Source organism: Nelumbo nucifera, chromosome 8, assembly GCF_055504915.1.
Source record: "Nelumbo nucifera cultivar China Antique chromosome 8, China Antique-T2T, whole genome shotgun sequence".
NCBI lineage: Eukaryota > Viridiplantae > Streptophyta > Magnoliopsida > Proteales > Nelumbonaceae > Nelumbo > Nelumbo nucifera.
Window position 1 is genome coordinate 17025047 of NC_142656.1, and position 288358 is coordinate 17313404.

A 288358-nucleotide genomic window follows, 5' to 3' on the forward strand; every position below is an offset into this window, starting at 1 on the left:
TAATAAATAATACGATATTAAATAATTAATGAAACGGTTAAAAATAAAAATGATAAAACTATATTAAGATGATAAATAGAGGAATTCCATACATTGAATTGAGTCTAAGGGTGTAGGTGTCTCAAGAGTATCATCAATGTCAAAAGGGTTACCTCAAATCAAATCTTGAGGATGCAACTAGTTTCTTCATTGAGATTTTATGGTTGTTATTATGAGTCCGGACCTGCTCCTCACACGGTGCACCTCACACCGACCTCGCATGCATCTTGGTCGTACATCGGAAATATATCTTGTACTTGTACTTATTATTCATGGGAGATGTTTCCAATACAGGGTGAGGGGTGGGATGTGACTGTGAGGTCGGTGTGAGGCATACTCTGTGAGAAGAATATCCCAATTCTATCATTATGGCCATGAGAGATGATTAAAGAAGTATGGCTAGTATAGATCAGTTCATTGTCTAGGTAGCCCAACAAGTTGCCTGCAAGCTTGGCTACGTGTTCGGACGAGCATAAAAAATATATAATTAGTATTTAGTATTTAGTAATATATAAAATATTTCGCTGGGGTCTCAAATTTAACTTTACTTCCTCTCAAATAGGGCTTTGAGCTTTATATATGGCTTGTACTCAGGCTCAAGAATAGGCCTAATGGTTGGGCCAGACTCAAACTCGGCTATCGATATTTTCTATTGATAAGTGGTAAAGCCCGGCCTAACCCTGGCTTTTGATCAGGTCTACAATTAATATATAATGAGGTATATTATTAAAAAAAATATTTGTATTTAATTAACATATAACTTGGGAAATTAAAATTACAAATACTTTAGTCTAAATAGATTACAAGTAAAATAGAAAAATAATTACATTAAAGTTAAGTAAACTTAAACTATAAAATTTACACTAGCTTGGGTTTAAATTTAGTTAGAGTAATTATTAATAATTATTATAAATTAAATTATTTAGTTGTTATTTATGTAAATATTAATAGGAAATTCAATAGGATTTTTACAATCATTTGGTTAGTTCTAACTTCTAGATGTAATTAATTTTAATTTTTGTCAAGAATCCATAAATCATCACTTGGGGCAGAGGGACTCTTCTCTTAAAATAAGTTAACATTTTCTTGAACATGTAAAGCTAAGGAATATTAAAGGGTTCCTTTTATTTCAGTTTACTTAACAAAACCCATGCAACACATAGGGCCGGCCCAACTAGTAAAAATACAAATTATAAAAAATGCAGCAAAAGATATAGGCAAGTGAAGAAAATTTTAAGCATGTCTATAGGATTATATATTTATCATACCAAATAAAATAAGTATAAATAATAATAAGAATAGTAATAAAACTGATTTTTATTAATGATAAAAGCATCTAAGTATAGATAGATATTAGATTTAAAAGTAAATGGGCATTAGTTTCTTAAGATTTGCATGAAAATTCCTCAAAAAATAAAGGGCATTTTGTGGTTTATGCTTATTGTAAACAATTAACTAGATAACCCACTGACAAGGTCATATGGTACTCATTAATGGATCAATGAAGGCTTAGCCACATTATATAAAACACTTGTAGCCTATTCAATTACCATATAAAGCACATAACTCATTTAGTTAGTGTTTTAAAACCAACCCAAAATCTCCCTCAAAGCGACAGGTCAATGTGGGTCAAATGGATCGATCCATAATAAGTAAAAAAATAAAAATAGATAAAATTCTTTGAAAAACATAGTAAAGTGAAGAAAAATTTAAGCTATGTATATAGTATTATACATATATCATATCAAATAAAAATGTATAAAAAATAATGGACTTAGATGGACATTACGTTTAAAATATTGGTCATTAGGGTATTAAGATGAAATTCCTGGAAAATAAATGATATTTTATGGTTGAAAAAAAGGAAAAATAAATAAATTTAACGTAAACAACCAAATAACCCACTGACTAGGTCAAATGGTACACATTAATGGAGAGCTCGCACGTAGAAATCCTACGTTAAAGGGTTCTCTTTAACCTTTCTTTCCACTATCAATACCGTGTGCCAGGCATGAAACAAGGAAACCTCAGCATTAATCACCATGATAACAAGCTATTCAACTACTCTGAAAAGAAAACCACTGGTTTCCAATTTGGGATCCTCCGATTACGAAGCATTAAATAAGAAAATACTGCTTACCAAGAATAAAATATAATTCCTTTTTGGTAATGCAAACAAAACTGCAGATCCAAATGGTGAAATTCTGAATGAATTTTCATACTAAAACTATAGACAAGAGGTTGGAAAACTTGATGATTGAGAATGTCTAACAAGTGATAAACATTAGTTCTTCAAAGCAGTGGTAGCTGTACATCAACAATTATTTACCTTTTTTTCTTTTTGGGTAAATTATAAATTACCACCCTGTATTTTGAGGATAATGACACTTGGTCCCCTTTACACTTTCATTTGCAACAAAAACCCTCCACAATTTTAAAATTCCAACACTTTGCACTTGTTCCACAATTTTCCTTCGCAACTTAATTTCTTTAGGCTAAATTGGAAAAGAATACAAATATAAATATATACAGTATAAATACATATAAAATAATATAAGGTTTTGTACTACAAAAATCAGACTTAATGTCAGGGTTCCAAAGTGGAAAGAAAAAAAAAAAAAAAACAGAGTGAAAATGGTAAATAAGAATTTAAGGTTGGAGAGAAAGAGAGAGAGGCAACACCTAGGGAACTACAAAATAGGACCAACTTGACCCTACTCAAACCGACTTTGGCGGGTTTTTTAAATTGTCAAACAGTTTCGGTTTGAACATGTGTAAATCAACCAAAACCGACCTGAACGAACTATAGACATATATATATTATATTATATTATATTATATTATATTATATTATATTATATTATATTATATTATATTATATTATATTATATTATATTATATTATATTATATTATGTTATGTTATATTATAATATATTATGTTATGTTATATTATAATATATATATACATTATAGTATATTTTAAATTTTTTAAATTTTTAAAAACATAAGAAGTTGTGGTTAAAAGGGAGTGGGAATGGCCCAAAAGGTCCCAATCATTAGGCCCAAAAATTTGGGCTTATGGAGAGTGGACATGGCCAATAGACCATACCTGATCAAACCAAGAAACCGATCCAAACCAACCCTTCATGGTTAGGTTGGATTTCCCTTATGGTCAGTCAATTTTTACTTGCCTATTCACCAACCCAAGAGGTTGGTTTCAGTTGGCTAAAATGCTATCAACCGAACTGACCATACTTGTGTACACCCCTAATTAAGCAGCCACTGCTAGCTCCATTGTTTGAGTCTTGTTAATTGAAATTAGGGGTGGATTCGAGTCAAGTTAATCTGAATATCTCACTATTCGAGCTCGACTCATAAAAAAATTAGGGCTTGAGCTCAATTTGAGATAGACTTGGGCTGAAATTTGTCTTGTCTCAATAGCACGTAAATTCTAGCTCATCTAGACTCGAGCTTGACTGTGAGCAAACATTCTTTAAAAATAAAAATATATACATATAAAAATATTATTCTTTTTACATATAAAAAACTAATTATTATTATGCATACTCGATTAGGCTCACAGGCCTCACGATCTGAGATTTATTGGGCTCAAACTCTACTCAATTATCAAACAAATTAATTAGTCTATATATCGGGCTCAAACTCAGTTTGAAGATCATTTAGATCAAGCTGAATCAAACTTTTCATGAGCCGAGTTCAAATAACTCTTGAAAAGCTCGATTCAAGTCCACTTTATGGCTACTTTTCTCTTCTTTACATTACCATATTAATCGTGATGGGTGTGGAAGGTCTCCAAACAAATGTGCTTTAGTTGATATTCAAGACTCAAGATAAGGTTGTTTGGGCTTTTGGAATACCACATCCTCTACACTTTCTGCTCTGAGGTTTAACTTTTTCAACTTTGGATAAAGAAAGAACAGTTCAGAGATTGGGTTTGTATAGTAGAATGGGGATAATGGTTCTAAGGAAATGGTAGTTTGGGATTTAGAAGTGTATAATAAGCACAATACAGTGGCATGAAAAACTTTTCCAAAGTTATTTGACGGAATTGTAAGGGAGGGGACAAAGTGTTAAAATTTGAAAGTTCAGAGGTCATTGTTAGGAACAAAAAGTTCACGGCTCTAAATCACTACTACCCCAAAGTACAAAAGGTGGTGATGGTAATTCTGTAATTTACCTTTTCTTTTTGGGAAAAGGTGAGCATTAATGAGTATCCCCTTGAAATCCTATATATACTGTGACTTGAGCCAAAATCTTGTTCATCTTGTTTCCTTTTACTCTTGATGTCTCTCTCATTCATCTTTCTGTTTCAGATTCAGAATAGAGAAGAGATGAAGGTTGCTGTTAATCTAGTGCCCGTACTGCTTCTGGTGTCAGTATCATCTGAAGTTGTTCTCTGTGGTTCACCTCGCCTTCCTGTCGTTGTGAATTCTAATGGAGACCAAAAATCTGGAATTCGTAATACATCAAACATCACTTAGTTTATGTTTAATTTCACTAGCTAGTTTTATCTTATTGTTTTCTTATTTATTTACGTTCACAGTGGATATATAGTTCTAATGTAAAAGTTTATGCATTAATCTATGCAGCTTTTGACGATTGCAAGCAATGTTGCATTTCGAAGCTTGGGGAGCCAATACACTGTTTTTGCTGTGATTATGGTCTAGATAATTAATAGCAATCAGCATCAATAAGAGGTTGTTGTTTCTGCAATTACAATGCATCGATCCAATTAATATTCAGAGTGGAAAACTTTTCTTAGTTATCTATAACTAGTTTTTTGCATTTTGGACTCGGTTTGGAAGGAATACAAATATGTAGAGTACAAAACCTTATATTATATAAAATTTTATAATAGAGTTTCATAATTGATGACCAATCAAGAAGGGGGGGACTGATTGTAAGATTCCAAATCCATTTGTGATCGATTTTGCAAATCAAGAACTGATGAAACCCCACAAGACCTTCATAGAAACTTGAGGATCAACAAATCGAACAATTAAACAATTAGCAAATGAAAGTGGAAATGATAGAAAATCATCTTTTTTTTCACAAATTAATAATGTCAGAGAAGAATTCAATAATTCTAACGATGCTGAAATAGTAATAAACAATTACCAAGGCCACTACGAGTCCTACTCTCCCTTACACCGATATCAAATGAATAAGCATGATGAACACAGAACCAGATTCCAAGGAAAAGAAACAGAAACAGTACAAGGAAACCAGGAAAGATTAACCCAAAGACGGAATCTGCACATCCCATCACTCTATCAGCTTAAGAAGAAAATCCACCACGTTTGTTGAACTCTTGTTAACCGACTCGTCATTGTTGATCGGAACTCCACCATCATACTGAAGAAACCAAATAGTCTGAAAAGCAGGATCAAAGAAATCCTCCACGCCATGAACAACGATGTGCCCATCATTGTATAGATTCCAATGTGTAATGTTGACGCCATTGATGGATGCTCGTCCACTCACTGAAGTGGTAACGAGAGGATGCCCACTAAATGCTGCTCGATTCAAGGTGTTTTGAACCAAGGTCACAATTAAATAATTTTGTCAATTGGACGAAGCCAAAGTGAAAGGATGAAGTTGTGCAACAAGATCTGAAATCAAGAACAGAGTCAGAGGCTCGAGGAGTTATTATCCAGGTAGGCACTCTGACGCTCAAGTCAAAGAGGAGAATGAGTAATCGGGCCAAGTAGTCGAGAGAGAACAATGCTGGTCCAACCAGAGTAACAGTGTGGATGCTAGAGAGTCAAAAGTCCCTTATTTTGAGTGAGGGTTACCTACTTATAACCGAAGATTCGCGTCCGATTCGGATGAGGCTTTTGGGGTTGTCGGGATGAGGTTGTCTGCCGAGGTCTTCGAGATAATACCTAATCCTCGACAGAGTTATACTCCTTATCCGTACGATGCTCTCCTATCTTGGTCACGCTTATCCGATGATGTGGTGCCAACGTGGCCAAAATGATAAGACAGTCGCAAAGGTGACACATGGCACCCAAGGCCAGCTCAACCATAACCCAAATAGCAGAACAGGTCGACTACTCTCCCAATTCCGAAGTCGAGAAGTGTAATGCTCGGCCGTGGTGTGGCGTGGAAGAGTTTTTTGGTTCTCGACTGAAGAACTTGAATTTGAAGTTCGGTTGAGGTGCTATATATCTTGTCGGAGGGACTCGGGGTTGAATCATTTTTTTGGGTGAACCAGCCGGCTTTGCCTCTCCGAGGTTACACGCATGCGAAGGGCAGTGGCATCGTTTCATCTTCCCAATCTGTCAGAGGGCGGCGTTTGATCTACGTCATTGATCTGGATCACTAGGAGCCCTATAAAAGGGGGTGAAGAGCATTTCCAATTTTTCATTTGTGAAGGAAGTGCGTGTAGAGCTCGGTGAGAGGTAGTCTTCGGCTCGGTGTTGCTTCAATTCCACGGTCTAGACTTCCGTAGAATTCGATAAGATGTCTTCCTCGTCCATGGACTCTTCCAATTCTTCTTCCTCTTCTTCCTCTTCTTCCTCTTCTTCCTCTTCCTTTTCTTCTCGTAGTGAGTCCGAGCTAAGGTCTCTTGTCGAGGCTACCACACTCAATACTCGTGAGGCCGACGGAAAGGGGGTTGGGGCCAAGGACTTTGAAGCCTTTGATCCTGAGTGGATCACTGGGTGGGAGGCCGAGGCCGAGCTGTCAACTAAGGAGAAGGTCGCCCTTCCTCCTTGGGCTGGTAGCTGATTCGGTACAACTCTGTAGCCGTTTAGGTGGTACCTGGTACTGCCTGTCCAGCCAATGTCGAACTCTTTTAGGTTCATAGTCGGCATGTTCTGATATTGCTCGATCCACAATCTTGATATCATCTTGCCAATGTTTGTGTATTTCCTCCAACTAAAGCATCACCAGCAAGGGTATTACTACTTCTCAGCTCGATAGCGTATCAAAGTGTTGGTAGGGGCCCCGTCCTCAGTGAAGGGGAAGTTTTTCTTTATGCATTGCCATGAAGGCTCACCTCTATCAATAGAGCTCCAGAAGCCAAGGACAAAAGTGAAGGCACCCACCCCAGCCCAACTAACCGAGGAGGAAAGGTCGTCGATTAGGATGATTGAGGAGGTTGACGTGATGGAGTACACGTCCTTTACGAAGTTGATCAATGTCGAGCTGATGAGTGAGACGGCCGGTCTGTGTGGCATGCTAGCTTTACTGTTTTCTTCTCTTTTCCAAGCTTTTAGACTTGGTATTGACTTTGTTGTAGGTCTTGCATAGGTGCTGAAATGGCTAGTCGCGAGAAGATGTCCCATCGCATGAGGGTCACGGCGAAGAGAGCGGTCTGGCCAGACAAAGAGGTGGTCATGGTCGACCCTAAGGAAGGTGTTCAGGCCACCCACTCTCCTCCCCCACGAGAGAACGTGTCGGAGGGCGGCCGCCCTACAATCTACATGTCGCGATGGAGTGTTTGGCCTAAAGATGGGCTTGAGACAGAAGGTGTGGCTGAGCAGCTTCTTCAGGGTTTGCTAACGCCGGTCATTAGGCGTGAACTCATCGGATCTTCAAGCGGTGCTCTAGAGAGCGCGCTCGTGCTCCAGGCCATTTCAGTGAGTTTTATTGCTTGTTTTGGTTACTTTTGTTTTGGTCGGTTACTTCTGTTGTGTTGACAATTGGTTTCTTCTTGCAGAATGCTTGCTCGGCGATCGCCATGATCAAGCGCCTTCAGACGATGCAGTGCCTTTATGAGGCAGGACAGGCCGAGTTGGAGCATTCGAGGGATTGGTTGGCCAAGCTCGAGGTCGAGAATGCCCAGCTGAAGCGCGGCATCAAGGAGCGGAGTGAGACCGTCAGCAAGCTAAAAGACCGTGTTTCCATCCTAAAGGGAGCGCGGGAGGCGCTGAAGAAGGAGGTCAATGAGAGGGTGACCCGGGTAGAGGAGGAGGTAGTCGCTAGGTTCAAGGCCTTGGGGAATTATCAAAACGCATTGGACGACTTTGCCTCGTATTCTTGGGAGTAGGGGCAGCTGCAAAGATGGGCAGAAACCTGAGTTCAGTACTCCAACAACAACTAGAAAACCTAGACAAGGATTCAAAGAATTGAAGATCAGCAATGAAAGCACTGAAGTCGTACATGAAAGACCTTGATTCAAAGGCCATCCCTCTCTTTCTGGCCTAGGTTTCTAAAACCAAAGAGAACAGTTCATCCGAGGAATACACCATCTCTCTCTATGAAGTCCTTGCTCGTGTCCACCATTATAAAGACCTTGACATCAAGCCCAAGATATCAATGATAACCACGTCGATGTCGATGAGAACTCGCTCACGTCGAAGACTACCGAGCTGACCAGTTATGGGGGTGAACCAGTGAAGACAAGTCAAAGGGTATTTTTAGGAACGGAGGTGGGAAGGGCATTTTTGGAATTTTTTATCAATATATTGGTCACATGATATCAATATGTAATGGAAAGTCAACGATAAGGGTAGACTTAGTCAATTGTCAGAAACAGTAAGGGTAGCCTTAGTCAATTTTCAAACAGTAAGGGTTACACTTAGTCAACTAGCTAAACCATAAGGGTAGTTTAAGAAATTTACCCTTGTTTTAAGACAATCTCTCATCAGTCATTTCATTGAGAGTCATGAGTCTCGAGGAAAATGCCAAAGTAATGAATGAAAGAATTAATCAGAGAAAAACAAAGAAATCTTGGTTCAGTTTAAATCGACCAAACCCAACATTCAATAAAAGCTATGAAAAGTTGGTTTCGGTTGGCATGATAGTTGTTGACCTGAGATGTTCGGTTGGATGAACTAAACCGAGGATTAACTAAACTGTTCAACCGATTAACTAATCGGTTTTGGTAACTAGTTTTCCAAAAACCGGTAATATCGGTTCAATTTCAAAAATAGGCCCACGGTTCGATTAACCAAACCGTGAGCACCCTTAAAACTCACCATGACATTTTGAAACCTCCAAAGAGCCCCTTGCCAGTTAATTTTATTGTCTAAAACTCACCTTCTATTAGATTGATTATTAACGGAAGTTGTCCACATAAGCATTTGAGTATTTTACAAGACCAAACTACCCCTGAATGGTTAGTAAAGCTTATTAAAATATACGTTCTTAAATAGATGCAATTTGGGCCTAGTTTTGGCTTAGGCCTATGTTAGGGGTAATTTTTTCATAAAAAATGTTTAATAAGGATGACTAACCATCCAGAGATAGTTTGGTCATGTAAAACACTTAAATGTTTATGATGCGGCACGATCTGGGCACTCCTACCTGGCTGTTGACTGGCTCCTTGCTGGTAACGAACGACACCTGAGAAGACGAAGGTGAAGGATTCCCGGGGGATTTGCCCGGCGGGAATACTCCGAAGCTTAAGTTAGAAAGCTGGGGAAGAAGAAAATAGTATAAAAGGTTAAGAGTGTAGGTCATGCTAGATCACTGTGTCTCAAGATTAACTCATGAGCAAGTAAGAATTCAAGTTCAGATCTAATTCTAGAGAATCATCTCCCCTTTGATTAAAGGGCTTTTATAGGGGCATTCTTGTTAAATCGGGTGTAACCGCCACTGAGCTCCTGTCGCAGCCGTTACCTGCCAGGGCTGCGCAAGTGATCGTTACAATGTACTACCCGCTTGGATGAGTGACACCGTCCTGAAGGGACAGGCACACCACCATCTGTCGAGAGACGTGGGTGCAGACTGTCAAATGGGTAGGGACAGCACCGTCAGTCGAGAGACGTGGTGCAGTCTGACGAGTATGGTCTTGTCAAATAGAAGCTTCCTGAGAGCGTCGCGTTGCTTAGTCGCGAGCTACTTTGTAGCGAGCTATCCTTGCCGTGAGCTACTTTGTAGCAAGCTCTTAGGGGTACTTTGAGGTGACCCTCAACAAGGTTGGTCTTTAGGACAGTTCTTCTGCCCAGGTGCTAGAGCGAGCTGGTTTCCCTAACTCGCAAGCTAAAATAGTCTTGGAGTATTCTCTTCTCAGTAGCTCGGGGGACCTAGAGCTCACGTTGTAGCGAGCTCCCCCTATAGCGAGATATGACGTAGCAAACTGCTCTACAGGCTCATTACTTAGTTGTGGTCAGGTCATGATGCTAAGTTGTTGCTCCTGCTGAGTCAGATCCACGTGTCATCATCTCAGTAGGTCGGGTCAAATCATCCTCCATTAGTTTATGTACACACCTTTTCTCAATGATCACTAACAGTGATTTAACAAAAATCTTAAGAAGGTGAATTTTATTAATTTAGATAATAAAACTCAATGATAAGGTGCTTTTTTTGGGGAACAAGAAATGTGCTATACAAAGCGAGAGGTAGAACGCCCCCATGAATTTTAAAAAAAAAAAAAACAAATATTAACAAAATTCCATTGCACCCCATCTCAAAAGACCACGAACCTAGGAGAAATGCATGAGTCAAGCAATTAGTCGCTTGATTAGCCTCGTGAAACACATACTGGTAGAATACACTATGATCTACAAACACACTAACGCACAGGCACTCGTTCATAACAGACATCAATCTCCATGCATGGAGAGTCAACCTTCTTCCTTAATCAGTCGATAACAAGCTTAGAGTCTCCTTTAATAACAATTGAATGGTCCTTGAAATTGAGTGCAAGATTATGGGCTTCCCAAGCAGCCTAGGCTTTTGGCATGATTAATCAGAGTGAAACCTAAAGCATAAGCTTTTAAATCAAGGACTTCACCACAATGGTTTCTAGCAATACAAGCAATGATAATAAAACCATTAGGGTCACATGATGCATCGAAATTGGATGGTCCTTGAATTTGATTGATTTTAACTTATCCCCATTGAGGGAACTTCCATTGGATGCTCATAATAGATATACCACATGAGGGAGCCCCCTCACAAATAAAACTAGTATTAAGCTCCACAAAATACTTAAGGATTCTCTCAACAAGAACAGGAGCAGGAGAAATTTTGTTGTTAAATTGTTTGTCATTTCTATTTCTCCATAGAAACCAAAGAATTTTTCAACAAAATACTAAAGGGATCTCTCAACAAGCTTATTATTAATCTTATCTTTCAACCCTTGAACATATTTTTTATTACTTTGTCATCAATAATTAGTGCACCAAGTTACATATCCTTTTTATTTCGAAAGGAAATTTTAAGAATCTTCAGCACGATTTTCTACAGTTTGACTGAAATCTTCTTAGAGAAGAATAATATAAACTTCGAAAGATTCGGGTACTAGCCCAAGGCCTTAATGTAACCATCTAAAACATTCCTAATTTTGAGGTAAGCGTTAACAAATATTCTTGCAAAAATAAGCATTCATCGACAAATTAAAGGATAGTAATGGTAGGATTGTTTCTAGCAATTTTACAATCAATTTGGTTCTCCCCATATAAGGCTTTCCTCTCAAGCTTCCTTACAAGCGCTTTAGCACATAAAACTAGGGTGCAACTTGGGCCCGAACCGGCCCAACCTATAATTTTACACAGGCTGGGCTTGGATTTTCGGTCCTTAGGTCCAAGAAGTCAGGTTTTTTTTTGCATGTCTCGTTTGTTTTTTTTTTTTTTGAAAAAAATGGAAAGGGGATGTATTAAAAAACAACAAGGTGTTGTCTGTTTTTTTTTTTTTGAAAAAAACGCCTGTAGGCTAATCCATTCAACATTAACTTTCAGTTAAATCTGAGTGATAAACATCTAACAGAAAATCTGGCACAAAAGACCAAGTTTTAGGGGATGAATAAGAAAATGCAAATTTAGCCAATTTATGGACTACCTTCTTACAAGATCTAGGAACATATGTAACTGAATAGTTAGGAGGGTGGTTTAACAGATTCCAGCAAGAAGACATGAGCACCATAATGCTCTAAGGAGATCTGGATTAACCTCCAACATGGAATCAACTAGTGCTTTAGCATCACCATCAAATGAGATAGTGTAAATCCAACTGCATGGCAAGAGTCCCGCAAGACCCAAAGACCCCCAAATACCCAATAGATTAAAAATAGATTAAACATAGGGCTACAAATGGACCGATTGGACTCAATAAAGGGTATATCTAATCATATTCGATAAGAAATTTGATAGATCCAATTCTAATAAGGCTCCATTTGATTTTCAAAAGTATGGTTTGAATTTGAATTCAAATATCTTATCGGATAACTTATTCAATTAAAATTGTAATACAAAATCTACAATATAGTATAAATAATTTATAATAATATATTATATTATTTATAGAATATAATAATATATTATAATATATAACACATAATACATAGTATGTAATTATATAAATATAATATATAATATTTCATAACTAACAGACTGGATTGGGTTGTGGCGGATCCGATTAGGGCATATCTGACTTCAATTCATTATCTAAACGGATTGACTTTTCCAATCCGATCCAATTTACTAGGAACAAGGGAAATATCTAATTCAACTCATATTGGATCTAGTTTGGATTTGGATCTGATTTATTTTCTACCCTAACTTGACAATATGCAAACTAGGACTCAACAATTTTTGCTTGACCAGCACTCACTCTAGTTTCCATTAAGAAACACTGATAAAATCTTCTTGATTTTTTTAAAGCGAGAGGAAGTTTTAATGTGAATGGTCAAGATAATTCAGACAAATTCTTTGAAACATTGCCCTAAACATCTTAGATGTATAATTATCAAGCTTCAAGACGGTTCCCATGTCTCTGAGGATGACCTATAAGTCCTCCTTATTCTATAGCTCAAGAGGAAGACCCAGCAATTTAACCCACAAATCAGCAATCTAGGGTTATAGTCAAGCTTGAGCCAAGTCAAGCTCAAATGTACAAGCTTTTAAGTTGAACCGAATTCAAACTCAAGTCTCTAACTCGAATCAAGTTTGAACTTGAGCCTAATACTGTTTAGGCGATTGAGCTCAAATAGTCAAATATTCAGCTTAGCTCCACTCGAATCCACCCCTAACATAACTAGATTTGATACTCAAAAAGGTGTTCTCACACTTTAGTCACAGCCTTTTACAGTTGTGCTTGAACATCTCCATATTTTTATATTCTTTTTCATGGGGAGACATTCCCAATGCACAGCTTCAATTGACTGTATTGAGGATAATAGTGCCACATCATCAATGGTTGCCACGTTACCAGATATTGTTATGTCAACAGACATGCGATAAACTTCATCACAAGTCTATAGCATATCCATACATGCAATGGTTTTCTACTATATCGTTTCTTATCTTGATAAACTCTATCAGATAGAGTTACAATGTAACCTAATCTTATCTCCTGGCTTGAGTATTGTACACAAGCTCTAACAACTGTATCTATAAATACACCAAAGTTTGATTAACCTATTCATTCAAACCATTCATACAATTCAAGCTTATGCTTCTTCTTTAACTTGGTATCAGAGCTAATTCACCATGGCTTTAATCAACAGCTCAACCGAAGGAGGGATCAATAGCCTAGGGTCGTTGACTTCAGCATTGACTCTGGGAACACCAAGATCGTTGCCCAACACCACTCATTACTTACCCATCAAGCTTAACAGCGACAACTACCTCCTTATGGCGTGCACAACTTCTTCCCATTCTCAAAACCCATAAACTCATGGGAATGGTTGAAGGTAAAACCCTTGCTCCTCCTGAAGAGATTGATGGTCTAGAGGATCTAACAAAGAAAATCTCCAACCCAGCTTTAGACCATTGGTACCAATTGGATAAATTGGTACTCAGCTGGATAGTTTCTTCCCTCACAGAAGGCATACTCGCTCAAGTTGTAGGTATGTCTTCGTCAGCCAAAGTATGGGGTGCATTAGAAGAGTCATTTGCTTCGCACTCCAAATCCAGAATTCTTCAGTTAAGGAGACAACTTCAAAGTCTCAAAAAGATACCCTTTCTATTTCCAAATATGTCTAGAAAGCCAAAGGTATTGCTAACAATCTTTCAATTGTTTCTGAACCTGTTTCAAAATAGTATCTTGTTATGTTTGTTTTGAGTGGACTTAGACAAAAATATGAATCGATTATTATTGCTATTACTATTTGATCTGATTTTGACAAATTGAGAACTTCTTATGTTTTTTGTCAATTTCTTAATCATGAATCTTGGCTCCGAGAAAATCAATATACTAAGATAGATGATGGTGCTTCTACCAATCTTGCTTCAACCAACAACAAGAATCACTCCCAGCAACCGTGCAATAACTCATAGAATGGACGATGTAGAGGCGGATGTGGTAATCACACCGATGGTTCAGGACACGATAAAGGGCGCGGTAACAACATTATTTGTCAATTATGCAATATTCCTAGCCAGGGGTTTGGAAGTGTCATCACCGCTTTGATATTTCTTTCCTTGGTGGTGACCGACAATCTGCTTCGAATCCTAGTCTTGACCCAGCTACCTTCCACATTGATACCTCATCACAGTTTGATCCAGCTTGGTATCCGGACTCAGGGGCAACACATCACATCACCTCAGAGCTAGACAATCTTCAGACTCGGTTAGACTATGGTGGTTCTGATCAAGTGAAAATCGGTAATGGCCTAGGTTTGGAGATAAAAAAATATTGGTTCTTCTATTATTTCTCATAATGATCATAAATTTTATCTGGAAGATAATTATCATGTTCCGTCAATTACAAAAAGGAAATCTTCTTTTCATCAACAAGTTTACCAAAGATAACAATGTTATCTTTGAATTTCATCCCTCTCATTTTCTCTTGGACCATATGGGGAGAGTTCTACTCCGAGGACCTGGTAAAGGTGGACTCTATCAATTTCCTACTTCAGCAACCATCAGTTCTTCTACATCATCAGGTAGTACTGCATTTGTTGGTGAGAATGCATCAGTTCGGATCTAGCACTATTGACTTGGACATGCCTCCTTCAAAATTGTTCAACGTGTTCTTTCTCAATTTGGTCTTCTATACAACGGTTCATTTAGCTTAGAAGTCTGCAATACATGCCAATTAGGAAAAAGTCATCATCTTCCCTTTTCTGCTTCGTCTACTTCTTATAGTCATCTATTAGAATTGCTTTATTTATATGTATGGGAGCAGCCTTAGTTGCATCCAATAATGGTTTTAGATACTATGTGTTATTTGTAGATGCTTTCTCCAAATTTTCTTGGATTTTTCTTAAATTTAAGAGGCATGTTGAGAATTTACTTGATGTAAAAATTAAATTTGTTCAATCTGATTGGGGAGGAGAATATCGGTGGCTCTCACAATATCTCGACTCACATGACATTGAACACTGGTTGGCCTAGCCACACACTCATTAGTAGAACGGTATTGTTGAACGGAAGCATCATCATGTGACAGAGTCCACCCTCACCTTATTGGCATCCTCCTCTCTCCCTCAGAATTTTTGGTCCAATGTTGTAAAACTATAGTTTTTCTGATCAACCACCTTCCCACTCTGACTCTCAAAGGCAATCTCCATATGCAGTTTTATTTAATCACACACCAGATTACTCTCTTCTTCACACTTTTGGTTGCGTGTATTACCCATTTCTACGACCATACAATCGTCACAATATGGGTTACAGCTCCTCTCACAAAGGTTACAACTACTATGATATCAACACTGGTCGTATATAAATATAAATATATATACATATATATATATATAGTTGCCATGTTATCTTTGACGAACAGTATTTTCCGGGTTTTCCACCGTCGGCATCCTCTCGTGGTCCAAATGTCGATGGTGTCTCACTACTTCCAGTATGTACAAATTTGCAAAAGGCTTATGCTTCTGCATTGGTTGACGATTCAGTCAATAGTTTACAATCTTCTCCTCTGATGCCATCACCCAGATCTGGTGCTATGGCCTCTGAACCTAGATTGGATGACTGTAACTCTTAATCTAGAGGTACCGGGTTTGCTACTATGACTTCAAATCACATATCGGACAATTGCAACTCCTCACCCCGAACTTGCCCACAGACACAGCTGGCTCAAGATCCCTTAGACACCATTCAACCAATTCCTGCTCCTATTGGGTGAACTCATTCTATGGTCACCCGACCCATGAGTTCCATAGCTTCTCTTACTACTCGGTACCCTCTTCCTCTCTGCTTTAATGCTTCCGTTGCTGCTACTGAGTCTGAACCCACTACTTACTCCCAAGCCTCCATACATCATCATTGGTGTGATGTGATGTCCAAATAATTTCAGGCTCTTGTTAACAATGGAACTTGGGACCTAGTACCATATCAGTCATCCATAAGTGTGGTTGGATCTAAGCGGGAATATAAGATTAAAAGAAAACCATATGGATCTATGGATCGCTATAAAGCTCGGTTAGTCGCTCAAGGCTTTACTCAAATACCAAGGTGTCGATTTTTCTGACACATTCTGTCATGTCGTTAAACCAACCACCATTTGCACAATTCTATCTCTTGCGGTCTTCCGTCAGTGGGTTATTTGCCAACTAGATTTTGACAATGCCTTCCTGAATGGGCTTGTCACGGAAGATATTTATATGAGGCAGCCTAAGGGTTTTGAAGATGTTGATCGCCCTTCTTATGTGTGCAAACTATCAAAGGCTCTCTATGGGCTTCAACAGGCTCCCTGAGCTTGGTTCTCACGGCTTAGCACTAAACTTGTTGAACTAGGTTTTCGCACCTCACATTGTGATCCTTCGCTCTTCATTTATTCTCACGGTGACCATCGTATTTATTTGTTGTTATATGTGGATGATGTGATACGTACTAGAACTTCTTCTACTCTCATACAATCCTTAGTTAACAGCCCGAGGCATATCTTCCAACTTAAGGATCCTAGAGCCCTACATTATTTCTTGGGTATTGAAGCCCACAACGATGAAATTGGACTTTATCTTTGCCAATGCCAATATATTATTGATCTTCTTCATTGTGTTGGACTTGATGGTGTGAAACCTCTCTCTACTCCAATGGTAGCGTCTACTTAACTCTCAAAACTCCATGGATCCCCTCTCTCTGACCCCTCTCAGTATAGGAGCATTATTGGAGGTCTGCAATATCTTACTCTCACCTGTCCTAGCATCAACTTCGTAGTTAACAAGGCTTGTCAGTTTCTGCATAGTCCCACGGACGAACACTGGGTAGCAGTCAAACGCATCCTTTGGTATCTTAAACACACCTTAGATCATGCGTTGTTTTTCTCTTCCCAATCCTTTGTCCATCTCACTACCTTCTTTGATGTTGATTGGGTCGGGTGCCCTGATGATCACCGATCTACTGGTGGCTATTGCATCTACCTCGGTTCTCACCTTTTTAGTTGGAGTGCCAAGAAGCAACAAACCGTTGCAAGATCTAGTACGGAGGCTGAGTTCCTCTCCCTTGCCAATACCACTACTAAATTACTTTGGTTGCAGCCCCTCTTGACTGATCTTGGAATTCATCTCCCCTCGACTCCATCTCTTTACTGTGATAATGTGGGTGCTTGCTACCTTACTGCTCATCCAATCTTTCATGCGCGTACTCACCATATTGAGGTCAATTTTCACTTTCTTTGAGATCTTCTTCTTAAGAGATCACTTCAGCTTCATCACATTCAGCCCCTTGGGCAGCTCGCTGACATCTTCACCAAGCCATTGTCTTCTCCTTGTTTCACATCAATTGTACACAAGCTGCATGTGCTCCCTATGCCCATTCGCTTGAGGGAGCATATTGAGGATAATAATGCCACATCATCATCAATGATTGCCACATCACCAGAAATTGTCACATGAATAGACTTGCGATAGACTCCATCACAAGTTTATCGCATATCTATACCTGCGATGGATTTCTACTAACTTGTTTCTTATCTTGATAAACTCTAGTGTAACCTAATCTTATCTCCTAGCTTGAGATAAATACACCAAGGTCATATTTTGATTTCCCATATTTTTTTAATTAAAGTTTATCTTTATAACTGGAAAATCCGGAGTGGATTCTCCATATTGTGCTGTGTAAATCCGGAGTGGATTCTTCATATTCTGATTTTCCATATTTTGTTTAATGCCCATTATCACAACCTGACTTGGAGTTGATGAAGCCAGCATGTCACTATACTGTGCATGCCTGCATGGCAGGTCACTAGGTCGATCGACTGGATTCTTCAGACTCATGTTACACTTCCAATGAGATTCAGTTACGTCCCATTCCACATGCATTCTCAATTCACATGTACATATGTGTTCTAACGGTAAGGTTAGGGGTGTTAGTCTCCAATTTCCTTTTTTTATATCTTAAAAATAAGAAAAAGGTGGAGAAAAAATAGGAAAGGTGACTGCCCAGTCGAAATAGGAAAGAGGTCAAACAAAAAAAAGGAAACTAAAGCTTTTTCAAATCCTAACGCCATTAACATCCAATTTTTAGAAAAGTGAAAAGTGTTTCTTCTTTGGGCGGCATTGAGAGAAGAGATTTGCTAAGAACGGTGGAGAGTGGTTAACATGCATGGTTTTTAAAACTTAACCCGCTTGAGTGAACTGTTATATGCATGGTTTTTAAAACCGACCCGGAGACCGAACCGGTCAGGGGTCTAGTTACCGGGTCGAACGGTCCGACCGTTTGACCTGAACGGTCGGTCCGTTTTGACAAAATAAAAATAAAAAACTTAAAAAAAAAAAAACGATCAAAATCGTTTGAACGGTTAACCGCCCGGGTCAGCGGTTTGTTGATCAAAATCAATGGTTTTTATGGAAAATCCAGTTTTGGGAAAACCGGAACCAATCACCTAACTAGTTCTTGGTTTTTTCCGGTCCAGTCTGGTTTTGAAAACCATGGTTAAGACCCATTTTACCATCCATTAAATGATCGTTACAAAACATGTTTTTTCAATGCATAGTTTAAGAGCATTGGATGTTTTAACAGCGACAGAGAGACATGCATGGAACAAACAAAGATTTCTTTGACAATTAAGAGCATGGATGCTTTGCAACATAGTTACTATTGATCAAAGTTTTCAAACCGCTATTATCCCCGACGGTCGGACTGTTTGGCCTAGGAACCGTCCAGGTAAACAGTTCTATTTTACCCCAAACTTGGTTTTTTGTCAAAATTTGTTAAAAAAATCAACAACCCATTGACCCAAGCGGTCGAACGGTCGACCCATCAATCCCTTCAATGGTTTTGATCGCTCTTTATTTTTAATTATTTTTTTATTTTATTTGTCAGAATGGGCCATTCATTCGAACTAGACGGTCGGACTGTCGACCCAAAAACCAGTGGTCGATTTCGTTTCCAGGTCATTTTTTAAAACGTTGCTATTGACAAATCTCTATTCCTGGGTTGAGTTTTTTTTTTTTTTTGTAAAAAAACTTCCAAATGATAGTAGCCATAAAGTTGTAACTATTTAATACAAAATTGATTCTAAACATGTCCCATCAAATGGTTAAGAATATGGGCTGAAATTTCAACTCTCTAAACTCTTTATCATAGTAACATAGATTTAGTGTGGTTAAAATAATTCAAATTTAATAGCAGTGGTTCGGTGGGATTAAAGTAGAGATGTATACAGAATCAATCTATAAAAAGGAGTGAGATGTCACAATTTTGGTGGGATTAATTGTTCATCTTATTATTTCTCTTGTTGTCTCTGATCGATCATATTCATCTTTCAGTTGTTACAATATACAGAAGATCTAGAAGAGATGAAGGTTGCTGTTAATCTAGTGTTCGTCCTGCTTCTGCTGGCAGTATCGTCTGAAGTTGTTCGCTCTGGGTCACCTCGCCTTCCCTTCGTTATGGATTTTCAGGGAGACCAAAAATATGCAATCCGTAATGCATCCTACATCACTCAACTCATGCACTTTATTTTTAATTCCACTAGCACTGGCTAATTTTATCATTTTATTTTCTTCCTATTAATTAATTTATGTGTGGTCCGGTGTAAGATCATATAGTTCTAGTTCTGACTGTAAAAGTTTTTGTGTTGATCTAAGCAGCTTGTGGCGAGTGCAAGATATGTTTATGCGTTACGGAGCCCGGGGGAGGGAAACGCTGTGAGCTTTGCTGTGATCATTAAGAAGAAGGGTTTAAGGGTTTAATTTACAGCATTAGTCAGCATCAATAAGAGCTTCTTGTTTCTGGATTTATTATCTATATAATGGCTAGCTAATTGCAATTCTCTCTCTCTCTCTATATATATATCGTTTTCATGCCTAGCTTTTTACACCTTGGAAATGGACTACAAGATGCAGAGAGAAGAAGAATCAGAGCTCCAATATCAATTAACTGCACCTTGGAAATGGACTACAAGATGCAGAAAGAAGAAGAATCAGAGCTCCATATCAATTAATTAAGGCCTAAGGAATAATAAAACTTCGTTATAAGTTCAAAACTGAGTCTTTTCCTTGTACCCAAAAGAGATTTATTTGTCGGGCACTAGTCATCTGACCAAGATACATGCAGTTATATATACAAGTTCAGATCCTCTATAGGTACAATAATCATGAAATTAAGAACTTCTGGGAGGGTTAATATGGACACCAAAGAGTCCTCTAATGAGAGTGTGCTGGTAAATCATAAGTTATAATAAATTCATTCTGTGTACATCATTACTTTGGAGTCCACACGGTTACCCATCACCATACATCATGCATCATCGTCGTACATCATCAATTCAGTTGAGAAAAAAAAAAATGATTTTTAGCCTGCACTTCACCTCAGAATTTAGATTTGATTTACAGACTTACAACAATTCAAATTTATGAACGATTCCACTTATAACACTTATACCCGGCCGTGAATTGATATCAATCCCGAGCTTACACCTATCCCCAACTGTAGGGTGTGAAACTAGGATTTTAGACGTGGACTGAACGGTTAAAACCCCAAAAAAAAATGATCTTCATGGACTAGCGGAGCCTGGAGGCTTTTGGCATAAATTAGTTTAAAAACTTGGGCTAATTCAGTGGTGATTTGATTGATTTGACATAGATCTGCTTATATGTTGGGTCCAAATCTGGAATTCTGGAAAGTCTCGATCTATTAACCGCTTTATGTGCTTTCTTTTGTTAAGCATCTATAACAGTTTTCTAATGCTAGAAACATGGAAGAGTCAGGTCGCTGATTGAATTTGAATACTGCTGTGCTACTAGATACAGATTTTATTTGAGTATGATTCATCATTTTGAAAATTCAAACAAAAGTAAATTAAATCTTAAAAACAATACTAGGCCTATATACATAAAAAAAATGTTTACAATAATCTGTTTACAGAATACGTTGGTAGTTGAATAGCACAATGTAGATTCATTGTTCTTATCAAAAATAAGAAAGCCAAGGTTAAAAAAATCACCAACTCTTTCCGAAGGGACTAACCCCACGATCATGAATCCTAATTCCTACACATTCCAATTCTGATTCTAAACCCCCATGTCCACAAACCAAATGGGGCTGAGTTTTCTTAATTTTTTAAAATTTAGAGATTTGATGAAGCTAAAGGTTGTGTTTGGTTGCAATGTAAATAAATTTGCACTGATGCAAAATCATGGCAGTGCAAAGTGTAAATTTTGACATTTTTGTTTCAAATTTTAACTTCTTTTGTTTGATTGCAGTAAAAATGAAGTAAATTAAAGTCATAAAACAAAATAAAATAAAACCCAAAACAAAATTACACCAGAATATGCATTTTTCACATTTGCACTCCCATACATTTGTACTAGTGCAATTGCACTGCAACCAAACACAGCCTAACACGTAATACCGTATGGGTAAGTGCCCGGTGTCCTGATTGTTATGTTTTACTTCTCATGCGGTTTGTGTTTACCGTGTTTTATGCTATATCTATAACCAATTAAGCCCTAAAATTAGTGTTATTGATATATTTTTGAGATTATGCCTCCCTGGCATACCAATTTATACCTTCTTTTCTAAGTTCTAACATATCAAACTATCAATGTGTTCCAAGTATATCTCCATTCATGCATCTCCCAATTCCCCAAATCACTTTCCCGATAATCACAATACCTACAACAGGCCAAATTATATAATTAACCTTTAAATTAAAAATTAAATGCTATCATCCAAACAATAATTGTTAAGGGAGCATACACAAGGAACCTGACAAGTTTCGAGTCTTTAAGCTTTTTAATTTTTGGCGAAAGTCTTCATAATTGATCCATACTAGTGAACCACCAATATTACCACTTCACCAGTGAAAAAAAAAAAAATACACTTCCATGTTGGATGAGTCCTAGCATCTATTTATGTCAGCTCCCCTGCCATTGCCGCAGTTAATAGGTTGATCCTCTTTCTTTCTCTTTTTCTATTCTTGGGTAGCAACTTTAGGTTGATCTTCGCTACTCTTTTACAACAAGAGGCCATACACCTTCATAAGGTAGAAACCTTAGAGTGAGGATGCCATGCATCTTCACAAATCAAGACTTTGAGTGCCGGGCCTTCTTTTTTGAAGGTGCTTTGTCTGAAGTAGCAATATATGTTTCGGGATTGATATTTTCAACAGCTTTCTGCTTACCAAACTTCTTTGCCTTTTCCTGCAAAGGAAAATCTTAAAATTAAGCATATGCATACCAACAACCTTAATCTGTTTTGGGGGTAAAATAGTAAAATCATTGAACTTCAGATGCTGACTGGTTGATCCAACACAAACAACCTTATCTATTCAGAACATCTAAAAATAGAAAAGCATCATAGCTCTTTTCAGATTTCAGACACTTTTAATATCTTTTTAACTTTTCAGATTTATCAAACGCCACCTAATTCCAAAACAAATGTTCCAGATACATACCTTCAAGGACATCGCCATTGCAGTGACATCATTCTTCTCATCACTGGATTTATCATGTTCTTCCCTTGTAGGTTCCTACAAGATCCAAGATAGAGAGGGCACAGATCAAATAACGCATATATAACAACTGAAAGTGTTGGAAACAGAGCTCAATTTCAACCTTGGGAGGAACAAAAGCAGCCTCTCTTTTTCTTTTGTTTTCAGCCGTTCTTTCTGCTTGCTTCTCTTGCTTCTCTTGCCACTTTTTTGCTGATTTCTTTTTGTCACTTAAAAAGTATTCACCACTTTCCAATTGGAGGTCAATCTGAAAAAGTTAAACAATTGCTCACCAAGTAAATAACTATACTTTTTGGATGATCAACGGACTTCAGAAAAATACTCAATCAACAAGTTGACATTCTAGCAGGATATATATACAACAGGAAACCAGAAAAGAAAACAGAAAAAGAAACCAAACACATAAATAAATCATATCATGTAACAAAAATAAGCAGTTCAAATTTGCTTGGGTAAAACCAAAACATTGGGGAAAAGCTCATGCCCAGTCTTCTACCATGAGACAAGTACAAAGCTATCTGTCACAGAGCTAGCCAACATGCAAAGAAATTGAAAGCAATACCCCCTCACTTGGATCTGACTAACATTCAAATCCATTAGAGCAATCAAGGTAAACCATGTACTGCTGTATATCTTTAAATTTAGGAAATGTAACAGAAAGAACATATTACAAGACAGATAAATTGAATGTAGTTATTACTTGCACATTTCATGCTTATTTATTTATTTAGATTTGGATGGACTTCTAAACAGAAAATATTTTTGGGCCAACAGGAAATAGTCACAAGCCATATAAAGACTAAGTAGGAATAGCCAGAGCATTGAGTCTCTTGTTGGATGTTAAAATAACCAAAATGCTCATGTTTATCTCACCTTGCTGGGCTGTTGAGGGGGAGGGAAGGGTGTATATGGTTTCTTCTCTTTAGCTTTTACTTTCTTCTTCTGAACATTTTTCCTGGAAAAAAAAAAAAAAAACTCTCATAATGATCAGATAACAACATAAAAACATAAGAGATGTCTTAGTAGTGAACTGACTGAAATTCCTTACTTCTTAAACTTGGGAAGGAACCTATCCCAGTTCTCATTTGCCAATGCTGGATTTTTTTCAAGCTCACGTTTCATCATGAGGATCTGTTTATTGGTAAAGATAAAGGAAACCACAATTTTAGATCAAAGAAACGTAAGTTGCTTGTCCAGTCACTGTCGTGAGGAGTCACCTTGATATGGTATAAAGGATGCATTTTGTTCTGGATGCAATCCTCTACAATCCTTCGGACTTGCTTTAGACCTTTGAATGGGCCCATAGCAGCAACTGTGTTTCCCTGGCCATTTACAAGTTACATTAACATCATTTCAGTCTTCGACTGTCCATTTGGATAATCACATAATCTAGCTACCAGGAAGAAGTAAGAGAAAAATGCATCACAAAACAAAATCATAATGCTGCAGAGAGAAACCTGAACTAGAACATAGCATTTTGTCAAAATCTCGATAGCCTGCATAACAGATGATGTCAAAATAAAACTAACAAACTGGAAAATGCTATGGAAGAAAATTTCTCTTCAAGAATATGATTGCAATTGTACCTTCAGTGTGGATGAATTGGGGCCCAGAAGATGCTGCCTTCGCTTAACAAATCGTTCCTGAGAAGATAGAAATTACCAGATCGATACACACCATCAGGCTTAACAAGAGCACGAAATTGCTAAACATGCAGTAAGAAACAAAAGTGTGGCTCTCACTGTTGTGAGACATAATGTTAAGAGTGGGATGCAATGCATGTTTCTTATTTCTGTAAGGGCCTGGGCCACATATCCCTAGTATCCTCTCTACTTTCTCAGCCCACCTGTTAAGGGCTCTTTTGTAATTTCCTTCGTTATTTCAAACTCCTATATAAATACAAATGTGATCTGGAGTTCGGGACAGAGTGAGAGCTACCGCCCCATTTTCAAACTCTCTACTGTTCTATTTATCTTTTTCCTTCTTTGCACATCATACTTCCAGTCACCATCCAAAGCATATAGTTATAGTTTTGTGAATACAAATACTCTGCCACAGAATTTTATGGCCATAATGTTTCACTAAATTTAAGTACCCGTTTAATTGTTGGATTGGAAAGAGCAGTCTACTACAAATATTTTTTATTAAACAAGTATATTGACATGTAACATCAATAGAATAAAGAGAAAGGAATAGGGAGCAGCTAAAAAACCTTAAAGAGTCTATCTACCATGTAATACCTTTATTCCAAATACTCCTGTCTAAAAAACCCATCCTCTTGCACATAGCTTACAATAGAAGCCCAATCAATTATAAAAGAACAAGATGGTATATTGGATCAATTACCTAGACATCTATAGGAGGTCCTGGAGCCTATATTTTTTGTTGATGACATAGCATTCATTTATAGGACTTACAATGGGCTAAATGTAAACCTAGAATGATAGTTATAGAGATGAGATGCTTTAGAATTAAAAGGTTTTTAAGATAAGTCAGACCAAGACAGAGTACATGTACTGCAATTTCAATATAAATTGATGATCAGGAGAAACTCCAAACCGGTCACTTCTGATAACTTGGATCAATCATCCATAATGAAGGAAAAACAGATGAGGATACTGTATATAAAACTAGAGTAGGTTACTGTCCATAATATGTTAAACTAGAGTAGGGGGTCCCTTTAGAGTGTAGACTTTCTAATCTTGACTTCTCTATAGGGCATTTATGTTGTGTTGGAGAGCCTGGATACATAAATTGGTTTATCTTTGTGGAGGTACACTCATCTTTTTGTAGATTCTCCTATACCCTTGTTTGGCTCTTGCATGTATCACCCTTTTCTATTTCCTAAATCTTAATAAAATGATAGTTACCTGGCAGGAAAAGAAGGCCAAAAAAAATTTAAAGCATCCAACAAACTTCCCCAAAAAATCTGCTAATGTATACAGCTAAAAAGGCAGTGATGCCTCCCTTAAATATCTTCATAGCCTCAGGAAAAAAAGAACATGAACAGTTCATCATAAATTCCAAAAAAAGAGAGGAAAAGTGATAGAAAAGAAAACAAAAAACATTAAGGACCACATCAACTAATAGTGAAAGACAAAATAGAACATACCTTGTTGCGGATGAGACCACCAATTTTAATAATGTCACATTGCATTTCATCATTGAGTATCTTGACTGCCTATCACATCAACAAACTTTACAAGTGAATCCCAATGTTTAATGGAGAAGACATATTATTTTTACATTATTTTATTAAACCTCTCAATATATTCCAGGTGAAGGAAAGGTTTAACAGATCAAGAAAATACGCTACTTAACCCTCAATTCTAGGCTAGCAGACAAGTCATATTTGTGAAAAGACAATCAAGATATTCTAAGCAGCCCATGTTTAAGGCTAGTTTATGCTACTTGAGTCTTAACCCTTCCTTTTACACATTAAATATATTCATTGGGAGGTGACCCCCCATAAGAACTGGATCCTGTTCATTCAGGGATTTTTTTTGGTTGGTAACTTTTTATCAATTTTTTAATGTGTGAGAAAGAATATATAGTACAGTTAGCCCAGCTGCCTAACCCATGTGTGTCCATTTTTTACATTACATATATCATTCTATTTCTCTATCTGTGCCCCCCCCCCCAAAAAAAAGGTCTCTGCTGGTACTATCTTGCTAGGGTATCTAACATACCATTCACTAAGCAAAGGTGGTATTCAGCTCCCTTGCTATGTTCCTTGCTTCGCTTAAAGTATGTCTTTGTCCCCATGGATGTCTTATCAACTCTACTATTATCCTTGAATCACCCTCCACAATAAAGATCCCATATCCGAGATTCTGAGTGACCTCCCTAGTTTTAGTCCATGAAGGCATGAAGTACTACTATTAATTCAGTCTCTATTGAGTTCTGGCCAATTAGTCCTAAATAGATAGCTAATACCTTATACCTCTCTTTCATGATTCCGAAAGATTCCCCCCTCCCCACTCCTGAAATTCCTGGGTTTCCCAAAGACCCAAACTGCACTTACCAAAGTTCAATTATATCAGGTTCCTAGTGAAGGGGACCAGTCCATTAAGGCAATAATTCTAACTGAAGATGATGAAGCAACTTGTTTCGAGCTACTTGTGATATCCTCAACAGAGAAAGAATCAAAAGGGGCATAGTTTTGACCAATGCACCACCTTTATTGTTATATTTTCGATTAAGGCTTCTTTAGCATGAGTTCCTTCACTAAAAATTCACAGTCCTTTCTTCCCAAAAGAACCAAAGGATAGCTGCTCTCATGCATCTCCATAACCCTCTCTTAATTGGAGAGAGAGAGTGTCCTTTTAGGAATTTTCCAAATCCTGTGAAAACATCTAGGTCTCCTTTCTTCGAGGATCTTACAAGTATTAATCTTCTAATGTATTCCCTCCCAACACCAAGCCAGTAAGTCTCTTCCAAATGTCTTTGCCTGGAAAAACCCTAAAAGGTGAAGAGTTTTGCAAAATTGTTCGAAAAAAAGCAATAGCCATCCAATTTCTTTTTATCAGTAATCAATAGGAATTCATTTGATTGTAAGAGGAAGAAATACAGTACAGATTAAGATCAAATTTTAAAAACATACGAGAAGCATAGTTTTTCACAAGTTACAAGATTATCCCAAATCTGCCCAGAAAAGTTGATACCTATATACCCCTTGTTTTGCCAAAGTATAAGCCATGTCATTTGCTGTTTTCTTAACCCACTTGAAATTTGCCTCAAGATCCTCTACTAACCTCTTTATTTCTCTGATTAGATGTCTGAACTTCCACAAACCTGGATTGCTGTCATCCATCCAGGAAATTACTAATTTTGAATTACCTTCTATCTCCAATTTCTTAAATCCCCACTTTTTTGCTAGTTTCAGACCCTCAAGTAAGGCCATTATTTCTGCTCTTGCCAAGTCCCCTACTCCTATCAGGCCTGAAAATAGGGTTACCACTTTCCCTGTGTCATCCCTGAGCACTCATTCAATTCCTGAAAGCCCGGGATTTCCTAAAGAGTTTCCATCAAAGTTTTAACTTTAATCTGTTAGGCTGAAGAGGTTCCAGTCCAAGACCACTTTCTACTATGAGCGATGGACAAATCAAAGGAAGTGCCTCCTAGTAGATCAATGAGTTCCATGACCAGGGTCATTTCATATTCCTTTAACCCTCTCCTAAAGCCTAGATCCTAAACTAACCCCAAATTATAATTTGTGACACATTGGGATACTGTACTAGGGAATTTCTCTTTTAATTGCATTTCCACCCTCCATAAGTCTTCCCAAAATTTAACATTTCTACCATTTGAAGCACTATAACAAACCCAAACAAGAAAATCATTAAGAATTTCTGCCATTAATTTCCAAGGAGAGACAAAAGAGGCTTTTGAATCCACAACTGTATCTCATCCATTAAATAATCACAGCATGCCATGACTTATCTGTATCTAATGGAAATCTCCACACCCACTTACCAAGCAACAAAATATTTCTACACCATGTTCCAGTTGATAAGAATGGGATTTTTATTGACTTTTTGGGCAACCCTCACTGGGATTTTTAAGACAGAAAGAAAGTAAACCAACAGGTAAGGCATCAACCAAAACCATTGGTTGACCTCTAAATCTAGGTAAAAGTTCTACACAATTCCCTTGCCAGCTGTCTCACCTCCCTCATCACATGCCAACATTGCCAAGAACCTTGCCAATTGTCTCTACAATTATCCTTGAACCAGGCAACAGCTACCCATGAATCCCCCTCCACCACTATGTTTCTGTATTAGAGAGATTTTTGGCTCAGCTCTTGTTGAATCCCCATGACCTATGGGAGAAGACTGTTAATATGAACCCATCTAAACACCTCACCCATACCAGAATTCCCCAAGCTGCATTCACCCTTGAACCAGGCAACAGCTATCACTCTGACTGATGATGAATGCATCACAATTTGCCAGCACAGAAGCCAGTGGATAAGATACAAGATTCGGTCAATGGCTTTTAAGGAGTGAAATTGTTTACCTTTTTACATTTACTAAATAAGTAATTAAGTAGGGGGCAAATATGCCCCACAAGTCACGACCAACTATGTGCTCCTCCGCCCTGATGTTCAGATGTGACAACAGAAATTTCAACCTCAAAAAGCTCTCAAACAGACAGTTTTTATAATTTATTTTTTTCCCTTTTTTTTTAACAGTTGCTCTTGAAAAAATAGTCAACAAAGTTGCCTTACATTAAGCTGCTAAACTCATAACAAAGGAAAAATAATGAGAGTGTTATGTTTCTGAACTTTACATGTTCCAAAACCCTATAGAATATCCACATGGTACAAAAGAAAAAAGTGCAATATAAACACTTAATTACATAGAAAAAGATATACCTGAGGTGCAGGAACACTTCTTGATAAAAGCTTTATGAGGTCCCTAGCTTTAATGATGATATACGGATCTCTGGTCTTCCGAGTTGTTGAAACAGTCATAGAACCCTCAACCTGAATAGTGGTAGTGGTTACACTCAGTCAAACAAAAACAACATAGCTAAGTACTTACCATGACTTCACTTACAAGGAAATGACATCAAAAGGCAGGGTTACCATCATCAAATCAATTATCATAATTACCATCTGTCTCATTACATCTAAGGCCTTGTTCATTTTCCGATATTTAGAGGGGGGCAAGTTGGTCAACTGGTAAGTTGAACAACTTATGGACTTCGTTTCCCCTCCCTCGACTTGGGTAAGTGACTTAAGTCAAGTCCGAAGTTATCTCTAATAAACTAAACTCAGCTTGCAACTTCACTGAATTTTGGGCTCAACTTAGAGCCTCGTTAGCCCAATTTGAATTGACAATGGATCCATAAAGCTCTATTCATCCTTACCCATATATGTATTACATGCAAGATCATAATCTCCCCTTTCTTCCAACAACCCAATTTAACCATTATGGCATTATGTTTTTTTTTCTTTGAGGTGTGGGGGTGCAAGGTGCTAACTTAGCACTTGCCTTATTCCATTAAGATCACAAGAAAGCCTGTTCAAACCAACAGAGAAATTTCTCGAATAATAAATTATCAAAACAATCTCATAGAATGATTTTAACTTCATTCAACAATTAAAGCTTCTTTTACAACACCTTCTAACACCCATTTATAAGAAAACAAATGTTTTGATTGAAAACTGGAGAGGGAATTGAAGCAAAAAAGATTCCTGCTTTATAATATACTGTCTTTAAAAAAAAAAAGTTTCCTGATTCTAATTTCCTGGCTTAACTAGGCAATTCAACCCCAAAACACCAGGACCAGATAGTTTTAACTTTTAACTAGAGTGGGTTATGGTTTAACCAGCCAGTCCAGTATTCAAAATATCGAATAAAGCCCTAATTAAGACCCAAGAAAGTCCAAGTAAAAATTATAATTTTCTAAATGTCAAACTCCATCAGAATATAATACCCTATCATTAAAATGATCATAACTCACTCAAATCATTTCAGATTCCCAAGATCATGGTCCCTTGTATGGGTAATCAAAAATTCTTTTCAATGCCACCCTAATCATGCAAAACAGGTGAGTTCTGATCAGAACTGAAAGTCCCAAAAAGAATAACTCTTATTCTAAAGTAAATAATATAAATTTGACCATCATTGTCCTAGGGACCATTGCTTGGTGATATGGCAAAACCTTGGGATGAAAAATTTGAGAACAATGATTCAAGACTGAGAACAACCACTTTATGCAACAAAATGCCAAAAGTTAGGTCCATATCTAGTCAACCCCTCATAAGGCCCTAGATTGCCAGGAGATAATGGGTCCATTGTCCTTGACAATTTTTGTATTGTCCTACTCTTACATCAGATGTGGACAATTTAAGATAAGTTGTCTCTTTTTTTTCTTTGATAAATGAAGAATTTATTAGAGAAAGAAATTAGAAGCAACTTTTACAGAAGACACTTGAAGACGCACGAGCTGCAACCTCTCCAACCCTTCCAACACTAAAAAAAAAAAAAAGATTTCAGCTGAGCCCAATACAGATGTTCCCTCGTTGCCCCTTGCTTGGATAAATAGCATTAGCAGATCTCCCTACCCATTGTATTCTAACATACAAATTTCTTGTCAAGCATTTGAATCTTTTAAGTTCATTTCTGAAGCACCAAACTACAGTCTCTGGATTCTGTAACCACCCCACGACCACCTTAGAATCACCTTCTATTAGTAGCTGCTCCACTCTTATCTGTACAGTAAACTGTACCCCTTGTAGTGCAGCTAATAGTTCTACCCTCGTGGAGTCCCCCTCACCTAAAGGGCCTGAAAAAAGAACCACAGAACCACTTCCATTCCTTATAACTCCTCCCATCCCAGAAGGGCCTGGATTGCCCAGGCTACTCCCATCAAAATTTAATTTCAGGAAGCCTTCAGGTGGGGGTACCCAGCTCATGTGCATCTTTGTCTTCAATGAGGAACTGCTTGCCACTTCTGCCCACTGCCTCCACAGGTCATTAAAAGATAAGCTGTCTCTTATGCAATCACTTTTGCAAGTCATCTATGCATAAATGCTAATTAGCCTATATGCATGAAATTGTAATTATATACACATTGAATTAAATATGAAAGAAACATAATTCATTTTAACAAGCCAAACCATAAAAGTTCCATCATTTAAGCAAAAGCATCTAATGGAACTTACCAAATTAAGTTCACATGCAACACCATACTCTTTCAGTGCACCCTTTACAATAGGCCAAGCTTCTTGCAAGTACTTCTCTGGAAGACATGAAGGTGAATGCTAATGAATAAGAAAACATACACAAGTATATTAAAGAACAAACCCGAGAAAATCACAATTTTTTCAAAGAAGAAAAACAGTATGTGTATTAACATCAAACTCGAAGTGATAATACATGATAGAATGTGCATGATATACAAGATGAAACAGCCTGTCTGCATGGACCCATTACTGTACATATAGACCCTCTCGTTGCCAAACCTAGCAAGCCCATCAGCCACAGAATCCATCTGAAATGAATTTGTAAAGCTGTTGTACTTACAGATTCATACAAAAACTGAACCAACCTCTGGGGATCGTTCCCTGGTTCTTTGTTCCATCCAATATAATCACACTTAGTAAGACAAAAAAAAAAAGATAGTTATCAACTATAGCAAGTAGAAAGATCTAATTCTCCATGATTGACTAGCTGTGGCAATTTTTTTTCATCGATAAGCTGGTGCAATTTTTCCACTCATGACCCATCATATTCCACCATTCGCTCTAAAACTTCACCAGGATCCTAGTATCCATTTTCTGGATACTCTACATATTCTAAAATTTCAGTGGAATCATTGGCAACATCTTCATAGTCAAACTTAAGCAAGAAAGTAGACCAGTACCCTAGATGCTAAGTCCAGCATGAGGCCAAGGTTCATGCAAGAGAGAGAGAGAGAGAGAGAGAGAGAACCTCTTATTGCTGTCAAGGACGCAATCATCTCATGGTGAATCCATGGATTCTGGAGCTTTGTCTAAGGAGGTTCAGGATCTTTAACAGTGAAATGTGGTATTGTGGTCAAGCCTGCATTTTAAGGGGAGGGACCATAGTACAGGATGCTTGAGATGGGTCTTGTAAAGAAGACCAAGGAGAGAGGTAGAAGTAAGGTTAAAATTAAGGCAGCCATAGTAATGGTTTAAGTTTGTTGGGGGTGAAATAATGATCTAGATTGCTCCAGAGGTTGGAGTAGAAAACCTCAGGTTTGATTCTCATAGTACAGAATGAGGCATGGAGGTTGGCAGGGTGTGGATTATGCCACTCTTTTCTCTATTTGGTTATCTTTTTTGTGTTTTTTATTTTTTACAGTTTTTACTTGGCCCACAAGCCCATATGCTCCTTGTATACTTGTTTCCTTCTTTTTTCTTTCCTATCAAAAAAAAAAAAAACTTTTGTAAGCTGACCCAAAATAGAGCTACAGATGTGCCCAAAACATATGTGTTCTTTGAACCCCTTGCTTTGCTAAGCTATCTGCCAAACTGTTGGCAGATCTCCTCACCCATCCCACCTGGATTGACATGTCCCTTGACATCCATTTAAATCTTCGGATTTCATTCCTCAGCTGCCATGTCACCACTTCCCCTTTCTGCAACCATTTTATCACAGTTTTTTAGTCTCCGTCGATGATCAGCCTATTAATACCCAACTCTTCAGTGTTCTCAAACCCATATGCTGCAGCTAGAAACTCTGCCCTTGCCACATCACCCTGCTCCACAGGACCGGAGTACAAAGCAATAATTTTCCATCTTCATCTCTAATGCCCCCCCCAATGCCTAAGAGGCCTGGATTACCCACACAACTCCCATCAAAGTTCAGCTTCTTCCATCCATCTATTGGAGGAGACCATGCCTCAAAAAACTGTTGTCTCGTAGATGAAGAGGCAACAATAAGTCCCCAAACCCTAAAAAGTCTTCAACCTTAAAAGCTGAAAACAACTTTAAGCTTTTTGCCCAATGAGTCGCCCTCAATGTTATTGTTTTCACCAGTGCTTCCTTACATTTTTCTTTTCCTTCAAATATTCTTGCATTTCTTTCCTCCCAAATAGTCCAAAGTAGTGCTGCTCTAGTACACCTCCATAGGATCCTACCCCTCCTTTTCATGCCACTAATACTAGTAGGGCTGAATAAACCTTCCAACCCATCAGGAGAAAACCACCTACACCCAAAAAGGGAAGTAAACCAATTTCAAATAAAGCTGACAAAAGGGCAAGATATTAGAAGGTGGGAAGCAGTCTCACCATTCAACTTACACAGGACACACCAGTTGGGGGGCAAGCACCAATTTGGTCTTTTTCTTTGAAGTACATCAAAAGTATTAATACAACCATGAAATACTTACCAACAAAAAGCATTGATTTTAGGGGGAATGGGAGGGCACCAAATTTTTTTGACTGGGAAAGGATGAGAAGAGGAGGTGGCAACCAATGAGTGTAGAAAGGATTTACAAGAAAACGACCCATCAGAATTAGGACCCCAAATCCTAGAATCTAACCCACCTTCTCCCAAGAACACTGAATTCAGCAAGCCTAACAGCTTGGACACTACAAGAAGTTCAGACTCTCTAAGGTTCCTGTTAAAGCCAAAGTTTCAATTCAACCCTAGGAGGTTAGAACGTTGACTTAGGAAATCTGAAATAGGCCTACCCTTGAACCTGGACAGATCACAAAGACAAGGAAATTTCTCACCCAAAAGAGTATCCCCAATCCACACATCCTCCCAAAATCTGATTTTACTACCAAAAGACAAGTCATACCATATATGATTTAGGAAAGTAGGGAAAACATCATGGATGGCCTTCCAGGGAGCAACCAAGGTAGCCCTATGAAGACATCCAGCATCTCATCCGTTGCTCGACATGCCATGAATGCTTGCAACAACTTTGTGCCATAATTTCTCATTTTCATTTGGAAACCTCCAAAGCTATTTGCTAAGCAAAGCCTAATTCTTCAACCTAACATTACCAATTCCCAAACCCCCTTCTACCTTCAATTTCACCACCTTTTCCCATCTAACCAAATGATCTTTCTTTTTTCCCTTGGCTCCCAAAGAAAATCCCTCATGACTTTTTTCAAATTTCCTCACTATCCCTTGTGGCATCCTGAACACTGACATGTAGTACACTGGAAGATTTGCTAAGGTAGACTTGATTACAGTTATTCTCCCCCCCCCCCCAATTATGCATTCCCAATTCTACAAGCCACCTTTGTACCAAGCCCCTCGAGGCAATCCCAAACAAGTCCATATTAGGGTCTTTTAAAAAATATATTTTCAAAAGACACACGTCTGGACTGAAGCACAAGGTGCAGCAAGCGCATGCCTAGGCACACCAAGCGTGCACCACTTGAAAGTGTTGTGCCTAAGAGCGCCTTTTAAATCACTTACTAAAACTGAATAGTGACAAGAAACAAGACAGCCACTTACCCACTTGCACCATCTTTCACCAAAACCACAACTACACAACACCCCTAATAGGAAGTTCCAATTCACAAATCACAAGCCTTTTTGATATCCAATTTGCAAACAAAACCTTGACGGCTAGACCTCCTCACTTCCCCCACACAATCATTGGCTATTCAAATCTGATCACTTATTTGTCTACCCTGCACAAAAGCACCTTGAGCTTGACTAATGAGAAGGGAAGGACAGCTCTAATTCTCAGGGATAGAACCTTATCCAAGATTTCATAAATGCTAGTCACCAAGCTAATAGATCTGAAATCCTTAGGTTGACTAGCTCCTATCTTTTAGGGGATTAAGGCCAAAAAAGTGGCATTGACTCCAAGGATAATTGTATGCTTATCTACAATCTCTTAGAAATCCTCAAAAAGATCTTCTTTTATCACCTCCCAATAGTCCTAATAAAAAGCCATAGTAATCCATATGGCCTAGAGCCTTTGATCTATCCATTGATAAGACTACCTGCTTAATTTCCCCTTCCTCAAAATTCCTTTCTATCCACCTTATGTCATCCTGGGACAAATGTGGCCAATTCACTCCTTCCACCCTCAACCTACCATTCAAAGGTCTTCTAAAAAGTGACTTGAAATGATCCACAAAAATCCTAGCTATCTAATCTTAAGGATAAGTTTCCTCCCCATTTACCTATAATTTTTTTTTTATGAACGAATGGTATTTTATTAAATAGAGATAGAAATAGTACAAGCATGAAGCACCCTAAGAGGAGGCACGAGGTGTTACCTCCCCTTAAAGGTGGTTCCAAACCCAACTCTTTTCAGATTGCAGTTACAAATTAGCCAAAAACAGAGAATCCCTTGAAGCCCCTTGTTTAGCTAAAGAATCTGCCAAAGCATTTGCCGACCTACTAACCCACTGAAAGCTAACTGACATGGTTCTCGTAAGCCATTTGACTTCCCATTTACCTATAATTCAGCCACAAAGTTTTTTATTCTTCTCTTATTAGCCAAGGCATGAAAGAATTTAGTATTCCCATCCCCTTCCTTAATCCATTTATGTCTTCACTTCTGTTTCCAAGATATTTCCTCTCTATAAAGGACCTCTTCCAACTCCTTCAAATTCCGTCTCACCTCTCTTTCTTGAACATTAAGCAACCTTTTGGATTCCTTCTCATCCAACACCTCAATTTGGGACTTCTCATCCCAACACCTCAATCTGGGACAGTAGAGAAGACTTCTATTCCTCTAATTGCCCAAAGTGGCCCTGTTCTATTCTTATATTTTGAACCGAAGTCTTTTCAGTATTTTATGAAATCTGACTCCTTTCCACTTAACCCCCCTTCACTCTTCAGTCCACCACTATTTAACCTTATTTACAAAATTTGGGTGAGTCAACAACATGTTTTTGGGCCTATAAAGTCTAGGACCACTTCCTAGGGATTCAGGGCCTAGCTTAATTTCTTATCAATAATTGAAATGAATTCATTAAATTTAAACCAAAGGAATACAAGAAATAAGAAGGGACTTTAACTTTTTTTTAAAAAGGTAAGGTAACTTATTAATGAAAGAACAACATACAAATTACAAAGGGCCTTTCCATTGAAGCCCAAAACCAAGAGTACAAAGAAAGTTAGATCTCCCCAGCCAGCAGCTGGGCTCCTAAAGTCCTTGGTTGAAGACCTTTCACAGCAGCAGTCCAAGAAATTATTTTTCCAAATGTATAGGAGATAAGTTGATCGACTTCATTATATTTGTTTTGGAAAATTCTGTTGTTCCTTTCAGCCCAAATAGTGCTTAAAACCGCAGCTGGGATGGAAGACAAAGACCAAACACTCTGTGATCTTGGACTGTCCCTTAAGCTCCCAACACCACAAAAGATCACACAGTCGCTGGCATGACCCAGTGGAGCTGCCAAAGAGACAAGAAATGGCTCAAGATCGCGTAAGACACAGAACAGTGCAGAAAAAGGTGGTTGTTCTCCTCTTCCACCTGATTGCAGAGCACACAATGCAGGTTCTGGAGCTGGATTCCTCTCTTCACCAGATTTTTTTTTGTGAGACATTTATCTAAAGCCACAGCCCAGAGTAGAGTGTTTATCTTTGAAGGGACAACCTGGTTCCAGACTTTCTCTGCAGGAAAATCAGCTTGAGGGCCAGTAGCTAGCTTACTAGCAAAAGAGCTCACAGAGAAAACTCCATCACTACTCCAACTCCAGCTCCATCTCCACGTGTCCTCTTCCAGTAGAGCATTTATCTTTGAAGGGACTTAACTTAATTTCTGAGTGCAAAAAGTAAATTTCTCTTTTACTGGCCTACTGGTCATACATTAGAAGATTGTATGTAATTCTAACCTCTGAATCAGATCTAAGTTGTCTTTCTTGCAGGTGAAGACCAGCCCATGATACCCAACTCCCACCTGTAAACTAGACTTTGATCATTGTATCAGATCTCCACTCAAACCCTGATTCTTTGCCACTACCATCTCAGTGCTCCATGATCAGCTCCTGATAAACCTCAAGACTTGCTTGTTTCCCTCATATAACTGACTTACTATGCCTCCATAATCATTCACAATATAAACCATATTAAGATGAACTACCACATCAATCAGGAAAGTTCTTCCATTTATAAAGGAACTATAACCATGTATCCTTCAGAAAACATTTGATTTCATCCCACTAATCACCCTTTCTCATAAGAAAGATGATTATAGCTCACAGTTTGTAAACATAAATCCAAAAGGACTTGGGTGGAAGTAATAAGAAATGATTTAAGCCTCCATAGTTCAACGACCGATATGCCACTCAACAGAACAGAATGGTAAAATAGGACTCATGTAGTCGACCCCAAATAGTTGGAACAAGGCTTATATGATGATAGTGATCCAATTTGAAGTTGAATATTTGAAGTCTAAATGGCATAACCATTTTTCACACTATTTCTACAAATCTCTACCATTTTCATTTTATTTCCTCTATCTACAATGTTGCTGTCACGAACACAAACCAATTTACTAATTAAACACATAACTTCTTGACATGAGAAGAGAGAGAGAGAGAGAGAGAGAAGGAAAAGAAAGAACAACTACAATTTATGGAAAGTACATCGAAGTAAGCACTATTTATGTACAAAGAGATGGGAAAATAAAAGATTGGAAAAAAAAAATCATCTCAATTGCATAACTAAATCCAGTTCCGAAATTTCATATGCCCAACCTATATGACCCTCAAACCTATCCTCGTATAACACCAAAAAAGGGATAAAAAAAAACACTGCTAATGCTAACAGAACTAGGGTAAAATAGGAAGTAGAAATGAAGACAGACCTCTATATTGAGGGAACAATGTGGAGAAGGAACTGACTTCTAGCATTCCACCTTCATTCCAAGACGGATCGAACTTCTCAATCTTCCAGTGATCGATGCTGGGGTCATCCCATGGCTTTGGTTTGTCATGTTTCCCCTTGTGCTTCGTCTTTGGCATCTCCTCCCCGTCACTATGGACCCCCATTCTGTCCGTTATCTCCATCACAAGACCTACATATTCACCAGTAACGAGTGACCACCATTGTTGAAACCGAAATACTATAGAGAGAGAGAGATACCTTCTTGCCTCGCCGGCGGTGGGGATTGAGGTCGGAAGGCGGTAGAAGGGATCGGGAAAAAAAAACCGGAGTCAGGGTAGGGTTTTTCAATTTTTAGAGAAGCTTCACCGCCACCAACTCCACGTGTAGGAGATTGTGCGTGGCCCATTCGCCTGCAGGCTCCGGATCCTCTAGGGCTATCATTTCTAGCCCGGACTGGACCGGCCCGAAAACTTTGGCGCCCTTATATTTTGTCTACAAGTCGGATCGGGATCAGACCCACGTCAGGGCCTAGGTCAGAGGCAAACATGTTAGGCCCGGCCCATAAGAGGTTTGACAGATCAACCCTCCTTGTAAATTTTGGTTTTCACTTTTATATGCTGGTTGATCGGTTTAAGGGTTGTGCACTCGAGTTCTTTTTTTTTTCTCTCGAATAGTCTGACCTTGTAAAAAATCATTAGGGGTGATCTTATATATAAAATATAACCAATAACCATTAATAAAAATGAGCATGTTTCTCTTAGTTTTGGTCAAGAGACCCTGACTTTTGTTTCCAATTCTACCCCTTATTCAATTTGTTATTTCAATCAATGGGATTGAGAATCTGACATTTGAGACACATGTTATAGACTTAGGTTGCATGGAATTGGACAAGTGTATTAGGCAACTGTCCACTTATTGCAACCCACCCCCAAGTGGGGGAGTTCATCGATATGTTAATAAAATGTTTATCTTTTTGGAATATATTAGGTTTATTTATCAAATGGCGAGTTAGGTGCTATGCTTCTTCTGACTTCTAATCTTCAACACTTTCTTCACAATCTTCTATGCTTCCAATAAGATAACTGAGGCTCGAGCATTCGGAAAATGGTTCAGCATCTTATGTACCGGAAACAACATAGTCATGCCACCAAAACCAACCATATGTTGTTAAAATCCCATATGTGAGGAGCTCATTTTGTAGAGCAACAAGAAGAGAGGTAGTCATCACTTACTTCGCCCCCACTTATGCCAAATTGCCAATCCCATTCCGCTTCCACAACTATTTTTTATTTCTTGATCATTTTATATATTAATTTTTTTCTAATTTTTTCCAATTTATTTTATACTTGCTGCTTGCAGCAGATCCCGTCGCATGAGGACCGATAATTATGAGTTGATGTCGCTTACCATTTGAATGCACAAATGCATTAAATGAACAAAAGAGAGAGGGACCATTATCCAGTTAAATTGGAGTTTACAATTGAACATTTTTTATGGATATGTCAAATGTGATACAGTTCAAAAAACCATACTTATGTTGATATGTTCATGCTTTGCTGAGAAGTTGCTTAATTGATTATAGTTGGGTTGATATTGGTAAAAACTAATGTCTTTAAATCAGAGGATTGGGTTCAAATAAATATTAGAGTCCGCGTGTGGTATGAAATTTTGCCATCTTATAGATGGATCTTGTTCTCGTGGCTGCAGAGATTGCTGGTAGGAGCTTGAAGGCGTAAAAGTAAAACCACATCTCATTAAACGTGATGATAAAGATCCTTTTTTTATTGTCTGGACCTAGGGTTTATGCTATCTATGACTTCCATAAATATTGGATTTTGTTGTTTAAGGCAAATACATGTAACTGATAATCAAATGATGCATGAATTAGGGTCTCAAAGTTTAATTCTGGTGATAACTAGCTTGTTAAGTGTATAAGACCATGCAGTTTTGGATGATACGTGGACGGATGACAAATTAGAGTTTTATCACTAGGATTCGAATTTATAATCATTATCAATTCAACCTCCTAATAGAGGGGAATGCCATTAATGTAATCAAAATTGCTAGCAATAGTGGATTATACCACTATAATTTTCATTCTCAAAAAGAGCCTCTTAATCTATATGGAAATGGAACAGAGTGCTACATTATTCATCAGGTGAAGAGTTCTTACCAATTGTTTCTCCCCAGTTCCTTTTTTCCTATTTTAGTTTTCTACCAACATGTTTGTTGTTCATTGATTTATTAGTTACCTTATTCAATATAGCTTTTAATTTACTTTATCCACACCTTTTTGGCATCATTTTTCAAATACTTTGTCAAACTTAGTTAGATTCTTTTACTCCATTCATTTTATTGGACATCTTAGGACACTGTAGAACCTGAAAAATTAGTCAACTAGTTCTACCTCATGTAAGTTTATGCAATGATCTTTTATACTGCATAATAAAAAAAAAAATTATTTACTATTGGTGGATTTTAACAACACCTTTCAACCTTTCATTTTGAACTTATAAAGATCATGAACTTTTAAATAATCATAATAAAAATGGATATCTATTACCTTAACTGTATTGTTCTATTATATTTGGAACTAACTCTAAATTTGAGCACCTATAGAACTATGTGGTATTGGCCCTAGCTATATATCTTATAATTGATGTCAGTTATTGATTTATTGGTATCTAAGATAGTCTTTCTATTCATGCTATCATGTCTTGAGAGAAAATGTAAGGGCTACGCCTTGATACCTTCTATATAGGACTCAAATATCACTGTGGTATATATATATATATATATATATATATATATATATAAGTCTTTGCATATCCATAATTGCAAAATGACAAGTAATAAAGATACCTCTGCACATACATATACTTGAATGACTTGATGTCTTTCATGCAGCTCAAAGTTAATGGTTTTATTTTTATTTTATTTTACTTTTGTGCTTATGGTTCAGTTCGGAAAGAATACAAATACGTATAGTGCAAGTACACACAAAAATACAAGGTTTTGTACTCTACATATTTGTATTTGTACTCTTTCCAACCTGAGCCTATAGTATAAATATATTACACTATAGGGAGATAGAACTAATTATTAATAAAAAACAAAGGTAACTCTATTATTAGCTTTTATAATTATAAACAGGGTATGTTTCTTTGTGTCTTCATCGGATCATGAATCTTATTAATGAACTCTCTAAAATTTTATTTATGTCTTAAAACATTTTTTTGAAAGGTAAACAAGCTATATTATAATTCCAGAAAATTAACAGATGTCTCAATATTTGTAGTGCCTTTATTCCCCTTCAAGATTGTATTATGGTGTGGTGAGCTACACCAACTTGGGTATTTAGGCAAAAAAAAAAAAAAAACAACTGGTTCACTTGATTCAATCCTCTTGTTTAAATTAATTTCTATATTCACTAACATAAATGTTCTATGTCAAAATTCTACAATATTGAATTTCGAAAGTTTTGATTCCATATGCTTTGAAATGCTGAATTTAGACATTATATCTTTACCTTGATTTTATTATTTTTTTATATTTGAAAGCCACCACTTTATATAATTCAAAATTGTTATTTTGGCAACAATATGGTGAACATACACGTGCACTCCCACTAGTATATAAGAAAAAATGGAAAACCGTCGTCTTAGACCTAAGCTGACAGTTTAGTGGTTACCTGCTTTGGCTCTATCGGCCTAGCTCATGGTTGCTGGCTTAGGAATGAAACATCACCAGCTTAGGGTCTCGGTCCAACCATCTATATGCCGATGGTTTTGAAAGAGACGGCTTCTCAAAACCGTCATCTTACATGCTCAAAGCCAGCAGTTAATACTGCTAGGATAGTGTGAAGAAAAGCAAAAGAATGGGTTGCTGACTTCTCACAACTGCCAACACAGGGGGTGGAGGAACCTTAAATTGACCCCCTGAACCGGTTTTGAAAAAAAATTAAAAAAAATAAAAATAAGAATCGATACTACCTGATATGCCGCTGATACTGACCGATATGCCCCTACTGGCATATTGGACGTATTGATATTTAAAACCTTTGTTTATTTAAAAAAATATACTCTTTTTAATGCCAAATGAAGAGTTACCCATTTAAAGGCCCTTAGCTTTCATAACCAAAGGTACCTTATAATTGTCTATTTAATATATCATAAAATTGATTTTGACATCAACAAATATATCCTCCAATATTGAACTCAATGATCCAAAGTTTCAAACTAGTGATTGTAAAATTGACAGTGGGTAGATAGGGAAACTAAATGGATAGCCACAATGGTAAACATCAATAGCTCTATAGTAGAATAATGGGGAAAGAAAAATTAAGGAAATAAACCATGGAAAGCTCATGCAAAATTGTTGGCTATCATGTCAAGAGAATCAGCTCTAAGATTAGAAGATGTTGATTTGCCAGTGATTGATGAGTCAATTGGTAATGCCAACTGTTTTTGTACTATTTCACACACTTTTTCCATAGTCTTTGTTTTTTCCTTCTCAAAAAACAAGCACCTTAATCACCAATTACATCATTAGAGCAAACATCACGAGGAAATGGCATACATAAATGGACAATTCATATAAAATGTACTAGGTTTAGTAAGATACAACTAAAATAGGATTGATGACTATAATTTTGTTGAAGAGCACATGCTATAAAGAGGAATATAAGATAGTAAAGAAGAACTTGATCACCTCATCAAATCTCATTGAACTTGACTAGTGCCCTCACTTCTCTTGTATAGGGAGCAGTAACAAGATGGGCATAACTGCTTTGGTGGCCATAGCATCTTGGGTCCTCTTCTTTATTTATCCTTTCATTTACTTTGTTGTGTGTATCCCATAGCCATAGGGAAAAGTAACATGTCTTGTTAAAAGGATAAGAAACACTACAGAGAAAATAAAATCCTAGTGAGAAGGTATTAAGAGAATCTACAGAATGTGAAGATAACCAATTACAAGCAATTTATGTGCCCTCACATTGAATACATCTCAGAAATGTATGTGGCACTCTGGCATATGAAAAAGTTAAAAGTTGTGAGTGAATTTAATAGAACCCATAACCCATAGCTGCAAAGCAACAAAATTTCAAACCTTAAGCTCAAGCCTTACCTTCTAGCAAATAGATTGGAAAAAGAAAACTATAACTAAAACTAGCTTCACAAAGAAAATAACCCACCAACTGATGGTGGCTCAGTTGACAGGATCTCTGACTCGTTGTAGCAGACTTGGGGTCAAATATTTTTGCCAATAGGGTTAGGTTTTAAGGGGATGGGGAATGGGTTATGGCCTACCCCAACCCTTGTTGTGTAGCCCCCATGAAGCAAAAGAATAAAAGAAAAAGGAAAGAAAAAGAAAGAAAGAAAACATAGGGACCCATTGGGAGGGTTTAACCTGATTAAGCTACATTGACTAGGGTTGTCAACATTTTGTGTCGGGTTTAGGACAACTTATGCCAGCCTTAAATCCATTATTAATCAAGACAAAACCATAGGCACAGAAAAAACATCGCAATTATTAATTGGGATAATCAGGTCTAACATGATTATACACATTTGTACTGGCATCATAAGAATAACAATAAAATAGTAAATTATTTATATATTATCTATCTAATTTATGCTCCAGATAGACTTGTTCATGGGTTGGGAATCCCGATGGTCCGACCCGACCCTTTAATTTTCAGGCTTAGACAAAATTCTAGGCCCACAAGCTCGGGCTCGAGCTTTCTCAAATAAGCTCGGCCCAATATTATTACATATAATAATAAGCATTTTTGTTATATATAATAAATGTATAATATATATTTGTTTCTTAAATTATTAATAAATATTAATTTATAATTAGGGAATACAAATTAGTTTATTAAATTAATATAATATTAGCTTATAAAAGTACACTTAAAATAAAACATTTTGTATATAGGTCAAGCTTCGGGCTCGGGCTCGGACTCAAAATCTAGGCCTGAAGGTTGGGCTGGGGACGGGCTCGGGCCAACAAATTTTTTGTTGATAAAGAGGCAAAGCCCGACCCAACCCATGAACAGGTCTAGTTACCATAATAGGCCCACTTATTAATGGGGACAAAATCATATAAGTAGAACCTACATAGTTTATTCAGTTTGGTTTAGTCAATTAGTTACCAACCCATTTACAACCATAGTATTGAGTCTACTGAATGAGCCATGTTGAAGCAACTACTGAAACAAGCTTCATAAGAAAGTCAACTTTATAGCTCAATTAAGTTCCCATTTGAGATGACTTTTGGGATGTGGCTTCTAATATTCTAAGTTGGACCCCATGGGAGAATGCTAAAAGTTGTATTCGGTAAAACTTCGAAAAAGTAATATGGATTTTTTGAACGCTCAAGCACTACTCAAATATGAAGATACGCTAAATAATTTATTCAGAACACTGATGCTAAACCATACCAGCTCAATTAATACAATGCACTCAAAGCGTAGAAGCCCTTTCAAACAAGGTTTAAAGTATTAGAAATGATAAGTGTATTGGAAATGCAATTTTAATAGACATATCAAGATACGCCTTGGATATGCATGTGTATCAGAGAAAAATTAAAATATGCATAGATAGACATGGAAACACTATAAATACTTCAATAAAACAAAAATACATCAATCATACTAAATATAAGACCTCAATGAGGCTATAGACATTAAATTAGTATATTTTAATGATTTTGTGAAGAAGTACATTGTAGTTAATTATAATTCATTAAAAACATATGCTTAATTAATTTATAAATTAAAATTATTAAGTTTTATGTGATGGGAAAAAACCAACTCTCCTATCTAACCACAAAGCATGCATTAGCACAACTTCTAATTGAAAATATAATTAATAATTATATTTATTTAAATAATTATATTTATTTTTATTTTCAAAAATTATAAAAAGTAAAAACAAATAAACATTATACAATATATTTAAAAAATAGTTATTAAAGAAAAAATTTCAATTGTTTTGTGGATAAGATAGATCATCCATAGAATTATAATATATTCAATCATTGTCATCAAATGTTAAAATTTAAATAATTATTATATATTTTTTGTTCTAAAAATAAAAAAAATAAAAAAATAATTGTTAAAGAAAAAATTTCAATTGCTCTATGGACATGATAGATCATCCATAGAATTATAGTATATTCAATCATTGTGATCAAGTGATAAAATATAATTAATTATTATTTATTTCGTAATTCTAAAAATAAAAAAATAAAAAATATATATTAAAGAAGAAATTTCAATTTCTCTATGGATATGATAGATAAATCCATAGATCTAAAACATATTAAGTCTTTATAGGCAGAGAAAAAATTACATTTTCAAAATTTTTGTTAATTTACATTTTTCCTAAATATCTTCATGAAATTTCCATAGATCTACTCATAACACACAAAAAAAAAGTGATTTTGAATGTAAGAAATGTAGATCAACATACATTTAAACATTCAAGAAATAAGAAAATCTTAAGATATTATAAAAAATTGAAAAAAAAATTACCTATTTTTGCCATATTTTTTCAAAATTTGAAAAATCTTGAAAAATAGAATGGTTTACGCTTGTTTCTTGCAAATTTGTGCATATCTAGCAATCTAGGAATGAGGGTTGGAGTTTTAAAGTCATTTGGGGGTGAAAGAAGACTTATTTTAGGGCAAAGAAGCTTCCTTTCCCCCTTTATTTTTTTTTTCCAGTTTTGGTCGTATTTATTTCGTAGCATATCAGTCAATACACCCTATTACACCTTGATATGGTGGAAAAAAGATGATACCATCGGTTTTCCATTGTATCTCATATTAAACTTTTAAAGATACGATATACGCCCAATACGGGGCATATCATATCGAAATTTGAAACCTTGCTTCCAAATAAGCTCTAAAGTGTATTCTAGCTTTATAAGGTTTTTTACTAAACATACCTTCTAAACTTTCCATGTTAGGCCCACCTTGCAAAGCCAAACGAGCACTTGATTTACTATCATAACGAAAGTATAATTTGGATTTTTGGATTTTTCACCAAATAAAGCATCTGGGATTTTTGTACGGGGCCCACTTTGCAACGCTAGAAGTTGCTAAGTGAAAGCCCTACAATTGAAAAACATTGGCTGATCTAAAAAAAGTGATTAATGCATTTCGACCAAAAGTGACCAAGGATTAAAGTATCAGTATTGAGTATTGTATTGAACAACTTGGATGTGGATACAAATACAAATATGCTTGGAAAATGCATGGATATGGACAAAAAATGTAAAGATGCTTGAATACACCAGCGAAATGCTACAAATTTCATAAATATATTAATAATACTAAATTTAATGTTAATTTTCCACAAATAATGTATAAGTACATAGAAAATATATATTTTAATAGTATGTTTTTTTTTGTATTCATTCTAATAATATATATGAAGTAATACATTAAAATTAAGGGAAAATTCTTTATCAGTACCTTGTACTTTGGCTCGAGTGACAATTTGGGCCTCGAACTTTAAAATGTGACAATCCAAAACCCGAACTTTCAAAATGTGACAATCTAGTACCTGAACTTTCAAAATGTGACAATCTAGTACTTGTCATTAACCAGTCTTTTAATCAGCCGTTAAGTGACATTTGAAAAGTAAAAAATTCCCTAAGAATGCCATCTAGTTCTCTTTATCAACCATCGAAACATTGACAATAATATGAACAATCCCAAATTCTAGATTCTTCTAAACAGTCACCAACTTTTTTGAATAGAAGAGGCTTGGATTTGGGACTTTTCAGTTTTTTGTCAATGTTTAGATGGCTGATAAAGAGAATTAGATGGCATTTGAAGGGCATTTTTTACTTTTCAAATGTCACTTAACGGTTGATTAACGGATTGGTTAACGGAAGGTACTAGATTGTCATATTTTGAAAGTTCAAGTACTAGATTGTCACGTTTTGTAAATTTGGGGCTAGATTGTCACATTTAAAGTTTGGGGACCAAATTGTCACTCGAGCCAAAATATATGGTATTGATCTGGAATTTTCCCTAAAATTAATATAGCAGGATGCATGGATATCATACAATTTTATTGATAATGCATCAATGAAGAGTCCAAAACACATTATTAAGATTTTTGAAAATTAAAACATGCATAAAACCATTAGTATTTTATTTCCTATTAAAAACCAAGGCAAAACACACATAATTATTATATTTGAATGGTTATATCAATCATTTTTTATTTTACTATTTTTAATATTAAATTAACAAAAAAGTCAACTAAAAGTTAAATTCTCAAATGTTTGGTAAATAGTATTTTTATTTTTATAAAAAATAAATATGTAATTATAAAATATAAATTAAATTATCAATTAATAATCTATACAAATATATATTCTTAACTTAAAATATATCAAATATATTAAGATACATATTGTATGCAAATTCATAATTTTTAATTACTAAAATAATTCACATTATTAACATTTTCATTTGTATAAATTTTCTAAAAGAAAAAAAAAATCAATTTCTGAAACAAATGTAGAATAGTGGATTTGATGGATTCATGTTTTTATTTTTGTAAATAATAAATATATTTTTATTTAATTAAAATAAAAAATATTAATTATTTATTTATAAAAATTTTAAGATACATATCATATGCAAATTTATGAAATTTAAGTTTTAATATTTATTCTATTATTAATATTTATATACATATATAAATTTCTTGACATTAAAAATCATATTTTGATATAAACGTGTATTTAATAAATTAGTTTATAAATTACTAATTTTGAATGTTATTATTTTATTTTGTAGTTGAAGTTGTTGGTTATAAATATGATTTTTTTTTGTTTAAATTATATATGAATCGTAGATGTTGAAATATGAATTAATTATTTCAGTTATAATCATAAAATGTGGCTCAGGTGGTTATTCTTATTAAAATCACACTTGTATTACTTAAATTTGTGTCCAATACGCCTCCATATTGGTGTATTCATATGGGACTAATAGTACAACTCACAGGATACACTTTCAAGCACAATCGTAATTGATACTAATACGACGTATGGTGATATTTTAATCCTTGTGACTGCCGATTGTATAATTGTTTATCCTTGTGTATGAAATACTTGTATTTTACATACCGAAAACTTTACAGAATTTGATACACATATAGAATGAATTTACAAGTGCTGAAAAATTAGTGCTTACTGGGTCAGCCAGCCTTCCAGGAGAAGCTCACAAGTCACAATGAAGAGCCGACTAAAAATAATTGAACCAGCATTGTGAGATATGATGGAGAAGGCGCCACTCTTAGTTATGGCCATAATCTTCAATACCCTGTATCCGTATTGCGCATTTCTAAGAACTGAGACGTTCAATATATGTGCTTTATACAAGTGACGAATCTGAGAATCTGCTTGAACACCAGCATGAAATTGGTGCTCAGTACATCCAAGCATCTTTCGAACTGGATGATCCAAGCATAATAGAACTGTACCCAGGCATCTTTCGAACCCCCTTCTCCACCATGGCCATCCTAATCTTTTCGGCCTTCTCCCATCGCTCTGAAGCAGCATATATATTTGATAACAGCACATAGCGTGCATCATCACCAGTATCCTTAACAAACTCAGAAATCTCAATATCTTTCTCCACGCACTCCACCATCTCTGCATCCAAATGAATCCTACAAGCTCCAAGCAGAGCCCCCCAGATCACATCATTTGGTTTCATGGGCATACTCTTGATCAAACCATATGCCTCATTCAGTCTTCCTGCCCGTCCCAAAAGGTCAACCAAGCAACCGTAATGCTCAATCCCTGGAACTAAACCATATTCCTCTTTCATTTTGGAGAAGATTTCTAAGCCTTTCTTCACGAATCCTCCATGTGCACAAGCAAAAAGAACGGAGAGAAATGTGACCTCATTGGGCTTCTGGCTTGACTCCTCCATTCGGCCAAAAAGATCAAGAGCCTCTTCACTCCGACCATGAATGGCAAGGCCTGAGATCATTGCATTCCAACAAACAACATTCCTCTGGGGCATCCTTTCAAAAATCATTCTTGCATTATGCAAGTCCCCGCATTTTGCGTACATGTCAACCAATGCATTAAAGACAAACTGGTTAGGTTTTATATTGCTACAATTTATAAGATTTTGGATTTCTTTTCCATAATCCAAAGAACCCATTTGTGCACAAGCTGATAATGCACTTGCTACTGTAACTTCATCAGGCTTAAATCCCTCGGCCTGCATCTTAGCGAGAGCCTCCAGAGCTTCTTCGCAATATCCATTCTGTGCATATCCAGCAATCAATGAATTCCAGTTCACCAAATTCTTGACTGGAATGCGATCAAAGATCTCTCTCGCCTCCTTGACGTTACCCTTCTTGCAGTAGCCAGCAATTATTGACGACCAAGAATAGCAGTTCCGCTGTGGCATCTCCTCAAATAGCTGCCTCGCCGTCTCCAACTGCCCAATCCTCACATATCCATCGATCATCACAGTCCATGTGACCACATTCCTCATCTCATGTGGAGAGCAGTCGAATAAACGCCTAGCAGCAACAATATCCCCATTCCTTGCAAATCCATCAATCATCTCTGCCCATGTAACTTCCGTCTTCTCTGGCATCCGTTCAAAAATAAATGATGCAGAACCCATGTCACCATTCCTTGAATACCCTCCTATCATTGCATTCCATGTTACCACATTCCTATCGGGCATTTCGTCAAATACCCTGCGGGAACAAACTATATCGCGGCATTTAGAATACATGCTAACCAATGAAGTTCCTATCCTCACATCTGAATCCACCCCAATTTTGATCGACTCAGCATGCAAAGCTTTCCCGTGGTGAAGCATGGACAGAGACCCACAAGCCTTGAGTAGTAGAGGAATAACACCATAATGGTGGATTCCTTTGCAGCGAATTTGGATGTAAAGAAGAAGAGCTTCTTCCGGGGCTCCTTGAGAGAGGTGCTTTTTTATGAGATGAGACCAAGATCCATGAGTTGGAGCCATCGCGAACTCTCGCTCTCGTACTCCAACCAGACTAGGATAGAGATTTTGTGAGCATGGGAGCGGCAAAGAGAGAAGGCCTAGTTGTTGTTGTTAGAGTATCTCAATAGTTATGATAGACTTGTAACTGGTCACCTCTCTGATAGCTATCCTAGATAATCGATCACCTTATCTCATTATCATGTAATTTCCTAGATAAACTCTAACTCTGTAATTGTTATCTTCTATACATAGTTATTCTTTTGTAACTTCTCTATTTAAATGATTCAAGAAGACCGGTCATGATTGACCGAGTCATTCCATTCTCATTGTTTTTAGTATTGCTCTTATATGGTATCAAAGCCATTTTGACAAACATCATGGTTTCAAAAATAAGCACCACTGCCCATGCCATCCAGAGACAAATGCAGCCTGGATCGACAGATGGCCGAACCATTATAGTGGTCTCGCTTTCCAGTTTTATGAATGTAGTCTCAGTAAAATTGGATCGTACTAACTTCCTGCTCTGGAATTCTCAAACTACACCAGCTCTCAGAGGGCATCGTTTATATGGCTATGTGGACGAACAAGGCCACATAGCCAAAGATCCAGCCGTAGCAACCCAGATCATGTAGCATGGATCGAACAAGGCCAATTGATTATAAGCTGGTTATTATCTTCATTAACAGAACCAGTTCTGGCTCAAGTAGTTGGCTGTGAGACATCCATAGAGGTATGGGATCGACTTCATGTTCTTTTTTCTTCTACCAGTAAAACTAGAATCCATGATTTGAAATTAGAATTAGCCTATCTGAAAAAGGGTACTCTCACTGTCACTGATTATGTTCAGAAAATTAAAAATTTATCTGATGCTTTAGCTTCTTCTGGACACTTTCTCACTGATGTTGATCAAATTCATTATTTGCTTGGTGGTTTACCTACTGAATATGATACCTTTGTGCTCTCTGTGACTACTAGACTAGATAGTCTTTCTTTTGCTAAAATTCAAAGTCTGTTACTTACCTTTGAAAAGCGCTTAGAGTGTCACTCTTCACAATCTGTATTGGATTCTTCTTATGCTAATTTGGCCAATAAGAAGAAAACCTTTAATCGCAATCAGTCTTCTTCTTATAAGCTTCGACAATTTAATAATGATGGTGGTTCTGACCACTCCATGAAAACTTTCGATAATAACAATAATCGCAGCAGATCCAATTCCAAGAACGCCACTGTGGTTTGTCAAACCTGTAGGTATCTTGGCCATACAGCAGCTATTTGCCACCGTTATCTGGAACTCACTGCAAATAAGCCTACCAAACAAGCTCATACAGCCTCATCTTCACGATCTGCTCGTGATGAAAATTGGTATCCTGATTCTGGAGCAACCAATGGCCAATTAAGGGAGGGCTCTATTAGCTAAAGACAAATTGCACATCTACAACTCCATCGGCGTTCATTGGTGAGAAAGCATTGTTTTCAGTATGGCATCAGCAGCTAGGACATCCCAGCAAGAGAGTAGCTGCCCACATCTTATCTTCATTTCAGCTTCCAGTTTCAAATAAGGACATCTCTTTTTGTCCGTCCTGCCCACTAGGCAAGAGTCATATCTTGCCATTTTCTAGTAGTACTTTTGTTGCAAAGTATCCATTAGAACTTTTATTTTCTGATGTTTGGGGACCAGCCCCTGTCTCTACAAGACATGGTTTTCACTATTATTTGATTTTTGTTGATGCTTACAACAAGTATATATAGATTTTTTCTGACCTCTAAAACTTAGGTTGTCTCTATTTTTGCTGTTTTTAAGATGAATGCGGAGAATTTATTGAACACCTCTATCAAAACTCTGCAAACAAATGGAGGTACAGAATACAAACCACTTCTCCCTATTCTCTCTAATTCAGGCATCATCATCGTCTCTCATGTCCTCATATCCATGAACAAAATGGTGTTGTAGAACGACACCATCACCATATTGTTGAAATGGGTCTCACCCTCTTGGCTACGGTTTCAATGCCCAAACATTACTGATATGATGCCTTTGAGACTGCAGTTTTTTTAATTAACTGGCTCTCTTCTCCAATACTGGACATGAATTCTCCCTTAGAGTGTCTCTTTGGCACTAAACCTGATTACACTATGTTGCGCACTTTCGGATGTGCTTGTTATCTGCATCTCAGACCCTATAACCATTTTAAGCTGGACTATCGATCCAAGCATTGTTTATTCTTGGGTTACAGTTTACATCACAAAGGGTACAAATGATTGGACTTAATATCTGGACGTCTATATATTTCACGTAATGTGGTTTTTGATGAACATACCTTCCCATGCACTTCTGGAAGCCCAACTCCACCTCCCAAATCAGCTACCGACACTGTGGTTGGCCCTCCTATCGTTACATACCCGTGCCCCTCTCATCAGACCATTCTCGTATCCACTGACACCACCTCCCCTAGCCCACCTATTATATCTACTGGTGTTAGTTCTACCGAATTACTACCATCATCATCAACCCTATCAGATACACCCTCTTGCTCCACTGTGACTCCACCTAATGCTCACCCCATGATGACATGGAGTAAGAGTGGCATTCGCAAGCCCAACCCTCGGTATGCTTTGGAAGCCTTTGTTGACCCTGATGTTGAACCCTCTTGCTACACTATTGCCAAGAAAGATCCCCGTTGGGTATTCGCCATGGAAGATGAGTACAAAGCGTTGTTGCGCAATGATACCTGGGATCTTGTACATCCACCTCCTCATAAGAACATTGTGGGAAATAGATGGGTTTATAAGATTAAGAGACATCCGAATGGGTCCATTGAAAGATACAAGGTGCATTTGGTGGCGCAAGGGTTTACTTAACAAGCCGGTATTGACTTTGCTGAGACTTTTCGTCCGGTGGTTAAACCAACTGTTATTCGGTTAATCATATCTCTCGCGGTTCACTATGGCTAGAATCTTAGACAACTTGATGTGAGCAATGCCTTCCTTCATGGCTATCTCAGTGAAGAGGTATTTATGAAACAACCCATGGGTTTTGTTTATCCAGCACGGTCACATTTTGTATGTCGTCTTAAACATTTCCTTTATGGTTTGAAACAAGCCCCGTGGGCCTGGTTTACTCGATTAAGGGATCATTTGGTTTACCTTGATTTTCTGGAATCCTGAGCAGATAGTTCTTTATTCATGTGGCGGACTGGCACTGATGTCACTTTTCTTCTTGTATATGTGGATGACTTATTGATCATTGGCTCTTCTACTTATGCACTTACTCACCTCATCTCTCAGCTCTCTACCATTTTTGCTCTTCGAGATCTTGGGGAAGCTCATTACTTTATGGGTTTGGAACTGCATCGCAGTTTAGATGGGGTGCACCTATCCCAACTAAATATATTCATGACCTTCATCAGGACCAAGATGCATGAGGCTAAACTCGTTCATACACCGATGGCAGCATCTACCAGACTTGATGTGAGCAATGGTTCTCCTCTTCCTGATGCCACCGAATATCGTAGTGTGGTGGGGGCACTACAATATGTTACCCTTACTCGGCTGACATCAGCTTCTCAGTTAACAAAGTTTGCCAGTTTATGAAATAACCCACTGATGTTCATTGGAGTGCAATCAAGCGGATCCTCCGTTATCTCAAGTCCACAATTAATCATGTCATTACTTTTCGTACTTCTCCAGAATTGGCTCTCGAAGCATTTTCTGATGCTGACTGGGCTAGTTGCCTTGTTGATCGTCGCTCCTAAGGGGGTTTCTGTGTTTACTTAAGTCGTAATCTGATTTCATGGAGCTCTCGTAAACAATCCATGGTTTCTCGCTCCAGCACAGAATCAGAATACCGTAGTCTTGCCTCTATTGCCGCTGAAATTCTTTGGCTCTAGATGTTACTCACGGAGCTTGGATTGAAGCTCCCTCGCCCACCTATCATCTGGTGCGACAATTTGAGTGCCAAATTTCTGTCCTCCAATCCTATCCACCATTCTCGCACCAAGCACATAGAATTGGATGTTCACTTTATACGGGAAAAAGTTGTGGCCGGTCCTTTACTGATCAATCACATTCTTAGCCATGATCAGATTGCCGACATTCTTACTAAATTGCTGCCTTCAACATGGTTTCATGACCTTACAGCCAAACTTACCATCTCCAAGAGACCGCTAAGCCTGTGGGGGGATGTTAGAGTATCTCAATAGTTATGATAGACTTGTAACTGGAATGGGTATCTCTAATAGCTATCCTAGATAACTGATCATGGTCATCTAAGATAACTATTCTAGATAACTGATCATGTTATCTCATTATCATGTAATTTCCTAAATAAATTCTAACTATGTAATTATTATCTTCTATACATAATTATCCTCTTGTAACTTCTCTATTTAAATGATTCAAGAACCAATCATGATTGATTGAGTCATTCCATTCTCATTATTTTTAGTATTGCTCTTATAGTTGTTCATTCCAAGTACGAAAGTTGGTTCATCAGCAGTGCTGAGATCTGTACCACAAGATGCTATAGCTGTAGAGAAGAACGGATACAACTTCACCAGATCCGGAAATCACAGCTGTTTCGCAAGATGGATAACCAGACGGCGTGTGCGGAATTGGTGGTGCTCCGACTTTCCCCACCGCCGGTTTCACAGATAGAGAGAGAGAGGAGGGAAAGAAATCAAAAAGACAAAAAGTGGACAACTTGTAGCTTATGTAGGCCCGTGATCCGAACAGCTCCTAAAGGACCAGTTCGGTCTAGCCGGGTCCGGCCAGTCATCCTCTTTCCATTCCAAAGCTAAGGAATCAAATTCGAATCAAATTCGCCGGCCATCATCCTCGTCTCATCACTCCTTACGACCACCACACAAAGCTAGAGCGGAAAGGCAAAAAAAAGGAAAAGAGATGCTGAGAAGAAAACCGAGCAAGATAGAAGTCAAGGTCGAAGACAAGGAAGAACTAGAAGAAGCCCGCAAGCGTGCCACCGCCGGCCCCGCTCCGCCCACCGGCGCGGCTTCTATCCTCCACCATTTAAACCGGAACAAAGACCCCTCCACCAAATCCCAACGCATCGGCCTCTCTTCCTGACAACATCTCAAACCAAATCTTCAAACAAATTAGAAAATTTACAAAGAAGACATGGAAGTAGAGGTCAAGCTCCGCCTCCCAGACTCCACTGCTCACCAGAAGCTCTCCGACGTCTTATCTCCGTTCCACCTCCAAACCCACTTCCAAGAAAACGTTTTCTTCGACGGCACAGCTGCCGAACTCTCGTCCAAGCGTGCCGTCCTTCGCCTCCGCTTCTACAACAGCGACAGCCGTTGCGTCGTTTCTCTTAAAGCTAAAGCCGTTATTGTCGACGGCATCAGCCGCGTCGAAGAGGATGAAGAAGAGATTGACCCCTCGCTCGGTCGCGCTTGTGTTGCCGAGCCTTGGCGGATTGCTTCTGTAAACTCGTCGAGGATCTTGAAGAGGGTTAAAGAAAAATTTAGAATCGGCGATAAGGGCTTTATTTGTATGGGTGGGTTCAGGAATGTTCGGGCGGTTTATGGTTGGAAAGGGTTGAAGCTGGAGTTAGACGAGACGCAGTATGATTTTGGGACGTGTTATGAGATTGAGTGTGAGAGCGCTGATCCGGAGGGAGTCAGGAAGCTGCTTGAAGCACTCTTGACGGAGAATGGGATTAATTATTCTTACTCTGAGGTTTCGAAATTTGCCATCTTTCTATCTGGAAAACTGCCATAGTGAGTGAAAGACGATCCCTTAAATGATCCTCTAGTGGTTTCTTTTTTGATTCTTGCTTGGTGTTAAATAAACGTGTAAGAACGTTGTTCGTGAATTTTATTTGTTAAGTGAAGTTTGTGATGTTCTTCGATGAATGTTCTTTTCTTGATTCCATATGTCTGTTAAAAGATTAGAGCCTTGTTGTTGTTAAACTAAATGGTACATTTCAGCTAGAGCCTTAGAGGTTCCAATATTTCCACTAACTGCTGGAGTCGCAGTAATATCACATATTTTCCAGTTAGGAGTGAAGTCCATCAAACTTACAAGAGGAAAACATCTTAGATACCAAATAACTATATGAACTTCATTCTCAAGAATCAAGGTAACTGACTCGGTACCCACTCAAGAAATATGTTAATGACATATTGAGATCTCAGTGGCAGCTAATATAATGTATACTAGCACCCATGTCTTACTAGAATTTGTTTGTTTGAGGTATCGGATTCATATCTTATGGTAATGGGTGATAGCTGACTGGCCCAACCCTACAGTCAGTACTATTTTAAGGACTCTTTTTACCCTGTAGCAGTTATTTAGAACAGGATGTAGACTTGCAATCCTATGTTTTCCAACTGTATTCACAAAGCACCTTCTTTTGATTTGGGTAGTTTCTGATAAAATATGTAAATCAAGCTACATATGGCCAATTTTTGGGTGTCCAGCACATCTAAAGAGATGAAAAGACATTAGATTGCATATGTAATATAATAACATATTAGGATTAAGAAAAAAGTTACAGGAAGCTTGGTATACTAAGTGTCTCCCTTCTTATGACACCCTGTCTAAGAGTAGAAGTTCTAAAGTCCTTTTCTTCCTCTTTTGGTCGACTCCGGCTTATAGAGGTCTCATACCTGGTGCCAATTGGATGCAAAGTTTATTTCTTTACTTGCAGATAATGCAAGGAGTTCCAATTATGCTAGGGTTTGGTGCTTGCAATTTTTTGTTAGTGGATTTTGCAAAAAAGGTTGCACGGGAAAATCTTTTCACTATCTCAATTTCTGCCAGTCATTCATAGAAGAACAGGGGTTGAGATTTTTTGCATTCTATACTTCCATGACTAAGTCTCTGTTCAAATGCTTTGAGATTAGATTTCTCTTTTATTTAACTGCATTTTTTACCCCTTCAAATGGCAGCTGACATGAATTTACCTCATATTTGAAGCTCAAGCATGGTTCTTTTGGGCACTTCTGAAATATGAATTCTTGAGAAACATGGTTCTTTTTTTGTTGTAGGACAAGTATCCACCTGCTGGATGGTTGCAGATACCCATTGATTTGGAACTGATAAGGTCAATCAGCGATGGAGATTACATGGTGAACTGTTTCTGTCAACAATTGATCTGCTTCTCATCTAGGACTAGGAGACAATAATTCAACATATACATGTTTGTTCTGATGCAATTGTGTTCTCTATACAATTCCTTAGTTACCTGTGAAGATCATCATTTTTCATACTCCACAGTACTTTGTTCACTTCACTTCAATTATCTTCAGGATCAAGGAAACCATTATTTGTTGTTGAGTTGGACAGCGCATTCTGATAAGCAAACTTATAAATTTTGATGAATAATATCTTTCTCCTGATAACTTGAGTATTGATAATCAGTCAGCATGCTCATGATTCACAAATGCTGCTCATTTTATTCAAAACATATTACATGAGGTGAATTGTCATAATTATAGTCTTTCTAGAACATTTAGGAAGAAGGTGAGAGTGGTTATTTCTAGCCCAGCCCAGCCAACAAATTTCCAGACTTGGTTCTAGGTTTTCTGTCTAGACTTGGCCTGAAATATGCATATATATATTATATATATATATATATGTATATATGTACGTGTTTATTTGTATATTACATATTACTAGTGTAAGGGCACGCGTTATGCACCAAAATCATGGCAAGTATACACTTTATATAGTATAGATATATAAATATTATGATGCATATAATATATATAGTTGTAGGCCCATCCCAGTCTAGCCCATGATCACCCCTTGTCCCTTGAAGGGGGATGCATTTGCATTTAAATGTCCTCACTATCTGGGGTGGACAGGAATCAGGATACAGACCTAACCATTGGCTTTAATTTATTTATTTTATTTTGCATAAAATGACTATTCTGAGATTCAAACTTGTGTTCTCATGCTTATCAGCCTGAAATTTTACCATTACACCAAGCAAGTGCCCCTTCTGGCCATAGCCCATATATCTGTTAATCAAACTATCGACTTCTGCCATTTAGTGATTATCCTTGTTGCTCAGCTGATCTGCCAATAGCAATGAAGGGAAGTGAGCGACAAGTCATTACATGGGATTCTGGTGTTGGACTTTACATTTGTCATGTTAGAGTAGTTCTTTTACAAACCCCTGAACCTTTTTAATGTTGTCTGTAAGGTGTCTCCTAAAATTCTTGAAGACAAACTCTACCTTGGAGGTCTTTAGTTGGGGTAGAATTAAGGCAATATATCCCAAATCATAAATATCTGAACAATCCATTTTTGACATAAACCAGTTAGGAATGGGCATTCTAAAGATGCAGTTGCATCCTCTTTCCTGGACCATACCACATTGGATTGTGAAAGTGAGCAAATATTTCCTGTAAGAAGCAATAGGGAAAATGAATCCCCTCAGAATAAGAGCATAGAATGTCAGTCTTTATATTATTGGTTCTTGCATCCATGGAAAGCAGCTATCTCTGGATGTTTGTTTACCCCTCAAAAGAAGAATTGAAATAAATGTCATGTGGATCGAAGATCCCTCATTCAAGTTTTCCAGTCTAAGTTTGTCTGAGCCAAGAATCAGGTTCATCTTATCCAGTTACCCTAATCGAAGAAAGTGCTCCCCCTTCAGCCATTCTGTACATGAACTCTTTAGGGCTTGTAGAAGTTATGCTATGACCTTAATCCATCATCCTGCGTGGCTGCAAGATTTTCATTTACAGGCTGCAGAGCAGAGTCTCTACCAACCCTAACCCTTTTGGATTTGGTTAGAATAGGGGCTGGTTTTGGGTTGGTCTCAGGTTGGCCTGACTTTTCTACCTCCTTTCTCCAAATGTACCTATTTTCTAGACTCCAAGGGTTCAAGTTCATGTACTTATCATGTTTTAGAAAAACTTACCTTTAATACATAAATATATAGATATATACATGTATGCTGTGTAGGGAAAGGAAATTGTATAAGCATGCTATATGCATGAATACACATATAGTTAAGTTGGGTTTATACATTTCAACCCAACCCAACCCAATGCTAGTTTTTGGGTTCCGGCACTTGGCAGTTGACTCTCACTATATAAATTCGAACTCAAATCTCCTACCCACATGACACTATAGCCCTACATTGGGAGAATCTTCACATGAATAACATGTAAATACAGGAGATATTCTCAATGTACAGTTAGTGAGGTGTGGGTAGGCCGGTAGGGTTATTGTGGACAGGAGATCCGAACTCTGAAAATTCATCCAGGTTCACGGCACTCGAGCAGCATTCATGGTTAGTTGGTTACCTCGTTATTACTTGCGTCTGTCATGTTTACAACCAAATCTTACCTGGTCTAACACATGGTTCAAAATGCCCAACGAATCAGTGCGTACTGTACCACACCAAGCACCAACTACTGAGAGCCAGAGAGACGGGGCTATTTAATAGATTATCGGTTATCCGTCTCCATCCTGATGTAAATATTTGTGACTTATTAAAAAACATTAAAAAAATATGATTTTTGCGTGTCCAGTCCAGAGTATCGTTAATTTGAACGAACAATGCTCCAGCCCTTGCTCGTATAACATACCATGCATGTATTGTACGGATGACTGCAGGCGCTGCCAGTTTCAGGTGTTGCAAAATTCACAAGCCTTTAGCCTATAGCAAAAATGAGCAAATCCGGCTTCAAGATGAATAGCCAGTTGGTTAGGTTTCCGGTAAGACTGCTACTGCTTTGACACTTGACAGGGAATCGGAGGTCCACTCGTCTCTTGCAACTTTGACAGCAGCTGATGCGGTTATTAGTGATGATAGGCGCCGTTAGAAGCGGCAAAAAGAGCGACGGGTTGAGAGTCTAAGGGTCTGTTTGTTTGGTTCAGGGAATAGGACCCTGGAATCGGAATCGGAATGGTTCGAGGGAATGGCCATTCTGGATGTTTTGTCAACCAGAATGGGAATGAGGAATCAGAATGCCATTCCCTACCCCCTTCCCCGGAATGTGATTTCCATTCCGCTATTAGTTTTTATTTTTTTCTTTTTGGACAAAAAACCCCTCCAATCCAACTTGCGATTGAGTTGCGGTGAGAAGGAAGAATCCCATGCCATTGTCGTTATTTCCGTCAACCCCATCTCCGGTGAGGAGGTTGATCTCTTCTTCTTCTCACATTCCCTCCCTCTGTTCTGTCCTTGCCAATGCAATGGTCGTTGTAGCGGCAGATTGGACCGAAATCCCTCTCTTCTGATCTCTCTTCCCCATTTTCCTTTCTCATTCTCCCATTTCCTCTATTTTTTCCTGATTTCTTTTATCATTCCTATCACTCTTTCGGCGAGCAAAGCACATCAGTTACGGATACTTGTTCGTCGTCTTCCCCGATGAGATGACAATTTAGTAGTGGCACGAATCCAGTTTTCCTGCATATATTCAGAAATTTTTTGCCATTTCTGGGTTTACTCTCGTCTACCATCAGTTTCGTCAGTTTTCCAAGGACTCCCCTATTATTGTTCTGTCACATGTTAAGAAAAACCATCTATAACAAAAATCACTCGAGAGAATCCATCTTTCTTCCAGATTTCAAGTAGAGTCCACGCCAGTGAGATTGTCTTCTCCGGTGAATCGCCCCCGTCCACATTCCTGATTGTGCCAGTGAGGTTGCCTTCTCCTGTGAATCACCCCTTCCACATTCCTGATTTTCATTGTGGCTCGCAGCGAACAACCTAAGGCGAAAAATCAACTGAAACTTGTCCTTGCTGCATCGAAGTCCAGGCCAAATCCCAACTCAGGTAAATACGACTTTCACTACATATTACTTTGATTTTTTCTAATTTTGCTGCTTTTTTCTGAATTTTGAGTATTTTCAAACTTTTTTCTGAATTTGCTGCAAATTTATTGTAATTTTCTACAAAATTTCTGCATTTTTAGTATTTTCATGCATTTTCTGCTTTTTTATTTTCATTAAGAGCAAAATTGGAAATCATGACTGATTCTGATTCTAGCCTCTTGATAAACCAAACTGCATCAATATTCTGATTCCTGTTTGAACCAAACAGGTAGGGAGAATAAACCATTCAGATTCCGATTCCAAGGAATTCCCATTCCGATTCCGATTCCAATTCCAATTCCAATTCCAATTCCAATTCCAATTCCGATCACAAACCAAACAGACCCTAAATCAGAACTAGTCAATTTTTCTTTCCAGGTGGATATAATGGAAATGTTAATCCGAAATCTTCTTCAAAAGCCTTCAGCTGTTTTCTTACCCATTTCCCAAATACAACAAATTTCCACTTCATGGTTCAATGACCTCAGTTTCACTTGAGCAACAGTGTATCTATCTTCCCTGTACATGGTTTTCCTTTTCCCATGATATAAAAGAGAGAAAAGAGAGACGCAATGGCTTTAGAAAACTACATGCACTTCCATTCCATAAATGGGAGGTAATAATATGACAGTGAATCTGTAGCGTAACAAAGAGCAAAAAGAGTTCATTCACAACAAGGATGGCAAGTTTCACTACTCTACCAACAGACGACCGAATCCTACCCTCCTAGACCCCAAATTCCCTACAGAAGGAAACCAAAAGAATCTAACATTACTCTCACTTCCTCTTTTTAGAAGGTGGCTGAGGAAGATCCTCGTCCTCCTCATCCTCTTCATCATCTTCTTCATCTTCACCATCATCCTCTTCATCATCTTCATCATCCTCTTCTTCTTCATCATCTTCTTCTTCGCTTCCTCCATCACCATTTGCCGCAGCATCATCTTCAGGGTCACCCTCATCATCATCATTCCCCTCGTCACCAGAGACATCCTCATCACCATCATCATCCTGTTCATCTGCATCATCATCACCATCATCATCATCATCATCATCATCATCATCCTCTGTTTCACTGCCATCCTCATTTTCAGGGTCCGACTGTTTCACTCTATGAAGATCAACCAAAGGAAACCTACAATGCAACCATAACAACTTAATCATCTATTCACACGAACGATACAAAATAAAGTCAAACTCAAGAAGCATAACATTCTCCTACCTTTTCTCTGTACCAGGCATGTTTGGGAGCCAGCCCATTTCATTCGACAGTGATCCAGCCTGAACCAAAATTAGCTCATATGAGTTAAAAAACTATGACATTTAATTAACAAGTAACAAAAAGTGAACTCTATTCATTTATTCAATCAAATGCATATTAAATAATTTTTGATAACTGAAGTAGCTGAAGTGAATGATTTATTGCTTTGTTTTTTAGTGTATAAAATAGTGATATAATAAAAAACTTAGGGGTATAGTAATCCAACAGCCATTCAGCAACAATTTAGGAGCACACAAACTCTGTAATGGTTTATTCACTAAAAAATGAAGAAATAAGTCATTCAGTTCAGCCACTTCAGCTATTGTTAAAGAGCTCCTAAATGAAACCCAAATCCATGCAATGAATACTTTCTTCCCCTCTTAATCAGCTAAATCATGCAAAAGAATTGACAGACAATAAACAATGTAGGACACCAATTGGTCTTCCTGCACTTCCTTTTCCATCACTATTTAACCTGGTCATGAATAAACTGAATAAATGGTATTGAAGGGACCGAAATAAGCAGACAGAATGCACAATAAGTTTTAAATATGCAGACAGAATGATGAGGAAAGGAAACTAAAAGCTGCCACATCCAAGCAAACAAAATGTGCTCTAATTCAATTTCTTAAAACCAACAACTCATTTCTCTGTTTCAACTTCTTGAAACCATACATCAATGTTAATGGCTTTCTCTCACCAGTAACAGGAGATAACTTCATCAGGTGAATATTACTAAAAAGGGACAAGACTATATTCGGGTTGGGGCAGAAACAGAAAGCCAGTGCAGAAAACAAAATCTACTTTCCAGATTTCAAATGAAGCTGCCACATAGAATCTGAAAAAAAACAGATATTTTTCCATATAGATTTTGAGGCCTCCTTTTTTGGTTTTTTTTGGGTGCTATTCTGCTTTCTGCTTATTTCCACTTTTTTTATGGATTCTGGTGATTTTTCACCTTCATCCTGCTTTTCAATTCCTCTCTCCATCAACCCAAATTACTGAAGGAAAATGGATTATAAAACTAGGACATATCCTCAAAGTACAAACAAAGTATCATAGAGCACTACGTTTAAATCTGAGAAAAAGGAAGAACAAAACAATTTTTAACCGTATAAAGTCCACGATATTAGCACAAAGGGGTCCCCTCAAGCAGTAATAATTAGCAATAAAAGGAATCTCTAACCATTGGCAGCACATAAACAAAAACAGACATTCTTGTTGAATTCTTCCAGCTGTGACTATTAAGTTCATACAAAATGAAGTCAAACCCATGAACAGGATTCCTCGCAAAACCATCTCTCTATGCAAAACAAAGCCGAGCACGAAGAATATACTCACTAAAGATAATGCCCTAAAGCCAAGAAAAAAATCCCTATTCAGTTACAAGATAGCATCAAGAATAATCTCTAGCTTCAAATATTTAGTGGGAGGTATAAAATGAAAGCCCTAATAGAAAAATAAAGAACCTTCCCATAACAGCCTGTTCAGAGAACCAGCCGAAACAAAAAATATATATAAATAAACAAAAACTAAATTCCCAACGACCATGCTCGGCTAAAACACTGATAGCTCGAACAAAGAGAAGCAAAATAATAACTTCAGTACTGAAAAAAAATAAGGTAAATTTCAACACTCCAGCGAATAGAAGAAAAGAAAGAAGAAGAGAGTCGGAGAGGGTGCTACAAGTTTGTAGAGCAAAATCCAATTTTGTTTAAGCATAAGAAACTTAGACCCAGAAGAAAAACCCTAGTAACAGTGGTAAAACCCTAGCTTCCTGAAAGCAATACAAAGACGTGACCTTTTCTCTTCGGATCCCTGGGAGCTAAAACAAACCCTAAATGTTCAAACCCACATCAATAAATCTTCACGAGAAAACAAAAAGGCAAAGATATAAACAGAAAATATGTACCAAAAGGAGATATGAACACCGACTGAAACGCGTACCGTCAACAAAAGCCAAACCAGAGACTTCCCAGCAACCAAAGCCGTCTCCACCACCAAAGCTTCCATCACAGAGCAGACCATCCTCTGCACAGCCACAACCTCAGAGCAAAAACTCTCCATCTCCATTGCACCAGAAAATTATTCTTACAAGTACTCAAGGAAATACACAGAGAGAAGAGAAATAAGAAAGTGAAACAAAACGCTAAGAACCAAAAAGAGAAGTAATTGAGAGGAGGGGTGAGAGAGAACGCTAAGAGAAGAAGGCAGAGAGAAGTCTGGGAGATTCCATGGGAGCAAGAGAGGAAGAGAGAGTAGGCGATATTACACGATGCGTAAAAACAAACACACTGGGGGGGAACGGGTGAACTCGGTTAGGGTTCTGTTGGTATTATATATTATAATAATTAAATTTTTATAATTAAACTTTTAGGGTTTTGGAGATTCCTAGGGCTTCACTCTTCAAAGAGAAAATTAGGGTTTCTTATTTATTGTTTGTATCTGAAAAAAAAGGGATTCTAGTTTTGCTCATTTACTAGGACGTGCAGAATGCAGGACGGCTATTACTGTGAAAATGAAATCATAGTCTCATAGAAGCAGTTAAAATGGCTACCCAAAAGAAATCTAGTAACAAACCAGAGTTTTACCACTGTTTTCAAACCGTTCTAGGCGGTTGAACCGGTGACGGACAGGTGACTAATTCTGGTTTTCACCGGTGACCGGCCGGGGTTTACAGAAAATAGGAATTAATAGGAGGGATTTTAAATTGCTTGGTTTAATTAAGATTTGATGGAAGCACCAACTATAACTTCACTTTGAACAAGTCGTTGAGTATGAATGGGCTGAAAAACTCGGTTAAATTATATACAAATGAATATGTTAAATTAAATATTGTTATTTACTAAAATATCTCTAATACTTTCATGAATTCACTAAAACCTATAGTTTTGGTTTTACTAAAATACCCTCCACAAATCACAACCAATTTATTTAATCAACCTTCTGTTAAGAATGTGTATCTGTCTAAAAATTGTAATGTGATCATATATAAACAGAATGAGAAATATTTTGAGGGCATGAGCCCATTCTTTTTTATTCTGAAAGTACCCTTAAAACTTCATATCAAAGTTTTTAGAAAGAACAATGACATGTCTTCTTCAAATAGACAACAAATTTTATCGAATAAAATTATCGCCTGTGCTTTACTAAGGACAAGGATGACGTTTTAGATTAAATTTGTTAGAAAGGATGTTAAGATCAAAATTTTCATTTTTCACTTCCATATAATGAATGGTAAATTAAATAAACTGATTGCAAGTCATAAAAAGTATTTTAGTAAAATGCAAACTATAAAATAGGTTTTAATAATTCCATAAAACTATAAAGGTATTTTAGTAAATGGTCCTAACATTAACATATATTATGGTGGTGGTTTGAACTGTCCACTAGAGGACAATCTGAATTCTGAATAATTCAGCGGTTTAAATGTTCAGGTCAAAGACTCTTTAACCAGTACCAGTTTATGGGTTTTTCCATATGATTGGATTTTGGGTTAAAATTGAGCCGTATTGGACTCCAACTGATGGGTCAAATGTGTGTAGTCAAGTTGCACTCATGCTACCAGGCCCCGCCCATTTAAATTGTGGGCTTGGATTGGTCTGGGCTCGGGTTGGGCCCACGCAAATTGAACCCCAAATTGTAATGATTGTATTTACATATAGCCAAAGAGATATCAAGAAAAAATTGTAACATAATAAACCCAAAAATTAAACATCCTCTCCCTTCTAATCAAGATCACGAAAGACAAATTATACCCCATATAAGTTTCATATCTTCTACACTTGATAAAGGATATTTTTGCAATTTCAATGCTTTTAATTAATAAAAAAAAGCCTCATTTATAAAAAAGGGAGAAATTTTACCGAAATCCACCCAACAAATTTTTATTTTACTGTACATTTACAATAATTTAAAACCTCAAACACCCCCACTTATCACACAATAACTCCTTTGTATTGGCATTAATTCCCCTGTATTATTGTTCTCAATTATAGTGGAATAAAAATCTGTGAGGTATGGCTAAATGAATGTTCCCCTAAAAAATAGGGACTAATACTTGTCTTGGCCTAATATTTGTAAAACTATCCTCTCTCCTCTTGCTTGTACCACTTAACTAACACTTGTTAGATCATTTAAAACAAAGCCGATGGTTAAAACCCCACTATCAAATTAGTCATTAAAAAGTTTATTGGGATTTCTCAAAAAACCATTGATTTTAGTCAGTAAACTGTTAATCCGGGCAGTTAACCGTTTGAACCATTCAAAATTTGTTTTAATTATTTTTTTTATTTTTTTGTTAGAATGAGATGGCCGTTCGACTCAATAACTGGACCCCTAACCAGTTCGATCACTGGATTGGTTTTAAAAGTCATGGTTTTAAATAAGTTATTTTACCAAAAGAAATAAAAGTTTGAAGTCTCTCCGAGTTTTTTTGTGTGTGTATTTTTGGTCAAAGAGGGACAAATAGTAAAACTTTGAAGTGCGATACAAGCAAACATTAGTCAAAACCTGAATTTCATAATCTTTTATTACTAATAGAAGAATTATGTAGATGAACACTGAAAGAATTACCCAGAAGAGTATGTGGATGAACAATGAAAGTTAATTACGGGTCCATTTGGTTTGCGGGAATAGGGTCTGAAAGAATCGGAATGGATTGTTTCCATTCCAACGGTTTGATTGAATAGAATTGGAATTCCTGGTGGAATAATATTCTTCCATTTGAGGGAATGGTTATTTCTACTCCCTCTCGTGAGATGAAATTTTATTCTAGATGATTCCAATTCTTGTTTAAACCAAATAAATTATTCTAATTCCTATTCTGTGAACCAAATAAATCCTAAAAAACTATTTTTATATAAAGCTCCGCTAGTTTGAAAGTGGCTGTCAAAGATTTCTTCATTTCGCATTCATTAATAAACCAAAAATATGCCTACCAAAGACTTCATGGCATGTATATGGTTCTTATCTGTCAAATAAGTGAGATAGTTAATTACTTGGTACTCGATCGTAACATTCTAACAACATAATAGTTAAGAAAAGGTCTACCATTAAGTTAATTAATATTCACATTTCAATTAATAATGAAATAAAATTAAACATTTATTTAGCAAATTCGTAGTATTTCTATTCATCATCAAGATTTATCGGTTCATAAGACATAATCAAAGACCCAAAAAGAACTCAAGGGAACAGTTCTAGGTATATTCATGAGAGTAATTAACACCAAGTAACTTCAATTCAAGCTTTGGGTACAAAGAATAATCCTTTGTCGATTGTCTTTCCAAATTGTTTTAGATCTTCTTGACAGGACCGGACTTTCTTTAACTGAAATGGATGACTTATTTGTTTTCTCTTTAAGCGGTTATTGGTTTGAAAGAAAAAGTAACCTTCCTTTCCATACCTTTTCCTCCAAACCAAGTAAAAAAGAAATATTTAAGATGCGTTTTTTTTTTGGACTTTGAGAGGGGGAAAAGTTGGTCAATGGGATTTTGATTCTCATTGACCAAGAATCTCATGTTATTTTTTCAGATTTATGTAGGGATCAAGGAAAGTTTATTTTCCTGGGTATCACTTACCCGTGTAAATGATACTCATCTCCTAGGTGGATAAATAACTTTCTCATCTAGGGGGAAAGTTGCCAACATTTGAATGGGACAAAAATGTTCATTTTAATAATGGATTTTTATGACTAAAATGGTCATTGCCTTATTCACATGAGAAATAAAAGAATATGGATAAATGCACTTACCCATATAAATATTTCCTAGAAAAAACTTACCTAAATAACTATACTTACCTGGATAAATAATTTACCGAAAAACGAACAGAGCCTTAGAGATATAATTATCAATAGTCATCTCAAATGAAGGAGCTTAAACGCTCGTTATGAATAAGTAATTAGTCATTCCATTTAGTTAGTCAATTCAGCTGTTATCAATTTGTTTTGAATGTTTATCCAAAAACTTGAATCCAACATGATGATTATGATAAACACGATGAACTTTCATACACTCTTCAAAACTCTTAATAAATTGTTCATGAGCCGAATTTTTTTGTTAAAATTATATAAAACTATTGAAAAGAAGCTGCTGAATTGACTCAATACATGACAAAGATTCTTTGACATCTCAATAAGACGCCTGACATGTGACCTGTCAAAAGTTCATGACAGGGTAGATGCCCACAAGTCCATCGTACACCAGCCAATATTGGAGCCCACCATAAATATAACCATTACAAAAATAATCTGTTTCCATCCAACTTACATCCTGATCCAGCTCTATTATCATGGATGATGGACCCTTCCACAGTTGACAAAATGGCTAGAAATTGGAATATCCCATCTACCACATCAAGTCAATTTTTTCTCATTGTTCTTAGGGCTCTCCCTGCTTCTCTAAGAGTGCAAAAGATTAGAGATCAGATCTACTGATCACAATACAATATTGGTGACGTTCATCTAATCGCACATTGGGAATATCTCTTCTATTTTATATCACCGATATTTCAGATGTACGGTTGGGTGAATGTGGTCAGTAATGTATTGTAGATCTAGGATCTATGCGTTGCAGTTCAGTTTTGTATGCATTTGAACATTTATGTATTGAAAATGGTCACCAATTTTAGTATATATTTGCATTTGAGAGAAAATTTTGAATAAAGAAATGAATGAAAATTATTGCACTCAAAGTTGGTCAATGTAAAAAGGTAGATTGCAATCTTAGAATTTATCTACATTCATCACAACTAAAAATCATTTGGCAAAAAGTACAGAGTTTATTTTTTCAAAACCAAACCAACTTTGTGTTTTCATAAACCATACATATTTGTATTTGCACAGAACATTTTTTGTATTTACATTGTTCTCAAATGGTGCATAAAGGAATAAGCTAAAAGGTATAATGATGTATATGGGTATGCCAGAGTTCATTACCTCAGACAAATTGTCTTAAGAGAAAATAAGGTTTATTCATTTTTCGCATTTTGGACACCTGATATGGTCTTGGGGCCTTGAGATGGACGAGGGTTATTTACGCTTGAGCTTAGCTCAAACCCGTTATAAGTCTTAACACCACAGATCTGCGGTCTATGTCTACAACAAACCCATTTCCTGTTCAGTATAGTTGTTGCTGTTAATAGTGGGTGACCTCTCAGCTTGTTAAAGGATTAACTAAATAATACAATTTTGATTTGAACGGTTAGGACTTATAAGTGGCAAGCTAAGGTTTCCACTTTACTATAGGTTTTCTCCTCTGGGAAATTAGATGACTATTTCACATAATACAATGCAAGACCTAGCTAGTCTTTTCATTTAGCTGTAGGTGATTTTCAAAAGTTGGTGATAAAAAGCCTAGGTTTAAATGGAAAATTGACATATGGCAGGTTGTGGAGGCCCATGATCACTAGTGGTCATCTAGGAACATGCCCAAAAGGCCAAAAGATCCTTTCTCCCCTATATCCAAAGTGATCTTTTCTCTATTTCCCATATGTAACTTCTGTTTTTTTTTTTTTGGATCCATCCATTTTTGGAATGTATTAGGGGTATTCAAATTTTAAATCCATCTTTGTTTTCATCGTTGTAGGGAGAAGATCGATCCTCCTATTGAAGTCTAAACTGGTGTTTGGGATTGATGCTGATTTCTTAGAAAACAGCAACCTACTTGCCACCTTTGCTACAAGGATGTTGAAACCATTTCTGTCTTGATCTTTAATTCTTTGGGTGTACTCATATCCAACCCATCTGGTTCTGCATATGCATGGGCTTATCACTTGACCAGTCCATTCACTTGGGATTGTTAGAACGGATAGAAGAGTGGGTTCTGATCGATAAGACAATAAACATAAATCTTGAGCGGGTTCTGCTCCCACTTCGATCTCTAGCAGCTGAGCTTATCACCATGTGGCAAATTTGGAAGATAAGAAATAGTATGTTGCTTGAAGCGCTTGAAGTGAAGCCCTTTTCTCCGATGAGAGTGGTGGCTGTCATAAACGGTTACAATTTCAACATCCATCGCTCAGGTGAAGTAAGAGTCTTTGCTCAGTGAATCGCTGACCTGAGCGATCAAATCGTTCGAACTGTTGATTTAGATAATGATTTTTGACCTTTTTTTTAATTTTTTGTCAGAACCGGCAATCTATTCAGTTTAAATAGTCTGGCCGTTCGACCCAAGAACCAGATTCCTGAATGGTTCATTGTCCAATTCAATTTTAAAAACCTTGTTCTCAAGATCCAGGTTTCCTTCACAAACTATGCTGACAAAAGAAACACCAGGATCATGAGTATGATGATGGGCACGGTGATCAACATGATGCTCTGCATAACAAAATACCAAACATATTAAACATTTTGTATATACTTATCTTCTAAAGTCCCCAAATTTGTATTTTTCAACTAGATTAGTCACACTCCCCAACATGCATTGCGTTCAAGTCAAAACAAAAATTAACAAGTAGAAAGTACAAATTATGTAGAGGAAACAAACAAATAGGCAAAAATGAAGCAGCAATTCCATGAAAAGTAGTACTTGGTTGTTTGTTGAACTTACTCAAAATGGTCAAATGGTAAGTAGGGGTTGCTACGAGCTGAGTTTTTTATGAGCTATTCGAGTTTGGTTCAGCTCAATTTAAATCAAGATTCGAGCCTAGTGAAGTTCGGCTCGTGAGGCTCGCAAGCCTAGTATAAAAAATAAATATATATTTTTATTACATACATACATACATACATACATACATACATACATACATACATACATATATATATAATAAATAAATTTTAATATATAATAATATTTTATATATAATATTTGTATTTTTTTGTGTATAATGGTAAATAATTTTTATAATTATTTTTTTGTATGTAAAATAAAACAGTATTTATATGTATATTTTTATTTTTTATATGTATAATAATAAATAATTTTTATAATTCTTAATTTTTTGTATGTAAAATAAAAAATATTTTTATATTTATACTTTTTATTTTTTAGAAAAAAAAACTAGGCTTGTAGTCGAACTCGAACTTGTGAGCTTTGAACCGAACCGAGCTCGAGCTCAAATCTCTAACTCGAATTGAGCTCGAGCCTAACACAATTTCAGCGAACCAAGCTCGGAAAGCCAAGTATTCGGCTCTGTTAAGCTCAAATCCACCCCTAATGGTAAGAGACTAATCATACATATCAGAATCCAATTTCGTCCTAAATATCACATATAACCTTATTAATAGACACCCACAAAAAGAATCAAGAAAACAAAAGTTTCTTTTTAGTGATGGAGTATTTTTCAGGGGCAATTACTTAGTCCAATGGAAAAGCATCATGCTGACGAGCTTGATAGAAATAGGTTTAACTCTAACAACATGCACTTGTGCAAAAAATAACAAAGGTTTAGATTTATCCAATCTAGCCCTCCCAAGACCATGGATAGCAGGGACCATCAGTGTGTAACAGCCCTTTTAATGGGTATGCTCCCTGAAATTTATGACTATGAGAGATTTACCATGTTCATGCTCATGCTCACCATTAGAGTTGTTCATGGGTTGGGTTGGGTCGGTTTACTGCGGTTTTTCCAACCGACCCGACCTGGTCGGGTTACCTGACATAGAAACCGAAACTGACCCAGTGTTAAGCAAAACCAACCTGGTTGGTTTGAGTCGGGTTGGGTCGGTTTGGGTTGGTTTCGGTTCTAAGTTCATCCCTGTGATAAAATCTTTCTAATTTTAAAAACAGTCATAAATTGAAAAAACAGTCATAAATTTTAAAAACAGCCATCTCCTATGATAAAACTTAAATGAAAAGTTAATCACAAAAGTTGTTCATTAATCACTATTCACTAATCCAAAGTTTCTTGCAACCATTCAAAAACTAGGTGGCCTAATGAGCTTTGGAACTTCATGTTTGAACTAGGAACTAAGTCAGTTTGGTTCGGGCCGGTTTTTGGTTTTCTCATCGGTTTAAGAATTTGCACAACCCGAAACCAACTCGTGCTAATGAAAACCCGATTGACTCGGGTTGGGTCGGTCCGGGTTGGGCCTTCTTATGAACAGCCCTACTCACCATGATGATGGTGGTGGTGATCGTGGTCATGGGCATGATTGTAATCATGGTCTTCCTTTAAATCCTCGACGTTGACAATACTCTCAATCCTGGGAAAGGTCCAACAAATGTTAGTTAATAACATCAAAAGAAAATAGCTAAATCAAAACAGAGTTTCCATAAGATGCTTGAAGCTTGAAGGTAAACCAACATTATGTGGATACAGAGATTCAGTTGATCATGTATCAGTTTTAGGAGTAGCCTACAAAACTAGATGATAGGTCAACTCTTATTCTCAGCTTTAAGCACTAATAAATGGTTAAGTGTGGTGGTTTAAAATGGCATCTTCAGATAGCATAAACAGAAACTTGATATATGTGTAAGGGGATGGAAGCAAACATTCAACCAGTTACACCTAAAAAATCTTCTAGACCAAAGTAACCAGGATAGGAAAAATGCCCAGTGAACTTATACCTACTGCAATATCATTGCAACTATTAAAGAGAAATATTTATTTTTCTTTTCTTTATTGTGGGATGGTTTTTTTGAGAGTTTAGGGAGTGTTCCTTGTATTTTGGGCTTGGAAAAAGGCGGGCTATGTCCTTTCCAATATTTTTTTATAGTGTTTTGAATTTAATAAAATTTTAAGGTGATTGTTCCTCCACCTGGAATAAAGTTTGGAACTATTAAAAAGATAAAGGGAAAGATTTATAACCTCTCCAAGTCAAAGCCTCCAATCCCAATAACATAATACAAATCAACTTTGCCAAATTCAGTTTGCTTTAGATGAGTCGTGTTACCTATGCTTTGTATTCAACCATAGAGGAATGTAAAATATTAAAATGAAAGACAATGTGTTATGTTAGAATAAAATCAGAAATTAAGTTAAGATAACTTGCATCTTTGTTGAGGCGCGGAATGGAGCTAGATGGCATCTGTAGTCTTTGTAGATCAGCCTCTGAATCTGTCCATCTCTTAATTCATTGCCCCTACACTTGCCACTTTGCCAGTTATGGTGCCTTTTCTCCAAGCTTTTCCGGCTGTGTTTGGTCCCACCATTAATTGCAGAAGGCAAACCTTATTTCTGGGTGGAGGGCCGCCTGCTTATCTGACAAAGTGACAATGGTAGATTGATTTGGAACATCTTATTATTTGCAATTTCTTGGCTAAAATTGAAGGAGTGAAATCAAAGAATTTTTAGTCCAAGGCTGAACCAATAGATGCTATCATAGGAAAGGTAGAAAGGGTCATGTTGAGCTGGGCTGGCAGCTCAAGATTTTTTTGTTGCCATTAGTTTAATTTGAATTTTAATTTTTTTTTGTAGTAATAGTGAACAAGGAATATACTGAATATTCATTTTCCTTTACTAGTCTTCTATCATTATAGTTAAAATACTTGAATATAATTCTAACATTTATATGTTTTGATTTGCAGGTTCAATCAATTTGTTAAGTGGATTTGCATTGGAAGATGTGCTGCATTATTAGATAATTTGATTATTTTTTTAAAGTTCTTGTACTATTTATATGTCAATTAGATATTGTATTTGAGCAATGTCTTTTGGATATTTTAATATATAATCTTTGAATTAATAGATTTTATTTTAAATTGTTTTTTATTAAACAATTTTGCTGTATTAAATAGATATGAAAATGTTAGATCAATAAAAAATTCAAGTACCACAAAAATGCTGCAATTAAGTGGGTATATGCATTTTTTTTTAAAAATAGGTATATGCCAGCGGTCATGTCCGCCGGCTTAGCTATCAACATGACCAAAAAATGTTAGAATTAACCTAGTACAAATAAAAAATAAAAAAAATCTAAGCCGGCAGCATTGGTCCTATATACTTTATTCTAGAAGATGCATTTTAACATGTATTTGCTACTACAAAATTGGTGCAGTGACAAACATAAACTCCAAAGTGTCAAAAACAAGTAAGTACACTTTACGGTCTAGTAGTTGAAATTTGTAAATGCAAGATTGAGAGGTTTCTTGGCATTCCTTTAGCATCTACCACATAGCTTAAATGAATAAGAAATGAGAACAGAATATTTGTAATTTTGCAATACCTACCTGTTACAATGTGATTAAGTTTTCCTTTATTCTCATAAACCAATTATGAAATTACATGAATAAGATCACTGTTGACAGTGCAGTAGAGACAACCATTATTGAGCATGACAATGTCTTTAACTCCAGTAGTTTCCGTAGCAACTAAAGAACCATCAATATTCACTTCCCCGAACTGCAAATCAAATTAAAGAAAATTAAATTGTATTTAAATCTATGAAGAATTATTTTTTAAACCCCTAAGTTGATTATATAGCTGGGATAAGGCATGGATGACGATGATGCTTGATTATAAGATATCGTATACACTAATCATCAGCTTAAACTATCAAATAACAATGCTATACAAAATTAGTAAATAAAAAGTATTGAAACCAACATGATTATAACCTAAAAGATAAGTAACTATTCAATTCAATCACAAAAGGAAAACAAGGAGAGCTCTATGAGATACTAAAACTACATTCATATGGTTAAACAAAGTTGTCTGTTCAATCCAAAAAAAAAAAAACTGAAATAAATTTAAAACATAAATCTTTGCAATTCCCTAAATGTATTCACTCTATGACATTGCACAAACACAATAAATTCAGATATTAGTTAATGAAAATGCACATTTATGCTTTCCTATCAAAATAGAATTCCAATAACCAAATATTTATTTTCGCTTAATCAATTTAATTTTCATGCTTGTAATTTGTAAAATTTCGATATTAAGTTAAAAAAAAAGTGATGCATTGAGCACCCACGAAAGGTCATAAATGATAGATAAATAAGATGTTGAGAGGATGATAAATAAGATTACCTTTCCCGAACCCAAAAATCCAGTAATGATTGTTGAAGGGATTGGATCGTTAGGAGGAATCTTAGTCAAAACATCAGAGTTATCGCTCTTTGTTGTTGTTGCTGCAAAAGTACGAACGTGTCTTCTCATCTTACTGAAGCCCAATCTCATTTTTAAATCGAGTGGAGATGTTCGGAAGCTTTGAGACCTAGTTCTCCATACATGCCGTTTGGCTAATCCCATAAAGGTAGTCACGAAGTCCAGGGACATTGTAGCCATGGCTATTTGTTCCACTTGCAGGGGAGACACCAGACTGGAGACCAATATTGAGAAAACCGGACCAGGAATATAACCAAAGAAGGGAAAGGTTCACGGGTTATAATATATTTTATAACTTATAGCATATTTAAAAATAGTTGTTAGATGAGAAGTTTCTTACTTTTTAAAGTAAATGATTAGAGTTCAAGCCTCTTAATTTACATTTTTCTTTAAAATACATATATAATAAAATAATAAAGTAAAGAGGTGGACTAAAGATAATTAAGAAATTTATAGAAACTAGAGGTCATGAGTTAAATCTTACTAAACACATTTTAAAATTTCAGGATTCGGGCGGTTTTACAAAATCGAGACCAATACACCAATTTTCTAATTAAATTGCTTGATAAGTTGGTTTTCATCAGTTTTTTTTATCAAGTGCAGCTATTGGGGGATGACTGTACCGGTTAAGGTCCAAGGTCACGGATCAACCGATCTGACCAATCGGTCCAATTTTCTAAACACTAGGAGAAACACTAGACTAGAGAGGGGTATCCGTAATTTCAGGACCATGTATTTAAATTCCCTTCCAGATGTTTCTTGACAGGGATCAAAGTTGCACGAGTTATGCTAGGTTTGATGTCAACAGCTAACATAAACTAATTTGAATTGGTCGAGGTTGGGTTGGGTTTGGATAGGTTAGTTTTATTAACTTTTAGATTATATAGATGCATACATATTTCTTATCACATATGCCCCCTATGACACATCCAAATTATTCATTGGGAACATCTCCTAATGACAAGTAATGGAGATTCCCAATGCACGCTCAGATGTGGAATACCTCTGGGCATGTTCACATATGTGAATTCCATATTTCTCAACCCCAATCCCAACATGATATTCAGCTCAACCCAATCTTTTTGGGGTTAGGTTATGGGTAAGCCACCCCTTTGCCTTTGTACATGGTGTCCAACTCAGAGCGGGCTTGGACCAGATCAGACCTGGTCCTGAAGTCAACTGGTTGGTTTGATCTAAAAAATTGGCTATAATGTGCCTACAATATATGAACTAAAGGGAGGAAGATTGGACTATTTCATTTTGGTAGATGATCAACCACAATAAAGAAAGTGATGCATTGTCAAAGAGTAAAAAATATGGCTATAATTTTATGAATGTAAATTGAAAAAATTCCACTAATAATTCCAAGATTATGTTTGGTTTTACATAAAATAAGAAAGAAACAAGAATTCATTTAAATGGTGTGGTTTCAAATCATCCTATTGAAAACTACATTAACCCAAGTTTGTTTGCACTATGGCTTTTTTTCGTAAGTCAAATAATGCCCAACCTAGGGCTGTTCACGGGTTGGGTTGGGTCAGTTTATTGAGGTTTTTCCAACCGACCTGACCTGGTTGGTTTACCTGAACTTGAAACCGAAACCGACCCAGTGTTAAGCAAAACCGACCTAGTCGGTTTGAGTCGGGTTGGGTCGATTTTGGCTCTAAATTCAACCATGCTTGACAGAAACTCAACTGCAATATATATGTGGGGATTGTGGCACCATAGTATGTGAGGTAGTGAACGCGGGAAAAACCTTATTTTTAATAAACAGGATATACCTCTAGTCCACAGTTTGGACTTTGGAGAGGAGAAGAAGAGAAAAACCCATATATAATAATAATGCCTATTATAGAGGTATATATGTTATATATCTTTTTAGTAATTAAGTTTTATCTCCAAAATCACCAACCTATCCCTTTGATTATATATTCATTTTGAAGTTCAATTGTCTTAATTGGGATTTGGGTGAATTCTGTAGGGAGACTTCAGGACAGTTAATTACAATCATTAATCTAGCCAATATAATAGATTTGAAGAGGGACAATTAGTTATGGGGGCTTAATTAATTTAAACTTCATAAAGAGACAATTAGTCGGTTCGGTTCCGGTCGATTTCGATTTTCACACAAGAAGACTGAAAACCGACCCAAACCATCGGTTTGTGATGTTTTACAATCCGAAACCGACCCGTGCTGAAAATAACCCGGCCGACTTGGGTTGGGTCGGTCCGAAATGGTCGGTTTGGTCGGGTTGGGCCTTCTTATGAACAACCCTAGCCCAACCATTCTCAACCATTTAACTAGTGGGCCTAGCAAAATTATTTGTTAGATCAACCATTTAATAAATGAATTTCAGAAAGACACATCAACTTCCTTCAATACAACCTAATTAATTAAAGTTTTATTCTAAACAATACAATAGGATACATTACCAAATAGGGATAGTTCATTCATAAAATAAACCTAAAACATTAACATAACTTTCCATATTAATTATTACTAGCAATGCATAATGAAATGCATGATCAAACCAATGGCCTCATTATAATTTTGTCCTCACAATCCATTTACACTTTTTATAGTAGATCTAAATTCTATCTATTTGCATTTGTTTCAATTGTCATCTACCAAAACATAGATTTTTTTTTTGAAAAAATAAAGGACATTGCAATAAATAAGACAAGAGGTAGTGTGACTAAGGAATCTTCAGAAATAACACATGGGGTTGACACTTTAAAATGTTTTTTATATATGAAGATGAAAGTGAAATGAGAGAGACAACTATTTGATGAAACTTGTGCAGAAACTCCTTGCAATCGGTGATAACATGAAGAATTCGCCAAGTGAGCCATTTGAAAACCCTCTTTGAAAGCTTTGACTTCGATTAATTCAAGGTTAAACATACATGGAAGCTTTTTATTACTCTTGCATAAAGGAAAGAGTCCGCATGGTCAGTCACTATACCTATTCATGAGTAATGAGCACTAGTATCGCCACCCCATTTGAGTTAGGTTCATGTAGGCATGGCATTATAAGTACATTTAATGAGCATTTCAAACTTTTTTTGACACTTGTCTCTTGAAACACTCCCAACCTACCCTTTTAAAAGATTAAAGACAATATTTAACAATTGTCATAATATTTATAAAGTGTTCATTGAATATTCTTCCTATGTTATGCCTATTGGAGCCGGTCCCCCCACATTCATTTAATACTATTCAATGGAGGGGGCATTCAACGAGCATTACCGGCAAAATCAACAAATTTGTGGTTTGATGGAGAAATAAATTGAGGGTGTTTTAAGTAAGATCATGTCTTTCATTTGTGAATGAGTAGCAAAAATGACCGATGTAGGGTTTCCATCTGTGGATCCCATCACCTTCTTACATTGAGCTTTCTAGTAGAGCCAAAGAAGAACACATAGCAAATTAAGAAAATGAACAAATATATTCTTCTAGTGTCTTGTCATTTTTACTCCACTTTTGAAATAACTACTAGAGACCAAGGTGGATGCTTATTCAAATGAACAAAAAGGCATGAACCAAATAAAATTGCTTTCATGATGGGGCAAAGAAGAAACCAATGTTTAGAGTCTTCACTAAGATCATTACAAGGGGTTATGACGTTGGTTAATCTAACACAAGTAAAGCTTTATTCAAACACCTCCTAATAAAGCAATGAACTTTGGGAGACAACTCCTTTAAGTGCCAAGACTTCCAAGAGAGTCAGAGAACAAATGGAAAACCAACTATTGCTGGGATTAGGGGTGAGCATTACTTGGTTAAAACCGAAAAACCGAATTGGAAATTTTGGTTTCAGTTTTTAGGTTTAGAATTTTGGTTAATCAAAAAACCGAATTAATCGAACTTTATTATTTATAATATCTATATATATATATTAACATATAATACATGTATAAAATATATTATACTGTGTTAATATATAATGTATATTAAAATATTTTATATAATGTTGAAATCCAGTTTTAACCAAAATAATCAAAAACCGAACAAAAAATTTTGGTTTAGTTCAATATTTTGGTTTTGGTTCAGTTTTTCATTTAAAATTTCAGTTTATTCGGTTCGATTTTTAATTGAATAAATCGTTTGCTCACCCCTAGTTGGGATGATGAGGCTTGTTTAGACTAAAGTAACTTGTAAGTAGGAGCACAAAAAAATGACCAAGGGAGTCAAAGCCTAGATAAGGCAATCCCTTTCAACTTATGGATTAGAAGGTAGCTCAATATATCTAGAGTATTTGATGAATTGTTTTGGAGGATCAAACAAATTTGAACAACATCCAATTTCCAAGCACCTCAATCAATTAAAAAATAGATCAATTTTGCCACCCTGCCATGTCAATGATTGTGGAGTGGATCATTTAAAACAATAGCAAGCCATGGGTCGCCATAAATGCTGCTTTTGGTTGGAAGGAAAATGTAGGAAAACCTTTACAGACCCTGTATAGGTTTTCCTACATTTCCCTACCTTTCCCTACAACCTAACTCCTTTTTAGGAGATTTGTTCTTATGGATGTTTAGGACCCATTCTATTTTATTGAAAAATGACACTACATCAACGCCACATATCTGAAATCTGTTTTCTAAAGAAACACTCATTATTTGATTAGGTGTTTTCTTGAAACACATTTTCTCATACCACACATTGGAAATTGAAAAATGTACAGTTTAAGAAAACTGCTGATGTGGCAGCAATAGTTCCAAGAAAAACCTTTTTTCTGAAAAAAGAACATACCAATACAATGCAGTTTTCTTAGAAAACCATGCTGGAGAAACAACACTGGTTCCAAACACCGCTGTATCCTACAAGCACCTCCATGCATTTGAGTTATAACTTTTCTTTTTTACATCTTATAACGTGGTAGTGGTGGAGAGATATTTCAAAGCCAAGAGGTTTGTCTATAGTCTTCCCCGTTCAGTCAATAATCTCTAACAAAGCTTCATCATATAAAAGCCAAGAGATATTTAACCTTTTTCCTTGAATGATATAAGCTGTTATATGTTTCAAAATTTTAATTTAAAGAACAACCCACCTCTAAATGACTTGTATTAATTAGACAAGGAACAGAAATTTCAAACCGAATTTCTTCAATGAAATAGAGTAATTAAAAGAAGCAAGAATGAGTTGATAGAAAATTAATGAACTTTTTAAAAGTTATTCTCCAAACAAGTCCATGAAGGAAATTAATTATTTGACCTTACCAATTGGGCGAATTAAGTATTGAACTTTGGACCTCAGCATGAGGAATCATTTATGAGGCCCATAAGCAACAAAATTAATTTATTACATCCATTGCTACGAGTGAAGGGAGCAAAGTCAAAGTTGATTACACATAACACCTCCATATACGTACCAGTTCATATTTCATAGGAACGGACCTCTTTGAAAAACTGGTAGTTGAGACTTGGGTGGAAGTCTTCATCCAGAGATCCACTTGGGCCCCCATTATTGGTCCTATTCTCATAATCTATGAGTAGGCCCACGTTCCGATGCATTATTGGGCTTTTGAAAACCGGAGAAATGGAACACTTGCTCCTTGCCACAAGCAACCTCTGGGCTCTGGCCCTCAACGCCAACTGCCATGCCAACGATACTTGGGTTAAATAAGTAAAATTTGATCTTAATACACCAAAATTAATCAGTTTTAATCCGACTGTCAAGATTGAAGATTCATCAAAGGCCCCACACATGCTGCGTTATGGCTGAAAACTAGGTTCCAATCTGACGGTAGGTAAGAAAAAACACTAATTAGTCATTAATCGGGATTTGGTTGGATGATCGAATATGGAAGTGGCTTGGCTTTTGGTATCTGGGTTTACTGTGTTCGGATTTGGCATAACTCAGTCAACACCGTCGGCGACTTCCATCCCCATTCCACCTCTCTGGTATCGTAATTTTGTTTCCTGCAACAAAACCCTAAAACCTGAAATTCCAGCAAAAGGGCGAGTCAAATTAATAATCTAATAAGGACCGAAAAATGCATTTTCGGATTGTGAAAATTTTCGTCGCTTCTGTGGAGATTAGATTACCATCGTGATTCTTGAAGAAATGGCGTCCGAGATCGAGGTTGTTGACGAAGGAGATAGCCGAGATCGCCAGACGGGTCGCACTGGCGGTGGCTCGGCGGAGACGAACGGCGTGGATGAAGGTGATGATAGTCTTCGGAACGATGTGTACACGGCAGCGGCGTATGGTCATATGGAGAAGTTGCATAGGTTGGTGGAGTGTGATGGATGCTCGGTTTCTGAACCGGATGGGCTTGGGTATTATGCGTTGCAGTGGGCGGCTTTGAACAATCGGACCGCGGCGGCGCAATATATTCTCGAGGTCTGGGTGCATTCTGTTTTTTTTCCCTCTTTTTTTTTGGAATTTCCTAGGGGGCCTCGGAGTTGAGTTGTATAATTGGAGGTTTTAAGTTGCAGGCGAGGTTCCCAGGGGAAAAAATGGTTTCTTGTTATCTTTTTAATTTGATAATATGCATAAGACATAAGCTAATATTCTTTGTGAGCTTAACGAAGGGAATGGATATGTTTATGTGATCTTCGGTTGGATTATGAATGTAGGTGCTACCAGTCTTGATTGGTTCTCAGCATAGACGGAATGGGAATTGCTTGTGATCAAATGGAGGACCTTTAGATTGTTTTATAATTATTGTCTGGTTTTTGAAATTGAAGTTTTGGTAGGGAAAATTTAGTATTAAATATATGTTGTTTTTCCCTTTTTCCAGCACGGAGGGGACGTAAATGCAGTTGATCACACTGGACAGACTGCACTGCATTGGAGTGCTGTGCGGGGTGCATTCCAGGTTGCGGAGCTCTTACTCAAGGAGGGTGCTCGTCTCAATGCAGCTGATTTGTATGGCTATCAGGTTAGTTAAATCTGCAAAGAAACTAGGACTTATACGAAAACATATTTGTTGGGGCTTGGGAACTTGTGGAAATAATTGCCTTAATCAGATGCAGGCATTACCAATCTATACTTAGTTTGGTTTCTAGTAACCTGGGCATGGAATCACTGAAGAGGACCTATGGTAATTCAGTGTATTAGATGTTGTCATATGCTGTTATCCATGAACCTAATTTATTGGAAAACAAAGCCATGTGAAGGTTGTTGATTTTCTAGGACAACTATGGCATATGATTCTGGATACTCCTTTCAAAGTTTAAGTTGCTTTTATAGAGTCAAATTTTCCATTGTCATAGTAAAGTAAGAAGTATGAGAAAATGGTTTGTGGTTAAATTAAAAAAGGACAGTTCCAGTGCACAAGGCTCCCCCTGATGTGGGGTCTGGGGAGGGACAGATGTACCCAGCTCCCAGCCTTACCCCTGCATATAGAGAGGAGTTGTTTCCAAGATTTGAACCCTGGTCACCCACCTCCTCACTCACTGCTCCAGAAATCAAACCAGACAAATCTTTGTTACGATCATAATTCCCCACCTCAGCCGACTCATCACCAGCTGCCCGTTGTTTTGAAACAGCCACAGGAAAAGCCAAAATCTGATGCTCATGACGCTGCGAGCCAGTACAGGAATCCACAGAACCATAGCATCGTAAACTATTGTCCTCAGTCTTACCTTCCCCCCGAGTCAGTACCTGTTTTTGTATCTCCTTCGCTTTCATACTTATGAATCTCCCAAACCAAAATGGCAGCATCTCCAGGTCTTCTCTTCCCTGCGTCGATCCTTTATAAAGACTTTGCCTTTTTGAGGAAGTTTGAACTCCTAAGTTTAAAGCCTCTTCTCTTAAGAACCTTTAGCCTATTAAAATAGTGACCGGAGAAAGCCCCTGCACCTTTTGGTTTCAAGTGATTATCCTGCTTAAGCCATTGCCCCAACTACCTGCCCTACCTGCCTCTTTTGCTTTTTTAATTAAAAAACCCCCTTCATCATTTTCAGTTTCCAGGATTCTATGGCGTGCACATACATGCACATATATTCATGCAAATGCAGAGTCTCATCCTGCCCCTGAAAAGAAAGGACTAGCTAGGGTGAATTTTAGTCAGCAGATAATCTGTAAGGCCTAAAATGTTTGGGAAAAGGCCCAATGGCCAATATGTAGGGCTGAACCTGTCGGCCATTCCTGCGTCATGGTGGAACCAGAGTCCTTGTTTTTTGATTCTCAGCTTTTGAATATTTTTCCCCTGGTTTTAGCTTCTTGGATATGCTCATCCCCACTGATGGCCTGAACTGCGATAACTCGAAAATTTTAAACTTTCTTAGTGCATCTGATAGACAATCCTTGGCCCACATTCACATTTTCATCCTTGTTCAATTGGCTTTAGGTTTTATGTTTTATTTAGTGGTTCCATTGTTTAAGCATTTCTTTTAATGCCAAGTGCCACAGATCAATGGTTGCATCTAAAATTTTCCTTGACTGCAGGCAGCTCATGTTGCGGCACAGTATGGTCAGACAGCCTTCCTTCATCATATTGTTACGAAGTGGAATGCTGATCCTGATATTCCTGATAATGATGGAAGAAGCCCTCTACATTGGTAGGTTAAGCTGTGAACTTTATCCATTTTTGTTCTTTTTGTGAACACTTTGAACAAATATGTGTTTATATGCACTACACAAATGGGACGAATATCTAGATATTTTTTTTTTTGATAAATGAGTAAGCATTTTATTAATCCAGTAAATAAGAGTTACCGGCAACCCAAGGAGAGGCATGAGATGCAACCTTTCCTTTAAGATTGATCAGAGCATTACAAAATCAGATGAGGATGATTACAAGGCAGTCCAAAATAAAGAATCCCAAGAGACCCTCTGTTTAGCAAGTGAATCAGCCATCAAGTTTGTTGATCTCCCTACCCATCGGACTCTAATTGTCATATTTCTTGTTATCCATTTGACTTTTTTAAGGATATTTCTATAGCTCCAAATCACAGAGTCCGGATTCAACAATCATCCCACCACCACTTGAGAGTCCCCTTCTATAAACAAATGTTGTATCCCTAGCTGGTTTGCGAGCTGGATTCCTTGTACAGCAGCAAGCAATTCAGCCCTTATGGAATCTCCCAGACCCACGGGACCTGAATATAAAGATATGATGATGCTAGCTTTATTTCTTAGAACTCCTCCTAGACCCAAATGTCCAGGGTTATCTCTGCTACTCCCATCAAAATTCAGCTTAAAAAACTCCTCCCTAGGTGGCATCCATTGTACCAAAAGTCTATTCTTTCTAGTAGAAGTATTAGCCACTGCCAACCAACTCCTCCAAAGGTCATCAAAGGAATAGCTATCAAACAGGTTTAAAGTTTTTAGCCACTGAATTGCCCTTGTCAAAACATAATCCTTAACATTCTGGTGTTTCTTTCTTCCCTAACAGTCCACAAGATTGCTGTTCTGGTACACTTCCACATAATTTTCTCTCTCTTCGTGTGCCACTCAAAGGGAGATGGACTAAACAACAAGCTAATATCAGATGGCAGGTTCCACCTACACTTAAACATCCCAAAAATCCAATTCTATAAAGCTGCAGCAAAGGAACAATAGATCAGTAAGTGGTAACAGTCCTCGCTCTGAGTTTTACAAAGGACACACCAATTAGGGGATAAACATCAGTTTGGTCTCTTCCTTTGCAGGTTTTCAAAGGTATTAATCTTACCATAGTAGACTTCCGAACAGAAAACAACAATCTTTGGGGGAATGGGTCTAGTCCAGGCTTCTTTAACTGGGAAAGCTTGGGGTGCAGGAGAAGAGCAAAGGGATTTGAAAAAAGAGAAGCAAGTAAAAAAGACTTTCAGGTTAGGGGTCCATATTCTTAAATTAGAATTGGGGGGATCCAAACAAACGGACTCAAGTGATGAAAATAGTTCTAGTTTCTAAGGCACAAGTAGATTCATTATGACTTAACCCTCTTCGAAAACCAAAATCCCAGTTCAAGGCCAACGGAGAGGCTAAGGAAGAGGTAAACTTGGAAATCATGAATATATATATATATATATATATATATATATATATATATTTGATAAATGAGAGTAGTTTTATTAATTCAAAAAATAGTAGTACATTCAGCCTAGGAAGAGGCATGAGGTGTTACCTCCCCCTAGGACTTAGTCATAAACACTAAACAAACACAAGCCTGAAACACAGTTACAAAGTGGCCCAAAACAGATCTCCCCTTGACACCCCTTGCTTGGCCAAAGAATCAGCCATTGCATTTGCTGATCTGCTGACCCACTGAAACCTGACTGACATATTCCTTGTCAGCCATTTAACTTTCTTTAACAGATCCCTGTAGCCCCAACAAGCTGTCTCTGGACTTGTCAACCAGCCCACTACTACCTTGGAATCCCCTTCTACTATCAAATTATTCACTCCAAGTTGACTGACCATCTGTATACCTTGTACCGCTGCTAGTATCTCTGCCCTTACAGAATCACCAACACCCACTGATCCTGAAAATAAAGACAACATGTTGCTATCTTTGCCTCTCAGAATCCCTCATATTCTAGATGGCCCTGGGTTACCTTGGCAGCTACCATCAAAATTCAGTTTTACCACTCCATCCGGTGGGGATTCCCATTCAGCTTGTGATTTGTTCTTTGTGGAGACTGTAGAAGCCACTGCTGCCCAGTTTCTCCTTGAGTCATCAAACGAGTAATCTGCCAACAAGTGTGAAGATTTTAGCCACGAGACTGTCCTTGTCATTATGCATTCCTTAATTTCAGCAAGACTTTTTTCCTTTTCTTGAAATATTCTAGCATTTCTCTCCTCCCATAAAGTCCACAAGGTAGCGGCTTTGATACACTTCCACATTAGCTTCCCTCTTTTTGTCAATCTCCCAAAGGCAGCCAGAATGAACAGTAGCTTTACTTCGGAGGGAAAGTTCCACCTGCACCCAGATAGTGCAACAACCCAGTTCCAAATATTGGCAGCCAAAGAGCACGATATCAATAAATGGTTACAGTCTTCACCCTTCACTTTACACAAGAAGCACCAGTTTGGGGACAAACACAAGTAAGGTTTCTTCTTTTGCAAGTTTTCCACCGTATTGATCTTACCCAAGTAGGCTACCCAACAGAACACTGCTATTTTAGGAGGAATTGGCCTTGACCAGACCTCTTTAACAGGGAACACCTGAGAGGAGGGATTGGAGCAGAGGGCTTTAAAGAAAGAAGCACAAGTGAAGGAGCCAACCGAGGTTAAAGACCAAACCCTTTTGTCCAGGTTAGGGGGGTCCAGGCACACTGAGTCTAGAAGCAACAAGAGCTCTGAAACACAAAGAAGTTCTTCATCCCTTAACCCTCTTCGAAACCCAAAATTCCAGTTTAAATCCAAAGGGCGAACCGGGGGGGAAAGAAACCATGAAATTGGTTTCTTTTTAAAGAGGGAGATGGAATAGAGAGAAGGAAAGCGGTCTTTTAGGGGTTGAGTGCTCACCCAAATATCTTCCCAAAAAAGAATGGAGTTTCCAGAACAAGCATCATACCTTACAAATATGAGGAACTTTGGGAGAATGCCATAAATAGCCTTCCAAGGTGTTGTGAGCGAAGCCCTTCGGGATACCTCCTCATCCCAACCTGATTCAGAACAGTCATGGATACTCTTCACTACTTCATGCCACAACCTCTCCCTCTCCAAGGGCCACCTCCAAAGCCACTTACCCAAAAGAGCTTCATTCTTACTCACCATATTCCCTAAGCCTAGGCCTCCTTCATTTTTGCTTCTACTCACCACCGCCCACCTAATCAAGTGATCTTTTTTCTCTTCCCCAGGTTCCCATAAGAAGTCCCTCATCAGTTTTTCAAACCTCTATCCCTCCCTTTCTCTATATGGCAACCTTCTCAAACGGAGAGACACATCACTACTTTTGTATTATATCAGTGTCTTCAGAATATTTGAGTACTATATGACTGCATTTAGAACTATCTTTATTGGGGCTCATGGATTCTTATACTTACCAGTCATGGGTTCCAGAACTTGAAGCATTAGCTTTGTAATGTTGTTATGGACGCATTCGTGGGGAAGAAGTACCGCCGCCGACAGCAGCGGTAACGTGGGACCCTCATAAGATTATCTAGCTAGCCACAGTTCATCTTACCTTTTCTTTATCTTATCTGCTTTCTTACTCTTATCTTATCTATTCCAATAAGGATTAGTATAGAGTCTGATTTATCTTAGGGAGTTTTTATCCTTCTTGAGTAGGGAGTCTTATCTATCTTATCTGTAAGCAGTTTAGTTATCAAGGAGTCTTCCTACAAGGAGGACTCTTACCTCTTGTAATCTCCTATTTAAGGAGCTGAAATTATTGAATAAGGATATCAAATTTCCAGTCAAGAAAGAGAGCAAAAGGAGAGTTTGGTGATCTCTTGGACAAATCACCCTCTAGGACGCCAAGATAGGTTCGGCTAGGAAGGGGAGGAACAAGGGAAAACAGGAGCTTTCCCCCGTGGACCGACCCGTGACGCGATCCTACGCGCGGACCCATAACATCTTGGTATCAGAGCCTACCGTCATGGGAGATCTGGAGCAGCTATCATCCAGGGTCCACGAATTGGAGCATAGGCTCGTGGAAACCAGCGTGGAGGTTTGTGAGGTCAAAGACGATGTCCGGGAGCTGCGACGCTTGTTGGAATCGTATTTCTCTAACAAGGAGAGGAATCCAGAAGGGGCTGTAACCACAAACAGCCGTCGACCAGACTTGACAGAGTTGTCCGGTGAACAACAGGTCGTCCCCCCGGTAGCTGCGGGCGTTTCCAAGTACAACAGGCTAGAGTTCCCTTCATACAGCGGCGTCGGAGATCCTTTGGGATGGCTGTACAGATGCGAGCAGTTCTTCCGCAACCAACGGATAGGGGACAGCGACAAGGTAAGCTTGGCCGCATTCCACATGACAGAGGAGGCGCAACTCTGGTTTTATAAATTAGAGCAGGAGGAACCCGGGCTCAGTTGGACCCAATTCAAATCCTACTGCCTCCTCAGGTTTGGGCCCCCATTGACGAGCAACCCGTTGGATGATTTGATCAACCTCAAACAGACGGGAACGGTGGCTGAATACCAGCGCCAATTCTAGACCCTCCTTGCCAGAGAAGCTTCGGTACGACCGGACCAGCAGGTAGACACGTTCACCGTAGGGTTAGCAGAACCCTTAGGGTGGATGTGGAGATGCAACACCCCCCCAACCTGGTTATAGCCATGAATCTAGCTCGCGCCTTCGAACGAAAGATGCAACTCAGCCGTGGAACCTTCAGTATGGGGCGGCCTCCAACCGCATGGGCATCCCCGGAACCACTCGGAATGGCTCCATCTTCAGCAGCCAGCCAAGAACGGAAACCACAGACGAGCCACAATTCCATATCAGCATCCAGTGAGGTGAGCAGTGTTATTGCACCCTCTATTAAGCACTTGTCCAGGGCTGAGATGGCGGAACGCAGGGCGAGGGGATAGTGTTTTAATTGTGATGAACTCTACTCAGCAGGGCACAAGTGCAAGAGACTTTTCTGCCTCCTGGTGGAACAAGAGGACGATGAGGATGAACCCCCTTCATTGGAACCCGATCCAGGAGGGCTAAATCATTCCACCCATCCTGGATTCCCTTGATTGAACTCCAAGACACATATCCAGATTTCGAGCTTGAGGACAAGCTCGTAGTCCAGGAGGGGAGTAATGTTATGGACGCTTTCGTGGGGAAGAAGTACCGCCGCCGGCAACAACAGTAACGTGGGACCCTCATTAGATTATCTAGCTAGCCACAGTTCATCTTACCTTATCTTTATCTTATCTGCTTTCTTACTCTTATCTTATCTATTCCAATAAGGATTAGTATAGAGTCTGATTTATCTTAGGGAGTTTTTATCCTTCTTGAGTAGGGAGTCTTATCTAGGAGTCTTATCTATCTTATCTGTAAGCAGTTTAGTTATCATGGAGTCTTCCTACAAGGAGGACTCTTACCTCTTGTAATCTCCTATTTAAGGAGCTGAAATTATTGAATAAGGATATCAAATTTCCAGTCAAGAAAGAGAGCAAAAGGAGAGTTTGGTGATCTCTTGGACAAATCACCCTCTAGGACGCCAAGATAGGTTCGGCTAGGAAGGGGAGGAACAAGGGAAAACAAGAGCTTTTCCCCATGGACCGACCCGTGATGCGATCCTACGCCCGGGCCAATAACAAATGCACTACAAAATAGTGCTGATTGATATTTTCTTGATGTTAATGGAGGTCTTGATTGATCAAAACAGAAAAAAGGAAAAAAGATGGAGGTCCTATGCATTCTTTTTTTTTTTTTGAAAGGTAAGATAAATTTTATTAGAAACCAGCAAGCTTATAGTACAACAGCTCTCTAGCTTCAAAGAGAACAGCCAAGAGGTCCTACGCATTCTCATTCACTTATTCGAAGAGAAAGCTAGAGTTAGGGCCCAACCAAAGCTTTCAGAACAAGAACGTAGTAATGAATAAATCTACATCCTCGAGGATGTTCGTTGATAACCGAGCAAGGTCTCCAGCAAAATACTGAGCATGGGTTATGCTTTCATCTGGAAAATTAGAAAATTTAGAAAGAAAATCAGCCCAAAAGTCAATAGTGAAATTGCTTGATCGTTGAACTTCATAGTTATGACAGTCAGGCCACCTTTAGATGTTGACATTGTGTCACTTTGCAAACTCTACTTCCCATCTAATGCTTCTAACTCTGACAAAGGCTGTGTTTGTTTGCGGTGTAAATACAAAATTACACCAATGGAGTTTAACAACTGCCAGATTTCTGAGTGTAAAAAGCAAATTGGCTTTATACTTATTTTAAACTCTTGTTCGTTTGGATGATTGATGTAAAAGGTGCATTGCTTAAGCCTTTGATTGCTCAATCCCTATCCTCTTTTCTCCACTCCAACATTGAGCATGATCTTCAAAAGCCTAAGCCACAATTGGGATTAAATGCTTTCATTTTCATCGTAGAACAAGAACCCCTATTTTTCTATGATGAAAATCAGTGGATGAATGATGAATTGGTGTTAAATATTTGCAAGACTTTAAAAGGGAAAACATGAGAAAGAACAAGAGCTTTGTAGGATTTCTAGATGAAATCTGATAACAGGAAAACCCACGGAAAATCAATTTCTAGACGAAATTTGTCTTTGGGATTGAAATCTTCAGTATATGTGACAAGAGCTTTGTAGGATTTAGGCTTATAGACTGAGACTCCGGCCTTGGGATTGAAATCTGGAGCTTCTTTGTCACAACTCCGAACCACGTGGTTGCAGAAGCTTTTCTCTTGTCCAAGACATGTCTGGGTTTTCACTACCGACCAACTGATTCCATCTCGGAATCTTGGACATCACGTCGTGGTGGCCGCCAACTGACTGAAGCCGTGATCGTGATCACAATCGGACGACTGAGGTCATGGTGGCTGTCGCAGTCATGGTTGTTCTTGGAGTGAGAGAGAGAGAGAAAGAGAATCACATTCATGGACCCCCTATTTAGTAATGTTGTTCATTCATTCATCCTAATAAAATATCTTCTTAAAAAGCAATTAAAATTATAAAATCATTATTTTTTGTTTGAGAATTAAGAATTTAAGACCCTAACATGGACTTGTTTGGGCTTTGCCTTGAGGGGCGTGGCACAAAGGTGGCTTGTAGAATCAGTATGTTTACATCACTGTAGCTACTTGAAGTAATGCAATTGAGAAAAAAAGAGATTTTCGGTTTTACATGCTTGAAAATGTTTTATATGTTTGATTTTATTATTAAATTCTCATTTGAATATGCTTTACATGTTATGTTTATGTATTTTAATTTTAGATAATAGTTTTTTAAAACATTTATTTTAAAATTTAAGTTTATATTTTTTATTAATATTATGTTTAATGTTTTTTTTTTTTAATTTTTATTTTTTTTTGAAAATTTTGGCATTTTTTTTTATTTTCTGACTTTTTTTTTTAGCTTGTTTTTATTTTTTATTTTTGCGCCTTGCTTCAAAAAGGGCACACACCTTGCCTTGCGCCTTGCTTCAAAGAGGCACGCGCCTCGCCTTGCGCCTTAGGCACAAATTGACCCCTGCGCCTTGTGCTTTTAAAATACTGCACTCACCAGATTCATGATGGAGAAGCAGCGGCGCTGACGAAGATTGAAACAACAGGATTGAGACGGAGCATTTTGGAGGAGAAGAGAGCTATTATTGGGAGAACTACCTTTACACCGATGGAGAGACAAAAAGAGGTTTTTACATTGATTCTCGATGTACAAATACGATTAAATGGTTGTGAGACAAAGAGGGGGGGGGGTCCTTGGAGACTGAAGCATTATCTGACAGAGGCTTGGGATTCTTTGAATTGTTTGAATGCTAACATAGTTTGGATTCCTAGGGAACAGAATCATACTGCAGATGGCCTAGCTAAATTTGGTGTGTACTTGGAACATTTGTATAGCGACAAGCTTCCTCCGTTGTAACTAGTAGGGGTTCTTCCCCTGCTTTGTATATCTCCCCTTGTTCCCTCTCTTTTTCTTAATGAAATCTGGTTAAATTTTCTTAAAAAAAAATTCTTGATGTAAAAATCTATCAAAAAGCTCATTTACATTGATATTCATTGTTATTTTACACCCCAACCAAACAGTCGTAAAACTGAACCAGAGTGTAAGATTACATTGAACCAAATTTTACACCGCTTCCAAATGCAGCCAAAAGAACAGGCTGTAGCTCTGGATAACAGCAAGGTGATGGACCCTCCGAGGCTCCAAAGACACTTGCATCATACCTACTGATTCTTTACCTTAACGAGCTATTAGCATTTAGGTTATGCCTTGACACTAGCATCTTAGAAACAAATGAGTTACTTCCTCAACAACCTTTTTTTATTGGAAATGGTACTTCCTCAATAGCTCCGCTGCTGAAAATAGTCTATGAATAAAAAACTCATGTCACTCGAATCATATCTAGTTGATGAGCATATCTAGTATGAGCAATATACCCTATACATTTTGTTACATAGAAGCAGTATCACTGTACTGCTTCTATGACAAGGCCATAATCTGCGTCAGCTGCTAGATATGGATGATAAGTTCCTAAGGTATGATTTTAAGTTTTTAAGTTTTTTCTTTTCTGTATCTTTTATGACAGTCATAAACATGTCTGTGTGGCCTATACATTGATCACAAGTTTCTTTGGCAGCATGGAAAATTTTTGAGTGTTTGCAGATGTTACTCTCTTTTAGCTTTTACTTTTCCATGGCCAATGGTCCTCATGCTAGGAAAATTTCACTTATTTTCAGTGAGCAAAATAATTTTGCACTGTTTTTTATTGTTATCTTTGCAGGGCTGCTTATAAAGGTTTTGCTGATTGTATACGGCTTCTTCTATTTTTGGATGCACATAGAGGACGCCAGGATAAAGAAGGTAAGCTTCATCTGTTCCTTGCTTAATAATTACTTAACAGCTTTAAATAAGTTAGATTCCACTCTTTATGTTTTTTAGATTGTTTTGTATGAGTGTCAATGTTCCTTACCCTTGTTTTACCTTATTTTTTTTAGGTTGCACTCCCCTCCATTGGGCTGCCATTAGAGGGAACTTAGAGGCATGCACGGTGCTAGTGCAAGCAGGGAAGAAGGAGGACTTGATGGTGACTGATAACACTGGATTTACACCAGCACAACTTGCTTCTGATAAGAATCACAGACAAGTTTCTTTTTTCCTTGTAGGTATTCCATAAATGAAGAGATTTCCATGTTTGTTCATGGTTTTACTTGAGATATTATTCAACAATTTGTTACTCTTCATTCTAGATACTTAAGTATTAGCACTATAACATGTGGGCTTTGACACGAGTTATTTTCTCTGGGTGACACAAAGTTGCTTTCTGATCTTATGCCAAACTGGAAGAAACTACAAAAGGAAAACACCATGATCTACTTATAAAATAGGAAAACATGACAGGATAAAGAACTCCATAGAGATGTTTCCTGATTTTTTTTTGTACTGATGAATTACTTTCAGTTCATAAAAGTCGGTTCAACATGAAACTATTTACTTTTAAACTAGTATCTAAGAAGGAGATGGAGTTCGTGCAGCAAACAACTTGGAGAAGATATTTGAAAGCTGAAGCAGAAGACCTGCTATTTGAAAGGATTAAAATGAAAGGAAACCTTACTCTGAATATCAGAGAGATGAGGAAAGCTGTGATACTACTGGTTGGGTGTGAAGTGATTGAATGGTTCAAACTCTTCGTGGAGGGTGCACTTCAAAACAACAGAGAGGTAGATTGGAAAAGCTCAAAAGAAGTGGCAGAGAGAAGTTATTTCACAGAGACAAGGAGGAACAAGAGTAATTTCTTAGCCGTGTTTGAGTTTTTTGAAGGGGGAGGAAACAACTGGTGTGTTTGCCTGAAGGGGGAATGGTTCAAGCTGGCTGGAAATCAAAGATATATTGTAGGAGTTTTTTAGTCAGATGGAGGAAAAGAGCTAAAAAAGACAGATGAAGAGATGGGGGAATCGTCTAAGGAGAAGGATTTAGGGGCAAATCTTTGGTGAATGGTTTGGGTGTTGGTAAAATTCACTAAAGAAACGAGAAGGCAGATTGGGGAAAGTAACTAGTGGCAGTATTGAAGAAGAGATAGCAGCAGCTTTAATTAAAATTTGAAACTGAAGAGCCCTGTTTTAATACACCATTTGGAGATTGCAAAGCTGTGATTGACTTGTTGGAGGATGAGTTAGATGTTAATGCAGTAAACTTTCAGTTAGAAAATGAGCTGTTACAGTTATGAGATGATCCCTTGTTTCAGATTCAAAGGATTTTGAAGTGCTGGATGGAGTTATGGTTCAAATTGCTAGGCTGCCATTCCACCTGTGGAAGACAGAGGTCTTCAAGTCTATTGTTTCTATATGCAAAGCTCGACTTGCTGGTGTTTTCCTTTTAGACCTCTGGTCAGCGGCCATAAGTCTGAATGGAGATAAACCTGAAGCAATACCAAGGAAGGTCAAAATCTATGCTGATAACTGCTTTTATTCAGCTTGGCTCTTGACCTCCAATGAAGCTACCTGTAGAGGGATTCCAGAAGAACAGAGGAAGAGAAGATAGAGGAACAATACCTGTGTGGAAGCCAGGGATTAGCTGATTTCAAATTGGCTGAGATTTACACGGAAATGGAAGGTCTGGGAAAGAAGAATGAAAAAGAGATACTTACAGGGGACACACTTGGGTGTGCAAGAAAAAACAAAAGTAGGGCGGTGCAGAACCTACACCCAAGCTCTGGCAGGTGGAGTTATTACAAGGCCAGCTGTTCAGCAACCATGTGATGACCTCCAAAGAAACGCTGTAAATTTCCTTCACTCTAAACAAATACAGCTCAACACTACCCGTAACTTCAGATCTGATGTGGATGGCGAGACGACCTTGTATTTTGATGGGAGTGCTTTTGGAAACCCAGGTACAGCAGGTATTGGAGGTGTAATTCGAAATAGAAATGGTATCAGTTGGGCTTTTAGTGGGCTGATTGGAATTGCCTCGTCAACAAAGGCAGATGTCTTGGCGGCTCTAACCAGCATCAGGATTGCAAAAGACATGGGTTTACGAAGTCTTACCATTAAAGGAGATTCAGCCAACACCATTAACTGGCTTTCTAGTCCTGACAGTGGGCCTTGGGCCTTAGCTCACTACCTAGCTGAAGCAAAAGACATTCTTGCTTCTTTAAGTGGCCAGGTGGTCTGGATTCCAAGGGAGCTAAACTCTGAAGCCGATAGTGTAGCTAAATCTGGTGCTCACAGGGATTTTCTCTTTAGTGATAGCTCTATGCCTTTGTAATTTTTTGTGAGTTTTATCTGTCGTGTACATTGCCTCATGTACCTTTCCTTTTGAATAAAGTTAACATTTTTCTCAAAAAAAAAAAAACCTTAAACACTCTTGGGCCTAATGCTAGACCTAGGGGTGGCCATGAGATGAGCTCTTCATGAGCTACTCTAGCTCGGCTCGGCTCGGTTTCAGCCGAGCTCGAGCCCAATTTATAGGCTCAATTAATAAATGAGCGGAGCTCGAGCCTACTAGATCTCGGCTTGTGAGGCTTTTGAGCCGAGCTCGAATATATATATATATAAATTATAGAAAATAATATATATATATAATAAAAATATTATAATTCTTAATTTTTTAAATATCAAATAAAAAATATTTTATGTATATAATTTTTTATTTTTATAAAACATTTTTTTTCTCAAGTTGAGTTCAAGTCAAGCCGAGCTCGAGCTTACGAATTTTTGACTCAAGCCAAGCTCGAGCTCAAGGTTCTAGCTCGAACCGAGCTCGAGCCTTGTAGTACTTTGGCGAGCTGAGCTCGAGCCTGGTACTATTCGGCTCGGCTCAGCTTGAATCCACCTTGCCTAGACCGAATGGGCCAGAACTGGTTATACTAGATGGATGCCTGATAGAAGAACTGTTGGTCTTAAAGGCATGCTTGAATGGGCCCAAATCTTTAGAAACTGTGGCCGGGTGGATTTTGAAACTGGGTGGCCAAAGCCGGTTTTAAAGGCATTGTCAATATGGGCCTGCCATTGGGCTCAAATTCTTAGAAAATAAGGCTGGGCATAGTTTGAAACAGGGTGGGGTATTTGAAGTAGAGAGAACACGTGATCATTTAAGTGAGCATGTGAATAGGGGAGAGATGGTAGATCATTTCTCAGGTCTATCATCTTCCCAAACAAACCAGATTTGAAACTGGCCTTCTCAGGGGAAGTTGTGGTGGAGAAACTTGCCTGGAGACTGAGGTTAGTCTCTTATTCCACAACTTCAGAGCATAGAAATCCTAGATAAGAACGAAGGGAAGCAGAAGAAGATGATTATGAATCAGATTGGGTAAACTGCAAAGAAGAAAAGGAGAAAGAGGAAGCTTATTATGTGGAATCTAGCATTGACAGTGTAGAGAATAGTTTGAAGAAGAGTTTCCTGTCCACAGCAAAACTTGGGGCTAATTTATTGTTTAGAGATGAGCCATTGACTCAAATTGAGAAATCTTTGGAACCTTGGAAAAGCTTGGGTTTGGAAGGTGATCCCCAGGGTGTGGTGAACACAGTGACTAAAGTTAGAGGAGAACCTGTACTGAGTTTTTAGAACAAGGATAGGGTGTCCGTAGTACGAGTAAATCTTCTCCCTTCTCGGACGGCAAAGCTATAGATACCCCCACTGTGGACGGGGTGTCTCAAAAAGTTGTGGAATTAGGAGTTCAAAAGCTGATAATTTAAGGAAGAGACTCCATGATGTTTCAGAAATGAGATAAAAAAGTTTAGAAGGCTTTCAAAGGATATGCAGTTACTGTTCCTTTGGACTCCAAGGATGACTAACAGTCTTGCAGATCAATTAGCAAAACAAGGGGTTAACTGAGAGCAGTGTTTTTGGGCCCAGTTGTTATTATTAAAAGGAAAAGTCACTTGTTTTGTTTCTTGGTTCAGTTGTAGGGGGGTAGTCGAGGCTGCTCATGTGTTGTACTCTTACTTTTTTCCTTAATTAATAAAATCTATGTTTTTTACTGATAAAATATATTATACACATTCAAATACTAAATTGAAGAAAATTATCAATTCACCTACGTGGTTCAGTGGTCAAATGAGACCATGGTCTTTGTAAACATGAGTGCTAGGGTTCAAATCTTCTCATCCTCAAAGCATTTTGGGATTTATTTTAGAGCACTGATTCTTTAGTCTGAGAACAGAATCATGTTTGGTAGACCCTTTTTTTTTAAATCAATTTGTAAATAGAAAAACTCAAACCATCTCAGAATTACACGTACAAGTACCTATCATAACTCATTGTCCACTAAGAACGAGGTTTGCAATCCATTTTTTCCCATAAAAAAATATCAAGCCTAGACATTATCCTTATTTAATGATCAAAATAAACCAGTAAGAATATAGCCCAACAGGTTACTACGAGACCGCAACCACATGTAGTGATTGCTAATAATTGGATCCTTCTCTGTGATTGGTCGGGATATGGTTCATTTGGAGGAATGATGGGTTCTTCATTGGGGATGTACTGATCAACCCATGTAAAATCATTTTCATGTGCCTACAAAATAAGTATTATATTCAAATAACATTAATTGATCAATTAGAATGATGAAAGAAATGCATGAATACAACACATGAACTTACCACCACAGACGGGCATTTGTAAAACCAACGGCCATAATTCTGTTCAGCCCTGGCCATAAATAGTTGCATCCTCCCTTTTGACAGGAACAGATTGGTCTGTCAATTTTTCCTTGCATATCTTGAAGATGTATATACATGCACACAGATGAACCCAAATTTCAATGAAATGTCACAAATTCGAGTAAAATTAAAAAAAAAAGGTCAAATGTCAAAAAAGTGAACAGTCCATCTGCCACATTGCTAATTGATTTGCTATTTCAAAAAAAAAAAAATCAAATGTCACTCAAATGTCAGTTCCCAAAATCACAAACATATTAATCAAAATAACAAATAGACAGGCTGGTCTTATATTTGTTCATATCCATGTGCTATCGCTAGTTGATTTGCAATATTACACCGAACTTCTGTCATATTTTGCACATGTCTATCTGCCACATTGACATCGCCATTGCGATTAATCCCCCCATTGTCATTGTTGTCCTCCTCCTCGTCCTCCTCTACTACATGATTTTCATTAGTAAACACATTAGATAAGTCATCATAATACTTGTCTCTCCTTATTTCATCCCTTAAAAATTGTGCAAAGCACAACAAGCAATCACGACACAACATTGTGTCCTAGTTGAATATGAGGGTATTTGGTACAAAATGGGGAACCTTGCCCCTTCAAAACCCCAAAACATTGTTTTATTACATTGCATATGCAACTAATTGAATTTTTCCCTTTCTCCTCTGAATGGTGGTAAGAAACTGGGAAAACTGGCTTAACCAGAGTCCACAAGATAATATTTTCATGTTTGCAAACAAACACATATTAAATGCTTGAATCCCAAACATAATGTAATAAGTTCTCAAATAGCATTCAACTTGCTAGGCGATGTCAATGGGAAGTCAACACCTAGCCAGTGTAAAGCCTCGTAGAACACTCTTGCATCATTTGTAGATCCCTTCCATCCAACATACACAAATGTAAAGCACATATTGAAGCTACATTCACATAACATTCTGTGTGGTTGCTATTTTTTTACCATTATAAGGGAGTTGCCTATTTGCGGGAACACATGCACTCATATGGATGCCATCAAGTGCACCAACGCAGTTCTAAAAAAGTACAATACAATCCCTAGTTAGAGATACTAGTGCAAGTTCAGAAAAGAAACTAGTCGAAACTCGTGCGATGCACGTGATTTTTTAACCGAATTGTAAATTAGAGTTAATGAGATTTTAAAGAGCCCTAGATACTTATAAACACCTTACCACAAAGCAATGTTTTAAAAGTGCAAGGCACGGGGGTCAATTTGTGCCTGAGGTGCAAGGTGAGGCGTGCACCTTTTTTTGACGCAAGGCACAAAAGTAAAAAATGTCAGAAAAATACAAAAACCAAAAAAATAAAAAAAAGCAAAAATATTAAAAATATTAAACATAATATTAATAAAAATATAAAATTTAAATTTTAAAATAAATGCTTTAAAAAACCTATTATCTAAAATTAAAACACATAAACATAACATGTAAAGAATATTCAAATGTGAATTTAAAAATAAAATCAAATATATAAAACACTTTCAAGCATGTAAAACCGACAATCTCTTTTTTTCCTCAATTGCATTACTTAAAGTAGTTATTGTGATGTAAAACATATTACATTCCTGATTTTACGAGCCGCCTTTGTGCCACACCCCTCGAGGCAAGCCCAAACAAGTCCATGTTAGGGTCTTAAATTCTTAGTTCTCACACAAAATAATGATTTTATAATTTTAATTGCTTTCGCTCACTCACCAAAGCTCTGAGAACCTCTATTTGGTAATGTTGCTCATTCATTCGTCCTACTAAAATATCTTCTTAAAAAGCAATTAAAATTATAAAATCATTATTTTGTGTGAGAAATAAGAATTTAAGACCCTAACATGGACTTGTTGGGCTTGCCTTGAGGGGTGTGGCATGGGGGTCTAGGGGCAGAGCCCCTAGCCTAGTCGTTAGGGTAAAAAAAAGCAAAAAGCGCACGGACACCTGGGCTGAGGTGCAAGGCGCATCAGGCGCATTCCTAGGCACACTAGGTGTATGTCTTTTGAAAGGGCTGCGCCTAGGACCTTGGCGAGGCACCTACCCTAAAATTCCCCTTGCTTGTGCGCCTAGGCACGCCTTTTAAATTAATGCCACAAAATTTCATCATAGTTATCCCCCATTTAATCCTTAATCAACTAAGATTTTAATTTGGGCTATCTCATTGGCCAAGATGTTCATTTCTTAAATGCCCTTGATCTTACCATTTATGGACCAATCAAACCCCACCAAATGATCCAAGAGACCAATACCTCTAAAAACCCCATTGTTAGCACCTGATTTTTACTCAATTTGCCATCGAAACCCCAATTTACCCCAAACACCCAATCAGACCGTTCTGATCCTTCTGAAGTACCTAAAAAATCCCCGAACACCATCATCAGACCTAGGACCTCCTAAAATATCTACCCTAAAATTTTAACCCAAGATTCCCCTCTGTTTATTCTTTTACCAAACCAAGATTCCCTTTCGACTTCTCTTGTTAGCTTGAAGCACCCACAACCCAAATCTCCTTGATCCTAACACCTTTAAATCAATTAGACCATACAATTGCGCCCTCGACACACCAAAAACATCTACCCATAAATTTTTAACCTAAAATTCCCCCATTTTCCCCATCATCGAACAAATATTCCATTTTAGATGGCCTCGTTGACCCAAATTCCCATGATTTTGGCCCAACAAAATCAGTCAAATGTTTCCATAAGATCCTAGACACCCTAAAAACCCTACCCACAAAAATTCAGCCCAAAATACCTTTGTTTGCCCCTCCATTACACCAAGATTCCATTTGAAAGCTTTGCATTGACTAGATCAAGTCCTTTTCGGATCTGCCCGAACTCGGCATAATTGGGCCAATCTGATCCTACCAATCAACCCATAATGCTCAAAAACATCACACTACCAAATTTCAACAAAAAAATTCCCTCATTTTCCCCTCCATCACACCAAGATTCTATTTCAAAGTTGATAAATTAACCTAATCACTACTCTAGATCTGCCTAATCTGTGCCTATTTAGGCCAATTTGACCCCACCAATTGATTCAAAATGCCTAAAAACCCCACTGTCAAATTTCAGTAAACAATAACCTTGTTTGCTCTCCATATAAAAAGATTCCATTTTGGCCAATCTCATTGGTCCGTACACGTAAAACCACTGTATATACTCAAATCCATCTCCACCCTTCATTTTTTAACCCAAAATACCCACCATTAGATTAGAATTTTGTTTTGGCCTCCTTAAACCTGAATTGACTAAAATACCCCCAAGCTTACCAAAATACCTAAAATAAATAAATAAATACATACCATAATTAATTACAGTATTTTTTAATGATATTTTTGTTATAAATTACGGTAATTATTTAATTAATAAACAGTAATTATGAAAATACTATTAGTTGATTAATTAATGGCATTTTGATATAATTAATTAGTAATTCATTAATCAACAATATTTTTAATAATTATGGTATTTATTTAATTATTTAACAGTATTAAATGTATTTTTAGTAACAGTATTTTTATTAATTATGGTATTTAATTAAATAAATATCGTAATTAACTAATAAATACTATTAATTAATGTATTGCTAATACTGTTAATTAATTGAATAAATTAAGTAATTATAGAAATATTGTAAAATAATGTTAATTAGTATTGAAAATTAATTAAATAAATTAAATAATTCATTATGAGAGAGGGAGAAGGGAGTGATGAGGTGTTTTCATGAGGGAGCAAAAGAAAGGCTAAAATGAAGAGTGTTTGAGAGTTCTCAGTTGGGGTAAGGGAGAAAGCTCAGGCCATGAATATATAATAAATATAGATTAAGATTTTAAAATTATTATTAATAAATACGAATTTTCTGAAAGTTATTTTCTAGAATTATTAATTGATATAAGTTAAATAATGTTTTTGTTTTTAGTACATTAATAATATTTAAAAAAATTTAAATTATTTATATTTTATATTCTTATTATCAAATATTATTAAATCTATTATAATTATTTTTGTGTTTTTGATAAGATTTTTAAGGTTTTTAAATAATTTCTTTATTTAATCTATTTTATTTGTTTTTATATAATATTTAAATATGATTTATTTATTAATTTTTTAATATCTAAAATATTTAAAATTAGTTATTTACAATATTATTCATCTATTTAAATAATATCATTTTTTAGTTATTTCAATATTACTTATTTATTGAATTTCATAATCCATAAAATTATATGTTACATGATGTGGCATATATATATATATTGAGAGTTCTCCGTTGGGGTAATGGAGAAAGCTCAGGCCATGATGTGGCATCATTCTACTTTAGTGTGTGTGTATATATATATTGAAGCACATCAAACATGCAGATTCATCTAATCGTTACCTTAAAGTGAGAATAGTATCTCGGGTTTGATGCAATCTTGATGGGAGTATCGAAAGAGGAAGGTGGTGAGATAATATCATGTGCTAGAACTACAATTGCCTTTAAATCTATTTTTAAGTGGCAAGGTGCCAACCAGCTGGTTGCCTGGTTGGTAAGGTCTCCTGCTGGTCATAGCAGGGACTTGGGATCGAATCCTGCCTGCACCTGGGTTGGGGGATGGGATATCCCCCGTTGTATAGCCAAAAAGAAATAAAAAAAACTGTTTTTAAGTGTCGACATATTGTCTCACTTGAATGCTGCCAAAGCTCGGCAGTCATCCTATTTGAGATATTTTGACACATGATGGTCAAGAATATTTCCTTTTGTTCATCGACACTAACAAGCGTTGAATCTTTCAACAATTCTTTTCCCTAAGAGTCATACATAAATTTCCAAAGACATGGATTTCCATTCTAAAAGCACCTTTACATCTCTAACCTCTCATTGTGTCCTTGAAGTACCTCATGGAGGTACCTTGCTCTGTTGTCAGAATCAAAACGTTTTGGCTCCTTTACCAAAAAATCTTGACATAGATCATTCCAATCATCACCAGTTCCATTACCATCATTTGCATGGGTTAGATTCATATTGGCCTGTAGTAGTCACAAGTCTATTCAATTTGAATTCAATATCAAATGGAAACAAGAATTAAAAGAATTATTACCACAACTGGACAGACAGTGACCAAAGCAATTCAACACCATAGGGACGAGTTTGTTTTAACAGACAATAGTGCCAAGGTAAGTTGCTCAAAACAACTACTAGTTTTAACATCACAAATAAAGAGTGAATCTGACTTGTTCATTCATCACTGTCATCATCATCTAACAACCAACTCCTCCTTTCCTTGGATGTTTTAATAACCAATTCCCTCCAGCTACACTCATGCAATAGGCTTGCTATCTTCCAATACTTCTTCTTTGTAGTACCTTCCATCTCATTTAAGATATCTACAACATTCTCAACTGAATAAGGATCAACATCCATCGTAGAAGTACAGCTTGGCTCAGCAACTGTTTGGGATTTAGAACGCTCTGTGATTGCCTCGTGTGCATCAATAAAAATCTTACTGCCCGAATCACTATGCTTCCTACTTTTTGATGCACTTGTTTGTCTAGAATTATGAGGCAACCCTTTGGCGAACATCACTCTTCCTAGGTAGGCTTGCATTCAAATCCTCAGGATGAGTCAATGGAACATTCTCATCATCACAATTCCCATTAGATGATTCACCTTCAGTAATGGCATGCACTTTATCATCGGTGTCATCTCTTTGTAGGTTGGAATAAGCTTCCTCACCAGCTGCAGTAGTATCTCCATATATCATATTCAACTCTGGCCATGATGGACACCCCTGATGACGAAAGGTCTTTGCACTCACATTGTCTTGAAATCCACATTTACATTTAGCCTCGTGATAAAATTTCACTATATGTATAAATATTTAAATGAAGATCACAATACAGTAAATCAACCTACCTTTATATATACATCCCAAACCTCATCATCTGCTGTAACTGTTTTTGTAATATAATTGTATCCAAATCCAGTTTGAGTCAACAGCTTACTGAAATCCCTCCACACTGACCTTAGCTTGTTGAACTTGTTCTTATATTGGACATCCGTGTAGTCATTTCTAGTCTGTTTGTAAAACTCTTTCTTTATCTCAGTTCATCTAGTCTTGTTAAATGTGGTTGTAACTCTATTTCTGTTTACTTGTGCAGCTATCAACTGAATAAAGATTTTCTCATCCCGGGGTGTCCATCTAGCAATATGCTCATATCCATATGCTTTTCCCTTTGCTTATCCATATTATGAGATGTCCCCACCTGCTTATCTTTTTGAGAGGAAGCCACACACTTATCCTTTTGATATAGGATGTCATCTGTAAGCTGCCATAATTACAAATTCAAATTTAGGTACACTGTAGGCTGTATCCTTTTCTAGTTTCTAGAAACACATATTTATATACTTTATATGAAATGTATACATAGAAATAAACATGCACATCATACTCAGTCCTACATAGATGGTTCTCATAGTCATACTTAGACGGTTTTCACAATTCAATAAAAAAGTAGTTCAGGTACTACAGTCTATAGGTTCAAAAAGTATGTATTAGATATGAGTTCAGCTCCTTGAGGTAGTTTTAGAAAGGTATTATTGCTCATGTGCTGTTCTATGTCTCATATATTTACATGATGAGCGATAAGCCTAAGTATACATTTAAATAAGAACAGTTACATATTATAAAGATATAATAAGGTTTTGTAAGATATAGATTGGAATTGTGAAGGTATAGTTGTTTAGGGACAGTGAAGGCAAGATCATTGGTCTATATTCAGGCCCAATTGGAATAGGGGACTGACTCCCTAAGGGCTGAGGTTATGGTTGTCATGGAACTATGGAAGGATTGCAAAAGGCAAAAGATCTGGTTGTAGAGGGTTGTATCGGAGGCGGTAAGAAATCAGGAATTTTTCCTTCTTCTCTGTATTTTTCCTAATTGGTGTATCCTCTGTAGAGCTCACGATGAGGATTGTTACCATCTATTAGTATCTTGTCCCTTTTCTGCAGACCTTTGGACTTGGCTACTTTCTTTGTTTGGGGGTAGTTGGAGTCTACCAGCAGAAGTTCACATGCTCTTCAACCATTCTACCTTTTATTGGCCTACAAAAATAGGGAGAATTATGTGGAGATGTGCTCGTGCTGCCTTGACTTGGACTCTTTGGGAAGAAAGGAATCTCAGAATTTTTCAAGATAAGGAAAGGAACAGCCAAGATTTGAAAGACTGTGTGTTAAACAGGGCAATACATTGGCTGAAGACCTTAAAAATCTTTCGTCAATTCTCCTTTAATGACATTTGGAGAAATTGGTTAGCAGTAGCAAGGTGCTCATCTTTAAAGGCCAAATCAATTACAAGCTGGTCTCCTCCACCCAAAGGCTCAATTGAGTTGAACTTTGATGGAAGCAGCATGGGTAATCCAGGATTATCCGGAATGGGGGGTGCTTTGAGAAATGAGAAGGGAGAGATTTTGTTGCTCTACTCAGGTCCTTTGGGAATTGGGAATTCCATCAGGGCAGAACTTTTAGCTGCTGTACAAGGGGTCCAATTTGCAAACCAGCTGGGGGTACAACAACTAATAATCGAGGGGGATTCCAAAGTGGTGGTGGGTTGGTTGAAAAATTCTGAAGAGGCTATGTGGCAATACAAGAATGAAATGAAGAAATTTAGTTGGTTGACAAGGAATATGTTGGTCACTGTACAGTGGGTGGGGAGATCAGCAAATACCTTGTCAGATGTGTTAGCTAAGCAAGGGGTAAATAGGGAAGAATTATTTTGGGCTCAGTTGTGATTCTTGTTTTTCTTTCCTAGTTTACTTGTAAGTTTCAAGGAGGGGCTGCAGCTCACGCCTCTCACTGGGATGATGTATGAACTCACTCTAATTTGCTTCTGAATCAATAAACTTACTATTATTCATCAAAAAAGAAATCAGGAATTTTTTCAGTAGTAAGAAACATGACATTATCATTCATAAGCAAGAGACTTTGATACCAAGTAACAATCAAGATAGATATTTCATATTAAACTTTTGTTTTTGAGAAAAGGTAATGTATGATTCATAAAACTGAATTTTGATGGTTGTAGCTTAAGGAATCCTGGGCCTTCTGGGATTGGGGGAGTTTTCAGGAATGAGGCTGGGATTATTAATGCCATGTTCTCTGGCCCTATTGGAGAGGGTGACTCTTTTAGGGCTGAGATTTTAGCAGCTCTGGAAGGAATCAAAAGAGCAAGAGAATTAAACATTCAGTGCTTGGTCATTGAAGGGGACTCGGAGGTGGTAATTAGGTGATTGAAGGAAGACAGCAATGGTGTGTGGAGCTACAGAAATGAAAAGAAAAAATTTAAATGACTGAGTAGGGATATTGAGGTGAAGTACAGCTGGGTGCAGAGAAGTGCTAATTCCATGGCTGATGGGTTAGCCAAGCAAGGGGTGCTTAAGGACTCTTTGTTTTGGGCTATTTTTTAGCTTTCTTTCTTGTTCTCTGTTGTGGGGGAGTTAGGATATTTTACCTCCCCTTTCTTGTACTTAAAAAGTTTCACAATTTTTATAATCTAATAAAGCATTCTGTTATTGATAAAAAAAAGGTAATGTATGATTGTATTAATAAAAGGTCCTGTGTACATTGAGAAACTGTACAAAAAGGACCTCAAAAGAGGGCCATCCTCAAAAAAGTATAATCAGAAATACTGTCTCTAACATCAGTATGTATAGAAATCCAACTTCTCAAAACTTCTATTGCCAAGTTAATGACCTCAGCTTCAGTAGAAGATTTTATTTTTTCAAATATCCTATTGTTCCTTTCTGAACACACAGCCCACAGAACTGCCGAAGGGATGGAAGACCAGCATAACTTTCCTTTCTTAGACAGCCCCTGAATATGCCATTCCTCTAACAGAGCTCTAACTGAGGCTGGCATGCACCGACTTAGATTCAGGGATTTGAAGAAGTGAGACCAAATTGTGCAGTACTAAACTTGCAGTGAAGGAAGAGATGCCCGGAGGATTCTACTGGAACAATTCAAAAACAGCATCTCCAATCTGACAAGTTAAGACCTTTTTTCAGCAGCATTTTTTGGACGGACACCTCTCCAGAGTCCAGAGCGACCACCCATACAAAAAAATGACTTATGGAGAAGCCAAATTCCCCCAAATGGCCTGACTGGGAAATGGGACTTTGGGCCTCCCCACTAGAAAATTGTACAAAAATGATATCTGTATAATTTGGATAGAGAACTTAATATCATTGACATCTGAAAGAAGAACAATCATGTCATAACCATGATGGCACCTGATGGGTTCAGACATGGCTGGAGGTTAGGCAGCTTGAAGAACTAGCTGGACTGTGTGCTACTTGTTCAAGTAGAAAGCATAGATTCCTCCTTTGTTAGTCCAAATTATGATTTCAAGGGTCTATGTATGACTAAATGAGAAATAAGCTATGCAAGGATTCAAGTTAAATCCTTTTTACCATTTTTTATTTGTACCAAAATTTAGGACCCACCATGAATGTCTCTCAAGTCCCAATCAGATTGAGTTTTAGCCATCTGGTTGTGCATTATGTGTAATATACTTTTCAACTTAAAATCAAGCTCTTTCTCACATCTCACCTAGTTAAATACAAAATAAAAAAAGTTGGTTATTGTCTAATGATCATTCTACTTTGGCTCACCTAATCTTCTAGGTAGGACCCATCCATTGGTGGATCCTGATGTTCATCTGAATACTGGAAACCATTCCAGTAAAGCATCAAAGATATCACAGCTGTGCATCAAAGATTTACTGTCAAATGTTCAAATTTGACTCAGATCAAATATGGATAATACCCATAATAAAATTAAACTAAAAAGAGCTAGAAAAAGAACCATATGTGAGGACGGAGGGGAAATTGATAGTGTCGATTGGTTCTTACAAGGATAAATCTAAAATTTATCACAAAAATTTTAGATTACTACGAAATAGGGGCTGCATAGATTTATTACTCAAAAAATATCTTTGAAAAAGTTTAAAGTTTATCACAAAAATCAAACAAAAAGATAAATATGAAACAGGGGCTGCATTACAAAATAGCACCCATTTATCCATTGGTGTATCACAAAAAATGAATAAAAAATAATCATAAGAAACAGGCTATTTTATATCGATTTTAAGACATTTGTCCATCAGTTTATCACAAAAAATCAAACAAAAACATCCCAAAAAAAATGATGCACATATGTGATCTACAGTTCCAGCTGTGTGCAAGTTCAAAAAACAAACAAACAAACACATATCTGTTGGAGGGAGGAAAGAAAGATCTGTCAGTGTATAGCCACACTTGCCTGCACTGATTGGGGAAGAAAGAAAGATCTGTCTGTACTGTTCTCCAAGCACCGGCTGGGGAAGAAAGATTTGTTGGAAAGGATGCATTGTGACATGGAAAATAACAAAAAATGTAAGAGAAGATAGACCGTTGGGATGGATTTTTGAATGTGAAAATAAAAAAGAGAAAAAAAGAAGTCTTACTAAGGAACGATGAAGCAGTGGTTGGAAGGAGATGGCTGTTGGAGGAGATGGGGCATGGGGGAAGAAGAAAGAAAAAAACGATGGGGGATAGGGGTTTCATCGAGTAAAGCTTATTTATGCTTGAGATGACAGAAATGTCCCTGGTCTCACGTGTGTACATGGCACCTGTTCGTAAATATAAGTAAGGCGTAGCAAGAATTGTTTTTTTGTTTTTTTTTTTTGCGAGAAACCACGACTCTCAGTTCTCAGAAGTGGAATTTTTTCACTTCTAAGAATTGTGGATATTGGGGCTTCTTCGCTGATAAAAAAATGCAGATTTTGGGGCGTTTTTCATTCTGGACTCAAATTAGAATTGATGATTTGACCATCCCAAATGTGATTTTTTTGATTGGAAACAGTAACTTCATTAATACAACTTAAGCATAACTTTCCAGAATTAAGTACAACTGTCAACCCCTAAACAGGTGTTGAGCCCCCAGTAATCCCAAATGTGATTCCCATTCTTTGGAATGCAAGAATCGAAAGAATCACTCCACCGGAGTGATGCCAAATGGGGCCTTAATCTGATTATGATGGCATGCTCCTCTGGTTTCAGTAAACTTTGCCTTGTAGAAAGCAGATTTAACAGTACAATTGGTCCAGATAAGTGGAATTTTGCTGATGGTCTCTACTTCCCCACCTAAAAATAACTGACTTGAAAGGTTTGATTTTCATGTTTTGCTCTATGGTGATCAGATAAAAAATGTAGGTTCTGTTTATTGGCTTTGGGGATGAGATATGAAAGCCTGGCAATGCTGGGATCTAGGATCCTCCCAAAGACACACACACACACAAATGGTGTGACCATCACTGACATGCTAATAACAACCAAGTTAACTGATCAAAAAAAAAAAAACCAAGTTTAAGTAGGTCTCTCCCTGCCAAGCCCAAGATCAATGGTAACCCAGCTCTGCATTCCAGAAGCCTTTTCTGGTAAATTAGAGTCCTTTCATCACCAGAGCCTAAAGAGATTCTTTCTTGTGGAGTAAAATCCAGCCAGTTTTTGCTAATAGGGTTTTGTCAAAATAGTGAAGGGACCTAAGTTGAAAGCCACCCATATATTTCTCATTGCAGAATTCCCCCATTTGATCAGTTGATTTTCTGGGAGTGTTTTTTGAAGGATAGAAGAAAAAATTTTATTAAAAAGAAAAAGATTACAAGGCATTGGATGTCAAGGAGACACCTTGACATCCCAGGTTGAGATACAGCTAGACAATCTGAATTTCTTCATTACATGGTTGTATTTCCAGAATACCCCAAAAGTTCTCTATCAATTCCTCCCTTCTAACTTGATCAAACTCCGGCATAACCAGCATCCAGTCTGAAACCAATGAACTCATGGCAGAAACTATTAGTTTCAAACTTTTTGCTTTGTTTTCGAATACTCTTCTATTCCTTTCAGCCCACAGTAACCACCAAACTGCAAAACGAATACAACTCCACTCAATTCTGGCTTTCTTTCTGCCACTAATTTTCAGCCATCTAGAGAAAATCTCAGCAGGAGATGATGGCTGGAAGACAGACTTGCCAAAAAGGAAGGAGTAGAATTTCCAGATGAAATTTGCCACTTTGCACGAATAGAACAGATGGAACACTGTCTCCTCATCCATTTTGCACAAATAGCAGAAACTTGGAAGGAAAGCACCTCTTTTCTTCAAGTGATATGTGGTTAGAATGCTGTCAAGGGCAACCATCCATGCAAGTGCCTCCACTCTTGGTGGTACTGGGTTCCCCCACACTCCTTTCAGGCTAGCAGAAACCTGATTGTTTCTTACCAACGCCGAGTAAAAGGATTTTACAGAAAACCTGCCATCCTTACACTCTTTCCACCAAAGACCATCCTCTGAAGTTGGAGAGACATTGGACTGTTCTAGCTTTTTCAACAGCTGAAAGGAGTTTCCTTCAAGACAGTGTTCCATCCTTACACTCTTTCCACCAAGTGATTTTCTGGGAGTTTCCTTCAAGACAAGAAGAGATCTCCCAGATCTCCCAGAAAATCACTTGGTGGAAAGAGTGTAAGGATGAACCAGTGTCCAGACTGGGAACTTCCTCTCCTTCAGGTCTTAACTGGAAACTTGGTTCTAGAAGAGCCCTTAGGGTGAATGCACTGCACTGACTAACCTGCTGCTTTGTTGGAAAGTACTTTTTCTGGACTGGCTCTCCTGATGGTATCTTCACATGTTCCACTTTTTTCAAGCTTTTAGCCCTACCTAGTTCCCAAGGGTGACTTCCCAGTGAAAGAAATTTGGAGTAAGCCTACCCACTAAAATTTCAATCCTTCTACTAGGAAATCTTCCTTGGAAAGGTTAATACTTGTGATATACGGCAGAGAAGAAGGCTGTCTCTTTGCCTCTCTCCTCATATGTGCTTCCTTTTAGGGATAGTGGAGAATCCTTATCCCATTTATTTATCTCTTGTTCCTTTGTTTCTTGTATTTGGGAGTCCTGCTCTCTTTTTGGCTACAGGTGAGTCCCTCCTCAAGAGGTGGTGGGCATTTTTAACCCAAATTTCCTGAGGCAGCTAAAGAAAAGGGGAAGATTAGTTTGGAAAGCAACAAAGGAAGCAGTTGTTTGTGTGATTTGATAATAGAGAGACAACAGAATATTCAACGGAAAGAGTAGAACTGTGGGGGAAGTAATTGAGGCCATTAAAATAAAGGTTGCACTTTGGATTAAAACTTTGGAGTGCTTTCAGAACTTCAAAACTATTGATATCCTAAGGGCATGGAAGATAATAGCACTCTAGAGAAAAAGAAAAAATATGATTGGAATGGAAAACCCCACAAGGCAGCATAGTAAAGTTGAACTTTGATGGAACTCCTTAGGCAACCCAGGTATGGCAGGAATGGATGGGGTTGCAAGAGAACTAAGTGCTGATTTTAAGTGGGTAAGAAGGTGTGCAAATGGGTTAGCTGATTCCCTTGCTAAACAAGGAGTGGAAAGGCAACAGTTGTTTTGGGCTTCTATGTAACCTAGCTAACTTACTTGGGATGACTTTATGGTCATCAAACTGTACTGTTACCTCTCTTATAATTAATTATTTCAATAAGTCTTTGCTTATCGGGAAAAAAAGACAAGAAGAGATCTCCTACCATTCTGTTTATTTTATCACTTATGCCATTTTCAGTAAGAAGTGGATCATTATATACACCGAAGATGGCTTAGCAACTGACTTCACTAATGCTTAATGTCCTCCTTTCCATCCTGATATTTTGTTCAATGTAGTTTCCGGGAGATTTGTAATGACTTCTTTTTTATCATGGATCCACATTTTTTTTCTTTTTTTTTTTGCATTTTGTCATAATTATTCTATCTTGTTTCTCTTTTCTCTAATAGAAATTATCTGTTATTTATTAAAAGATTACTTTGCACTTGCTTGATGATTACATGTCCTCTTTTTATATATTTCCTAATGAATCCGATACTTCAGGAAAATGCAATAAAGGTGCATGGTAAACGGTGCGATGAGAACAGTTACCTTGGGAAAATTTCAAAACTAGGGCTTGCACCTATACTTTGGTGTATAATCCTTGTGTTACTAATAACCTTTATCCATTCAGTCATCACGGGTATGTTTCTCTGGCCCTTCTGTTTAAAAATTATACCATGTTATTTGTTAGATGACAGTATATTTATTTCTGTTGTTTGATTCTTTGGCTGCAGCATCAAATCTGCCAGAGTTAACAGTTGCATTTGCGCTTTTTTCCTGGTTGGGAGTTTTACTTGCATCTGCTGGCCTAGTAATGTTTTATAGGTGTAGCAGGTATGCTATTTGGACCTTTTCTTGATATGGAAGTTTACAGATTAAATTAATTGAAGAAACATAATTGCCAGAAAATGGTATAGTCTCTTGTCTTTATTTATTTATTTCCTATTATTTTCTTTTTAATTATGATAGATTAGAAATGCATTATTTGAAGGCAGTAATGGTTTTCAAAGAAAATCTTTTTTTTTCTCAATAACTAAAAAAATCATTAAAATTATAAACAAGAATAACAGAGAATACAGAAAACAAAGGAGATAAAACTCCTTATCACCAAAATCAAGTTTTTTACAACTGAGCCCAAAACATTTGAGTCCTCTCAACCCATTGTTTTGCCATAGGGTCAGCCATGTTGTTAGCCATCCTTTGCACCCATTGAGTTTTAACTTCCATTCCTTAGTTATCAACTTGAAACTTTTTGAACTCATTTTTGTATATACCCACAGATCATTCCCCTTGTTTAGTGGTTAATTGATCACCAGCTTTGAATCTCCTTCGATAATCAGTTTGTCCACAATTCAACTCCTTTGCTCTAGTTACTCCTAAAATTGCCAATACTTTAGCCTTCAAGGAATTACCAATACCTATGAACCCGAGAACAAAGCGTGCACATTCTCTACTTAATTTCAGAACACACCTCGTACACTTGTAGGGCCTGGGTTTCCTCTACTGCTTCCATCGAAGTTGAGTTTAATGTACCCAACATCCGGTGGAATCCAAGAATAGACCTGGATTTCAAGGCTAAAGGGCCACTTCCTGCCACTTCCTCATAACGTAATCTGCTGAGAATTCCAAGGACGAATCCATGGATTTTAACCAGTGAACCACTCTGATTCTTGCATTCCCCTCCTCCCATAGTGTCCAAATTACTGCATCTCTTAGGCTTGTCCACTTGATTTTACCTTTCTTCTTTGTCCAAGCAAATTAAGAGGGACAAACAAGTTTGCTATGCTGAAGAATCATCTTTAATAATGTAAATTGTCTCTTCTAGCAATATGAACTGGAAAAACATTTGTATTTTAGATGATAAGAAGTGTCTTTGCATTTTTAGGTGAAATTATTAGAAGGGAAAATATACCAAGCCTAAGAACGAATTTTCCAATTAAGGATCAAATTTGAATTTGGATGGATATCTTTGCTTAGACAAAAGGATATATACTGCCCAAAAATTTCTAAATAAAAAAGGCCATTATCCAATGTTGGCACTTGCTATCTGGAGTTTTGGGAGAGGTGGACTGGATACAGACCTAACCTTCGGTATTGTTTTTTGCACAGTGTTTTCCTTCAAACTTGAACCCACATTCTCATGCTTGCCAACTGAAGATTTTACCATTGCACCAAATAATGACCCTTAACCCTAGCTACCCAGAAATTTCTGAATAGTAAGAAGTGCTAAAATAACAACTATAGAATCATTCGTATTATAATAAGGGTAGAGGATTGGAATAGGCATTATCATGTTCACGAGACAATATGAGACAAAATGAAAAGATGTCATTTTGTTTGGCCACATGATGAATGGTAATGGGGCATGATGGGACCGGATTTTGCATGCCCCGTCCCTGATCCCAAACACAAAAACCCCGCCCTGTACCCCAACAAGGCTAGAAATCCCAACCCCATCCTCGTCCCTTCAAGAAGTGGGGATCCCCAAATTTGCCCTTCCCCCACTAGTAATTCCTACATGCAAATCTATATATTTTATTTTTTTGAAACCTACCTAGATATCTAAACAGATGATATAATGAGGAAATGGGAGGAAGTGGTTCAATTGGGCACAGATAACGAAATTACAAGGATGGATTGGAAACCCCCGGAGCCAAATAAATTGAAGCTGAATTTTGATGGTAGCTCCCTTGGAAACCCTGGGAGAGCAGGAATAGGGGGAGTATTTCAAAATCATCTTGGAGAAATTGTGGCTATGTACTCAGGACCAATTGGGAATGGAGACTCAGTTCAGGCTGGGACAATGGCACTCCTACAGGATCTGAAACTAGCAGTACTTATAGAAGCTAGAAATTTGGAAGTAGGAGGGGACTTACTATTGGCCATTTCTTGGGCTAAGCAAGTAAATTCAGCTCCATGGAAATACAGATTTGCTTTCAGGGAGATGGACAGTCTTGCTAAGAGTTTTAACTCTACATTTGGGTGGGTTAAAGGGACAGCTAATGGATTGTCAAATACCCTGGAAAAACCGGGGGTTGAAAGACCTACTATTTTTTGGGCAAAATTGTAGCTGGCTGCATTACAACAGTGGGATGCTGTTCTATGTAATCTGGGGCTTTTGTAATCCTATACTCTGGAATGCAGAGTAACTAAAGAATCTGTAACCTGCTGTCATTTATTAATTAAATAAATAAATTCATTGCTGATAAAAAAATCATGGAGTTTCATTGCACTCAAAGTTGACTTACCTTAATATGGCATATTTATTTTGAGGATGCTTGATCTTTGGATGCCAAGTCAAACAAAATTAGTTTGTTTTAGTTTTCATTACCATTTGAGTCCATGATGCCCTCACCTGAAATGGAGTTGCCTTCAGTTGTTAAGAAGATTTGGATGAGTTTATTTCATGAAATCCTGAGGTGACCTCGTTTTTAACCTTTCCTTGACTATTAATATTTGTAGATTAGAGTTGAATATGTGATTTCACATGCAATGGAAAAACACAATGAAATCTTTTCATTCCAATGAATTTACAAAATCTTCAGCATGTTCTTGCAGATTATATTTCAAGTTAATTGTTTGTTTTGACATGCACAGGTTTTTATTTCTAGCTTTTTATAAAACAAAAAGAAAAAAAATACTTACATGGTAATTATCAAAAAAAAAAAACTTACATGGTTTAGTATGCAGTTTCTATGAAACAGCCCACACTAAGGACAAATTTGGAGGGAAGTGAGATGGATATAGCAATACCTCCTCCTACTACACATTGAAGGGTGGGGTTTAGTGAGCTTCTTGGTTTTCTTCCTTTGAAGAGGAAATTTCTACAGAGTGAAAATTAGTATCAGTATGGAGATGCCAAAGTTCAGAGAAAAGTCCATTTCCTTGAAAAGTTTAAAATGTCTAAATATTTCCACAACATATTTCCATTTCTATGGTGTTTTCTCTAAGGAAGTTTTACTTCGTTAATTATCAATGTAAGGTTTTTAATTTTCATGTGCATAGGTATCATCCAAATAATTTATTTTAACATGATCCTTCTCTCCAAAAAAAGGAGGGAAGTGGAGAGGTTAATCTTTGGTATTGAGGGAGATCTAGAGTTTAGTGTGAGGGAAGAAAGAAGAAAGGTCTCAAGGTAGGGAGGTTGTGGTAACAAAGGAGGTCAACATACTTATATCTATGAAAATGATTAGTTGGAATGTGAAGGGGTTGGCGAGTGCAAGAAAAGTAGGGTGATAAAGGATATATTTAAGAGAGAAAAGCCTGGCATTGTGTTGTTGCAAGAAACAAAACTAACAGAGTTGGATAGACGGGTTAGAAGTTTTTGGGGACCAAGAGGAGTAAGTTGGTCCTTTTCTCCCTCATGGGGAACTTCAAGGGGAATTGTCACATTATGGAAGGATGTTGAAATGGAACCAATGGAGGAGCTGATAGGTAGATTCTGTCTCTTTAAAGTATAAGAATGTGGAGGATGGGTTTGCTTGGGTTTTATCTAATCTGCATGGCCCTAATAACTATAGAGAAAGGAATGAAATGTGGGAGGAATTGTATGTAGTCTAGGTGATGTAGGACCAGCTCAGTTCTAGTCCTTAGAGAATGTTGAATGGTCTTCTTGATCAGAGTTTTATGGCTGTTGATGGCTGTAATGGCTTCTTGAAGGAATAAGTGAGAAAATAGGGAGAGAAAGAAGAGGGATAATACTTGGAATCACTCACAGGGTGCCTAAAATCACTCTAGGTCATGGGAATCACTCTCCATAGCTAGCATAAGCTGAAGGAAACTTGATTAACTTCATTGTTCTTTGTGTAAAATGTCCATACATATTTATAGACTCTAAATTCATAATAATCCTACATAATGGTCCTAGGAGTCAAATTGTTCCTCCGTAATCCTAGTAGAACCCAAACTAAGCTGTCATATCCTATTTTAATTCAAAGAAGACTCAATAACTCTAATCCTACTTATGCAATGCCTTTGGAATTTTAAACATAAACAAACTATACCTAGACAAATTAAATCAATGGATCCACAAAATATTGCAAAATGACAAAAATACCCCTACTGTCCTAAAATACACAAATACATAAAATTTCATAAAATTCCAATTTTGACTCTTCATCTCCTACATCACTAGGTTTTATGAGATGGTTCTTGGTGTTTGGGTGGGAAATTTAATGTAATTAGATTCTCTAATGAAACTAGTAACTCCCAATAGTCAATCACTAATAGCATCAGGAAGTTCAATGATTTTATAGAAGTCTATGAACTAAAGAATATTCCACAGTTGCAAACTTGATACACTTTGTCCAATTTTTAGGTTAACCTACTTTGCTCGTAATTGGAGAGGCTCCTGTTTAACTTAGGTCGGGAGAGTCATTGGGAATATTTGGTATCTAGCTTTTCCTAGGGTCACATCTGATCATTGTCTCATTAGGCTTGGCTCAAAATCCTTTTTGGGTGGACCTAAACTATTTAGGTTTGAGAATATGTGGTTGACACACATGGACTTTATGCGCAAAGGAATGGTGGGATGAAGAGCTAAGGGGGGTAAAATGGAAGGGGGTCAGATTTTTGCAAAGACTTAGGTCCAAAATAAAGGAATGGGATAAGGATCATTTTGGGAGATTAGAGGAACAAAACGTTAGCTTGTCCCAGATTGAGGAGTTGAATGAGGAGTCTCAAAGAAACATGAATAAGCAAGATAGAGACTTGAGAAGGCAGCTGAAAAAGGAGTGGGAAGTTATTTTTAGAGAGATCTGTTGGAGGTAGAAATCAAGACATAAGTGGATTAAGGAAGGCGATGAGAATATCGAATTTTTCTATGATCTGCATAATGGAAGGAGAAAAATTTTGCGGCCAAGTTGGAGCCCACATATAATTTCAAGTGGGACCCACCTATTAATTTTCTATTAAAAGAGAAATTTTCAACTTGGACCCACCTATTGTTTTATCTTAAAGGAGGAAAGTTAAAGTGGGGCGCACCTACTACCTTTTCTCTCTTAAAAGAGGAAATTTCAAGTGGGACCCACTTATAATTTCAAGTGGTGCCTCCAATTATTTTTCTCTAAAAAGAGGAAAGTTCAAGTGGGACCCACTTATATATTATTTTCAACATTTATTAATTATACATTAAATAGCTTTTATTTTATTCAGTAGGACCCAGTTGCAATTTTTCGGTTTTTTGAGTTTAATAGTGCCACATCAGCATTTCCTATTATTTTATTCATTATTTAATGGATTGTGAACGGTGTCACTAACACCGTGCATTTTTGGGTTAACGGTGGCCTTTTCAACTTAGTCTGAGGTCTTAATTGGCCCCTTGGATTAAAAGGGCAAAAGTGACCTTTTCACAAAGTAGAGGGGTTGTCAGAGCTGAAAACCCATAACTAATAAACTTCATGTTTGAAATGAATATTGAGCTAGCTCAAAGTGGTATTTATGTAAGTTAGGCGGACAATTACATTGTTATTCCACATATTTGCAGTATTGTCACCAACTTATGTTAATACAATCTCTTGTACTCCACATAGTGAGGGTGGGCCTTGGTGCAATGGTTGGGTTGCTTCATTGCAACCTGGGTGATCAAGGTTCAAATCTTGGAAACAACATCGTTGTATGACCTGGGGTTAGACAGCGAACATATGTTCCTCCCCAAATCCTGCATTGGGGAATATGTTGATTCTAGTAAAATTTTGTGTCACTACCTATGGAAATGGAAATATGTCATGGAAATACTAGGGAAGTTAGGACATTTTAGAGGGAGTAGGTGACTCTTTTCTATTTGTTTTTAACCACTTCTATGGCAAAGGTCGCAGCTAGCGTCCCTCCAAGGGATGTTTGTTTCAACATGAATCTTTAAGTTAATAAATTCTTTATTGGTTAAAAAAACATTTTTTGAGTCTTCAGTATAGATAGCTCTTCTTATTTTCTTTATGAAATACTTTTAGTTATATAAAATATAGTCAATATTTTAATATTTTAAACTCTTATGAAAGAATAAACAATGTAAGAGTTTAATAATAAACAATATAATAACATAAGAAGCATGTTCATATTTAAATCATTTTTTATGTTAAATAAAACATAATGAAATAATATTTACAACTAAATATAAAAAAAAGTTTATCATCATCATCATCATCATTGTTGTTGTTGTCAATGTCATCATGTAAGCCTTGACCCAACCATATGGGATTGGCTATATGAATCCTGTTTCACCATTCCATTCTGTTCAGTGCCATACCCGTTGTTAAAGAGTTCTTAAAAATGAATGCAGAGAGATTAGTAAATGGGTGGGAAATAGGTAGGGATGGAGTGTTAGTTACCCATCTTCAATTTGTAGATGATTTAATAATTCTTTGTGAAGGGGGAGACCTTGAGAAGGTGAGAAATTTTAAGATGTTGGTGAAAAGATTTGAAAGAATATCCAATTTAAGAGTTAAACTTGAAAAGAGTAGTGTAGCAGGGGTAAAATTGGAGAGTAGAGAGGTGGAGGCTATTGCAGAGTGCTTAGAGTGTCTATATCTTCCTGGCCAATGGCCTACTTGGGACTTCCTTTAGGGGTAAACGCTAGGGAGAGTAGTTTTCGGTGTCCGGTTGTAGAGATGTTTGAAAAGAAATTGGCAGCAAGGAAGAAGATTTACATCTCCTTGGGGGGAAGACACACATTGATTAGAGCCACCCTTGCTAACTTACCAACCTATTTTCTATGTCTTCAGGATTCTTTCTAGGGAAGCCATGAGGCTGGAAAAATTGATGAGAGACTTTCTGTTTCAACGGTCTTAACAATCCCTTTCTCCTTTAGAGAGACCTTGCCCTCAAGGTCTAATGTGGGAAAATTTGTTTGCAGATTCAAGTAAGATTCCCAGGTTGCATCCTCTTCTGGAAGTTTAGACCAAACAACTAATGCTTCTATAATGACTCTTCCACCACGTTGCACCCATCTGAAATCAATGATGCGGGCTGGCTCAGTCTGCACTTGTCCTTTCATCTGAAAATGTGGGAAGAGTAGCACTTGTAATGACTCCTGGCTTCTGCCCTTTCTTCAGTAAGGAGATATGAAATACAGGATGTAACTTTGATGTTGCAGGGAGGCCCAGTTTGTATGCCACAGACCCTATCCTCTCAAGGATTTTAAATGGTCCAAAATAGCGCGGGCTGAGTTTGTTCCACTGTCAGCTTGCTACTAAAATCTGTCTGAAGGGATGTAATTTGAGAAACACCCAATCACTGACTTCATCTTGGACATTTTTGTGATGTTTATCATAAGTGCGCTTCGTCCATTGTTGTGCTTGCAAGAGATGATTTCTCAGCTCCTTTAACACCTCATTTTTCTGTATCAATTGTTCTTCTAAGGCTGCTACTGTAGTGGTCCCTTTTTCATAAGGAAGTAGAGGGGGAGGGTCCCGACCATATAGAGCTCTGAAGGGCGTCATCCCGGTAGCGCTATGGAAAGTGGTGTTGTACCACCACTCAGCCCAGTGGATCCACTTCACCCATTATCTTGGTTGATCTCCCGCGAAGCATCTAAGATATGTTTCAAAACTCTTGTTAACCGCCTCTGTCTGTCCATCAGATTGGGGGTGGTAAGTAGTTGATTTGAAGAGCTTAACCCCATGCAGACGAAAAAGCTCAGCCCAGAAACAACTCATAAAAATAGGGTCCCTGTTGGATACATTTGAGTTGGGGAGCCCATGAAGGCGCACAATTTCCCCAAGGAACAATTCAGCAATTGTGACTGCTGTGAATTGGTGTGATAAAGGTAGAAATTGACTGTATTTCGTCAATCTATCAACCGCCACAAGAATAACCGTTTTGCTCGTGGAAATGGGCAATACCGTGATGAAATCCATTGATATATCATCCCAAACTTGGGTTGGGATTGGGAGTGGTCGCAAGAGGTCTGCTGGTATTGTAGTAGCTGTCTTATTTTGTTGACATACTGCACACTCGGCTATGAAGTTTTGGATGGAGGTACACATGCCTTTCCAATGGAATTGTGTGGCGATGCGTTTCTGCGTCCGTAGAATGCCTGAGTGACCACCTGTAGGCGAGGCATGAAATAATTCAAGGAGCTTCCTGAGATGTGCAGAATCTACTGGGATTTCCAGGTGTTCCTTGAAGAAGAGTAGATCATCCTTGACGGTATACCCAGAGTGCTGTGATGGATTTGCCAATACCTGGGCCTTTAATTGCTGTAACTCTGTATGGGAGTGGACTTCCTTTCGAAGCTGATCCATGAGTGGAGATGTTGGGGATGACACGAGTAGCTGAAATGATTGTGGGTGCCGTGAGAGGGCATCAGCCACCCGGTTAGCAGCCCCCACTTTGTACTTAATTGTGTAGTCGTACCCCAATAATTTGGACATCCACCATTGTTGTTCTGGTGGTAGGACGACTTATTCTAACAAGAACTTCAAACTTTGATGGTCGGTCCAAATTATGAATTGTCCACCGAGCAAGTAGGATTGCCAACTCTGCACTGCTAAGACCACTGATATTAATTCTCGTTCATAAACTGATTTGACCCACTTTTGTGATGTCAAGGACTTGCTGAAAAAGGCTAATGGTCGGCCTTTTTGCATGAGGACAGCCCCAACACCTTGACCGGAGGCCTCACATTCAATGATGAAGTCTTTTGTGAAATCGGGCAGTGCTAATGTTGGGCTTGGCCTTACCAGTGAAAGGCATCTTGTTTCATTAATTGGGTCAAAGGGGGCAGCTATTAAGCCGTAGCCTTTGATGAAGCGACGATAATAACCTGTCAGGCTCCAAAAGGTCCTCAATTCGTTCACATTTTTGGGTTGCGGCCAGCCCAATATACTAGAGATTTTATCTGGGTTTGCTGCTACAGTTCCGTTTTCTACGACATGTCCCAGATAATATACTTGGGTTTGTCCAAAGGAGCACTTGGACTCTTTAGCGAACAACTGATGGGGCTTAAGTGTTGCGAGGGTGACCTGTAGATGGTTCAGATGTTCCTCCCAGTTGGGGCTATAGACCAATATGTTGTCAAAGAAAACAAGAATGAATTATGTAAATATGGCCGGAATATGTCGTTCATTAAGGCTTGAAATGTTGCTGGAGCGTTGGTCAACCCAAATGGCATGACCAAGAACTCATAGTGGCCATCATGTGTCCTGAAAGCCGTTTTGTGAACATCCTCCATATGTACCCTTATCTGGTGATACCTAGCCCATAAATCTAATTTTGAAAGTATGGTGGCCCAACTAAGTTCATTAAGCAATTCATCAATGACCGGTATTGGGAATCGGTCCTTAATGGTGATATTGTTAAGGGCCCTATTATCAATACAAAATCGCCAAGCCCCATCCTTTTTAGGTAATAACACCAGCGAGGAGAATTGGATATGGCCGGGCTGTATTATTCTTTTCTCAAGCATATCTTGAACTTGCTTCTTGATTTCAAATTTTTGAAAATAAGGGTATCGGTAAGGTCTTACATTGGTTGGGGCGGCTCTTGGCATGAGAGGAATGCGATGGTCATGCTCTCGGTGTAGTGGAAGCTCTTGGGGTTCTTTGAACACGCTGTCATATTGTTGGAGTTGTTGTAGGCGGCTGTGGTAGTCTCCAGGCCCATTTGAGCTGTTGTTAGCCATGGATTGGCTGGCCCAATTCGAGTCCATGTGCATGAATATGGGTTGATCCGGATCTCCCATTTGCTTTGTTAATGTTGCAAGACTGATGGGCCTTGGACCCTTGCATGTTTTCCCTTGTAGATGGACTGTAGAGTTCCCCGACGTGAAGTCCATGGTGAGCCGAGCCCAGTCACAGATCACCGGGCCTAATTGTCTTAACCACTAAATGCCTAGCACCACGTCCACTCCACTGAGATGAAGGGGGTATAGGTCCACCAAAAACTGGTGACCCTAAACCTTTAGTTTTAAGCCCACGCATATACTATTGCAAGATAGGCTATTACCATTGGCCACATGTACCGTAAAAGCCGTTGTTGGTTGAACCGAGAGTCCCATTTTATCCACCAAAAATTGAGTTATGAAGTTAAGGGAACTACCACTGTCTATGAGGACTGACATGTGGCGCCCTTGGATTAACCCGACTACTCTCATTGTTTGCGGGGACACAAGTCCCGTAAGGGCTTGTAGAGATATTTCAGGTGTCCCATTGGGCTGTATTTCCCACCCGGGGTCAGATTCTCTGCAACTGATGAAGCCATCTTCCTCCTCGGTCTCCGTTTGAAGGAGAAATGCTTGTTGTTTGTTGCACTGATGGCCCGAACCCAGGTCAGTCGTTTGAAGGGAACGGGTGGGCCTGAACCCAGTATTCCTTCCTCCTTGTCCAGTGCTGTCGATCTGGTTACAGAACCCCATGGCCGATGTATCCTTCTTGCTCGAGCGAACTTGTCTTCATACAGCCTTGCTAGTGCTGCCGTGTTTATGACCGAAGAAGGCTGTATCGCCTTTACTAAGCCCAATACAGTATAAAGTGTCTAAGTATCAAATTACATCTAAGTCCAATTCAATTGTTCCCTATTTACCCCTTGCTTGGCTAAACAATTAGCCAATGCATTTACTGATCTTCCCACTCACTGTATTCTTACAGACATATTTCTTATCATCCACTTAAATTTCTTGATTTCATTCTTGTAGCTTCACACAACAGTCATAGGGTTCTTCAACCACCCCACCACCACCTTGGAATCCCCTTCAATCACTAGTTACTCCACACCTAATCGATTTGCAAACTGCACTCCTTGTAAGGCTGCTAGTAATTCTGCCTGAACAGAGTCCTCAATTCCCAGACCTGAGTAAAGAAGCACAGTCTCTCCATACCTCATAAGAAGTGTGTTGTCAAGCTTGCCAACCTACAATTTGTCTATGTGAAAATAAGTTTTATTTGGTTGAAAAATTACAAAGGGATTTTCTTTGGGAGGGTGTGGTTGGGAGGGGGTTCCAAGAAGTTTCATTTGGTCAAATGGGATAAGGTGTGCAGATTGAAGGAGGGAGGGGGTTTAAGGATTGAGAGAGTAAGATATTTTAATAAGGTGTTATTAGGGAAGTGGCTGTAGAGGTTTGGGTTGGAGAAGGAGAGACATTCATTGTGGAGGAGAGTGGTGGTGGGGAAGTTTGGGGTGGCGAGATTTGGGTGGGAATTAAGGGAGCTGAGATCTTACGGGGTGTGTATGGAAGGGCATTATGAAGTTTAATCAAGAATTTAAAAACCTTATCAGGTTCTTGTTGGGAGACGGGATAAGAATAAGGTTTTGGGAGGATGAGTGGAGTGGGGTGGGTTAGCTGATTGAGGTGTGCCCAAGGCTTTATAGATTATTTGATCATGGAATCACCATCAATCAATGTTACAAAAGAGATGGGGATCAGCTGTCTGGTGTCCAAAATTTAGGAGACCTCTACTGGAAGGAGAGATTAAGGAATGTACAATGATTTAAAAGGCACGCCTCAGGCGGTCAAGCAAGGTGCATTTTAAGGTATGTGCCTTGCCTAGACTCCAGGCACAACACTTTCAAAAGGCATGGCCTGGTGTGCCTAGGCGTGCGCCTAGTGCACCTTGTGCTTCAGCCCAGACATGTACCTTTTATTTTTTGTGCTTTTTGTTCTTTTTTGAGCCTAGTGATTTCGCTTGCTCACTGAACCTCCAAGAGCCCCCTATTTGCTAATGTTGTTCATTCATTAATCCTAGTAAATATCTTCTTAAAAGGCAATTAAAATTATAAAATCATTTTTTTTAGTGTAAGGATTAAGAATTTGAGAGTGTTAAGACCATAACATGGGCTTGTTTGAGCTTGCTTTGAGGGGCTTGATACAAAGGTGGCTCATAGGGTCAAGAATACAAGATGTTTTACATCACATTGCTATTTGAAGTAATGGAATTGAGGAAAAAAAAAGAAATTGTGGGTTTACATGCTTGAAAATGTTTTATATGTTTGATTTTATTTTTTAATTTTCATTTGAATACTCCTTACATGTTATGTTTATGTATTTTAAGTTTAGATAATAGGTTTTTTAAAATATCTATTTTAAAATTTAATTTTATATTTTTATTAATATTATGTTAAGTATTGTTTTTAATTTGTTATTGTATTTTTTGAAAATTTGACATTTTTTTTTTGTATTTTAATTTTCATTTGAATACTCTTTTCTTTTTTTTTTTGCGCCTTGCACTTTTAAAAACTGGGAATGCTTTGAATTGCTGGAAAAGTTGGAAAGGTTTATGGTATTAGATCATTTGAGAGAAGAGCTTGTTAGACAATGTATGCCCTTAGCTTCAATCAGATTGATGTACTGATGCATTTATTGTACATGAATGAAAGTACATAATTGATTCATGTTATAATTGTTGTGTTTCTATGTAATTACCCTTAAACTTGACACTTATGAGACTCGTGTTAGTTTAGAATGTTCTCAGCCGTTGGATAGACTTGGGGAAGTTTATCTTGCCAAGGCTAGCACTTATGTGCTGCCAAGAAGGTTGGAGTAGCTTGTCTCAACTGCCAGGGTTAGACCCAATGCACATGAAGTGTGTGTTTGTTTGAAACACTAAACCCAAACCAATTTCCAGTTATGCCTCGGACTTTGGAGACTAGTGGGCAAAACTGGAAAGTTACACATAACCCCTAAACTCGATTATGGTACTTCACTGGGTGGCGGATTGGGTTGTCTTCGATATGCCAATCAGTGAGATCCTTTGGGGGGTCAAAACCTGGGTATGTTGGGGCAGTTTGAGAATTCACTCGAGTGGGTGATCATAGTGACAGGATCAACCCTTTTGCAGGACAAAGTGAATGATCGGGACTGCACTCTCTCTGATGGAAAGAAAAACTGCCGGCAGTCTATTTCAAACTTGTTTGAGATTTGTTTTGCAAAATATATTTATATGATAATATATATATTATGTTTTAACAAAAAGGTTTGCAAAAAGGTTTTAATTCCTAGGACCCATCCGAGCAGACAGTGCAACATTGCACCTTGCAGCCAGGGGAGAGGTCCTTCCTTATCGGGCAGTTATTGATCATTAAGGGCTGAGAGGTTAAGTGCAAGAGACCATTTAGGGCTATTTACCTGATGGGCTATATCTTACTTAAGTCCATTGTCCTTGGGCCTTCATAGGATGGCTGGACGCAATGATCATTTAATATTAATGTTGGGCCCATTAAGAGCCCATATTGATGGACTCAGGGGTTCACTATACTTGATAGTGAATTCGGCCAGGCCTTTTTACAAAGGCTGGGCTGAACCCATGTGGGCTTATGTAAGGTCATTGTTGGGGACCCATGCCATTGTTATGGTCACACCATCCGGCAGCGCACTGCGGCGCAGACATAGGCAGCAGTACGCACAGCAGGCTGCGCACACGCTCGACACCGCACGGCAGCGGCACCATGGTGCGCAGCACGCACTGCCAGGCAGCAGTGCGCACCGCACTGCCAGGCAGCAGTGCGCACCGCACGCACTGCACGCCAGCACGCACCGCGCACACGCCTGGCACTGCATGGCAGCGACAACATGAGCCGCGCGCACGCACCTGGCAGCAGTAGCAGAGCGGGGCCCACACGACAACTCATAGGGGTGGGCCCACCCTTATCTGGACACGTCAAGCCAACTCGCCGCCAGCTTATCTTATCCCTTATCCCTTATCTTATCTTATCCTTATCTTATTTTATCTTCTTAAGTAAGAGTTATGAGTTTTAGTTTGAGTAGGAAATTAGGAGTTTTAGTTTGAGTAGGAAATTAGGAGTTTTAGTTTGAGTTGGATTACCCTAGCCTAGCCGAATCCAACAAGGAATTCTCTTCTGTAATCTCCTATTTAAGGAGCTACGAATTGAAATAAAGCATTCGGTTTTCCAGTCAAGAAAAGAGTGAGGAGAGTCCGGGTGGTCTCTTGGACAAATCACCCATTAGGAGAGTTCGGGTGGTCTCTTGGACAAATCACCCACTAGATAGTCAAAATAGGGTCTGTGCGCAAGGCCAAAGGCAAGGGAAGATCAGGGGTTCCTGCCGTGGAACGACCCGTGACGCGATCCTACGCTCAGGCCCATAACATTTTGGTATCAGAGCCAAACATCACAGGCGATATGGAGCAGCTATCAGTCAAGGTCAACGAACTGGAACATAGGCTAGCAGAAACCAGTATGGAGGTTTGTGAAGTTAGGGAAGACGTCTGGGAGATGCGACTTCTGCTGGAAGCATTCCTCCCCAACAAAGAAATGAGTTCTGAGGGAATCGCCAACACCAACAGACGTCGTCCGGACTGGGCAGAGGCATCCAGCGAACAACAGATCGCTACCCCTACAGCCGCAGTTATTTCCAAGCATCAGCGCACGGAGGATGAAACTGTAAAGTCTCCTCCTTTGGCCGGGGACAATGTCATGAACATTATAGTAGAACCTGCAGAATGCGCTCCTTTGACGAAGACAGGTGGGCTTGGCGATGTTGCTGGGGCTTTACCGAAGGCCTTGGCTCGGCGTGGACATAGAGTTATGGTTGCGGCACCACAGTATGGTAACTATGCAGAAATCCAAGAAACAGGAGTGCGCAAGAGATGTAAGGTAGAGGGGCGGGATATAGAGGTAACTTCCTCTCAAGCTTATATTGATGGCATGGATTTTGTGTTCATAGACAGCCCTATGTTCCGCAATATTGAGAAAAATACATATGGGGGAGGCCGAGGGGATATTTTAAAACGCATGGTTCGCTTTTGTAAGGCTGCTCTTGAGGTTCTCTTCTGTAAGTATACCCGGTGCGTTCCTGTGATCCACAACAAAGCACACCGGGGCCGTGGTCCAGTACGCGATTTTTGTTATGTGGATCTTCCACAAAACTACTTCAAACTATATGACCCAGGAGGTGGGGAACACTTCAATGTCCTTGCGACTGGACTTAGCGCAGTAGATTGTGTAGTCACTATAAGCCATGGTTACGCCTGGGAGCTGGAAACTAAAGAAGGTGGCTGGGGTCTGCATCAAATAATCCAGCTTTATGCACTGAGATACGGGGCAGTCCCTGTTGTTCATACTGTTGGTGGACTGAGAAATAGTGTGCAGCCGTTTGATCCATTCGCAGAGTCCCAAGCCATGTATCCGGAATACGAGCTTGAGAACAAGCTCGTAGTTTGGGAGGGGTGTAATGTTATGGTCACACCATCCGACAGCGCACTGTGGCGCAGACATAGGCAGTAGCACGCACAGCAGGCTGCGCACACGCCTGACACCGCACGGCAACGGCACCATGAGCCGCGCGCACGCACCTGGCAGCAGCCGCAGAGCGGGGCCCACACGACAACTCATAGGGGTGGGCCCACCCTTATCTGGACACGTCAAGCCAACTCGCCGCCAGCTTATCTTATCCCTTATCCCTTATCTTATCTTATCCTTATCTTATTTTATCTTCTTAAGTAAGAGTTATGAGTTTTAGTTTGAGTAGGAAATTAGGAGTTTTAGTTTGAGTTGGATTACCCTAGCCTAGCCGAATCCAACAAGGAATTCTTTTCTGTAATCTCTTATTTAAGGAGCTATGAATTGAAATAAAGCATTCAGTTTTCCAGTCAAGAAAAGAGTGAGGAGAGTTCGGGTGGTCTCTTGGACAAATCACCCATTAGGAGAGTTCGGGTGGTCTCTTGGACAAATCACCCACTAGATAGTCAAAATAGGGTCTGTGCGCAAGGCCAAAGGCAAGGGAAGATCAGGGGTTCCTGCCGTGGAACGACCCGTGACGTGATCCTACGCTCGGGCCCATAACAGCCATACAAAGTGAACCAAATGGGCCAGTAACTACCTAGGGACATGAGCCACTTGCTTAATGGGCCTAAAGCCCATGATTAATAAGATTAATGAAGATGTCACATGACTGCTTAAGCTGTCATGTGACATGGGGCGAATCTGGGTTTGGATTTAGGTATGGAGCACCTAATCTTATAAGAAGATAAGGTCTATCTCTAAAGAGAGTCCAGATCTGATTTAGATCTGGATTATCTCCTAATTTGATTAGGAGAGAGTTCCATAAAAGATTATAAAGGAGGAGGGGGCGGACCAGTCTAAGACAACTTCATATTTTTGCAGTTTTTGGTTCTCTCTGCACCCTTTTGTCTCCCAATTTTCTCCCAGTTCGACTACAGCTTTGGGACTGATAAAGATCCGTTCTCTCTCTGATTTTTGCAAGAAAAATTCAGAGAAATCTCGTGCTCACCTCCTTTGTTCGACCCAAGGTGTTGGATCACAGTTTTACTGAAAACTGTGTTGCTGAACTAGCTTCAATTCAAGCTGCGCCATTTTCAATGGAAGCTGGTTTTGGAACTCTCTTAGGGCATGAACTACCACTTTGGGAGTTACATTTGTGAAATCCGTATCAAGTATACTTCTCCCTTTCTTTTGGTTTCAGATCTGGTTCGGTTTTGGTGCAGGAACGATTCTTGAAAAATGCGATTTTTCTAAAACCGGGAATACGCCTCCCGGAAGGGTAAAAGAAAATTTTTGAAAATTCTCCCAGCCGTCTAGCATGGTTTGGCCATCCATATGATGGATTTCCCCTTCCTTTAGAGCTGTAGTGGAAGGAGTGTTCCAATGGTAAATTCTCTGTCAAATCTTTTTACTCTGCTCTTTGTTGGAGTCAATTGGAGTTTGATCAGTTAGGAGGCATCTGGGGCAATTCTGTGCCCTCAAGGGTGGAAGCTCTGGCTTGGCTTATTGCAACGGACAGTGTTAACTGCAGATCACCTTAAGAGCAGAGGTTTCAGCTTTTGGCTAGTATTTGTTACTTATGCAAATAACAAGAGGAATCTGTGGATCACCTTTTGTTCTTTGTAAAGTGGCTGGATTTATTTGGAAGCTGTTCTCAGCTTTGTTTGAAGTGAGATGTTATCAGCCTGGTTCTCCTTTACAGATATTCTCCACATGGCTGAAGATTAGGGGCAGTAGGAAGTCTAAATTGCTGTCGAGTTGCATTCCATTTTCTGTCTGCTGGTGCATTTGGAAGGAAAGAAATAGAAAATGCTTTGAAGACAAGTATAGAGTTTAAGAAGATTAGTGGCAGCTATTGACAAAGTTTCCTCAGATTGGGTGCTGGTGCATCCTGAATTTGCTCAAATCAAAAAGGAAGATTCAGGGAGACAAGCTTTGGGTGGTGTTAGAATTACAAAGTTGTGACCTTGATTGTTTCTTCAAATGATTTTTGTGTGTCATTAATTTTAAGTCAAGCTGTATGTGTGGTGTTGATTCAACACCCTTTATGGACTGTAACTTCATTACTTCATTTTTTTTTTGTTTACTTATAAAAAAAAACACTCCCATTCCAAGAGGGATCTGGGTTGCTCTGACTACTTCCATCAAAATTCAGCTTCCATGAACCTTTAGGAGAGGGAGCCCAAACTGTAGTTACCCTATTCTTTATGGAAGAACAGCTTGCTATGGCTGACCAATTCCTCCATATATCATTAAAGGGGAATTGGTGAAATAACTCCAAAGTTTTTAACCAATGTATTACCTTGTCCTACACACCTTCTATTCTTGGCTGCTCCTCTCCTCTTGGAAGTTCCTTTCTTCCCAAATTGTCCTATTTAGAGCTGCTCTAGCACATCTCTACATGATTCTCCCTTTTATTGTAAGTCTAGGTGAGGTAGAAGGTTAAAGAGCATGCTTACTTCATAACTTTGCAGTAAAAGAGCAAGAAATTACGAATTGGTAGCACTCCTCATCCTGAGACTTGAAAATAATACACTAGTTAGATGAAATGCAAAGGAAAGGTCTTCTCTTTTGTATGCTATCCATAGTGTTTACTTTCCCATAAAACACATCCCAACAAAAAGCTTTAATCTTAAGGGGAACTGGCCTACACCAAACTTCCTTAATAAGGAAATATTGATGAGATGAATATTTGCAAAGGGACTTAAAGAAATAAGCACAAGAGAAAGTCCCTTTGGTCCTAGGAACCCAAACATGTTTGTTTGGCTTAGAGGGGTCCAAACAAAGCTTATTGAGGAGGCAAAGAGACAAAAATTTTGAGACAAACCTTATTGAGGAGACAAACCCAAACCCGTTTGTTTGGCTATGGAACTGAAAGTCCTAGTTTGGAGCCAAAGGAATTATTGTAGGGGAGAGAAATTTTGAGACAACCTCATTTTTTTTTTTAACAAAGAGACAGAGAATAAAGAAGGGAAAAGGTCCTTTAGGGGTGTGTTTCCAACCCAAATATCCTCCTAGAACTGAATGAAGTTTTCCAGAGCACACACCATACTTGACAAACATGAGAAACTGAGGAAAAATACTATGAATTGCCTTCCAAAGTGTTGGCAAAGTAACCTGCTGTGATACACCAAAATCCCACCCATTCTCTGAACAATAATGAACTTCCCACCACTTTATGCCACACCCTCTCTCACTCTTGGGGCCAATACCACAACTATTTCCCCAACAAGGCTAGATTCTTTTGAACCATACTAGTAAGTGTACATGTGCTTTGCACATGGCAATTCTAGATGATGATAATGATAATAATAATATATCCAAAATTTTCTTTAATCGGATGCAACTACTCAATTTATTTTTATTTTTATTTGTTTTTTTATTATCAAACGGATACAGTTACTCAATTTTGGTTAATGGTACAATAGTTGACCACTTTCCAGCCACCAAAGGTATTAGACAAGGTGACCCACTCTCTCCTTTCTTATTCACATTAGTTGCATAAGTGCTTGGTATTCTTTTCCAGAGAGTATAGATCTGAGGGGTTAGGTGAGAGGTTGGAGAGTGGGAAGAGAAGTGTGCATGTTACTCACCTGTAGTTTGCCGATGATATTGTCTTATTCTATGAGGGAGGTGATCTAAATTGGGTAAGGAATATGAAGGAGGTGATCAAGTCTGAGAAAGTGGCAAATCTGAAAGTTAACTTCAATAAGACTTGTCTGGCAAGTATCAACATGGATGATGAAGAGATATATGAATGTGCAACAATTTTGGGGTGTGAGGTATGTTAATGTGCAACAATTTTGGGTTGTGAGTTATGTTAGTAGCCTATTAATTATTTGGGTTTACCTTTGGGGGGGCATTCCTAGAAGCATGAATTTTTGGAACCCAGTGGTGGATAGGTTCTCAAAAAGTCTTGCCTCTTGGAAAAGGAATTATCTCTCGATGGGTGGAAGAAATACCCTGATCAATCAACTTTGGCCAATCTGCTAGTCTACTTTCTTTTGGTTTTTAGGATGCCTGTAGGGATTTGTAGAAGGTTAGAGAAGCTAATGAGGGATTTCTTATGGGACGAGGAGAGGAAAAGCGAGATCATAGGATGAGATGGGAAATGGTGAGTAGAAGCAAGGAGCTAGGGGGTCTAGGAATCGAGAACATTCAAAAGAGGAATACGACCTTATTGGGAAAATGGTTATGGAGATTTCCGGTGGATTAGGATAAATTGTGGAGAAAGGTGATTAAGAGAATACATGGGCTAACGACAGATGATTGGGACACAGGAATTTCGGCTAGAGCAACTACAACAACACCTTGGAAAGCCATCCATGCTATTCTTCCTTGTTTTCTACCTTTTGTCAGGTATAACTTGAGCTCTGGAAACATGGTAAGGTTTTGGGAACATGTGTGGGTGGGGGAGGCACCACTTAAAAACCAATTCCCTTCCCTATTCTCCCTTTCTAGGTACAAAAACTTGACTACCTCATCCTTAGTCTTATCTGTTGGTCCAGGGCTTGAGCTTAATTGGGATTTGGGTTTTAGATGAGGTCTTAGAGATTTAGAGTTGGAGTTGGTATGGTCCTTGGTTCAGATACTTCAAAAGGTCTTCTTAAAACCGACAAAGGGGATTCCCGGATTTGGACACTTTCCTCTTTTGGCTCTTTCAGTTGTGCCTCTATTTTCAATGCCCTAACTCAACCCTCTCTTGCTCCTGCCATTCCCTTTCCTTCTAAAGAAGGTGGGGAAGTCCAATCCCACCTAGGGTCAGAGCACTTTGCTAGGAAATAGCTTTAGAAAGAATTAATACTTGTGACAAACTTCAAAGAAAGAAGCCTTTTCGGTGCTTGTCGCCGAGCTGGTGTACCCTTTGCAAAGCCAATGGCGAGTCTTGCTCTCACTTATATCCTGCCCTTGTACTTCATCTATTTGCGAGTGGTTTCTTTATTTGGTTGTAGGTGGACTCCCTCATTAAGCATTCAAAGCCTCTTCTATTCTGTTGGTATCCGGATCAAAAAGAGGGGAAAAATCTTGTGGGGGTGCACCAGGGTAGTGGTTTGTTGGACAATTTGGGAGGAAAGGAGCCAATATTTGTTGAAAAAGAAAGAAGCAGAGACATAATTATAGAAGTGGTTACTTTTAGGGTAGCACAGTGGGTAAAGACAATGAACCTATTTGATGATGTTCCAACAGAGACCATTGTGAACAATTGGCAGGAAATAGTAGTCTCAATGCCAAGCAGAGTCAATGTCCATCCTTTGTGGCACCCCTTGATGGAAGGTTTTATCAAACTCAACTTTGTAGTGAAGGAAATCCAGGGCCATCCGGGGTTGGTGGTGTTTTTAGATTGGAGGCAAGTTCAGTAATAACTCTTTTTCAGGACCAATTGGAGTTGGGAATTCACTTATAGCAGAAATTCTGGCTCTATTTGAGGGAGTGAAAAGGGCTAAGGAGCTAAATATAAGCATGTTGATTATTGAAGGAGATTCGCAAGTGGTGATTGGCTGGATAGAGAAGTCAAATGATGGGATATGGACATATATTAATGAATGAAGGCAATTAAGTGGTTAGGTCAAGGAATGGATGTGCGTGTCCACTGGGTTAAAAGATGTACCAATTCATTTGTAGATGCTTTGGCTAAACAGGGGGTGGGAAGAAATCATTTGTTTTGGGCTACACTGTAATTTTCCTTTTGAGGGTGAGGTAAGAGGGTTTACCGCCCCCCACCTTTGTATGTAAACCTTTTTCTTAATCAATGAAAGTTTTCCGTTACTGATAAAAAAAAGTTATTAATCGGATCAAGTTGTGAAGTTTCAAGTATCAAAAAATGTAAGATTTATATAGAGGGAATTGAATGAGGTGAAAAGTAGTAGTTCAATTTACAGTTTAAACCTTACAATTAAATAGGGACTAAATGCAAAAATGAATATTTTAGTCAAACGAAAGTTTCACAATCTTAATCATATTTTTAATAGTAGTGTAAACATAGAATTATAGATGTGTTCAATTTTTTCTATAATTTTTTTTTTTGTATTTTTGTGTGTAAAAATAATATTGATATGTCACACTTACTTTTTGTTTAATATGATAAATATATTATATTATACATGTGCTTGAATGCTTATTTTTGCAAAATTTATGTATTTTTTTTCATTTTTATATTCTTATATTTTATTAAATTTTATTATTTATTTATGACATTAAAGTTTAACACATTTAACCCAAAATTTGAACTATTTATTATTAATTTTTATATTACATTTTTGGCCAATTCTAAATTATGTATTTTGTTTTCATTATCAATAAAAATAATTCCTGTTTATTATACCTATTTTTTAATTTGATTAATAAAAATATCATAAATGTGTCTATTTTAGGGCCTATTTGTTTGCTCTGAAGTCTGACATCTGAAAGTGCAATAATTACATTAAGAGGTATATTGGTATTGGTGAACTTTTCTTTCCTCTGAACTCTTCTAAACACAGAGAACGCTGTTCTGAATTCTGAATTCTGAATTTTGAAAGTTATCAAATATCCATTTTGACCCCATATATTAGAGTTTTTGTTTGTCTTTTTAGGGGTAGCATTGGAAAACAAAAAGTTGTATGATTGCACTTCAAGAGATAACAGATAAGAGGAAACAAACAACCATTTTTCTCTTAAAGTTAAGAGATTCCTCTTAAGAGATAAGAGTTAAGAGGAAACGAACATGCCCTTAGTCTAAAAAAAGTTTCACACAACATCCCCACTTAATTAGGTGGTTCTTTTTTACTTTCCCCTCGTTCCCAAAGAAAGTCTGTCATTAAGTTCTCCAACTTCTTGACCTCCTTAGGTAGTATCTTAAATATTGATAGAAAATAGGTAGATAGATTCACCAGTATGACTCTTATCAAAGTGATCCCACCACCCAGAGAGATGTATTTCTTCTTCCACGATTCCAGTCTCTTCTCAAATTTTTCTAACACTTGTTCCAAAACCTACTCTCCCTAGGGTTAGCCCTTAACGAAAGCCCTAGGTAGGACATAGGCCAAGGGATGGAACACTCTAGACACTTCATGATAGCCCCAACCTCCCTATTCTCCAAATTCACACTTGCTATGCAACAGATTTATAGGTTGATTCTCAAATTGGTAATTCTTTCAGGGCTTCTATGTATTCTCCAACCTCTTATAACGTCTTCCCTATCAGCTACTAGAGTAAAAAGGAAAGGTGATAGAGGGTCCCCTACATAACACCCCTGCAAGTTGGAAAGAAGTCTTTCACCACTTCGTTAACCAAGATAGAATAGTGGAATGTATTGATACAACTGAACACCCAACTACACCACCTTTTTCCAAACCCACATTTAATCAAAACCTCCAATAAAAACTACCAATCCACCAAATCATTGGCCTTTTCAAGATCCAATTTTACACACAAAGCCTTTTCTCCTAGATCTCTTGAATTCATCCACACAATCATTGGCAATCAAGGTATGATCTATTATTTGTCTCTCTTGTATGAAAGCCCCTTAGATTTGCCTATTAAGCAAACTGCCTATCAATATCCTCTTCTTTGAAGTTCCTTTCCAACCACCTAACCTTTTCATTAACCAGCCTTGGCCACTCCACCCCTTTCACTAATATTCTCTCATTCAAAGGCCCTCTAAATATGGACTTAAAGTGGTCCACAAACTTCCTAGCTATTTCCTCTAGATTGATAATCACCTCCCCTTCCGCTTAATCCTAGGTTCTTTTGAATGACTTCATTTCTGACCTAGTCATTTCTAATTTTTCCATGCCATCTCAACATTCACATTTGTTTTTCTTTTCTTTTCTTTTTTTTATTTGAGAAAGGTAACTATTTCATTAAGAGTAAAAAGAAGATATTACACAATTGTTTTTTGAATCCTTAAATTTATGCAAGTGGAGGAAGTGGTCATCTTAAATAGTGATTTAAAAGGCATGCCTAGGCGCACAGCTGAGGCACATTTTAGGGTAGGTGCCTCGCCCAAGCCCTAGGCACACATACAGTTTTCAAAAGGCGCATGCCTGGTGCGCCTGATGCGCCTGATGCTCCTTGCACCTTGGCCCAGGCATGCGCCTTTTGAAAACTGTACGTGCGCCTAGGCGTTCGCTCGCTCACCGAGAACCCCCTATTTGCTAATGTTGTGCATTCATTTATCTTAATAATACATCTTCTTAAAAGGCAATTGAAATAATTAAATCATTATTTTTTGTGTGAGAATTAAGAATTTAAGACCCGAACATGGACTTGTTTGGGCTTGCCTCAAGGGGCATGGCACAAAGGTGACTCGTAGAATCAGGAGTGTAATATGTTTTACATCACATTGGCTACTTGAAGTAATGCAATTGAGTAAAAAAAAGAGATTGTGGGCTTTACATGCTTGAAAATGTTTTATATGTTTGATTTTATTTTTAAGTTTTCATTTGAATATGCTTTACATGTTATATTTATGTATTTTAATTTTAGATAGTGGGTTTTTAAACTATTAATTTTAAAATTTAAGTTTATATTTCTTATTAATATTATGTTTAATATTTTTATTTTTTTTTGCATTGTTCTTTGAATTTTTTGACTTTTTTTTTATTTTGTAGTAATTTTTTGTTTTTTCTTGTATTTTTGCTCCTTGCTTCAAAAAGGTGTGCACCTTGCGCTTCTTGCCTCGGGTGCAAATTGTCCCTTTGTGCCTTTTTTGTGCCTTACGCTTTTAAAACGCTGGATGGTATCACTTTAAAAGGGCATCTCAGTGCACAAGGCTCCCTCCAATGTGGGGTCTGGGGAGGGACATATACACAGCCTTATCCCTGCAGACAGAGAGGCTGTTTCCAGGATATGGACCCTATGTCACCCAGGTTGCAATGGAGTAGCCCAACTGTTGCACCAAGGCCACCCTCATGTAATCACTTAAGAACATCATTTTAATCATTTTATAATGATTAATTATTTAAAAGTGTATGTCCTTTTATAATTTCAAGGAATATCCACAGACATTTTCATAGCTTAATATTTACAATGTTTTTTTTGATAATTGAGATTAATATTTACAATGATATAAAGTTTTTATAATTAATCTAAATGAAGTTTCTGATATTTCCAACATTTTCTTATTTGTAACTGGTCAGCATTTCCGCTGGGGTTGACATTTTAAATCTTGTCCATAGCTTTGCTCTTTACTATTATTGTTCCACTAGCTGAATGTGTTCCAACTGTAAACTTTGTAAGATTCTCATATGCTATCTTAACTTCTCAAAGCTAGTAAATAACTCCACTTGGAAAATGGCCTCATCATAGATCACCTCTCAATCATGTAGCATGTTCCCTTTATGGTTCCTTATTATCCCCCTTTCCAGCTATTAGAGATTGACCAGTAATCCTTTAATTAATAAATCACATGTTTTATATTGTTTTCTTGTAATTTATATCAAGGTTCAAAATATCAATACACCCAATACGCCGGTAAAGGTGTATTGGGCAGTATTGATGGCCATTTTTTTATTTTTTTAGTTTTTTTTTCAAATCTGGTTCAGAGGGGCCGGTTTAAGGCCCGTCCACCCCCTGAACCGGTTGAAACCCTGATACACTCTCTGTAGGGGCGTATCGGGAAGCTCCCGATACGATACATATTGGCCGATATGGCCCGATACGTATCGATACGTTGAACCTTGATTTATATCCAAGTTAATTTCATAAATTCAGATGACTATTTTATTCTGTAAATTTATCAGATAAATATTTGTATGCTCATTCCAATATTTGTGCTTCTATATATAGGAAGAAAACTTTGTTACAGTATAAAGAACAGAAAATATCCTATGGTTTGGTAGTTAAGAACTTGGATAGACTGCCAAGAAAAAACACAGATGCCGTTTGTGGGCTTATACATGCACACATGCACAAGGTGCAAGCCCAAAACAAAAGAAACAAGCCAAACATCCAGAAGGACCAGAACCAAGAGATAATTACTCTGCCAAAAACACCAGCAAAACTCAGGCCTTCATACGCCACTTTTAATTAATCCAAATTTGGCTGAAAGCTATCTACATCAGTTCAACTGAAGTCAATTTGAAATGCAATGCAAATCTTTCATATATGGATCCTTTCCATTTCTGTAATTTGTGTCATCACCACTATCTAAGCTTTGTCCCAACTATATGGGGTTGGCTACATGCATCCTGTTTCACCATTCCATTCCGTTCAGTGCCATATCATCATCGTCATCGTCATTGAAGCCTTATCCCAACCATACGGCTACATGGATCCTGTTTTCCATTCCGTTCTGTTCAATGCCATATCCATTGTTAAACTATGAGCCCTTAAATCATTTCTTACTATAATCCATGTCCTTTGTTTGCCCTAGCTCTTCTAGCTTTGTCAACTTGTAACAGATAACAGTTTCTGTGGCTTTTGTATTTAAGTTATACTTATTACCATGTAAATTCTGTACAATGGGTTGCACAAACTTGACTATTATAATAATACAACACAATCTTTACTTATCAGAAAATATGGATAGAGGATTACTAAAAAGGCTTTACATTTTGAACAACATTTCCAATTTAAGTGATCTATACATTTCCACAAACATCCTTCTAGCTTAAGAGCCGACATTAGCTGGACTATATGGAAAGAAAGGAACCTATTTTTTTTTCAGATAAGGAGAGAAGAGAAACAGTTGTTGAAGCGATCCACATCAGGGTACTTAATTGATTTGTTAATGGGAGAGCTTATCTCTCCCATTCTCTATATAACATTGTACTTAATTGCTTTTATTTTAATAAATTTTCACAGTTAGTGATCCCAAAAAAAAAAAAAAGAAAGAAAAGAAAAACTCTACTAGTTGAACTTGTCTTACACCCCTGGTCCCATGCCTGGATAAAGAGGGTTGCATCAGGTTGGCAGCTGGCACTAAGACTTATGCAAACTTTCATGATCATGGATCCTGATTTGTCTTCTCATGGCACTGAACAGAGCAGAATGGAAAAACAGGATTCATGTAGCCAACCTATGGTTGGGACAAGGCTTAGATGATGATGATGATCGTTCAAGCTTAAGAAAATATTGACATCTATGGGATAGAAAAGCTTTTGAGATGTGACACCATGCGGTGCTCGTCTCTTGCATTTTCTGTTACTTTATTTTATCTTTATGACAAGTTCGTTTTTATATCATTTCTAATCTGTTGATGTTGCTAAAGTTCGGGAGTTCTACATCTGATTTCTGCTGTGCCATTTCTTTTTCCATTTAATCGATCTTAAATACTGTATCTTATTGCCTGATGGAGAAATGTCGTCGTGATCTTTAACTAACTTGATCATGTGTTTGATCTAAGAAAATGGGGCCGATTAGGTGAGAAGTGATTGTATTCATATTGTCGAAATGTTTCACTCTTATGGTCTGTGATTTGCAGGCATAAGGCATATGCAATCCAGGGACCTTTTTTGCCATAGGTGGTTTATAGATTTATTATTTGTTGGATGAGTCAGATCAGATTTTATATCCCATTTCATCTGGCTGAGCCAGAGTGGTTTTGGGTTGGACATTGGGAACCCTGCATAAAGTTAGCTATTTCTTTTTATGCTAATGCAGTTTTTGATAGGAAATGCTTGCACTTCTAGATGAGCCTTATTTTGGTTGATCTTTTTGCTCACAGCAAGGATCCAGGTTACATCAGAATGGACTTACGTGATTCAGAAAACCAGAAAGATGATGTAAGTTGCTTTCATTTGCTGCTTGGTTCTTGGTTTTGGTGTTGCTCATTATTTATCAGTAACCAGTTCTTCTCTTAAAGTTAGGATTGTGTTTTCTAATTTACTGGCATTTTCATGCATCAACACTCCCTTGGCCAATCAAAAGGAGCTCATGGTCATAATTTTTCTCTTAATAGGAACCTTTGTTGAAGGTTGAGTTAAATCATCCTGCTTTGCTGGCTGGGAATTGGTCTCAGCTCTGTGCAACATGCAAGGTAGCGTCTACTTCTGATTTGCATTCTTGTGTCTGCAGCTAGTTTCTGAACTACATTTTGTTCACTTTCTTAGCATCTAATTTATTTTTCAATTTGCTTTGCTATTTAGATTGTCAGACCACTTCGCGCAAAGCATTGTTCTACATGTGATCGTTGTGTTGAACAGTTTGACCATCATTGTCCTTGGGTGTCAAATTGTATTGGGAAGGTGCTTTATCACTGATCAATTGCCTCTTTGTCCTTTCTTAGTTGCACTTGTTCTTAAACTTTAAGAATAAAGGAAAGTAGGAAACATAAAGAATCATTCTCACCTTATTGAATTATGCTTAGGACAGGCTCTGCTGATAATCTGGCTGACAGGTGGCTTTTCTTCTCTTTAATTAACTTATGATTGCAGAAAAACAAGTGGGATTTCTTCATATTTCTTATTCTAGAAGTTTCTGCAATGCTGGTTACTGGTGTAGTTGCTCTTATAAGTATGTTTCTTCTTTAATCAACTGAAACAATCTTGGCTTCACCTGTTTACCTGCCAGGAAGAAATAAAGAATTGCCATTAATGCAGGACTATTGAAAGATCCAACCGCTCCATCTTCTTTTGGGGCATGGATGAACCATGCTGGCACTCAGCATATAGGGACTGTATCATTTCTGATTGTGGACGTCTTCCTCTTTTTTGGTGTGGCAGCCTTAACTATCGTACAAGCTTCTCAGGTATGTGTGTATTTAATCTAAAGGTAGTGTTTTATATTATTAGAGTGCAAGTGAGTTGTTGGTCGTCGGTATAGGTGAGTTATTCATGCCATTAGGATACAACCCAGGTTTTGTATGGTTCAAGTCCTTTTCTATTACGTATTAAAAGAGTGGGTTCAACCTTTTATTTCTATTGGACTTCAACCTTTTTTTTTTCGGTTTAGTTTTGATTCCTTTTATTTCTATTCTTTTCTCATTTATGTATCCGTATTCTTGCTCTTGCTCTCTTAAAATGCAAGTGCCTGATCCTAGATTTTCATAAGAAAGCAACCTCAAAGGTGGACTAGGAAAAATGAAATCTTGAATTGGGTAATGGACTAGTGGTTTAGATGTCTATTTTTTATTTATTTGATGCTTAATACTGATGTTTCATTATTCATGTAATGCTTGACACCGATGAGACTGATGTTTCTTCAGCAATTGCTAACACAAACTCACTTCTCTGCTATAGATATCTCGCAACATAACAACAAACGAAATGGCAAATGCAATGCGCTATGGCTATCTTAGAGATCCAGGTGGTCATTTCAAAAATCCATATGATCATGGCATCAGGAAGAACTGTTCAGATTTCTTTATCAAAGGATACAATGAAGATGTAGAGTATACTGAAGAACCAAATCATTCCGGCACTGGAATGATGCAGATGGCAAGGAGTTCAAATTTGCAAAATAGGGAGAACCATTCTCATCATATCAGGAGTAATGCCCATGTTTCCATTGACGTGGATTCTAAGAGCACCAGACCTAATCATGCACGTGCGCACTCCTGGCAATGCAGCCGTAACCATGGAAAGGCCAATGGGCTCCCATTAGGGCTGGGTGTTGGCCTTGGAAGGAACAATGCTCGTTCTATTGTAATCTCATGATATCAAAACATGGCAACCCACCAACTCCTCCGAAGTCCCCCACCCCACCAAAAAAAAAAGAAAAAAGAAAAGCGAAAGAAGAAAAAAATTCCATCATCATGGGTGCATTGTAGTCTTTTGTAGCTGTAATTGATTATGTGCATACACAAACGGTTAGTCCCTTCAGTAATATAATTTATTATTGCATTTTTCTGAGGTTTCATGATTTGTGAATTTTCTCTTCATTTTGTTTCGTTTTTGTTCATTAATAAAAACTCTTAAGGTTGTGTTTGGTAGCAGCGTAAAATCCGGTTCGATGTAATTTTACACTCTGGTTCAGTCTTACAGCTGTTTTGGTTGGAGTGTAAAATAAAAATGAATATTGATGTAAACGAACTTTTTGATAGATTTTTGCATCAAGAATAAATGCCGCTGCTTTCATCTCTCCAGTGATGCAATGGTAGTTCTCTCAGTAATATCTCTCTTCTCCAAATTGCTTTCTCTCAACCTGTTGTTTCAATCTTCCTCCATGCCGCTGCTTCTCCTTCATGCATCTGGTGAGTGTGATTCTCTCTCTCTCTCCAAGAACAACCATAACTATGGCAGCCAACATGACCTTGGATGTCGGATTGCGATCACAATCACGACTTCAGTTGGTCAGTGGCCACCACGATACAACATCCATGATTCTAAGATGGAATCAGTCAGTCGGCAGTGAAAACCTGGACATGTCTTGGACAGAAGAGAAGCTTCTGCAACTACATGGTTCGGAGTAGCAGCAAAGTTCTAGATTTTGATCCCAAAACCAGAGTCTCAGTCTATAAGCCTAAATCCTACGAAGTTCTTGTCACAGATGCTGCAGATTTTGATCTCAAATTGATTTTCCGTGGGTTTTCTGTGGTTCAGATTTTCTGTTCTTTCTTCTGCTTTCCCTTCTAATTTCTTGCAAATATTTAACACAGATTCATCATTCATCCACTGATTCATCATAGGAAAATAGGGGTTCTTGTTCTACGAAGAAAATGGAAGCATTTAATCCTAGCTGCAACTTAGGCTTTTGAAGATCATGCTCAATGTTAAAGTGGAAAAAAGAGAGGAATTGAGCTATCGAAGGCTTAAGCGAGGCTATCTTTTACATCGATCATCCAAACACACGAGTGTAAAATGAGTATAAGGCTGATTTGCTTTTTATACTCAGAAATCTGTCTGTTAAACTCTATCGATGTAATTTTGTATTTACACCACAAACAAATCCGCACCCTAATTGACTAAGCATCTAATTTATGAGGGCTATTTTGTGAGTTAGTTTTGCAGGCACTGGTTTCTAGTTTCTGGTAGACTGATAGGGTAGGAATAGGATTCGTGCTAATATAGGCCGAAGGCTGGTGGTTGATTGAAGTAATGTTTAAATGTACTCAAGTAAGGTCAGTCCCATTCATGGTTTTAATTTTGCCAAAATTTTCGATTAGATGGAGGGTGGATAAAATTGAAACCACTGAATGTTTGGGCAAATCTGAGATATTTTTTAACCGCAATTTTAGTGCATTTATACCTTTGTCAAAATTGAAGACCAAGGGTTCAAAATACCGAAACATATTTTCTAGGTATTATAGCTTTGCTTGCATGCAAAACCATCGACTCGTCCAACAACTCACCAACTAGCTAGATGAACCATTGAACGATTTGAGCCGGTCAATAGGTCACACGATAAATATTAATTCTTTTTTTCTTTTTGTGTATTTCTCTATCATTGATAGCATAATTTTTATCTATTATACCTGTTTGGGGAAAATCTATGATGCCAGAAAGACATCATACCAGAATGGCTTTGACCGATCATAATCCCCCATGAATTTTGGTGAAAATCCATCTGATTGTTTTTCACTTTTGTGATGTTAGTAGATTGGTTGTAAGTTTTTTCCGTATCATATTTTTCTGGCATGTTTGTTTAATATGATGAAACATATTAGAGGAATGCATAACATTTCTACAATTTTTTTTTTGTTTTTTGTTTTATTTTTATATATTTATTAATTAGTTACATTATTATAGATTGACTTATATAACCCAAATGATTGAATTGCTAACTCAGGATTGAACAGAAAAAAAGTTTGATTTTTAGATTGGTCATAAAAATATTTTGATTTTTAGGTTACCCATTTGATCATTGATGAATCTTTACTTTGACAAAATGGTTTCTTACCAACATATACCAAGGATAGATGTGTGCAAAAGAACTGAACGAGAACCTCCCAAATCCCAAGCAATTAACTAAAAGAGGTGTGAAGTGTAATCCTTTGGAATATAACCACTTATTCGGTCATATAGGGGCTGCAATCTTGATAGAGCAGGTATGACCGTTCTTTATCAATCCCCTAAAAATCTCTGCAAGGGCCCCTGCTTCCCTGTGTGCCCCAGAATACTGGTAGAGGACATACATACTCTTGTTTGGTGTGCAGTGGGCACCATAGACATAAAATTTAGATGTCCAGTAGCTGCAGTAATGAATAGAATAGTGTGGGCACCATAGACATTAGAATTTAGATATCCAGTACTTCCAATAATGAATTGATGACTTAAGTGCACCTACCAATATCTCAAGATACCATTTCCAACTTGCAAAAATTGCTTCCTGTTGTCATATTCCTGACTCTATAGTCAATATCATTACTAAAGTAATATTAGTAAAACCCTCCACTTTTTCAAATGGGCCGGAAAGAGTTTTCTACTTTTCTTAACCAATCACCGAAATATCTTTGCAAAATAATATATTCTTTTAACCCTGTTGGAGGGTTTAGTGCCCGTTTGGGAGGGCTGAAGCATATTGACTTCTGGCTTTCCGAGATGGACCACACATGAACAGCTTATAAACTATGATTGGTGAAAAATCTGGAAAGTCCAAATCAGCTCTTAACCAGTTATTTGAAGGGCTGTGGGCTTCAGCCTCTTCTAATCAGCTGACCTAACTTAGTTGAATCTTCAGCTTACCCCTCCCAAATGGGCCCTTAATGCGGCAAGTCTCTACTGTCCATCAAGTATATTCTTATTTCTCAATCTGTTCAGAGCCCTCCATCTAGATTCCATACATCACAATACATTGTGTTGTTTATGATCACTGGTAGATAGATGTTGGGTAAGACTTGACTCACAAAAGAGGATGATGTGACAGATATGTGACAGATACACGGAGCTACTTTGAAGTTTGAACCGCCACCTAAACTTCTTATTCTGAGACTGTTTGGTTTTGGTTCCATGAATGTGAATATCCCTTTGATGGATTTTCATCACTAAACATTTGATGTACTTGAGTTTTTGAACTTGTTTAATTATATAAGACAAGGTAAGTCTACTTAAAGAAAGGCTCAAACAAAACATGTTAGTGGGATTGCCTATTCTGATTTGAAATTTAATGATAAGAGGTGCTTAGTGCATTTAGTGGAGCTTTGATCATACCTGATTGATGGTGGATGATACATCAAAATAATCTGACTTTTTATTTTAAAACTCAGATGCTCTATGCATTAGGGAGCTGATCCCTGTGGCAGAAATTGGGCCAGATCAAGGAAACTAGATTTTTGGTATTTAATCAAGGCTTTTGAAAAATTTTGAACCTATGTTTTGGCTGACAAAATTTTATAATATGAAGGTCAAAGTTTTAGCTGAAAAAATGAATCAATGTTTAAGCTTAATTCTTTTTCAAGTTTGAATATTCCTAACCTAATACAAACTTTGCCTAGTTTTAGTCTTCTTTTTGTTCAATTGACAAACTGGGGTGATGTTTGGTAAGAAGAATCGATCTGCCAATTCACATTTGATAACTCAATTCTAGTTTTCTAACTTACCCCTGCACTCGATTAATATCAATTCAATTAATTAATGTTTAGTATAAATTAAGCATTTTCAAAAGATAATAAGGTTGAGCTTACTCAAATCATATCTAACTTTGAAATTTGATTAGCAAATCTCAAGGAATAAATGCGTAAACATGAAGACTTGGGCAAACATAAAGAAAGCCTTTAAAAAAATACATAAAGGGTTAGGGTGTCAACAAAGTCAAACATTAGAATCAATGAATCATCTAATGATTTCATCTTTTCTAGTTTTCTATCTTCCTTTATTATAGTTGAAAAAACTCCAAAACGTTTTAATAAGACCACTTCCTTTCTTTTCGTTGCAGAAATCCCTCAAAGAAAGGCTCAGTTAGTGGTGTGTATAGAATTCTTCTGTTTTTACATTTTTTTTTTCTATTAAAGGACCAATTTGTGTCATTTAGACAGTCTGACTGCCTATACACAAAAAAGATAATGAATTTAAAATGTGTCAATATGAGGGTTTACCTTTTTGCCCTTTATTTTGAGGTGAGGGAGTAAGAAAACTGTTTTAAAATTCTGTTTTAGTAATCAACATGATTAGTGGGCAGTTTGATAAACTGGGGTTAGGCAGGTTGATTGAAAAATCTTATTATATTTTTCTGTTTGTGTAGTCGAGACAATCAAGGGTGGCCTTGCTTGTCATATTAAATTGATTAATTCTATAGTCAATATCCCAAATTCCGCATAATCTTATCCTGAATAGTCTCCAATTTTTGGACCAGCTCACATGGTTTAGAGCCCATATTCCCAGTAAACCAATGGGCAGCTGCTGGTTTGGCAGTGCTGAAAAACATAGGTCATAGGTGAAATATCTTCTTCATTGGCATCTGCTGTGAAGCTATTTGGAAAGAGAACAAAGGACATGTAAAAGGGTTTTTGGGTCTTAACTTGCCAGATGTCAGCATTCTACAGTTAGTGCATCAAGACCCCTTTGATGGTTCTCACCATGGAGAAGAGAACCCAAAAAGAGTAAAACCATGATTTGCAATTTCTCTCAGAAAACAATGAATTTGATGGCTAATTGCCACTTGACTTGATCACGTTACAGTTACACTATCTTCTGTGGGACCCACCAAATAGTTGGGCCTTGGGCCTTGATCATCTGCAATATCATATATGTCCAGTTACAGGGGCCCCAGGTTGTAACTACGCTTCCTGACTTGAGACAATCCATGATATAAAAATAATGGAGTGCTCCCCAGGCCACATGCCGTGACCGACCACCAACATAGAATCATAGATCACGGATCATTGTTTGTGATGCCATCATTTTTATTGATTAAATGAACTGGGCTCAGATTCTTGACTCTGCTCCCACAAAATTGAGCCCAGTTCAAGCCCATGGTCATGTCATATGGGCCCGTAGACCCATAAACATTCCCCCTTCACAACTCAAAATTCAGGGTTTACACCTTTCGTTCAAGCTGAAGGAGCTTAACCCATACAAGGCCAAACAACCCTTGCTCTTTCATTGGCAAAACAGCGTATGGGTCTATAACTTGCCACGTGTCTACATTTGATGATCCTGACCAACCAACCACTCTCTGCCTCTGGGTCTGACTATGGAGATTAATTTAGAACAAAGAATTAAAAAAGGAACATACTGAATTAGTAATAGGATCCATCGATCGAGTGAGTTTTGATCTTTTGAGCATTCACCACGTGTCAAGTTAGGTGGGCCCAGGACTCAACCTGACAACTGCCCATTCACAGTCTATTGATATTCAATTATTCCCTGAGACGGCCATATTAATACTCCAAACGTTCACGCCAGTCCATGATCTAACAGTCACAATTATTTGCCTAAGCAGATGTAGACTATTCAGGCAGTTGGCTTAAGTGGGGGCCACTTAATTAGTGGAGTACTGGAGTACGGTTGCTCAGCTGAGAAAGGAGTACTGAATACGGTGTACCGATACCGAACTGGTGACTCGTCCGAGTTAGTATTTGGTGATGAAGTGACAAGGACACGAGTTTAATGATTAAATCCAATTAAGAATTAATTAAATAAACAAATAATAAAAATAATTAATAAGACACGCTGCGTCTATGATTTTCCAAAGCACCGCAATACCGCATCTGACGCTACTCGATAAAACCACAAACAATAATAAAAGCCGGTGGGGGTCCCACTTTTTTCTTTCTTATCTAATCTTCATCCGAAGCTATTGCCTCACGAGCCTCATCAATCACGAAAACAACACGTGTCATCGACATGCTGGTCCGGAGTTTCCTTCGGTTTTCTGCTCAGCCCTCCTCGCACTTGTGACTTTCCGCACTCTTTTCTAGTTTTCTTCCTCTCTCCCTCCGATGATCCATTCGTGTAATAACCTCTCTCTCTCTCTCTCTCTCTCTCTCGGTATAATCCCACAAAACAAGATGAAGAGAGAAATTCAGTTTTCGGACATCTGTGTTTTTGAAACCGAACAATCGATTAGATGAAGCTTTCCTGATTTTCTCCTCCCCTTTTTTCAGGTATTTCCCCATTATTTTCCCATAATTGATCGTTTCCGTTTACGCAATAAGCTTTGTTTGATCGGAAAACGCTTTACTGCTCGTTCTTTTAGTTCGCTTTCGAGTTTCGTACTCGAAGATCATCAACTTTGCTGGTTTTGTTCTCTCTTTCATCGCTTCAAGTCCCTGTAAGGTTGTAAAACAATCGTCGTGGTGTTATGTTTCGTTTCTTATGTCTATTTATTTATTTGTTTGTGGTTTGGTTTGGTTCTGTTTTGGTGTAAACCGACCAAACGTAGTTCAGTTTTCTCTGTGGAAGGTCTCTGGAAGATTGTAAACTGAAACATTTTGTTTTGTCATTTTGTTCAGTGCTGCTAACTCCTACTTCAAGCTCTAAGTATGTTTGGTAGCTAACAAATAGCCCCTTTGAAGTTAAATTGCTATCATGGCTCAGATTTTCAAGTCCATTAGGTTGTTTAAAGGAGATAGTTCCCTTGTGAAGCTTGGTCGATGTTGTCTTCAAATATAAAGAGTAAAGATATAATAGTTGTAGGATAATGAATGCATTCCTTATGGTATGTGGGTTCTTCCCATAATCTAAATAACTGTTTTTTATCAAATATCAGCCTAAACGAAGTACAAACTACAGTCGATATGTTTTTGTGGCTGAGCTGAAGATTTGGGTCGGTGGTAGCTGGTCAGCTGGGTCTCTCCCTAATATGCACAGTGTTTGATTTTTGGCCCATCTCCTTCAGCTACACTCCTATTTGTTATACTTCTTGGTTGGAACATGACTGTATGGATTTTTTTTTCACCTGCCGGCACCATGGTTGGCAAGGCGCCAGGTCAAAGATAGGGTGACGGGGAGTGCCTTGTTCACCGGCGACAATATTTTTTTTATATAAAAAATCTGGGTAATTTTAAATTTATTTGTTCCCTTTTTATGAAATAGCTTGTTTGTCTTGTTGTTATAGCAACCAGAAGGTAAAAGTATTCTAACATGAAATAAGCAAACACCAAAGGTATGAGTTAAAAGATCACATAACATACGAGAAAACTAGGGATGGAGGGAGATACAGAGAGAATGTGAGCGAGTTTGTTGATTGGGTAAAACCAGATAAATGAGTGGAGAGGTTCCTTGTTATGCTGTTAATAAGATATAGAGGAGAAATAATGTTTCAGCAGATAAAGCCTATGTATGATATAGCAAGGTGCAATGATTGAACTGCCGATGTGTCATGATGACTAAAATACTAGTATAAATAATAGTTGTTAATGGATCTGAACTTTGACATTTACTTTAGCAAATGAACTGCCTTTTAATGGCTTGAATGTACACCTTCTCTGCACTCAACAATATCAGAAACATTACTTTTATCTAGCCATATACCTTATTCTGCAAAATTGTTTGTTTCCTTTTATAGGGTGATGTAGGGGTAGGTTGACTGCAGTCACACCATTGCAGATTAAACAGAGTAGATTGTTATTTTATGCGCTCCTGATATTTATTGAACCACCAAATGGGAGGAGTTTGTTCAAGGAAGCGAGACCAGCAGGTCAATGAAGAGAGTATAAGGAGAGGAACCTCTGGGAGATATTCCAAAAGTGGAAGTTCAAAATGGTTGGGGACCTTATTTCTCCGTTCTTCTGTAGATATTCAACAGAGAGGAGGCAAATGCCCATCTCTCATGGAACTTTGTATTCATAAAATACGGGAGGTAATTCTTTTTCTTTGCATTTTTTTGCCCCAGGATCCTGACATTTATGTTTTGACCATGAATTTATTTTCCTACATGTAACAGAACATCAATAATTATAATACATTTTCAATGCTCCCAAGGGATATTAGTCAGCAGATCTTCAATGAATTAGTGAGTTTCCATTGTCTGACTGATGTTTCTCTCGAATCTTTTCGGGATTGTGCTCTTCAGGTAATAGTGTTTCACCAGATATCCCAACATTTTAAATGATGATTGCTTTTATTCCATGCAATAACTTTTGTACCTAATACTTATGGAAATTTCTAATGGGGTTTATGTTGTGTTTTGCAGGATATTTGTTTAGGAGAATATCCTGAAGTGAAGGACAGTTGGATGGATGTTATTGCTTCACAAGGGCCTTCTTTGTTATCTGTTGATTTTTCCGGTTCTGATGTAACGGATTCTGGGTTGGTTCTCCTCAAAGATTGCAAAAACCTCCAAGCCTTAACTTTAAATTATTGTGATGAGATTTCAGACCATGGACTAGAACACATTAGAGGTACTGTCAATGCCAATCACCCCTTCTTGTGGTAGCCTCGATAAAGAAGCTTCCATTTGTACTTTAGGCTCAGTTTGGAAGGGGTACAAATACAAATATGCAGAGTTCAAAACCTTACATTTTGTATTACTTTGTACATATTTGTACTGTACATATTTGTATTTGTATTTGCACTCTACATATTTGTATTTGTACTCCTTCCAAACTGAGCCTTAGTAATAGAATTTCAGATACTACTATCCAAATTAAGACCTTTGTATCTTTCTTGTTTACTACAGTATCTTTCTTCTTTTGCTTTCAGGTCTTACAAATTTGACTGCTTTGAGTTTAAAAAAGAACAGTGCTATCACTGCTGAAGGAATGAGTGCTTTTGCCAATCTAGTTAACTTGGTAAAATTGGATCTTGAGCGGTGTTTAGGGATTCATGGTGGACTCGTTCATCTTAAAGGTTTGTTAATCAGTATACTGCCTCATTTATGGAGTTAACCTTTCCACTCTCTTTCCTCTTCCTTTTTATTTGACATTAATTGCTTACTGAAATGGATTTCATGTATTGTAATATTTGACTCTTTTTAACAGGTTTGACAAAGCTTGAATCTCTTAACATCAGGTGCTGTAATTGCATAACAGATGCAGACATGATGCCTCTTTCAGGTGCCTACTGTATTTCATATTGTTTTCTTTATGTGTGTTATGGTTCTATGGTCTATCTCTATGGAAAATTTACAACTTACAACTTACATGCCATCTAAATTTTGAGATAGCTGTTGTAAAATTTAAAAAAAATGCTACTATGATTGCTTTTATTACAGTATCATTGAATGCTTGTTGTTGTACAGGATCTCATTGTACAGGCACAAGGCACTTATATTTTGCTATACCATTAATACAATCTTACCTTCTTCTTCTTCTTCTTCTTGCATTCCTAGCTTATGATTTTGTAATGGAAATTGTAGTGCTTATTCCATATTTGGCCTCAAAAGCATGAAGCAGTATCCCCACCATCATGGTAGATACTAGCTTGTTAGGGTGGGGCAGCATTGTGAGTGTGAAGTGGGTGGCTTGATGAAGTGATTGGAAAAATCTTGGTCATTTTAACTTAGATATCATCTGTTCTTAATTATGTTTCAGGGCTTACAAATTTAAAAGAGTTGCAAATTTCATGTAGCAAAGTTACAGATGCTGGAGTTGCTTACTTGAAAGGTCTATCTCTATCCCTCAATCCCTTCCCCTTATATTTAATTTACTTTTCGGTATTATGCATGACTAATGCACTTTATGCTCTGGCACCATTATTTTGGTTAAGGGAGTATTTGGACTTCTCTGTTGTATGTGGTCTTACTTGCGTATACCATATGTAGGTTTCTCATATGTGGTTTTTCTCATAGTTCGGCATTTCCTTATGTTTCACTTTTACCAGTTGTGAGCTTTTGGTCTTTAAGTTTGCATTTTCCAACTTTTTTTTCGCCTTCCTGAGTCCTGATTACAATTTACCTTCTTTCTATTGAAATGTTTCTTTTTGACATTTTACCTGTCATAGAACGAGTGTTTTTTTTTTGTCCCCTTTGATCTCAGTCAGTAGCAAGGGCAATTCATCTGTTCCTTTGATGGTTTGACAGATTTGAATGGGGTTTGTGGAGGTTGTCTCACTTCTTGAGAGAGACCAATGTTTCATGATCCAGGTTGAACACCTCATTCCATTTGATTTATGTGTTGGCCAGATTTGGCTAAGGGGGTTTCTAGGCTTGATCCATGGTCTACATTCCAATCTACTCACCTTTTTCTGTGTTTTGACAATGGGTTCTATTTTTACTGTCTGTAAGCTTTCTATATATTAGCCTTGGTCATCCCTCCACTAAACTGTTACTAAGGAGGAAAAAAATGGCTCCAGGCTTTGATAATTTCCACTTTAGGACAGTTCTTACTTTGGATCATTAATCTGGGTATGCAGTTTCATCTTTTTTTTTTTGTTTTTTTGCAAATGCCTAAAATCATTTCTTTACACGGTAGGTTTGCATAAGCTTGTTCTGTTGAACATGGAGGGATGCCCTGTTACTGCTGCATGCTTGGAGTTGCTTTCAGGTTCACTCTTAGAATATTTTTTTTTGTACTGATAATCAGATTCCTTATTATCATTTGTACAGTGAAATTTAAATTTTTATTCTGAAAATCCATATTTAAATTGGAAAATGGAAATAAGATCAAGGGACTCTTATTATTTGAATTTGTATAGGATGCGTCTGAAAATCTGGCATGGAAATGCCTTTCTTATGGGGATATGAAAATTGAATCACTTAAATATTTAGAATCTTACAATGCTTTTCCTATTAAGCTAATAGGCTTAGCAATTTATTTTACTGTTATACATTTCTGTATAATTGCAAATTGCCTTCTTGGAGATTTTTTTTCTCTTCATACATATATACATGTTTCGCTTCTTTGTAAACAACTAAACACTAACATTTCATTTACTAAATAATTGAGCATTAAAATGTTTTCTGGACTTTGTTGGGTGAGAAAAGGTAAAAAGTATCTTAATATTCTTTATTTTTTGAATGTCTATCTTATCTCTAGAAGTGAAAAATTTATTTCCTTTGATCTTGAGAGAAATTCCAGGACTTTTAAAATTATATTAATGTGTACATACTTGTAATGATTATACTGTACAGTTGGATGTACATTTCTATTATCAATAACATTATTCTATTACTGATACAAAAGTATAGTTTTTTCATTCACACTGATAAAAAATTATATTAATGTGTAGTTTCCTGATCCATGCAGAGCTTGTTGCCCTGTCATACTTGAATCTTAACAGATGCAATTTATTTGATGACGGATGTGAGAATTTTTCTGGTAAGTTATGCTAAAACTTTATCAGCTGTATTCAATCATATGCAAATTAAGGAAATGGAACCCATCTTATTTTTTGACGAAGATATACTTGATATCTTACTCAGCGTCGAGCTTACTTCCTCAGGTAATGTGCTATGCAGGACTTGAAAATTTGAAAGTATTGAATTTGGGGTTCAACAACATAACAGATGCATGTTTGGTACACCTGAAAGGTAGTCCCTCAATTCCTCCTTGCCCCCCCACCCCACCTCACCAAAAAAAAAAAAAAAGAAAGAAAGAAAAATGAAATTATAGTTATGATTTGAGCATGTAATGTGGTCCCTTTGTTTGTGTAAACTCCATAGCGGTATGCCACCAATTGCAAGAAGACTCCACAGAAATCCCCCACTCTTTCTTTTTTATTTTAGGTATTCTTTCTATTCCATCATATGTGATCAGAGATGCTTAAAGCAACTGGTATGCATAGTTGTCAAGGTGATGCCTAGGCAACAAGGTGCCCTTTGAGGCTCGCCTCGCCTAATCGCCTAGCAGTTTTCTACTTCCTACTATAAAATAATTTTTTATTCATTCTTTTTCGAGATTATAATTATAAAATAGACATTATTAAACTAAAATAATCATTTTGTGTGTTTATCAGCCCCTATATTTTTTGAATTTTATATTCCTTCTTCCTTTTCTTCTCATGAATATGTTGATTTTCTATACTTTAATATGAAATTTATACTTTTCTTATGAAATTCATGAATAATTATTAAAGAAATAAAGAGATACGGTTCATTTATCAAAAAAAAAATTATTAAAGAAATATGGTTATGGTACCTAGGGAACTACCCTAGGATCTATGTTTTTAACATAAAAAATCCATCGCCTAGGCGCCCCCCAGTCACCTAGCCTCGCCTGGTGCCTTGAAAACTATGCTGGTATGTATTTGGGGGTGAAAGTTGGCTGAGTTAGGTAGGGTTTGGTCATTCCTAATTCTATCCAAAGTATTGAACCCCAATCCTAATCATGACCCAACCTGATGTAGTTGACCCTAACTCAACCACCCTAAAATTCCTCCACCATATGTTAAATTTTGATGGGTGCAGCATTGGCAACCCTGGTCCTTTCAGAGTGGGAGTAATTAGAAAGGAAGTATTTGGGCCATGTTCTCAGGCCCAATCAGACATGGGGACTAACCAAGGTTCAAAATATTGCAACCCATCGGGGTTTATTGTATCATTCCTGTAGCTCCCCAATACGCTAAATAACAGGTGTTTTGACCTTTGACCACTTTCTGGGGGTATCCAGGCCTACCTGATATGCAAGTTCGTGCATATCAGGTGTCTCAATACTTTGAACTTTGGACTCAACAGGGGCTGAATTGCAAGTAGTGCTGTATGGACCTCAAAAAGCAAAAATGACTGAACTATAAAACTTAATTGTAAAAGGGGATTTGAGGGTTGTAGTAGTCTGGTTGCAAACAGATCAAGAGGGTTGTAGTAGGTTGGTTGTAATCTATCTTTTTCTTCTTTTTTCTCTCTTTTTTTTTCAATTTAATAAAATTTATCCTTCTTTACTGATAAAAAAAAAAGATCAAGAGGGTTTGTGGAAGTATAGACATATATTGTGAGAAACTAAATCCCTAATGTAGGAACTGGGAGCCAAGGCATTTCAGGTGTACAGGTCTGCTAACTGTATGGCAGATTGTCTAGCAAAACAAGGAGCAAGAAAAGAAAAAAATCATCATGGTTGTTAGCTGAGGCTGGCTGCCCTCCTCGTCATTGTAATATACTTTTTTTGTAATCAATTAATAAAGTTTTCGATTGTTTCTGATCAAAAGAGAAATAAAAATCCTCGACCTCAACCCAACCTGAGCGAACTTGAAGTTGAAGAGTCAATAGCAAAGGGAAGTAAGAACTGAGAACAAATTTCAGTAATCAAGTTTAATTTTCACACGGAACAAGTATCTAGTGATGGGCATTTTATACAAGGACTACATTAACCTCCAAGTAGGGTTAAAAAAGATGTATAAAGATATAAGCAATTCAAACAATTATGTAAGTAGCAAATGAAATTTGAGGGCACAGAAAATCATACCTTTTCCACAAATGTTCTTTGGAGAATATAATAATTCTGCTTCATCTTTATGACAGTAAAACTTTTAAAATTTTCTCTGAAGAAAAAAATTCCTATTAATCAAAGACTTAATTGATTGAACAGTTTTTCAAAATGGTTTCAAGAAAGAAGAATAAAACTTAATTGAATGGTGAATGCCCTCTTCTCAATCCAAGGCCAACCAGAAAACCCTTGATTGAGTGAAGGGTGTTTTCTACAAACAGGAAAACTATAATTGTGATTGATTGGTCAACGACAAAGCCAAGTGAGAACTAAGAACACATTTCAGATGTCAAAATCTAAAAAATTAATAGGAGCCCCCAATGTGAAATGCTGATCAAAACTGGTCATGACAGATTGTCAATTGCGATTTGAGATAGTGGTTGACTGACTGGTGAGCACTGAAGAACCAGAATGACATTTCTGGCTTCTGTGACCAGAGGCCAAGGTAGCAAGGCCAACTGAACATCAAAAACTGTAATCCAAGAACAGATGAGGTAAGGTGAGTGACTGGTGAGGTCTCAACGTAAGTGAACACCAAACAGGAAGAAATATTGAACTTTTATATAAGGCAGCAAGGTGAAATAAAGAAGAAAACTGTTTAATTAGGATTAGGATAATACATTATACATGGGATATTGGTACAAAATCTGAAGACAAAGAAAGGAGTAAGGAAGCTGTGTTAGAGATTATAACCTTAAGGGTGGCACATTGGGTGAAAACCTTAAAGCTTTTTGCAGTCTTTAAAGTTGAAGATTTTTTTTATCTCATGGAGATCAATAGCTCACTCATCCTCTAGAAGACAAAAAATAATTGAGGTCTGGTCACCTCCATGTGCTGGATGGAAGAAATTAAATTTTGATGGCAGCTGTGTGGGCAATCCTGAACCTTTGGGTATTGGTGGGGTAATCAGGGAGGAAATTGGAAATAGTCTAGCCATGTTTTCAAGTCCTATTCAGCATGGAGATGTGGTGAGATCAGAACTGTTGGCAGCTGTATATGGGGTGGAGAAAGCTAATGAATTGGAGATTGACAGATTGTTTATTGAAGGTGATTCCAAAATTGTTGTGGACTAGCTGAAAAAGGGGCAAGGAGTAATTTGACATTTAAAGAATGAATTCAGGCGCTTCAAGAAGATTTCTAAAGATATAATAATCCAAATAAAGTGGATTAGGAGGTCTGCAAACAGCATGGCATATGGGTTAGCTAAACAAGGAATTCAGAGACATTCCATGTTTTGGGCTATTTTGTAAGTATTGAAAGTGATTTTGAGCTTTCTCTTTGCCCAAAACTCCTTATTGTACTCATTTTTATAATTAATAAATCTTTTTTTTGTGTTGCTGATAAAAAAAATATTGATACAAAGTGTCAAGGCCTATACTGTTTTTATGCAACCCGAAATTAAATCAGATACAACTCCCCATCCTAAGCCTAACCTGATCTTCAGCTTGACCCAATCCAACCCAACCTTGTTGGATTGGGTTCAAGCTAACCTTGCCCAAGTTGCACCCTTATGCACATTATAACATTGTTAATAACATTTTATTACTTTCAGAAATTTTTTTATTTGAACTATGTACTTTAATGCGAGTCTTCTAGCAGAAGTTACTAGTTGGTAAAATTTGCAACCCTTCCTAATTACTCTGCTTTTCCCTCCTTTCTTTCTTGAATACTGTTTTATCATGATATCCTTGATTAATTTATAAATTAAGATTTTTATAGGGAACTATCGCAAAATTAGCTTGCACTTTTTGCAGAGGGGTAATTATTTAATTATTATATATAATATTGTCTGATCCTGTGCAGGTTTAAAAAATTTGGAAAGTTTAAATCTAGATTCATGTAAGATTGGCGATGAAGGGTTGGCTAACTTGGCAGGTATTGTCTGAGTTGATTTCCTCTTTTTATTCGATTTGCTTATCTTATTTGTATCAGATTCCTATTAACTGTTCTTAGAGCAGGCTTATGATTGCAAACATGCTTTTATGAACCTGTGTTTTATGTTATTTAGGTAAAATTTACAAAAATTGCAAAAAAATAAAAAAAAAAACAAAAGGTTAGGTCCGTATCCAGTCCAACCCTCCCAAGATCCTACATAATTGGGATCAACATTGGGCAATATGTAAACTTCACAAAACCAGTAGTTGAATCCACATGCATTATAACCACTTTACTTTTTTCTATAAGCTTGTGCAATGTATGCAAGCAAGCATTTACTCATGTATGTAGGTATGGACATATATATATGCACATAGCAGCTGTTTTATATAGTGTACAATATCTCTTCCTATGCAATGTGGTGTCTTTTTATCAAATTCTTTGAGAGCAAGGTTCAAAATATCACAAGATATTGGGGCATATCAGGCATGTTGTATTGTTCCAGTAGCACCTGATATGCCAAATAACAGGTGTTTTGACCTTTGACCACTTTCAGGGGGGTAGCCAGGCTTAAGAAAGACTGCATGTAAAATTTTGAAAAAAAAATAAAAATGGTGGAGTGTGCCTATCAAACACCCAATATGCAAGTTCGTGCGTGTTAGGTGTCTTGATACTTTGAAGTTTGAACCTTGTTTGAGAGAATATATGACCATAGGTAATTCCACTAGATATGTAGCAATCATTGGTCCAATCCTGTCTAGCAAGAGGGTTCTCACAAGGAGGCAGTATCCTTTGGAACTTAATTTCTTTTGCTATCTCATGGATTCTATTGAAGGAGAGGAATAACAACATATTTGAGAGATTTTGAGAATAGAAGTGTATAGAGGAGTTCTCTCTCTCTCTCTCTCCCACCCCTTCAACCCTGATGAAGGTGGGGCACAATCCCAGGTTCCACTACAACATCAGGTAGAGACTTTACCAGAAAGCTAGCTGGTACCTTCATAGAGGAGTGACTGGATTCATTTATTGTTTGGTGTTACTTTTTAGTATATTTTGAGAGCCTAACTTCACATCATTTCTGTAATGATTTGCAGCATATTGTGTTTCAACCATTAGATGTGTATAGGCTGTATACTTTGTACATGAGCCAACTTGGGATTCCTATTCCTTTTTGGACAACTAATGTAATACGAATTTCACACTTGTAAAAAAATAGTAGTAGTCATATAAATCAATAATAAAATGAAAGAAATGCAAAACAAACCAGTGTTTCAAAAGGCATGCCTAGGTGCAGAGGCACAACTCACCTGGTTTAATTTTCACTTTGAATAGGACTTATATATCATGCTTATGTATTTTAATTCAAGTCAATAGGATTTTTAAAGCATTTAATTTCTTCTAAAATTCAACTTTGAGTTTATTATTTTTTTTCAAAAATTTGCACCTTGCTTTGAAAAGGTGTGTTACCTTGAACCTCAGGTAGTAGAAGGCCCTTGCACTTTTCTTGTATGTTGTGCGTTTAAAACACTAAAACAAATGTTATGAGGGAGAGAACTTACTGGCATCCATACCAATAAACACTTCTTCTAAGCATTTTATTAAGAATTAGAAGTTTTCTAGACTTCACATCTAGATTAAAGACACAGGAGACCAATGGTAGTCTGGATCTGTACTGGATTTTGGATTCATTGTCTTGGAACCTTGGTGGTGTTTGGTTCCCATCCCCTTCTCCGAGGTAGCAGTCTCTTCATCGTATGAGGCTATAAAGTTTTCTAACCCACCTTCAGTCATTAATGAAGTTTTCTATCATGTCTGAAAAAAATGAAGGGGAAGAGGGGGAAAGGGGTATAAGGTGGAGGGCTTGCCTCGTGCTCTTGAAATTCTTTCAGATGGAGCCTGGTATAAGGTTTGGCTGGCAACGGAAGTTGAGGTGTCTCTTTGGGGGAGACGACCAGAGGTAGGGGATGATGACGTGGCAGTGGGATGGAGCACATGTGGCACCCAAGGAGTAGAGAAGCAACCTACTGCGCGTGACAGAGTAATTAGAGAAAATGAACAGTCGTAGGGTTTTTCCACCTCTCGAAGCCTTCCTTTAAAAGCAATTAATTCAAATTTTTTTGAATTAAATTCAAGAGTTTTAGGTGGCCTTTCCTATGCTAATGTGGCCAGAAGAGATTGTTACTCGACGCGTCTTAACAAGGCCACCACTTCTGAACTGGGTGTAAGATTGGCCGAGCCATCTTTTGGTCCACTCACCACTTGTAGCGGGCCACGTGACGACTTAAGTCATCACGTGGGGCGGGACAAGCCCTATTTGATTGTAGACGGAAACGTCCGTCTATCTTCTTCCAGAAAAGAGGAGCCCAATTTGTTTGCTTCTCAGGGCTATTAGAAATCGCGAACAAGCGGAGGAAGGCGTCCCCTAAGCTGGAATCTTCGTCCGGACTGTGGCGAGCAAGCTTCCAGTGTAGAAGATCGCCCAAACCCACACTACAGTAGGGGTAAAATAAAAGAGAGAGAGGAGGAATATAGAGGTTGGATAAGTTGCAGCATGGAGAGTGATGAAGAGGGGATTTCAGAAGACAGATTTGGAGACTCCGGTAAACTTGAACAGGGTAGACCAAAGCTCAATTTTGGACAAGCCTCTACCAAGGTTTGGCCCCTTGTAAGTAGCCATTAAGGTGGTAGGTCATGCTTACCCAGATCTAAACAAGAGTACATCACAGAGAGGTGGACAACCGGGTAGAGGAAAAGGTATTTGTGTAAACCAGTTGACGAGGAATAGTTCCCTCCAACCCGAGGAGATTGAAAGCTCCAATTGTTCTTTACAGGGTTTGAAAACCAACCACCCTCCTCTGCCCCTTTCCTACAACCCTAAGTTGGAACTAGGTAACTCTGACAACTCTGTCAATTCAGTTTGTGCTACTGATGAGTGTTCTGTGTCCATTGTTCCAGATTCCTTTTCCAACCAAGAGTCAAAGGTCCATGGACAGGAAGCCGCAATGAGATTACAAGGGGAGGAGGGGGAGACAATTGTAGGATTACAGGGCAGGGATAAAAGGATATGGGGTATCATTGAGAGGATAATGGGTGAAGTGAAGAGGAATGATTTACAAAGGGTGGGTACAAATGGGACAGAAAGAGTGCCTAGTGGAGAGAAAGAGAAAAGGAATGAGGAGAGGGGTAGACATGGAGAGCTTGGAAAGCTAGATAAAAAGGAGAATTGTAGGGAAGATTCAGTGGCAGAATTTGTGGGAAAGCTGGGGTGTAAACTGAAGAACCCAAATGATTTAAAAGCATTTCTACGAAAAAAGGAGGATAGAAAGTTCAAGAAAAGAAAATTGAGTGAGGTTGAGAGATTAAAAAGAGATATTGAGGGGGATAAGAAGTTTGGGGCTAGAGGGGATAGAAGGAAAGGGCCCAAGTAGATTTTGGTGGTGATAGGGTAGATTCTTGCAAAATTGTGATGAGAATCGTAAGTTGGAATGTGAAGGGGCTAGGTAGTGCTAGAAAGAGAGCAACAATCAAAGAGGTGTTTAAGAAGTTCAATCTAGATGTGGTATTGTTTCAGGAATCCAAAAGAATGGATTTTGACTGTAGGTGGGCGAGAAGTGTCTAGAGAGCTAAGGGGATTAAGTGGGCGGCTGCTCCGTCGTGGGGGTCCTCAGTTGGTATTGTGACTTTGTGGAAAGATGTGTTTCGACTGCTGCTATAGTAGTCCGGACAAGAAGAGGAGAAGAAGAAGAAGAAGAAGAAGAAGAAGAAGAAGAAGAAGAAGAAGAGAAGAAGAAGGGTCAGTCGAAAATCTGATGGTTCACCCATCCAGTCGATCCCCTTAATCTATATTAGATTCTAATAATGTTTACAAAGACAGAAATGCCCTTACTTAAGTGTGGGGCAGAGTAACTCTAATAACACTGCCACATAAGCAAGTTACTTAATAAACAGAAGAAGACTAAACTACCCCTATTCGGCACATCTTAACACTCCCCCTCAAGCTGGAGAATATATGTCATATAATCCCAGCTTGTTACATAGATAGTTCACTTTCCCTGAGCTTAGAGCTTTTGTAAACAAATCTGCCCACTGGTCATTGGAGCCCACATGTTCTGTGTTTATCTCTCCGGCAAGAACCTTCTCTCTCACAAAGTGGCAATCAACCTCTATGTGCTTTGTTCTCTCATAAAAGATAGGATTGGATGAGATATGGAGTGCAGCTTGGTTGTCACAGTACAATTTCATAGGTTTATCCATGTGAACCCAATTTCTTGTAGGAGATTCCTCAGCCACACTAATTCATAGGTAGTGTGAGCCATGACCCTATATTCGGCTTCAGCACTGCTTCTGGCTACAACCGTCTGCTTTTTACTCTTCCATGTCATAAGATTTCCTCCTAGAAATGTGCAATAGCCTGTAGATCTTTTGTCACTCACTGAGTCTGCCCAGTCTGCATCTGTATACCCAACTACTTCAAGTTTTCCTCCTGGTTTATACAATAGCCCACGGCCTGGAGCTCCTTTCAGATACCTCACAATTCTAAGGACTGCATTCTAGTGAGGTATACGAGGGTTCTGCATGAATTGGCTCACCACACTGACTGTAAAGGAGATGTCGGGTCTCGTGATAGTCAGATAGTTCAGCTTTCCCACTAGTCGTCTATACCTTCCAGGATCTTCAAATACTTCTCCTGTATCACTGCTCAACTTAACATTTGGTTCCATAGGGGTCTCAGCCGGTTTTGCACCTAACAGTCCTGTTTCTTCCAATAGATCAAGGACATATTGCCTTTGGCACAGATTCACACCTTGTTTTGACCTGGCAACCTCTATTCCCAAGAAATACTTTAATGTTCCAAGGTCCTTTGTTTGAAAATGATTTTGCAGAAATACCTTTAGTTTGCCAATCCCCAATTTATCACTACCAGTGATGACAATATCATCCACATAGACCACTAATAAAATCTTCCCAGCTTCTGAGTCATAGCTGAACACTGAGTGATCAACCTGGCATTGCTTCATTCCAAAACTCTTCACCACTTCGCTGAACTTCCCAAACCAAGCACGTGGAGATTGTTTCAACCCATAAATTGCTTTCTTCAGCTTGCACACCTTACCACCCTCCCCCTGAGCAATAAACCCAGGTGGTTGCTCCATATATACCTCCTCCACTAGATCACCATGGAGGAAGGCATTCTTTATGTCAAGTTGAAGGGGAGGCCAATCATACATAACTGCCAAGGAAATTAGGACACGAACGGAACCAATTTTAGCCACTGGAGAGAATGTCTCCATGTAGTCCACACCATACAACTGTGAGTAACCTTTAGCAACAAGTCTGGCCTTTAGACGCTCCACACTACCATCTGGCAAGTATTTCACAGTATACACCCATTTACAGCCCACAGCATGCTTACCAGGTGGGAGAGTAGTAAGTTCCCACGTTTGAGTATGTTGAAGAGCAGAAAGTTCCTCCTCCATTGCTTGTCGCCATCCAGGTGAACTAAGAGCTTTTTGAACATTGTTAGGTATGGAAATAGAACACAAAAGTGAAACAAACTGGCGATGTGAGGTAGAAAGACGAGATAATGAAACAAAATTGGAAATGGGATGGAGTGTAGAACTACGTTTACCTTTCCGTAAGGCAATGGGTAGGTCAAGATCTGAAGGTTCAGCAATAGGAGCCATGAGAGGATCCGCAGATGAGGTAGAAGCAGGAGGGGCCGGTGTCGTTCGACGTGTATACACTTGTCGGATCGGTGGTCGTTCAGTGGTGACCTGCACTGGATGAGGAGATGAGTCTACTCCAACAACAGCCTCTGGAACTGAATCACTGACAGGAAGAGGAAGAGGAAGAGGAGGTAAGGGTGAGGACAAGGGTGCTTCATGACTGGAGAAGAAGGGGACAGACTCAAAAAAGGTGACATCAGGGCAGACATAGCACTTCCGGGCAATGGGATTATAACACTTGTACCCTTTTTGAGTCCGAGAGTAGCCAAGGAAGACACATTTAATTGAGCGTGCATCTAGCTTGTCTATTCCAGGACTCAGATTATGAACAAAGCACACACAACCAAAGACACGAGGAGTTAATGGAAACGGAGATAAAGTGAGAAACAAGATGGAGAAGGGGGACCGACCATGAAGAATAAAAGAGGGCATCCGATTAATGAGAAAACATGCAGTGAGTACAGCATCACTCCAAAACCGTTTAGGAACATTCATGTGGTGAAGCGTAGACCGAGCAATTTCAAGAAGATGACGATTCTTCCGTTCAGCCACCCCATTTTGTTGAGGGGTGAAAGCACATGAGGCCTGATGAATAATGCCATGCTATTCTAAATACTGTTGAAATGTAGTAAGAAAGTATTCCCGACCATTATCTGAACGGAGAACTTTGATTGGAACACCAAATTGTGTGCGTATTTCAGCATGGAATTTTTGAAAAATGGAAAATAATTCACTTCTTTCTTTCATTAAGTAAATCCATGTCATTCTTGAACAATCATCAATAAAGGAGACAAAATACTTGTACCCATTATAAGACTCTATTTTGATTGGACCCCAAACATCTGAATGAACCAAAGAAAAATGACTCAACATACGACTCTCAACTCTTGGACTGAAGGACACACGATGGTGTTTACCAAACTGACATGACTCGCATTGTAAAACTGACAACTGACTCAATGATGGAACCAACATCTTGAGAACCTTGAGAGATGGATGTCCCAGTCGGCAATGCCATTGTAGAGGAGTAAGGGAAGTCTGAAGTGCAATTGAAGATCCACCACCGTCAAGGTAATACAATCCACCATCTTCATGCCCCCCACCAATCTTCTTCCCCGTCTTCAGATCCTGAAAAACACAAGTGGAAGGAAAGAAGGTAACAAAACAGTTAAGAGCTTTGGTTATTTTACTAACAAACATAAGATTGAATGGAAACTTAGGTACATATAAAACAAGTGATAAGGGGACAGGAGCCAAGTCAACATTACCAACACTATAGATGGGAGATGAGGGCCCATTGGCAAGTGTAACAGTTTGTGATGTGGAGGTTTCAGAAAGAGAAGAGAACACACCTGGAGTCCCGATCATATGATCTGAGGCTCCAGAGTCAATAATCCAGGAAGGAGTTTTAGATGACATGCAAGCAATACCTGATTGGGCATGTGTGGCAGTGGTATGCTGTGAAGTAGTTTGAAGGAACCGTTCATACTCATCACGCGGAACACTCACCATCTCCCTCCCAGAAGTAGATGTAGATGTGGGAGGTGTTCGGTCTACCAGTTTACTGTCACTAATAGCAACCTTGCCTGCTACAGCATGATTAGCCCATTTAGAGGGAGGGCCATGTAGGTCATAACAGAAATTCATTGTGTGTCCATCCCTACCACAATGAGTACACTTCCTTATAGAGTTGTTTTTTCCTCTACCACGACCTCCCCCTGAGTCACGGCCACCCCGACCAATCATGGAATTGCCACGGCCCCCTCTGGAATGACTTTCCCCTCTTGTACTATGTCCACCACCTCTAGCTGTCACAAGTGCTGATCTATCATACTGTGTGGCGTTCTCTGTCTGGCCCAAAGAAATTCTACGAAGTCTTGAGAATACTTCCTCAAGTGTAGGAAGGGTAGAGCCCCCCAATATTTGAGCTCTAACTGGTTCATATTCCGACTTCAGCCCCACTAAAAATCTTGTAACATCTAGCTGCTCCCTTTGCTGTTGCTAAACTTGAATATCTGGAGTAAGGGGATGATAGACATTGAGTTCATTCCTTATATTCTTCATGCAGGCATAGTACTCTTCTAGTGTTTTGGTTCCTTGTTGTAAATCAAAGTACTCCTGATACAGCTGATATACTCTTGTTGTGTTATCTTGTCCAGAATATAGCTTCTTAGCATGCTCCCATATATCCTTAGCTGTATCAAGGAACATGAAGTTGGCACTGATTTTGGGTTCCATACTATTCCACAACCAAGTCATGATTTGAGCATCTTCTTGTTCCCAATCATCAAACCTTGGAGAGTCAACCGGTGGCTTCTCATCTCTTACATTCTTTACTTTCTTCTTTGCCTTGAGAAAAACTTCCACTGATTTAGCCCATGGAACATAGTTCTCCCCATTTAGCTTAATTGAGGTCATTTGTACCCCTAGGTAATCGGAGGAAATTACTACACTAGGTTTCTGATCATTGTAGCCATCTCCTATTGCTGCCATTGTACTCTTTCACAGTTGTCTCTAACTTTACTTCTCAACTACAAGCTGATTGATGTTGTTCACAGTTTGATATTTCAGCACCTATTGCAGCCTCAAAACACCACAGTGGAAGCACATACTTGTTCTTATTCACACTACTGCTGACTTCACACACTTACGTCCCACATAAGCATCAGTTTACCATTCACTAATCACAAGTAGAGCCCCCCTTACAACCACTCAAGCACCACAACATAGCCAAATCTGCTGCACCCAGTTCAGACTTGTTTAGCACACTTAATAGGGCATTACACAACCACAAGGAGTTTGGCAAGGTCACTGCATTCTACCTTACACCACTCGGCCACTTATAGCAGCCCTAACACCATTCAACAACTTACAGCAGCCCTAACACCATTCAACAACTTACAACAGCCCTACACCATTCGGCTACTGCACACACAGCCCTTCCTAGGGCAATAATGAACCTAGTTCTCTAGGTTCTACTCAATACTAACAGCTTCTTGTAGGGTTTCTACCCAGAAATATAAGTAACACTAGAAGAAGAGAGAACCGACCTTCCTTTGAGAATATCAATCAACCATTCACTGCTGAAGTCACTTTCCTTGTTGAAGAAGGTTATGCGCAGCAGAGAGACAAGCTGTAATGTTTCTGACCTAGGGCGAACCAGTTCTCTCCATCGACTGACTAGAAACGAAGGTGAAGAGTCACGAACAATGTTGAGGTGCTTTACCAACTGACGTAGGTCAGGAGCATGGCTCTAATACCATGTTTCGACTGCTGCTACAGTAGTCCGAACAGGAAGAGGAGAAGAAGAAGAAGAAGAAGAAGAAGAAGAAGAAGAAGAAGAAGAAGAGAAGAAGAAGGGTCAGTCGAAAATCTGTTGGTTCACCCATCCAGTCGACCCCCTTAATCTATATTAGATTCTAATAATGTTTACAAAGACAGAAATGCCCTTACTTAAGTGTGGGGCAGAGTAACTCTAATAACACTGCCACATAAGCAAGTTACTTAATAAACAGAAGAAGACTAAACTACCCCTATTCGGCACATCTTAACAATGTGCTTATAGGACTGGAGGAGTTGATTGGGGATCATTCTTGATGTAACCGTTTTTGGTCACGTACCATTTTTTGTGATGTATAAATTTTTTGGCTAAGTACCTCGTTGTTTGACCCGGTGGTGACGTGCCTTGGTGATGAGCTACTTGGTGGCGAACTCCCTGGGGGAGAACTACTTGGTGACGAACTGCTTGGTGGCGAACTACCCAGTGGCGAGCTCCCTGGTGGAGAGCTACTTGGTGACGAACTGCTGGGTGGCGAACTGCCTGGTGGGGCTCCCTGGTGGCGAACTGCCTGGTGGCGAACTGCCTGGGGGCGAACTGCCTGGGGGCGAACTGCTAGGTGGCGAACTGCCTGGGGGCGAACTGCCTGGTGGCGAACTGCCTAGTGGTGAACTCCCTAGTGGCGAATTGCCTGATGGCGAACTGCCCGGTGGCGAGCTGCCTGGTGGCGAACTACCTGGTGGCGAGCTTCCTGGTGGCGAACTGCCTGGGGGCGAACTGCCTGGTAGTGCTCCCTGGTGGCGAATTGCCTAGTGGCGAACTGCCTGGTGGTGAACTCCCTGGTGGCGAACTGCCTGATGGCGAACTCGTCACTTGACTTTCTCCTAGGCGGTCTGCAACTCAGAGGAAGGTGGAGCTCCCTGGTGCAGCGCAACCCGACTACCCTCCGCGTGAGGTGATTTTCTCTCCTTTGTAGACGGCGGGAGCTGAGGGACCTGCGAGAACTGAATCAGAGGACCCGAGGGTATTTTCTCGGCGGGGACTCTCCGATGCCTAAGTTAGCATTCTGATTACAGAGGGCTTGGAGAGAAATGAGAGAGCTAGAGAGCGGGGGGTTACCATCCTTTTTTCTCTCCTCTGGCTTTGGGGGTCGGAGTCCTTATATAGTGGTGCCCTCGCAGGTTAGGTGGGTGAAAAGCCTTCAAATGGTAAGATGTCATATCCCGTCAGAACCGGGGTACGGTGATGAACTCCTCGAGGTTGTCAGGCTGGCGCTTGTGCCAGGCGGCTAGGTCGGCGCCTGGGCCAGGTTGTCAGGTAGGCGCCTATGTCAGTCGGCGGGTCGGTGTCCAGGCCAGGTTGCCAGGCCGGCGCCTGTGTCTGTCGGCGGGTCGGTGTCCGGGCCAGGTTGCTAGGTCGGCGCCTGTGTCAGTCGGCGGGTCGGTGTCCGGGCCAGGTTACCAGGCCGGCGCCTGTGTCCGGGTCAGGTTGTCAGGTCGGCGCCTGTGTCCGGGTCAGGTTGTCAGGTCGACGCCCGTGTCCGGGCCAGATTGCCAGGTCGGCGCCTGTCTCCGGGCCAGGTTTCCAGGTCTGTGCCTATGGCAAGCTGATCCGGCCAGGTCGCGCAGGCCGCGCGCAGGCCGTGCCAGGCCGCGCAGGCCGCGTGGGCCATGCCAGGCCAGCCAGACCGGTGCCCGGGGGGTACACCAACTTGGTAAGTTGTTGCCTGGGTGCTTGCCTAGTTGTCACGAGGTGCCACGTGTCGCAATTTCACTGGAGGGCCAAATCTGCCCTCATCAATTGCCCCCCACTCCCGAGCTGAGAGTAACTTAGCGAAGGGAGTAGATTTCTTTTGGCTCGTAAGTCGACGAGCTAGTAAGTTTTGATCCAATTCCTTAGGCTTTGGGAGCTGCCTGTATGTGGCGAGCTGCCAGTAAGACGAGGGGGTCTCTGCTAGTTCAGTAGTGTAGCCCTTAGGCTCTGGGGCAACTTATAGTTCACTTTTGTTGATTTTGTTCCTGCTGAGAAAGCGACTGGATATTTAGCAATAATGTGGCCCGCAGGCTTTGGGAGTGACTCGTAGTCTACTCTTTTTTGACTTTTGCTCGTGCCGGAGAGGCGACCGGGCCTTAAGCAGTAATGTGGCCCGTAGGCTTTGGGAGTGACTCGTAGTCTACTCTTTTTTGACTTTCCCGTGCCGGAGAGGCGACCGGGTCTTAAGCAGTAATGTGGCCCGTAGGCTTTTTGGGAGTGACTCGTAGTCTACTCTTTTTTGACTTTTGCCCGTGTCGGAGAGGCGACCGGGTCTTAAGCAGTAATGTGGCCCGTAGGCTTTGCCTGTGAGGTGTCGAGCTATGATTGTGCTGCATCAGCTTCGTAATGCCGATCACCCACTCCTACAAGAAGCTACTAGGAGCTCGACCTTCGGGGGCAGCACTACTAACTTTAGGTTGCCAGCTCACACGGGAGCCTTGGAAGGCTCGACTAGTAAGGGCGCCTATGTAGTCTGTTGGCCGTCAACTCCCGCGGAAGCCACGAAGAGTTCATCTTTGTAGGGGGGACCTTGCGAAGAGGACTGATGAGGCATTATCTGAATTGAAAGTAAGGTTGGTAGAGCTACTTAGTCTGTTAGCCCCCTGCATAGTTTTTGAGTTCATAAAAAATGTAAACTATAAAGTGATAGCTTCAAAAAAGTGAGGACTTAGCTTTGGTAAGATGAGAACTTAGCTTTTGTAGGATGAGAACTTAGCTTTTCGTAGCGTTTCCCACAGACGACGCCAATTGATGTAACCGTTTTTGGTCACGTACCGTTTTTTGTGATGTATATATTTTTTGGTTAAGTACCTCGTTGTTTGACCCGGTGGTGACGTGCCTTGGTGATGAGCTACTTGGTGGCGAACTCCCTGGGGGAGAACTACTTGGTGACGAACTGCTTGGTGGCGAACTACCCAGTGGCGAGCTCCCTGGTGGAGAGCTACTTGGTGACGAACTGCCGGGTGGCGAACTGCCTGGTGGTGCTCCCTGGTGGCGAACTGCCTGGTGGCAAACTGCCTGGTGGCGAACTGCCTAGTGGTGAACTCCCTGGTGGCGAACTGCCTGATGGCGAGCTGCCCGGTGGCGAGTTGCCTGGTGGCGAACTGCGTGGTAGTGCTCCCTGGTGGCGAACTGCCTGGTAGTGCTCCCTGGTGGCAAACTGCCTGGTGGCTAGCTACCTGGTGGCGAACTGCCTGGGGGCGAACTGCCTGGTGGCGAACTGCCTGATGGCGAAATTCCTGGTAGTACTCCCTGGTGGCGAACTGCCTGGTGGTGAACTCCCTGGTGGCGAACTGCTTGATGGCGAATTGCCTTATGGCGAACTCGTCACTTGACTTGCTCCTAAGCGGTTTGCAACTCGGAGGATGGTGGAGCTCCCTGGTGCAGCGCAACCCGACTACCCTCCGCGTGAGGTGATTTTCTCTCCTTTGTAGATGGCGGGAGCCGAGGGACCTACGAGAACTGAATCAGAGGACCTGGGGGTATTTTCCCGGCGGGGACTCTTCGATGCTTAAGTTAGCATTCTGATTACAAAGGGCTTGGAGAGAAATGAGAGAGCTAGAGAGCGGGGGTTACCATCCTTTTTTCTCTCCTCTGGCTTTGGGGGTTGGAGTCCTTATATAGTGGTGCCCTCGTGGGTTAGGTGGGTGGAAAGCCTTCAAATGGTAAGACGTCATATCCCGTCAAAACCGGGGTACGGTGATGAACTCCTCGAGGTTGTCAGGTTGGCGCCTATGTCAATCGGCGGGTCGGTGTCTGGGCCAGGTTGCCAGGCCGGCGCCTTTGTCTGTCGGCGGGTCGGTGTCCGGGCCAGGTTGCCAGGTCGGCGCCTGTGTCCGGTTCAGGTTGTCAGGTTGGCGCCTATGTCAGTCGGCGGGTCGGTGTCTGGGCTAGGTTGCCAGGCCGGCGCCTTTGTCTGTCGGCGGGTCGGTGTCCGGGCCAGGTTGCCAAGTTGGCGCCTGTGTCTTGCTCAGGTTGTCAGGTCGGCGCCTGTGTCAGTCGGCGGGTCGGTGTCCGGGCCAGGTTGCCAGGCCGGCGCCTGTGTCCGGGTCAGGTTGTCAGGTCGGCGCCTGTGTCCGGGTCAGGTTGTCAGGTCGGCTCCTGTGTCCGCGGGCCAGATTGCCAGGTCGGCGCCTGTGTCCGGGCCAGGTTGCCAGGTCGGCGCCTGTGGCAGGCTGATCCGGCTAGGTCGCGCAGGCCGCGCACAGGTCGCGCCAGGTCGCGCGCAGGCCATGCCAGGCCGTGCCAGGTCGCGCGCAGGCCGCCCGTGGGCCACGTGTAGGTCGCGCCAGGCCAGCCAGACCGGTGCCCGGGGGGGACACCAACTTGGTAAGTTGTTGCCTGGGTGCTTGCCTAGTTGTCACGAGGTGCCACGTGTCGCAATTTCCCTGGAGGGCCAAATCTGCCCTCGTCAATTCTGTTTCTTTGAAGTTTAGGCAGGTGGAAGATGGTTTCGAATGGGTTCTAACAAATCTTTATGTGCCCAATGACTATAGGCAGAGAAAGAAACTATGGGAAGAGTTGAGTGATATTAGGGGCCTTTGGGAAGGACCATGGTGTCTGGGAGGGGATTTTAATGTAGTGAGACTCACAGAGGAAACCAACAACCCTAGACAGAGAGTCACAACAAGTATGAGGAGCTTCAATCAGTTTGTGGATTCGTTTGAGCTTAAAGAACTCCCAATGCTTAACAATACCTTCACCTGGTCCAACCTCCAATCAAGCCCAATTTGCTCTAAGCTAGACAGGTTTCTCTTTTCTATAGATTGGGAGGCACATTGGGGTTACTTAACATTTAGGGTGCTCCCGAGGCTTACCTCAGACCACTAGCCTATAGTAATGTGCAAGGAGGATTTGAGAGGTGATGGTCTTGCCCCGTTTAGGTTTGAAAACATGTGGTTGACCCACCCGGGCTTCATTGAGAAAATCAAGGAATGGTGAAGCACTATATCTGCTAGTACAATGGGAAGGAATGAGGTTCCATAAAAAGCTTCAGTTCTTAAAATCCCAAATAAAGGAGTGGAACAGGTTGGAGTTTGGGAGAGTTGAGGAAAGGAAACAGGTGTTGGTAGAGCAAATAGAAGAGCTGGATATGAAGGAAGGAAGGGATCTTTTTGGTGAAGAAGATAGAGAAAGGAGATGGAGTGTAAGGAAGCAATTGGAGGATCTTTTGATTATGGAGGAAATAAGCTGGAGGTAGAAATCTAGGTGCAAGTGGTTGAAGGAGGGGGGTAGAAACACTGGGTTCTTTCACTCAGTGGCAAACGGTAGAAGAAGGAAGAATTTCATTTCAAAGTTGGAAGTCGAAGGAACAATTATTTCCCACCTGGTAGAAATAGCAGAAACCTTTGTTGGCCATTTCAAATCTATTTTCAGAAGACCTTTAAATGAAAGGATCTGGTTGGAGGGTTTAGATTGGCCGACTCTAAGTCCAGAAAACAGAGTGGTTAGAAAGGAGATTTGATTTGGAGGAGATAAAGGAAGCAATCTTTTCAATGGATAGAACAAAAGCTCCAGGTCCGGATGGGTTCACAATGGCTTTTGATCAAGATCGTTGGGGTATTGTGGAGGAAGATATTGGGTCAGTGTTTGAGGAGTTCCACAGAAGGGGAATAATCAACCCAGGCTTGAACTCCATTTTCATTGCTCTGGTTCCTAAGAAGAAAGAGGCTTCACAACCAAGGGACTTCAGACCTATTAGTTTGGTGAACAGTTTGTACAAAATAATCGCAAAAGTGTTGTCTCTAAGGTTAAAGAAGGTTCTTCCTTCTATAATTGCACCTAACCAAGGTGCTTTTGTGATGGGAAGACAAATTACTGATCAAATCTTGATTGCAAATGAGAGTCTGGAGAGTTTTAGGAAATCCAAGAAGAAAGGAGTGGTGTGTAAACTGGACTTGGAGAAGGCTTATGACTTGGTTGATTGGTTCTTCTTGTTGGAGGTGTTGAAAAGTTTTGGCTTTGGAGACAGTTGGTGTAATTGGATTTGGGGTTGTATTAGAAGTTGCCACTACTCAATCTTGGTGAATGGAACTGTGGTGGATTTCTTCCCTACCTTGAGAGGAATAAGACAAGGTGATCCACTATCCCCTTTCCTATTCACTCCGATTGCTGATGTACTTGGGAGATTGATTCAGAGAGCAGATTCAAGGAATTTAATAAAAGGATGGAGAGTAGGAAGGGAGGAGATAGCTCTTACTCATCTACAGTTCGCAGATGACACTATCCTTTTCTGTGAAGGTGGGGACATTGAGTGGATTCGGAACCTAAAGTTGGCAATACAACTCTTTGAGCGGGTATCCAATCTTAAGGTGAATTTGGGTAAAAGTAGTTTGGCGGGTGTGAATCTGGAGGAGAGGGGGCTTAGAGAGTATGCAGATGTCTTAGGGTGTGCAACCTCGGATTGGCTGATGGCTTACTTAGGCCTCCCCCTGGGGGATAACCCTAAGAAGGTAAGCTTTTGGAACCCGGTGGTGGAGAGATTTGGGAAAAGGCTTGCCTCTTGGAGGAAAAATTATCTTTCCTTGGGGGGGAGAATCACTTTGATTAGATCAACCCTAGCTAATCTTCCTGTGTACTTCCTATCTATGTTTAAGATCTCCACAAAGGTCTATAACACTTTGGAAAAGCTTATGAGGGATTTCTTGTTGGAGCCTGGAGAGGAGAAGCGGGACCATGGGGTGAGTTGGGAGGTGGTAACTAGAGGTAAAAAGCTAGGAGGTCTTGGGATTGGGAATCTTAGGAAGAGGAGCATGGCATTGTTGGGGAAATGGCTATGGAGGTTTCCGTTGGAAAGAGACAAGTTGTGGACAAAGATTGTGGCTAGTGTACATGGGTTGGAAGACAATGGTTGGGAACCTGGAATCTTGGCAAGGATTACAGCCGCTTCTCCTTGGTCAGCCATACACAAACTACTTCCAGTATTCTCCCCTTGTATCAGGTATGGTCTTAACTCCGGTAATAGAATAAAATTTTGGGAACAACTTTGGGTCGGGGACTCACCTCTAATGGACCAATTCCCCTCTTTGTATGCTCTTTCTGATTTGAAAAATGAACCCATTTCTTCCTTCTTAACCCCCTCAGACTCTCCTTCAAGGTTTGGGTGGAACCTAGGGCCTAGAAGGGCAATTAGGGACACAAACTTGGACCACATTTTGTCTTTGTTAGCCATCCTTGAAAATGTCTTCTTGGATCCCATTAAGGAGGACACCAGATTTTGGGTTCCCTCCTCTTCAAGTGTTTTCTCTTGTGCCTCATTTTTCGAGACTTTAACTCAGCCTTCTGATCCCATTGGGTTGTCTTTCCCGGTTAAAGAAATTTGGAATAGGCCCATTCCTCCTCGGGTTGGTAGTTTTTGTTGGGAAGCTTTTTTTTTGATGAATAATAATAATTTTATTGATTCAGAAGCAAATTAGAGTGAGTTCATACATCATCCCAACGAGAGGCGCGAGCTGCAGCCCCTCCTTGAAACTTACAAGTAAACTAGGAAAGAAAAACAAGAATCACAACTAAGCCCAAAATAATTCTTCCCTATTTACCCCTTGCTTAGCTAACACATCTAACAAGGTATTTGCTGATCTCCCCACCCACTGTACAGTGACCAACATATTCCTTTTCAACCAACTAAATTTCTTCATTTCATTCTTGTATCGCCACATAGCCTCTTCAGAATTTTTCAACCAACCCACCACCACTTTGGAATCCCCCTCGATTATTAGGTGTTGTACCCCCAACTGGTTTGCGAATTGGACCCCTTGTACAGCAGCTAAAAGTTCTACCCTGATGGAATTCCCAAATCCCAAGGGACCTGAGTAGAGCAACAAAATCTCTCCCTTCTCATTTCTCAAAGCACCCCCACTCCGGATAATCCTGGATTACCCATGCTGCTTCCATCAAAGTTCAACTTTATTGAGCCTTCGGGTGGAGGAGACCAGCTTGTAATTGATTTGTCCTTTAGAGATGAACACCTTGCTACTGTTGACCAATTTCTCCAAATGTCATTAAAGGAGAATTGATGAAAGATTTCCAAGGTCTTCAGCCAATGTATTGCCTTGTTTAACACACAGTCTTTCAAATCTTGGCTGTTCCTTTCCTTATCTTGAAAAATTCTGAGATTCCTTTCTTCCCAAAGAGTCCAAGTCAAGGCAGCACGAGCACATCTCCACATAATTCTCCCTATTTTTGTAGGCCAATAAAAGGTAGAATGGTTGAAGAGCATGTGAACTTCTGCTGGTAGACTCCAACTACCCCCAAACAACGAAAGTAGCCAATTCCAAAGGTCTGTAGAAAAGGGACAAGATACTAATAGATGGTAACAATCCTCATCGTGAGCTCTACAGAGGATACACCAATTAGGAGAAATACAGAGAAAAGGTCTTCTCTTTTGTAGGTTGTCTAAAGTGTTTATTTTCCCATGGAAAACTTCCCAACAAAAAGCCATAATTTTTGGGGGAACTGGCTTGGTGAGTAGAAAGTTGAGAGATGGACTTGAAGAAAGAAGCACAAGTGAAGGTTCCATTGGGTCTAGGAGTCCAAACCCTCTTATCTGGCTTGGAGGGATCCAAACAAACCTGATTAAGACAACCAAGAAAAATAGAAAGAGACTCAATTTCAGCATCCCTAAGTCCTCTATGAAACCCAAAATCCCAAGTAGGATCTAAGGGTGTTCCCAAAGGTGAGACAAATTTTGAGACCACCTCTTTTTTGTACAAAGAAATAGAAAAAAGCGAAGGGAACAAATCCTTTAACGGTGAGTCTCCTACCCAAATATCCTCCCAAAAAAGGATAGAGTTGCCAGAACAAACTTCATACCTGATAAAATTGAGGAATTGAGGAAGGGTGTTGTGAATAGCCTTCCAAGGTGCTGCTAGGTTAGCTTGCCTCGATACACCAGCATCCCATCCATTCTCTGACCTCCCATGAATGCTTCCCACCACCTCATGCCACAATCTCTCTCTTTCCAAAGGCCATCTCCACAACCATTTCCCTAACAGAGCTTGATTCTTTCTAGTTACCCTCCCAATTCCCAAACCCCCCTCTTCTTTACTTCTGCACACAATTTCCCAATTAACCAAGTGATCCTTTTTTTCTTGTCCTGGCTCCCATAAGAAGTCCCTTATCAACTTCTCCAATTTCCTAGCTTCCCTAACTGGTATCCTAAAGACAGACAAATAATAGGTAGGTAAGTTAGCCAAGGTAGCTCTTATTAGGGTAATTCTCCCTCCTAAAGAGATATAGTTCCTCTTCCATGAGACTAATCTCTTCTCAAACTTTTCTAACACTGGGGTCCAAAATCTACTCTCCCTAGGATTTGCCTCTAAAGGAAGCCCTAAATATGACATAGGCCAAGCATAGGCGGAACACTCAAAACACTCCGCAATAGCCTCGACCTCCCCTACCTCCAAATTTATACCTGCTATGCAGCTCTTTTCCAGATTTATTCTCAAATTAGAGACACTTTCAAATCCTTTTATTAGCTCCTTTAGGTTTGCTACCTTTTCACTAAGAGCTCCTTCACAAAAAATCATTAGGTCGTTTGCAAACTGAAGGTGGGTGACGGGGACTTGCTGTCTCCCTATTCTCCAACCCCTAATGGCATCTTCGCTGTCAGCCTTAGTAATGATCCTACTGATCACATCAGCTACTAAGGTAAAAAGGAAGGGTGAAAGTGGATCCCCTTGCCTGACACCCCTGCAAGCTGGAAAAAAGTCCCTCACCGTACCATTTACCAGAATAGAGTAGTGACAAGTACTGATACACCCAAAGATCCAACTACACCACTTCTCCAAATCCACCATTTCGCATAACCTCTAATAGAAACTCCCAGTCCACCAAATCCTAGGCCTTTTCAAGATCCAATTTACAAATGAAACCTTTCTTACTAGACATTTTCATTTCCTCCACACACTCATTCGCAATTAAGATCTGATCTATTATTTGTCGCCCTTGAATGAAAGCCCCCTGGGTTTCACTAATGATGGAGGGAGGACTGTTTTGATCCTCAATGAGAGCACTTTAGCCAGAATTTTATAGATGCTTGTCACCAGACTAATAGGCCTATAATCTTTTGGGTGGTTGGCATCATTCTTCTTAGGTATCAAGGCCAAAAAGGTGGCATTAATTCCAGGGCTTATAGTGTGATTGTCTGCAAATTCCTTAAAGACTTCAGCTAAATCCTCTTTCAACACCTCCCAACAGTCTTGATAAAAACCCATTGTAAAGCCATTTGGACCCGGAGCCTTGGATCTATCCATTAGAAAGACAACTTTCTTAATCTCTTCTTCCTCGAAATCCCTTTCCAGTCACCTTGCCACTCCTTCATCAATTCTTGGCCAATCCACTCTTTCCATGATTGTTCTCTCACTCAAAGGCCTTTTATAAATCGATTTGAAGTGGTCCACAAATTTTTTGGCTATGTCATCCTGGTTGGTAATCACCTCCTCTCCTATCTCCAGCTTGGTCACAAAATTCTTTCTTCGTCTCCCATTTGCCAAATCATGGAAGAATCTAGTGTTCCCATCACCTTCGTTAATCCACTTGTGTCTAGATTTTTGTCTCCAACTGATTTCTTCCCTCAATAACACTTCTTCCAAATCCTTTTTTAATTGTCTCCTTAACACTCTGTCCTCCTCGGTCAGCCCATTGTGAGATTCCTTTACATCCAAATTCTCTATTCGAGAGATTAGGCCCAATTTTTGCTCCTCAATTCTACCAAACTGATCTCTATTCCACTCTTTTATTTTGGCTCTCAACCTTTTTAATTTCTTATGGAACTTGATCCCCTTCCATCTTACCCCCCTCTCCTCCTCACCCCACCACTCCTTCACTTTTTTCACAAAATCTGGATGGGTAAGCCACATATTTTCGAATCTAAAAGGTTTGGGTCCTATAGGAAAAGACTCAGTTCCTATTTGGATAGGACAGTGATCGGAGGTGACCCTGGGTAACGCCCTAGCAACCAAGTTTTCCAAACTATTCTCCCAGGCAAGGTTAAATAAGAATCTATCCAACTTCGAGCACAAAGGGGTTTCCTGAAGGTTGGACCAAGTGTAACTGGCTTGCAGCAGAGGTATTTCCTTCAGTTCACAATCTTCAATAAAACCATTAAATTTCCTCATGCTTGTAGAGATTACCTGTTGGGGATTACTGGTTTCATCAGAGAATCTAATGACGTTAAAATCCCCGCCCAGGCACCAAGGACCATCCCATAGCCCCTTGATTGCATATAGTTCCTCCCACATCTCATTCCTCTCTCTATAGGAATTAGGGCCATAAACATTGGTTAAGACCCATACACACCCATTTTCTACATTCTTGCACTTAATGGAAACTGAGAATCTGCCTATCAATTCTTCCACTACTTCCACCACATCCTCCCTCCACAGTGTTACAATCCCCCCCGAGGCTCCCCAAGAAGGAGACGAGCTCCAACCTAAACCTCTAGACCTCCAAAAACCCCTCACCCATCTCCCATCTAATTCCATTAGTTTGGATTCTTGTAACAGCACAATATCAGATTTTTCCCTTCGGAGTAGGTCTTTGATCGCCCTTCTCTTCCTTGCACTCCCTAACCCTCTTACATTCCAGCTAATAATTTTCATCGAGACAAAATAGCAAAGGACCCAATAAGAGGCCATATTCTCCTCATTTTAGGCCCTTCCTCCTATCCCCTCTACCACTGAATTCTAAATCCCCCTCAATGTCTGAAATTAGCCTTTCCACTTCAGATTTTTTTTTCTCATTTGGTCCTCTTTTCCCCCCCTTCCCAATACAGCAATCATCCTTTTTCTTTTCTCCATCCTTTCCAGCCAATGTTTGAGAAAGAATTTTACCCCGCTCACACTTATTTTGGCTACAACATCTTTCTATGAGTCCTTCCTTTTTATTTTGTTCCTCCATCATTGTACAGATCAACTCCCAAATTCTATCCGCCTCCCCCTTACTACTTCCTTCCAACACCCTCTCTCCTCCTTCCACTATCACCCTCTCTCTTGCATCAGAACCTCCTGGATGGGAAGCTGGGATATCTGTTACAGGCATAGCAAACAAGTCAGTACCTAAAACAGAATTGACACCCATACCTGATAGAACGGGGGTAGGACTAGAATCACTGGAAATGACTTGCTGACAGGCGGCAAATGGTTTTAAAGCCTTTCCCCTTTTTGGACAAGGTTGTGAAGTAGACATGGTGAAAGAATCACTTCCTGACGACCTACCCACTTGGAAAACCTTTCTCTGTGTTTCCGACACTGGAATACCCGCATCCATCCTCACGGCCGATTCTTGTCCCTCTCCACCAACATCTTGTAATTCATTAGACTCAGGGTCAGCTCCCTCGACGAAGGGAGGAGGAGTTTTCACAGCTTTAGAACCATTTGTTCACCATTTCTAGTCTTCCCGCCACCTGCCTCTTCAGTCTCTTCCTCTAAAAACAACAACTCTGTATGCAAACTTTCTATTTCAAGAAAATCATTGTTGCTTTCCGGAGACAGACTTCCCAGATTTGGCGTTTCATCTCTATCAGAATCGTCATTGCTGTTTTGTTCACTCAACCAATCTTCAAGCCCTGTTCTATTCTCATCACTAGGCTTCAGGTATCTCGGGTTGCGCCTATCTGGTGAGAGACGGTTCGCCAGGTTGGATGGGACCCACTGTAGAGAGCCTCGAGACTGCGAGTCTTGAGATTTTTTTGCGCCTGATCTGTTCGATCGAGAGGAGGGGTTCGGGGTTGAAGAAGATAGACGCTTTATCTCGTCTATCAGCTCATCCCTCCTCCCAGTCACGTGCTTACTTAACGTGTCCCTCAGCCCATCTGTCATATAATGGGCCTTGGGCTCAAGACTATAGGAGCCCAACTTTAAGGCCTTTACTTGAGATGCCTTCTCCGGCCCACCATAAAAGGGATCCACTCGATTGGGCCCTTCTTTTCATCCCACGTGACCACTTAAAGAGTCACGCCCCCCTGTTTTAATGGTCGAACCAGCAACCTTCCCTGTCTGAGGTTGTTGGTTCAGCCCTCTCCCTTTCGACACTAGAAGATTTTTGTCTGTTTCCCCTGACACCACCTGCGCAAAGGATCTGCCATTTGTCATAACCTTTCCTTGCTTTCTCCAGGTTTGACCTTCCAACTGCCCCAAAGCTTTTTGGCTTCCCAGAATTTGTTGGCCCTTCTTAGTGAAACATCCCTTCCCATTTGAATTACCCAATCTCACAAGTCCACATAGTGCTTCTTCTTCCTCCTTCTCCCCTCCTACCATACAAGCCTCCTTCCACAGCCCTGCTTCAATGGAGGAAGCTAACTAGACAGAGACAAAGCTCCCCTCTGTTCGTACCTCTACCTTTCGTGGAATTTCTTCTGACTTCACACCACTTGGCAGGATTGCTACTGAGTAGAGATCGCCCTAGAAAGCACCTTTCAAGATTCCTCCACACAACACAGCTATAGACTCTGCTATTTCTTGTTTCCATAGATGGAATGGCAAGCCTATTACACGCACCACCACACCATCTTCAACAAAAAAAATCATTGGAGTTGGATGTTGGATTCCATTTGAAGACTGTGAATGATCCGAACTCAGCTTGAACATTGATAGCTGATATTTCCAAATCATTCTCTATTGGATCTAGGATGGCTTTACAGTTATCGAAGGGGGTTACTATGAAAACACTCTTCAACTTCAACCTGGTTGCCAGTAAGTCAGCAACCCTCCTCCAATCATTAACCTTTTCCTTGGCTTGTATCACAAACTTACTATCCCACTCCTCTCTCTCTAGACCTCCCACCATTCTGCAATGGCCTTTTGTTTTTGCCATGACCATTGGCCCTTGTTTTACCCTAATGTTGCTGAGATATGCCTTCTCCTCTCTTATGGAGGCTTTTTTCTCATTTGCTACTCTTTGAGCTAAGAACTCTTTTTTACCAAAAAATTCAGCCAAAGCTATGAAGAACCCCTTTCTATTCCTCTTACATTCAACAACATATCTTCTCCCTTCTAGTGTACTAAAATCCTGCCAGTTTATCTGCTTACCTTTTGAACAGGCTCCAGCTATGAACTCTCTTAGCCACTCGATCACTTCTAATCCTTCCAGCAATATTGTACCCTTCTTCGCTTCCCTTACCTTCAGGCTTACTTTCCCCTTGATTCTCATCTCTTCGAACAGGAGATTTTTTGCTTCTATCTTCAAGGATCTCCTCCACTGACCTGCCTGCACGAACTGCATCTCCTCCACTAAAAATCTTCCCACTGTCATCTTCTCATTCGTTGCCCTCTACATGCAGTCATTATATGCAAGGAAAGTTGAAGTTGAGGACTATGTGCTTTTCTGTCTAGCTAGAGTTGAACTGAGGAATGAGAAGATCACTTTTCGGTTGGAAAAAAATTTTGAAGAAGAGAAAAAAAAAGGTAGTGTTTTCAATGAATAGATCTAAAGCCCCTAGGCCAAACAGTTTCACTATGGCCTTCTGTTTTTTGTTGGGAAACTTTCCTGGAAAGAATTAACACAAATGACCTACTTCAGAAGAAGAGACCCAACTATTGTTTACTTCCTAATAGATGTACTCTCTGTAAAGCTGATGGGGAAACTGGTTACTACCTTATGGTCACTTGTTTGGTTGCTAAATCAGTTTGGGAGTGAGTCTTTTCCCTTTTTGGGTGTGTTTGGATTCCCCCTGGGAGTGTCCAAAGCTTGTTCTTTCCATCTTTTTTCATATGGCTGAAGAAGAGAGGGAAGACTATGTGGAGAAGCATTAGGGCTGCAGTGTGTTGGTCTCTATGGGAAGAAAGAAACTCACGAATATTTTCAGATAAGGAAAGAACCATTGGAAACTTATTAGATCTAATCCTGTTAAGGGTGGCACATTGGTTGAAAACTATGGAATTGTTCTCAGATTATTCTTTGGCTGATGTGGTGAGAAATTGGAAGGAGATAGCCTCCTCTGCCCTCTGTAAGAGGACCTGTAGTCCTTCGTGGTCCCCTCCTCCTTCTGGGTTCATAAAATTGAATTTTGATGGTAGCTGTATAAGGAACCCAGGGCCTTCTGGGATTGGGGGAGTATTCAGGATCGAGGCGGGGGCTATTATTGCTATGTTCTCAGGCCCAATTGGGGAAGGAGACTCTTAGGGCTGAGATCTTCACAGCCCTAGAAGGTATCCAAAGAGCAAGGGAGTTGAACATCAGATGTTTGGTTCTTGAAGGTGACTCGGAGGTGGTGATTAGGTGGCTAAAGGGGGGAAGCAGCGGATTATTCTTTTGCTGAGTAGGGATGTTGTGGTTCATTACAACTAGGTGAAAAGGACTGCTAATTCTTTTGCTGATGGGTTAGCAAAGCAAGGGGTGGATAGGGTTTCGACTTTTTGGGCTAATTTTTGAAATTTCCTTGTATTCTTTGGTGGGGAGTCAAGTCTTTTTACCTCCCCTTTGTACCTAAGCTTCACATAGTTTCATATCTTTAATAAAGTTTCTTGTTATTGATCAAAAAAAAAAAGGGGGGGAGGGGTAGTTGCCTAGTAGCGTAGGTTCTTGAGGGGTTATGCTGTGTGGGGTGTTGTGGGGTCTCTCTCCTCATCAGTTCTCAAGGATCGAGCAGTTGGACTGAGTCTTTTTGTCTATTTTGGGATGGTAGTTTCTCCCGGTGGTTTTGTTTCTTTGTGGATTTCTTATCTTTTTTTGTTGGGGTATTTGTTATATGCCCATTGGCATATTGCTCATTAAGTTAATGAAATCTAGGAGATCTTACCATGATTGGTAGTTTAGCTACAGTGGATTCCTAAGGAGCTGAACTCTGCAGCTGATGGTCTTGCTCAATCCAGCACCGCTATAGATTTTCGTAAATTGACAGCTTATTGCTTGTCTAGTTCTTTGTAAAAAATGAGCTTACGAGCTATCTGTCCATGGGTCTTGTGCAACATTTTAGATTATACATCCTTCCAGAGACTTTCTCCTTTTCACATGGTGCAATAAATACTATTATCTTGTCCTTTTTTGCCAAAGAAAATCATATGAATAACTTTGTTTGTGCCAGGTTGACTAGATCAGTGATGCCTATTTTACTGGTGATAATGAAATTCCTTTGCTCATTGCTAATCATCTAAAAAGAGAAAATTGGCATTGCAGATATTTTTCTCTACTTTTTTTCCTGCTGACATTTATGTCTCATCTTCTTACCTAGTAGATCAGTGGTGCCTATTACTCTCAAGTGGTAAGAAATTTGGCTAGGGAGCTAAGATTGTCATTCAAGTGGATTGATAGATTGGCTAACAGCTAGGCAAGGAGTGAGCAGAAATCAGTTGTATTGAGGGGTTATATTACAAGAAGATGGGATGATATAAATGTAATTGAAGGGGTCTATCAATAGGGATATTCTCATTGTACACACTTCATTTTTTCTTGACAAATTAATAGAACTGAACAGTTTCCACCAAAAAGAAAAAATCTTCTCAAGTGATTTATAATGGAGCACTTAATAATGTTCCTGTGTTTTCAAGTGAAGGAAAATTTTGTGACAATATACCATATGACCTTTCAAGTTAAAGAAAAAATTTATTCTAAGATGAAATATGTAAGTGATTCTGATGTTTACATGTTTATGTTTTGGCTTCTGAAGCCCAGGCCTTCTGCACTTGAGAATTCTGGAGTTGTCTGATACTGAAGTTGGGAGCAATGGGCTGCGCCATCTATCTGGTTAGATAACATCTTTCCATATATAGGATATGAGTACCCCCTGCTTACAATGTCACTTTTAATTTAATGTGGTGTTAGTTTCGTGCTTTGGTATTCTGTGATGGCCTTTAGTTTTACTGATCAGAGAATTTGAATTTTTTACATTCAATATTAACATTGGGGAGGTGCTTGTAAAGCATTAATTGTTTGTGTAAATTTGAGTTTGTGAGCTGCTTTTGAGCTCTCCACACAACATCATTTCTCTAGCCTTGGTTTTGATTCAACTATAACTTTATGTGGAGTTGTATCTTGCTACTTGTGTTTTTCTTCTCTTTCTGCTTGCTTATCTCACCGTATTTATGTTTCTCGTTAACTATCATTTAATGGGAACCTAGAGGTAGGTCCAATAGGTGACAAGTTGAGGAAATTTTGCCTGTGGTTGCTTTATCCTGTTCATATAGGGCCACCAATTACAGAAGCTAAGTGATGGCCGAAATGTTCACTACTAGGTCCACATCATGATTCCAGCAAACTCACTACTCACTTCTTTTAGGTCCATACTCCTCATAACTTTGATGAAGCTCCAGATTCTACTTTTAGGAAGCTCTATTTCTGTAGAAGTCTTAGATCAGTAAATTGTAGATTAGAATTCTTCAGTTATAGTTGGAAATTTTTGAAGGGTATTTGGTTCATAGAAACAACATATAAATAATGCAATATTCTTCCAACTATTTAAGCAGTGTAGTATAACATCTATCTTTTTTTTTTTTCTTTGATAACTAGTGTTAACATGTATCAAAGCATTCTTGAGCTCATTATAGATCTCAAATCATTGTATCAACTATCAAATTACTTTCAACCTATTTTGGGTCTCAAATAGCTTTGGTTGAATGATCCATTGATGTTCTGCCATCATATCCAAGAGACTAGATTGTTAGCATGGCAGATGAGCCATCTGATTTGGTTGGACCTAGAGGTGATCATTCTTGTCTGGGCCTGGCTTGACCTGCAATATAATATAATATACATAATACTTTCATATTATAATATATTATATTATGTATTATATATATAATATTATCTGTATTATATCTTTATTATATATTGTATATGTAATATACTAATATATATGCATGTATATTTTATTTTATTTTTATAAAACTGTTTTTGATGAATAACTTGTAACTTTCATTAAGATAAGCTCTCTTAACTCCCCCACCAAAAGACAAAACAAACAAAGAAAACAAGATTACAAATGAGCCCAAAACATAGAGTCCCTAGTCACCCCTTGTTTGGATAACCCATCAGAAAAGGAGTTAGCACTTCTTTTTACCCAGTTCAATTTTATTTCAATATCCTTAGTCAGCCACTTAAATTTCCTCTTCTCATTACTATAGTTCCAGAGACCAGCAGAGTCTTCATTCAGCCAGCCCACCACTAGTTTATAATCTCCCTCTATGACCAGTTTAGTGATGTTCAGCTCTTTAAAACCTTTGAACTCCTTCCAAAACAGATGAAAAATCAGCCTGGAGAGAATAACCCACTCCAATTGGTCCAGAAAAAAGAGCAGTTACCATACCCTCCTCATTTCTTAGAACACCCCCAATACCTGAGAGACCTGGATTTCCAATGCTATTTCCATCAAAGTTTAATTTGAAGAAACTACTAGAAGGAGGAGTCCAAGTAGGTAGAGGAATGTCCTTAGCTGGAGCTGAGCTTGCAATTTCCTTCTAATTTCTAATCAAATCAGCCGCTGTAAAGTCTTTAAACAGCTCCAGAGACTTGAGCCAATGCAACACTCTAAAATGGACCACCTCCAGAACATCTTGTAGACTTCTTCCTCTATCTGAAAAAACTCTCTAGTTCCTTTCTTCCCAGATAGTCCAACACACAGCAGCCCTGACACATCTCCACATGACTCTTCCTCTTTTCCGTGGCCAACTAAATAAAATATAAAACTTCTAACATATAAATACTCATTAGTTGACACATGCCAACTCATGTGCCAACACGAGTTAACTCAACTATGAGAATTGTCCTCCTAGGCAAGGCCTTCATTCCCATTTCTAAGCAATGGTGGACTTGGGACAACACTCAATGGTAACACTCACTATTGACTGTTGTTCCAAGTCCCATATTGCTCAACAATGGGAATGAAGGCCTTCCCTTCATCTACAAAAGGATAGATAAGCCAAGCCAAATTAAGTCTAGGAATTAAATGAGGACCATGCCTTTTTTTTTGTGCCACAGGCCCAAAGCCTAGCCTAGCTTGAGCTTGTGCAATATTTTTTTATGTATTATATGTGATGTAATTTAAAATTTTATAAATAATTAAAATTTTCATTAGATGACATGGGCCCAAATTTGGCCTAACTTGGCCCCATGGTTTTCTGGTGCCAATGTGAGGCTAGGTGATAGGGGGTGCCTTGTTGCCTTGCCTAGTCATCTAGGTGATGGGATTTTTTTGAATAAAAAGTGTGAATCCTAGGGTAATTCCCCAGGTTCCATATCAAGCAGCAACATCTTTCGCTATTGTTTATAATCTTCATAAAAAATGTATAAACATTATTTAAAACATAGAAAATCATCATATTCATGAAAAAATGGAAGAAAATAAATTTCAGAAAATAGAGGGGCTGAGCCTCTATTTTTTGTCCTAGGAAAAGAAGAAAAGAAAAGAAAGGAAGAAGAAAATCAATTTGTGTTGATTGGACAACATTTTGAGTTCTTCCATTCTTATTAGCTCAGGCTTTGAAGTTTTTGACGGTTCAAGATAATATACATCTTAATTGAACCCTAACAAATTAAAAAAACAATAAAAGGAAACTAGTATTTTAAATCAAACTGAATAATTTAGTTTAATAATGTACATCTTATTATTATAATCTTAGAAAGTTAAGAATATAAAAGTATCTAAGAGCACCGTGTAAAATATATCTTGGCAATTAAGTGAGGTGATCCTCCATGGGCACCTTATCGCCTAGGTGTCACTCTACATGTTAACCTACCTTGGTATTACCTGATTGTCATAATTAGGTACTATACCATAGAGTTAGTCTCTATTTATGATAGTGGGTTGTTCTTGTATCATTTGGTATAGCAATAGTATACATGCCTTGTGTAGGTTATTTGGTTTTTTATTTGATTGATGGTAGCATGTTTGTGTTTAACTGGATGGTCACAAGAAATTGTTGTGGCTGTGCTCTCATGAAAAGTAAATCACCTAGGCATGCACTCACTGGGTGATTTGATTTATCCTTTGACTTTTAGCGTGTTTGGGTTTTTTTAGAGGCCACAAGAAAATGTTATGATTATGTGAACTCATTGTTCCACATGTTAGGCTAGCTTCGTATTTTTTTATATTCCTAGTAAGGTAGTTGATCTTTATTTTTGATCAACTAGCAAGGTAGTAGATCCTAGAGGTAGTCTCAATTTTTTCATATGATAGTAGGTAGTTTGTATATCACTTTGGGTAGCAACAACAAGCATGCACTCACTAGGTAATTCTGTCTTTCATTTGATGGATAGAATGTCAATGTTTTATTGGAGAGGTGCAAGAAAATGTTGTGACCGTGTGGACTAATAGAAACTAAATCATCTAGACATGCATTTGCAAGGTGATTTGGTTTTAAATTTGATTATTAGCATTTTAGTGACTTATTGGAGGGTCACAAGAAAGTGTTGTGACCATGTGAACTCATTGAATTCAAACCACCTAAGCATGCACTCACTAAATGATTTGGTTTTTCTTTTGACTGTTAGTGTTTTACTGGAAGGTCACAAAATGTATTCTGACCACGTGAACACATCACAACACATGGTAGTCTCTATATATTTTTATGTCATTTTGGGGTAGAAAAAAGGTATGCACTCATTGGGTTATATGATTTTTCATTTGATTGTTAGCATGCCTATTTTATTGTAGGGTTCCAAGAAAGTTTTGTGACCGTGTGAACTTATCAAAATCAAATTACCCAAGCATATACGCATTTCAGTGATTTGGTTTTTCATTTGATTGATAGCATGCTTGTGTTTCATTGGACAGTCGGATCAAAGTGGTGTGGTTGTTTGAACTAATCATTCAACATGTTAGGCTATCCTGGTATTTCTAAATTGTCATAGTCAGGTAGACCCTAGAGGCAATCTCCATTTTCTCATATGTTAGCGGGTTGTTAGTGTGTCATTTGGGGTAGCAACAACAGGCACTCACTAGATAGTGGATAATTTGGTTTTTTGCTTCATTAATAGCATATTTGTGTTTTATTAAAGGGTTGCAAATGTTGTGACCATGTGAATACATTGAACCAAATCACCCAGGTAAGTACTCACTGGGTGATTTATATTGGAGGGTCTAAAAGAAAGTGCTGTGGCCATGCCTACTCATTGCTCCACATGTTAAGCTATCTTTGCTTTTCTTGATTGTCGAAGAAAGGAAGTGAACCTTAGAGGCATACATTTCAATGTATCAAGGTTATGCTAGGTGATAGGGGGTGCCCTATCACCTAGTTGCCTAGGCAATGGCTTTTTGTTTTCTGAATAAAAACCATGAACCCTAGGACAATTCCCTAGGTTCCATAGCTAACACCGACCATCTTTCATTATTAATTGTTTACGATCTCTGAAAAAATGTATAAAATTCATTTAAAACATAAAAGATAAGCGTATTCATGAAAAAAATGGAAGAAAGAAAAGAAATTTCAGAAAATAGAGGGGCTGAGCCTCTATTTTTGTCCTAGGAAAGGAAGGAAAAGAAAGGATGAAAGAGGATGAAGAAGAAGAAATATTCAATATTTGTTGGACAAAATTTTGAGTTCTTCCATGCTTATTATCTCAGGTTTTGAAGTCTTCCAAGGGTTCAAGACACTATACATGTTGGTTGAACCCTAACAAATAAGAAAAATAATAAAATGAAATTTGTATTTTAACTCAAATTGAATAATGTTTTGAGAAAATGATAACTTTTATTGCAAAAGAAAGGGGAAGGATGTGCAAAAGCTTAGCAAGGCTATCCTCACACTATTAAGCTCTTAGACCATGATATCACCCCTAGTTGGACACTTGGACCCCATGATCAGTGAATTCTGTGGCTGACAGTTTTGTTAGAGTAGACATATCTGGTTCTTATCTGAAGGTTGATTCTTATAATGATTAACCATGGGTTTGATTTGTTGTTTGGTTCACATCATATACTTAAAGCCTAATTGGTTGGTTCTCTCCTGTAGGTTTAGTTAACCTGGAAAGTATAAATTTGTCATTTACTGTGGTTACGGATAATGGTTTAAGAAAGCTATCCGGATTGACATCTCTCAAGTCACTTAATCTAGATGCTCGCCAAATTACAGATACTGGTCTGGCGGCTCTTACAAGTAAGCATGCTTATAACTTATCCAACTTGAAAATGTACTGTGCTTTTGCGTATATATATTGTTCTCTAATCTAGAGATACATGTGAAATAAGGAGCTGTAATCTTTTCTATTTTTTGCTTGGCTCTTCAGAATTTATTTTCTTTTCTCGAGTTGTATGGTTATGCTGTTTGCTAGATGCATATTTCCTTGGTAGTTCAAGACTTCCAAATTGTGCAATAAAAAGGTTGTAATGGAGTAGCAAAAAGTTCATAACCATTGTTCTTACATATTCCTACCATGGATTCTAGAGGCACAGAGCCCAGTCTTAGATTTGCGTGCTCAAGAATCTGACAATTGGCAGTTCCAGTTTTCAATGCAACTCACACGTAGGAAGTCTAATCAGAATAAGTTTGATACCTTGTGGAAAAGAAAGCACTCTCTGTGGTCACTTTTGTAATTGAAAATTTTGAACTGAGTTCAAGCCTCAGCCAACGAAAGCTCAAATGCTAATGGATAGTCTCAGTGGCTCATTCTATTTTCAAGTCATTGTTTTCCACTTGGATGGCACCTGGTATATGCTGCATATTTTTACCTAGATAGTGTGTAGTGATGTAATGGAATTCTTGAGTTTTTTTTTTGGGTCCATATTTTGTATATACTTTGAATTCTATTTTTAAGTCATTTTATCCACTTAGATAGCACTTGGTGCTATGGTGCATATTTTTACCTAGTGTGTAGTGATGTACTAGAATTCTTTTGAGAATTTTTGGGGTACATATTTTACATATATTCTATAAGTGTATGTGAATGAATACTTCAAATTTCACTGTTCATAAAAATTTCAAATTTCACTGCATTTGCTGTTGCAGATTTGACTGGGTTGACCCATCTGGATCTTTTTGGGGCTCGAATTACAGACTTTGGAACGAACTGTTTGCGCTGTAAGTTAGACTAACTAATCTACTATTTCGTTTATTCGTGGATGTAAATGAATCCTTGCAATGCCTATCAAAAAGTTATAAGAGGGAAAGAAGGAAATTATTACCTGTTTTCATGCATGTGATTGGAATCCCCAGTTTTTGTACTTCCTAGTATACAAATGTTTCATAAGAAAACTATACTGTTCTAGTTTTTGCTTAAGGTCATACCCGTCTGCATGCACAAAAATAAATGGCATTAACATTACTAGTCTAATAGTCTTCAGAATTGTTAGCAGGCTTTTGGTTGGGAAAATATTATGAGAGCAAAGTAGTGCCTGCATTTTCAGGCTTTCTTGATGCATGCTAATAGTTGACAGAAGCAGGGCCATATGCTGATTTTCTTATCATTTACATGTTTATCTTATTCACTTGAATATTTACTTATCATCATCTTTCATATGGGTTAGTATTGAACAAACTGTTAAGGTGAGAATTTTTATTATTTATTTACTGAGAGAGTCAATCTTGGGATGCGTATGAAGCCCCTTTTCTATTATATATTGAGAGTAATAAACTTCATATATACCCATGGTTAGAAAGCAACATATAAAATAAAAATACTTTCTTCAGTACAAAATTACAAATATAATAAAATAAGCTCCAATGGAGAAATTATACTCAATTTCTATGTACCTTTAATTCTGATTCAATGGTTGAGGCATTCCTTATATTATGGCTAACGAGGCTGAGGTGCACTGGGAAGTTTCACTGGTTGATATAGCCGAGTCATCTAACATCAAGAATCAATTCAATATTAAATGAAATCAAATCATGAAAACACTGATATATGTGTATCAGTATATCTCGTCAATTAAACCATTGGGTTCTTTGAATTATTCACCTTGAATAATTGTTTTTGTGCTTTATCAGATTTCAAGAACCTCCGCTCCCTAGAGATATGTGGTGGAGGGTTAACTGATGTTGGTGTGAAGAATATCAAGGATCTTACTTCCTTGGCACTACTAAATTTGTCACAAAACTGCAACCTCACAGACAAAACCTTGGAATTGATTTCAGGTATGCTCACTTTCATGAAGCTGAAGAATTGTTCTTTATTTATATTCGTTTAAAATTTACAGAGGACATCAGGGTAGGAGTTCCCATCGTATTTATGCAGTACATGTGGAACAATTCAATTGGTAGGTCGAGCTGGGAGTTTCCTCTGCCAAATACTTGACTGGCTAATTGCTGTGATCTATGGCATGTTTTTATGACTTGGGATATGTAGTCAATCCAGACGGTGTATGTGCATATGGATCACTTCCTTCGTCCAATTGCTTGCTTTTGGACCAAAAAATGTACATAGAATCCATGAAACTGAGATTTGAGAGGGACGGATCCCCTTAAATTATATGGGGTCGGCTGCATTCTGCCATTCCGTCTGTCCAATGCCATATGCATGGGCCCTTGTTCTTAACTTGTCACTAGTGCTGCATCTCAAGTTTATTACATGTTTCTAATTCTAGCATCGTGTAAAATACAGGACTGACTGCGTTGGTCTCCCTTAATGTTTCAAATTCACGTATAACCAATGCGGGATTGCAGCATTTGAGGCCTTTAAAGAACTTAAGGTCGCTGTCTCTGGAATCATGCAAGGTCACAGCTAGTGAAATGAAGAAGCTTCAGACAATTTTCCTCCCTAATCTTATAAGTGTTCGACCTGAGTAGTTCTCAATTAAGCATGAGAGGATGCTATGTAAATATCCTTACAACAATTGGTGAACAACCATGTACATGGTGTAAATATTTCTCAAGTGTGGGGAAAGCAAGAATCTGCCATATGTGAAGCTTTCTTGCAAGCAATGAACCAGAAAGTGTAAATATACTTCCTTGGCATGATCTACAGGTGCGCTTCTCTGGAGCTATGGGAATTGTATATATGGTTTATTTGGGTTGCACCGTTCAACCTGCTTTTGCTTCACATGGTTTTTGTGTTTATGTGGCTGTTTTTTTCTTCAGCTAATTCATGGTTTATGGACTTGAATCGGATATTACGCTTCTGAACCTGTAAAGTGGTGTTATTCCGATTTCCGAGTGTGGAACACCTATGTAATGTGGAAGTTGGAACATTAATGATTTTGGGCCGTTACTAGGGGTATCCTTGAAATGTTCATACGAGAACTGTAAATGGATTGATTACTAGGCGTTGGGAATACAGACCTGGGTCATCTCACTTGGCTATTGGCAAGAAACGAGGATTGGATTAGGGCCTTGTCTAGGACACTGGATTTCATTTTCCTCCTCAGAGATGGTATAAACCCTCTTATGGGGTCGTGGTAGCTATTGAGAATTTCACTAGTTACATTTTTTCTTTCTTGGGTATTACATAATACACATTGGACTCTGGTGGGGTGCATGTGAATAAGGGTGTCGATGGACGAATTAATTTGGATGGATTGGACGGACCAACAAGATATATTAGATTGGACCAATCTGGTCCAAAATATTTATTAGATTGGATTGGACCTGGTCCATCTGTAACAAATTTATATTGGATTTGGGTTGGATTAAGTCAATACTTGGTCCGTTGATACAAGATAAGAATACATGTCAATGGACTGGGTTTGGGTTAAAACCAATCTAAATCAAAATGAATTTAAACAGATTTGATGGTTCAGACATTGAATTGGACCATTCCAAATTGGTCCAAAACATTCATTGGATTAGATTGGACCTGGGCCATTTATAATGGACTCACATGGACTTGAACGGATTGGACCAAATCCAGTCCAATTGACACCCCTAAATGTGAAATCCACTGGCTATCGTCACTGAGAATTTGCAGTTCTGCAGTGGTTGATCCTGTGCCTCCTATCTTGAAGTGATGCCAAGTGACAAGCTCAGCTATTGGATCATTGGCTAGTTGCATAATTACTACTATGATTTTGGTGTATTAAGATGGGTAATATTTGGCCTAAATTGACTGATTGGATACTTGGATCCAAGGTATAAATTATTGGAAAGGCAGTTTTAAGATACTGCCCTACATATACTTAAAAAGCCATTGAATGAAGGATTGCATATGATAGGATGGGAGTTTATAACACTAAATTTAAGACTAAACATTTAGAACACATTTAAATGATCTGTGTGAAGTGAGGATATGTATGGCCAACATAAATGTTTAATTTTATGCTTATGAGGGTACGTATCCTATTAATTCCATTCTACCTCTTATGGTATATGTTTTCAATTCAATGGGTGTGTGAAAACATGAAAATCCTTTTCTGTTTATACCATGGAATGATGTGGTAAAAACCAACTACCAATCAGAGGCCACGGTATGGCACCTAGGGGCATAATGATCAATTTATTTTACTTCAGAAGATGATCTAGTCCCCTCACCAGACCCAGACATGGCGTGCAGCACTCCCTTCAACCCAAGCTGATTTTCTGACTTGACAAAAGTCACCTCATCCTGAGAAATAAAGTCAATGGCATAGCTGAATCCAACACTTCACTCAGAAGAATGTATGTGACCGAACCAAGCTGATACATGCATACAAACTCATGGCACATGTTTGTCTAATCAATTTAGGAAGCGTAACACATTGATATACAGGTGGAGGCATGCTAGATGTCATGTACAAAGACAAGACCGTTGGATGCTACACGTGGCCAAGTTGATTGATTGTCAATGCAGACACATTGCCGACCATCTGCACATAACGTGTAAACTACAAATATGACAGTTGGATCGGGGCTCCAACAGCGTGTGAACGACATACTCGTATCCCTAGACGAGACTCCCGTCCTATAAATAGGTGAAGCCTCTTTCTTTTCAATGCTCCCACTCTTCACTCTATGTTCCAATACTTGGGCCAGGTTTGGGCTACTTAAGGGCTAGTCCCAATATCAACCCGTAAACTTTTGAATCCAAACCTAACCTATGTATTGCGGGCTGGGCCAATTGAATGGCCCCACCTAAGTTGTACCCTTAATTTTAAGAAAAGCGATTAGTGTTTTTTATGCCAGAAAATAAACAAAAAGATGTTTTTTTTTTTAATTCCTACTTAGTTGACTAAACTGAAACACAGGTAAATCATAGATTCTAAAAATCAATGCTATGCACCAAACAAATGAAGGGGAATTAAGAGAGTCACCATTCGCCAATACCCAAGAGCCCATACACAAAGTAAGGGATACATGAGTTAGACACCTTTAAGTCTCTAACCCCAAAACTTAAGCTATTAGGTTGTATGCCAATCATGTATATAAGTCTCTTGCCTCTCTTATAGGATTGTCAATGGATCGGGTTGGACATGATGCACTCGATGGAACCAAACTGATTGGGTTGGTTTGGATTCTAGGAACTATAGCAGATGGATCAGTTCTAATTCCTGTTATATTGTCCCGAATCTTATCAGTTTGGAACCGGTTCCACCTAATCCCAAACCAATTTAATATATATTAAATGTATAATATATTAAATAAATTATTATTTATATAATATTTTCAACAATCGGATCAAACCTGATTGTTTCAAGAACTGATCGGTTCAATTCTGGGTCTAAATTACAGACCATATCAAGTCCAATTCAGTTCCGGTTCCACCTGGACCCGACCCAGATCTGAGCCATTGACAACCTTACTCTCCTATCCGTTTGCAATGTGGGTCACCAACTATTCATACATAAATCCCAGCAATCCCTCCCAATGTGCGAGTCTCTTATCATTCACATCAACCACTCCCCCCAAATGGAAATCACTAAGACATCATCAAGCTTAACACACATCACAAGCATCTAACCAAGAGCCCTTGCTCAATACCATAGCAGGGAGCCCACACTTAAGTACCAGTTGCCAACACTCACCAATTACTCACCCATCTGAGCACACTCAGCCATGCGAGTCACCAATCACAATTGCAAAGCACTAACGCCCAACCCATGGGAAACGACAGATCCATGGGAGTCACCTTAAAACTTGAGTCCAGTTGAACAGTTAGCCCTAATACTACTTGTTGGGGGAGCCAAGGCCAGGAGTCACCAAAATCCGAGAGCTCAAACATACACACATAGGACTTAATACCAACTCTAACCCAAAAGCTTAATTAAACTTATTAGGTTATGGACCAATCTTGCATATTATCAAGTCTCTTGCCTCTCTTATCCCTTTCCAATGTAGAATATATATTCAAATGTGAAGCTCAACAATAAAGTGTCCTATTCATTTTTTTAATCAAATCCGAAAGACAAATAAAGAACAGCTTCTAAAAATCGCTATTTTGTAAAAAATAAAATGCCTCAATCACTTTTTAAAGCAAGTTGAACATCCTACGACCAGAAAAGTTAATAAACAACAGCTATTACAAAAAACATTCCAATGAAATAAAAAGAAATTATAGATGACTTATGGAGCATGAAACCAGAAATTCAAGAACATACTTTTGGTTTCAGCTTTGGAAACAAAGGACACATTGTCGGCATTCAAAATGTTTGTGCTGTGTCAAGATCTGGAGGCTGATGCAAGCTCTGCTAAGTATGGTTTTCAAAACTGGACCAGACTGGACGGTTGGACTGAAAAACGGGATCTGTTTTTCCCTCAAAACCGTTTTTTTCCCTAAAACCGTTGATTTTGGTCAGTAAATCGCTGAACCGGCTGGTTAACCATTTGAACCGTTCGAATGGTTTTGACCATTTTCCAATTTTTTTAAAATTTTTTTATTTTTTTGTTAGAATGGGCCAGCCGTTCGGGTCGAACAGTCGGACTGTTCGAACCGGCAATCGGACCCCTGACCGGTTCATTTTTAAAAACCATGCTTCTAAGATCTTCTGAGCTATATATAGAAGTTTCTATAAGAGGCAAGTTTCAGGCTGCCTGATGATACAATAGGGGTCCGGTCTTGTGTCAGGGAGAGGCATGAGAGTGAGAGTTATTTCCAAGGGTTTGTTTAGATAGCTTGGATCTCCTACTCACAAGAACCCTACCCAAGGCTCACTATAGCTGTACTTTGAGAATATCTCCTTTATTTGCATGTTACCATTCATGGAGAGATGTTTCCAATGTATAGCTGTGCTATAGTGTCATGTGGGTTGGAGATCTGAATTCTCAAACAAACAGTTCCCTTATTCTACCTTTAATGAATTGGGATCTGGTCCTCACGCCGACCTCACAGTCACATCCCACTAGGTATTGAGAACATCTACCATGAATAATAACATACAATTAAAGGAGATGTTCCCGATATGCGGCTGGAACATGTTGTGAGGTCCGTGTGACTTGCCTTTAATGTCATTAGGGGGGATATTTATAATCCCTTCAGAGGGGAGGGATCCCACTTATACTTATCAGATGTCAGCTGAACTCAGCTGCGTCATCATGAGTCATGAACCCCCCCCCCCCATTCCGTTGGATGAGTGGGGATCTGCTCCTCACACTAAATCACTCATACTTGTGTTTTATTATTCATGGGAGATGTTCCCAATACATGGTGGGATGTGTATGTTAGTGTATGGTGCGCTTTATGAGGGGCAAATAGAGCAAATCCCAATTTTAGTTGGATGCCTTAGATCTTATTTGGAACGTCGTATCAATGGTCCATGTGTCAATGCTATGGAAATTCCCTCTCCTCTGGTCCTGGTCCCTCCCATGCCTCATTAATGAAGCTTTATTAATGCAAGCCAACTAGCAATCCCTTGCAAACGTGGAGTCCACGTGCGATGGAAGATCCGCCTCCCCTTTCTCGAAACCTTACCCCTAGTGTAGCTAGGCCTTTACAAGTTTAGGAGTGCTTATTTGAAAAATAAGCGCTTATTGATAAGTTCTTAAAACAAGTGCTTAATCAAATAAGCACTTATTTGCGTTGGACACAGATTTTTCAAGTGAAAAATAAGCACTTATTTTATATTAGGTATTTAATGGTCTTTCTCTCCAATATAAGCACTTCTATATCTATATATTAAAATGCAATGTGCCAAGCTGGCACTATCCTACTTTATGTTTTATTCTTGAAGCCACTTTATCTCTTTTTAGGTTTCTTCTCAAAGGCACCTATCTTTTTTTCTGGTTTCTTTTTGAATTTTTTTAATTTTAAAATTGAACAAAATAATTCAAGTGACCAATTACCTTTAAGCTCTCTCTCTCCCTCTCCCTCTCTCTCTCTCTTTCTCTCTCTCTTCCATTAACTCTTTTAATAATCACCCCTCATTAATTATGCCATTAACTCTCTCATTCAATAACCATGCCACTAATTCCCTCTCATCCCCATTAAACTATAATTATCTGTAAAGATTAATTATATTGAAATTGAGATATTCAAGGATATATTATTTTCTAAATAATCTACTTCCATTTAAAATTACAATCCATTTATATTCCATTTGAAAAATAAAAAATGATTAATCATAATAAAAATTATTTAGTAAGTTAAATAAAATAAAAATTATTATTAATTATTGTTATGATAAAAATACTTTTATTAATATAATAAAAAGTTTAGTTAATAAAAGGAATAAGATAAATTAAAAATAAATATCAATTTAAAGTTAATATAAAAATATACATAACCCCAAAAATTAATACTTGAATTGAACATAGATGGACACCATTTAATTGGAAATGTCATAGTGCTCCATCTTCAATTTTGCTAATAAATAAAGCCCACGAATCGCATTCATTTAAAAAATAATAATTGAGTTGAACTTAGATGGACACCATTTAATTGGAAATGTCATAGAGCTCCATCTTCAATTTTGTTGATAAGTAAAGCCCATGCATCAAGGTTCTAACTAGTATTCATTTAAAAAGAAAACTTTAACCCTCATTTTGAGAGTGCCACATATACAATGATTTAACAAATTTTTAAACAATAAATCAATCACATTATATGCCATTAAAATGAGAATTTTAATTAGGAAAAATTCTCGATGTTTACCCTACACTTTGGGCCTACTGCCACTTTGGTCACCAAACTTTAAAATGCGACAATTCAGCACCCGAACTTTCAAAACGTGTTAATCCACTAACTATCGTTAACCAGCCCATTAACTAGTTGTTAAGTGGCATTTGAAAAGACAAAAATGCCTTTTGAGTGTCATCTAATTCTCTTTATCAACCATTCAAATGTTGATAAAAAATGAACAAATGTCATTAAGCAGCATTTGAAAAGACACAAATGTCTTTCGAGTGTCATCTAATTCTTGACAAAAAATGAACAGTCCCAAATCCTTGCCTCTTCTATTCAAGAAAGTTGGAGTCACCAGAATGCCCATTGAGACGTGACCCCAACTTTCTTGAATAGAAGAGGCAAGGATTTGGAACTGTTCATTTTTTGTCAATGTTTGGATGGTCGATAAAGAAAATTAGATGACACCCGAAAGACATTTGTGTCTTTTCAAATGTCACTTAACGGCTGGTTAACAGGGTACTAGATTGACATGTTTTGAAAGTTCGTGTATTGAATTGTCGCATTTTAAAGTTCAGGAACCAAAGTGGCACTAGGCCCAAGGTACAAGGTACTAATTGGGAATTTTCCCTTTTAATTAATGGGAGTGACAAAACCGGTGTACTATGAGTTTCTTTCCCTCTTCTATTTAATTTTTTTACTGTTTCTTTCCCCTCTTCATTACTACTAAGGCTGCAACTTGGGCCGGTTTGGCCCAAACCAAACCCAAAAAAGTCGGGCTGAGTTGGGTCGGGTTGATGCTCGGGTTAGGATTAGGATTGAAATTTATGAACCCGACTTTACTTTGGGTTGGGTTAGGGTTGACCCCTTGGGCAACCCGAACCCAACTCTATAGTACATATCATATATAAATATATGTTATATGTGTGATATATCATACATTAACTTGTTTAGATGCATGATAGTTGTATAGCCCCCACCACATACTATCATTTATTTCTTTTAAGATAATCACTTCACTTATTCCTAATTGGAAATACTAAAACCTTAATAACATATTTTATGTTTTTTGAATATTTTATTCTTTATCTCCTCTCTATTGTTTGCCACCCATAACTTGTTGTCCATAAAAGATCTATTATAAGTCATAACTCATAATAAACTATAGTCATTTCAAATACCTTTTTTTTTCAAATTTTGTACTTAAAGAATCAAGAAAAACATCAACAAACAAATACTAATTAAACATAGGATTAATATATGTAGTGAAACTTGAGTTAAGATCTGAGATTAAGAAGTTTGTATGAGATTTTAAGGGATGGGAAGAAGGTTGAGTTGGGCCCAACCCTAAGTTGACCTTGGGTTGGGTTAAGGTTGAAGGAATTTAGTTAGTGTTAGGATTAAGGTTGGGTTGGGTTAGGATTAGGGTTGGGGGTTTAAAACTTAGGGTTGGGCTAGGGTTGGCCTCAACCCGGCCTGACTTACAGCCCTACTTACTACTTGTTTTCTATTCATACTTTCTGTTTGTTATCCCTCCTATAATAATCACCGATCCAATTCTACACAAGTCATACATTATGAAAAAAAAAAAAAAAGCATACTTGCCAGGATTAATTTCCCATGGAATTGATATGTATTTCAGCCGATGACCCAGAGTAGCTGAGATGGTCACTTGGCATTAGGGGTGCAACTCAGGTTGGCCTGTGTTGGCATTTTACACTTATCTACCTTTTGCAGTTAAAACCATGAGATTCGACCATTCAACCTACAGTTGTGGGTTTGATCCTGTGCCTCCATAATCTGAGTGATGCTGAGTGACCAACTCAGCTACTGGGTCATTGCCTCGTCGGCTCACTTACAATAGATATAGGAGGTACAACTTAGACGGGGTGCGCCAGGTTTTAGCTTCACCCAAGCCCAATTCTAAGAATTGAGCTTAAAGTCTGAGCCCGGCCCAGGCCCAAGGTTAAGCCCAAATTATTCAACCTAAGCCCAGCCTACAGTAAAATTTGGTACATTCGGGTTAGGCTCAGGTTTGGGTTGGTCAATCAATCCAGCTGATTGATAAGGTCTCATGCTGATCATAGCAGAGACTTGAAATCGAATCCCGCTTGCACCTGCTATGGGTTGGGGGATGGACTACCCCCAAAATAATTAAAAAGCCAAGACTTTTGAGGCAGGCCCGGACAAAACATCTAAGCCCAACCTGTATAAAATTGTGGGCTAGATCGTCTGGGCTCAGGTTGGGCTGCCCAAGTTGCACCCTTAAAAAATATGGTTGTATAGTGCATTATTTCCCATCATTGATCACTTTTATCAACATAGAATCAATGTGGGCACATTAATGACGTTCTCTATACTATAGCCTATAGGGTTCAATTGAAGGATTTGCGCGATAACTTTTTTGGTAGGTGTCATGATGCTTTGGCCATCTTAGATTTGTGAATTGACACCTATTCCCATTCCTCAATCAGTGACTCCCCTTCGTCACAACTGAAATATGTAAATAACTGATTAACCAAGATATTTGATGTTTGTGGGTCTTCTTAATGGCTTGCAAAGATCCAGTAAAAATTCCTTAATTCCGGCAATTGGGGCCCATCGCATAAAGCTGGGGTAAACACTGAAAGGGCAGTTTAGCCCTCAAAAGAAGCTTTTATAATTGACAAGGCTTAAATTGTCGACATAAAATAAAAGTATAGAATATCATATAAGCACATGCTAAAACCGGACTGGACTGGATGGTCAGACCGGAAAAACCGGGAATCGGTTACCTGACGTTCCGTTTTCTTCCAAAACCGTTGATTTTGATCAGCAAACTATTTAATCGGCCGATTAACCATTCAAACCGTTTGAATGGTTTTGATCGTTTTCTAATTTTATTAATTTTTTTTTTTATTTTTTTGTCAGAATGGGCCAGCCATTCGGGTTGAATGGTCAGACCATTCAAATCGGTAACTGAACCCCTGACTGGTCAGCCACCGGTTCGTTTTTAAAAACTATGGTGAGAAGAAATTCTCAAACCGGTTCGTTTTTAAAAACTATGGTGAGAAGAAATTCTCAAACATCTCTCTCTCGGCTAATAAATTCAAAAAGGAATTAACGTTTTCCTTTCACTTCTAAAAAAACAAAGACCCAAGATTTATTTTCCCCTGGTTTCTTCGGGATTTTGGTGGTCTTCTATTTGACACAGAAAGTAGCATATTCTCCAGTGCTTATCGGTTAAACCAAGTGTTGGTTCCATTAGTTCACCACGTTACAAGTCAGTCTTTAGTGTTGTCAATCAATAATTGAACTGAGATAGATGATATTCCACCAAATTCTAGGGTTGCTGAAATGTCTCGCAGTTGGGATAATATTCTCTCCCCTATCGACTCGACTGGAGGAGTAGCGCAACTTTACCTCTGTGCGACAAGTTGCAAGGACAGAATTTCTGTGCCACAACATTACATCACTGGGCTGGCTAGAGGATACAAGTAACATGAAACGACTTCCTTGGGGAATCCTCCCTGGGTCGGGTGGATAATTATATTGATAGCACACTCTACGTCCCACCTGTCTCTTATCTGAATCTCAAGATGCCTATCAAGCTTCATTGGTGCGTATTCGAAGGGCGTGACATAATGCTGAATTTTGAAATTGCATGGCTGACATCTTCATAAAATATAAGGTTTTTTACTGTTCAATTCACCCGAAATCTTAACTCCACGGTACAGTTGGGGTAAGTGCCACCGCGAGTATGATTGCTACAAGTGAAGATGTTTATAATTTTGAATTGTTATAGGTTTGCAGTTGAATTCAGAATTTTGAGGTGGAATGCATCAACTTATCCCTAAAATATATATCCAGGTAAGTACATTCACCTGATGTTCTTTTATTTCCCAGCTAAATAAACCAATGATCACTTTAAGCATATAAATCCATTATTAAAAGAAACATTTTTGTCCTATTCAAATATTGACAACTCTCCCTCGGATGGAAAAATTATTTACCCACCAGGAGATGGGTATCACTTATGCCTTACCCCCCCCCCCCCCCTCCTCCCCAACAACCATACACAGACACCCAAATATAGTCCACCAAGTCATGAACGAGATTGCGTTCAACAAGGGAATGAAAGTATGAAACCCCCAAAATGTAGGGCGAGAAATGTACCCAAAGGAGGATCATATGAGATGTACAATACAATAGCGTCTGAAACACTAATAAGTCGCAATGTTTCAAACTGCTCAACAAAAAAGAGACTAATCTTCAGAGGCATCTTTAACATAAATTAGTGCCCAGAAAAGGCTTCTTCCCCCCTCTAACCAAATGTGCACGGGGCTGAAGATTGCAAGTGATAAAAATTACAGAAAACTGAAAACATTGCAATTTGATTACATGAGACAGCACCACCATTCAAGCAGGCCTTTGATGTAAAAGAAAATTATAAATAAAGAAAAAATTAAAGGAAAGAAATGAACATTTTCAGGAAATTAAGAGACCGATTTTGCCATGATCCTACTTCGACATTTAGCTTACGCAAACCCCTTATCTTATATGTTGAGTCTATGCTTCTACCTATCCATCTTTGAGTAAATTATCCTGAACGTCAAACTGCACCAAACAAAAAGAAATAAACAAATGCATAAATAAATAGAAAACTGATTGTTTAACTGTATAAGCTAGGACAACAAGAAATTACCCACGGCAAATGCTTCAGGCAAATGAAGATGGAAAGAGCTTACCCAAAGTTGCAGTTAAAAAGATTAAGGGTCATCCAAGCTGTGCATATGAAAAGAACTTGTGCCCTGGAGCTTCCATCATCTCTGCTGTTGATCTGAACCTGAAGCCCCAACTGCACTTGCTGTGGGCATGCTGCTAGCTGACCCATTCTCAACAGGTGGTGGTATACCCCATTTCCCTTCGGATTCCAAGGGTTCAAAGACATGTACCCCACCGTCTGTTAGTCCCATTGCAAATTGGTTTGGTTCTGATGGATGGGCTGCGACCACAAGTGGATATACATTCGAGCTGCAGTACAGTACAAGAATTAGTTACAATGTCGTAGATGCAAGGAATTATAGTTGAACATGTAGTTTCAACATGATTTTCAAAATTTTTCTTTCGATTGGTATAACAAGGGGAGCATTGACAGAAAAGTACAAGGCATCCAGAGCACAGAGACCAATTAGATGTACTACTAGTACTTACCAAGAGAAAAATCAAGTTTCTTGGTACAAATGTAAACAGTATAGAAAAGCATCAAAGAAAACAAATCTTTAGGGATGCACCCCCCACTCCTCCCAAAAAAATAAAATAAAATCAGTGGCATTTCCCATATCCTACCAAAGTTTTATACATATTGGACGGACATTACGCATGCTATCTAGCTGAACTTGTTAGCAAGCTAATCAGCTCTTAAGCTTTACAGACAAAACTTGCGAAATTTTAAGGAAGCACATACCTGACATTGACTGGAAGATAAGCTGATGAGTTAATATGACATCGTAGTCGGAGATTTGCTGCACTAAATATGCACACAGTTGCATCCAAAAAGCTGGCATATACTAATTGGCTGTCACACGAGAATGTTGCATGGGAGATTGGGGCAGTAGTTGAAACCCACTGCAATGATCAAAATGAGGTGGCAAAAAAGTTGAGGACGCATCTTTCTGCAGCATATTCACAATTTTACACTGAGATGAATTTACCTGCTTGACAATCTCAAGTTTCATTGTTTCATATATTGCAAGTTGAGTCTCATGCACAACCAGGAAGTGTACTTGATCCTGGTGAAACTGCACTCGCGTGTCTGACAAGGCTGTTGGAGTTCTTCCTGATGGAATCTGCAAGAATCTGCTCTTCTGCTTTTCCCATCCTTCTGAGTTCCACACACACAGCTATTGCAAGAAACACCATCCGAAATTTAACCTCTAAATCATAAATTACAGTATCCATGATGGGATTGAAAAGAGCAACTAAATAGGAGGATTCTTTTACAACAGATGAAATTCATTCTATTGATTGACAATAAAATTAAAAAAGGGGAAATAAAAAGCATAGAAAACTCTACTTTATGTAGCTACTGCCGTAGTGCGTATAAGTGAAGGATAAGAAGTTAACCTGGGCATCTGCTCCAGATGAAACTAGAACATTCAATACATGAGAAAAGGCAAGACCAGTGATTCTTTTGGAGTGTCCTTTGAGCTTGCTTTTAACCTGAAATAATAATAGGGAAACCAGGCATTTTGGTTCTGATTCTTCACCAGTAATGGCTCAGACAGTTCCAGCACGAGTATCATACCTCATCTACTCGGACATTATATATCTGTATTGTGGAGTCATCCATGCCAATAGCAATTATATTGTTGTCTTGTGGATGGAAAGCAAGAAATGTTGCTGCAGGTGGTGGAGGCATGAATGTTGTCATCGTCTGCAGTCGTCCAACAGAAATTGAATAGAATCAATTAAATCCCAGCCAGCAAGTGAAGCCATAACCAAACAGATGATATTATTGCGTATAAATCACCTTAAAGGTCATCATATTGAACAAGGAAATCTTCCCTCCTGATGCAGACATAACATAAGAATCATTTTTGGACAAAGCAAAGCAGGGCACAGCATCTTCAGGATTAGTATCAGCAATGTCATTGGTCATTAGTATTCCACTTGTTGGTTGCCATAATTGAGGAGTCACACTGGCTGTAGCCTGCATAATGAAGCATCTATTATAATCTATTGTCCAACTTCAAGAGGGGATGAGGTTTACTTAAAAATATATCTCTTTCTCTATTTTGATAGATAATCGACATATGTCCTTTCTACCTTGCCACTTGTGTTGCGTTCATTTCTTTGCCATTTCCATAGTAGATGAATAGCATTTGATGCTAATGCCAAAATTGCAGTGCCTGAATTAGTGTAGATCAATCGTGATATCTGCGGCTATTAGCAAAAGAAACATGTAAGAATCTCATTTTCTTCAACTGACAATTTTGAGGTTTAGTAATTCAAAGAGGAGGCACTCAGTAACCCAAGTGCATGAGCCTTGGATCAAGAGACTGGTACTTCAGACTATTTCTTAATCATTTTTTGTTGATAAAGAAAATATGGAAGACTGGAATTATATCATTTATGAACTTATAGTTGGCCAAGAATGCAAAGCTTGGATTAGTGTACAGAGCTTCTAGGCAAATATTTTTTTTTATTATTGTTGTTGTTGCTATTGTATTTTTTTTTATCAGAAACAGAAATTTTATTAATAAAACAAAGTACAGCAATTACAGCCTCCTAGGGGAGGGATAAGCTCTTTTAACCCTTCCCAGGGAAAATAAACAAAAACAAGAGCAATTACAAGCAAGCCCACAATGAATGTGCCCTTCCCACCCCTTGTTGTTGTATTGTAGTCATCTATATGTACTACAATGTACTGTATTATATTAAGATGTCAAAAGGAGGGAACGAAGTGCCATGCACAGCAGAAAGTACATGGAAGAATCCTTCAAACAACATGAAGTGTCAACTACTTTATTGACCACAAATTGGGGGACAATAGTCTATTTCTTGGTAGGAAACCATGTAAAACATTCAAGGGAAGATGGGAAAGAAGAGAAATTGACAGTATAGGCCATATTCACAAATGCAAATAAGACTCCCCAAGAAACATGGTCAATTCATTGAAATATTGGAAATGTTAGAAATGGATGAAGACCATACCTTGTTTGTTCTCAGATTATCAGGAAGCCTCAATGATCGACACTGAACCTGTTCACTAATTTCAGTAAGCTTCCAAATCTTTGATTTGTCGCTGGCATCTTCAGTAATTCTAGGTTTAACATCTCCCAAGCTCCGTGCATCTCCATTCTAGCAAAATCAATTATAATGCCACATCAGAATTAGTTTTCAGAATATGTGAAGCATTGTGATTTATTTTATTGAAATAATGGTAATATAATAAATGGAAGTGTGAAATCAGTAATGCTTAGATAATGTAAATATGCTAGAAAAGGTAGATATTTATCACACACCATTCCAGTAATAGAAACGACAGGAGCACCTCTATCTGCATGTCCCGCAGCACTTGCAGCTGTAACAGCTGAAATCTGGCTAATTGTAGGCTGCTTAAATTAACATGAATTAGGCAGAGATCAATTTTCAACCAGAAATTAGACATCAAAAAAAGAAGTTACAAGCTAACCTTTGTTACAGTTTCAGATACAACTCTTGGGCCATCAAAAGAACGATTCTCAAATGTTCGTAATAACCGAAGTCCATCAGCATTAGCCAGAATCTTAATTCCATTGTCATTTGCAGAAACAGCCAATAGTGTACCCTCCTTGTTGAAGCGGATACGTGGGCTTGCCTTGATAATTGAAAGAGTTAATAGTCAGCAACTTGGACCATAATCCTTTTCATCACCATCTTTGATCTTAATGTAAATGAAAAAAAAAAGAAAGAAGGAAAAAAACACACAGAACAACTGTTCAAGAACTTACTGGTAGGCCTCCATCAGCATCAATAGTTGTCAAAAGGTTAACATTATCCATATCCCAAAATTTGATTGAAAATTCATCACCAGCAGCCAGATACCTGTTCCTGGTTGTATCAAATTGAACAACACCCATAGAACGTTTCCGGAATCCTTGGTAGGTCCTCTTCACAGCCCCCTCACTTTCATTCCATTCAACAATGTACGACTCCCCATCTTTACTAGTTCCACATGAAAATAGCCTGAAAATGTTCAGGGAAAAAGAACAGCTTTTAATGCTGATAAAATCAATGATTATGAAGATGGGAGCAGTAGACCTAGTAAATCAACCTTGTCCCATCAGCACTATAAGCCATTGTTGTGCACCAGTGACCTGGAGCATCATAATCTACCCTAGAACCCAGATTATCATATAGCCATGCTTTTATTTTTCCATCCAATGCTGTTGAAAAGATGAACTGTTACATTAAGGCAAAAGAAGAGAATGTTAGGACAAAAAACAGACTGATGCCAACAGCAGCCTTATGAAGAAAGAGGAAAAAAAAAAAGACTACACGCAAAGATAAATATATAACATAAAAAAGAAAGCAACAGCAATGAAGGGGAGTTGTTACCTGGATGTTTTCCTTGTAATGAGGACAGACAGAATAAACAGGAGCTTCATGACCTTCAAAAGTATACTGTTTTGCACCAGTAGCTGCATCCCACACCTAAAATTTGAAATTATTAGCATTAGGTTTTGGAGTTCCTCTACTTATCAGAAATTATCTCATATCAGGAGACAACCTTTATGGTCTTGTCATCACCACAAGTGATAACACACAGTTGTTTATTGGGGTGAGAAAATGCCAGATCATTTACACCACCAACATGAGCATCAATCTACAAAACAGAAATCAGTTGACGAGGAAACAACTCAATAGGACAAGAAAGATAATAAATCACTATATGGGGTAGAGCAGGTAATAACTAATACCTCCAAGTGCTGCCGTACATCATCACCACCATGATAAGAATATATTTGCACAATGTGCCTCGAGTATGCAACTCCTGTGTAATATGAGCTCAATGATGGAATTTAGCCCCTCATAAGTAAGAATTAGAAAGAATATTGCTAAACACACATGCAGTTGAAGAAGCCATATCCATGAGCTTACCAAACAAAGAACCATCAGGGCTCCATATTATGCGGTTAACAGATACAGAAGGATCTTTGACTAAAGCTGCCTGGGTTTCATGCAAAATTGGTTTACATGTTAGACAATCTGATGTTAGTAACCATGAAGTACAGCAATATAACCTATTAAAATAGCTTGCACTCTCCAAATGTAATTTATGTTTTATAACACAAGAAAGGAGAGCACACCTGAAGGGGCATTGAACATGCACCGAGATCCCAAACCTTGAAATTTCTAAAAGCCAACCTCTCTCTAGAACCAACTTCCCAGAGACCTATATCCCCAACATTGGTACCAACTATTTCACATGGAAATTGCAGGTCAATAGCAAGCTTAAATTTATAAATGTGCCAAATTTTATAAGAATAAATAATTCTGACAAGAAACGAAAGGATAAGAAATAATCAAAGTAGAAATTGAAAATAGCAATAATAAAGGATATCAGTGCAAAAGAAGCTCACCTAGAAGTAAAGTTTGTTGAACAGGATGAAAGTCCATGCTCATTGGGCATGATCCTTGAGTCAATGTTCGAGCAACAGTCTTGGGCAAGTCATCGGGTATATTGAAAGCCTGACTGTGACTCTGACCAGGATAAGTTACTGGCAATATATTAACAGGCAGGTTTACCTACACAAATTGTAAAGAGAGAATAAACTATGGTTATCCAAAAAAGGCAAATTTAAGAAAAAAAAAACAACAAAAAAAAAGAAAAGTTAAACTCAGCAATAATCAACCAACTTACCTCATCAGAAAGGCCGATTGGTCTTGTTCTTTTAGATACATGATCAGGATCCCCTGATGAATAATCGACAGCAGGGTTATTAGTTGGAGGAGTCCTAGGATGCTTCAAAATTGCAGCTGCAACAGATAGAGAAGAAAGAAAAAGATCAGCAGAACAATATTAGTTCAACTAAGCCATTTGGAGTCAGGTACATAGATCCTGTTCTGCCATTCCACTACTAGGACAACAGTGGTCCTATAAAATGGTGCAAAATAAACAACGCTATTTCCATAACATAATAAAGGCATTACTGGAGAACTGAGACTACTACCTGGATTTGTAGGAGCACCAAGGCCAATAGGTCCTCCGGAAACTGCTGGATGAGTAACAGTGGATGGATTTGACATCCAACCGGCAAGGGGAGTTGGAACTGGTGCTGGTGTAGGTTGAAAAGGCTGAACATGAAAATTCAAGCATAATGAGAATGTTAAACAGGATTTCTAGACAATAAGGTTGGGTGACCAATGAAAATAGATACGTTACCCACCGCATGTCCACCGAGTGGAGGAAACCCTCCAACTTTGGGTATAGATCCTAGCAGTGGATTATTTGCAGGTGAAGGGGCACGGGCACCATTCGGTTGTCCACAAGTATGATCAACAAAAAGGGTTTTTATATCTGGGTTGGGCCTTGGGTTTTTACAAAGTTGATGCTGCCAATTCAAGCTGCCAGATGTACACAAATCAATTTCTTCTTACTTAATAAATCAATTCTATCAGGAACATCAATGTATCAACTTTAGTTATCAAAACGTGATTAGGCTACTACCTATTATGGAACACATTTCACAATAGCACAATAACTTAAAGACGCAAGTCATTTTCTACATAACAATGTAAAATAGTCCTGGTTTTACAGATTAAAGCAACACACAACAGGCTTGGAAATTACCTTTGGTTAATAAGGGTCCTTAGCCTTGAGTTTTTTAGGCTAGGAAATTGCAATTTGTCACGGAATAAAGGATTGGCTTCAATAAGCTTCTTGAGCTCAACCAACATGATTGTTCTAGCAGACTTTGTATCTCCATACTTGGATAGCTGCTCATTTTCCCTGTAAAACCCATAGGATTACAAAATCTCGTTAACACAAATCTCACATGACCTAATTAAGGTGACAACTAGCAGAACAGCTCTGATAAAAGAAGTGCCTGAAATTCTCCAGTGTCAATAGCTGTGTGATTTCCTTGAATAGCTCCTCGTTAAAAGAAGCAAAAACCTTCAAATCCTTTACAAGAATATCTACAGCTTTGGCACGATCATGCCTGGAAAATGGAAAAGGAAGGATGACTTTTCATAACATTTGCATGACTAAAAAAAGCAAGTTTTTAAAAATTACAAGCTTACTTATCCAATGCCTCAAGATATTTCTGCTTCCTGATTTCAAAAAATATCTTCATTGAATACCGGTTATCGTCCACTTTGGTAAAACCCGAAAGATACCTCTCAACCTCATCCCAATTTCCATTGTGAACTTCGTCTTCAAAATACTTCATGTTAAAGAAGAACCCTGACTCCTGTTCAAGTCTATAAAAAAAAAAAAAAAAAAAAAAAAAAAAAAAAAAAAAAAAAAAACTGGATTACAAAAAAAAATCACAGAAGTTGACTTTTAAAAATGTCAAAAAAAGAAAAATATATGTATTAAAAATAAAAATAAAAATAAAAATCAAACCTACTTGTGAACGGTCTCCTTGAATTTCTCCTCGTCGAGGAACTGCAATATCAAAAAGACGAGCTCTCTACTGAGAGAGGACATCTCGATGGCCCGTTTGGGTCTCCAGACACTTCAAATTAACCGAAATCAAGCAAAACAAACACAGATCTTCTGCAAAAACCACAAACAGAGTCCGTTCTTAGAATTATCCAAATTAAAAGAAAAGAAAAAAGCATTGAGGCATCCACAATCGGACTAGGACCAGAAGGTTCAACTGATCTTCGACTGAACATGTAAAAACTCCTTCTTTTCCATTATACCATCAATCAAATTGAGAACCACCGAACTCAGCAGCTCAAAACCGTGAAACAGAGGTGAAAATTTAGGGTTTCCCACTATCAGCAAAACAAAAGCAGCTTTAAAGCATTGGAATCGAAGATGCAGAGAAAAAGGAGGAGGGAAATGGAAAAAAAAAGCGAGGTCAAGATAAAAGGAAAAGCCCGCTTTAAAGGTGAAGATTCGAGCAGAACGAGAGCTACCAGAAGCTTACCTCAACAAGGAAAAATTATAGATCGATGCAGACGAGCGACATAACACAGTAGAGAGAGGAAAGACGAACTCCGACAACTCTTCTTCTTCTACCTCTCTCTCCTCTCTCTCTCTCTCTCCAGTCCACACTTCTCTCTCTTTCCCAGAGGAGGAAAAAAAATACATGGACTTCAGGACTTGCAGGTAGAGCGAATTTATAGGGGAGAGAGAAGAGGCGACAGGAACAGAAGTATAAGCTGGTCTGCTTATCTTGTGTCAAGTCCGTGCAGTTATCAGCCATAATAAGTGCATTCACTTTTATAAGTACAGTGATAGAGTGGGTCACTCAGAACCGGCTACGTTTTCTCGACTTTATCGGCGCGGAATCTTGAGCAGACAGCTGTCCTTAGTTCATTAAAACAAGACTGAAAAGAGAGCGTGAGATAAGTATGAGTGTTAACTGTGAACTGGGAACGGAGAGGGAGAGAGAGGGAGAGAGAGAGAATATCGGGGAGAGAGAAAGACTGCAGTTACTCTCGTTTCTCCAATATCCCCGAAGAAACGACAAAAACCCGTTGGACTGATATTTTACCAATTTTGGTCAAATGTAACATACAAATTACGAGAACTGCCATTGTTTATTTATGGTACGGTACGAAAAGCATCACGTGATCCTGTCTTTCGTTTCGATAACGAGATAAGCTCTGATTAACAGGATAATTCCTGCGATATATCGACGCGAGAAGATCTGTCGGCACTCAAAAAATTACTGACAATAATTTAATTAATGAGTCCGAATTAAGGAAAGAAAATCGCTGTCCACAAAAAGTGCAGTAGTTTTTTTGGGCATTGCATGCACGGAAAGCAATTTTTTTGCTCAAAAAGATTAAAAAATCCACAACAACGTTAACCCACTTTGTAGGTCCCACCACTATAGTCTACAGTCAGTCTTTTCAATAGGGCCCACCTGAAAATCAACATGAGTGGTTGATCCCGGGACCGTCTGATGGAAGTTGAATAACATGACTATTATTTTTGGTGTGCGCCATTCTGAGATTGGTCAATGTAAGCTGTTTATTTTTCTAGGGACCGGGGTCCACAAAATGGTTTGTTGGGGAGATTGGGATCACCCTACACGTGGCAGCTTGCTGTAGGGATCTCTCAATTATGTATTCGATGAATTGACCGGTTAGGCTCCACGTTCAAGAGCAGTGCATAGATACCATAGAAGTAAAGAAAGTCTTAATTATTAAGTTAATTATGGTTTGATTAAGATGGGATTAAGGACTTTATAATTGCTTTTTGAGTTCTTCTTTCAATAGATTTTTGTGTGTATATCCCCTCAGGTAAAGTAATAATTTTCTATACGGAACGATGTAATTGAATTGGAATCTGCTCCTTGCACAGCGCACCTCACACCAACCTCACAGGACAATCTCTCCGTGTATAATAACAATACATAATAAGTACGTGAGATGTTCCTAGGTCGGTGAGGTGCGCTGGGGCTCATGTTATTGTGCTCCGGGAAGCTCATGCAGGAATCAGGTTCGTTGTTTGCAGTGGAGATGATAGTGCGGCACGGTGTGGGGACCACAGTCATCCGTGTGGTCCTTGTGACTATTCCACTGTCGCTATAAAGACTGACGTTTTCATTTTCCCTTCGCATCGTCAGTAGGGTGTTCGGATCTCCTGTCAATAAAAAAACGTTCCAGCACCCTAACAATTAGCAATGATCATTTCAGCCCTGCCTGGAAAGTTCAGACTTCGGCTGGGTGTTGTATTCAGGTCTATCTTGGCATTGAATTCGCACCAAATTCACAAATTTTAGGGTAGAGTCTGAGCCTAATGCTTCAAGTCCAATCTAAGCCTGGCTCAATTTAATGAATATGTTTCACGGCTTTGTGCCCATTTGGTAAGGGCTTTCAATACAGCGTCCTGGTCATGACTCATGATTCATGAAGTATTTGATTAAAAACCCAAAAGTTAAAAATAGACTTATATGAGCTGCAAAATAGACTTTTCTGGAAAAATTGTTGTCGATAACTTCTTGGAACTTTGGAAGCGTCTCTGTCAATCCAGCTCAATAGCGCTGAAACGTGAAACCCTCCCAAACGGTCTATTTCAGAGGTGTTGGCTTAAATAGGGAAAAACGGTTTGGATTTTGGGTCCAACCTGACCCATACCCGTGATGATGTGATCACTGAAGTTGATGGGTCTTCTCTTACTTTCTCCTTTTAGGGGAAGCAATGAAGCATGGTAAGCTTCTGTATCACACTTGATCCTGACCCATCCTTCTACGGTTATAATGGCTAGTGATGTAGCGCAATCAGGTTGCTCCCTTTGGGAGATGATCTGATTATCGGCAACGACGGGTTCGATGAACCTGCAAGAGATGAATCAGAGAACCCGGGGTTGTTTACCCGGTGGGGTTACTCCGATGATTAAGTTAGCACTTGGTTGCGAGTTGAAAATGATATTAGATTGTAAGAGAGTTAGAGAGCAGAGATTACACCCCTCTTCACCCCTGGGGGGTGAAGCCTTTATATACTGGAGTCCTTGCGGGTTCGGTGGAATAGTTCCGGAATTCTCGTTGTGACATGACCCGTTTCCGTGTTAGTTGGGGATAACGCTACCAACCGGTAAGGCTGACCATTTCTGCCTGAATTGGGGAATGGGGAGATAATACTAGCCGTTACAAGGTATGATCCCGTAAGACGCGGAGTACGGTGACGAGATCTCAGGGGTTGCCATGCAGTGGTCGGTCAGCATTGCCTGAGCTCGTGCTCTTTAGATCCGACCTGATATGAATGCCGAAGTGCTTTAGGACCGAGGTGGTCCTGATGTGACCTTGCACCGAGGTATACTCGTCCCGAGATGGACTTGTCTCGAGGTGGTCTAGTTATCCGAGCTCGATCCGTTGCGGACTTGGCGTGTCAGGCTGAGCTGTTGTCCTACTAGTTAGGTCGCTAGGTCGGCGCCTGTGCCAAGTCGCCCAATTCGGCGCTTGTGCTAGGTCGCCAGGTCGGGACACCATCAACTTGGCAAGTTGTTGCCTAAGTGGTTCCGGGTGTCACCTAGTTGTTCTGAGGTGCCACGTGTCATAATGTCATTGGAGGACCAAATCCACCCACATCATTTGCCCCCCACTCCCGAGCTGAAAGTAACTCGGCAAAGGGAGTAAATTTCACCTTTTGGCCCGGGATGAATAATTCGATGAGCTCATAAGCGTCGATTCAATTCCTTAGGCTCTGGGAGCGACTCGCAGTTCGCTCCTTGAATTTGATTTTGCCCATGCCGAAGAGGCGACTGGGTCTTAAGCGATGCCGAGGTCTTTTATTAGTTCGGCACTTTAGCCCTTAGGCTCTGGGAGCGACTCGTAGTCCACTCTCCTTGATTCTGATTTTGCCCATGCCAAAGAGGCGACTTGGTCTTAAGCGGTGCCGAGGTCTTTTATCAGTTCAACACTTTAGCCCTTAGGCTCTGGGAGCGACTCGCAGTTCGCTCCTTGAGTTTGATTTTTCCCATGCCGAAGAGGCGACTAGGTCTTAAGTGGTGCCGATGTCTTTTATCAGTTCGACACTTTAGCCCTTAGGCTCTGGGTCCACTCTCCTTGATTCTGCCCATGCCGAAGAGGCGACTAGGTCTTATGTGGTAAGGAGGTCTTCGCTAGTTCGGTATTTTAGTACTATGGTTGTACTGCATCAGCCTCGTGACTTCGGTCACCCACTCCTACAAGAAGCTACTTGGAGCTCGACCTACGGGGGCAGCACTACTGACTTTAGGTCGCCAGCTCGCACGGGAGCCTTGAAAGGCTTGACCAGCAAGGGCGTCCATGCAGTCTGTTGGCCGCCAACTCCTACGGAAACCACAGAGGGGACCTCGTGAAGAGGGGACCTCGTGAAGAGGACTGATGAGGCTTTATCCGAGTTGAAAAAAATTGGTAGAGTTGCTTAATCTGTTAGCTATCAACTTCCTGCATAGTCTTTGAGTTCATAAAAAGTAGAAACTATAAAGCGAGAGCTTTAGTTTTTAAAAAGTTAGAACTTAGCTTTCTGGAAGAAGAGGACTTAGCCTTTCAGAAGATGAGAACTTAGTTTTTTTGTAGTGTTTCTCAGATACGGCGCCAAATGATGTAGCGCAATCCGGTTGCTCCCTACGGGTGATGATCTGGCAACCGGCAACGACGGGCTCGATGAACCTACAAGAGATGAATCAGAGAACCCGGGATTGTTTATCCAGCGGGGTTGCTCCAATGCTTAAGTTAGCACTTGGTTGCGAGCTGAAAATGATATTAGATTGTGAGAGAGCAGAAAGCAGAGATTACGCCCCTCTTCACCCCCGGGGGGTGAAGCCTTTATATACTAGAGTCCGTGCGGGTTCGATGGAGTAGTTCCAGAATTCTCGCTGTGACAGGACCCGTTTCCGTGTTAGTTGGGGATAATGCTACCAACCGGTAAGGATGACCATTTCCGCCTGAATCGGGGAATGGGGAGATAATACTAGCCGTTACAAGGTATTATCCCGTAAGACGCGGAGTACGGTGACGAGATCCCCGGGGTTGCTATGCGGTGGTCGGTCAGCATTGCCTGAGCTCGTGCTCTTTAGATCCAACCTGATATGAATGCTGAAGTGCCTTGGGACCGAGGTGGTCCTGATGTGACCTTGCATCGAGGTATACTCGTCCCGAGGTAGACTTGTCCCGAGGTGGACTTGTCTCGAGGTGGTCTAGTTATCTGAGCTCGACCCGTTGCGGACTTGGTGTGTCAAGCTGAGCTGTTGTCCTACTAGTTAGGTCGCTAGGTCGGTGCCTGTGCCAGGTGCCAGGTCGGGACACCATCAACTTGGCAAGTTGTTGCCTGAGTGGTTCCGGGTGTCACCTAGTTGTTCTGAGGTGCCACGTGTCATAATGTCATTGGAGGGCCAAATCCGCCCATCATCATTTGCCCCTCATTCCCGAGCTGAAAGTAACTCGGTTAAGGGAGTAAATTTCTCCTTTTGGCCTGGGATGAATAATTCGATGAGCTCGTAAGCATCGATTCAATTCCTTAGGCTCTGGGAGCGATTCGCAGTTCGCTCCTTGATTTTGCCCATGCCAAAGAGGCGACTGGGTCTTAAGCGGTGCCGAGGTCTTTTATCAGTTCGGCACTTTAGCCCTTAGGCTTTGGGAGTGACTCATAGTCCACTCTCCTTGATTATGATTTTGCCCATGCCGAAGAGGTGACTGGGTTTTAAGCGGTGCCGATGTCTTTTATCAGTTCGGCACTTTAGCCCTTAGGCTCTGGGAGCAACTCGCAGTTTGCTCATTGAGTTTGATTTTGCCCATGTCGAAGAGGCGACTGGGTCTTAAGCGGTGCCGAGGTCTTTTATCAGTTCGGCACTTTAGCCCTTAGGCTCTGGGAGCAACTCGTAGTCCACTCTCATTGATTATGATTTTGCCCATGCCGAAGAGGTGACTAGGTCTTAAGCGGTGCCGAGGTCTTTTATCAGTTTGGCACTTTAGCCCTTAGGCTCTGGGAGCGACTCGTAATCTACTCTCCTTGATTTTTCCCATGCCGAAGAGGCGACTGGGTCTTATGTGGTAAGGAGGTCTTCACTAGTTCGGTATTTTAGTGCTATGGTTGCACTGCATCAGCCTCGTGATGCCGGTCACCCACTCCTACAAGAAGTTACTAGGAGATCTACCTACGGGGGCAGAACTACTGACTTTAGGTCGCCAACTTGCATGGGAGCCTTGGAAGGTTCGACCAGCAAGGGTACCCATGCAGTCTGTTGGCCGCCAACTCCTACAGATGCCACAGAGAGCTCATCTTTGTAGAGGGGACCTCGCAAAGAGGACTGATGAGGCTTTATCCGAGTTGAAATAAAATTGGTAGAGCCGCTTAATCTGTTAGCTATCAACTTCCTACATAGTCTTTGAGTTCATAAAAAATGGAAACTATAAAGCGAGAGCTTTAGTTTTTAAAAAGTGAGAACTTAGCTTTCTGGAAGAAGAGAATTTAGCCTTTCAGAAGATGAGAACTTAGCTTTTTGTAGTGTTTCCCACAGATGGCGCCAAATGATGTAGCGTAGTCCGGCTGCTCCCTGCGGGAGATGATCTGGCTACCGGCAACGACGGACTCGATGAACCTGCAAGAGATGAACAAGAGAACCCGGGGTTGTTTACCCAGTGGGGCGCTCCGATGCTTAAGTTAGCACTTGGTTGTGAGCTGAAAATGATATTAGATTGTGAGAGAGCTAGAGAGCAGAGATTACGCCTCTCTTCACCCCCGGGGGGTGAAGCCTTTATATATTGGAGTCCTTGCGGGTTCGGTGGAGTAGTTCCGGAATTCTCGCTGCGACAGGACCCGTTTCTGTGTTAGTTGGGGATAAATCTACCAACCGGTAAGGCTGACCATTTCCGCCTGAATCGGGGAATGGGGAGATAATACTAGCCGTTACAAGGTATGATCCCGTAAGGCGCGAAGTACGGTGACGAGATCCCCGGGTTGCCATGCGGTGGTCGGTCAGCATTGCCTAAGCTCGTGCTCTTTAAATCCGACCTGATATGAATGCCAAAGTGCTTTGGGACCGAGGTGGTCCTGATGTGACCTTGCGTCGAGGTATACTCGTCCTGAGGTAGACTTGTCCCGAGGTGGTCTGGTTATCCGAGCTCAATCCGTTGCAGACTTGGCATGTCAGGCTGAGTTGTTGTCCTGATAGTTAGGTCGCTAGGTCGGCGCCTGTGCCAGGTCGCTAGTTCAGCGCTTGTGCCAGGTCGCCAGGTCGGGACACCATCAACTTGGCAAGTTGTTGCCTGAGTGGTTCCGTGTGTCACCTAGTTGTTCTGAGGTGCCATGTGTCATAATGTCATTAGAGGGCCAAATCCGCCATCATCAGAAAGCTTGGCATCAGAAGCTTCAATTGCAATTGGATGGTAAAAACCTACCCAAATATAGTTTGGTTCTACATAAAGTTTCTCCATTACAATGGGTCAGATCGGTTTTGCTTGTTCAGAATATAAAGTTGTATATATATATTTGGGATAAGGCTCGATGAGAAGTGTGTCAATTGAACTGGATTTGGTCCAATCCGATTCAGTCCAACATGAGTCGATTATAAATGGATAAGTCCAATCTAATTCAATAAATATTTTGGATCACTTTAGATCGGTCCAATTTAATATTGCACCATCTAATCTATTCAAATTTGTTTTAATGTTAATTAATTCTAACTCAAACCTGGTACAATAGATATTGACTCAATCCAACCCAATGCAATATAAATTTATTGCAGATGGATCAGGTCCAATTCAATCCAATAAATACTTTGGAAAATTAAAATACAATTCAATAGGTCTTATTGGTCCATCAATCCATTCAAATTGGTTTTAATTTAGATTTAGACAGGGTTCAATCCAAAACCTGTTCATTGACAACGATAATGATAGTATATAACGAGAGTTTCATATAATAAAAATGAGAAATCCCTTTGAAATACTTCGCAAAAAAATGTGACAATTTTTTTTCCTCCGTTTTGTCAACATGCCCTTGGGCCAATTAGGATTCGAAGCCACTTGTCATTTGCCTCCCTATTGTTTTGGTTGCATTCTTTCTCCATATCTCAATATCACATGAAGAGTCCTCTCCAAGCAATTGAGCAGAATGTGCTGCCAACAACTGTTCCATGGCATAACTTGCTTTGATATGAGATGAAGAATACACGGACTAGGATTTTAGAGCTTTGTAAAAGAGAGAGAGAAAAGAAGTCCCTACCCAATTCATCACCAACCAAGGTTGGTTAGGGAGTCCAATTACTAGCAACTCTCTACTCATATACACAAGATTTTTAATATCGTATTGGACAGGGGAATCATTATGGGGACTGGTTTTTGGGTTGAATGGTTCAACTGTCCGATTCGAAAGGATATCCTATTCTGACTTAAAAATAAAAAATAAAAAAGGTTAAAACCGTTGTTTAGGTTGATGGTTCGAAAGTTTGACCACTCGGGTCAGTAATCATTGGTCTTTGGTCAAAAAGCAATTTTAAGATGAAATAGAATCAATTACCTAACCGATTCCCAAGTTTTTCAGTCCAATCCGATTTTAAAAACCATGCATATACATCTTAGCTCAATACCATCGGGACCTCTTGGAGACCTGCTGCCTCCTCTAATTAAGTCAGAGAATGCAGTCAGAGGGTGTTTAAATAGGAATGGGGGACTTTTGAATGTGGGCTGCCATTTTTGTTCCGGTATTCAATGGAGAGATTATATAGTGGAGACATTAAAATTAATAATAGAACAGATAAGAACAGTTTTTCTTCGTTTTATTTATCTTTGAAATATGAAATGAAAATCTTTATTATTGTCTCAAATTGTTTGCTCCTATATAATGAAGGCCATGGTCTCTTTTCGTTCTTTCTCAATGTATTTTAAAACAAAGAATGCTTTTTTTGGTATTCGGATTAATAATTTCCCCCTTTTCCCTTTTTTCCCAAAGTGTTGGTTGGGGGATTCAAATCCATGTCAACGCTGAAATAAATAGAGCTCGGCTAATATACCAACGAGCCAGCCTTTGTTTGGTAAACAAAGAATGCATAGAATGTATATAGTTTTATGTTTTGAAGTTTTGATTTAGGATTTTTTATGAACATAGAAATAATTATTACAAGAGGAGGAAAAATAGAGCTCTACAAACAAATAGAGTTACAATCCCACCATATAACCTTTTATCTTTTGAGTTAAAGGTGTGCAGCTCCATTAATCTCTTTTCTCATACACTTAAAACAAATTAAATTCATTATGGATGGACCAGGTCCAATCCAATCCAATAAACACTTTGAACCATTAAGTCTCAATTGGTCCAATTCAATATCTCTTATTGGTCTATCCAATCCATCCAAATTGATTTTAGTTTGGATGGGGTCCAATCCAAAAATAGTCCACTGACACCTTTACATCTATTTATTGAATTGGGACAGGGTCCACCCTGGCTTGGACTGATTATGCAGGAGATCTAGACTCCAATTCATGATAGTAGAAATTATAATATTGAGCATAGAGTTTAGTATATCTTATGAATATCCTATTGAAGTACCCAATTCAATGATTTTGGAACAAAAACAGTACCAACTTGTGTTTTCTTCCTTGTAGGTAGGCTGCTCCGTACAAGTCTCTATCTAATAATGTAGCTCAATGGGGGGCCATGCCAGGACCTTAATTTTTGAATCCAAAGTTAAAAAATCAGGAGAGGTCTTGACTTGTCTTTTAGTGTATGAAATGCTTAGATAGTTTTTAGTCTTGACTTGCCCTTTCAATTCTAAAATCTTTGCTTTTCATAGGTTAAGATTGGCCAAACCTTCAAACACACATCTAGATTATGAAAATTCTTCTTAAAATTTGAGAGATTGAATCACCTCTAAATAGATTAAATTGTAAATTGAGGGATTAGTTGGACAATGTTGTTCTCCAAAGATCCCAAATAACCATATAATATAACATAGCAATGCTGATAATATTACATTATATGAAAATTACATTTTGTATACCACCTAATTGGTTGGCACTAGTATGTTGGTTGATTGGTTATAAGGTATCATATTCATATAATACAACATATAAATATCCTTATGTGTTATAAAATTATATATAAAATGTATGCTTATCTTGGTTTTGGTGTATATCTTATAAGTTAAATTTGATTATATAAGGTTAACTTACATATTTGTTCTTTACTTCCACACATACATAGCCTGTGCCCTTTTTTATTACAAGGGCTACACAATGGAAATAGCCCATCCCCTAAACCCATAACCCCCCAACCCAGGTGCAGGCCGGACTCAATCCCAAATCTTGCCCTTCCCTCTTGTACTAGAATCCCCCAACCCACGTGTCCTTACACTAGTGTGCTATAGCCTTATATAACCCGACAATCTCACTACACATAAACTATAAAATAGACATTTCTCAAAAATTATAATACAATATTCGAACTACCAAATACGGGTACAATTAATTCATGATCCATGATCTTGAATTTGACAAAAGTTTTAATTGTGGCTGCCAAATAGTTTCATTGCATTTAAAGATGTAAAAAATCATAAAAGCAAAAATTTCATAGATTACATCTCATAATTACTTTCGAACCTTTTTACCTTTTACGGTTCAGAGTTCAAAGTTAATGGAGTTTGGAGTGCCCACCCAAATAAGTAAAACACAAAGAAAAAAATGTAATTGTGATTGAGATTCCAAGGAGAAATTTAAATAATTTCTAGGATTCAAAGCATCTTTGCTTAGTTTAAAACATTGAATACAACAATATACATAATCGAGCATCTTTAACTCAAGCTATGACATACAATTAGGGAATATTATTTGGGCGTGGGTCACCCATTTAATACCATTCGATCCGGGTTGATTGGAGCGTTAGCGGGTCAAGCCTGCTAATTTATCAGCAATCGGAAGTATTAGAATATTAGCCGCCTCGATAGAAAGTTGTTGACTTCATTTTGGGTGGATGAAGATAAGAAGTCCAAATTGCCCATGATGTGATGAGTTCCAACTTTCGTATTTCCATCAATGACAAGGAATATTAAAATTGTAACATCTAGTCTTTTCAGCACCAACATGGAATGATGGAATTATATAAAATGTAGATGAATAAACAAGAAAGAAAAGGGCAAAATTGTCATTTAGTGGGCTTCTTGTCCTTTTTGGTTCTCTCCTTCTCAGTTCTCTCCTTTTCTCAAGAGCTGTCGATTCCATGCCTTTCTAATCAGAATTATTGAAGTGTCTATACTATCAAATCCAAAATCAACGGCCAGAAACCATTTAAGCCAAAGTGGGAAACATAATAGAGCAATTGGTGGAAGCTACTGGATATTATCCCGTTTTTCCCAGAAATCTATGTTCTGTTTGTTAGGTCACCAGCTTTCCATAGCATTATTTTCAAAATTTCCAATTGCCGAGAGATTCTCGGTTCTCGGTTTCTCGTATCGTGATAAATAATGGGAAATACGATATCTCGTGGTGAGGACAAATACTGAAAATAACGATATATTGGCAGTTCTCTGTTCTCTGCAGGGTATCTAATTTCTCTTTCACTTTCGTCAACTTTTCTGGCGTAGGGGTGTCTGTCAGTTGTCACACAAATGGCTTTTTTGAGTGAGTGATTTTAATATTTTATTGAAAAGTGAGATGTACGCTACACCTCCAGGAAAAAAAAAAAAAAAAAAAACATAGTAACTTGGGAAGAGTAGGTACGTGGCGTTCATCCGGAGAAATAAGTAGTGGGTCCCAGAGAGTACTGCAGGAACCTGCATGCATGACAGATGTACTGGGAGGTTTCCTCTGGGTATTAAGATGGTTAAGGTACTTTGGCAGAAGCTGGGGGTGGTAGGGGCACGGCCCACGAGTGCAGTTTTCAGACGATTAAATGTGGTACGTGGTGACGTGGTGTTAGTGTAGGTTTTATTTTGCTGGTGATCACGTTGAGATCGATCGAGTGCACAAAAACTTGGTACTCCCTCCAAGCACCATCCAATGACGAAAGGGAATCTCAATCCCTGATATGGACCCTTGACGCTGGCTGTGGGGATGAACCCCACATTTGAAGCCATGAGTTCATCCCGAGATATGGGATTCAATCCTTACAAAAATTACAGCCACTTGCTATCTTATATTCGAAATATCTCTGTATTTATATATTTTTCTTTGTAAGATCCAATCCCATCTCTCATAAAAATGGGGTTATAATCTTGTCTTGTCAAAATATTTTAAAGAATGAGGCCATGAGGCATCAAGCATGAGGAGGATGAACAAATAAACATGCATGGGTCCAACTATCCATGGAGATTATAGGATACAGGGAGATCAGCCATAAGTCCCTTTAGTTATCTCCGCCCTTGCTTCCATTCTAAAATAGAAGCCTTATTCCTCGAACACATGTTTATCCACCTAAGAGGATTAAGAGTGAAAAAAGTATAAACCTAACAAGATACATATGATATCTATTATCCACAATATAAAAAGCGTTTAGTTCATAGATTTTGAACCCAAAATTTTCATTTTGGAAGGAATGTTGATCATAAAATATAAATAATTTTAATAATACATATTTTTTGTATAAATCATAAAAAAAAAATAAATTTGATTATATAATTTATATCTTTTCTATTTACTTGCACATTAATTTGTATATATGCACGTGTCTTTACACTAATATTATTAATGGACCATGGCTCCGTGACTTGGTGCAGGGTGGTGGACCAATAAAGAGTGGGTGGTGGTGGTGGAGGTGAAGACTGATGAATGACAAAAAGTATCCAACTCACGTAGGGTTTCTGAGTAGCTTCTTAATTTACTAATATCTCGCCCTTGTTGGGGTAATCTCGTAGGTTTTTCTTCTCTGTGTATGCCTGCCCTCCTAAGTTCTATCCACCTGGTCTACATCAGTTGCTCTTCTCTCAGTCTAACCGGACGGTCAATCATAATGTACCCATGAAAACCATCCGCACCAATTACAATAAAATATACATAGATTGGTCTATTAGTTGTTGTAACTCTTCACTATGTGGTCCTATTGCTTTTTTGGTTAATTCCTTCGGGACCAATTAAACTTACACCAAGAGGAAGGAGCTGAAAGCAGCATGGCCTTTCTATGGTATAACCGTATATAATTGCTAAGACGGCCCCACTGTCAGCGACTTGTAAAGGAACCTAGCTGTCTGGTGGATTCAACATCCAACAACCCCCTCCCCCTAAACGAACAGCTTAGTCTTCTTGTCTTGTTGCGGAGAAGTATGTTTGCCGGATCATTAACATAACTAAAAGTTAAAAGAAGCTAATACCACCTGTCAGTAAGAAAATATGGCTACGCCATCAAGTTTATGATGTTTTAGTACGAACCACGTGGCTTTATTTAAAGCCATGAAAATGAATTTTTTGCTTTTTATTTCTTTTCATCCTTAACCGATAACAAATAACGCTACTAAGTACTAATTTGCCTACTGACTAACCGGAGAGAGGTGGTGGTGGTGCACTGGTTCTCGGTGCTCGGTGCTCCACCAAGAGGCCAGAACATGAGATATTGACCCGCCATGGCCATTCTCACCCGACAACCTGAAGTCTAATCATAAAGAAAGGACAATTGAGGGTGGTGTTATTAATTCTAACAATGACAATGGAAGGGGTCCACTGACACTGTTTAATTAATACTATTAAATAAACAAAATTATTTAATATATAATAATTTATATTATATGATATGCATTTTTTTTTAAAAAAAACATAATGATATATAATTAATATATACAATATATATTATAATTTATATAATTATAAGATAAAAATATCTATCTATCTATTTATCTCTATTTATTATATAAAACATATAATTAATTATTTTGATTTTTAGTGCAGATCATAAAAATAAAATGTAAATATATTTGTATGTTTTCATTTATAGTGACATGTTCCTATTGCATGGCTGAGAGTTAATGCATTAGTGCTGTATAAAGTATATCATTTTATTTGCATTACATCATATCCTTTTATCTTGCAAATGTGCCCATATATACAGGCTATCTCTGAAATGGCTAGTGGGCCATTTTCTTTGCCCCACCCTTGAAATCTCTATCTATATCCAAAAGAATTAAATAATGGCTGAGTTGAATGAGTCATTGCTTTGTCCCATTTGGGAAGAGCACAAATACAAAATGTTCATTAATGCAAATACAAATATGCATGGCTCATAAAAATGACAGTATTTACATTTTCGTTCATCCAAATGGAGCATATAAAGTATGAAATTTTGTATATGATATTTTTAAATCTTGTATTTAGAATTTCCCCAAATGGAGTTTGAGAAGAATATGTACAATGCAAAATCTTGTATATAATATTTTTAAACTTTATATTTACACTCTTCTCAAAGTCTCAAATTGAGCTTTATAATGAATAAATTATTTAGGAAGTTCTAAAGGTATGTTTCATATCAACAGCGTTTATCGAATAAACGCTTTAAATCTCGAAAATCAGGACAAACTCAGTGCGATTAGGCACCGCTAGACGCCAATTAGGTGTCGCATGCGCTTAACAGTAAAAAATGGCTTTCACATACATTTTATCTGATAAACGACTCGACCAAACAATAAATTTGGCATTTTTCTGTTAAATGCCTAAATTGCATTGAATTAACGTCACTGTTCTGAAAAAACACCATGGATACCACACACCATCGAAAAGGTGAAGTTGGAATATTGATTAATTATGATACTTTAAAATATTTTATTATTTTATTCACTAAAAAACAGAATAGTAAATGACTCAATTCTTATTTCAGATGTTATCAAACGGCTCCTAACGCTTGTTTTTTCTCTGATACCCCGTAAAGGATTCAGAGTTTCAGACACTGATAGATAAGATAAGACCCGTTGAAAGATTAAACATTTTACGGGCTGAAAGACTAAACCAGGAATGAGGAAAAACGGTGAGCCAGAGAATTTTTCAAATTTATACGTTCAGTTGTCACTATACAAAGAACAGTAAAAGATAGGAAAATATGGAATCTCCCATCTGAATTCATGGTCTCAGATTTATTTTTGGTTTTGCAGGTACAGAAACAACATATCCCCAAACAATTCCTTGATGTTGATTCCAAGAATTTTACCCCTTGAAAGGTACAGCAGCCTACGTTGTCTTCTCCCCAACTGGTGGATGCCATCGCAGGGCCAACTATTTCTTGGTGCCGATGTACTTTGTGGGGAGTGGATCTTCGTGGCAATTGCCCAAAACAGACTTTGCTAGAGTGAAAGTACACCATTGCACGCGAAATGGGTCTTATCCGAACCCAATGCCTTTTTTGTGTGGATCGGGTTAAGAAATTGTTGTTCCCATGGCAAAAGAGCTTCGAGAGAGCTGTGCAGCTCCAAGGCTCAGAACTTGCCATGTGTCAAGTTTTGACAAGGTCAAGTTTACAATTGAGTGGATTCAAGAAGTAGGAGTCCTGATGATTCACTGAACGCGTAACACGTGGAAAGTCACGAGTCTCAAGACAGCAGCCGTGCATGCATTTTGTGGACCCATGTACCAATTATTTGGGGGTTGTTTGTTTAGATTTGAGTGATAAGGACTGTTACAACGAATCTGGCCCAATTTTGGACATTTCAACAAGAGATAGGGCCATAGAGAAGTTGGCAGCTCATAACCCTAATCTCTATAGCTTTCATATTTGTAAGTATCGTTTTCTATATAACCTTGGTATCAAAAAAAAAAAAAAAAGTTTTCTATATATCCTAATCTCTCTATATATTTATATATATTTTTATACATATGTGTGTAAATTCTACTTTAATCTGTCATTACTTGCATCAGATCCGTTATTCTTCTTGAGATTCTTTGTTTTTAATTTTAAGTTAGCGATCATAAACCGCTTTTTATGATCATTTAATAAAGTTTTTCTTTTTCTTAAAAAGATCTGTTTTCTTTTAATTAACTGGTTTAGACATGCAACTTCTGTCCGATTGGATTGAGAAATTGTTAAAATTTCAATGAATCCAAACCCTAATCCTGTGGGTCGAAATTCTTTAAATCAGGCAACCCAATTTATAGGCCTGCAAATGGATGAGATTTGAGAATGTGTAGTAATCTTTTAATTAATCCAATCACATTTTGATATTGTTTGGTCTAATGTTTCATTAAGATTGGATTTGGTTATATGAATATCTAATATGTATATATATTGCTTAATTTCCGGATTAAGGCTTTGAATTTAGGTTTCTTTTTGTCCACTTATGTAGATTTATATTGATTTTGTACATGTTTACTGAGTTTTAATTTGAAACAGATATCTGAATACAAATGAACTGAAATCAAATTCAGTAGATCCAATCCTTGTGTCACCCAATTGGTTAGAACTTCCATTTCGTCAACTGATCTCCCATCTTCATCCAATCTAATTACTAACCTGAGCTTTTTCGAGTTTCAGAATAAGATTGTTGAGATTTTAAGCTACATACTACAGTTGGGTTGGGTTTGAAGTTCTGTTGGGTAAAGGATTGAAGTTGAAGTTTGAACCAGAGAATGAAGGACAAAGCATCCTTCCAAGCGCCTGGGGACCGGTATTTCCCTTTACTATTCACTCCACTTCAAATTGATTTCTAATATTCAAATGGGAAATTTTCTTTTGGAAGCAAAAAAGGCATTATTTTCATTGAAGCCTAAGTTGAAAAAGAGAATGGTTTACTTTTCAAAAGTACTTTGGAAGTAAAGTGGACCTTGTCATATCATGGGAGAACTATTTAAACATTGGGTAAACAAAAAACTATATACTTTTACAAGCAAAAGTAGAAAAGATAAATTTTAGCTCCAGATGAAAAGTTTATCCAAACACCCCTAATTTTGGCAACGTTGCTAAAACAATGGATTGAAGAAGGATGCACCCAGAGAGATTCATACTAGCAGTGAATTGGATGTGTTGCTTAGTTTGTATTAAGGCTATCAATCTAATTTGTACAGCTTAATCTGTATAGCTTTCATATTAATCTGTTGAGATTTTAAGTAAGCTACAATTTAATTTGTACTTCTTCTCTCTCTCTCTCCTTTCTTCTTGTTTATTTTTTATTTATTTTATTTTTTGGCCAGGAGGGGGGGAAGGATTGGATTAGAACTTGAACCATAGTAACACCTTTCAAAGCACCCAGACCGACATTCTCTTTTACTATTCATTCCACCTCAAACTAGTCAAAAGGAAAATTTTCTTTGGAAGCAAAAGAAAGGCACGAAACCTAGATTAGGTTAGGTAACCAACTTTTAAGTTTTAAGAACTTATTCTCATTGAAATCTCAGTTGTAAAAGAAAATGGTTTACTTTTCTAAATGAAGTACTTTGGAAGTAAAGTGGACCCTGTCATATCATATGAGGACTACTTAAACATTGCCTAACAAATAAACAAGCAAAAGTAGAAAAAAAAAGTAAATTATATATCTCAGATGAAAAGCCTATAGAAACACCCCTAATTTTAGATAATGGGTTACTTCTACTAAAACATATGGATTAAAGGAGGATATTGGATGGGTTGTTACAGAGAGAATTCATTCAATCTAGAGAAGATCGATCACAGAAATTGACCTACAACAAAAGAGTGAATGCAAGCTATTCGACCAAATTCAACTGACTGTACAAGCATATGGTGAGAGGTATCACAGACATCCGGACAAATAAAGAGTTGGCAGCTATGAACCTCTCTTATGGTGGGGGGTCCATTATCCTTTGGTGGTACCACAACAGGTTTGCTGTGTTCATGTCCAACCTTTTGGTGGCATGAATCCCCTCTCACAGCAAGGGGCATGAGCTTGTCCACCCTCAAATCCAAACCCACTTCCTGAAAGAAGAAAGAAAGAACCATAAAATTTACCCATATTCTTTCGATAAGTATATATCTATATTCTTTTATTTTCCAAGAAAATAAGATAATATATGACCGTTTTAGTCATAAAATTTTATTATCAAAAGGAGCATTTTTATCTCATTCAAGTGTTGGTAATATATTCTTAGAAAAATTATTTATCCACCTGAGAGATAGAGGTAAGTGATACCTAGAAAAATAAATTTTTCCTGATCCCCATGTAAATCTAAAAAAAAGAACATGAATATCTTGATCAATGGGAATCAAAATCTCATTTACCAACTTTCCCAAGTCCGGATGTAGTAGGCACGTTAGGTAAGCACAATGAGTGAGCATGTAATAGCTGTGCGACACATGTCCCGGTTAATGTGACTTTCATCCAAATGTTTTTGTTCCGTTTGACAGAAATTATCCATTATTTCATTATTTTTGTCAAAATAATTAAAAATGAAAACGTAAATGAGTCTCAACTCCCAATATGTTTAGGTTTTCATTCATTGTGCTTACCTAACGTGCCTACTACATCTGAACCCAACTTTCCTTCTCAAAATCTAAAAAAAAAAGGAAAAAACCTTAAGAGTTTTCTTTTAACTGTAGGGAGAAATTTAAGGCTAAACATGAATCAGGACTAGATTTTTTTTCCTCTCAGCCCTACGTCTTTATTTTCAGTCGAGCCCACTTAACACCTAGACCTGAACTCCAAGTAGATAGATCATTGGATTGTCATATTATGTCAGACTTGAATCAGACTGGATGGTCCGACCATTCTGACCAGAAATGGCAGCCAAAACGGTTTTGGAGATTCCTGGTTTGTAAAAACATTCACTAGCTTGGTCAAAATTACCTCCAAATCTAATACATGTCATGGTATTGGGATGTGGCTTTTAACAATTAAAAAAAAATCGAAATAGACAATAAACCGGTCAGGGGTCCGGTTTTTGAGTCAAGTGATTTGACTGTTCAAATCAAACGGATGGCCTGTTCTAACAAAAAAATTAAAAAAAAATAAATAAATAAATAACTGCTAAAACCGTTAGACGGTTTGAACAATTCGACCATTCGAGTCAATGGTTTATTGACCAAATCAATGATTTTTGGCGAAATAACAATTCTGGGGTAAAACGAAACTGATCACCTAATTGATTCCCGATTTTTTCCGATCCAACCATCCGGTCGAATCCAGTTTTAAAAACCATGGTTTCAAATGTCAAAATTGTGACTGTAACATAAAACTACTATGAGAATAATATGCTCAACCAATCAGTAAATGCACCTCACTCCAAATGCAGAAACCATTCCAAATGAGGCCATATTAGGCCTATACATAAATCTTTAAAATAAGGAATGACAAATACATCCTTAACTTTTAAATTTTGCTAATAGCTTTAAAAAATAACCACGAACTATTTATTAGTTATCTATCAAAAAAGGAACTATTTCTTGACGGGTTTGATAGATTATTTCACCAGATGAACCGCCACCACCGAACTTGCCAACTGGCAAACTGGCAAACTGGTTGATGAGCGGGTCAGTTTTAATTTTAGGGAAAAAATGACTGCAAACCACGTCAGAAATTAAATTTTCAACCCCTCCTAATCTATTAATAACCCCCCTATAAACCACAACCTAACCCTGAATTTGACATCCACAAATAGGATTCAATCCACCCCTAGTCTAATAGTTATTCTACGTAGAGGTAGACTGAATGGTAAAAACCCCTAATTTTAAACCATACCCACCATTGACAATTATCACTCCCCAATCCCCATTCTCCATTCCATCAAAATGAATACGTTTAGTATGGCATTATTATCATATGTGGAGTTAGGTAGGGCATGTTGATGTGACAATCCAACTTGATGTGCATGTGAGGGTGCATGTATGATACATGACCTGTGTTTTTTATTATTTGGTATCCATGTGTGCATGATGGATATCGTAGCACAAAATCCAAACAAACAGGAATTATAACTCGGTGCCGTGAACGTTACAGGAAGAAATGTAGACAAAGCTGTGAGCAGGAATAGCCATCGTTATCATCGCTGTTACTATCATCATCATTGTCATCAGAAGAGGACAGTTACCGTCGCAACTGTTTACTTGCTTAATTTAGGACTAATGGAGTTTTTCAAAGTTCAAACCATTTAAAGAAAGTATTCATGCTTAGATTTTTATAAATCAATTTCAATGGTATGAACTCATGCTTCCTGGTTGTTTCATTTGGGATTTGTCTGTCTTTTCAAAAGCAATAAGAAGAGCCCGTTTGGGGAGGCTTCTGGGCAGCCTTTCTGGGTTTTTACCAAACAAGGCTTGTTGATTTTTAAGTTTTCCTGGCTCATGTAATGCCAAAAACCTTGCATGAAAGCCCACCCAAATGGGCATTAAACAACTTGATTAGCTAGTTAGGCCCATTCAAGATAGAGATAATAAAAATCTATATGGTGCCAAAAAGACATCAAAGCAGAAAGCCTTTGATCAATCACAACCCCATAAATTTTGGTGAAAATCCACCTGATTTGTTGTTTCTACTTTTATGTGCTCATTTCACCCTATTCAATGTCTTCCATCCAAGCAAAACAAATGCAAATCATTCCGGAAAATAGAATATGGTGGTGTTTGGTTGGAGGGGCTTTTTAATCTAAATGGGTTTTGAAGAAAAGTACTTTGAAAAGGTACTATTTGAAAAAATTCCTATCGAGTGTTTGGATTACAATTGTTAAGACTTGAATTGGTCATGGTTTACCCTGTTAACTAGGTGGCTAGCCCATTGATGAACTCATGAAAACCATCATTTAACTGGGACTGAAAGGCAACTGGTTCCTGGCTTTCACATTCCTACTGTCTGGTCCAATCCGAGTCTTACATTTACAACACTGGTTTGTGGTTTGGATGAGTGTTTTCTTCCACCAGTTTCTTGTTAGAAAACTGTTTCCTGGAAACATAAAAGATAAATAACAACAATTCTATAACTTTTTCATAAAGGCGTGTACCCCCAAAACAGGTCAATTTGTGCTTTTCAATAAACAGTTTTACAGCAGATTTTTTGCTTATACCGAAGCCAAAAGCTGGTTCAAAAAGCACCCCCAAACACAGCCTAAACTCTACAATAATCTACTTATTGATGAACTGATTATTGTATCTAAAATTTATTAAAAGTACCCTTAATTTGCAGATTGTATGAAGATATTCAATATTGTATATTTTCTTGTTATCAACCCTCTTTAATACAAGACCTGACATCAACCCCAGAAGCTCAAAAAAAAATATCAATCCCAGAATTAGCAAACCCATGAGCTAAACTAATCCAGTTCCGGGTCTAAATTAATCACTACATAGAAAGACAAGAGAATAAGAAATCAGTGGTTTTATGCATTTAATTTAATAAAGTCAGCCAGTCTCGTGTCCATCTCTGTCTGCTTTCCCCTTGGAATAGGACAGTTCTAATCTGGGTTAGATCCAAATGGATCAAATAAGACTCGGATCACGTCAGCTGTCGGGTTCAACGTCATCATCATTGTTAGATACAAATCAGACGGTGACGCAGCCACCTTGTCATCATATATAATGTGTGACTTATTAAAAGATATCAACCAATTAAATATCTTGTATGACTCAAACCCATTAATTTATTTTGGGCTCATATTTACCCAAATAAATTAGTAATTACAACCAAAAAGAATCCTTACCTTCCGGCACAGACATCCACTGTTTACACTTCAAAAATGGCCAATCAGGAAAACCCATTGGACTGGTGGGCCTGCTCTCTTGATACATATATATATATACAAAAGCGAGCATCCCCCCAGTGTCAATGAGCTGATGGGTCAAGACTATGGGGGCCCATGGAAGGTGATGGAAGAAGGTAGGGCCCATAAGATGCATTTCTTTTTGAGTATAAAAATCTTAAGTATTTTATGGGTTAAATATCTGAGAAGGGAAAAAAGAAAGTGATCCGGCCCACACGGTTGTGTGTGGTGTGACTGGTGAGTCAGTAGACAAGTTGCAGGGAGGCCGGCCTTTAAGGCTTTTAAGAGGTAATAAAAAAAATTCTCCAGTGTCCACCAAAGATTTGTTGTTTGTTATGAAGAAATCGTGCAGAAGAGATGTTCATTTGGGAGGGATTTTCAAATTCTCGGCTGCATGTAACACAGTAATATATCATTCATTCATTTCATGGAATAGAAAGCCAGACATTGGCTAGCTTCTAGGGATTGACATGACGCATTAGTGAGACAAAGTGGAGGAGGAGAAGCTCTGAGAGTGAAAACTGAAATGCCCTTTGTTTACTTTGCTTGTTTTCAAAGAAAAACAAAATCCCATCACCCACGAGGAGAGAGAGATGAATTGGTGGATTATTGAATTGAGAGGAGAGGGTGGGAGTGTGGGACCCATTACTACACCTTCTATCACTCACAAGAAATTTTGTGTAGTTTGACACTTTGACCTGATCTAGGAATTTATCAAAAAAAAGAAAATGTTTTTGGAGATTTGTTGTTCAAGATTCCAACTAAGTAGGTTTTTGAATTGTCATCTCATGAGAACGCTCTTATGTGAGAACCTTGCAGTGTTCTTCATAAATAAGAGCAAACTTATTCAAACTTATTGAATCATCGCTCAAACTAGTCCACGTGTTTCTCCACGTCATCCTAGTGTTCCCATGGATCCATGATCCCATCTGAGATTGATGATTAGATGGGACCGGCCTTTTCCAAAGATGGGGTCCTATCTGTTCATAAGGACTAGGGCACTGCCACGTGACAAAAAAAGGGAGAAAATTATTTCATGGCACCCTTGTTTATTTGAAGAAGATACATTAATTGGTCATCAGTCTCATTCAAAGCACAAAGCGACAAACTCTAAGCCTGGGAATTTTAATGGGAACAATACCTAAATCTCATTTATTAATCAAGATAGCCTTGTTTATTTTTGTCCTTTTGTGATTAAAAATGTATGTGGAAATGGTGTAATGAATGGAATGGGGGAACACAATATTACAAATTTCAATTAAACAATGGCCTAGCCCCTAGGGTTTGATAATTGACGGAGACAAAATAGAACAAAGCAATCAGGTGAAATGCTGATTAGAGCACATCCAAAATTATTTAAGAGGGCAAAAATCTGGATTACAAAAAGACAAAAATAAGAAAAAGAGCCATTATTTGGTTTAGGGATAATTTTGTCTTTTTCCAAAAAGTACGTCCTGATGATAATTAATTAGGTACTTGTCTTTAAGGAGTATACCCATCTACCATTCAGGGAGGGGAATGGATGCTTCGGAGCATGATAACAAGGTGCCGTTTGGTAAGATGCAGGTCTTTCCAGTTTCCTGTATTTCCTTGCCAAACAGAAAAGACCATTTTTTGATCAAGCGGTCTTTGAAAAGTTGGCAAGATCTTCTGAGAACACTTGCCAAATGGGCGCTTCGCTGGCTAGAGGATATCTCCTATCATAAGGGCTGAGTGGATCTCAACCTGGCCCATCACCACTAAATACAGGGGTCAAGGCCCAAAGAAAAAGGTAAAACAGAATTACAGACCTCTCTCTACATGCAGCTTTCATCTTCAGCCCCTCGGATGCTTTCAATCATTCAATGTAACGTGTTAAGTTGATGGGGGCTGCAATAAGTGTGAAGCCCAGCTAACACTGTCAAAAGGACAACTTCCGCTGTTTTCTAGTCGTCAAATTTCATCTTATAAGCTTTGATCCTTCACTGAACCTGATATCAGACTCTCAGAGACTCCAACAGGTCCAAGAAAAACACAAAAGCAGTATCTACTAGTGTGATTGGTCATAGAATTTAAGTAGTAGCATTTGCCCCAAGGAGAAGCACTCACCTTGGCTACAAATCGAGCCTGGAGGACTTCACAAATCTAAAGTACTAAATTGTTCATTGAATTCATCCATCTAGACCAGTACGTTACGCTGTGCCTTGGTGTCCTCTCTTTTGTGCAATGTGGTACGTAACCCAAGTTCGTAAATGCGAGCAGCACGGATAGAAAAGGCCCTGGTAGTAGATATTGGACCAGAGAAGAGGGGAGGAACTAGGACACAATTGTACCGCATTAGCATTCAGGACAACGAGAGATCAAGATCCTTGATAAGAGTTGGGATTTTCTCCTCACATTGATCTCACAATACGTAGCAGCGGTACATAGCGAACATCTTTCACACTTGCATGTTAATTCACGGGAAGATGTTTCCAATACATGGTGGGATATGCTTTGAGGTCGGTGTGAGAAGCATTCAGTGTAGCAAATCCTGATTTTACCCAATGTTGGGGTCTCGGGAGGGGTAGACTGTATGATCCCAACCTGTGTTTTTTTTTTCCCCGCATAAAGTGGCCATCCTGAAACTCGAATCGGTGTTCTCACGCTTACCAGCCCAAGATTTTACCGTTACACCAAGTAATGGTCCCTATTCTTGTCACTACATAATACAAAATAATGAGTGCTACATCATACAAACTGCAGGCAGTCCTGATGGCATCCCATTTTTGTTGTTTGTAAAAGAAGCAAAAAAGGAACAAAAAATATAAACATATATCAATGCTCCCATTTTGGGAAAAATGATTATGTTCAAGTACTCATTGTAATCAGTTCTATTTAACTGGTCTTATAAACCAAAGGCAAATTGTAAGAGATCCATTCAACACTCTTGTGTGGTCTTCGTTGCTAAATTTTCGGCACACAAACATTTTAACACATCAACTAGATTTAAGCTTCAAAACTTTGCAAAGGATTGCCCTAGGATACTTCTTTAGTATCTATCATCAAGGAAATGAGGGGGTTAATCTACAAAAATGTTAAATGCTTGGTAATTGATAAAAGCTGATCAATATTAGAAGTAAATGTTGAGTAGGAAATGGAATAAAATTCTTTTTTTTATGACCTTACATACTAGTATTCTGACACATTAAGGGGCTCAAACAACTTTTTAGTTCTATCCTCCATCCACACCAGAAAAGTCAAACATGCCTGTCATTGGAAAGAGCTAGTCCAGTATATACTGATGATGAGAGGGTCAAAGCTCCCTACTAGCCAAAGACTGCAACATGTCTATTGTGCTGTGCCAGTACAAAGAATTATCTGAAGCAACCAAAATAGCAGCAGCATACGAAATCAGCATAGTCAGGCAACAAACAATAACTGCCAAGAAAAATCTACAGTTTAGAATATGGCAATCAACATGGAAGTAAACACAAGGATGCTGTGATAATAAAAGCCTGAATCTGAAACATATTGGCTGAAGCAACCAAAACAGAAGCAGCATATGAAATCAGCAGTCATGCAGCCAAGGTTCAAAATATCGATACGCCTGATACGCCCCTACCGGTGTATCAGGCGTTTCGATACTTGTTTTTTTTACTTTTTTTTTTATTTTTTTTTCAAAACTGGTTCAGGGGAGCCGATCTAGGACCCCTCCATCCCCTGAACCGGTCAGACCCCCGATACACCCAATGTAGGGGCGTATCGAAAGGGTCCCGGAACAATACGGGCCAATACGTAATGATACTTTCAACCTTGCATGCAGCAGTGACTGCTGAGAAGAATCCGTAGTGCAAAATCCATGGCAATCTAAACAGAAGAAAACACAATGACGCTGTGAAAAGAAAAAGGCATAACAATAGACTTGAGAACGAACAGAGTATACAAAGATAAATATACTCAAATTTACAGTTTTAATCTAGACCAAAACATGAAAATAAGACGGGGGCCATGATAAAATCTTAAGAAGTGTGAGAACATGGCTTTGAGTCTGAGAATTTCCATTTTGGCTCAGTTTGGAAGCAGTACAAATGCAAATATGTACAGCGTAAATACATACAAAATATAAGGTTTTGCACTCTATATATTTGCATTTGTACTCCTTCCAAACTCAGCCTTTATGTCAAAAAAATGTTGAAGGTTAGGTTTGTATCTATCCACCCCTCCCAAGACCCTGGATAGCTGGGACCAACATTGGGTAATGGCCCTTTAAAGAGCATAGACATGCCCAGTGCCATTGACTTACTCAAGCACCTTGCAAATCCAAGCTTATGCATGCAAAACTAGCATACAAATAGGTGATTCAAGACCCATGACGTGCAGTCATGTGCAAATCCCAAGCGAGAACTCGCTTTTTCATATGTTACAACATAATAATCTCAGCGAGACATAAGATGGTAACAACACATGGTGAGATTGGGAAAGCTGCACCGGTCAGTACCAGATTCTCTCATGTTGAACCACTAATGTTGAGTTGGCATAACAGACTAAAGAACTTTTCCCCCGAGAGGATATTTTAGAACTCTACCCTAGGATGCATACAGGCAGCATGACAGTCTCTTCCTATAAATAGGGCACCTGAACCCACCTCAGGGGGAATTTCTGAGAGATTCGAGATTTAATCCCATAATCCCATTTGAGAATCAGTCCACTCCTGTCCAACTTTTGGAAGCTCATAGACCAAAACCGCTGTACTTGTTTTACAGGCCCTTCTACATAAACATGAAAATATGAGATGAAGTTTAATGAAGAGTTAAAACTTTTTATGAGGGAAGTGAATAATGAGTATCTTTTTGCATAAAAATAAGTAATAAAGATGCTTGAATAAGTTAGACATCAAGTGAAGTTTCTGTCAAATAAAAAATGACAAAATAAATTAAATTAAAAATAAGGGCCACGAATTCACTTTGACTAACAGATTTAGGTTACTGTCCATAATTCGATATAAGTTTGACAATGTGTTAAATTAGTCAGGTGCTTGGGCATGTTTTGTGCTTATGAAGCAGAGTTTATCCCCTGTGGGTTGCAATGCCATAAATTACCAAGTTTCAACCAAAAAGTTGGTAGGGAATAGGTGGAACAAGTCAATCACCTAAACCATTTGATTGCAGGGGCTGAGCCTCCCTAGATGACCACAGATATGAACTTGTATTCTCCAGGCAATCTGAGCTCCTGCAAGACGAGAAACCACCTTAGCCTTTGGTTAGTGATAATTAATATAGAAGTCCTAATCATGAATAGAAACATCACTAAGCACATCAGTTTAAAAAGAAAACAATTGGAATAACTGAAAATATAATGAGATGGAAAATAAAAGTCAAAGGGAGGGAAAACCTCGTACAAAAGTCCTAGTAATTATTTATTGAAAATAGAAAAATAAACAAATAGACATGTAAAACATGCCTTATCTCTCAAAATTGTGAAAAAAAGCATAATTAAAATTAAAAAAAAAAACCGATTCATCTAGTTCTACAGTCTCAAAAAAAAAAAAAGAAACAAAACAGAGAATGAATTAAGTACTGTGGAGAAGATCTGCAATACTCCATGTGATCCAAAAAGAAAAATATACTCAACTTGGCAGCAAATAATCAAGCCAAAAGCACATGATACAGGAAAGGACACACTTATTAAACCAAAAGAAATTTAAGGAAACAGGATAAAAGGTGTTACTTAGGAAATATAACATTTTGAAACAGACATGCCAACAGCATGGCAGATTCCTTGACAAGACAAGGGATTAATTGGGAACAATTGTATTGGGATGCAACTTATGAGGGGAACTCATTGCATGGGTAAAGGGAACATCATGTGGGGTAGGTATTCACTGCAAGCCTACAAAAAAGGGGGGTTTCCTGGCACAGTTTATTTGTAATCTATTTTTTATACCAAAAAAAAAAAATTCTGTTAACTATTAATGAAGAAAAAAGGAAGCATACAGAAGTTACAATGGGCATAGTGGTAATATATGAATAAGTTACAAACTTCAAAAACAAGGCAATACACTAGAATTTTTTTAATAGATAAGTCATTATACAAGAATTATTTCAAGAATAAATTACAAATCCAATAAGCCGGTCTACTACTTGAAACTTTGTAAAAGATGCAGCAACCAGCGAAAGGAAATTTCTACTTCTTTATCTTTGTAATAAGAGCCTCTTCCTCAAATGAAAGGTGATTGATACAACAGCTCCCAAGCTCAACCAAAGGAAACTCCATTACAAAACTAGAATCTTCAATCTCTCCTTTACAATAACATGAGTGACAGCCCAAGTGACAATGAGCTCTGTAGAAAGCATAAGACAAGATGAAGCCAACATCAGAATTTAGATCAAGATAATATAGCAAATCACTTGCCGACCCCACATAGATGGGATAAGGCTTAGATGATGATGATATAGCAAATTACTTGATATATGAATAAAACTTCAGAAAAGCACAGTCAGCAATGAACGAATAATCATTATGTTGTATCAAAGCACATTTGGCAAGTAAATGATGATTTTAATTAGATTTTAAGTGTAAGAAGAACTGGAAAGGAGAGTCAAGTACAATAGGACCTGCCAAGTGACCATATAAAACTGGATTTTGATGAATGCTGCATTAGGAACCAGGCATGGGTGGAGTCTTTGTGAATGAACAAGGTACCATATTAGCAACGTTTTCAGGACCAGCTAGCCATGAAGATTCTCTAAGAGCTGAGTTGCTGGCAGTCCTGCAAGGTTTGAGAACGGGCAGGTCACTAAATTTCAAGAAGGTACTTTAAAGTCATGGTGGGCTGGCTGGAAGTTAATAATCAAGCACTATGGCAGTATAGATACACCATGACAAAGATTAGACACTTCAGAATAGAGTTTTCCTATTCCAATAACAATTTCATAATTTTCAGGTGATATGGATATTGGTATTTTTCAAATTTTTAAATTTGTTTTCTAGTTATAGGCATCTTAAGAATAGAGTTTTTAAGTATTATAGAAATTTACTATTATCAGTAAACTGAAATTATTATTTATAACAACCTTCAGATTTAGTAGTTATAGTAAGTCCCATAACTACTATTTATAGTAAAATTGTGATTTATTATTTTTAGTAAATTCTCCTTTCTCTCATTAAGTTGGTTTTAGTAGTATTAGCAATGAATCACTGGAGTCAGAGTCCTTATTTAAGTGAATGGGTTTTTCTTATTTATGAAGTAGTTACAAGTTGCGTTGCATCAGTTTCCCATCCAAATTGGAGTCTGTAAAGGGACATCCAAGTTCTAATGATGAGTCTATAATTAGAGTAATTTTAATTGAAAAGGGAAGAGTTTATTTTATGAAATAAAGTTTGGTGAATTCTGGTTATAGTTAAGAATTTTTCCCTCTCCCCCTCTCTCTCAACTATCTCTTTTTTTCTTGATAAATGATTAATTTTTTATTATCAACATATTCAAATCAGTGCAAGAAAAATTACAATACATCCCTATTTTCCCCTTGTTTGGCTAAAGAATCAGCCATAGAATTTGTTGATCTCCTGACCCATTGTATTCTCAAATTCATACTTCTTGTTAGCCACTTGAACTTCTTAATTTCTTCCCTATAGCACTAAATGATAGAGTCCGGATCCTTCAACCACCTCACAACTACCATAGAATCTCCTTCAATTATTAGATTCTTCATACAAAGCTGATTTGCAATCTGGATTCCTTGTAATGCAGCGAGCAATTCATCCCTAATAGAGTCTCCTACCCCTACCAATCCTGAGAATAGAACCAAGACATTTCCATCCTTGTTTCTCACTACCCCTCCTACTCCAGAGGGGCCTGGATTACCTTGATTGCTCCCATCAAAATTTAGCTTCAAATAACCTTCCAAAGGAGGTGTCCAAACTAAGTTTTCTCTATCCTTCTTGGAAGTGCTACTAGCCACCACAACCCACTTTTTCCAAATACCATCAAAAGAAAATTGGTGAAAACAGTCAGCATTTTGGGAAGACTGTGGAAGTTTCCATTGGAGCAGGATAGGTTGTGGTACAATAATAGTCAGAATTCATGGTTTAGCAACAAAATGGTTGGGATGCTGGTTTGGATCTGAGGGCAAGCTGCTTCTCTATGTGGAAAGAAATTTGTCCTGTTGTCCTTTCCTTCGTAAGGTATAATGTTTGTTCTGGGAATAAAGTTCTTTTTGGGAAGACAATTGGCTTGGGAATAAAGTGCTTTTTCTTTGTAAAAGTTAAAACCATTTTCTTCAATACTTTGTAATGGGATAGCTTGGATCTAGAGCTGAGAAGAGGACTTAGGGAGGTTGAAACGGAGGGCCCTTGATGAGTTGCTTTCTCTTTTGAGTACCATTTTTTAGGATCCTTCTCTTCTTGACTCTCGAGTGTGGTCAGTTTCTCATTCAGGCCTTTTCTCTTGTGACTTTTTTCAGTATCATTTTTCTATCTTCTGGGTCATTGGTGTCTTTCCCTTAAGGAGGTTTGCTGCAGTCCAGTACCTCCAAGAGTTTGGGCTTTCTGTTAGGAAGTGGTCCTTAACAGGATTAACACTTGTGACTTGTTACAGAAAAGGAGACCAAATTGGTGTCTCTCCCCGAGTATTTGTGCTCTCTGTTTTGCTTGTGATGCATAGGTTACCTACCTTTTAATCTCCTGCCCTTTTGTTTTAAGCATTTGGGAATGGATTTCTAATATTTTTTGGTTGCAGATGGACACCTCCCTCTTGTACTGCAGGCATCTTTGATACTAGGTTTCGTAGACAGCCAAATAAAAAAGGAAAAGCTACGTGGAGAGCTACAAGAGCAGAAATATTTTGTGAAATTTGGGAAGAAAGAAATAATTGTATTTTTCAAGACAAGGTGAAGAAATAGGAAGAATTAATTGACAACATCTCTTTCAGTGTTGCACATTGGATAAAAACTCTGAATTTGTTCAAGGATGTTTTAGTTGATGATATAATTAGAAACTGGAATGCAATGGCACATTCTTCAACCTCAAGGGCTAATTTATGGGAGATTTGGGCTCCTTCACCTAACCTAAGACTAAAGTTAAACTTTGATGGGAGTTCATTTGGTAACCCGGGGCTCTCTGGCATTTGTGGAGTAATTAGAAATGGAGAAGGGAGAGTGGTGGCATTTTATTGAGGACTAATAGGAGAAGGTGTTCTCTCGGGGCTGAAGTTTTAGCACTCCTACAAGGGCTGAGATTGGCGAAATAACTGGGCCTCCAACAAATTGGAGTGGAGGGGGACTCAAAATTGGTGATAGGGTGGTTACAAACAGGCTGCATGGGAATTTGGGCCCATAGGCAGGCCTTGAGAGAGATTAGAAGCTTGTCAAGGGAGCTAGGTGCAACAATTAGATGGGTTATGTTAGGTTGAAGGTTTTTTATGTATTGATGGTTCAGCTGATAAGAGTTCTTATTAGCCTGTATTTGAGTTTAAGTTATTATGTACTGGGCCTGTGTTAATGGGCCTAAGTTTGTTTAGTGTTTTAAGTTGTCTGGGTGTCCCATCACTAATCAGGGGCATTCCAGTCTTTCTCTGTAACATTGTACTATAATATAAATAATAGTACTGTCGACTGGATTATTCAGTTCGACAGTCTCAGCATCTCTTGGTCTTCTTCTCTCTTCTGCTACTTCGACTACAACACTTCAGCTTTCATGGTATCAGAGCATTGAGCACCTTCCTGGTTACAGCCGACGCCATCTCCTCTCTCCTGCTGTCTTTCTTCTTCTTTTTTTCATCTTGGTTGCTGCTGTGAAACCCTAGGGTTGCAGGAGAACAACACAAAGTTCGAACCTAGGGTTTCCCTTGGTTGTAGGGTGCAAGGGAAGTAAGACCCAGAAGCTGATGTCCTACTAGACTGTTTCTAGTAGTTAGCAGCTATTCGACTGCTAAGAGAGGTCTGTATAGGACAGACCTAGTTGAGGACTGATTTCAGCAGTCCTAGTATTGGCTGTAAGGAGGGGCACTCTCTTTACAGTTGCAGTACTCGAAGTTCAAGTGGAGTCTGCATAGCACAATAATGGAGAGTCCTTAGTTCCAGGTCGGTTATCAGCCCAGAACTCCTCACTTGCTGCTGTAATTGAACTGCTTCAGAACTGTGACAGTCTCGGCAAGTCTGAAACTGTGTTGAGAACTGTCAGAACCTGCTGTGAACACTTCGGCTAATCAGAACCTGCTCCAGAACTGCTTCAGAACCTGCTGTGGTCACTTCGGCTAATCAGAACCTGCTCCAGAACTGGTTCAGAACCTTCAGAACTGCTTCGGCTAGTCTTAATCAGTGTCATCTACACAGAGGCTGCACTCAAGATGTCTTCAATATCCGGAGAGGTTTCTTCTAGGGATAACAGACCTGCGGCAAGGTCTTCAAATCTGGAAAACCCTAATCTGCACAGCTTGCAGATTACAAGTGTGCAGCTGGATGAATACAACTTCAGGGAGTGGTCAGTTTCCGCAATGCTGTTTACTACTTCCCGTGATCTCACAGGCTACCTAGATGGGAGCAAGAAGGAACCTGAAGTTGGCAGTACAGAGTATGCTGTGTGGCGCAAGGAGAATGCCACAGTTATGTCCTGGTTGCTTGCCTCTATGACTCCTCGAGTTGCCAGGACTGTTCATCACTTTCCTACAGCAGCCAAGATTTGAGAAAATGTGTCTAAGACCTATGGACAGAAGAAAAACAATGCTAGAATCTACAGATTGAATCAAGACATTGCTGCCTTAAGGCAAGGTGATATGACAGTTGCCACATACTTTGCAACTCTGGAAGGTCTTTGGGAAGAACTTGACCATCACTTGATATTAGATTGGGAAAATGCCAGGGACAAGGAGAGACATGATAAGCAGATTGAAGAGAGCAGAGCCTTCAAGTTCTTGGCTGGTCTGGACCCAGTGTATGAGGGTATAAGGTCACAAATTCTGGGGAGAGATGAATTGCCCGAGTTACACCATGTTTATTATCTGGTGAGGAATGAAGAAGTCAAGAGAAAGGAGATGCAAGTTGACTCCCAGACTCAACCAACTGAACAATTTGGAGAACATTCAGCCCTGGTTTCTACTAAGGGAAACAGACATCCAGACAAGAAGCACCTCAAGTGTACTCATTGTGGTGGTGAGAGACATGTTAAAGAAAAGTGTTGGGTCCTGTACCCTCACCTAAAGCCAGCTGCATTAAGAAAGGACATGAAACAACAGAAGGGTCATGCGGCAAGTGGGAATCTTGTCACCAGCAACAATGGTGACAACTCACAGAATATACCAACAGTGTCTTCTTCTCCTATGGGACAGGTTGTTGATTCCTCTGGAACTGGTGCTTTGGGCTTCACTGCTAGTGAGGTAGAGGTCCTTAGCAGGGCATTAGCCCGTCTAAGGAATAATTCTTTTGCTTCCACATCTCTTGCCAAATCAGGTACAGTCTCTGCCTTCAATGCCACTAGCTCTATTGACTCTACTTCTTGGGTTATTGATTCTGGTGCTACTAACCACATGACACATATGTCCTTCCTATTCTCTTCATATCATTTGTTGTCTGGTCAGGATAAGATGAGAGTTGTTGACAGGTCTTTCTCCACCATCTCTGGAAAGGGGGTGGTTGACCTAAGCAAGGACCTCTCTCTTAAATCAGTTTTACATGCTCCCAGTCTTACCTCAAATCTTTTGTCTGTTTCAAAACTTACAAAAAATTTGAACTGTAGTATAACTTTTTTTCCTACTCATTGTGTCTTCCAGGACAGATTGACGAGGAGAACGATTGGGAGCGGTCATGAGTATGGAGGCCTCTACTATTTTGATGCAGACATCAGTTCAGCCTTACAAGCATCTGTTGCTAGTAGTCCGGAGAGTGTGGAGTCAATAGCTAGGTTGCATCTTTGGCATGCTAGGCTAGGTCATGTGTCTTTCTCTTCATTAGAAATGTTGTTTCCCGAATTGTTTAAGGGCATTTCAAGTCAGAGTTTAATCTGTGAAGTATGTCAAATGTCAAAACAATGTAGAACTGTTTATCCAATTTCCAGTAATGAAATTTGTGCTCCTTTTGATTTGGTTCATTCTGATGTCTGGGGCCCTTCACCTATTGTTTCTATTGATGGCTTCCGGTACTTTATCAGTTTTATTGACCACTACTCTCAATGCACATGGATCTACCTGTTAAAAGGACGGGATGAAGTACCACGGATAACTATGGCATTTTGCAAGATGATTGAAACACAGTTTAATAAGAAGATTAAGCAATTCAGGCCAGATAATGCTGCTGAATACTTTGAAAAATCCTTGAACTTATTCATGGAAGATGCTGGCATATTACATCAATCATCCTGTGCTAATACCCCTCAACAGAATGGGGTTGTTGAGCGCAAGAATAGACATCTATTGGAGACAGATCGAGCCTTACTATTCCAGCACAAAGTCCCCAAGCAATACTGGTCTCAAGCTGTACTTACTGCATCATATCTGATAAATCGGATGTCATCTAAGGTGTTGGGTATGAAAACCCCTTTCTTTGTTTTGTGTCCCACTCTTCCAGACTTTCCCCTTCCTTCTCGGGTCTTTGGTTGTATATGTTTCATACATGTGAAGGATCCAAAGAAGACCAAGTTGGATCCTAAGGCTACAAAGGGAATATTCTTGGGGTACTCTCCTACACAAAAGGGTTACAAGTGTTATGACCCCGTCTCCAAGAGAAAGTATGTCACCAGAGATGTGGTCTTCTTTGAGTCTCAACCCTATTTTCAGTCTTCTCAGAATCCTCTTTAGGGGGAGACTAGTGAGATGGAAGAGGATTCTCATTCTCCCTCCTTTTTTGTTCCCCTATCTGCCTTGGGTCTTCCATCCTCTTCTTCTACTCCTTGTTGTGGCATTCTGGGTCAACCTAGTGAGTCTCCCACTGTGTTGGTTACCTCTCCTGATGCTGCAGATGTTCCTGAAGGCTCCAGTAGGCAACAGAAAGAGATACTCACATACAACAGAAGAAAAAGGGGCCCCCAACCTCATGACAATAACCAGTTGGACTTGGATCAATCTGTCTCTACAATCCAAGGTAATTCCAACTCACATACTTCTGATTTGGATCTTCCTATTGCTCTCCGTAAGCCTATCCGCTCTTGCACCACCCAACACCCCATTGCTGATTTTGTTTCTTACTCACATTTATCTCATGCCTATCACTCCTTTGTGTCTGCTCTTTCCTCTGTGCGTGTTCCTTCTAGGTACTCAGAGGCTGTGTCTGATCCAAGATGGAAAGAAGCTATGAATGAAGAGATGAAAGCAAGAACTTGGGAATTAGCGGATCTGCCAGAGGGGAAGAGCATTGTTGGGTGCAAGTGGGTGTTTACTATAAAGCACAGGGAGGACGGGTCCATTGAAAAGTACAAGGCCAGACTTGTGGCAAAGGGGTTTACTCAAAAAAAAGGGATTGACTACAAAGAAACCTTTGCCCCAGTAGCAAAGCTCAACACAATTCGGGTTCTACTGTCACTAGCAGCAAATTTTTCATGGGAACTTCATCAGCTGGATGTAAAGAATGCCTTCCTAAATGGTGACCTTCATGAAGAGGTATTTATGGAACCTCCACTAGGCTAAGACTTTGGTAGAAAGGTGTGCAAACTGAGGAAAGCATTATATGGGTTGAAGCAATCTCCCCATGCATGGTTTGAGAGGCTTTGTGGGGCCATGAAAAAAGTGGGGTACACTCAGAGTGGTGCAGACCATACCTTGTTCATAAGGAGACAGGATAGCAAACTTACTGCACTCATTGTTTATGTGGATGATATGGTAATTACCGGGAATGACTTGGAAGAGATAAAAAGACTGAAGGAGTTTCTAGCTTCGGAATTTGAGATCAAAGACTTGGGCCATTTGAGATATTTTCTTGGGATTGAAGTTGTTAGGTCAAGAGAGGGAATCTACATATGTCAGCAGAAGTATGTTCCTGACCTCCTAGAGGAAACAGGCATGATGGGGTGTAGGCTAGCAGATACTCCAATAGAACAGAATCATGGCCTACAAGAATCAGTAGGGGAGGATTACTGTGATAGAGAAAGATACCAAAAATTGGTAGGGAAGCTGATATACTTATCCCTCACTCGGCCAGATATTGCTTATGCTGTGCATGTTGTCGGTCAGTTCATGCACTCTCCAAAGATCCCTCATATGAAAGCAGTTGAAAAGATTCTCAGGTACTTGAAGACTTGCCCAGGAAAGGGAATTCTATTCAGGAAAAACAATAGAATTGAAATTGAAGCTTATACTGATGCAAATTGGGCTGGTTCTGTTGGAGACAGAAAATCAACTTCAAGATATTGTACATTTGTGGGAGGGAACCTGGTCACATGGCGCAGTAAGAAGCAGAATGTAGTTGCTAGATCAAGTGCGGAAGCAGAATATCGAGCTATGGCTCACGGGGTTGCTGAACTCCTATGGCTCAGGACCCTTCTTAATGAGCTTGGTATTAAAGCTGAGGGTCCTCTCAGACTGTATTGTGACAACAAGGCTGCCATCAACATTGCAAATAACCCTGTGCAACATGATAGGACAAAACATATTGAGACTGATCGACATTTTGTTAGAGAGAGAATAGTCTCAGGAGAACTCTGCATTCCTTACACTCCATCTGAGATGCAAATTGCAGATGCATTGACTAAAGGGTTGGCTGCAGCAAAGTTCATGGACCTTCTTGGCAAGCTAAACATGATTGACATCCATGCTTAGTTTGAGGAGGAGTGTTAGGTTGAAGGTTTTTTATGTATTGATGGTTCGGCTGATAAGAGTTCTTATTAGCTTGTATTTGAGTTTAAGTTATTATGTACTGGGCCTGTGTTAATGGGCCTAAGTTTGTTTAGTTTTTTAAGTTGTTTGGGTGTCCCATCACTAATCAGGGGCATTCCAGTCTTTCTCTGTAACATTGTACTATACTCTAATATAAATAATAGTACTGTCGACTGGGTTATTTAGTTCGACAGTCTCAGCATCTCTTGGTCTTCTTCTCTCTTCTGCTACTTCGACTACAGCACTTCAGCTTTCAGGTTAGAAGATTAACAAATGGTTTTGGCCAAACAAGGGGCATTAAGGGGTGTTTTGTTTTAGGATGAATTGCAATTGAATCCTTTTGGGGGATTAGTCCCTATTTTGGGGACTAGACCTGTGTATTATATTAATCTATCTTGAGAGTTACCGTTTTCTATAAAAAAAAAAAGCGTGAAAACAGTCCATGATTTTCAACCAATATATTAGATAGTTGTCAAGGCGACTAGGCAATTTTTAGAGGTTGACTCGCCCAACGCCAAGGTGTTTTTGTATTAGGCACTCACCCATATATATTATATTATTTTTTTGAATGTGCATATGTATTATATCATTTTATTGGTTTGTTTTATTTTATTAGAATACACCCTGTTGTATGTTACCATTTTTTTATTAAAGTAATTCTCTTTTATATTAAAACTACGAAAGTTTCTTTCGGTTTGAGACTTTGAGTTCTGAAACGAGAGCTGAGAAGAGAAGCCGAGGACTGAGAAGTTTCCATAGTTCAGTCCAAGTCGTTGAAGACATCCAGGTACGTTTCTTCTTCTTCTTCTTTAATAAATATTTTTGGGATGAAACAGGGGCTCCGCCTCCTCCTCTTTCTTCTTCCTAAAATCACACTAGTACTCCTTTATTTTACTTTCTTACTTTTTTTTAAAACACTTTTGGGAACGAAACAGAGGCTCTGCCCCCTTCTTCTTCTTAAACAGGGGTTGTGCCCCAACTTTCTAAAACTTTCCTGTATTTTTTGTACTAGTTTTTAATAATGCATTTTTTTGAACAAAACAGGGGCTCTGTCCCTTTATTTTTCTCTCTCCTTTTTTGTTGCATTCTCCATCTTTTTAGCCTGAAACAGGGTCTCCACCCCCTTAAACACAGTCCACAACTTATTTTGGGAATGAAACAGGGGCTCCACCCCCTTATTTTTCTCTCTTTTCTTAGCTAAACTCCCCCCTTATTTTTCTCTCTTTTCTTAGCTGCACTCCCCCATTTTTGTTGGCCTGTATGCTAGCTATGGCATTTTATGTTTTATTCAAATGATTTTATTGCTAATAGCTAGCATACAGGTATGTTGGTTAGTATAAAAAACCAACAAAGTAGCTTAAGAGGGGTAGGAATATTTATTTTTATACTTTCAAATTCCATTGCCTAGGCTCGACTAGGCGCCTTGACAACTATCACCTGGTCACCACACAACCCTTGAATTCTTGTATCTCTCTCAACTATTTCTTCTTCTTAGTGATCTATCTCTTTGTTGTTTACTCTACTACGAAGACTTCTTCTCTTTTTTTCTAATATCTTGCTCATTCTTTGGTGGACAACATGCTTATCCATCTATTCTTCATCATTAATCTTCTAAGTCCTTCCCTTGACCCCACCAAGTCCACTAATAGATCCAAAATTTGTAGGATCCCCTTGCCTTGTCCTACATTGGTTTGGTATCAAAGTCATATCTAGATGTAACAAAGCTAATACCAAGTTTGATGGTTTGGTTTATAACTACGAGGAAGAGAAGGATTGAAATTGAATTACCAAAAAAAAAAAAAAAACTCTAGCATCTAGAGTTGCTTTTGCAATGAATCACAAAGCTGAGCAGAAATTTGCTTCAATAAATCAAAGATTTGAAATTTTAAACGCTAAGTCAAATACCTTACTTATAGAGAACAATATTACCATTTATTATAGTTTTTCAATTGTATTATCTAATAAATTAGTATGGCATTGAATTCTCAAGTCATTATTTCTACATTGCCCCTCTATTGCATCTACTATGCAGAAAAACCTTCAGAATGAATTATCCTTAATGTTCCTATTCCTAAAGCTGTAATTCAAGAAAAAGTTGAAAAGGAAGGAGGGCACCGAGCTGTAAATCCACTCATTGTTGAAGCAGTGAAGCCTCCTTCCATGCCTGTGAAAGAAGTGTCTAAAGATATATTCCAAGTGCTTGAAGAATGACTTCAACTAAAAGGTAATTATGTATTTATGGATTGCTAGCCAATTTCTTCAAAGGGTTCATTACTTCATTGTAGATCAAGAAGAACTCCAACACATTGATATGGTGATTCCTAAAAATAAGGAGTTGATTTTTCATTTTACTAATTTCTTCATCCTTATAGCTCCTGAAACCAAACCTACAGATCATGAGTTGGAACAAATGTTGATTTTTCCTCACTACAAAACTAGGGGATGAGTTTTTCAAATTGAGGGAGAATGGTGAATATACAAAACAAAGAAAGAATCATGGAAAAAGAAATTAATTTTCCAATTCTTAACTAACTTCAATTCATTTTGTTTTTTTTTTTTGATAAGAGATATTTTGAGCTTTTTAAGTTTGCATTCTACTTGTATATTTCTTAAGATAGGGTTCTAAGTCTTTAGAAATTTACTGTAATTATTAAATCAAATTACTATTTATAGTAACTTTCGTAGTTATTATTATTATTTTTTTTAAAGGTAAGGTAAATTTATTTGATTAAAACTTTAAGAGTACAAAACAGGAACCTGCCAACAACAAGGCAGGCCTGAGGACCCCCCATTTCAAACGCCAAATAGACTGATTTCTCAGTAACTGAGCTGCATCAACATGTTTGAATTCTGGGGTGACTGAAATCCAGGATATCAGTTTACAAACAGCCATCTGACATATTTCCTCTGGCCCTCTCACTCTTTGACTAAAAATTCTGTTGTTTCTCTCAGACCAATAGCCCAGAGCCCAGAGCACTGCTGTCGGGATGGAAGTCCAGACCAACTTTTGTAGTTATTATTAATATTAATTCCCATAGTTTTTTTTTGATGAATAATAATAAGTTTATTAATTCAGAAGTTGATTTAGAGTTGTGAATTCATACAACATCCGAGGAAGAGGCGCGAGCTGCAGCCCCTCCTTGAATTTTACAAGTAAACTAGGAAAGAAATACAGGAATCACAGCTGAGCCCAAAACAACTCTTCCCTATATTAATTCCCCTAGTTATTATTTATAGTAAAGTCATGTTTTACTATTTGTAGTAATTTCTGCTTTCTCTACATTAAGTTAGTTATGGTAGGACTATAATGAGTTATTGGAGTTCTTTTAGGAGTTAGAGTCTTTATTTAAGTGTCCCTATAGGTTACCTATGGGTTTGCCTTAGTTTTTTTTTCTTTTATTAGTAAGTTTGACTTCTCTATAAAGTGGTTAAAAGTTATTTGGGTTAGTTTCTTAGTCCAAATAGAAGTCTGTAAAGGGGCATCCGAGTTCTTATAGTATTTGACAAAATAAAGTTTAGTTTAGTGAAATCTGGTTGTTCCCAGGAATGTTTCTCTTCTTTTCCCCTTTCTCACTTATTTCTTCTTTCCAGTGATCTATCTATTTGTTGTTTACTCTAATAACAAGAGTTCTCTTTATTTCTAATCTCTTGCTCATTCTTTGCTGGATGTTAAAGCCATGTTTGGTTCATTGCTCTAGGCCTCATTCTCTTAATTCTTGCTCATTCTAGGCAAGAATGGGCAAGAATGAATAACCTAAGTTGCTTGCTTGTTTCTCTATCACTATTCTTCATCATTAATCACCCAAAGCCCTTCCTTCATCCCACAAAGCTTACCACTAAATCTAATTATTTTGGGCCCCCTACCTTGACCTACATCAATAAGGATGAGAAAACACTACACCTTGATAGGCAGGAAGGATGTAAGCTACTGAAACATGACCTCGAGGAGGCAGTGGGAGAAAAGGGATTTCTCTCCAGATAGGCTTTTCTTCTTCCGGAAAGGTCCGTTACCCTTGTGTGTGAGATCGATTTGATCTTGGAGGCTTTCTACCTAGTTATTTCTTGTTTTTGAATCGCTTGAAGTTGAAATGGAGAGTTTTGAGTATTGAGCAGAAGTCCATCGGTAACATGGGTCTGGGTGTTAGAGGTACTAGTGAAACTTTTGGGTCTAGAATTTTTACCATAGTGAAATTGGATGGTACAAATTATTTAGACTGGGCACAATCAACCAAGATGGCCATTGGTGCTCGTGGGAAATTGGGGTACATCACTAGGGAGGTGAAGAAACCTTATACAGATTCCTCCTAGTGGGTACAAGAGAATTACATGGTGATGTCCTGGCTGTGTAATTCTACGTTTACCCCACATTGGAAAAATTCTTTGTGGGCTTACTGCAAAGGAGATTTGGGATGGAGTGACTGAAACGTATTCCTAGAAACAAAATGTAGTTAGAGCCTATCAGTTAAGGAATCAGGTGATTAATACAGAACATGGAGATAGACCACTTGCCATGTATTCTCCATGCTGAAAACACTTTAGCAGGAGATAGATCACTTAGAGATTGTGGTTTTGGAGAGTAAGAAGGATGCAACAACCTGTCAGAAGTTGGTGGAGAAGAATAGGGTCTTTGAGTTCTTAGCTGGATTGAACCCTGAATTTGATATTGCTAGGCAACACATCCTTCCCAAAGAAAGTGTGACTCTTTCTCAAGCTTATGCCTTTGTTTTTGGAGAGCAGAGCAAGAGGAGTGTTATGTTGAGACAGCCTGGGGTTGACCAATCGGTTGTGATTAGTACAATCAAATCTAAGCCAAATGGAAATAGTGGGAGTAGCAAGACTAGGAGGGAGGATAAGGACTTGGTGTGTGACTATTGCAAGAAGACTAAACATACTAGAGACACTTGTTGGAAGCACTACCCACATGTCATACCAACTCAAGTCAAGAACAAGAAGGAAAATGCAAATGTGGCAATTACAGGAGATTCTTCAAAACCTCTTACCCAAGTTGCTTGGAGTCCATTATAGTAGCAACAGTTAGAATTGAATTAGAGAAGTATAGACAACTTATGAGCAAGAAGGATTCAGTCGACTCTAGTTTTTCAGGCGGACAACAAAGCACAAGAACCAATCACACTACTTCCTTTGCTCATACAGGTAATTCATATGCGGTTGCAAATTATGCATCCACCTCAAGAAAGGAGGGACCTCCCTGGATTATAGACTCAGGAGCATCTGAGCACATGACCAATATATCTACCATTTTCAGTTCTTACTAGTTGTGCTCTGGTAGAGACAGAGTCTCTACAGCAGATGGTTTCCATATTCCCATTGCTGGGAAAGGGACAGTTAGAGTGACTGATGACATCACTTTATCCTTTGTCCAACATGTCCCTAGACTCCATGCAAATCTTCTTTTTGTGAGTTCCCTGACAAGAAATTTGAACTATTCAGTGACTTTCCTTCCTAGTAATTGTATTTTGTAGGATTTGGAGTCAAAAAGGACGATTGAGAGTGGTCGTTAGGTGAATGGAGTCTACCTTCTGGATGAGATTTCAAGTCATCAGAGTCATCATGTTAGTAGCAACAATAATAGTGGATCAGAGTCAATGAGTCAGATTATGCTCTGGCATAATTGTTTGGGTCATCTTTCTTTTAGTTCATTAAGATCTTTGTTTCCAAAGCTGTTTGAGTCTGCTCAGTTATCTAGTTTGGAGTGTGAAAGTTGTTAGTTGGGAAAGCATTATAGACATTCTTTTAAACCAAGTAATAAAAGAAGTTCTTTTGCTTTTGATATTGTTCACACTGATGTATGGGGACCTTATCATATTTCTTCCATGGGTGGTTACTGTTATTTTCTTTTGTTTGTGGATGATTACACACGATATTCTTGGATATATTTGATGAGATCACGTGATGAGATACCTATTTTGGTCTGGCAGTTCTACCAAATGGTTTTTGGGCAGATTTGTGCAAATTTAGTAGTTGTTTTTGTTTATTTATTGTTTAGATAGGGAGTGGGGACCATAACACTCTTGTTGGGTCCCTTTTCAATGGTTCTTAAGTTATTTATGCAATTTTATGTGTTAGTTGCCTTATAAGGGCATATTAGTCATTGCACCCTTTTTTAATTAAAAGTATATATACTAGCGAGGGGGCCAGCCAGAATGCATTGGTCTCTTTTTCTTTCTCAATTTCTTCTCTTCTCTTTTTCTTCTTCTTCTTCAAGAAATATCTCTTTTCTTTACAGATTCTTTGATTCAGTAGTATTCTACTAATTTAAAGATACCAGGAAACTCATTTTCATGTGCAAACCTTTTTTGTGTGTTTCTACCTTTCTGTTTAGGGGATATTGTCCCTTGAATAAATACCATGTCACATGAGTCATGTTTCTTGAACTAGTTTCCTTTCTGGCAACTAAGATTATAACCTTTGTCCTTTCAACACTATGGTATGGTATACAGGCCATTTAAAATGCTCCACTAAAAATAATTGGGGAATGTAATCAAGGTATCACTACTTGAAAAAGACAAAATTGTGTTCACAGGAGTTACCTAAGTCAGCATCAGTGCAGTTTCAGGACAATGGAGTAGTGCATATGAGTCTCCCAATGTCCTATACAATTTCAGTTTAAACCTCGATCCTGCTAACTGAAGGAGCTACAACTCAAATATGCTCCAAGATATGATGAAGCTTTGAAACCTGCCTTCGAAATAATGGTTCCAAACGGAAGGATGGAATGCCACTCTGCCATCTTTTAGCATCATACATCTCATTCCATGCCTGTACTATCTCATCCATCTTGAAATCTAAGCCTGTATTTAAGACAAATGATCAAACTATAAATTAGTATTTTGTTAACAACACAAAGAGAGAGGCAGACAAGCAGAGAGAGAAAGAGAGAGAGAGATCAGTGAACATCAGTATTTTTACCTTCCACTGCAGTTTTAATGGAACAGTGGCTCTTTAACATAATAGTAATGTCTGTTTGAGAGGCTCCCGCAAGTTCAAATTTTTCAACTGCAGCCTCCAAACATTCATCCCATACAGGTATCCCTAATTTGAATTCAACAATAGATCGCTCATACAGAATGGTACCCCATAAAAGGTTTATCTGAGATCTCATATTTGCAGCGTGCTCTGAAGCTTCTTCTACTGAGATATATTTGAATGGTCCTTCCAACCCCATTTTATGCAATTGTACTTTAACCTTTCCCCATTTGGAAGTTTTGTTAACCTTGTTACTTTCGAGAATTTTGCTCAGACTCTCCTCTTCCATCTCCTCCCACATCTTGAAACCCTTCTCCATATTGTCCTCAGCACTGTTATAAAGCTGTAGTACCTCTGAAGAGGGCCATGTCTCCAAATCAACCTTGGTCCCAATAGCATAGTACCAAGAAAGTTTTGCTTGCTCGAACTGTTGCTGCCCAAGTGCAAGATGGCCTTCATAGAAGTCAGATTTGATCCTTAGAGCTTCTTTATATCTAATTCCTGCCTTAACATATTCCTTTTGTGCCCACTCATATGCAGTTTTAACCTGGGCAAGTACATTTTCTTTTGAATCATTTTCTTCGATTAACACCCTCTTCCTTGCTGTGGACATGTGAACATTTCCCCAGTTGAATAAGGCTAAGGCTGCCATCTCCTGGAACTTCTCTGATGCAGTATCAAAATAGTTCTGTGCTGCTTTACTCGTAACAGTATCCTCCATAGCCTCTGAGTAGAACTTCATACCCATCTCATGAAGGTCCAAATATGCATCTGAATTGAACCCAACATGGTTCTTGAACAGCCGAGCAAATTGGATGATCCAGTCATCAATATGAGAGGACCCTGTTTGCATTTCCCCAACATTTCTTGCATTTCCATTCTTCACAATGCTTTTTTTGTTTCTCCCAAGCGTATTAACCTCCACTCTATCCAGCAATGGTTCGTGTTCAGGGTTAACTTCTACAACATACAGCCTGATAGAACCCTGTGGTTCAGCTGATGCTTCAGCCCACCTCAGCTCTACGGTAGAGGTGATTGTAACCAAGTCACCTTCTTGATCCTTGTATTTAATGAGAACAGCCTTCAAGCTTGGGAATCGATCTTGAATTATATCCCTTACCTGCAGAATGCTGCAATTGGAAGGTACATGCACGCACCTTATGTCCTCCCCAAACACAAGTTTTATAGTCCTCATGGTTACTTCTTCTTTGACTTCTTCGGAATTACAAACAGTATCCTCCACAACCACCTGGTCTTCGGCTTTCTTCTCCTTATCCTTGTCAATCTTCTTTTTTCTTTTCTCTTTTATTACTTTGCTCGAAGGAGGTGGTTCAACGTATTCTGGAGCCAAAACAATAGCTTCACCATCCACCTTGAGACCTTTCTTCTCAAGCTCCTTTTTCACCCTTTGTGCAATTTCCAGCGCCATAATATTATTCGTTTCGATGTTTAAAACAGAATTAACATCTTTGAATGCCAAATCCAGCTTATTAAGAGATTCATAACACCTTGCTCTTTTTAAGAGAGCTTTACTGTACTTGGGGAAGGATTCAAGTGCCAAATCGCACTCTTTTATCGCCCTGGGAAACTCACCGATGCCCATCTGCATATAGCAAGCCGCCATGCTACTCCGAAGGTAGGGAATATCTATATGGTCTTTCGGAAGCAACTTGAGGGCCTTCTCATACTTTATCATGGCTCCTTCATGATCTCTCTTCTGAAACAGCCTATTCCCCTCATCCTTTAATTCCTCAGCCATAGCAATGGAGACAGCTGTGTCCTTTTCATCGGCACTCTCGCTTGGCTCTCCTGATTTGCTACCCTTCTTCTTCTTTCCTCCAGATTTCCCCATTGCAAACCCACAACCAGAACAGCACAATGCCCAGAATTCCTGTTTTCTCTTCCAAACAAACCCTCACGGCTCTAATCGATAACCTATTAAAAACATTCAATAAAAGAAGATCGGTCTCTTTTCTGTGAGGACCGGGACCGAACTTCTCTGTACGAGAATCAATCCAAAACAATAAATGAAACAAAAAGCAGTTCTGCTTTCAGTAAAACAATCATCAATGCCCTAAATTCCACCTAAGAAACCCAAATGTATCCCAATGCACCTGGAAAAATGCGCTCCTCTGGATTAAAAAAATGCAGCTTTGTTTACAAGAATCACAATTCTGATCAGAAAACTTATCTGGAAGACGAAATCTCCTGCACAAGCTTCGAATTCGGTAAAATCAAGGCGATATCACCCGCAAATCCACTATTTCTTCAATCGCAATGGCATCATTGGCTGCAGAAATGGTCTGAATCGCCAACCATTTTCCTGGTTTAGAGAGGTTCCTCTGCCTAACGGAAACGCCACAAGAAGCTCCCAATTTTCGGTGGAGCCCACGTTTCCATGAACTCCGACGTTGTTGGGACGATTTGGAAAGCGGCCAACCACATGGGTCCCACATCATAGTGACGGGATGAAGTTCAGAGAGTTCAGATTCGCACCCCTCACACGCCCCACATGCACATCTCATCGTGCATTGGAAGCATCTCCCGTGTTATCATGGGAGATGTTCCCAATACACGACTGGGATGGGCAAGGAGTGCAATGGGGCGTGCTGTGTAGAGCACCTATACGAAGAGTTCAAATCAGCCCCACAACGTCCCACACCACATCCCCGCCGTGTATTGAGAACATCTCCCGATCATGACGGCGGGGATATGGTGTGGGACGTTGTGAGGACTGATTTGAACTCTTCGTATAAGCGCTCTACACAGCACGCCCCATATGCACCCCATGCCCATCCCAGTCGTATATTTGGAGCATCTCCCATGATAACGCGGGAGATACGAATTCCCATAAATAATAACAAGAGGATCATAAATACGTACGAGATACGTTAGTGAGAGAAAGAATTCACATATGCGCTCACAGTATATTCCAACGGTGCATTGAGAACATCTTCCAATGATCATACCGAAGATATGTTGAGATATACACGTGGGGCGCAGATGTAAATTCAGTGAGAGGACCTGGGTCCGGCTATCAATGATTCGATCAAAATCAACTAGAAGATTGATTTAAAAGGGTGAGAGATATGGATCCCAAATCCCAATCTATTGGTAAATAGGACAAAAAATTGGGAATGTGCCCTCATGGTTTTTTCCCTTTTTCTTTTTCTTGGCTTTTTCTCCCACTATGAAACGAAATTGAAAGAGAGAGAATAGCAGGATCGTATTCGTACGATTTAAAAACAAGGTGGGGTCCTTGGAATCCCAGTGATTGTTCCACTTGTTAGAGGGATTGTACTCATGGTTTTCAAAATCGGACCGGATCCGACGGTTACCGAAAAAATCGGGAACTAGTAGGGTGACGGATTTTGTTTTTCTTCAAAATTGGATTTTTGTCAAAAAAATGTTAATTTGATTAACAAACCTCTGATTCAGATGGTTGAATTGTTCGAACTGTTCAGCGATTTTGATCATTTTTTATTTTTTTTTAATTTTTATTTCTATTTGTCAAAACGAGATGATCGTTCGACCCAAGAACTGGACTCTGACCGATTTGCTGTCCGGGTCAGTTTTAAAAACCTTGGTTGTACCGATTGGTATATCCTGCCTACAAAAATCCCAACACAAAATCAGCTACGCTCTTTATGGACCCACCTTAAATTGGATGAAATGACGTCTAAGGTGGGGCCATAGTAATATATGTAAGGTCGTGATCTATGTAGAATTTCATTTGATCTGCTACTAACAAACCGTTCCCACAAATCTATCCATAAAAGAGTTCGGATCTCCCACCCATGATAATTCTACCCTCAGCGGCCCACTATTACCAAAAAAAGAAAGGGTAAAATACAAAAACCTCCCCTAAAGTTTCTAACAATCATAAAAACTTCCCCTATAGTTTCATTTTAGCAAAAACCTCCCATTTATTTTTGACAAAATTAATAAAAACCTCCCTTCCGTCAATGTTCAAGACTGAAAACGTTAAAGAGATGATATTTTTTTCAAAATACCTATTTTACCCTTTCTCGAATACTATTCATCTTCTTCCCCGTTTGAACCTAGAAGTAAAGGCAGTGGCAACACCCCTCTAACCTCTGACCTCTCATTTAATTTTATCTTTTTTGTTCTAATCGATTAATTAAGGCGCCAATATCTTTATATATACACCTTTCTATTCCTTCCATCCCTCATCCTCTGCATTTCATAGAGAGAGATATCTATTATCTAGCTTTAGAGTTTATTAGAACCACTAGGCTCAGTCACCAATTCGCCATGGAAGGAGTGGGAGCTCAAGCCACCGAAAATGGTGGTGTTGGTGAAGGAAGTGGCATTCAGGCTTGGCAGAGTCGGAGATTGCCTAATTTCTTACAAAGCGTGAACGTTAAATATGTGAAGCTGGGGTATCATTACTTGATGAAATATCTGGTCACTTTCTCTCTTGTTTCGGTGATGGTTGTGACCCTGGTCCAGGCGTCGTAGTTGAGCTCAGAGAATATCCTTGAACTATCACATCAGCTTGAGAACAATTTGGTGAGTGTCGCCATTTGCTCTGCACTACTTGTATTGGGTGCTACCGTCTATTTCATGATGCGACCACGCCCCATGTATCTAGTGGACTTTGCCTGCTACCTCCTTCCCCCAAACCTAAGGGTTAACTTCAAGGATTTCATGGAACACTCAAGGCTCACTGGGGACTTCGATGAGTCTTCGCTCGAGTTCCAATGCAAGATCCTCGAGCACTCTGGACTCGGCGAGGAGACACACGTCCCTAACGCGATGCGCTACATTCCTCCACAGTCGGTGATGGCTAACGCTAGGGAGGAATCCAAGCAAGTCATGTTTGGCGCTCTAGACAACCTCTTCTCCAATATCTCCATGAAGCCTAAGGACATTGGTATACTAGTTGTGAACTGTAGCTTGTTCAATCCGACCCCTTCGCTGTCCGCCATGATTATCAACAAGTACAAGCTAAGAGGTAACATTAGGAGCTTTAATTTGGGCGGAATGGGATGTAGGCAGGAGCGATCGCCATCGACTTGGCCAAGGGCATTCTCCAGGTTCACCACAACACTTATGTCGTCGTCGTCAGCACTGAGAACATCACCCAGAATTGGTACTTCGGGAACAAGAAATCATCATCCCGAAGAAGATGAGATAGGAAGAGATCGGATTTAGAGGGGTGACGCCGTTGCATTTGCTTCTGGGTTGGAACGGGGAAGAAGATGAAGAGTGTCGAGAAAGGGTAAAATAGGTATTTAAAAAAAACATCTCTTTAATGTTTTTCGTCTTGGTCATTGACGGAAGGGAGGTATTTGTTAATTTTGTCAAAAATAGAGGGGAGGTTTTTACTAAACTGAAACTATAGGGGAGGTTTTATGATTGTCAGAAACTTCAAGGGAGGTTTTGGTATTTTACCCAAAAAAAAACCCACTAGAGATCGTAGTTACTTATGGAGAATATCTTATGCTATTAGATGTTATTATGTATAGGGAGATGTTTTTAATGCACAAAGGTAGTGTTTTACGCGAATAGAATTCTTGTGAATAAGAGATCCGAGTGCCCATAGAATACAACTGCCCGAGTTCAAATCAGCCCCCCACAAACGTCCCACAACACATCCCCGCCATGTATTGGGAACATCTCCTGATGATAATATCTGGAATGATGATGTCATCATTAGGAGATGTTCCCAATACATGACGAGGATGTGTTGTGGGACATTATGGGGGGCTGATTCGGTCTTCCATTGCCCACCATTAGAAATATCTCCCCATCTCAATGTGCAGTTGTAATGTCCTGTGGGATAGGGACATGAGAACAACTCATGGGCAGCATATCCGAGCATGTAGAAATTGTATTTGCTTCTCCACAAAGCGTACCCTATAACACCCCAACCATGCATCTCTATGACAAATACAAGAAATGTTCTCAATGCACGTTGAGATAATCATGTATGGGAATTCTTATGTTGGAACTTATTGAAAGGGATTATGTTGCAAGAATTCATCTCACACCACAAATCAAGTTGGAAGTTTTTTTTTTCTTTTGTTGGCAAAAGATCCCAACCAAGGTTCAAAGTATCAAAGAGGTGTATTGGTACTAAAAACCTTGCACTTTTATATATATATTTTTTTTTAAAAATTGGTCTTTGGGTATATAAATATACACATATAGCTTTTGTAGCTGCTTTTATCTGCTTGAAGTCGTGTAAACTAGAAATAAATTAACAAATACGAAGCAAGACCTACTCCCTCCCATCCCAAGAATAATTGAAGAGAGTTACCTCTAGTCACCAACATTGGCATAAAAAAAAAGTAGGAATGGATAAATAACACATAAATCAAGGGCTATGCTTCTGTAAAGCCATATCCGACAACGCTAGTCATATACAAAAATAGCTACGATGGTCAGCGAAAGGACTCCGGATCTCATGCCCACGAGAACTTTGCCCACGCCTACCCACAATACACTACCCCCCGTGAATTGGGAACATATTCCTCTGCATAATACTATGCAGAGGATGAGATGTTCTCCATGTGTGGCTGCGATAAACATGGGCAGAGTTCTTGTGGGCAGGAGATCCAGACTCCAGCGAAAGAAGAATGATGAGAAACTTGTGGTGAAATAAAAATAAATGACACCTGATCTATAGGATATATCTTACTGAGATTCCAAAGAAACCCCTTGATCAATGGTGTTAATAGTCCTACAAGCACTCCAAAAAATCCTAAAAAACGGACACAATCTTTAAAAGGGAAAATCTATGATGCATAAAACATGGTATGGAAAGAGCTTTGACCAATCAAAGCCCACCCATGAATTTTGATAAATAACACCTAATTTGCTATCACCTTTATAATTCCAATTGATTGGTCAAATGCTTTTCAGATATCATATCTTTTCCATATCATAGTCGAACCCTCTTTAAAAATACCTCATACCACTTGTGGAATGAAACTGACTAAATAGATCTCATTCACTGATACAAAATCCACATGCCTCTGAACATAAATCTAAGAATTGCAAGTTAGTCCAATAAAGGAATCAAATAAAGTGGGATTTTGAGAAGTGAGAAAGAGTTTCATATGACAATGAAGACCATGGATTCCCATTGAGAGTTAGACAAGATGTTTTACAAGCAAAGCATACATTCATGTCTAGCATTGAGATTTCAACAATTGGGTACACTGTTTCTAGGGCCTGATAACCTATTCAACATACATCTAAGGATATTTAGGATCTCTTAATCTGAAATTCCATTTTTCATCTTTGAACTAAGTACCAGAAATGTACTACTACATTCCAAATTAGTTATCTAACACCTTTCCTTGTTTAATGTACCTCAAGGAAAGGATAAGATGTAGATGTTTCCATGCACAAAGCAAGCTATGCCTTGTATTATTTGATGAATTCATCAAAATAGAAACAAACAAGTCTTTTAGTAGGGTACACTAGCTAGATTTCTATCTTACAAACCTTTCTTGTTCTTCTTCTTGTTTTTGTTGGTGAATTATCTCAACCACTGTCAGCTAGCTCCGACCACCAAAACCTTGGCCTCAACACGGTTAGAAGTTACTGTTTTTGGTTTCTGTTTTTCTTTGTCAAGCCCATATCTCTGACATGGGCTTGTTTCAAAATCAACTATGCTTCTGATCTGGTAGACTTCGACAGTGTTTGATATTCCAACAGGTGTGAAAGGACTACCCAAGACTAGTCTAGGAGTTTTGATAGTTGTGATGCAACTTGTTTTAATATAGAGTTAACTCGTTTCTTTGACAATCTTTCTTTAGTACTTGAAGAGGACAATCTTTCCCTGTCTTATATAAGCCAAAATCATCGCCAAAATAAAAAGCATTTTGGTTGGTTTTAACTTAAAAGATGACAAACTAGGGGAATACGCTACTTTGGTTGGTTATTATGTTTTTGGAAAGCATTAACAAATAAGAATTCAGATAAGAAACAATCAAAGGACATATGCCCATGAAGACATAATTAAAGCAGATTCATAGTTACAAATGGATAGCCACTAGTTTATGGATTTTTCTAAAATACCACTACACAAAAAATACATAATTAAAATGCTACACATAAAGCACATTCATAGTTACAAATGCTACCCACAATCAAAGAAGATCTGCTCACTTGTAACAAATAAGAAACAAGCAAAGTAGATTTGCTCCTTTGTAACAGATGTTTGGTAAGAATAATCTATTTTCTTTGATTGATTGTTATTGTATGAAGTTACATGCATTAGCAAAGACCATAATCATCAGAAAAAAAAATCATGCTAGTATGAAGTTAATAGTTTCACTAGGAAAAAGGAAATAGAGCTTTATACGATCAACAAATTCAAGGTATGTGGTACCTCATCCAAAAAATTCCCTACTTGGATTGCCTAAGATGACCAAAAAAAGAAAAAATGAAAACAAAAGAAATGCATACCTGAGATCGAGTATTATCAACATAACAAAATGCTAGAACTGAAACAAATCAAAAATAAAACAACAAAATTATAACAGAACAAATCTATAGAAACAAATCTATAACATACCTGAAACAAATCTAACAAAAACAAATCCATATGAGACCAACACTAGCAAACCTGAAACAAATATATAACAGAGCAAATCTAGATGAACGCTAGATCTGGAAGAGGCAGGTGCCCAAAGTCGGATCTAGAGCTTTGGTGTTAAAATGAACACCTTGAATTGTAGATTAGACATCTTTTGGCATTGGACAACCAAGGATGTGTTAAAAGAGTTAAAATACATCATATGGATGGCTGAACCAAATGCTAGATGGCTAGGTGAAATTTCAAAATTTTCTTAATCCTTTTGTGAATTGAATTCCACATGTTTCTGAATCTTTCTTGCACTAAACTAGACCATATATGAAACCAAACTAAGGGGGAGATGCGTACCTAATATGGATACCACAAACGCAGATCCCAAGGTGGAAGTTCACGCCCAAATTATTCCTAAAACCAGCCTCCACTAAAGATGCCAGTGTATCGGTGAAGCTGATTCAATAATATAGTTTTCAGCAAAACTGTAACCCAACTACTTGGATCGAACTAGGGAAGGTGAGCCTGAAATTCCCTAAATTTTTCTTGCAAAAATCAGATAAAAACTGATCTAAATCAGTCCCAAATAGCTGATGTCGAACTGGGAAAAAAACGGGAGACAAAAGGGTGTAGAGAGAAATAGAAACTACAAAAATATGAAGCTATCTTAGACTGGTCCGTCCCCTCCTCTTTTAAAATCTCTTATGGAGCTATCTCCTAATCTAATTAGGAGATAGTCCAGATCTGATTAGATCTGGACTCTAATTAGATATATACCTTATCTTCTTATAAGATTAGGTGCTCCATACTCAGATTCGTCTCATGGCACATGGCAAGTTGTCATGTGCCATCTTAATTAATCATATTAATTATGGGCCTTAGGTCCATCAGCTACAAGGCTGACGACCCAAGAGTGTTGTATGTCCAACTTAAGCCTGATTTGTATGGCATGAGACCCCACAATGACCTCACATAAATCCACATGGGTTCAGCCTAGTCTCTGTGAGAAGGTTTAGCCAAATTCAATGCTAAACATAATGAACCCTTTAAGAACACTATTATGGGCTCAATATGGACCCAACATTTAACACTAAATGATCATTGAATTCAGACATCCTATGAAGACCCAAAGATAATGGACTTAAGTAAGATAAAGTCCATCAGGTAATCAACCATGTAATGGTCTTTTACACTTAGACTCTCGACCCATATATATATTGCAAAACCAAATCTCAAACTCAGTTGAAATCCACTGTCGGTAGTTTAGGTTTTCATCAGAGAGAGTGTAAGCCCTACCATTCACTTTGTCCAACAAAGGGATCGGTCCTATCACTATGAAAACCCACTCAGATGAATTTTCAGACTGCCCCAACATACCTAGGTTTTTGACCATTGATGGATCTCACTAATTGGCATATCAATGACAGTTCAATCCAATACCTAGTGTAGTACCATAATCAAGTTTAGGGGTTATGCGTAAGTTTCTAGTTTTGCCCATCAATCTCCAAGGTCCAAGGCATAACTAGAAAATGGTTTGGGTTTAGTGTTTCATCCAAACACACAATGCATGTGCTTCGGATTTAACTCTAGCAACTGAGACAAGCTGCCCTAACTTTTTTTGCAGCACATCAATGTCAGCTTTGGCAGGATAAACTCCCCAAGTCTATCCAATGGTTGAGAACATCCTAAACTAACACGAGTCTCATAAGTGTCCAATTTAAAAGGTAATTATATGGAAACATACCAATATTAACATGAAACAATAATATACTTTTATTCATTTACAATAAATGTATCTATACATCAATCTGATTGGAGTTAAGGGCATACACTGTCTAACAGCTCCCACTTGTACTTAGGTCCAATTGGGTATCAGCCTCAATCCCATATTGTCCATATGTTTCTCAAACACTTTCTGTGTCAATGACTTAATCAATGGGTCTGCCACATTCTCCACTTATGCTACCTTCTAAATATGGATATGCTCTTTACCAACAATCTCCCGTAGATCCAATGTTGTTGCATAATAGTGGAATGGGTGATATGGTAGGATTCCAAATTCCAGGATGAATTTCTTCATCCATACTACTTATTAGGCAGCCTCACTTACGACAATGTGCTTGGCCTCGGTCGTGGACTATTTTTCTTATTGCATAGGGTCCCAAAGGATCTAGATATAGGCTTTCTATCATTTAGGTCAAGCTGGAAAATGGTATCAGTATAGCCAACCATTTGTAGTGAAATACCATCAAAGACAAGACAATAGTCTTTAGTCCTCCATAGGTACTTTAGTATATTTTTTCACAGCAGTCCAATGCTCTTGTCTTGGGTTATATTAGTATCAACTTACAACATCGATGGCCTGAGAAATGTCTGACCGATTGCATAGCATGACATACATGATGCTCCCTACAGCTGAGGCATAGGGAACCTTTCTCATGTCCTCTATCTCCTTAAGGGTCTTAGGTGACATTGAGATAATTCAATTATCCTCTTTGATCTATCTCTATAGAGTCGAAGTCCCAATATATAAGAGCCTTCTCTAAGATCTTTCATAGAAAATTGCTGCAAAAGCCATACTTTCACCGAAATCAACATTTCTACATCATTCCCAATGAGCAGAATGTCATCTACATACAGAATCATAAATGTCACCTTATCTCCCACTCTACCCCTACTATTAGCGTCTGTTAATGTTCTGCCAAAATCTGTACACATGTGACTCTACATGACGTATATTTTTTTTTAAAACCCAATATTATCTTTCATCCCTCTTCTGTAAGTCAAGTAAAAATCAACGCCCATGTCATCATCATTGCTGGAAGGCCAATCATCCAACCATGTAACCCATGCAACAATTTTGTCCTGAGGATGCCAAAATGTTTGCCGCGAATGGAATCATCTTTGTTGATCCAAAGCGAGAGAAAGAATTGCCCATAAAGCTTTCAGATCTGAAGTTCAAGGATGTGGAGTGCAACAACAATTAAATTGATCTTCCAAAAGATGGTAGCAGAAATTTGAGAGAAGTTATAGTGGTGCATCCAGTGGCCCAGTGACATGGAAGTGGGTGAGGTTAAAGAATGGATGTGGAGAGAGAGAGAGAGGGGGGTCAAGATTTCAGATAGCTGGACAGGTTGTCAAAACCTCCAGTTGTAAACATGGGTGTTATTACAAAAAAGGGACGAAGTGTATTTTGGTTTGGTGATCAGTCTGTAAACATGGGTGTTCACTATTGATGAACACGAGGGTTCGGTGCCTCAAAGAGCACCAGCATGGAACGCTTACCATGTAGCAGATGAGATCGTATGAGGGAAGGGGGGCAGAGGAAGAAAATCATTGGATGGATTGCAGATGAGATCATACGGTGGAGAGGAGAGGGAGAATGAAGGTGGCTTGTAGAAAATCGTTGAAGGCCTGTAGATAAGATCATACCAACTTGTAGGTGGAGAAGGAGAACAAAGAGGGGCAGGGGTGGAAGAAGAAGAAGATAACTACAGCTGTTGGAAGTTGTAGCAGCATCGGTAATTTTGATTGATTCTCTCCCTTTTATTATGTTCTTATTAATGGAGGGAAATAGAATTGGAAGCTAAGGGTATTGGCGGAGCTCTTTGTCCTCTTTTGGGAAGGTTCTCATTTAGGAAACATAACTGCTCACAACAGGTACGTTCCTTCTCAGCTTTGCACTTACCGGATTCATTTGGAAAGGTTTTCCACTCGAAGAGGCCATCGTCGGTGAGGAGAGGGTTAGAAGGGCTGTTAAAAGTAATGACCAGTTGAGGGTGTTGACAGAGCTCTCTGTCCTTTTTTGGGAAGGTTCTCATTTAGGAAACAGAATCGATCACAACAAGCACGTTCCTTCTCAGCTTTGCACTTACCGGACTCATTTGGGAAGGTTCTCCACTCAAAGAGGCCATCGTTGGTGAGGAGAGGGTTAGAAGGGTTGTTAAAAGCAATCACCAGTTGAGCTCAACCTTCACTGGATCCAACCTATGCAACAGATTTATAAACTGATCCATGTCCAACGTCTGCCTCCTCAATATCTTCCCTTCGAATGCCAACACCCTCCCTACCGCCTGCAAGATTGACCATGACAGATTAGAGGCTCTCTTCCTTTCCACAAATATTTATTCTACGTTGGTGGTGCCGGCGACCGATGGGAGGAGGGCAAATATTTTGGGTTGGGTTTTATTTTGAAAATTTGAGAAATAGTGGAGGGCAAATTCGACATTTCATTCCTTTCCATTAGCATTTATTGACGATGTCAATTCTTAGAAATAGTAGGGGTACTTTAAGGCGATATGTAAACAGTAAGGGTAGAGTTAGTCAATTAGCTAAACTATAAGAGTAGTTTAAGAAATTTTCCCTTTAAAGATTGGTGAGAGAGACAACACTTCCTGCCGATGCCTATTGGAGTAATATTCAAGAGTAAAAAGGAAACTAAATTAGTGATCTACAAAGAAAAATACAAATAGCTAATCGAACAAGTCATTCATTTCAGAGAGAAGGCTGAATTAAACTTGGGAAAACAAAAGAGTTCAGCAATTTGATCTATAATGCAACATAAGTCTTCCTTGTTTGGCCTCTTCTTTCTTCCTCTTTTTTCATCCATTCATTTAATTTCACATGCAATAAAGAGAAGCTAATGTGCAGAAAGCCAATAGGCAACCATGCAAAATCATGCAACCATGTAGGGATGCCAAGTGGACTAGATTTGGTCCAATCCGAATCAATTCAATATGAATCCATTACAGATGGACTAGGTCCCATCCAATCTGACGAATACTCTGGACCATTTTGGACCAGTCCAATTCAATGTCTAGACCATCCAATCTGTTCAAACTGATTTTAATTTAGATTAATTGGTTCCAACACAAACCCGACCCATTGAAACTTATCTTTTATCAATGGATTGGGTATTGGTTCAATCCGACCCAATCCAATAAAAATTCATTATGGGAGGACTAGGATCATCAGCCCAATCCAATAAATACTTTGACCCATTAAGTCTAGATTGGTCCAATTCAATATGACTTATTAATCCGTCCAATTTGTCTAAATTGATTTTGAGTTAGAGGGGTCCCAATTCAAAGTAGGTTCTTTGGGACCCCTACAACCATACAACAGATGTAACCATGAAAGCTCAAAGAACCTTAGAGAGAAAGATCCTAGCATGCACCGCATAAACACAGACATAAAGAAAGTCACCAATCCACCAGGAATTAGAATGGGTCGTTCTGATTCTAATTCCACACCCCTATTCTTACGAACCAAATGGACCCTAAGTGTTCAAAACATGAAGAAAAAAAAAACAGGTATTGGCAAATCAATAAAGGAGTGTCCAACATTGACAATGTCCTACACTGCTTATGAGCATAGAAATGGATTACTTGGGTTGATAGGGCTTGTTTGTTTGCTTTGGCATCTGACGTATGAAAGTGCAATAATTACATTAAGAGGTATATTAGTATTGGAGAACTTTTCTTTCCTCCGAACTCTGAATGAAGGGAATGTTGTTATAAATTCTGAACTCTGAAAATTGTTAAATATCCATTTTAATCTCATATATGAGAATTTTTATTTATGTTTTGGGGGTATCATTAGGAAACAAATAGTTGTAAGACTTCTCTTTAAGAGATAAGAGGAAATGAACAACTATTTTCCTCTTAAAGTTGTAAGATTCCTCTTAAGATATAAGAGTTAAAAGAAAATGAACATTCCCTTAAAACTACTACCCATCATTTGATTAAATTAGAAGTGATGGGCCTCTTGAGAATTTCATAAAAAATTATTTATCCATTTCAACCCGAAATTAGAAAGTGGTGAGACTCCACGTATGGGTTGGTACCAATTGAACCAACCCAAGTAAGACTCTGATAGAAGAGGGAAGAGATTTGGCATCATTTTCCCATTTCCACTAAGAAAAGCAAATACCAACTTAAGTTGAATATTAGAAAGTAGAAATTAACTTACATATGCAACAAAATATTAACCACTCTAAAGCTTACTAGAAAAGAAAAACAACTAACCCATGACAGATGGAGGCTATTCTATCTCAAGATAGAAGAAAACCAGTAATTCAGAAACTCCCGAGGGGTTTCCCGGCGGGAACGCTCCGATGCTTAAGTTAGTATTGTGTGCAAGAAGCAAAAGGAGAACGAAGGCTAAGAGTGTAGATTACGCAAGTGATTTGAAGATACCTTGTTCCTTGAGAATAAGCCCCTTATAACTGAATTTCGTTGCTTCAGGCCCTCTGACTTCTGACAGGGCAGGTATAACCGCCACTGTCAGTCTACCACAGCCGTTACAGGCAAGACTAAGGTGGCACGCGCGGGGCCGTCGCTGCAGGGTACGCGTCTGTCAGGTACGGGACACCTTTCTAAAGGTGGCAGGCGCGGCGAGAGGGACAAGCCTGCTGTCCACAGATTTGTCGGGTACGGCGGTCGAGCAGGAAGCCCTCCTGTGGTATACCAAACTACCCTCCCGCGAATTACCCTGAGCTGGGCTGTCCTTTGAGTGACATGCCGCCTGTAGCCGGTTATGCCGAGCTAGTTGCCTCGAGGTGTTTGTGCCTCGGAGTGTCCTGAGAAGGATCGGTGCGTTCTTGCCTGGGAGTGGCCCGAGGTCCATTGGGAGGAGCTCGGGTCTTAAAAGGGGTTGGGGCGCCCCGAACTCGGGACCCCCCGAAGTGCCTTGACCCCGGGGAGGAGGTGCGGGTAAGGCGGCTCCTGGCGAGTAGTTTACTCGCCGAGTTGCCGAGCTGAACTCGGTGGGACTTTCCCTCCGAGTTATGCTCACGCTCATTGCGCTGTCATGCTGAGTCACTGTTTGAGCAAGGTCACGCCCACGTGTACCCGTGCTGCGAGGTCGGGCCAAATCACCCTCTATAAGATATTTACTTTAATTTTACTTTAAATTAAAATTATAAATATTGTTATTAATAAATACTGTTAATAAATTTAGTAATTATTATTATATTAAAATCAATTAAAAATGTTATTAAAAGTATTGTTATTGATTATTTAATAAAATATTATAATTACTAACTATTACTAATAAATACCGTTAATTTAATTTAATTTTGGTAATTATTAATTTAATGAATATTGTTAATAAATCCTATTCATAAATTTAATATTTATTGTTATATAAAAAATAACTAAATAATATTATTAAAACTATCATTAATGATTATTTAATTAAATAGTATAGTTACTTACTATTATTGATAAATGTTGTTAATAACATTCTGACAATTGACGGTTCGACCGTCCGATTCGAACAGATGGCCCATTTTGACAACAAAAATTATAAGAAAAAAATTACGAAACTGTTATGGCCACCGGTTTTTGGGTTGATGGTTTGATCATCTAGTTCGAACGGACGGTCTATTCTAACAACAAAAATTATAGGCAAAATATTGAGTTTGTGAGGTCTATTAGGTAGTATAATATGTGTTATGTCATTCAAGCGTATGACTCGTACGACTTGAAAATGGACCATTTTGGCCACCGGTTTTTGGGTCGATGGTTCGACTGTTCGATTCGAACGGACGACCTATTTTGACAACAAAATATTACAAGCAAAAAATTACGGAACTGTTCTGGCCACCAATTATTGGGTCAATGGTTCGAACGAATAATCCACTTTGACAACAAAAATTATAGGCAAAAAATTGAGAACCACCCGAGTGTGTGAGGTCCATTATAGGCAAAAATGGAACCATCCGATTCAACGGTTTTTGGTCAGGGATGGGATTGGGGTAAAATGGAACTGGTTGTCTAGATGGTTCTCGATTAAAAAAGAATAAAAAAACGGATGACCCGTTCTGACAAAAAAAATTACAAGCAAAAAATTGAGTGTGTGAGGTCCATTAAGCAGTACCATACATGTTATGTCATTCGAACGTGTGACTCATACGACCTGAAGATGGAACCGTTCTGACTACTGGTTTTCGGGTCGATGGTTTGACTGTTCAGTTCAAACGGATGGCCCGTTCTAACAACAAAAATTAAAAAAATGACAAAAAACCATTGAATGGGTCAACGGTTCGATCGCCTAGGTCAATGAGTCATTAACCGATTCAACGATTTTTGGCCAAGGACCGAGATTAGGATAAAACGAAACTGATTGCTTGGATGATTTTCAATTAAAAAAATAAAAAAAAGCCAAAAACCATTAAACAGATCAACGAGGGTTGATGGTTCGACCGCTCGGATTAATAGATCATTGGCAGATTCAACAATTTTTTACCAAAGACCATATCAACGGATCAACTGGTCGAAGGTTCCATTCCAGCCCATGCGAAGCAGGCCCCTCCTTTAGTTAAGAAATTATTTAACAAAAAGAAACATGAGCACTAAATTAAAAGCATTTATTTCCCTAAGGATTAAACTAAAAGTATCATACGATATAGAGATCATCAGAAAGACTCACCGTCGTCACCGAATGGACTAGTTCCAGACTTCCAGCATATTATTGGATCATATAGTGATACAAATCCCTGCCTTGGGCCCGGCCCAAACCCAGTAGATTCTGGTTCAGGCTACAACCGCTACCCTCTCTAGCCTAGCATCGTTACATGTTGCATGCGCCTGTCACCTCACGATAATCATTGGATATCATTGATTGTTTTCTTTCCCTTCTTTTTAACGAATTTTGTTGTAACAGCCAGCCAGGCCTATCTATAAAGAATGAATAAAGGGAAATAATGAATAAAGGGATAACGAATTCTTGACAAAATAAACCTACTTTTATCTCTGACCTTGTGAAGGGGCTACCAGCACCATTCCTCGAGAGCGGACGGAGAAAACCGCTAGGATTAGAGAAGAGTGTGATATCATTTTGGTATCAGAGCCATTCGATCTGGAGGAGGAGCAAATGGAGGACCTAGAGCAACGTCTCAGTGGTGTTAAGAGGGGACATAAGGATCTTACTCGAGGTCAAGTTAAGTTGCACCGTAAGATGGAGGAGGTGCTCAGCAAACTCAACAGCTTGAGCTCATCGGGAGGGGGCCAGCCACCATCTGCGCCACCAGTAGTTGCAAGATCATCCCATGCCCGATCCGAAGGGTTCTAATCAAGGAGGAGATTATCAAATGAGTTTCCAGAGAAGGGTTAAGGTGGAGTTGCCGCATTTTGACGGAACCAATCTGGACAAGTGGCTTCTATTAATCAAACAATATTTTGAGTTGCAAGAGGTTTCAGAGGAGCAATGGATATCAGTGGCGAGTTTGGGGTTCGAGGGGAAAGTTATTGAATGGTACCGCTGGTTTAAAGACTTCCAGCCAACTTCTTCTTGGAGGTACGTAGTTTGTTTCTGCTCGGACAGCAGATTCAATGGGTCCATGGGGTCAAACCATGCTGAGAGACTGGCAAAACTTACCCAGACATCCACAGTACAAGATTACTTGGAAGACTTTTAGAGGATGTCGAGAGTAGAGACAAGGGATTATCAGAGGAGTTCTTGGTTGGAGGCTTCGTTATAGGACTACGACCAAACCTCAGAGCTGTGGTGGAAAAGTTTGAACCTCTGACTTTAACGAGGGTAACAAGATTGGCTCTCCTGGAAGAGGAGGAGTGGAATGCATGTAAGAAGATGCAACGGGTGGATTTAGGGGTGTCCTCGATCAACTCCAGTGAGTTCTGTAACCATTAAGCTACCCGAGGTAAAGAGGATATCCCCAACCGAAGTAAAGGAGAGGCGAGCCAAGGGGCTGTGTCGTAGTTGCGATGAATAGTGGCATCCACAGCACAGGTGCAAATCTCAAAAGCTGTTGTGGATGGTTGGGCCTTCTGACGAAGACGATGAACCTTTGGAGGTTCAAAACGGTGAGGAGATTGAGCCCCTGCCAGAAATTTCACTACATGCATTGGCTAGCACAGGTGCAGCCCACACTATGAAGATAAGAGGTAACATCCTAAATTGCCCAGTTTTTGTTTTAACTGATAGTGGGTCAACAGATAACGTCTTGGACCCATGGATCGCGGAGAAAGCTAATGGAGAGAAACTCCATGGGTCTGGCAGGTGTTAACAAGTACCCATTAAATCCCAGGGTTTTCTATATATTTCATTCCTTATTCCCATAGTTGATGAGTTGTTGACGACATTTTGGGCTTGAAATGTATACTGACTACAAGGCTCTCAAGGAAATGATGAGTTGTGCACTTGTATTGGGCCTACCTGATTTTAATAGCCCATTCACCATTGAGTGTGACGCCAATGGCCAAGGGGTGGGTGTTGTATTTTCTCTAGCAATAGTATGGGCAGTACAAAAGTGGAGGCTATACATCATGGGTAACAGGTTTACCATTCTTACAGATCACCAGAGTGTAGACCACTTATTGGAGCGAAAATTGCATACTCAGACCCAACAGAGAATGATTAGTAAGTTGCTTGGGTATGAGTTTGAACTTAAGTACAGAAAGGGAAAGGATAACACAGTTGCTAATGCTCTCTCTAGAAGAGCTGAAGGAGAACTCCAAGCAATTTCCAGGCCCATACCAAGCTGGATTGAAGAGCTTAAGAGGGAACCGACCCAAGATCAACAACTATAGGAGATCATTAAGGCATTGCAGGAAGAAAATGGGCCCAGGTCCAAGTATGAGTTTAAACAAGGCCTTATATGGAGAAGGGGATTTATTATGGTCAGCTCAACTTCCCCGTTATGTCATAAACTTTTTGAAGAAGCTCATGTAACCCCGAAGGCCGGGGGTCATTCTGGTTACTATAATACTTTACACAGACTAAGGAGGGTTTGCTATTGGAGGGGTTATAGAAGAGAAGTGAAGTAGTGGGTCCGTGAATGTGACACCTGTCAGAGAAACAAAACTGAAAATTTGCCAAGTCCGGGTCTCCTTCAATCGTTACAGATTCCAAAGAAGGTATGGACTTTATTGAAGGACAACCCACATCCAATAGGAAGTCTGTTATTTGAGTTGGGCTCAAGTCTAGCCCTTGCATAGCTCGAATTTGGCCCAAGCCTGGCCTGACTATATACATATAAAGATATGTATTTACATATATACATCCATATTTGTATACATATTTATATATATATATGTGTATTTACATATATATTTACATATATACATACATAAATATAGATTATTTGTATAAAATATATACATACATGTATAATTTTAGAATAGGTTCATTGGCCAATTCGAGCTTGGCCCAAGCCCAAGCCCAAGCCCAAGTGCATCAAATTACAATGTGAGCTGGGCTCGAGTTGGAAAGATTGGGTTTGACCTCGGGCTTGGTACGGGCTTGGGCCTTAAGCCCAAATCTTAGGGTTGAGCCTGGGTTTACCATAAACCCAGCCCAACACACCTAACTTGCACCCCTACCTATTGAGCAAAAAGTTCAAGGCTTTTTTCTTCTTTTCTTTAAGGGTAAAATACAAAGACCCCCCCTGTATTTTAATTTGCAACAAAGAACCTCCTAAACCTCCATCGTGCGGCAAATAGCCCCTTAACCATTAAGTCAGATGATGGAACGCACTAAATTACCTAAATACCCATCAAGGCTTTCTTAATTTTCTTTGCATTGCCCTTTTCTCTTAAAAAACCCTTTTCCCTTAAAAAAAAAAAACTCTTTTCTCTTAAATTATCAATCCAATCCAATAATTCTTAAACTACTCATTAGTGGTGGCCATCCATTACAAAAAAGGGAAAAAAAAACTGCCCCACCACCACCAGAACTGGTTTTACTTGTTAAAACTTTTGAGCCATTAAGAAATTATAAAAGATACAATCTAAAAATCTAAATTAGAATGAACTATGGAATTCAATTCTAATATCTCATAGCTAGTCATGCTCGAAGATCAAATGTAGGGAGAGCTCCGCTCTTTGCCTTGAATGATATACCGAAATCATCGATATCCTTGCAACCCTTCATGTTTTCCATGGGATAAACAACCGTCATGGCCATGCTCCCTCCATATTGAGGGATTCCGAAATTCCCAATAGCACTGTCGTGGGTACATTTTATGCTGTCAGGAAATGTTACAGTTAAGCTGTTCCTCTCCACCACGAATCTCACAATGGCCGGTGATATCAAAGAAACCCCACTAAAGACAATACTGGAAACCCTAGAGAGAACCCTACTGCTGATCTCTTCCTCTTCGTTTAAAATTTTCTCAAAAAAAAAATAAAATTTAAAAGGGAAAAAATAAAGAGACTTGAAAACGAGAGATTGCTATGACGCTATTTACATGGAGTTATTTTCTTTCGTATTGGGTTTCTAGTGTTTTTAGTTTGGGGATTAAAGAAAAAAAGAAAAGGGTAATTTGGAAATTTAAAAAACATTAAATAATTAAATAAAAATTCTTTTCTAATTTAACTGATGGAACACTAACGTAGGGGGTTCTTTGTCTAACGACTAAAATTCAGGGGTCTTTGTCACTGACCTTATAATACAAGGAGTCTTTGTAACATACCCTTTGTTTAATTCTTAAATGAAAACTAAAATTTGAAAGAAGTGGAGAGAGATGTTGAAATATCAAGTGTAATGGGTTACCCGTTGGTAACCATGACCCAACTCACCCAAACCATTTAATATCCTTTTATTGGGTTACACAACCCGCTATGACTCAGGATTAAATGGGTACAATCCAACACGTTAATTAATGGTTCGGTTGGGTGGGTTAGCGGCTTGGGTTGAAAAATTGCCACCCCTATTAATTCCTACCAGGAACATAATAGGAAAATGACTAAAACATGATGGACCAATTTTGTGAGGAAATCCGATCTCCTTATGGATTGGGCAGAAGTTGTGGGGCTCTTTGTTTTTGGTGGATCTTAGTCCTTGATGGGCCTATTGACTAGCTATTTAAAATATTGTGCTTTGTCGTGGCCGAAGTTATCATGCCATTTGAATTTTTAACGTGGGCGTGATTGGTTTTGAGTGCAATTGGATGGACAGGGCTAACTACGGTTCTTCGTATGGGCCTTTTGAGTGGGCCTTTCGTTTTTGGTGTATTTTACTAGCCTACCCTTTTGTAGATTATTTCTATTTAGATATTTTTTGCCAATGTTATAAAAAATGACCTGGAACTGGAACCGTTGGCCACCAGTTTTGGGGTCGACGGTTTGACCATTCAGTTCAAACAAATAGTCCATTCTGACAAAAAAAGTTAAAAAAAAATAAAAAAACAATAATTAAAATAAAAATGGCCAAAACCATTAAATGGGTTGATGGTTGATAGTCTGGGTCAACAGGTCATTGGCCAATTCAACGGTTTTTGGCCAGGGACTGGGTTTGAGTAAAACGGAACCGTTGCTTGGATGGTTCTTGGGCTGAACAGTCTGACCATCCGGGTCAAATGGCAGTTCGAAAACATTGTTTTCTACTTGTTCTATGAATGCGTGTTTTATCACAAATAAATTTCTTGCTTTCCATTATATAATAACCCACATAATTAGTTTTTGAGAAAATACTTAAACATACTGAATTGTGATTAGGGCTATAATCGGATCGCATTTAGATCGGATGCAGCCAATTCGCATTCGATCCAATTATTGAGAATCTACATCCGAATCTGATCTGAAATCCAATTGTATTTAAAGACTCGGATTTGGATTTAATCTGACTCCACTATAAATTTTCTAAGCATACCAGAAAAATTAAAAATTAATTTATTTTTCAACTTTTATATATAACAAATTAATATAAATATAACATACTCAATTTATCTATACTAAAACACAGCAGTCTAAAAATTTTCTTCTTTTTTTTTATTTTTTATTTTTCTATTCCATGTCATTTTTTAAACAACCAATGAGATGCTCTCCTTCCCCATAAAAAATTACCTAAAATCTCTCTATCTCTCTCTCTCTCTCTCATATGTTCCCAATAACCTAAATGATATCCTTTCCTAAAATAAATTATGGTTTTCTGGATTATTCAATTTAAGTGTTATTCAAATAATAAAAATAGAATATTATTTAAATATTTCAATAAAAAAATATTTTAAATAATAAAATCTTAAGAATAGTTAAATAATTATATAACAAAGTATTTAATATTATGCAATAACTTTAAATCAAATAAAATTCAAATAACGAAAAATTTTAAATATTTTCTATATTATTTAAATAATTAAATAACTAAATACTTAACATAACTAGATTTTTAATAATTAAAATAATGAAATTGTTTAATAAATTTTAAAAATTCTTAAAACTATAAAGATAATTATAACATAATATTCAAATTAATAATAATTTAATATTTTACAAAATTGATAACGAAATTATGTAATAATAGTATAAATTATAATTTTATGGATTATTAAATACAATGAATAATTAATTTTTTTAAATTTAAATAATAATATTATTTAAATAACTAATTTCACCTATATCAATTAATAATTCTAGAAAATAACTTTCAAAAAAATTAATATTTATTAATAATAATTTTAAAATTTTAATATATATTTATTATATATCTATATATACTAAAATTACTATTTATTGTATAATTATTTATTATTTTTTGTGATAAATATATTTCCAATAATTATGTATGAATCTATTTTTGTTTTGTTATTTAGCAGAAAATTTTCAATAATTATTGGAGATTAAACTACTATTATTTAACTTTTTAGGTTTAATTATTGTACTTATTGTATCTTTGTTAGAGATTATTAAACTATTATTTGAGATTACACTATTTATTGACTAATTTAATATATTTTTTAGTATTTATTGTATTTTCATTATCAATTTATTTTCAATAATTGTGTATTTTTTCTATAAATTTTCAATCATTATTGGAGATTAAACTATTGTTATTTATTAAATATTAGACTATTAATTTAGTTGAAATTAAGAGTGTTTACGAGTTGGTTTGGTTTGGTTGTAGGCTATTTTTGGGGAGTTGATCACCCGAAACCGATTAGTCATTATTAGTAAAAACCGACTGACTCGGGTTGTATCATTTTGGGTCGAATTTCAATTTGGTTAGTCGGTCCAAAATATTTAAGCTTAAAAAATTAAAATTGAATTTAAAAAATTACAATGGTATTATTAAAAAATAAATTTAAAAATTAATTTTATGATATAAAATATTTTAGACTAAGAAATATAGGAATTGTCCCATTTTTCCGTATTAAAAATTATATTAAAAATATAAAATATTAATATATATCTATGGTCGAGTCATTTGATTTTTGTCGATTTACAAATGGCCAAAGCAAAACTGATCCAACTTTGTCAAGTTGGAAAATTGTTGAACCAAAGTCGACAAGGAATACTAGAAAACCAACCAACTCAAGTCAGGTTGGTCGTTTTCATCAATTTGATGAACCCTAGCTGAAATTAATTATTGTTATTTTTGTATTGTAAATAAATGTTACTAATAGTATATAAAATATAAGGGAAAATCTATGATACAAGAAAGATATGGTACCGAAAGAGTTATGACCAATCAAAATCCACCCATAAATTTTGATAAATAACACCTGATTAGCTACCACGTTTATGATACCAATTGATTGGTCAAAAAAATTTCAGATATCATATCTTTCCCATATCATAGTCAAACCCCAAATATAAATAATTATTAATTATTTAAAAAGTTAAAAATATAAAACAATTGTATACTCTTGTATGTTTCTATTATTTGTCTTTCGCTTAACAAATCCCGTGCATCGCACGGGTCTCCACTAGTTGTATATATAAATTCATATATTATTTAATATATAGAATATATTTTTATAATTTTAAATATAATTATATAAAATTAATAAATATTATAATATAATAGGATTGGGATTTTAATCTGATCGGATGGGATCAAAGGTACAATTTCTTTCTCTTTAAATAGATCAGTGATAATTATCCCAACACTTATCATAATGCCAAGTTCGAAGTTCCTTAGAATCTTCTCTCTTGCTGTGCAGAGTTGGCTTCCTTGAGCAACTAGGAGGCATAGGAAAATTCTTTCAATGGTGTAGTGGCAATAGAATCATATTGTGCGATTTTAGAAAGTTCCATTTTAGTTCAGATATCACAGACATCAATGTGCCACCAAATTTAAACACTTTGAATCACATGTTCAAGGCCAACAAGCATACACTATAGCTAATAACATCAACAGAATGAAGCATGATATCCAACAGGTAGTTGGAGATCCCCCCAAATATCTATTACTCCCAAGCAATTAGTTAGACAGTGTGCTGGAAAATATATTATTTTTTCTTGGCATGCCTCTTACAGAAAGATTTTATCCTCTCCAGGGCTTCTTCAAGTGAAGATGGCTCGATAGCAAAAGTGATGCGAAGCCAATTTTTCAGTCCCACAGAGACACCTAATAGATACATCAACACTAAGTCATTAATCAATGATGCACTTAACCACTAGTCAATCCTCAAAAATATGAGAGACTAGTCAGAGGGATGAAGCAATGGCTTGTTTTGAGAAAAACATTCATTAAACCAATTAAATAGTATGTGAGTAACTACATTCAACAAGCATAGAACACATAAAGGTAGCTTAACATGAAAACTCTACTGATGCCCTCTAGAGAGGGGATCGGCTGCGTAGAAATGGCAACACAAACCTTAGATTATTGCAAATAGCAATATGGGTGAGAAAGCAGGATAACAACCCAATGAGTACACTCATATAGAAATAGATAGCTCTAAATTTATAGCAATGCATCCATGGAAGGGTTTTCATATGACTAAAGATACGAAGCAGAAGTTATTCTCACATAATCAAATAGGTGATCAACCCATTTGCTCCTGTGGTCATATTCTTTTTCTCCTAAGTTTACAAAATCCATTGTAATTCAAAAGCAAACAGCTGGGAAAATGAAAGGGCATAGAAATTGACAATGTAGCCTATAAGAATGCAAGGTAAATGCAAGCAATCTATTTTCTTTTACAAGAAATAAAAGATGCCAAAAGATATTTGTATAACTGTGATTGAATTTGATCGATTAATTCTTAAAGACTAACATTCTTCTCTCACCTGGAAGAACAATCACAGATTCCTCTTTGGCTAATTTGAAGCAAAAGTCCATATCATCCTTAATATCTTCTAGAAGTGAGAGGTCAAGCTTGACCTACATTTCAAAATATAAACAAGGAAATATTTACCACCATATTGAAGTTTCATCCACATAAATGATCCCACACTTTTCCTACAGCTCACCATTACAAACATGGACCCCTCTGGTTTGTGTGGGCAAGTAATGCAACCTATCTCCCTTATTCTCTGATAAATAATATCTGCATCTTGCCTCAATATGTCAATTATCTTCTTAAAGAAATCACCTTTTGTTTTCTCAAGGATTTGCAGAATTGCTCCCTGATAAATCAACATTTTGTCATAAACATGAAAAAGGTAACAAAAAAAGTAGATACTTTCTTTGTCGGGATCAAAATTCTGAAGTCTACAAATTTTTGTCTTAGATAACAAATAACAGCTAGAAAATGAGTATAACAATGTGTGTATTGACTACATTTGTTTGGATACTTTTGACTTGGAATAAAGATTAAACTTGGGCATCCAAAAAACAAATCATCATGAACCTTTAACCCAAGAGTATTTTAGTTACCTGGTACTTAAGATCATAAAATTGCAGACCTGTTCTATGTCAGAGTGCCAAATAAAATGCATTCACCCATATACTCATAAGTTGAAAAACAGTTGAAAACTCTTCTAGACATGTCTTCTTTAATGAATAGTTAAACCGGGTGGTCAATCTTTGGTAATTATTGTAACATACCATAACCTTATCACACAAAATATAATTCCTCTATGAACATTAAAGCATATAATGCCAACATGGCTGAAAACAGAGTTTAAAGGAAATTTAAGGATGTATCACCAAAGTAAATAACTTCTACTGTTTTAAGTTGACGAGGAACATAATTAAATATGAATAATATAAGCCATATCAAGATTTAATGAGAAAAGCTACAAATTTAAAATTAATTCTTTCAAGATATTATTTGATTACTATATTCTTCAAAATATGCAGGATTCCCATTTGCAAGAAAGCCAATTGTGTTGTATAAATCACACTGTCCATCCTATATACCATATTAACTTCCATTTCTATTTGTCTCATACAAAGATAAATAAGAAAGTTACAAAGTTCAATGCATAACAAGGACATATATTCTGTTAATTTTCTGAATATAAGGATGTTACATTATGTTAGTTAGTTCAAGCATAACATTTATTATCTATAGCCTACTATTTGAGCATAATGATATACGCCTGTTTTCAGCCATCCATAATACTTGGATCAAAACTGTAACTTATTGTATATCTGGAACTGAATACATTGTAACTCCATAGGTAAGTAAAAGGGTTCAGAGGTTTTGATTAACCAAAGGTACAGCTTTTCTCCTTCCTCAAGCCTACTGGCTTGTAGTGTCTAATTTGAATGTTATGTGATTAGTTTGATTAATCTAGGAATTATTAGATCCATAAAACTTAAGAAGCTTACTTTCCTCATTCTATGTCATGCAGGCTACAAGTTTTAATTTGTAGGTCTAGGACTGAGATCTTGGCGGCATTGGAGAGGGTGACTCTCTAAGGGCTGAGATCTTTGATAGGTCCCAGTCAGTAGCTACAAATAAATGCTCTTCTTTGGGTGAGAACAAACCACAGAATCTTTATTAAACTCCCCCTTCCAAGCTGGTTGGGTGGTGCTTAAATACAGGTAATTCTTAACTGTCTACCAGGAAGTCAGCCCCTAGTTAAGGGATTAACAAACTAACAATATCCCTGAATTAAGGGGTTAACAAACTAACAGAATAACAACTATTCGATAAGCTACTTGGCCGAGATATTCTCTCGCCGGTTATTGACTCCTTCTAAACAGAAACAGAAACAGAGAAAGTTATTGACTCCTTCTAACAGAAACAGAAATAGAGAAACAGAGTGCGTCTTATCTAATCATCACTCCAAGTATCTCGGGTTTTTCTTGGGCACCCTAACCGATCTTCTTATCTTATCATTGCCCCCCTCATTAAGTGGAACCTTGTCCTCAAGGTGCAAAGTGGGAAACCGATCCAGTAGCTCCTGTGTGTTTTCCCAGGTGGCTTCTTCGATGGGTAGCTTCCTCCATTGGACGAGGCTCTCTTCAATGAAGAATTTGCCTTTTTTCACCCACCTTGTGTCTATAGTAGCTTCAGGTTCTACAATGATTCCTCCATCACTTGTCATAGGTGGCAAAGTTGTGCTCGTAGCAACGTGATCACCCACATATTTCTTTAATAAAGACACGTGAAAAACAGGATGAATCCGGGAACCTTCTGGTAGCTTAAGCTTATAGGCAATTTGTCCCACCTTCTCTTCAATGGTATATGGACCATAGAATGTGTTGGCCAACTTTTGGCAGGTTCTTTGGAACACTGTGTTTTGGCGATATGGTTGCAATTTAAGGAAGACAGAATCACCCACCTAGAATTCAATATCGCGTCTCTTTGAATCGGCTACCTGTTTCATTCTGTTCACAGCTACATGTAAATTGGTCTTGAGTTGGTGGAGGATAGCATCCCTCGTGAGAAGTGTTTGATCAACTTCGTTGACTGCTGAAGACCCGACTTCATAGTGGGGAATGTTGGGTGGCATTCTTCCATAAAGTGCTTGGAAAGGTGTTATTCCGGTGGATATATGGTAGGTGGTATTGTACCAATACTCTGCCCAAGGGAGGAAGGAAGTCCACTTGCACGGCTGTTGAGATGTGAAACATCTAAGATATTGTTCGAGACACCGGTTTAACACCTCTGATTGTTCGTCGGTTTGTGGGTGGTAGGAGGAGATCATGTTGAGTTGGGTTCCCGACAGCTTAAAGAATTCCTTCAAAAAATTGCTTATGAAGATGGGGTCACGGTCACTGATGATCGACCTTGGCATTCCATGCAGCTTGATCACTCCTTCAACGAATTTTGCAGCTACTATCTTGGCAGTGAAGGGGTGCGCTAATGGCAAGAAATGCGCATACTTTGACAAGCGATCGATGACAACCAGGATTGTATTGAATCCATTCGAAGTCGGCAATCCCTCTATGAAGTCCATTGTGATATCCTCCCACACTTGGCATGGAATGGGTAGTGGTTGAAGGAGGCCAGCTGGTGATTGTGTGTTTGCTTTATTTCTTTGGCAAATGTCACATGCCGCCACATACTCCTTGATAACTTTATGCATCGATGGCCAGTAGAATTGCTGAGCTACTGACTGGATAACCTTAACTAGGGGCTGACTTCTTGGTAGACAGTTAAGAATTACCTGTATTTAAGCACCACCCAACCAGCTTGGAAGGGGGAAGTTTAATAAAGATTCTGTGGTTTGCTCTCACCCAAAGAAGAGCAGGTTCGAGAACGTGAAAATTCTCCTACAAGGTATACCCTTCACTTTGACTCTTTATGCATTGCCACTAATGGGTTTGGACGTGGTTCTAGGAGTCCAATGGTTAGAACTCTTGGGCATGGTAGTTTGCGATTGGAGAAAGATGTCCATGGAGTTTCAATGGAAGGGAAATTACCACCAGTTACATGGGATGGATGCTCCTCCAATCCAGGCCACGTCATTCAAGACCATCACCAAGCAGTCCCGCCAAGGATGCTCCATGTTCGCAGCCAGCCGCCTGAAAGTTCGCAGGGTACCCAAGTGTCCACCAAGGGGTGAATCATGGAATTCGTACAGGAGTTGAGAGATGATGCTCGAATTTGGAGGGATTACCACTCTGCCTTTGTAGCACACTAATCCATTTCGCCACTTATATGGTTCACCAGGATTTTCCTTCGCAAGCTTGCCAATTTTGATCATGTAAGGATGTTCAATGGCTTCGCTTTTGATAGCTTCCCACAAGGAGGTATGAGGTACGAACAAGGAGTCAAGACAGGGGCTTCCTTCTACTCTGGACAGTGCATCTGCAGCTGAGTTTTCACGACCCGGTTTATAGACAATTTCATAATCGTATCCCAACAGCTTAGCCATCCATTTTTGTTGCTCCGAAGTGGCTATTCGTTGTTCCAAAAGATATTTGAGACTTTGGAAACTCCAATGGCTCGACTCATGAAAGCGATAAGCCTGTTTTGCTGCATTAAGACCGCCCCAATTCCTCCACTTGAGGCATCTGCTTCAATCACGAATGGCTGGTCAAAATTGGGCATTGCAAGTGTAGGTGTTGTGGTCATGGCCCGCTTCAAATTGTTAAACGCTGCCTCCGCTTCTGGTGTCCATGCAAATTTTCCTTGTTTCAACAGATTTGTCAACGGTCGAGCAATGATCCCATAGTTGCAAACAAACTTCCTGTAATACCCTGTGAGGCCTAGGAAACCACGCAACTCGGAAACATTAGTAGGAGTTGGCCACTTCAGCATGGCTTGGATTTTTTCCTGGTCCACCTTAATGCCACGTGAAGTGACAATGTGACCCAAATACTCAATTTCTTGTTGGCCAAAAGCGCATTTGCGAAGCTTGATAAAGAACCTATGATGCCTTAATATTTCGAAAACCATTTTAACATGTTCGATGTGCATGGTCCAATTGGGGCTATAGATTAATATGTCATCAAAAAAGACTAAAATGAATTTTCGTAGGTACGGGCGAAAAATAGAATTCATGAGAGCTTGAAAAGTTGAGGGCGCATTACATAAGCCGAAGGGCATAACTAGATATTCATAATGGCCATTGTGGGTACGAAATGCAGTTTTATGGATGTCAACTGGATGCACCCGTACCTGGTGATAACCGGATCATAAATCCAGTTTAGTGAAGAAGGCCGCCCCATGTAGTTCATCTAACATGTCATCAACAGTGGGGATGGGAAATCGGTCTTTGATGGTCACCGCATTGAGAGCCCTATAGTCAGTACAAAAGCGCCAGGAACCATCTTTCTTTTTAACTAATAAAACAGGAGATGAAAATGGACTTGTACTAGGTCTAATTAGCCCCAATTTTAGCATGTCATGAACTTGTTTTTCAATTTCGGCTTTCTGGAAATAGGCATACCTGTAAGGTCGAACATTAATGGGTTCAGTACCTTCCTTGAGGGTGATGCGATGTTCAATCTCTCTTGCTGGTGGTAGCTGTTTTGGCTCTTGAAAAATATCTTCAAATGTATCCAACAGCTGCTGCATGTCCTCTTGAATCTCGGGTGTCTCTGTATTGGATGAGGGCTGGCGGCAGACTGCGAACATGGAGCATCCTTGGCGGGACTGCTTGGCGATGGTCTTGAATGACGTGGCCTGGATTGGAGGAGCATCCATCCCATGTAACTGGTGGTAATTTCCCTTCCATTGAAACTCCATGGACATCTTTCTCCAATCGCAAACTACCATGCCCAAGAGTTCTAACCATTGGACTCCTAGAACCACGTCCAAACCCATTAGTGGCAATGCATAAAGAGTTAAAGTGAAGGGTATACCTTGTAGGAGAATTTTCACGTTCTCGAACCTGCCTTGACATGTTATGGCCTTCCCATTAGCTACCTTTACTGTAAACGGCTTGGTGGGAACCACTGGCAACTGTAGAAACCCCGCCACCTTGTCATTGATAAAGTTATGCGTGGATCCACTATCGATGAGAACTATCAGCTCCTGCGATCCTATCTTGGCTTTAACCCTCATGGTCCGATTTGCAGCCCATCCAGTGAGAGCATGGAGAGAAATTTCTGGTGCCTCCTCCTCTGGAAAATTTAAGCCGTCCTTATTGTCCTCCTCCGTATCACTCGATCCTGCCTCAAGTAACAGCAGATTTGGCCCTTGGCATTTGTGCCCCGGTGTAAACCTTTCATCACAGTTAAAACATAAGCCACGAACTTGCCGTTTCTGCATTTCCTCCCAAGAGAGACTCTTAGTGGGGAGAGGCTGTTTGCTTCTCACAGATGATGATACCTCCACGATGGGCTGGTTGATTGGTTTGGGAAGCTTCCTATAATGAGCTAGCTGCTCGTCCCTCATTCGTGCTAGGCTGATAGCATCCTTCAAGCATCGAGGTTTGAACATACGAATACCGTCTGCTATATCAGCCTTTAGACCACCCATGAATGTTCCTACTAGAGCTTTTTGAGTCCAGCCTTGCACACGGTTGCCCAACCTTTCAAATTCCTTCTGGTAATCACGTAAGGGCCCTGTTTGCTTGATTTTTGACAAAGCTTCGTCGAAATCTTCAGAGTCGGTAGGGCCGAATCAGGCCCATAGTTCCTCTAGAAAGTTTTCCCATGTTACTGCCTTGCCCTCTTCCTTGTAGGTCCGTTTCATCCATTGCCACCATTCATTAGCCTCGCCCTCTAAATGGAAAGAGGCTAAGGGAACCCTCTGTGAATCCGAGGTACCCTGAAAATCAAAATACTGCTCAGCTCTTGCACACCAAACTGTTGGATCCTCACCTGAAAAGCGAGGAAATTCCACTTTGATGGGTTTTGCTGCGAACAGAGGCCGTCCTTCATCCGAATTATCGTGGACCTCCTCTCCAACGATGCGACTTCGACCCTTTGCATACGATGTCTCAGGATTATTGCTAACTCCAATTCCTTTGCTAGAGAATATAACTTCAGACAGCTTATTGATGGTATCCTCCAATCGGTGTAACTTGTCTGACATACTCTCTTCCATTCGGCTGAAGCTGCTCTGGAGTCCTCCAAGGCCTGCTTCCCAAGTCTCGATCCTCTCCTTGTTAGATGCCATGAAACCAGTAGCTCTGATACCAATGATAGGTCCCAGTAAGTAGCTACAAATAAATCTCTTCTTTGGGTGAGAACAAACCACAGAATCTTTATTAAACTCCCCCTTCCAAGCTGGTTGGGTGGTGCTTAAATACAGGTAATTCTTAACTGTCTACCAGGAAGTCAGCCCCTAGTTAAGGGATTAACAAACTAACAATATCCCTTAATTAAGGGATTAACAAACTAACAGAATAACAACTATTCGATAAGCTACTTGGCCGAGATATTCTCTCGCCGGTTATTGACTCCTTCTAAACAGAAATAGAAACAGAGAAAGTTATTGACTCCTTCTAACAGAAACAGAAACAGAGAAACAGAGTGCGTCTTATCTTATCATCACTCCAAGTATCTCGGGTTTTTCTTGGGCACCCTAACCGATCTTCTTATCTTATCAATCTTGGCAGCATTGGAGGTAGTTCAAAGAGCCAGGGAGCTGAACATTAGGAGACTGATAATTGAAGGGGACTCAGAGGTGGAGGTAAGATGACTAGAGGAAGACAAGACTGCTATGTGGAATTACAGCAATGAAAGGAAAAAAATTAAATGGCCAGCAAAAGATATTGAGATAAAGTTCAGTTGGGTGAAGAGATCTGCTAATTCATTTGTGGATGGGTTAGCAAAGCAAGGGGTTTATTAGGGATTCTTTGTTTTGGGCTCATTTCTAATCCTGTAATTTTTGTTTTGTTGATTGCAAGGGAGTTAAGATTGCTTACCTCCCTCTGTTTGTATGTATACTTCTTCTTTAATATTAATGAAATTCATTGTTATTAATAAAAAAAAATCCAAGGACTATGTTAGCAAAAAAGTGCTTAACAGTGAGGGTTAATCTAGTGTTTAGGGAATTCTATGCAATTCTGTTCATGCTGTAGATTTCTTTGTGAGAGCTTCTCTTTTAATTTTTATTTTTGTGGAACTATATCTGGTTTTTGTTTTTGAGGCAAAGCCTCAAATTTGGCATCCCCATATTGATCCAGGATTTCTGGTATATATGGTTGATGTGCTTCAGTTTCTGGGAAGACTTCAAATAACATGAGGTCCTGGGGTTGCACCATAAAATTGGATACTGACAATTGCGTCTATCTTGAAAAATGTATGCAGCATTGTGGTGGGCATACATGATTTCTTCAAAACAAACATCTAAAGCACAAACCTGAATAAAAGTTGCTGGATCAGATGAGATATTGAGACATCCTATAATGCAGTCAACAATCTGAGAACAGAGCATTTGATCCAAGTCAAACACATAAGATCAATAAGGAAGAGCAATGAAACATGCACATCAGATAATCAAGTACACGTTTGCCAAAAAAAATCAAGTACACGTGTGTGAATAGAAAGGAATTTGGAGCAGAAAAGACAATTAAATACTTTGGGTAAGTAATGCATTTATTTTGTTACAGCATCTTTTCTTCTGAAAAACAAAGTGAATAAATTGATTGGAAAAGAATGAGCTTAAAAGAACACCATGGATCTCAAACCAATGAACAACAGAAAGAACATCTTAACAGTTCTTCAATCTGAATTATACTAAGCAAATAGATAATTTATTGGGGGGCTTTAGAAAAAACATTATAGTAATTCTTAAATTCAAAATATTCCACTACTCAATCTCTTATTTATCCACATAAAGGGTATCTTCTCAACATGTAATGAAGTATACTGACAACATTAAGATGGTGCAAGGTTCAAAGGCCCTCGGGCCAAACAAACTATTATACATGCTAAACTAGGTTATATGATACATGTACGTTGGTAAAGATGTAAAATTTCTAATCATCAATCCAAAATCTAAAGTCTCTCCTTCATAGGCCATTAACTTAATGCACATGAGGATACAAAGATGAAATTGAAAATAAAAATCAGTTAACTTATCAAAAGCTTCACTTAAAGTTTGCAACCTTGTAGTTGATCAAAGAGAAACAGAGGGTCAAGTATGCTCAAGACAAAGGGAGTAGAGCATATTATATTCATGCCTAGACTATTTTTCAATATTCACTCACATCTCCAATTGACAACTAATAGAAGAAGTCCCTTAGGTAATTCTATTCATAAATAGATGAAATAAGCCACATGAACTTGAAACTTGAGTTTTCATGTACCAATTTAGGAGAAGTGATCATGTACCTTGCATGTTTGTGGTAATTTCACTGTAGTCAGGAATTGTTCATAACATATTCATCTAACATGTTGACAACTTGAAATCCAAGCTAAAGAGGATTACTGTTGAAATGGTTTCAAAGTCGGTGGATATCCCATTACCACTATAGCCTCTAAGAAAATTCTTTTGTCAATTGGATAATAACTGTGGAACATGAACCTTAAATGCCAACCCCAATGCCCCTTATGCTGGAAATTGATCAAGAAAAATGAATTTGATGGCTTCATTACAATGCATTTGGAGCAAATATGTAGATTATATATATTTGACAGGTTCAATACAAACCCAGTAGGACTTAGAATCATATGCTCCTTAGTGCAATTCATATTTATGGTAACCGATGGAAAGATTGATTCTTCAAAGATAGAAATGTATATCTTCTCTCTGATACTAATTATTACACACGGAGAAGATCATATCCCCATCATTTGGGTGAGCCTAAGAGATCAAAACCAATAGTAATAGGATGATCCATCTGTTACATTATTTTATCTGGATGGAGAAAACTCAAATGTTCCAGATATGACATTGAACATAGGCCTGTAGGGAGACAAGCAATCAGTCCAGATATAACAACTGGGAAATTATATTGAAGCATCTGTCTAAAAGAGAAGTTAGACACCCTAACTGTTTAGGACCATATGACATTATCAGAACCAGGTTAACCATTATGCTGTCTACTCTGTATTGAATTGGACAGCACCAAAAATCTAATTTCTATTTCTCTCTTGTTTAATCATCATTATGACTTATGAGGCACAGTGTCAACCTAGAATAGCTCTAATTTACAAGGTTAGGGATTAGGGATGAGTTTCGACCTAGATCTCCTAATTCGCAAGTGGAAAATGAGGCTTTTAGATCTCCTGTATGCATACCACATGAGCAGCACACAGACGAGGAAGAGAAATTTCCTATGTTCTAAAGACCATTAGAAGTTTCCTTTTCTAAGAATCTTCCAAGATGTCAACTCCCATCAATAACAATGCTTTTCTAGACATATCCAGTAGAAGATCAAGACTGTAATCAGTCTTGAATCCTAATAGGTTTTAGGTTTACAAAATAGAAGAAAAGTGAGAGAAAGAAGAGAGAATAGAAGAGGAACAGGAGAACACAAGTGGTTGAAAGGAGGAACAGATTCTGACAGATCTGCCGCCGCCACTTTCTTATTATTTATAGGTTATGTTTAGTACACAATGGAAAGGACACATCTGCCCTTAGTACTTGCATAATAAATAAAGTAAATAAAAGCTGAAATAAATAACAACTGAATTAACAAACTGACTCAAACTGACACTACTATAACTGAAGCAAATAACTACACATGCTGTCCTACGAACACAGTGGGGACCACTGCAGTGGGGCCCACATCAGTGTTCTCTACATATCCTAACTGCTTTATGTAAAGTGCATCAGTGATATTAAGACATAAAGGAGGAATACTAGATCATACATATAGAGTACATGAAATGATAGGAAGATATTACTAACAATGAAGGGAAAGAGAGAATAATAATAACCTTGGTTTCCTTAAGGATGCCATTAGGATCACTAGTTACAAGCCAACCAAGTCTCCAACCAGGCACTATCCATCTCTTTGATATGGACCCAAGTGTAAGGACAGGAACAGTTTCTCCAAACACTCCCATGGGAACAAATGGATTACACCCAAAAGTGAGATGATCATAAACTTCATCAGCAATTACCAAAATACCAAGCTTTTTTGCAGTCTCAGCAACCTAAATATAACACAATATCTATTAATACCTCATCCAATCCAATTTCTTTCAGAGATATTAAATCAAACAGAATTTCTCAGGAAAGGATTTCATGTTGCAAAAACTGACAGAGACAAGGTCCTATTTCATTCACCTTTTCCAAATGTTGATAACTATAGACATTTCCACAGGGATTTCCTGGATTAATGATGACCATTGCAACTGTATTCTCATCTGCAAGAGCTTCAACAGCATCAAGGTCAACCTCCCAACCATTTTCAGGGAGAAGATCGAAATGACGAACTTCGATATGACTAAAAGCCGCACGAGCTTCATAATATGGGTACCCCGGTCTTGGTAGCAGAATATTGGCACCAGGGCGAGCAAGGACAGTAAGTACAACTTCAATTGCTTGTGCACAACCAACAGTTAGATAAACATCATCAGGTGACAACTTATATGGAAGATCAGTAGAGAGATATTCAGCAATAGCTCTGTTAAAAGACAAACAATAACATCAAAATACATTTTAAAAGGAAATTATTAAAATACCAAATTTCGACTAGCATTACAATATCAATCTAAATAAAATTCAAATTCTCAAAGTAAAATGCTTAACTCAAAGACAGTAGAAAAGTCTTCAATCTTTTGTCGAAAAAGAATCAGAAGTATAGAAAGTAAAACGAAAATGGTGGGAGGCACCCTTTGGACCGTTAAAATTTGATTCATCTGAATCCACTTGCAACTGATATCTGTATGACCTTATATTGGCATGAAATAATCTTCTATTTCTGAAACCCAATGGTTTCAAAGGGAGCTTGCCCATGAGGGAACCTTCATAGAATCAACTGCAAGGTCTAATAATTGAACACTTGTGCAATATAAAAATGTATCTGAAAAAGTAAAGAAGAAACGGATTCTTTTGTACTGAATCTACTTATGGACCTTCTTGCCGGAGGAATACCAACGTTGGGG

The 288358-nt window shown here is 38.5% G+C and overlaps 10 protein-coding genes and 1 pseudogene across 25 annotated transcripts in view; 4 read left to right on the forward strand and 7 right to left on the reverse strand.

Moving 5' to 3' along the window:
- Window positions 1-21984: 21984 nt before the first annotated feature.
- On the reverse strand, window positions 21985-38550 carry LOC104592550 (RNA-binding KH domain-containing protein). The gene is made up of 13 exons (XM_010251977.3): window positions 38349-38550; window positions 38071-38280; window positions 31482-31558; window positions 29184-29294; window positions 25920-25988; window positions 24394-24450; window positions 24265-24303; window positions 24025-24129; window positions 23856-23938; window positions 23681-23762; window positions 22911-23054; window positions 22751-22825; window positions 21985-22496 (listed from the first exon to the last, which is right to left on the reverse strand). The coding sequence occupies exons 1-13, from the start codon at window positions 38494-38496 to the stop codon at window positions 22380-22382; spliced, it is 1317 nt and encodes a 438-aa protein (XP_010250279.1). The 5' UTR covers window positions 38497-38550; the 3' UTR covers window positions 21985-22379.
- A 9549-nt stretch (window positions 38551-48099) lies between these two features.
- LOC104592551 (Pentatricopeptide repeat (PPR-like) superfamily protein) lies at window positions 48100-50345 on the reverse strand. The gene has a single exon (XM_010251978.2). The coding sequence runs from the start codon at window positions 50127-50129 to the stop codon at window positions 48549-48551; it is 1581 nt and encodes a 526-aa protein (XP_010250280.2). The 5' UTR covers window positions 50130-50345; the 3' UTR covers window positions 48100-48548.
- A 4319-nt stretch (window positions 50346-54664) lies between these two features.
- LOC104592552 (triphosphate tunnel metalloenzyme 3-like) lies at window positions 54665-57472 on the forward strand. Its single transcript, XM_019196900.2, has 2 exons — window positions 54665-55846; window positions 57048-57472. The coding sequence occupies exons 1-2, from the start codon at window positions 55242-55244 to the stop codon at window positions 57082-57084; spliced, it is 642 nt and encodes a 213-aa protein (XP_019052445.2). The 5' UTR covers window positions 54665-55241; the 3' UTR covers window positions 57085-57472.
- A 4010-nt stretch (window positions 57473-61482) lies between these two features.
- On the reverse strand, window positions 61483-64485 carry LOC104592553 (uncharacterized). The gene is made up of 3 exons (XM_010251980.3): window positions 64111-64485; window positions 62125-62183; window positions 61483-62037 (listed from the first exon to the last, which is right to left on the reverse strand). Exons 1-3 carry the CDS (start codon window positions 64234-64236, stop codon window positions 61683-61685), a joined length of 540 nt encoding a protein of 179 aa, XP_010250282.1. The 5' UTR covers window positions 64237-64485; the 3' UTR covers window positions 61483-61682.
- Window positions 64486-70313: 5828 nt separating this feature from the next.
- LOC148789663 (uncharacterized) lies at window positions 70314-75336 on the reverse strand. Its single transcript, XM_088893757.1, has 6 exons — window positions 75079-75336; window positions 74332-74448; window positions 74153-74213; window positions 72916-73000; window positions 72222-72310; window positions 70314-70483 (listed from the first exon to the last, which is right to left on the reverse strand). The coding sequence occupies exons 1-6, from the start codon at window positions 75334-75336 to the stop codon at window positions 70314-70316; spliced, it is 780 nt and encodes a 259-aa protein (XP_088749883.1).
- Window positions 75337-80987: 5651 nt separating this feature from the next.
- LOC104592554 (protein S-acyltransferase 24-like) lies at window positions 80988-140712 on the forward strand. Its single transcript, XM_010251982.3, has 13 exons — window positions 80988-81504; window positions 81905-82045; window positions 83557-83669; window positions 92428-92507; window positions 92642-92805; window positions 111267-111405; window positions 111500-111599; window positions 138583-138640; window positions 138817-138894; window positions 139004-139102; window positions 139292-139370; window positions 139457-139605; window positions 140096-140712. Exons 1-13 carry the CDS (start codon window positions 81226-81228, stop codon window positions 140510-140512), a joined length of 1896 nt encoding a protein of 631 aa, XP_010250284.1. The 5' UTR covers window positions 80988-81225; the 3' UTR covers window positions 140513-140712.
- Window positions 140713-146540: 5828 nt separating this feature from the next.
- LOC104592555 (uncharacterized) lies at window positions 146541-190026 on the forward strand. Of its 5 annotated transcripts, none has more exons than XR_734429.3 (17): window positions 146553-146838; window positions 148242-148535; window positions 148620-148748; window positions 148869-149076; window positions 149378-149524; window positions 149656-149730; window positions 150208-150279; window positions 151087-151158; window positions 151861-151932; window positions 152073-152144; window positions 155836-155907; window positions 181552-181623; window positions 186825-186968; window positions 187818-187889; window positions 188799-188945; window positions 189412-189774; window positions 189888-190026. XR_734429.3 is itself a non-coding variant. In XM_088893902.1 (17 exons), exons 3-17 carry the CDS (start codon window positions 148338-148340, stop codon window positions 189594-189596), a joined length of 1737 nt encoding a protein of 578 aa, XP_088750028.1. In that variant the 5' UTR covers window positions 146553-146838; window positions 147444-147731; window positions 148242-148337; the 3' UTR covers window positions 189597-189849. The 5 variants fall into 5 exon arrangements, 4 of the variants coding, with proteins under 4 accessions (XP_010250285.1, XP_088750028.1, XP_088750029.1 ...); XM_088893902.1 differs by lacking the exon at window positions 189888-190026 and adding an exon at window positions 147444-147731 and having other exon boundaries at window positions 189412-189849; XM_010251983.3 differs by lacking the exon at window positions 189888-190026 and having other exon boundaries at window positions 146541-146838; window positions 189412-189849.
- A 9987-nt stretch (window positions 190027-200013) lies between these two features.
- LOC104592556 (protein TOPLESS-like) lies at window positions 200014-208569 on the reverse strand. 4 transcript variants are annotated; one of them, XM_010251986.3, is made up of 27 exons: window positions 208401-208569; window positions 207873-208021; window positions 207544-207723; window positions 207348-207461; window positions 207092-207250; window positions 206688-206865; window positions 206472-206595; window positions 206162-206277; window positions 205881-206046; window positions 205608-205717; window positions 205399-205468; window positions 205218-205291; window positions 205028-205123; window positions 204856-204951; window positions 204572-204699; window positions 204249-204483; window positions 203951-204115; window positions 203781-203870; window positions 203470-203616; window positions 202582-202698; window positions 202286-202465; window positions 202061-202189; window positions 201880-201975; window positions 201468-201656; window positions 201221-201381; window positions 200502-200787; window positions 200014-200370 (listed from the first exon to the last, which is right to left on the reverse strand). In XM_010251986.3, the coding sequence occupies exons 2-26, from the start codon at window positions 207950-207952 to the stop codon at window positions 200577-200579; spliced, it is 3411 nt and encodes a 1136-aa protein (XP_010250288.1). In that variant the 5' UTR covers window positions 207953-208021; window positions 208401-208569; the 3' UTR covers window positions 200014-200370; window positions 200502-200576. The 4 variants fall into 4 exon arrangements, with proteins under 4 accessions (XP_010250288.1, XP_010250290.1, XP_010250289.1 ...); XM_010251988.3 differs by having other exon boundaries at window positions 202582-202692; window positions 208401-208568; XM_010251987.3 differs by having other exon boundaries at window positions 202582-202692; window positions 206469-206595; window positions 208401-208566.
- A 23980-nt stretch (window positions 208570-232549) lies between these two features.
- Window positions 232550-253666, reverse strand: LOC104592559 (protein PHOX1-like). 7 transcript variants are annotated; one of them, XM_088894042.1, is made up of 6 exons: window positions 251194-253666; window positions 250815-251075; window positions 235654-235806; window positions 234616-234695; window positions 234112-234235; window positions 232550-232844 (listed from the first exon to the last, which is right to left on the reverse strand). In XM_088894042.1, exons 1-2 carry the CDS (start codon window positions 253100-253102, stop codon window positions 250927-250929), a joined length of 2058 nt encoding a protein of 685 aa, XP_088750168.1. In that variant the 5' UTR covers window positions 253103-253666; the 3' UTR covers window positions 232550-232844; window positions 234112-234235; window positions 234616-234695; window positions 235654-235806; window positions 250815-250926. The 7 variants fall into 7 exon arrangements, with proteins under 7 accessions (XP_088750168.1, XP_088750167.1, XP_088750169.1 ...); XM_088894041.1 differs by having other exon boundaries at window positions 235583-235806; XM_088894043.1 differs by lacking the exon at window positions 234112-234235 and adding an exon at window positions 236081-236235.
- Window positions 253667-255333: 1667 nt separating this feature from the next.
- On the forward strand, window positions 255334-256406 carry LOC104592648 (3-ketoacyl-CoA synthase 4 pseudogene; annotated as a pseudogene).
- A 19351-nt stretch (window positions 256407-275757) lies between these two features.
- Window positions 275758-288358, reverse strand: part of LOC104592560 (nicotianamine aminotransferase 1-like) — a 13173-nt gene continuing 572 nt past the window's right edge. Inside the window, exons 1-8 of one of the 3 annotated variants that reach the window (XM_019196903.2) lie at window positions 288329-288358; window positions 288003-288231; window positions 287538-287877; window positions 287186-287404; window positions 284661-284720; window positions 276976-277131; window positions 276793-276886; window positions 275758-276127 (exon numbers count right to left, since the gene is read on the reverse strand). The exon at window positions 288329-288358 is cut by the window's right edge and continues 110 nt beyond it. In XM_019196903.2, coding sequence (XP_019052448.1) covers window positions 276009-276127; window positions 276793-276886; window positions 276976-277131; window positions 284661-284720; window positions 287186-287404; window positions 287538-287877; window positions 288003-288112 — 1098 coding nt within the window. In that variant the 5' untranslated portion in view covers window positions 288113-288231; window positions 288329-288358 and the 3' untranslated portion in view covers window positions 275758-276008. The remainder of the gene's footprint in view (window positions 276128-276792; window positions 276887-276975; window positions 277132-284660; window positions 284721-287185; window positions 287405-287537; window positions 287878-288002; window positions 288232-288328) is intronic. The other 2 variants (XM_010251997.3, XM_010251998.3) reach the window with 2 other exon arrangements.

What these genes read in the sequence shown, in the direction of transcription:
- LOC104592550 (XM_010251977.3), bottom strand. Translation starts at nt 38,496, where the DNA reads ATGGGCCACGCACAATCTCCTACACGTGGAGTTGGTGGCGGTGAAGCT. An exon ending in GTGGTCTCATCCGCAACAAG is followed by an intron (nt 24,451 to 25,919) that starts GTATGTTCTATT and finishes CTATCTTCTCAG; the next exon opens with GAACGATTTGTTAAGCGAAG. An exon ending in CAATGGCGATGTCCTTGAAG is followed by an intron (nt 22,497 to 22,750) that starts GTATGTATCTGG and finishes TTTCCTTTGCAG; the next exon opens with GAAAAGGCAAAGAAGTTTGG.
- LOC104592551 (XM_010251978.2), bottom strand. Translation starts at nt 50,129, where the DNA reads ATGGCTCCAACTCATGGATCTTGGTCTCATCTCATAAAAAAGCACCTC.
- LOC104592552 (XM_019196900.2), top strand. Translation starts at nt 55,242, where the DNA reads ATGGAAGTAGAGGTCAAGCTCCGCCTCCCAGACTCCACTGCTCACCAG. An exon ending in CTATCTGGAAAACTGCCATA is followed by an intron (nt 55,847 to 57,047) that starts GTGAGTGAAAGA and finishes TCATATTTGAAG; the next exon opens with CTCAAGCATGGTTCTTTTGG.
- LOC104592553 (XM_010251980.3), bottom strand. Translation starts at nt 64,236, where the DNA reads ATGGAGATGGAGAGTTTTTGCTCTGAGGTTGTGGCTGTGCAGAGGATG. An exon ending in TGGTTTGGCTTTTGTTGACG is followed by an intron (nt 62,184 to 64,110) that starts GTACGCGTTTCA and finishes ATTTTGGTTCAG; the next exon opens with GCTGGATCACTGTCGAATGA. An exon ending in ATGCCTGGTACAGAGAAAAG is followed by an intron (nt 62,038 to 62,124) that starts GTAGGAGAATGT and finishes GTTGCATTGTAG; the next exon opens with GTTTCCTTTGGTTGATCTTC.
- LOC148789663 (XM_088893757.1), bottom strand. Translation starts at nt 75,336, where the DNA reads ATGGCTACAATGTCCCTGGACTTCGTGACTACCTTTATGGGATTAGCC. An exon ending in TCAACAGTGATCTTATTCAT is followed by an intron (nt 74,214 to 74,331) that starts GTAATTTCATAA and finishes GCTATGTGGTAG; the next exon opens with ATGCTAAAGGAATGCCAAGA. An exon ending in CAAATTTCAACTACTAGACC is followed by an intron (nt 73,001 to 74,152) that starts GTAAAGTGTACT and finishes TACAAAGCATAG; the next exon opens with GTAACACGACTCATCTAAAG.
- LOC104592554 (XM_010251982.3), top strand. Translation starts at nt 81,226, where the DNA reads ATGGCGTCCGAGATCGAGGTTGTTGACGAAGGAGATAGCCGAGATCGC. An exon ending in CGGCGCAATATATTCTCGAG is followed by an intron (nt 81,505 to 81,904) that starts GTCTGGGTGCAT and finishes CCCTTTTTCCAG; the next exon opens with CACGGAGGGGACGTAAATGC. An exon ending in TGGTGTAGTTGCTCTTATAA is followed by an intron (nt 139,371 to 139,456) that starts GTATGTTTCTTC and finishes CCATTAATGCAG; the next exon opens with GACTATTGAAAGATCCAACC.
- LOC104592555 (XM_010251983.3), top strand. Translation starts at nt 148,338, where the DNA reads ATGGGAGGAGTTTGTTCAAGGAAGCGAGACCAGCAGGTCAATGAAGAG. An exon ending in GTATTCATAAAATACGGGAG is followed by an intron (nt 148,536 to 148,619) that starts GTAATTCTTTTT and finishes TACATGTAACAG; the next exon opens with AACATCAATAATTATAATAC. An exon ending in TTCGGGATTGTGCTCTTCAG is followed by an intron (nt 148,749 to 148,868) that starts GTAATAGTGTTT and finishes TGTGTTTTGCAG; the next exon opens with GATATTTGTTTAGGAGAATA.
- LOC104592556 (XM_010251985.3), bottom strand. Translation starts at nt 207,952, where the DNA reads ATGTCCTCTCTCAGTAGAGAGCTCGTCTTTTTGATATTGCAGTTCCTC. An exon ending in ATGCTGATGGAGGCCTACCA is followed by an intron (nt 204,116 to 204,248) that starts GTAAGTTCTTGA and finishes TCAATTATCAAG; the next exon opens with GCAAGCCCACGTATCCGCTT. An exon ending in TCGTTTCTATTACTGGAATG is followed by an intron (nt 203,617 to 203,780) that starts GTGTGTGATAAA and finishes TGATTTTGCTAG; the next exon opens with AATGGAGATGCACGGAGCTT.
- LOC104592559 (XM_010251991.3), bottom strand. Translation starts at nt 253,102, where the DNA reads ATGGGGAAATCTGGAGGAAAGAAGAAGAAGGGTAGCAAATCAGGAGAG. An exon ending in CATTAAAACTGCAGTGGAAG is followed by an intron (nt 251,076 to 251,193) that starts GTAAAAATACTG and finishes TCTTAAATACAG; the next exon opens with GCTTAGATTTCAAGATGGAT.